This window comes from Heterodontus francisci, chromosome 29 (assembly GCF_036365525.1).
Source record: "Heterodontus francisci isolate sHetFra1 chromosome 29, sHetFra1.hap1, whole genome shotgun sequence".
Lineage (NCBI taxonomy): Eukaryota > Metazoa > Chordata > Chondrichthyes > Heterodontiformes > Heterodontidae > Heterodontus > Heterodontus francisci.
The window spans coordinates 11267235-11555592 of record NC_090399.1 but is presented as its reverse complement, the minus strand read 5'-3'; the positions used below and the strand labels follow the sequence as shown (position 1 = coordinate 11555592).

General features: G+C 48.2%; 2 protein-coding genes across 2 annotated transcripts; both read right to left on the bottom strand.

Annotated features, from left to right (window-relative positions):
• Window positions 1-1868: 1868 nt before the first annotated feature.
• Window positions 1869-9095, bottom strand: LOC137345921 (tumor necrosis factor-like). The gene is made up of 4 exons (XM_068009167.1): window positions 8828-9095; window positions 7544-7586; window positions 7036-7101; window positions 1869-4942 (listed from the first exon to the last, which is right to left on the bottom strand). The coding sequence occupies exons 1-4, from the start codon at window positions 9083-9085 to the stop codon at window positions 4527-4529; spliced, it is 783 nt and encodes a 260-aa protein (XP_067865268.1). The 5' UTR covers window positions 9086-9095; the 3' UTR covers window positions 1869-4526.
• Window positions 9096-119083: 109988 nt separating this feature from the next.
• LOC137345920 (lymphotoxin-alpha-like) lies at window positions 119084-249530 on the bottom strand. Its single transcript, XM_068009166.1, has 5 exons — window positions 249209-249530; window positions 132506-132542; window positions 131062-131148; window positions 125261-125320; window positions 119084-119527 (listed from the first exon to the last, which is right to left on the bottom strand). Exons 1-5 carry the CDS (start codon window positions 249320-249322, stop codon window positions 119118-119120), a joined length of 708 nt encoding a protein of 235 aa, XP_067865267.1. The 5' UTR covers window positions 249323-249530; the 3' UTR covers window positions 119084-119117.
• Between the last annotated feature and the right edge of the window lie 38828 nt (window positions 249531-288358).

The following is a 288358-nucleotide window of genomic DNA, read 5'->3' as shown; positions in this document are numbered from 1 at the left end:
CGTCATTGGTAAATTTGGATATGTGGCTTTCTATGCCATCGTCTAAGCCATTTAGTCAATAATGTGAATAATTGAGGCCTCAACACAGATCCTTGAGGACAACACAATAGAACTTAATCATTTATCCCTATCCCACCACTCAGTGCGACCTTGTAGCACAGAATCAAGCAGCTCGCTGTCGGTGCCGAGGGGTTTGGACATTTTTTGGGTTCCTCTTGGGAATGTGAAGGGTAATATCTAATGAGATTATTGGTAATGAGGGGTATATTAGTAAAATGTCTCAAGCAGCTGGTATTCTAATTCACTACGAGTCCCATTCAGCCATCGTCCCTTGTGTTCGCTGACCCACATTTGCTCCCAATCTGGCAACACCTTGCTTTTAAAATATTTCTCCTTGTTTTCAAATCCCTCCATGGCCTCGCCCCCTCTCACTGTAACCTCCTCCAACCCTACAATCCTCCAAGGTCTCTGTGCCCTCTAATTCTGGCCTCTTGTGCATCCATGACTTTAATCACTCAACCATTGGCGGCCATGACCTCAGCTCCGGAATTCCCTCCCTAAATCTCTCGGACGCTCTACCTCTGTCTCTCCCCCATTAAGATGTTGATTATAACCTACTTCTTTGATCATTTTTCTTTGTGTGACTTGCTGTCAGGTTTTATTTGATAACACTCCTGTGAAGTACCTTGGGGCATTTTACTAAGTTAAAGATGCTATATAAATGCAAGTTGATTTTGGTGTGAGACAGAATTTGACACCGGGCTACAGAAAGAGATATTAGGATAGGTGACCAAAAACTTGAACAAAGGGTTCGGTTTGAAGGAGAGGGAATTCCAGAACTTAGGGCCTTGGCAGCTGAAGGCACGGTTGCCAATGAAAGTGAGGAAAGTCAAATGAAGAAATTTAAGGATGGACAAGAGACCAGAATTGGAGGATTAATACTACAAGCTCAAAGAGGGAACAAAGTAAGAAACTGTATTTCATTTAAAAAGTTATTAGAACATTGACTGCATTATGAGTAAATGAGGGCTATGGAACCAAGGCAAGTAAATGGAGTTAATGTACAGATTGATCATGATCGAATGTGTGGCAGAATAGGCTTGATGGGCTGAATGGCCTACTGTTCCTGTTCCTATGAGTGGCCATAAAGGCAAGACAATCACAATATTTAAGAAGGAACCTTAATAAGTGGTTGACAGAGAAAAATATTAAAGGGGAAGAGGACAGGGCAGAGAAATGAGAACAGATATTGGGTAGAATGTGCTGATATTCTCTGCAGTTTAGAAGAATGAAAGGTGATATAATTGAAGATTGTGAGGTGGCTTGACACACTGTTTACTGAGAGGATATTTCCCCGAGCTGGAGAGTCTAAAACAGTCTCAGGATAAGGGGTTGCCATTCAGGACTGAGATGAGGGGAAAATCCTCCACTCAGAGGGTTGTGAATCTTTGGAATTCTCTATTGCAGTGGCTGCTCAGTTGTTGGGTATATTCAAAGCAGACGTCAATAGATTCTTGGGCACTCAGAGAATTAAGGGATATGGGGATAATGTGGGAAGGTGGAGTTCGGACACGATCTTGTTGAATGGCGGAGCAGGTTCCAGCATTCGAATGGTCTGCTCCTATTTCTTATGAATTATAAGTCTGAGAGTTGAGAAAGCAGCTAACACGGTGCAGGCACGATAAGCTCCTCCTGCAATGAGGTGGCCATGGTCACTACTAACCAATCAGAAGGCCAGGAGAAACTGCACTCACTTACAGGCTCGTGATATTATTCTGTGAATAACTGAACCAGCATAAACGAGAGAAAGTAGCTTTCATTTTGTAGCAAAATACTTTATTGAATAAAAATAAATAAATACAAGTCCTTATTATTAAATACATTCCAAAATAATTCAACTGCGCAAGTTAAATCGAGGCAGCAGTCAAGATTTATTTCATAACGCAGGCCATGTTTTAACATAAAACACAGCTCTTTACCTGCCACAAGCATGGTTAATCTTCGGCTTGCCCACACACGAGATTGCAAATGTTCAAGTTTTTCCCAGGCTATAAGGTGAAAAGGTAAAATATTCTGAACACAAAACCCGTTGTCAATTGGATTCTCAACATCCCAGATAATTGGTTTATCCAATTGGGGCCCCATTCCAGAGCGTGAGGAATACCAAGCGGAAGAATCCCTGCATTGCAGAAATGTGATTTTTTTTTTGTTGCTCTTATTGTTGAGAAGCTCAGGTGTGGGGGCAAAGGTCCATCGAGTAGGACACTTCCACAGGTGGAGAGCATTAAGACAGAAGGTAAAGAGAGGCTGGCGAGGTGATACCAAACTTGAATCCTATTGACTGTCGGAAGCAGAAAGGACTGAGTGAGATAAGGAATTTGAGTCCTGGGGAAGGAACGAGTCAAACTAGGTGATAGCGTGGTAAATGATAGGTATGGTAGCAGAGAGGTTAGGAGTTCAAATTCCCCACGGCAGCTGGGGAACTCAAATTCAATTAATGAAATAAAATCAGGAATGAAAAGCTAGTCTCAGTTATGGTGACCACAAAACTACCGCATTGTCATAAAAAACCCATCTGGTTCACTGACTGTCCTTTAGGGAAGGAAATCTTACCCAGTCTAGCCTATATGTGACTCCAGACCCGAGAAGGTGGTTGACTCTTAACTGCCCTCTGAAATGGTCCAGCAGTTGTCAAGAAGGCAGCTCACCTCCACCTTCTCAAGGGCATGTAGGGATGGGCAATAAATGCTGGACGTGCCACCTACATCCCATGAATGAAAATTAAATCTTGATTTCAACACAGTAGGAATCAAATGAGGAGGAAGGTTATGTAGGGTGTTGTGCTTAGAGGAATATTCTGATTAGTAATGGTCATAGAGAATGGTCATGGATAGCTTGAAGAAAAGGGAAGAAGCAATGAGACACACAAGAGGTAAGGATCGATCACCTATCAGACGACACGTTTGTGCCTGTACCATGTCCAGGAGTGCAAGAGAGTTTTCCCAGATATGCGTGTGGCATGAGATGGACTCGAGTTTCCCAGACAGTGCATAGCAACCAGACATTGACTGGTGCAACAGGGGCAATCCCACAATGTGCTTTGACAAGGGTAGGTTACATTCAATTTGCATTTAAAGAAACGCAGCATTTAGCAATAAATAAAAGATGATACCAGCTCACGTGAATAAAAATAATAATTTACACGCGTTATAAATATATTCTTGAGCCATCAGCCAACAGAAGACTTAGAGCCGATCACATGTTTGATTGGCACAGTGCCCAATAATCTGGAGATACCGGGCAGTTCATATACAGGTTAGACAGCCAGGCTAAGCCTCTCAGCTGGTAGCTCTAGGCATTTTGTTATTAGTGTATCGCTGGGGAATATCAGTTTAAATAACATTTGTCATAAATTAAATCAGGGCTGGCGGAGGAGAAACTCGCATATATACTGCACAGGCTTCCCAAACATCTGTTTAACATGTCAGCTTATTCACAACATGATTATTGCACAACCATTGCATCATGTAATCAGAACAGGGGTTATTCTCCTTTAGCATAAGGAATCCCGCATCGCAGTGCACCCCGAGGACCCTAAACACATTCCCAGTGTCGCATAGAATGTACAACATTAAACAGGCCATTCAACCCAACTGGTTCATGCTAGCCTCCTCCCACCTTTCTTCATCTAACCACATCAACATGTCCTTCTATTCCTTTCTCCCTCATGTACTTATCACACTTCCCCTTAAATGCATCTATGCTGTTCACCTCCATGTGGTAGCAAGTTCCACATTCTAATTAGGTAAAAAAGGTTCTCCTGAATTCCCTATCGGATTTATTAGTGACTATCTTATGTTTAAGGCCCCTAGTTCTGGTCTTGCCTGCAAGTGGAAACATTTTCTCCACATCTGCCCCATGGAAACCCTTTGTAATTTTAAAGACCGCTTTGAGGCGATCCCTTTCCAGCCACCAAATATTCTTAAAGGTGCAGGCCTGTTTCAGAGGGACGGGATTACAGGAACAGATTTTCTGGTCAATGTCCTGAACTGGTAACCAAACTAACTCAGCTGTGGTAAATCTGGCAGCGTGGGAAAACAGCACTGACCAGAACATCCACTGTGAACAATCTTAACTCTTCAGTGCAGGATTGGTTTCCTGCTGTGAACCTGTGCTCAGAAAATGACTACTCTGATGGTGTCTGGTTATCTGATCATTATCACATTGTTGTTTGTGGGATCTTACTGTGCGCAAATTAGCTCTTGTGTTTCCCACATCACAACCGTGACTACTCTTCAAAAGTATTGGGTCTTCCCGAGGTTCTGAAAGGGGCTATATGCGAGTTCACGCTTTAAAACTGTTCCCACCCATTCCACCTGGGAGCCTTAAAGCCAGCACAGTCTCTGTCCCTAACCAGCCTGGGCTGGATCGGAACTGGCTTTCTAGAGGCCTAACCCACTGAACTTTACAAATCATTGCACACTGCTGGCCAACAACAACACAAACAACAATAACAAAAGCATTCCTCACAAAGCAAATATTCCAAAGAAGGTCTTGCCTTCTTTCATGTCCAGGTATTTGACCACGTTTTCGGTGACCCGCGAGAAGATCCTGTCGCCGGCCTCAAATTCAAAGATGGCGCCCTGGTAGGAGGTCTTGTACCAGGGGTCATCGTGGCGACCGTGGTGGCAGACCGACTTGGTGGCCTTCAGCAGGATGGTCTCCTCTGGGTAGGCCAAGGAGAGCTTGTGCATGTCGTGGCTCAGGAAGACGGTGTTCTCCTCACACCGGCTGTAGTAAAAAACCACCTGGGTGTAGATGAAGTAGAAGCCAGGCTTCTTGATCAGCAGGCTGTTGTTGGAGAACTCAATGCCATAGGAGAACGCAATGCCAGCCTCCTCTTGCCAAGTCAGCTCATTGGGCTTCCCCCTAATGGGATCGGCTGAGAGAGAGCGAGAGAGAGAGAAACAAGGAGAAAACACAAGTGTAAATATACGATAGTCAATCTATCCTTTCCTTTCCCCCCCCCCGCCCCCCCACCCCATGATCAGGGTGCAGGGCAGTTTACATGGTCTTGGACGAGATGGGATTTGACATGTTGGGGAGCTGGAAGACTCCCAGAACCCAGGCACCCAGTGTCAGCCAGCAAGAGCATCAAATGAGACCGAGTTAATGTTTCAGCTCGTTAAATATGTTTCTTTCTCCACAGTTGCTGCCAGACCCGCTGAGCGTTTCCAGTATTTTCTGTTTTTATTTCAGATTTCCAGCCTCTGCAGTATTTTGCTCTTGTGTTGAGTCCAGTTGAGTTGCCCATTGGGAAGGGGACAGCGCCCTCTGCTGTGCTATCATGTGCCACAAAGCCAGAGGATCACCCTCTACTGGACAAATGTGGCACTTTACTGCGATTGCAAAGGTTCGGTTTCTTTCCCCTCTCTTTCTCAAGCTTTGGCTCCTTTCTTTATCCCTCTCTTTCTCTTAAAGCTAAGCATTACTTAGAACATACTGCACAAGACCAAACCATTCTGCCCAACTAATCCATGCCAAGTGCCCAATGGGTAACAACAGCTAACACACCACCCAATTCTAATCTTTCCAGGAATGACGGCATCACTGGCTGGACCAGCATTTATTGCTCATCCCTAACTACCCTTGAGAAGGTGGTGGTGAGCTGCCTTCTTGAACCACTGCAGTCCATGTGGGGTAGGTACACCCACAGTGCAGTTAGAGAGGCAGTTCCAGGATTTTGACCCAGCGACAGTGAAGGTACAACAATATAGTTCCAAGTCAGGATGGTGCAGGTTGTGATGTTCAGACAATCTACAGTTAGCTGATCTCAGTACAAGGCTAATTCCTAGCGTGCTGCTTCTGATGGCTATCTAGTCACTGCAGTTGGCAGTGCACATGCGCGAGGGTCAGTTTGGACAGCTGTGACCTCTCTACCATTAAATAGTCTGCCAGAACTCCTTGCCATGGATCTTAAAGAAGCCCCTGGATGAGATATTGTAGGACCGAAGCTACTTCAGAGACAGCTTTCTGGGATGGTTACTGGACAGTGGAAGGGTTAGAAAACTTGGGAGGAAGTAGAAGATGGAGAAGCTAAAAATGCATCCAATATAAGATGCACAAATACGTGTTTCACCTTAACTGGGTCTGATCAACAATTAAGCTTATTTTACATTATGCTTATGTAGAATATTACAGCACCGAAACAGGCCATTCGGCCAACGGGTCCGCACTGGAGTTCATGCTCCACAAGAGCCTCCTCACATAATACCTTCTATTTCCTTCTGCCTCATGTACTTAGAGCTTTCCCTTAAATGCATCAATATTATTCACCTCAACCACTCCATGTGATAGCGAGTTCCACATTCCCACCACTCTCTGGATAAATAAGTTTCTCCTGAATTCCAGATTGGATTTGATGACTAGCTTATATTTATGGTCCCTAATTTTGGTCTCCCCATAAGTAGAAACATTTTCTCCATCAAACTCTTTAATAATCTTGGATTGCATTACAACAGTGTCTGCACTTCAAAAGTGCCTCATTGGTTGTAAAGTGCTGCGGGTTGTTTTAAGGTTTGAAAGATGTATAAAGATGCAAGACTTGTTTTTAAGGTATCTATTGGGTCACCACTCAGCTTTCTCTTTTCCACAGGTTTGTTGTTAAGTAGAGCAGGTTTACAGTGCTTCAGACTCAGATATACCCCAACCTGTGATGCCCAACATGGTTAAAGAGCCACAGCTCATTGCTAAGCATGGCTGATGCAGCAGACACTGGAGGGCAGCTGATGCCAGTGAGAGATACTCAGGGAGGGAGGCACAGGGACCTAGATACCACAAGAGGGCAGAAGAGTAACATCAGGAGGTCAAAGACGAACAGCACCTGAGGTTAACATTATTTTGTGGTAACTGAAAGGACACGTTAGCAGATTTTTCTAATTTTCTGCCGCTTGTGGTGTATATCATTATGCTAAGTAATGAATCCTCCTTTGACAGTCTGCCGAACATCCGTTAACATCAATAATAGTCTGGTACCTGTCAGGTGAGCTGCGATTCTCTCCCTCGGGTCATTTCCCACCTGCTGCATGAGATGAGGGAGACCTGGAAAAGGAAAAGCCGGACTAGCAGTTACCATTGTAACACACGATACAAAACCAACAGAGAAAGTGAGAGTGAGAGTGAGAAAAAGATAGACAGACACTCACGTGGCATAAACACCCACATAAAAAGAGGCAAAGAGAGAGAGAGACAGGATGAGCGAGACATAGACAGAGAAAGACATCGAAAGAGAGAGGCACAGACAGACAGAGAGAGTGAGACCCGCAAAGAGAGAGAGACACAAAGACAGGGATCAGAGAGAGTGAGACAGAGAGAAAAAAAGCAAGTAAGACAGGGACAGAGAGACAGAGAGAGAGAGAAAGAGAGAGAGCAAGACAGGAACAGCGACATAGAGCCAGAAAGAGAGAGAGACACAGGGATAGCGAGAGAGCGAGAGAGACACACACACACGCAGAGATAGACAGACAGGACAGGGAACACTTACCATTGTTAGCAGACAGATCCTCAGCTCCTCTAAGTGCTGCCTTCTGCAGAAGAGAACAGAGAGAGTTAGACATTAAACAGGAGATTCACAATGAAGCCTAGAAATTACTGCTGATCCCGATGGACACATAGGAGTAGGAATCCATCTTGGGCTGCAGCATAAAACGGGCACTATAGCACTGTACACCCATTATACACACTGCTCGATATTGGATCACACTGACTTTCCCCATTATACACATTGACTTTCCCCATTATACACACTGCTCAATACTGGATCACACTGACTTTACCCATTATACACACTGACTTTCCCCATTATACACACTGCTCAATACTGGATCACACTGACTTTACCCATTATACACACTGCTCAATACTGGATCACACTGACTTTACCCATTATACACACTGACTTTCCCCATTATACACACTGCTCAATACTGGATCACACTGACTTTCCCCATTATACACACTGACTTTCCCCATTATACACACTGCTCAATACTGGATCACACTGACTTTACCCATTATACACACTGCTCGATACTGGATCACACTGACTTCAATGCGACCCAATATGGGATGGAACAGGAGCATAAAGGGCAGACAATACAAGACTGCCCAATTTCCATCCCATAATTTGGTTCCACGATTGCCGCATCCACTGTTCTAAGGAAATGACTGCACTCTCTAAAATAGGCGGGTTTAAAGCCTTTGTTATAATAGCAGACAGAAATACTGCACGCAAAGTTAACCTTTCCTCTGGTAACATCACTAACAGTAATTTCACAAACCCCACGGTCCAGATGTTCACCCTGAGTACTCGGACCTTCAGTGGATCGAGCAGCTACAGGCTGAGCACCTTTCACCCTCCTACTAATTGGCTTAAAACGTTAAAACTGGGGGCAGTTTTACGCTGGAAATTCGCGACATGAGTTTTCGCCTGTAGTCAGGCGCAGAGAGGAGGAAATTCGTTCTCGCCGGGGGCAGTGTGCATCACCGGCCAAACGTGGGGCGGGACTGGACTGGGACTGGACTGGACTAACCGCGGGAACGAATTTCCTCGGAGCTGGCGCACCTTCGGCGTCCATCCGTGCAAAAGACGGCGGAAAGCAGAGAAGAGAGAAATTAGCAAGAAATTCAGACAAACGTCCACCTTCAAAGAGGCAAATGCAGAACAAGTACCCAGGAAACAAGACTTCATGTTGTCGATAAGGAAAATTGAAGAGGACCTACATTTAAAAAAAATACGATAAAGCAGTCTGGAGTAAATCTCACCTACCCGGTTAGTCTGGTTTGCAGTTGGGGCTCCAATCTGACAGAACAAGACATATGAAGACACAGCCACAAAAGCCAGAACTGCAACACTGCAGAAAAGCTTGAGGAACCGTCTACCTTGAAACCCTATCTCTTCTACTACAATCTCCCTGCCATTCTCAAGGTCTGATAACATCTTCTCACTGCTCATTGTCCCGGCCGTGCTGCTGCAGATACCGCTTAAAGGGTTTTTCTGTGTGTATCTCTCTCTCTCAAATTGCATTTGGCTCACACATTGAAGCTGCTCCGTATTTGAAGCATCTCATGGGGATTACCCAACTGAGCCCAGCCCCTAAGAATCAGGCTATATTACATAGAAAAAGAGTGAGAGTAAGAGTGAATGATAGAGATTGAAACAGAGATAGAGAGAGAGATGGAAAGAGGCAGATACAGCCAGAGAGTTCAGAAAACAGACAGAGGGAGTGACAGACGGCAACAGAGTTTGAGATAGATAGAGAGAGACAGAAGGAAAGACAAAGAGAGACAGAGTGAGAAATGGAAATAAGGGGGCTTAGATGTGAATGTGTAAGCTTATTTTTACTTTTTAAGATATTGCGGTATTCCCCCCACCCCATCTATCTTTTGATTTTATTAATTTTCCAATAAAAGTGAATGAAATTATTGATAAGAAACAGATGATTCATTTAATGTTGCAAAAGGAAATTTTTACCAATCTATAGAGCCCGAGGATGACTGGGTGCAGTAGTTTCAGGAAAGGGCAGAGATCTAATTTTAGGCATTTTTTTTTTAAAAAAGCAAAGGCGAACAGAAAGAAAAGGAATTACTAAGATGAGGTGTAGTAGAAGTACATGGTTAGAATGAGGAAAAGTGGAATCACATCCCAGTCACTGTGTTAGAGACAATTTATGCATCAGCACATTGCAAGGACCCACACAACTGATCAAGCTAGAACTCAATGGGTAAATTCATTCCCTATTCCCAGTCATTGAACTGAATTCAATCCAATTCATTCCCTATTTCCAGTCATTGAACTGAATTCAATCCAATTCATTCCCTATTTCCAGTCATTGAACTGAATTCAATCCAATTCATTCCCTATTTCCAGTCATTGAACTGAATTCAATCCAATTCATTCCCTATTTCCAGTCATTGAACTGAATTCAATCCAATTCATTCCCTATTTCCAGTCATTGAACTGAATTCAATCCAATTCATTCCCTATTTCCAGTCATTGAATAGAATTCAATCCAATTCATTCCCTATTCCCAGTCATTGTACAGAATTCTATCCAATTCATTCCCTATTCCCAGTCATGGAATATAATTCAATCCAATTCATTCCCTATTTCCAGTCATTGAACTGAATTCAATCCAATTCATTCCCTATTTCCAGTCATTGAACTGAATTCAATCCAATTCATTCCCTATTCCCAATCATTGAATATAATTCAATCCAATTCATTCCCTATTTACAGTCATTGAACTGAATACTATCCAATTCATTCCCTATTTCCAGTCATTGAATAGAATTCAATCCAATTCATTCCCTATTCCCAGTCATTGAATATAATTCAATCCAATTCATTCCCTATTTCCAGTCATTGAACTGAATTCAATCCAATTCATTCCCTATTCCCAGTCATTGAATATAATTCAATCCAATTCATTCCCTATTTACAGTCATTGAACTGAATTCTATCCAATTCATTCCCTATTTCCAGTCATTGAACTGAATTCTATCCAATTCATTCCCTATTCCCAGTCATTGAATAGAATTCAATCCAATTCATTCCCTATTTCCAGTCATTGTACAGAATTCTATCCAATTCATTCCCTATTTCCAGTCATTGAACTGAATTCAATCCAATTAATTCCCTATTTCCAGTCATTGAACTGAATTCAATCCAATTCATTCCCTATTTCCAGTCATTGTACAGAATTCTATCCAATTCATTCCCTATTTCCAGTCATTGTACAGAATTCTATCCAATTCATTCCCTATTTCCAGTCATTGAACTGAATTCAATCCAATTCATTCCCTATTTCCAGTCATTGTACAGAATTCTATCCAATTCATTCCCTATTTCCAGTCATTGAATAGAATTCAATCCAATTCATTCCCTATTTCCAGTCATTGTACAGAATTCTATCCAATTCATTCCCTATTTCCAGTCATTGAATAGAATTCAATCCAATTCATTCCCTATTTCCAGTCATTGTACAGAATTCTATCCAATTCATTCCCTATTTCCAGTCATTGAACTGAATTCAATCCAATTCATTCCCTATTTCCAGTCATTGTACAGAATTCTATCCAATTCATTCCCTATTTCCAGTCATTGAATAGAATTCAATCCAATTCATTCCCTATTTCCAGTCATTGTACAGAATTCTATCCAATTCATTCCCTATTTCCAGTCATTGAATAGAATTCAACCCAATTCATTCCCTATTTCCAGTCATTGAATAGAATTCAATCCAATTCATTCCCTATTTCCAGTTATTGTACAGAATTCTATCCAATTCATTCCCTATTTCCAGTCATTGAACTGAATTCAATCCAATTCATTCCCTATTTCCAGTCATTGTACAGAATTCTATCCAATTCATTCCCTATTTCCAGTCATTGAATAGAATTCAATCCAATTCATTCCCTATTTCCAGTCATTGTACAGAATTCTATCCAATTCATTCCCTATTTCCAGTCATTGAATAGAATTCAATCCAATTCATTCCCTATTTCCAGTCATTGAATAGAATTCAATCCAATTCATTCCCTATTTCCAGTCATTGTACAGAATTCTATCCAATTCATTCCCTATTTCCAGTCATTGAATAGAATTCAATCCAATTCATTCCCTATTTCCAGTCATTGTACAGAATTCTATCCAATTCATTCCCTATTTCCAGTCATTGAATAGAATTCAATCCAATTCATTCCCTATTTCCAGTCATTGTACAGAATTCTATCCAATTCATTCCCTATTTCCAGTCATTGAATAGAATTCAATCCAATTCATTCCCTATTTCCAGTCATTGAATAGAATTCAATCCAATTCATTCCCTATTTCCAGTCATTGTACAGAATTCTATCCAATTCATTCCCTATTTCCAGTCATTGTACAGAATTCTATCCAATTCATTCCCTATTTCCAGTCATTGAATAGAATTCAATCCAATTCATTCCCTATTTCCAGTCATTGTACAGAATTCTATCCAATTCATTCCCTATTTCCAGTCATTGAATAGAATTCAATCCAATTCATTCCCTATTTCCAGTCATTGTACAGAATTCTATCCAATTCATTCCCTATTTCCAGTCATTGTACAGAATTCTATCCAATTCATTCCCTATTTCCAGTCATTGTACAGAATTCTATCCAATTCATTCCCTATTCCCAGTCATTGAATATAATTCAATCCAATTCATTCCCTATTTCCAGTCATTGTACAGAATTCTATCCAATTCATTCCCTATTTCCAGTCATTGTACAGAATTCTATCCAATTCATTCCCTATTCCCAGTCATTGAATAGAATTCAATCCAATACATTCCCTATTTCCAGTCATTGTACAAAATTCAATCCAATTCATTCCCTATTCCCAGTCATTGAATAGAATTCAATCCAATTCATTCCCTATTCCCAGTCATTGAATATAATTCAATCCAATTCATTCCCTATTTCCAGTCATTGAACTGAATTCTATCCAATTCATTCCCTATTTCCAGTCATTGTACAGAATTCTATCCAATTCATTCCCTATTCCCAGTCATTGAATAGAATTCAATCCAATTCATTCCCTATTTCCAGTCATTGTACAAAATTCAATCCAATTCATTCCCTATTCCCAGTCATTGAATAGAATTCAATCCAATTCATTCCCTATTTCCAGTCATTGTACAGAATTCTATCCAATTCATTCCCTATTTCCAGTCATTGAACTGAATTCAATCCAATTCATTCCCTATTTCCAGTCATTGAATAGAATTCAATCCAATTCATTCCCTATTTCCAGTCATTGTACAGAATTCAATCCAATTCATTCCCTATTCCCAGTCATTGAATATAATTCAATCCAATTCATTCCCTATTTCCAGTCATTGTACAGAATTCAATCCAATTCATTCCCTATTTCCAGTCATTGAATAGAATTCAATCCAATTCATTCCCTATTTCCAGTCATTGTACAGAATTCAATCCAATTCATTCCCTATTCCCAGTCATTGAATAGAATTCAAACCAATTCATTCCCTATTTCCAGTCATTGTACAAAATTCAATCCAATTCATTCCCTATTTCCAGTCATTGTACAAAATTCAATCCAATTCATTCCCTATTTCCAGTCATTGTACAGAATTCAATCCAATTCATTCCCTATTCCCAGTCATTGAATATAATTCAATCCAATTCATTCCCTATTTCCAGTCATTGTACAGAATTCAATCCAATTCATTCCCTATTTCCAGTCATTGAATAGAATTCAATCCAATTCATTCCCTATTTCCAGTCATTGTACAGAATTCAATCCAATTCATTCCCTATTCCCAGTCATTGAATAGAATTCAATCCAATTCATTCCCTATTTCCAGTCATTGTACAAAATTCAATCCAATTCATTCCCTATTTCCAGTCATTGTACAAAATTCAATCCAATTCATTCCCTATTTTCAGTCATTGTACAAAATTCAATCCAATTCATTCCCTATTCCCAGTCATTGAATTGAATTCAATCCAATTCATTCCCTATTTCCAGTCATTGAACTGAATTCAATCCAATTCATTCCCTATTTCCAGTCATTGAATAGAATTCAATCCAATTCATTCCCTATTTCCAGTCATTGAATAGAATTCAATCCAATTCATTCCCTATTTCCAGTCATTGTACAAAATGTAATCCAATTCATTCCCTATTCCCAGTCATTGAATAGAATTCAATCCAATTCATTCCCTATTTCCAGTCATTGAATAGAATTCAATCCAATTCATTCCCTATTTCCAGTCATTGTACAAAATGCAATCCAATTCATTCCCTATTTCCAGTCATTGAATTGAATTCAATCCAATTCATTCCCTATTTCCAGTCATTGTACAAAATTCAATCCAATTCATTCCCTATTTCCAGTCATTGTACAAAATTCAATCCAATTCATTCCCTATTTCCAGTCATTGTACAAAATTCAATCCAATTCATTCCCTATTTCCAGTCATTGTACAAAATTCAATCCAATTCATTCCCTATTTCCAGTCATTGTACAAAATGCAATCCAATTCATTCCCTATTCCCAGTCATTGAATAGAATTCAATCCAATTCATTCCCTATTCCCAGTCATTGTACAGAATTCTATCCAATTCATTCCCTATTCCCAGTCATTGAATATAATTCAATCCAATTCATTCCCTATTTATAGTCATTGAACTGAATTCTATCGAATTCATTCCCTATTCCCAGTCATTGAATATAATTCAATCCAATTCATTCCCTATTTCCAGTCATTGAACTGAATTCAATCCAATTCATTCCCTATTTCCAGTCATTGTACAAAATTCAATCCAATTCATTCCCTATTCCCAGCCATTGAACTGAATTCAATCCAATTCATTCCCTATTCCCAGTCATTGAATATAATTCAATCCAATTCATTCCCTATTTCCAGTCATTGAACTGAATTCAATCCAATTCATTCCCTATTTCCAGTCATTGTACAAAATTCAATCCAATTCATTCCCTATTCCCAGCCATTGAACTGAATTCAAGCCAATTCATTCCCTATTTTCAGTCATTGAACTGAATTCAATCCAATTCATTCCCTATTTCCAGTCATTGTACAAAATTCAATCCAATTCATTCCCTATTCCCAGCCATTGAACTGAATTCAATCCAATTCATTCCCTATTTCCAGTCATTAAACTGAATTCAATCCAATTCATTCCCTATTCCCAGTCATTGAACAGAATTTAATCCAATTCATTCCCTATTCCCAGTCATTGTACAGAATTCAATCCAATTCATTCCCTATTCCCAGTCATTGAATATAATTCAATCCAATTCATTCCCTATTTCCAGTCATTGAACTGAATTCTATCCAATTCATTCCCTATTCCCAGTCATTGAATATAATTCAATCCAATTCATTCCCTATTTCCAGTCATTGAACTGAATTCAATCCAATTCATTCCCTATTTCCAGTCATTGAACTGAATTCTATCCAATTCATTCCCTATTCCCAGTCATTGAATATAATTCAATCCAATTCATTCCCTATTCCCAGTCATTGAACTGAATTCAATCCAATTCATTCCCTATTTCCAGTCATTGAACTGAATTCTATCCAATTCATTCCCTATTCCCAGTCATTGAATATAATTCAATCCAATTCATTCCCTATTCCCAGTCATTGAACAGAATTCAATCCAATTCATTCCCTATTTCCAGTCATTGAACTGAATTCTATCCAATTCATTCCCTATTCCCAGTCATTGAATATAATTCAATCCAATTCATTCCCTATTTCCAGTCATTGAACTGAATTCTATCCAATTCATTCCCTATTCCCAGTCATTGAATATAATTCAATCCAATTCATTCCCTATTCCCAGTCATTGTACAGAATTCAATCCAATTCATTCCCTATTTTCAGTCATTGAACAGAATTCAATCCAATTCATTCCCTATTTCCAGTCATTGAACTGAATTCTATCTAATTCATTCCCTATTCCCAGTCATTGAATATAATTCAATCCAATTCATTCCCTATTTCCAGTCATTAAACTGAATTCAATCCAATTCATTCCCTATTCCCAGTCATTGAACAGAATTCAATCCAATTCATTCCCTATTCCCAGTCATTGTACAGAATTCTATCCAATTCATTCCCTATTCCCTGTCATTGAATATAATTCAATCCAATTCATTCCCTATTTCCAGTCATTGAACTGAATTCTATCCAATTCATTCCCTATTCCCAGTCATTGAATATAATTCAATCCAATTCATTCCCTATTTCCAGTCATTGAACTGAATTCAAACCAATTCATTCCCTATTCCCAGTCATTGAATATAATTCAATCCAATTCATTCCCTATTTCCAGTCATTGAACTGAATTCTATCCAATTCATTCCCTATTCCCAGTCATTGAATATAATTCAATCCAATTCATTCCCTATTCCCAGTCATTGAATATAATTCAATCCAATTCATTCCCTATTTCCAGTCATTAAACTGAATTCAATCCAATTCATTCCCTATTCCCAGTCATTAAACAGAATTCAATCCAATTCATTCCCTATTCCCAGTCATTGTACAGAATTCTATCCAATTCATTCCCTATTCCCTGTCATTGAATATAATTCAATCCAATTCATTCCCTATTTCCAGTCATTGAACTGAATTCTATCCAATTCATTCCCTATTCCCAGTCATTGAATATAATTCAATCCAATTCATTCCCTATTCCCAGTCATTGAATATAATTCAATCCAATTCATTCCCTATTTCCAGTCATTGAACTGAATTCTATCCAATTCATTCCCTATTCCCAGTCATTGAATATAATTCAATCCAATTCATTCCCTATTCCCAGTCATTGTACAGAATTCAATCCAATTCATTCCCTATTTTCAGTCATTGAACAGAATTCAATCCAATTCATTCCCTATTTCCAGTCATTGAACTGAATTCTATCCAATTCATTCCCTATTCCCAGTCATTGAATATAATTCAATCCAATTCATTCCCTATTCCCAGTCATTGTACAGAATTCAATCCAATTCATTCCCTATTTTCAGTCATTGAACAGAATTCAATCCAATTCATTCCCTATTCCCAGTCATTGAATATAATTCAATCCAATTCATTCCCTATTTCCAGTCATTAAACTGAATTCAATCCAATTCATTCCCTATTCCCAGTCATTGAACAGAATTCAATCCAATTCATTCCCTATTCCCAGTCATTGTACAGAATTCTATCCAATTCATTCCCTATTCCCTGTCATTGAATATAATTCAATCCAATTCATTCCCTATTCCCAGTCATTGTACAGAATTCTATCCAATTCATTCCCTATTCCCAGTCATTGAATATAATTCAATCCAATTCATTCCCTATTTCCAGTCATTGAACTGAATTCAATCCAATTCATTCCCTATTCCCAGTCATTGAATATAATTCAATCCAATTCATTCCCTATTCCCAGTCATTGAATATAATTCAATCCAATTCATTCCCTATTTCCAGTCATTGAACTGAATTCTATCCAATTCATTCCCTATTCCCAGTCATTGAATATAATCCAATCCAATTCATTCCCTATTCCCAGTCATTGAATATAATTCAATCCAATTCATTCCCTATTCCCAGTCATTGAATATAATTCAATCCAATTCATTCCCTATTCCCAGTCATTGAATATAATTCTATCCAATTCATTCCCTATTCCCAGTCATTGAATATAATTCAATCCAATTCATTCCCTATTCCCAGTCATTGAATATAATTCAATCCAATTCATTCCCTATTTCCAGTCATTGAACTGAATTCTATCCAATTCATTCCCTATTCCCAGTCATTGAATATAATTCTATCCAATTCATTCCCTATTCCCAGTCATTGAATATAATTCAATCCAATTCATTCCCTATTCCCAGTCATTGAATATAATTCAATCCAATTCATTCCCTATTCCCAGTCATTGAATATAATTCAATCCAATTCATTCCCTTTTTCCAGTCATTGAACTGAATTCTATCCAATTCATTCCCTATTCCCAGTCATTGAATATAATTCAATCCAATTCATTCCCTATTCCCAGTCATTGAATATAATTCAATCCAATTCATTCCCTTTTTCCAATCATTGTCCAGAATTCAATCCAATTCATTCCCTATTTCCAGTCATTGAACTGAATTCTATCCAATTCATTCCCTATTTCCAGTCATTGAATAGAATTCAATCCAATTCATTCCCTTTTTCCAATCATTGAACGGAATTCTATCCAATTCATTCCCTATTCCCAGTCATTGAATAGAATTCAATCCAATTCATTCCCTATTTCCAGTCATTGAACGGAATTCTATCCAATTCATTCCCTATTTCCAGTCATTGAACGGAATTCTATCCAATTCATTCCCTATTCCCAGTCATTGAATAGAATTCAATCCAATTCATTCCCTATTTCCAGTCATTGAACGGAATTCTATCCAATTCATTCCCTATTCCCAGTCATTGAATAGAATTCAATCCAATTCATTCCCTATTTCCAGTCATTGTACAGAATTCAATCCAATTCATTCCCTATTTCCAGCCATTGAACTGAATTCTATCCAATTCATTCCCTGTTCCCAGTCATTGAATATAATTCAATCCAATTCATTCCCTATTCCCAGTCATTGAATAGAATTCAATCCAATTCATTCTCTATTTCCAGTCATTGTACAGAATTCTATCCAATTCATTCCCTATTCCCAGTCATTGAATAGAATTCAATCCAATTCATTCCCTATTTCCAGTCATTGTACAGAATTCAATCCAATTCATTCCCTATTTCCAGCCATTGAACTGAATTCTATCCAATTCATTCCCTATTCCCAGTCATTGAATATAATTCAATCCAATTCATTCCCTATTCCCAGTCATTGAATAGAATTCAATCCAATTCATTCTTTATTTCCAGTCATTGTACAGAATTCAATCCAATTCATTCTCTATTTCCAGTCATTGTACAGAATTCAATCCAATTCATTCTCTATTTCCAGTCATTGTACAGAATTCTATCCAATTCATTCCCTATTCCCAGTCATTGAATAGAATTCAATCCAATTCATTCCCTATTCCCAGTCATTGAACAGAATTCAATCCAATTCATTCCCTATTCCCAGTCATTGAACAGAATTCAATCCAATTCATTCCCTATTCCCAGTCATTGAACAGAATTCAATCCAATTCATTCCCTATTCCCAGTCATTGAACAGAATTCAATCCAATTCATTCCCTATTCCCAGTCATTGAACAGAATTCAATCCAATTCATTCCCTATTCCCAGTCATTGTACAGAATTCTGTCCAATTCATTCCCTATTTCCAGTCATTGTACAAAATTCAATCCAATTCATTCCCTATTCCCAGTCATTGAATAGAATTCAAGCCAACCGTTCCCTATGCCCAGTCATTGAACAGAATTTGATCCAATTCCTTCCCTACAAGAATAGAAGAAGCAGGTGTAGTCCATTCGGCCCATCAAGCCTGCTCTGCCATTCACTCAGATCATGGCTGATCCTCCACCTCAACTCCACCTTCCTGCACTGTCCCCATATCCCTTAATTCCCTTAGAGTTCAAAAATCTATCAGCCTCCGTATTAAATATATTCAACAACTGAACATCCACTGTTCTCTCAGGTACAGAATTCCATAGATTCGCACCCTCTGAGTGAAGAAAATTTTCCTCATCCCAGTCCTAAATGGCCATCCCCTTATCCTGTCACTATGCTCCTTAGTTCTAGACTCTCCAACCAGGGAAAACAGCCTCTCAGCATCTAACCTATCAAGCTCTCTCAGAATCTTATAGGGTTCAGTGAAATCACCACATTCTTCTAAACTCCAGATAAAATAGGCCCCATCTACTCAATCTCTCCTTATAGGACTAAGCCAGGAATCAATCTAGTGAGACTTTGCTGCACCCCGTCTAAGGCAAGTATCTCCAGTCACTGTACAAAATTCAAATCCATCCCTATTCCCAGAATCCGATCCGAGTTGCTCCCATTTCCTCCAATTACATCGATTTTCAGTGGATGTAATCCAATGTATTGAATTCCCGTGGATTAAAATATTTTTCCCCATTTACTGCCACTGTACAGAATTTCCCCAATCCCCAACTGAATAGTGTTTACTGAGTTTCAGATGGGTTTGCCCTATTGTGTACATTTTGCCCGGCCTCTTATGCTGTTTTGTTCAGAGCTTACATCTGAATGGAGTTTTCAAGGGATCGGTGTGGCAAAAACTCGACATTTCATTTTAGCAGGATTTTATTGCATTGTCCAATATTCTTTGTTTCCTCTTGGCTCTAAGGTTATAAATTTGCTCATTTGTGTCTCTGACGTATTATAGTGCAGTGCGGGTAAACTACCTCTCACTGAATGATATATTTGCCGACTGCTCCTGGAAAGATGTGAATTCTCCTTTCATTATTTCAGCCTAGGTGCCATTAAACCTAGTCAATTATCTTAATCCGCTGCCTCATTTTCTTTATCCGTCTATTGATCTATATGTCTAAACTATTTATTTATCATTTTGCCGGGTTACTAGTGTGTTTGCTGGTGATTTAGGAGATTGTGTGTTAAGCCTCATTGTGGATGTAAACACTTGGACACTTCATTGATGTAGTTGGTGAGTACTGTCGCGTTATTTGTTCCAGTTATATAAAGCTCTGGTTAGAACCTACCTGGGGTACTGCGTTCAGTTTGGAGTGGGTGAAGTGCAGATTCACCAGAATAATACTGGGGCTAAAAAGGTTAAATTACAAAGTTACGCAGTTTAGACTTGTTTTCTCTGGAAATTGAGGAATGATCTAACTGCGGTGTTTAAGATGATTAAAGGATTTGAAAGAGCAGATAAAGAGAAATCATTTCCTCTAGTGGGGGAATCTAGAATAAAGGGGGCATAATCTTAAATTGGAATTAGGATGTTCAGGAGTGAAGTCAGGAAGCACTTTCTCCGACAAAGCATAGTGGAAATCTGGAATTCTCCTCGCCAGGATGGTGTTGAAGCTGGGGTCAATTGAAAATGTCAAAACTGAGCTTGATAGATTTTTGTTGGTTAAGGATGTTAAGGAATATGGAAGCAAGGCAGCTAAAAGGAGTTAAGATACAGATCAGCCATGATCTAATTGAATGGAAGGTCTGATAGAAGTATTCATTATTTTGGATAAAGTGACTGAGCACGAAACTAGTCAGTGAGTGGGCGACTTAAGGGAAATAGATGTAAGGTCATCATTGATAGAACAAAGGAATTTTTTTTCTTGGCAGAGAGTTGGAAATTCCGACCAGAAAAACAGAATCACATTTAAAAGGGGAACTAGGTCAATATTTGAAGAACACAAATTTGAAGGGGCCTGTGGAAAGGATAGGGGAATGGGAGTAAGGAGAGAACTCATTCAGACAGCCAGACATGATGGGCCGAAGGGCTTCCTTCTGTGCTGTTAAATATACAGTCCAGTCCATCATGTCCACACTGGCTCTCTGAAGGAGAGTCATGCATAGACCCACAACCCAATATTTTAGCTGTGATTCTGTAAGTTCCTCCCTTTCCAATTTATGGGATCAGCTTCCACCACCTTTTCAGGTAGAGCAATCCAGATCCCGACAACTCTCTGAGTGCTGAAACCTCTCCTCATCTCCCTTCTAGATTTTTTGCCAATGATGTTTAAATCTATGGCCTCTGCGGTTATTGACCCACTCACCAGAGGGAACAACCGTTCTCTATGCATTATATCAAACCCTTTTCAAGACGTATTGCTTTAAGTGATGAGAATGGCACATCAGTCAGTGCCTGTCTGGAGGCTTGCTGTGCAGTTAGGCTTTCTTGAAGGGATCCAGGATCGTGCAAGGCATCAATCGGTAGCTCCTTCTGCATTAAAACGCAATTTTGCATGTTCAAAATGTAGAGACAGGCCATTCGGCCCAGCAGGTCAGTGCTGGCGTCTCTGCTCCACACAAGTCTCTTCCCACCCTACTTCATCTCACCCTATCAACATACCCTTCTATTCCTTTCCCCCTCGTGTGCTTATCCAGCTTCCCCTGAAATGCATATATGCTATTTGCCTCAACCACTCTGTGTGGCAGCAAGCTCCACATTCTCACCGCTCTCTGGGTAGTGAAGTTTCTCCTGAGTTCCCGATTGGGTTTATTTGTGACTATCTTTTATTTATGGCCTCTAGTTTTGGCCCTGCCAGCAAGTGGAAACATCTTCTCCACATCTGTCCCTATCAAACCCTCTCGTAATTTTAAAGACCATCAGTTCAGCCCTCAGTCTTCTCTTCATATTATGTCGCCTCTTAATCTTCTCTTTTCTGGAGAAAAGAGGTCCAGCCTGTTTAGGCTTTTCAGATAGTTGTAACCTCTCAATTCTGACATCATCCTGGTAAATCTGTTTTTGCATCTTTTGCAGTACCTGCTTATCTCGGTTTTATAATATGGAGACCAGAACTGTGCACAGTGCTTCAAATGTGGTCTCAACAAGTTTAACACAACATCCCTGCTTTTCACTTCTACCCCTCTCGAAATGAGCACAAGTACTTTGTTTGCAAGTTTTATGTTTTATCATTTTGGATAAGGGAAATAATTTTACTGGTAACTGTACAATCAATATTAACAGGTGTTTGAGACATCCTGTTAAATTCCTCAGGGAGATTATTTAAAAGTGAGTTTGTGCTCTGCATTTCCTTTACACCTTACTGCCCTCTTTTGGGAAGTTGTACATATTACAACCATGCTGCGGTCACATTTTGAGGTTTATCATTTTCAGTTATTTTTGCTGATTTGAAATAACTGTATTTGCATAAAGCTTCATGATATCTTAATCTGCTTTGTGCATCAGATTAGTTTTATTGTACCCTAGGCAAACAGAGAAGCTGTTCTGTGTCAGTTGTGTCACACAAACCAAGGGAACAGGAGTAGGCTATTCAGCCCATCCTGCCATTCTATCCAATCATGCCTGCCCTGTACCTCAACTCCATTTCCCTACCTTAGTTCCATTTCCCTTAATCGCCTTACCCAACAAAAATCTATCGAGTGTTCTCACCAGCCTGAAACGTTAACTCTGTTTCTCTCTCCACAGATGCTGCCAGACCTGCTGAGTATTTCCAGCGCTTTCCGTTTTTATTTCAGATTTCTAGCATCTGCAGATTCATTACAAATCTATCAATCACAGTCCAGAAAGTTCCAATTGAACCTCAGCAACTACAGTGTTTTGGGAGAGGTCGTTCAGATTTCTACAACTCTTTGTGTGAAGAAGCGCTTTGTGATTTCACTCCTACATGTCCTGGCATTAATTTTAAGATTACATTTCCTTGTTCTTGATTTCCCCACCAGAGGAAATAGTTTTTCTGTATCTATACTGCTGAACCCCTATATCATTTTAAAGAGTTCGATCAATTCACCCCTCAACCTTCTAAACTCAAGGGAATACAAACAAAGTTTATGGAACCTGTCCTCATAATTTAACCCTCTGAGCCCCAGTGTCATTCCGATGAATCAGCACTTCACCCACTCCTAGGCCATTGTATTCTTTGCAGTCAATTAATTACTTTTGAAGTTTAGTGACTGTTGTTATGCAGGAAATGCAGTGGTCAGTTCTTTTTCATTCATTCATGGGATGTGGGCAACGCTGGCTATGCCAGCATTAATGCCCATCCCTAACTGCCCTCGGGAAGGTGGTGGTGAGCTGCCTTCTTGAACTGCTGCAGTCCATGTGAGGTAGGTCCACCCACTGTGCTGTTAGGAAGGGAGTTCCAGGATTTTGACCCAGCGACAGTGAAGGAACGACGATATAGTTCCAAGTCAGGATGGTGTGAGACTTGGAGGGGAACTTGCAGGTGGTGATGTTCCCATGCGTCTGCTGCTGTTGTCCTTCTAGTTGGTAGAGGTCACAGGTTTGGAAGATGTAGTCGAAGGAGTCTTGGTGCGTTACTGCAGTGCATCTTGTAGATGGTACACACTGTTGCCACTGTGCGTCGGTGGTGCAGGGAGTGAATGTTGTGCATGGTGCGCCAATCAAGCGGGCTGCTTCTTCCTGGATGGTGTCAAGCTTCTTGAGTGTTGTTGGAGCTGCACCCATGCAGACATGTGGAGAGTATTCCATCACACTCCTGACTTGTGCCTTGTAGATGGTAGACAGGCTTTGGGAAGTCAGGAGGTGAGTTACTCACCACAGGATCTTAGCCTCTGACCTGCTGTTGTAGCCACGGTATTTATATAGCTGGTCCAGTTCAGTTTCTGGTCAATGGTAAGCCCCAGGAAGTTGATAGTGGAGGATTCAGTGATCGTAATGCCATTGAATGCCAAGGGGAGATAGTTAGATTTTCTCTTATTGGAGATGGTCATTGCCTGGTACTTGTGTGGCGCGAATGTTACTTGCCACTTATCAGTTCAAGCCTGGATATTGTCCGGGTCTTGCTGCATTTCTACACGGACTGCTTCAGTATCTGAGGAATCGCGAATGGTGCTGAACATTGTGCAATCATCAGCGAACATCCCCACTTCTGGCCTTATGATGGAAGGAAGGTCATTGAAGCAGCTGAAGATGATTGGGCCATTGAAACTACCCTGAGGAAGTCCTGCAGTGATGTCCTGGAGCTCAGGTGATAGACCACTAACAACCACAGCCATCTTCCTTTGAGCTAGATACGACTCCAATCAGCGGAGAATTTTGCCCCTGATTCCCATTGACCTCAGTTTTGCTAGGGCTCCTTGATGCCATACTCGGTCAAATGCTGCCTTGATGTCAAGGGCAGTCACTCTCACCTCACTTCTTGAGTTCATGTTTGCACCAAGGCAGTGATGAGGTCAGGAACTGAGTAGCCCTGGCGGAACCCAAACTGAGCATCACTGAGCAAGTTATTACTAAGCAAATGCCACTTGATAGCACTGTCGATGACACCTTCCATCACTTAGCTGATGATTGAGAGTAGGCTGATGGGGCAGTAATTGGCCGGGTTGGACTTGTCCTGCTTTTTGTGTACAGGACATACCTGGCAATTTTCCACATTGCCAGGTAGATGCCAGTGTTGTAGCTGTACTGGAACAGCTTGGCTAGGGGCGTGGCAAGTTCTGGAGCACAGGTCTTCAGTACTGTTGTCAGAATGTTGTCAGGGCCCATAGCTTTTGCAGTATCCAGTGCCTTCAGCTATTTCTTGATATCATGCGGAATGAATCCAATTGGCTGAAGTCTGGTATCTGTGATGCTGTCAGGAGGAGGCTGAGATGAATCATGACTGAAGACGGTTGCGGATGTTTCAGCATTGTCTTTTACACTCAGGTGCTGTGCTATGCCATTGTTGAGGGTGGGGATGTTTGTGGAGCATGCACCTTTGGTTAGTTGTTTAATTGTCAAACACCAAGCACGACAGGATGTGGCAGGCATACAGAGCTTATATGTGATCTGTTGTTTGCACAGTAAGATCCCACAAACAGCAGTGAGATAATGATGAGCTAATCTGTTCAGTGCTGTTGCTTGAGGGATAGGTATTGGCCAGGACCCTAGTGTGAAGTCACCTGGTCGTCTTTGAAATAGTGTTTGTGGGATCTTTTACACCCACCTGAGGGCACAGACATTTAATGTTTCATCCGAAAGACAGCACTTCATCGAGTACCAGCCGAGGTGATGTGTTCAAGTCTCTGGAGGGGGCTGAACCTATGACCTTCATGACTCAGAGACAAGAGTGCTACCGAGCCAAGGATGACCTTTTCAAAAATAGAACTGAAAACAAGAAATGAAACAACAAGCTTGCATTTAATATTGCCATGGGAATTTGAAGTATGTGCTACTAAGAGACGCAGGTGATGGGCTCTCAAAGCTCATTCCTCTCCTCTGTGATTCACCGTCCTTTCACTGAAGGTAAAGTATGCTGAAGGGGTGGGACTTGAACCCACAGTTTACTGAGTCAGAGGTAAATGTACTACATGCTGAGCAACTATCAACGTCCCACTCCAGTCACTTGAGCATAAAACCTGAGCTGACAGTACTGAGAGAGTGCTGCCCTGTCAGTGGTGCCATCTGCCCTTTCAGATGGGGTGCAACAAATCCCATGGCACTTTTCAAAGAAGAGCAGGGGAGTTCTCCCCAGTGTCCTGACCAATAAATATCCCTCAACCATTGTCACATTGCTGTTTGTGGGATCTTGCTGTTCGCAAATTAGCTGCCGTGTTTCCTACATTACAGTGACGATTACACTTTAAAAAGTACTTCATTGGCTGTAAATTGCTTTGGGACATCCTGAGGTTGAGAACTGCATAAATGCAAGTCCTTATGTAGTACACATGGGGTAATAGATGATAATTCACTCCCCTCTGATAAAGTGCAGCTCATGTGTGCCTCAGTTATCATCTCCTGTCCATGCACAGCGCAGTTTGGGTAACAGATATTAACTGACACCCCTTCGGGTTCTGTCCATGTACAGTGTATACTGGGTGATAACTAATAATTCACTTCCATTAGAGACTAATGGTTTCTCATTGCAACCCCCCCCACCACCCCCCCCCCCCCCCCACCCCCCCCGCACCCCCACTCCGCACAGACCTCCCCAGCTGGAGCCCACATTGGGAAAACATGCTCAGGTTACCCCATCACTTCCTGATCATTGGGCAAACAGACCAGGGCTGAGCAGCTGAGGTGCACAATGGTGAAATTCAGCCTTCAATACCTCTACGTTTCTCTATGGGTTCCTGTACACTGAGTAAAATGGACAGTTCATTCTTGCCGCAGTACTACACAGCCATTATGTGTCTCAGTGGCAACACCTGTACATGTACAGTCCTCACTGGGTAAAAAAAGAAAAATAAGACGTGGGTTTCTATAACCCCTTTCACAACCTCAGGACATCCCAAAGGGCTTTACAGCCAATGTGGTACATTTGAAGTGTAGCCACAGTTTTAATGTCAGAAATGCGGCAGCCAATTTGTTTACAGCAAGCTGCCGCAAACAATAATCAGATCATCTGCTTTTAGTGATGTTGGTTCAGGGGTAAAGAGTAGCCAGGACACCAGGGAGAGCTCCCCTGCTGTTTTTTTTTTTGAAATCCCGCCATGGGATCTCACACATCGATCTGAAAGAGCAAACAGGGCCTGTATATAACATCTCAACTGAAGGCTGGGACTTCCGACCATTCTGCACTCCCTCAATACTGCACTGGGCGTGTTCAAAGTCTCTGAAATGGGACGTGGATTCAGAATCTGTTGGGATGGATTTTGTGGAGGAGGTTAGTCTCCCAACATCATGGGCCTTAAAGGTGGGGTGGGGGTGGTGGAACCCTGCCACGGCCTTTTCATGTCTCCACCCGCCCCCCCCCCCCCCCACAACACCCCCCAGAGTGATCTTCCAGTGTTTTGAAGGTTATGTGCCCTGCGCTGGGATGTCCTTCCCTTTAAAGATGGGGATCCTGCCTCCAAGAGCTGCTGGCCAATCACAGGCTGGCAGCTCCGCAGTATCAGCAGCGCCAGTGGGACCGCTGGCCACTGCGGTATTTTTTTTCTTTCATGTGATGTGGGCATCACTGGCAAAGCTAGCTATTTTTCCCCCCGAAAATATACTGTATTCATAAAAATCTGTAAAAAAAAAACAAAAAATACATTACAAAACATTTGTTGTCCATCCCTAACTTTTTTTTTGTTTTATTTCCAAAATATAATTTATTCATAAAAATCTGGAAAAAAAAATACATGACAAAACAGTTCCAAACAGCACCAAGTCAAAAATTACAAACAGTGCAAAGGAGGTCAGTTTCCTTCAATACAATCATGAGTTGCCTCACAACCCTTCCATTTCATTTCTCATGCCATATACATTTTACAGCAAACGAAAATTTTCCCGATACGGTTCGAGGGGTTTCCCATGGATCCAGCCTCTCAGTTCAGCTTGGTGGGGGGACCTTACACAGTGGTCTTTCGTCCATCCCTAATTGCCCTTGAACAACTGAGTGGCTTGCTAGGCTATTTCAGAGTGCAGTTAAGAGTCAACCACATTACTGTGGGTCTGGAGTCACATGTAGGCGAGGACAGCAGATTTCCTTCCCGAAAGGACATTCGTGAACCATTTGGGTTTTTCTGACAAGCGATGATATTTTCATAGAAACGTAGAAAATAGGAGCAGGAGATTAGCTTTCAACCCACCCACACCACCTCCCCCCTCACCCTGCTGCTGTTAGATCCCTATTAACGACCTAAGGGTCTCAATTGGCCTATGGGCAGGAAAGCCGTCGTTGCCTATCCTGCCCCTGGCAAGATCGCTTGGTAACGGGGCAGCGACGGGCCCTCTGCTCCCCCCACCACCCGTTGTGATTTTATGGCCCCCCCCTTCAACCTCCCCTCAGGGGGGCCTGTAAAATCCAGCCCATTGACTTGGAGACAATGTGGCTTAAGCATGTTACATGATCAGCTGTTCAATATATAGTGAACCGGCTGGCCAATACGCAATAATTCACTCTTATCTGTGCCTTTCTGTGCATAACATGCCCATGGAACTGGGCCGAAAGAGCAACAAACATTAGGATGGTGAGAAACTTTCCCCATGCTAGGAAAACGAAAACCTATCAGAGCCACAGAATCATGTAGAGGGGGCCATTCAGCCTATCCTGCCTGTGCTAGCACATTGAATGGCTATCCAGTTAGTCCCACTGCCCAAGCTCTTTCCTTATAGACCTGCAAATTGTAATACTTGACATATAGATCTGAGTTTTATGAGCCCTCTGGTATTGGGCATCTTGGCGGGGGGAAGGGGGGTGGTGGCCGGGAAAATTCTTCTGGGAGAGGCCCACCATGAACCCCGACGCCAAGAAGGCCCCACCGCATTTTACCAGCGGCGGTGAGGCCTCGGTGCAGCTCTCCCCCCACCACCCGCCCACCGCTGCCAAGCGGCAGGGCCTTCACATGCCAAATAAAACTTATGCAGATACATGATAATTAACTTACCTGGACCGGGCGACCGTCCCACGCCGATATTCTGGATGAGGGGATGGTGGGAAGGGGTTGAAGAGCAAAGGTGACTAAGTTCGGGAGAGAGTTCGGCTTGGGAATGTAGGTTTTTTTTTGGTGGGAAAGCCCCAAAAATAAAAGATGTGGTCATTGGGGAGGGATGTGTAAAATGTGTAACATTAGGCATTGAACTATTTGAAAATTGTCTGATGTACTGACTTCAACTTGTCTGTTTTTTCATGTCAAAGTCCATTGTCCCAATGGGGTGGTAGAAGGGCTTTCAGTTTTTATAAAAATCTTTAAAATCAATCTGAAACAAATGTTTCTCCAAAAATGTGAATTCGGATGAAGGGCTTGAAGCCTTTTAAAAATGACAATGGCATCTGCACGTTGGCGCCGGACGCCATTGCCGGGAACGGAGCGGTCGCCCCCTCTACGTCAATGGGGCGGCCATTTTGCCCCCTCCATTTAAATGAGCCCCCGCACAAAATGTCGCAGGGGCTCAGCAGCGGCCACTGCACACGGGTGGACCACCGACTTCAAAGTACGCTGCTGTGATTTGTGGCACGTTAATAAGATTCAGTCCATACACTGGGTCAAAGTGTTTGTATACAGCTTAATATTTAATGAATATTAACAAAGGTTTCGAAGAGTATGTTTTAAAGGGGGAGAAAGAGGCAGAGAGATTCAGGGGAGGAATACTCAAGCTTAGGGGTCAGGCAGTGGAAGACGTGGCCACCAGTGGCAGTGGGAAGGAAAGTGGGAATGTGCAAGGGGCCAGAATTGGAGGAGCGCAGAGAAGGAACACACGGAGGGAACAAGTGACAGAGAGTATGGAATCCTGGTAGAAACAAAGAGCAAGAAAAGTGAATTGTTGAAGGGATAGTAAATCGCTGTTTCTATTTGTTGAATAAGATTCTGACAATAGAGGTCATGAGCACTGGAGGAAGTGGTTAAACTCAGCAAAAGTTGAGCCCATCATTGTCATAGCAACCTGCAGTAACACTTTGTCTATCAAAGGATATTCACCTTCCTGCACATCAGACTTTAAGGTTTTTTTTTAATCAAATATATTTTCTTAGAAGATAATAAACAAATTGAAATATGTGTGTTTCAAGCACTGATGGAGTGGCACGGCGACTGATGTATGAGGAGCAGATTCATGTGTCTGTCACATTTTCTTCGAATTAAAGCAGTGAACCTGTACACCAGTCCCTACACGTAAGTGTGAATTGGACTTTTTCAAAATTGCCAGCAAATGCTTCACATAACTTTGAAAAGTAGCTAGAAATTACAATGATCATATCTGGGCAACATTCTTCCTGCAATACTCTAACACAGTCCTTATCCATTTATTTTCAATAGGATAGCATATAATTATATAGGATGGCGGGATCTCTTTACAATGTATACAGTAGTTTATAATTATATATAATTGCAGGATGCCTGTACAGAATATGCAATAGCTTATAATTATATAGAATGACAGGATGCCTGTACAGTATATATGATAGTTTAACATTTTACAGAATGTCAGGATTCCTGCACAGAATATAGTAGTTCATAATTATATAGGATGGCAGGATCCCTATTCAGTACTTATGGTAGTTTATAAGTATATAGAATAGCAGGATGACTGTTCAGTATATATAGTAGTTAGTAATTATATGTAATATCAGGTTCCCTGTATAGTATATAAGGTACTTTATAATTATATAGAATGCAAGGACTCCAGGAGTTATAGGGAGGCAGTCACACCTCAGGTAAAAGAAGTAGGTAGATGGGTTACCGTCAGGGGAAGGAGAGGGAACCAGCAGGCAGTGCAGGGATCCCCTGTGGCCGTTTCCCTCAACAACAGGTATACCGTTTTGGATACTGTTGGGGGGGACGACTTACCAGGGGTAAGCAATGGGGTGCAGGTCTCTGGCACAGAGTCTGTCCCTGTTGCTCAGAAGGGAAAAGGGAAGAGGAGCAGAGCATTAGTCATTGGGGACTCCATAGTTAGGGGAACAGATAGGAGGTTCTGTGGGAACGAGAGAGACTCACGGTTGGTGTGTTGCCTCCCAGGTGCCAGGGTACGTGATGTCTCCGATCGTGTTTTTGGGATCCTTAAGGGGGAGGGGGAGCACCCCCAAGTCGTGGTCCACATAGGCACCAACGACATAGGTAGGAAGAGAGATGGGGATTTAAGGCAGAAATTCAGGGAGCTAGGGTGGAAGCTTAGAGCGAGAACAACCAGAGTTGTTATCTCTGGGTTGTTGCCTGTGCCACGTGCTAGCGAAGAGAGGAATAGGGAGAGAGAGGAGTTGAACACGTGGCTGCAGGGATGGTGTAGGAGGGAGGGTTTTGGTTTCCTGGATAATTGGGGCTCTTTCTGGGGTAGGTGGGACCTCTACAAACAGGATGGTCTTCACCTGAACCAGAGGGGTACCAATATCCTGGGGGGGAGATTTGTTAGTGCTCTTCGGGGGGGTTTAAACTAAATCAGCAGGGGAATGGGAACCTAAATTGCAGTGCCAGTGTACAGGCTGTTGAGAGTAGTGAGGTAGGGGATAAGGTTACAGGGACGCAAGAGGGCACTGGCAAGCAAGAACTTGGTTTAAAGTGTGTCTACTTCAACGCCAGGAGCATCCGGAATAAGGTGGGTGAGCTTGCAGCATGGGTTGGTACCTGGGATCCTGATGTTGTGGCCATTTCGGAGACATGGGTAGAGCAGGGGCAGGAATGGATGTTGCAGGTTCCGGGATTTAGATGTTTCAGAAAGAACAGAGAAGAGGGTAAAAGAGGGGGGGGTGTGGCATTGTTAATCAAGGAAAGTATTACAGCGGCAGAAAGGACGTTTGAGGACTCGTCTACTGAGGTAGTATGGGCCGAGGTTAGAAACAGGAGAGGAGAGGTCACCCTGTTGGGAGTTTTCTATAGACCTCCGAATAGTTCCAGAGATGTAGAGGAAAGGATAGCGAAGATGATTCTCGACAGGAGCGAGAGTAACAGGGTAGTGGTTATGGGGGACTTTAACTTTCCAAATATTGACTGGAAATACTATAGTTCGAGTACTTTAGATGGGTCTGTTTTTGTCCAGTGTGTGCAGGAGGGTTTTCTGACACAGTATGTGGACAGGCCAACCAGGGGCGATGCCACATTGGATTTGGTACTGGGTAATGAACCCGGCCAGGTGTTTGATTTAGATGTAGGTGAGCACTTTGGCGATAGTGATCACAATTCGGTTAGGTTTACCTTAGCGATGGGCAGGGACAGGTATATACCGCAGGGCAAGAATTATAGCTGGGGGAAAGGAAATTATGACGCGATTAGGCAAGATTTAGGATGTGTAGGATGGGGAAGGAAACTGCAGGGGATGGGCACAAACGAAATGTGGAGCTTATTCAAAGAGCAGCTAATGCGTGTCCTTGATAAGTATGTACCTGTCAGGCAGGGAGGAAGTTGTCGAGCAAGGGAGCCATGGTTTACTCAAGAAGTTGAAGCGCTTGTCAAGAGGAAGAGGGCGGCTTATGTTAGGATGAGACGTGAAGGCTCAGTTAGGGCGCTTGAGAGTTACAAGCTAGCCAGGAAGGATCTAAAGGGAGGGCTAAGAAGAGCAAGGAGAGGACACGAGAAGTCATTGGCGGATAGGATCAAAGAAAACCCTAAGGCTTTCTATAGGTATATCAGGAATAAACGAATGATAAGAGTTAGAACAGGGCCAATCAAGGATAGTAGTGGGAAGTTGTGTGCGGAATCAGAGGAGATAGGGGAAGCGTTAAATGAATATTTTTCGTCAGTATTTACAGTAGAGAAAGAAAATGTTGCCGAGGAGAATACTGAGATTCAGGCTACTAGGCTAGATGGGATTGAGATTCACAAGGAGGAGGTGTTAGCAATTTTGGAAAGAGTGAAAATAGATAAGTCCCCTGGGCCAGATGGGATTTATCCTAGGATTCTCTGGGAAGCCAGGGAGGAGATTGCAGAGCCGTTGTTGTTGATCTTCAAGTCGTCATTGTCGACAGGAGTAGTGCCGGAGGACTGGAGGATAGCAAATGTTGTCCCCTTGTTCAAGAAGGGGAGTAGAGACAGCCCTGGTAATTATAGACCTGTGAGCCTTACTTCGGTTGTGGGTAAAATGTTGGAAAAGGTTATAAGAGACAGGATTTATAATCATCTTGAAAAGAATAAGTTCATTTGCGATAGTCAGCACGGTTTTGTGAAAGGTAGGTCGTGCCTCACAAACCTTATTGAGTTTTTCGAGAAGGTGACCAAACAGGTGGATGAGGGTAAAGCCGTGGATGTGGTGTATATGGATTTCAGTAAGGCGTTTGATAAGGTTCCCCACGGTAGGCTATTGCAGAAAATACGCAAGTATGGGGTTGAAGGTGATTTAGAGCTTTGGATCAGAAATTGGCTAGCTGAAAGAAGACAGAGGGTGGTGGTTGATGGCAAATGTTCATCCTGGAGTTTAGTTACTAGTGGTGTACCGCAAGGTTCTGTTTTGGGGCCACTGCTGTTTGTCATTTTTATAAACGACCTGGATGAGGGTGTAGAAGGGTGGGTTAGTAAATTTGCGGATGACACGAAGGTCGGTGGAGTTGTGGATAGTGTCGAAGGGTGTTGTAGGGTACAGAGGGACATAGATAGGCTGCAGAGCTGGGCTGAGAGATGGCAAATGGAGTTTAATGCGGAGAAGTGTGAGGTGATTCACTTTGGAAGGAGTAACAGCAATGCAGAGTACTGGGCTAATGGGAAGATTCTTGGTAGTGTAGATGAGCAGAGAGATCTTGGTATCCAGGTACATAAATCCCTGAAAGTTGCTACCCAGGTTAATAGGGCTGTTAAGAAGGCATATGGTGTGTTAGCCTTTATTAGTAGGGGGATCGAGTTTCAGAGCCACGGGGTCATGATGCAGCTGTACAAAACTCTGGTGAGGCCGCACCTGGAGTATTGCGTGCAGTTCTGGTCACCGCATTATAGGAAGGATGTCGAAGCTTTGGAAAGGGTGCAGAGGAGATTTACTAGGATGTTGCCTGGTATGGAAGGAAGGTCTTACGAGGAAAGGCTGAGGGACTTGGGGTTGTTTTCGTTAGAGAGAAGGAGGAGGAGAGGTGACTTAATAGAGACATACAAGATAATCAGAGGGTTAGATAGGGTGGATAGTGAGAGTCTTTTTCCTCGGATGAGGATGGCAAACACGAGGGGACATAGCTTTAAGTTGAGGGGTGAAAGATATAGGACAGATGTCAGAGGTAGTTTCTTTACGCAGAGAGTAGTAGGGGCGTGGAACGCCCTGCCTGCAACAGTAGTAGACTCGCCAACTTTAAGGGCATTTAAGTGGTCATTGGATAGACATATGGATGTAAATGGAATAGTGTAGGTCAGATGATCGGCGCAACATCGAGGGCCGAAGGGCCTGTACTGCGCTGTAATATTCTAATTCTAAAAAAAAAAATACAGTATATATGATAGTTTATAATTATATAGAATGTCAGGATTCCTGCACAGTATATACAGTAGTTTATAATCATTTAGAATGGCAGGATCACTGTTCAGTATGTATGATAGTTTATAATTATATGGAATGTCAGGATTACCCCTGAAATAATCAAGAGTGCCAAGCCTGCTATACTTTCATCACTCTACGAACTGCTTTGCCTGTGCTGGGATGAGGGAGCAGTACCACAGGACATGCGTGATGCCAATATCATCACCTTCTATAAGAACAAGGGTGACCACGGAGACTGCAACAACTACCGTAGAATCTCCCTGCTCAGCATAGTGGGGAAAGTCTTCGCTCAAGTCGCTTTAAACAGGCTCCAGAAGCTGGCTGAGCATGTCTATCCTGAGGCACAGTGTGGCTTTCGAGCAGAGAGATCCACCATTGACATGCTGTTCTCCCTTCGCCAGCGACAGGAGAAATGCCTTGAACAACAGATGTCCCTCTACGTTGCTTTCATTGCTCTCACAAAAGCCTTTGACCTCATCAGCAGATGTGGTCTCTTCAGACTACTAGAAAAGATCGGATGTCCACCAAAGCTACTAAGTATCATCACCTCATTCCATGACAATATGAAAGGCACAATTCAGCATAGCAGCGCCTCATCAGACCCCTTTCCTATCCTGAGTGGCATGAAACAGGGCTGTGTTCTCGCACCTACGCTGTTTGGGATCTTCTTCTCCCTGCTGCTCTCACATGCGTTCAAGTCTTCAGAAGAAGGAATTTTCCTCCACACAAGATCAGATGGCAGATTGTTCAACCTTGCCCGTGTAAGAGCGAAGACCAAAGTACGGAAAGTCCTCATCAGGGAACTCCTCTTTGCTGATGATGCTGCATTAACATCCCACACAGAAGAGTGTCTGCGGAGACTCATCGACAGGATTGCGGCTGCCTGCAACGAATTTGGCCTAACCATCAGCCTCAAGAAAACAAATATCATGGGACAGGACGTCAGAAATGCTCCATTCATCAATATCGGCGACCACGCTCTGGAAGTGGTTCCAGAGTTCACCTACCTCGGCTCAACTATCACCAGTAACCTGTCTCTTGATGCAGAAATCAATAAGCGCATGGGAAAGGCTTCCACTGCTATGTCCAGACTGGCCAAGAGAGTGTGGGAAAAAAGTGCACTGACACGGAACACAAAAGTCATCGTGTATCAAGCCTGTGTCCTCAGTACCTTGCTGTACGGCAGCGAGGCCTGGACAATGTATGTCAACCAAGAGCGACGTCTCAATTCATTCCAGTTTCGCTGCCTCCGGAGAATCCTTGGCATCAGGTGGCAGGACCGTACCTCCAACACAGAAGTCCTCGAGGCGGCCAACATCCCCAGCATAAACACCCTACTGAGCCAATGGCACTTGAGATGGCTTGGCCATGTGAGCCGCATGGAAGATGGCAGGAACCCCAAGGAAACATTGTACAGCGAGCTCGTCACTGGGTATCAGACCCACCGGCCGTCCATGTTTCCACTTTAAAGACGTCTGCAAACACGACATGAAGTCCTGTGCCATTGATCACAAGTTGTGGGAGTCAGTTGCCAGTGATCGCCAGAGCTGGCGGACAGCCATAAAGGCGGGGCTAAGGTGTGGCGAGTAGAAGAGACTTAGCAGTTGGCAGGAAAAAAGACAGAAGCGTAAGAGGAGAGCCAACTGTGTAACAGCCCCGACAACCAATTTTATCTGCAGCATTTGTGGAAAAGTCTTGTCACTCGAGAATTGGCCTTTATAGCCACTCCAGGCGCTGCTTCACAAACCACTGACCACCTCTAGGTGCTTACCCATTATCTCTCGAGACAAGGAGGCCAAAGAAGAAGAAGAAGGATTCCTACACAGTATATACAATAGTTTGTAATTATATGGAATGGCAGTATCCTTGTTCGGAATATATGCTAGTTTAGAACTATATGGAATGGCAGGATCCCTGTTTAATGTTTATGGTAGTTTATAATTACATAGAATGGCAGGATCCCTGTTTAAAAAATATGATAGTGTTACGACCGGGTTAGGAAGGGGTCGCAGTCTCCCCTCTTGCCCCTTTCCTGGTTTGGCCTTAACAGGGTTTATCTTTTAAAACACAGTGATTTTTAGCTTACCACCTCAGTGCTCACTGTTCTCTAATTGTAATTGCAAATGAACCAATCAGACAGGTTTTCTTAGGTTGAAACAAAAAAGATGTACATTTATTTAACTCGGTTAAAATTATTACAATACGCGACGCAACCATGCTAGCATGCGTATGAGAGAAACACACAAATAGATACAGAGGGGGAGAAAGAATTAGGGGGTGTTGAAGTAGAGCTGGCAGCAAATGGAATACAGTTATTATCACTTATCTTTGATGTAAAGTCCTTGGTTGAAGTTGAGGTCTTGGAGTTCTCACTCGGGCCCAGTGCACAATTTCAAGCTTGTTTCTCTGGTACCAGAAGGATGAAGAGGTGCTCTGTCTTGAGGCTGAAGCTGCTGCCGTGGGTCCCTGGGACCTTGCTTGAGATAGAGAGACAGAGAGCGCGGAGACTTTCCTCTTTGGTTCTCAACTTGCAGTCAGTTACCTTTCTGTGAGGCACAATTCATACAATCCCCAGTCTGGCCAGCAGGTAAGTCATGTGCCTATCTTTTTGTTTGAAACAGCATCTTCTGGGAGGGGTGTTGATTTCAAAACTTCCCAGACACACTTGGTAGGGTGTGGAGTTCTGGCTCTTACACAGACAAAGAATGTGGATTATCATGATGGCCCAGACCAATCTTGTTAATTGAATCAGTGAGCACTCCTATTGTTTATCTATTCAACTGTCTCTCAGAATGCAAATGTGCAACCATGTTTTCAGCTGGTTAGCTCTGTTGGTTTTCTTAAACAAGTTATGTGCAATGTCCAGTAAAAAAGGTTCAAATAGTGTCCCATATGATGAAATTAATATGTTTCCATTTGGCAGGTGTGATTTCCATCACAAGTTTATAATTATATAGAATGGCAGAATCTCTGTACAGTATATATGGTAGTTTATAATTATAGAGAATGGCAGGATCCCTGTTAAGAATATATACGAACATATGAATTAGGAACAGGAGTAGGCCACTCGACCCCTCGAGCCTGCTCCGCCATTTAATAAGTTCATGGCTGAACTGATTGCTCCACATTTCCACCTACCCCCGATAGCCTTCCACCCCCTTGCTTACCAAGAATCTATCTACCTCTGCCTTAAACATATTCAAAGACTCTGCTTCCACTGCCTTTTGAGGAAGACAGTTCCGAAGACTCAGGACCCTCTAAGAGAAAAAATTTCTCCTCTTCTCTGCCTTAAATGGTCGACGCCTTATTTTTAAACAGTGACCCCTAGTTCGAGATTCTCCCACAAGGGGAAACATCCTTTCCACATCCATCTTGTCAAGATCCCTCAGGATTTTATATATTTCAATCAAGTCGCCTCTTACTCTTCTAAATTCCAGTGGATACAAGCCTAGCCTGTCCAATCTTTCTTCGTAAGACAGCCCACCCATTCCAGGTATCAGTCCAGTAAACCTTCAAGTAAGCATTTACATCCTTCCTTAAATAAGGAGACCATTACTGTACACAGTACTCCAGATGTGGTCTCACCAATGCTGAAGCTTAACCTCCTTACTTTTGTACTCAATTCTCCTCGTGATAAATGATAACATTCCATTAGCTTTCCTAATTAAGTGCTGTACCTGCATAATAGCCGATGGTAGTTTATATTTATATAGAATGGCAGGATCCCTGTATATTATATATGGTACTTTATAATTATATAGAATGGCAGGATCCCTGTACAATATAAATGATAGTTTATAATTATATAGTATGGAAGGATGCCTGCACAGTATATATGGTAGTTTATATTTATATAGAATGACAGGATCCCTGTTCAGTATATACAGTTATTTGTAATTATATAGAATGGAAGGATGCCTGTACATTGTATATGATAGTTCATAATTAAAATGAATAGCAGGATCCACTGTTAAAAATATGATAGTTTATAATTATATAGATTGCAGAATGCCTGTACAGTATATATGGTAGTTTATAATTATAAAGAATGACAGCAGCCCTGTACAAAATCTCTGAGCTTTTTAAATAGAAGAATAGGGTATAAAAGAGAGGAAGTTATGGTGAATTATTATGAAACACTGGTTCGGCTCCAGTTCTGGACACTACACTTTAGGAAGGATGTGAAGGCATTAGAGAGGCTGCAGAAAGGATTCACAAGAATTGCTCCAGGGATGAGGGACTTCAGTTATGTGGATAAGTTGGAGAAGTTGGCGAAGTTGGGGTTGTTGTCCTTAGAGAAGTGAAGGCTGAGAGGAGATTTTATAGACGTGTTACAAATCATGAGGGGTCTGGACAGAGTAGATAGAGAGAAACTGTTCGCATCGGCGGAGGGGTTGAGAACCAGAGGACACTGAATTAAGGTGCTTGGAAGAAGAACCACCAACACTTGAAGGGAAAAAGCTTTTTAATAGTGTGTGGTTAGGATCTGGAATTCACTGCCTGAGAGTGTGGTGGAAGCAGATTCAATCAGGGCTTTCAAAAGGGAATTGGATATGCATCTGTAGGGAAAAGAAATTTGCAGGGCTATAGAGAAAGGGCAGGGTCAGGGAGGGAAAGAGGGACTATCTAAATTGCTCCTGCAGAGAGCCAGCATGGTTGTGTCAGACCGAATGGCCTCCTTCTGTGCAGCAACCTGAAGTCCCGCTTCAGAGACTCGATTACAAAAATCAAATCTGACACTCCCAATGTGGATCTGAGGGAATGCTGAACTGTCAGGGAGGCAATCTTTCAGATAAGATATTAAACTAAGCCCCCGTCTACTCTCTCAGGTGGATGTCAAAGATCCCAGGGCACTATTTTGAAGAAGAGTAGGAGCATTCACCCTGGTGTCCTGGCCAATATTTATCCACTAAACGACATTACAAAACCAGGTTATCTGACCATTGCCACATTGCTGTTTGTGGGATCTTGCTGTGCCAAAATTGGCTGCCGTGTTTCCTACATTACAACAGTGACTACACTTCAAAAGTACTTCAGCACAAAAGTAAAACACTACGGATGTTGGAAATAGTCAGCAGGTCGGGCAGCGTCTGTGGAGAGAGAAACAGAGTTAACATTTCAGGTCTGTATCCTTTCATCCGAAATGGGGAAAGTTAGAAAAATAATAGGTTTTGAGCAAGTGAAAGCGGGAAGGGGGAGAAGAGAACCAAAGGGGACGCCTGTGATAAGGTGCAGAGCAGGAGAGATTAAATGACAAAAGGTTTCATGGTGCAAGGCCCAAAGGAGTGGTAATGGGACTCATAAAGAGACAAAGGCTGTGTCTAGAGGAGGTGTGAATGGCAGCCTTCCGAAAGTAAAGTGAAGAAAATAAGAGAAAAAAATGAAAAAAAACTAGCTCAGAGAAACAAAACAAAATGGGGCCAAGGATTAATGATTTGAAATTGTTGAATTCAATGTTGAGTCAAGAAGGCTGTAAAGTGCCCAGTCGAAAGATGAGGTGCTGTTCCTCGAGCTTCATTGGAACACTGTAGCAGGCCAAGAACAGAAAGGTCAGAGTGGGAGCAAGGTGGAGAATTAAAATGACAGGTGACAGGAAGCTCGGGGGGGTCACACTTGCGGACTGAGCGGAGGTGTTCGCAAAGCGGTCACCAGGTGTGCATTTGCTCTCCCCAATGTAGAGGAGGCCTCATCATCAGCTGCTATTACACTATACTATCACGAAGGGCCAAAGGGCCTGTTTCTGTGCTGTGTGACTCGACTATATTGAAAGAAATACAAGTAAATCACTGCTTCATCCAGTAGGAGTGGTTGGGAACTTGGACAGTGAGGAGAGAGGAGGTAAAAGGGCTGGTTTTGCATGGAAAGCTTCCCTGGGAAAGGGAGGGGGTGTTGGGACTGACTGAGAGTGTCATGAAAGGAACAGGTGGGAGTTGGAAGGAGGGGAATGGATGAGAGTTGGGAACAGGGGAACATTTCTCTGCATTAATCTACATGTAATAACAGTGACACTTGAAATTCACAACAGTTACTAAGAAATTCACATCTTGCGGCTCACGTCAGAATGACTTCCTTGCACACGACTCTGAAGGTTATTGCAGGAAGGGGTGTCACAACTCGATGTTTACACTGTCTGAAGGCGTCAGCTGTAGAGTTGGTTTCTCGGTACTTAAGTGTCTGCCTGCCCAATGCCATTGAAGGGGAATTTCGAATAAACAGGGGTATGGTTTCACCTGTATCATCTTTTGTTGAGAAAGTTCTGATGTTCCCCTTGTTCCTCTGAAGTTGCAGTTTTATTTTGAACAATAGACAGAAAATGGGGTGTGTTTAGCTAAACAAAGGAGAGGGCAGGTAAACCTGATAGCAACAGCACCTTGCATTGATATAGCGTCCTTAATGTGGTAAAGCACCCCATGGCACTTCATAGGAGTGTTATCAGACACAGATTTGATACCGAGCCATATAAGGAAATATTAGGACAGAAGAGCAAAGGTTTGTGCTGCGACCTAGTGAGAAAGGTGTCTAGGGTTCCCTTTCAGCCTTCACCTAGTCTTACTGTAACAGGATTTAATTTTAAACACACCGTGTTTTGAGTTCGCCTTTTTTCACGGCTTTCCAATTATAAGGCAAAGAAATGAGCGCAAACAGGCTTTCTTAGGTTTAAAGAAGAAAAGTGAAATTTATTAAAACTTAAACTTTAACTCTGATTCGGTTAATGCCTACGGATACATGCCGCACCCACGCTAGCATGCATACACGATACGCACATGCAAATAGAGACAGAAAAGAGCAGAAGAAAAGATAAAGTGGAACAGTTTGAGGCAATCTCTGAGGAGAGTTTGTTTTGTTACTGTGCTTCGAGCTCGCTGTAGAGTCCTTTTGTAGGTTGATCTTGCTTTTCATTGAGGCCCAGTATTATTCTTAAACCTTATTCACTGTAGGAGACTTTTCTCTCTTGGGGTTCATGTATCTTTGGTAGGTTTCAGTTCTGTGAGAAAGAGATGGGAGCAGACAGGAGAGGCTATGGCGAGCCAGCCACGAGAGGTCTTTTCCGTCCAGGAGCAAACAGCTTTCTGTATTCAAACACTGTTTTCCCCAATTTAACTCTCAGTTCAAAACTCTGCAACAACAAATTAGTCATGTGACTAAACTGGTCTGACCACGTCCATTCTGTGCATTGGGAGCAGGGACTGGTTCCTTTGTTCCAATACTGTCTGCAAGAATGCCTTTCCAGCTAGGGGCCTGGCAATTCCTTGTAATAGGCCCTCTTTTCTTCCCAGCAACAATTTGAAGTTTAATGTCCATGTGGCAAAATTAATGTGCCTCATTCTTGGCAGGTGGGGACCTGCATGACAGTTTGGTTTTCAGGAATATCTTAAACAAGGAGAGAGAGAGAGAGAGAGAGACTGAATTTTGAACCTGCGGTGGAAGCATTGAGCACTCCCTGTTCAGCCACGCAAATTTACATTTATACAGTGCCTCCTTACATGATGTCAGGATATATCACAGCACATTGCACTCCCTCACTAGTATCAGCCTAGACTTTGTGGTCAAGATTCTGGTCTGGGGCTTGAACCCTCAACCTTCTGACGCAAAGGTGAGAGTGCTACTCACTGAGCCACAGCCTCAGCCTCAAGCCGTCTCAAAATTCAGTCATATCTTCTATAGTGCGGCCCAGAATGTCAGAATAAATCAAGCTGATTCTTGTTGTCAACCATCTCCAGTGCTATATGTACTGACTTGTGTTATGCCCAAACTGTGACATGACCTTGAGCTGAAATCAGTGACATAAATCCAAACAGGAACCCCACTGCAAATCTCCTGAATCCACCACAGTCCTGAACTTGTTCCAATCAACTTCAAGTGGGCTCTGCCTGAGCCTTTGATTCCTTCAGCTCCTTACACGTTAATGAGTCGGCCATCACTGTTCAGCTGTAGCACAGTTGGTAGCACTTTGGTCTCAGCTGGAAGTTGTGGGTTTGAGTCTCAACTCAGAGCATTGAGCAAATAATTGAGGCCGACTCCCCTGTGTTGTACTGAGGGCATGCTGCGCTGTCGGAGGTATCCTCTTTCAGATGAGGTATTAAACCGAGGGTACATCTACCCTTTCAGGTAGTGTAAAAGATTCCATGGTGTTATGCCCAGTAAGCAATAGTGTGTTCATGACCAGAGGTTGAGACCATTTGCAAGTTTATTGAGTCGCTTTAACAGTGTGTCCAGTCCCAGAGTTCTAAATCTGAGCAGGCTCAGCAGTGTAGACAGATATGAGTGAGGTGTCATTGGGTTAGTTGCTTTATTTCAGCATGCTCATTCCACTATAGAAAATTCTGATCCCACCCAGAATGGTCAAGAACAGCCACGTTTGCAGTGCGGGTATGCGAAGGATCTATTCATGCACCTGTCTGCCATGTCGGTTTTCTAAAATATATGAAGCTATGTTGAGCTTTCCACTTCACATTATTGTAAAGTGCAGCTTTATTGTTGGTGATTCAAGTGAGATAACTTCTCACCATCACATCATAGAATAGTATAGCGCACAAAAGGGACCATTCAGCTCATCATGCCTGTGCTGGCTCTTTTGAAGACTGTCCAGTTGTCCCCATACACTTTGCTCTTTCCCCATGGCCCTGCAGAGTTTGCCTTTTCAGGTCTGTATCCAGTTCCTTTGGGAGGGTTACAGCTGAATCTGCTTCCAGCTTCCTCTCAGGTAATTGTCTTGTGTTTAGTTGGTGTTGGCAGCGTATGGCAGCTTAAGAAAGAAAGAAAAAAATTGCAGGGATATGGCGAAAGAGCCAGGGAATGGGGCTAACTGGATTGTTCTTCAAGAGTCATGCAGACTCAATGGGCCGAATGGCCTCTTTCTGTGCTGCACTATTCTATGATTCTATTTCGAAAAACAACAGGGTGTCTTGACCAATGTTTACCTCTCAATCAACATCACGAAAACATACTATCTGGTCATTATCACATTACTGTTTGTGGGATCTTGTTAAGAGCAAGTCAGCTGCTGGGTTTCCTACATTACAACAGAAGATACTCGTTAAAAATTGAGGGTAATCTAAGGGCTAATAGAGTGAGAAAATTAGGTAATTAATATCAGTAGAGAAAAAGTACTGGAAATACCTAAGAAACTAAAATACGACAAATCCCCAAGACCTGATGATGGCCTGCATCCTAGGGTTCTAAAAGAGGTACAAAAACAAGAAATGCTGGAATCACTCAGCAGGTCTGGCAGCATCTGTGGAAAGAGAAGCAGAGTTAACGTTTCGGGTCAGTGACCCTTCTTCGGAACTGACCCGAAACGTTAACTCTGCTTCTCTTTCCACAGATGCTGCCAGACCTGCTGAGTGATTCCAGCATTTCTTGTTTTTGTTTCAGATTTCCAGCATCCGCAGTATTTTGCTTTTATTCTAAAAGAGGTAGCTGCCGATATAGTGGATCTACTGGTTATGATTTTCCAAAACTCCCTAGATTTTAGAATGGTCCCAGCGGATTGGATGTTAGTAAATGTAACTGCTACTCGAGACAGGAAGGAGAGAGAGCCAGTTAGCCGAACATCAGTTGTCAGGAAAGTGCTGGAATCTATTATTAAGGAAGTCTTAACAATGCACTTAGGCAATCATAGTGGGATCAGACAAAATCAACAGAGTTTTACGAAAGGGAAATTGTGTGTGACAAATTTATTAGAGCTTTTTGAGGATGTAAGGGGAACCAGTAGATGTCGTATACTTGGGTTTCCAAAAGGTGCCACACAAAAGGTTAAAACAAAACAATGCAAGATATGCTCATGGTGTTGGGAGTAATATATTAGCGTGGATAAAGAATTAGTGACAGACTGGAAGCAGAGAGTAGGGATAAATGGGGCATTTTCAAGTTAGTAGGCAGTGAATGGTGGAGTGTCGTAAGGATCAGTGCTGGGGCCTCAGCTATTTACAATCTATATTAATGACTTAGATGAAGAGGCAGAGAGTAATGTATCTAAGCTTGCTGATAATACAAAGCTAGGAGTATAATGTCAGGAAGTGTGAGGATATTCACTTTGGTAGTAAGAATAGAAGAGCAGAATATTTTTTAAAAGGCGTGAAATTTGTAAATGTTGATGTTCAGAGGGACTTTGATGTACTTGTACAAGGAACACAGTAAGTTAGCATGCAGTTACAGCAAGCAATTAGGAAGGCAAATGGCACGTTGGCCTTTATTGCAAGGGGATTGGAATACAGGAATAAAGAGGCCTTGCTGTAATTGTACAGGGTTTTGATGAGACCACACCCGTGTGCAGTTTTGCTCTCCGTAGTTAAGGAAGGATATACTTGCATTGGAGGCAGTACAGTGAAGGTTCACTAGATTGGTCCCTGGGATGAGAGGGTTGTCCTATGATGAGAGGCTCTCCAGTGAAAGGCACCTTGTCGACTACTGGTAATGTGTTCCCACCTGGTATACTGGGAAGGAAGTCTTGTTCCAGGAGGCTGCAGTGTTAGCAGTGAATTGCCATGAGGGCCTGACTCTCCTGAGGCACTGGCGCTCAGACATAGAAATCATAGATCATCGAAAGTTTATGGCACAGAAAGAGGCCACCTGGCCAATCGTCTCTGTGCCAGCCGAGAAACAAGCCACCCCAGCCTAATCCTGCCTTCCAGCATTTGGTCCATAGCCCTGCAGATTACGGCACTTGATGTGCATATACAGACAGCTTTTGAATGAGTTGAGGGTTTCTGCCTCTGCTACCCTTACAGGCAGTGAGTTCCAGACCACCACCACCCTCTGGGTGAAAAAAACCTTTCCTCATCTCCCCTCTAATCTTTTTATCAATCATGTTAAATCTATGCCCCCTCTTCACTGACCTCTTTGCGAAGGTGAATAGACCCTTCACCTCCACTCTATCCAGGCCCCTCACATTTCAATCAAATCTCCCCTCAGCCTTCTCTGTTCCAAGGAGAACAACCCCAGCCCATCCAATCTTTCCTCATAGCTTCATTTTTCCAATCCTGGCAACATCCTCGTAAATCTCCTCTGTACCCTCACTAGTGCAATTACATCCTTTCTGTAATGAGTTGACCAGAACTGCACACAGTACTCAAGTTATGGCCTAATCAATGATTTATACAGTTCAAGCATAACCTCACTACTCTCATTCTATACCTCAGTGAATATAAGAAAGGATTCCATATGCCTTCTTAACCAACTTATCAACCTGTCCTAAATAAAAACAGAAAGTGCTGGAAATACTCAGCAGGTCTGGCAGCATCTGGAGAGAGAAGCAGAGTTAATGTTTCAGGTCAGTGACATTTCATCAGATTAGAAATGTAAAAGGTTTTAAACAAATAAAGCGAGGGTGGGGGAAAAGAGAGCACAAGGGAAAGTGTGTGATTGGACAGAGGGTCAGAGAGATTAACTGACGAGGAGGTCACAGGGAAAAGGCACAAAGAGTGTGCTAACGGTGAGGTGAAAGACAAAGCATTAGTGCAGAGGGAGTGTTAATGACAGAATAATGAGCAGCCCTAGTCAAAAGCACAAACATGAAAAAAAGAGAAGGCAGGCACATTTTATTTTGGTAAAAACCAAAAAAAATGATGAAAACTAAAAAATGGCCAATCATGCTGTGAAATTTTTGAACTCAATATTCAGTCGAGCAGGCTGTAGCGTGTCTAATCGGAAAATAAGGTGCTGTTCCTCGAGCTTGCGTTGATGTTCACTGGAGCAGGCCTAGGACAGAGATGTGGGCTTGAGAGCAGGGAGGTGTGTTGAAATGGCAAGCAACCAGAAGCTCGGGGTCATGTTTTCGGACTGAGCGGAGGTGTTCCGCAAAGCGGTCACCCAATCTGCGTTTGGTCTCCCCGGTGTAGAGGAGACCACATTGTGAGCAGAAAATACAGTATCTAAATTGAAAGAAGTACAAGTAAGTCATTGCTTTACTTGGAAGGAGTGTTTGGGGCCTTGGATAGTGAGGAGAGAGGAGGTAAAAGGGCAGGTATTACACCTCCTGCAATTGCATGGGAAGGTACCTTGGGAAGGGGTCGAGGTGTCCGGGGTAATGGAGGAGTGGACCAGGGTGTTGAGGGAGCTGATCCTCTGCCTGTAGATCCTGTGTTGGGGCTCTCACCTCCTTGCAGCTCAATGTCGGGGTCAATCCCTCTGCCCTGTGGTGAGGGAGGAGGAATGGGAAGTAAAGTGGGTTAGAATGTGGTCCAATCTAGTTAGGCTTTTGGACATTGACTTTAGCCCAAGACTAATGTTCCCAAAGTCTTTCCTTAAGCAGATGGAGCACATGGGCTCATGCCTCTTCTCAGAGACCTGAGCACGTAATCTAGGCTGAGGGAGAGCTGCACTGCCCAGAGATGCCGTCTTTCAGATGAGATATTAAACCGAGGCCCTGTCTGCCCTCTCCCATGGCACCTATTTGAAGAAGCGGTGGGGGGTGGGGGGGGGGGGGGGGTGCTCTCCCCAGTGTCCCTGGCCAATATTCATGTCAATGCAGAGTATTATTGGTTGGGGGTCCAATCCATGATTCTACTTGATTCCCGTTAGTTTCCTGTCTACCCTATTCCACCCACGCACATATCAGTGACAGACTGGAAACATAAATTCCCTCAGTTCTGGGTAACTGGACAGGGACTTTCTACATTTTTGAGAAGGTGGTGTCTGAAAGATTTTCTAGCCATGTCTTTTATCAACCTACTCACCTGCGGTTCAAAATCTAGGTCTTTTATCTCTCTGATTACGAACTGGAAACTGGTCATCCTGTTTTGTTGTCTTGACATGTTTACCTGCTCAGTCAGAGCTAACCTCACGCATGATCTCTTTCCCGGCAGGGTCGATTATCACTGTTGCCTCTTCCTGTTGACCTTTTACTGTTGGGCACTTTTAACTGCAATAGAGATGAACCCTGCCACCCAATTCTTCCCAATGAATGTGCAACATTGGATGGTCACTCCTTCTACCAGCTTTTTCCATCCGGGGTGAGGTTTCAGATAAACCATTCGCAGTAGAGTCTCACAGCCACCGTTTCTGAGAAAGGCAGTAACATTCTCTCCAGCACCTCAGTCAATTTAACCCTCAGCTGATGTTAACAAAACTGGTTATTATTTCATTGCTATTTGTGGAATCTGGGCTGTGCATAAATTGTCTTAACATATTTCCTACATAACAACAGTGACTGCACTTCAAAAGTATTTCATTTGCTGTAAAGTGCTTTGGGACATCCAAAGGTGATGAAAGATGCTATATAAATGCAAGTACTTTTTAAAAAATAAATCTAAGCCCTTGAATTACTAGTTACTAGTACCCAGTAGTTTTCGTCTTTAGTGGTGTAATGGTGTGGTATGTTTCTGCCTTCTGAGGTGAAAGGAGAAAGTGGTGAGCATACCATGTATTCTCTAGAGAGAGCTTGATGCACAGTTAAATTATTAGACTGGGGCGACATTAACTCATGCCCGAGAGGGAATGACATGGCTGGTTTTGGTTCAGGACAGACTCCTGAAAAAGTGTAGTCCGGTCACAGACATGAGAAAGGTGCTGGGGATGAGGCCAACACTTTTTTGTTAACGCCATTATTATTCCAGATATTAATTAGCCCTTGTGTGTAAAAGTGCCTTCTGACTGCCAGTTATTGAGTTACTTTATATTTCTAACCTGGGTTGTCATTTGCCTGGAGCTCTGATTTCCTACTGCCTCAGTGCCAGAGAATCATGGAATGATACAGCACAGAAGGAGGCCATTTGGTCTATTGTGCCTGTGGTGGCCCTTTGAAAGAACAATCCAATTAATCTTACTCCCCGGCTCTTTCCTCATAGCCCTGCATTTTTTTTTTCGCTTTTCAAGTATTTATCCAATTCCTTTGCCAAAGTTACTACTGAATCTGCTTCCACCACCTTTTCAGGCAGTGCTATCCAGTTCAAAATAACTTGCTGTTGTTACAAGAGTTTTGTTTTTGTATTGAAAGCTTAGAATTCTATGTGTTTTTAAAAACTGAGGAAAGGATTTTTCTCTGTGGACATTGATTGCTGAAACTTGATGGGTTTGAACTGAGTGAAATGCACAGACTGCAAGGCACCTGTTCCCAAACAACACAGCAGGGGAATGAGAGGTCAAGATTTATGATTGTCGTGTGACTTTATTGTTGATGTTTAGTTTCACTTTTGAATTGAAAAAAGACCAGTGAGTTGGACAAGGAGCAGGCATTTGAAATCTGGCTGTGATCTGCCTGGAAATCAGAGAAAATACCTTTCTCTGTAAAGGAAACCTGCATTTCTTGAAAAGAAATCCTGCATTTGAAAGGTGGCAGATTCCTATTGCCTCCTGTCTCTGAAGAATTCCTGCATCTAGTGTGGATCCTGTTACTCCTGTGTTATAGGAGATCCTAAACTGCTAGACTGCAGTTTTTAAAACCCAAGTGGACCTGTTGCTACACCCTTTGCTTAATGACCTGTGAGACGCCTGCTGCAGACAAATTGCCTTGAATGCCTATCTATCACAAACTGTTCATCAACCTCGCCTGGACAGACTTCGAGTGGCATCTGACTATTTGACTCTGGGACACCTCACTGTACTGAAAACATCTTACCAGAACATGATAAACTCAATCATTTTATTTTTTCCTTTTTATTCCTAAGAAACAGCTGTAAACCAAAAAATCCTTTTTCCCCGGTTGACCGGTTTTGAATGTATGTGTGTGTGCATGAGGGCTAGGAAGAATAAGGAGTTTGAAAAAAATCTTTTCACATATAGATTTATCTCATTATTGTTTAAGACTTATTATTTCTTTTCTAAAAACATAGTTAATGTTCTTTTTAAAGAAACCTGCTTTGGTGTGCATTATTCTTTGGCAGGTAGAAAACATTCTTGATATCCTGTGACCTGTGGAGTAGTGGAACTGAATTAACAGTGCATTACTCCCACCTTGGTTGTAACACTGCAAAACAAAAAACCTCCTCATCTCTACTCTGCTTATCAACCTTCCTGCCAGTGGAAAGAGTTTATTTTTATTTACTCTATCAAAACCCTACATGATTTCGAGCACTGTTATGAAATTGTCCTTTAACCTTCTCTTCTTTAAGGAGAAGTATCCTCGTTTCTCCAGTCTCTCCACATTACTGATCAGATCAGATGTTGTAATGGAGGCTTTGGTACAAAAGGGTCTGGACTTAGAAACATTAGAACAGGAGAAGGCCATTCAGCCCATCCAGACTATTCGTCCTTTCAATAAGATCATGCTGATTTGTATTCTTTTTATTCATTACTGGGATGTGGGCGTCGCTGACAAGGCCAACATTTATTGCCCATCCCTAATTTCCCATGAGAAGGTGGTGGTGAGCTACCTTCTTGAACTGCTGCAGTCCATGTGGGGTAAGTATACCCACAGTGCTGTTAGGAAAGAAGTTCCAGAATTTTGACCCAGTGACAATGAAGAAATGGCGATAAAACTCCAAGTCAGGATGGTGTGGGGGTGGGGGGGTGGGGGATCTTGAGGTGGTGGTGTTGTGATGCGCCTGCTGCCCTTGTCCTTCTAGGTGGTAAAGGTTGCAGGTTTGGAAGGCGCTGCCTAAGGAGCCTTGGTGAGTTGCTGCAGTGCATTTTGTAGATGGTACACACTGCTGCCACTGTGTGTCAGTGGTGGAGGGAGTGAATGTTGAAGGTGACAGATGGGGTGCCTGTCAAGGGACTCGCTTTTTCCTGGATGGTGTTGAACTTCTTAAGGGATGTAAATGCATTGAAGGTGGTTCAGAAAAGGTTTACTCGATTGATAACTGGAATGAGCTGGTTGTCTTATGAGGAAAGACTGGGCTTGTTTTCACTGGAGTTTAGAAGAGTGAGGGGAGACTTGATTGAAGTTTATAAGATCCTGAACAGTCTTGACAAGGTGGAGATGGAAAGGATGTTTCCTCTTGTGGGTGAGTCCAGAACTAGGCGGCACTGTTTTAAAATCAGGGGTCGCCCTTATAGGACAGAGATGAGGAGAAATTTTTTTTCTCTCTGAGGGTTGTGTGACTTTGGAACTCTCTGCCTCAGAATGTGGTGGAGGCGGGGCCATTGAATATTTTTAAGGTAGATAAATTCTTGTTAGGCAAGGAAATCAATGGTTATCAGGGAAAGATGGGAGTGTGGAATTCGAGACACAAACAGATCAGCCATGATCATATTGAATGGCGGAGCAGGCTAGAGGGGCCGAATGGCCTACTTCTGCTCCTAATTCGTATGCTCGCATGTTCTTGAGTGTTGTTGGAGCCGCATCATCCAGGCAAGTGGAGAGCTTCTTAAAACTCCATTTACATGCCTTGGCTTCATATTCCTTAACACACTGGCAGGCAAAAGATTAGCGATCTCCGATTTCATAGAGTCATTGGGACACAGAAAGAAGCCATTTGGCCCATCAATTCCATGTCAGTTCTCTGCAGAGCAATCTGATCAGTCCCATTCCCCAGATCTATTCCTGTAGCCCTGTAAGTTTATTTCCCTCAAGTGCCTATCCAATTTCCTTTTATAATCATTCATTGTCTCTGCTTCCACCACCCACGTGGGCAGTGAGTCCCAGGTCATTACCACTCACTATGTGAAAAAGTTGTTTCTCACATCCCCACTGCATCTCCTGCCCAAAACCTTAAATCTGTGTCCCCTAGTCCTTGTACCATCAACTAATAGAAACAGCTTTTCTTTGTCTACCCTATCCGTGGCTGACAATGTTATGAGATTGGTGCTCAGTATGGTCACACGGAAATCCTCTTGGATTCCCCCAATATTGATGTAAAGGGGGTCAACAGTAGACAATAGGATAATGAAACACATGCGCATAGACTATCTTAACCACTTTGCCAGATAGGGTATCGTTATAGTAGAGCATTAAACATCGACAGTGGTGGTGTTGCATTTCATTCTGTCCCATACACGGATCAGTCCCTTCTCTTGCACAACTGAACGTTGAATAACAACAATTTGTATTCATATAGCACCTTTCACATAATAGGACATTGCAAAGTGTTTCTCAGGAGCGTAATCAGACAAAGATTTGAAACTGAGCCACATAAGGAAATATTAAGACAAAGCTTGGTCAAAGAGGTAGGTATTAAGAAGCATCATAGAGGTGGAGAGGTTTAAGGAGGGAACTCCAGGACCTAAGGCTCAGGCAGCTGAAGGCATGGCCAGCAATGATGGAGCAATTACATCCGAGGATACTCAAGAGGGCAGAATTGGAGGGACGTAGATATCTCTGAGGTTTGTAGGGCTTTAGGAGGTTACAGAGATAGGGAGGGTGTCATGGCCATGGAGAGATCTGAAGATGCAGTTGAGAATTTTAAAATTGAAGGACCGGGAGCCGGTGTAGGTCAATGAGCACAGGGGTGACGGGGAACAGGATTTGATACAAGTTAGGCAGCAGAGTTCTGGATGAGTCCAAGCTTATGTACAGTGCAAGATGGGAGGCTGGCTAGGAGAACATTGGAATAGTCGATTCTGGTTTGTTGTAAAGTTTGTTGGGGTGCACAAAGAAGTCAACTAAGGTTGGATTTTCAGAAGGCTTTTAATAAGGTCCAACATAAGAGGTTAGTGTGCACAATTAAAGCACCTGGGATTGGGAGTAATCTACTGACTTGGATTGAGAATTGGTTGACAGACAGGAAACAGAGAGTAGGAATAAACGGGTCTTTTTCCGATTAGCAGGCAGTGACAAGTGGGGCACCACAGGGATCAGTGCTTGGGCCCCAGCTATTCACAATATATATTAATGACTTGGGTGAGGGAACGAAATGTAGCATTGGACTGGAGACTAGCCAATGTTGTTCCTTTGTTTAAGAAGGGTGGCAAGGATAATCCAGGAAATTATAGGCCGGTGAGCCTTACATCAGTGGTAGGGAAACTATTAGAGAGGATTATTCGGGACAGGATTTACTCCCATTTGGAAACGAACGAACTTATTAGCGAGAAACAGCATGGTTTTGTGAAGGGGAGGTCATGTCTTACTAATTTGATTGAGTCTTTTGAGGGAGTGACGAAGATAATTGATGACGGAAGGGCAGTGGATGTTATCTATATGGACTTTAGTAAAGCCTTTGACAAGGTCCCGCATGGCAGACTGGTACAAAAGGTGAAGTCACACGGGATCAGAGGTGAGCTGGCAAGATGGATACAGAACTGGCTCATAGAAGACAGAGGGTATCAGTGGATGGGTGTTTTTCTGAATGGAGGGATGTGACTAGTGGTGTTCCACAGGGATCAGTGCTGGGACCTTTGCTGTTTGTAGTATATATAAATGATTTGGAGGAAAATGTAGCTGGTCTGATTAGTAAGTTTGCGGACGGCACAAAGGTTGGTGGAGTTGCGGATAAGGATGAGGATTGTCAGAGGATACAGCAGGATATAGATCAGTTGGAGACTTGGGCGGAGAAATGGCAGGTGGAGTTTAATCCGGACCAATGTGAGGTAATGCATTTTGGAAGGTCTAATGCAGGTGGGAGGTATACAGTAAATGGCAGAACCCTTAGGAGTATTGACAGGCAAAGAGATCTGGGCGTACAGGTCCACAGGTCACTGAAAGTGGCAACGCAGGTGGATAAGGTAGTCAAGAAGGCATACGGCATGCTTGCCTTCATCGGTCGGGGCATAGAGTATAAAAATTGGCAAGTCATGTTGCAGCTCTACAGAACCTTAGTTAGGCCACACTTAGAATATTGCGTGCAATTCTGGTCACCACACTACCAGAAGGACGTGGAGGCTTTGGAGAGGGTACAGAGGAGGTTTACCAGGATGTTGCCTGGTCTGGAGGGCATTAGCTATGAGGAGAGGTTGGAAAAACTCGGATTGTTTTCACTGGAACGACGGAGGTGGAGGGGCGACATGATAGAGGTTTACAAAGTTATGTGTGGCATGGACAGAGTGGATAGTCAGAAGCTTTTTCCCAGGGTGGAAGAGTCAGTTACGAGGGGACATAGGTTTAAGGTGCGAGGGGCAAAGTTTAGAGGGGATGTGCGAGGCAAGTTTTTTATGCAGAGGGTGATGAGTGCCTGGAACTTGCTGCCAGGGGAGGTGGTGGAAGCAGATACGATAGCGACGTCTAAGAGACATCTTGACAAATGCATGAATAGGAAGGGAATAGAGGGATATGGGCCCCGGAAGTGCAGAAGGTTTTAGTTTCGGCAGGCATCAAGATCGGCGCAGGCTTGGAGGGCCGAATGGCCTGTTCCTGTGCTGTACTGTTCTTTGTTCTTTGTTCTTTGTTCCAAGTTTGCAGATGACACAAAGCCGGGGGGGAATGTGAGCTCTGAGGAAGATGCAAAGAGGCTCCAATGTGATTTGGACAAGTTGGGTGAGTGGGCAAATGCATGGCAGATGCAGTATAACATGGATAAATGTAAGGTTATCCACTTTGGTTGTAAAAACAGAAAGGCAGATTATCATCTGAATGGTGATAGATTGGGACAGGGGGAGGTGCAACGAGACCTGGGTGCCCTTGTACACCAGTCGCTGAAAGCAAGCATTCAGGTGCAGCAAGCAGTTAGGAAGGCGAGTGGTATGTTGGCCTTCATTACAAGAGGATTTGAGTACAGGAGCAAGGATGTCTTACTGCAGTTATACAGGGCCTTGGTGAGACCACATCTGGAGTATTGTGTGCCGTTTTGGTCTCCTTATCTGAGGAAGGATGTCCTTGCCGTGGAGGGAGTGCAAAGAAGATTTACTAGGTTGATTCCTGGGATGGCAGGATTGACGTATGAGGAGAGATTTGGTCGACTAGACCTATATACACTAGAGTTTAGAAGAATGAGAAGGGATCTCATGGAATCCTAAAAAATTCTAACAGGACTAGACAGGCTAGATGCAGGGAGAATGTTCCCGATGGCTGGGGAAGTCCAGAACCAGGGGTCACAGTCTCAGGATACGGGGTATGCCATTTAGAACTGTGATGAGAAGAAATTTCTTCACTCCGAGGGTGGTGAACCTGTGGAATTCTCTACCGCAGAAGGCAGTGGAGGCCAAATCATTAAATATATTCAGGAAGGAGATAGATATATTTCTTAATGCCAAAGGGATCAAGGGATATGGGGAGAAAGTGGGAACAGGGTGCGGAATTAGACGATCAGCCATGATCATTTATGAATGGCAGAGCAGGCCCGAAGGCCGAATGGCCTACTCCTGCTCCTATTTTCTATGTTTCTATGCCTATGTCTGTTAACAAAAAGGTGTTCTTCTCAATCTAAAATGAGCTGAAAATTGGTCTCTGCTTCACATGGGTGGGTTTTTCCCCCGAACTCACCTGTAACCACAGGAGGGGATTGAGCAGTTCAGAGTAAAAGTTCCAGTGGCAGACAGAGTCACTGATCTGTCTGCTCCGAGTCGTTTGATGAAAAAACACAAAGCAGCTTTTATTTTCACATTGACCACATCCTTCGGTTTACAAGAATCTCAACATAACATGCACGGCTCTGGTAGGTCGAATGTAGGAGGGAGAGCACGCAGTCCCACAACAAAGTCTCACCAATTCTAAAGTCTGCCTGTAAAATTCCCTCCTGTTCTACTCTTCTGTTCATCTGTTCCCAGAAATAAACCAAGGGCCTTGACTGAGCAGAGGACATTTCAACAAAACAATTCTCGATTATATTTTCAGGAATCAGACTGGGGGAATTGAGCGCTGGGGAGGATCAGACGATGGTCCATTCATTGCTGGAATGGGACCTATTAATGAGCTGGAGCTTTACTCTGTATCTAACCCTTTTTTTTCCCAAGTCCCTTTTATTTTGCTTGAGGGGCCTTTATTACCAGGCCCCCTTTATATACATTTTAAATAAATAACTTTATTAGAATCGAATAAACAAAACAGAAACTCAAGTCAAAATAGTATTTTCAGCATCGATGACACAATCCAGTCTCTATGGTGCCCACTGGTCGCAGAAGGCCTGAAGCGAACCAGCAGACACTGCATGCACCTTCTCCAAGGACAACCAGGCATGAACATAACCGCGGAAGAGGGGCAGGCAATCAGGGTGGACAGACCCCCCCCAAGAGGCCCGCAGCCTGGACCTGTGAATTGCCTCCTTGGCCAGGCCCAGGAGCAGACCTATGAGGAGATCCTCCTCCCGGCCCACCCCGCTCCGCACTGGGTGCCCAAAGATCAGGAGCGCGGGGCTGAAGTGCAGCCAAAACATGAGGAGCAGCCCCTTTAAATACTCGAACAGGGGTTGCAACCTCGCGCACTCCATATCTACATGGAACACGGACTCGTCCAGGCTACAGAAATTACAGGCAGCCTGGGAGTCCGTGAACCTGCTTAAAAGTCGATTGCATGGGACTGCTCTGTGCAGTACCCCAGGTCCCCGATTTAAAGGGGAAGGACTCCCTTGTAGAGAGACCTCCACTGGGGATTCCCCTTGATGTCAGATTGCAAACATGGACCACCACAGCATGTCCAGGCAGCAGATGAGGGCGAGGAAGTGAACAGTGTGCAAGAACAGCCCGTACAGGAAACCCCTCTGTGCTGTGTGGAATGGCACAGAGGGCATTTTTGAAAGGCGGCTCAGGTTGTAGGGGACTGGCTCCCGAGGAGGGTTTCGGGGCCTGGGTCCGATGAGCAGTTCCGACCCAGCGCGGGTCAGCTCAGCCGGGAGCGTTCCGCACTCCCGAGCCCCCTTGTCACCTGCAGTGAGGGGCGTCCCGGGGGCTTTGGCTACTCTTCCGCCCGTCAGTCCTTCCCCTGAGCTGACCACCTGTACAGCCAAGGCGCTCTCCTCCGCCGGCGGGGGAGCACCCTGACTGGAGGTGACCATGTTCCAGACTCTGAATAGATCCCAGTAAAAGTCAGGCAACTCCCTCAGAGAGGCATGGCTAATGTACTCCGCTGCGTGTCATCTTGAAGCAGTGCCCCGGAAGAAAAAATATGTCGCTAGTGCACACCACCTTGGAGGACGCTCGATGGACAGGTACCTCTGCAGGGTCAGAAGGCAAAGAGTTGCAGCCTGGATGCGGACGCACACCAGCGACTGGCCGCCCCCCTCAATCGAGAAACTGAGGACCGCGGCAGAGACCTAGTGATTCCCCCTGCCCCAGAAGAAATCGACGAGCTTCCTCTGGACCCGGGTGGCAAATGCAGGGGGCGGGACTAAAGTGACCAACAAGTATCACAGCATCGAGGCCACCAGTTGGTTTATGACCAGCGCTCTATCTCTATAGGAAAGCACTCGGAGCAGTCCTGTCCAGCGCCCCAACCGAGCAGTGACTTTTGCCTCCAACTCCTGCCAGTTTGCTGGCCAGGCTTCCTCAGCGGGGCTAAGGTGGACTGCCAGATAGAGGAGATGCCTGGTGCTCCATGCAAAAGGCATCAACTCCTCCGGTAGGGAGTTCACCCGCCACTGATCTACCATGAGTCTGGAACATTTCTCCCAAATGATCCTCGCAGAGGATGGGACAGAAAAGGTCTGCTGGCACCCGCGCATCCTCTGTAAGTCAATGGGATCTGTGACCGTGAGGACACGTCATCGGCGTAAGCTGAGAGGATGACCCGCATGCCCAGCCCATACGGAGCCAAACCTGTCAACCTCCTGCAAAGCAGATGGTATATAATTGGCCAGACATGGGGCATCCTTGACACACTCCTCTTCCAAAGCGAAAGGGCACCGTCAAGGACCCGTTCACTTTAACCAGACACTCTGTGGCGGTGTACAAAAGTCGGACCCGGGCCACAAAATGCGGCCCGAGTTCGAATGCGGGCAGAATCCCAAAAAGATATTTGTGATCCACCCTCTCGAGCACCTTCTCCTGATCACGGGAGAGAAAGGCGACTGACAGATGAGTCCTCTGGGAAAGATGGATCAGGTCCCAGACCAGGTGGATGTTGTCCTGGATGGACCAGCATGGGACCGTTTAGGACTGGTCAGGGTGGATCATGTGGGACAGCATGGAGCCCAGGTGGGTAGACATGGTCCAGGCAAAGATACTAGTTCTTAAGCAGGCGGAGATCACCTCTCTTTGGCAACAGGACAATGATCGCCTTGCGCCACGAGAAGGGCATTTTCCCGGTCGCCAGGCTTTTCCCCAGGATCCACGCATAATTGCGCCCCAGGACGTCCCAGAAAGCCCTGAGGAACTCTGTGGTCAGCCCATCCAGCCCTGGGGATTTGCCCCTCGAGTGCTGGTGGAGGGCGACAGTCAGCTCCGCCAACATGAGCGGAGCCTCCAATCCTTAGGCGCCTTCCAGGCTGATCTACGGCAGGTCCTCCCACAAAACTCTGCGCACGCGTTCTCGCTGGATGGATCTGGAGAGAACAACATGCTGTAATAGCTAAGGACCAGGAGGCCCATTCCGTCCGGATCCGTGGTGGAGGATCTGTCGTCGTCCAGCAGCTCAACGAACTCTTATGGACCCCCCTGCCATTTTTCCAACGAGAAGAAGGGTGAGGCGTGGTCCAAATCTTCCAGGATCTGGATCCATGACCTCACGTACAGTCTACGTACCCTACGAGCTGCGTGTTCCTCAGCGCGCACTTCTTCTCTCTGTACGCCTGACACAGGGCTGGGTCCCCGAAAGCATGACCGAGGCGGGACTCCAATTCAAGCACCACCATGCTGGCACCCGAATTCGGCTTCCCGCCTCTTGGTCGACCCCTTCGCCTACTCCTGACAGAAGACATGGATGTGAGTCTTGCCCACATCCCACCATAGCCGCAAGGAGGGGAAGCCCCCCCCTGTTTCCTTCTCCAGTCGGTCCAGAATCGCCCGTCCTCCAGCAGCCAGTTGTTAAAGTGCGAGTATGCGGACCACGCCCAGGTGCGGAGTGGAATGAACTCCACCCACACCAGGTGGTGGTCTGAGCATGGCACCAGCTGCATGGAGGCCGACGAGACGCGAGAGACGTACACCTGCGAAATATTGAGGCGGTCAATTCGGGACCCTCCTCCTCCAGACCTCCATGTGAAGGCGCTGGAGTCAGGATGGAGATTCTACCAGATGTCCACCAAGTTGAGGGAGCTGATCAGTTCCGTCAACTTCTCCACCAATGCTTAGCCACGCTGGGGACCGGAGCGATCCCCCACCTCGAGGGTGCAGTTAAAATCCCCCCCCCGAGGATGATGCACTCGCCACTATCGATAAGAGCTCATGAGAGTGGATACTTCTTCAAAGAAACACGCTTGCAACGCGCCGGGCCTCGGCGCGCTCACGTTCACAAAGTGGAGCGGCACGCTACCCAGGCGAACAGTGAGGTGGAGCAAGCGGCCCGGCACAAGCTCCTTGACCCCCCCCCAAGATCTCCTGCTGAAAAGTCGGGGCCAACAGATAGTCACCCCACTGGAAATAGCGGTGAGGTGACTCACATAGACCCCACCCTGCTACTCCAGGTGGCTTTGTCTCCTGGAATTAGATTAGAGAAACAGCACTGAAACAGGCCCTTCGGCCCACCGAGTCTGTGCCGAACCCATTTATACTAATACTACACTAATCCCATATTCCTACCAAACATCCCCACCTGTCCCTATATTTCCCTACCACTTACCTATACTAGTGACAATTTATAATGGCCAATTTACCTATCAACCTGCAAGGCTTGTGGGAGGAAACCGGAGCACCCGGAATGGTGTGGGTTTCCTGCAGAAAGCTCACCGCATATCTCCCTACCCTGAGCACTGAGAGATTGTGAAATCTGCGGAGAGACCCCCTGCTGCCGTTGATATTGAGGCTGGCTATGGTTATCTTCATGTCAAAAGTACTTAGAAACCCATCACCAACACCTCACTGTGAGGAGGGAGTGGAAATGCACCTCGCCTTCCAGTCCCCCAGCAACCCATTGAGGAATACTTTAAACAGGCGGCTGTCAAGCAGTTTCATGCCCACGCCCTTGCCCGCCTTCTTTAGGGTGGCACGGATGGCTTCATGATCAGCGCCAGATTCAACCACTGGTCAAGGGCCAGCTGAACTTTATTGCGGCAACCCCTGCATGCCGCGAGGAAGTCCCGGAGTTCCGTCGTGGGGATGAGAGGAGACTCGGTGGGAGGCATGAGGGACTCCACTGCCTCACTGGCAATGAATTCAAGGTCGTACTCCGTGCCCCACATCTAGTCCCCATCTTCCTCCGGGTCATCACTGCCAGCGGCCAACACACCCATCACACACTGTGGGGTGGACGTCCCAGCCGCGCCAGCTGGTCCCGCCTCCGTCACGATCACACCCCCCAGGATCGATGGCGGAGGAGTCCTCTCTGAGTTCCTCTGTGGAACTGGTGCCTATGGACCCTCCCCCCTCCGACCTCCGTCCCCAGGCCAATGAGCGGACCTAGGGAGACGGTAATTCCCGACTCCAGAAATCCAGCCAGAGTTGGGATTGGAGGCGGAGAGAGGAGGCCATCAACCACCCCGCCAGCGCCCACATGCCCTGCAGACAGGGCAGCATTTTCACCCATAACCGGGTCGGGTAAATCCTGGTCGGGAGTGGATTTTTGCCAGCAGGGCCGACCCTTCGGGGCCTCGCCCTCCTCTCCACTCAGTGCACCCGACCCAGAGGCAGATGAGAAGGCTTCTTCAGGGCTCCACTTGCTCCCTCAGGAGGGGCCACATAGAGTCATAGAGAGATACAGCACTGATACAGGCCCTTCAGCCCACCGTGTTTGTGCCAACCAATAACCACCCATTTATACTAATCCTACATTAATCCCATATTCCCTACCACATCCCCACCATTCTCCTACCACCTACCTACCTACACTAGGGGCAATTTACAATGGCCAATTTACCTGTCAACCTGCAAGTCTTTGGCATGTACAGGGGTCTCCCCCTCCCCTCCATCCTGAAGTGTAGGGAGCTCCTGCCCAGGCTTTACAGCCTTGATGGTGGTGCTGGTAAGGGGAACCTGGGGACCCAAACCAGGAGACAGCTCTTCTCAAGCAGATGGGCCCTGCACCTCAGGGCCCTGTTTACCTCTGTGGAGAGGTGCCTTTTCCTCTTTTTCCCACCATAGCGCGGAGGCTCAGAAATCTCCATGTCATCAGAGGCCTACGCCTTCGCACGCTGCTTTTGTTTGTTTACCCTGGACATGAGCCCAGCCCTGCAGCAGGTGGGTTCCCCGGGAGCGGGCCTTGGGCTGAGCTCAGACTCAGGTTGTGCCACGATGTCCAGGGGATGCACTTCTCGGTGTTTATTTTTTCTCCGTGAAAATCACAGCCTCTGGAACCAACTGAGCAGTGTCTGTTAGAGGTGTAGGGGGAGTTGGAGGAGATGGAGCTGTGTCACCCTGGGCCACCGAGGTGGAGTTGGCAGCCGGGAGATTGGTGCAGATCTTACGAACGTGCCCCACCCCTTTGCAGGCATGGCACTACGCCCCGTCCCAGGTCCAGCAGATATGGTAGGCCGCCCCCTGGAACTCAACATTAAATTGGCCCAACAAGACCTCCTCCCACGCCAGCTGCATAAATAGCTGGCGGCGGAAGGAGTAGACATGCCAGAAGCTGTTCTCCGACGACCGAGTGGAACTGGGGTGATCCCCAACCTCACTGCTCTCAGATGGTGCAGATAGGGGAGGAAGAGCTCATTGGGAATGAAGGGCAGGACATTTGACAACATTATCCGCTGTGCAGTGGCCACCAAAGGGTCCACTGGCAGTAATATCCCCCCACAGTGAGCCCCTTACTCAGGGCCAGAGACACCACCCGCTTGGTCTTCAGGAAGAAAACAGCCTTCCCGTACATCTTCGAGGCTGCCATAATGGCCGAAGGGCCAACAACCTCGGCCATTGCCTTCACGCAAGCTTCAACTGCTGAAGATGCTGAATTTATTTTGTAAAACAAAACCAGTGATCAGGTCAAACACATCTGGGCAGAAGGATAATATTTGGGCTGACGGATTCATCATTCATTTAGTTACAGTGATCATAACCAGCCAGTGTGTAATTAGGTCAAGTGGATTAAAATGTTTCCACATTGCTTGCAGTTATGGCTGAGATAAACTTGAAGAGCAGCTTTGTGAGGGTGAGAATTCTGTTACCTCACATCCCCTCCTCTCTCTTACCAGTTTCAATGAAGTTAACTGAAGGTCAAATGATACACAGGAACGTTGGTATGTTTTGGTGTGAACTGCGGTTCAGTGGGTAGCACTCTGCAATCTGTGGCAGAGCATCTTGGTTCATGTCTCCACACAAAAGACCTAAGCACCGACGCAAGGTTGATACACCCAGTGCAGTACTGATGGAGTGCCACATTGTCAGAGCAGCATTACTGGGCGAGTGCTGCATTGTCAGAGGGGCAGTACTGAGAGAGTGCTACATTGTCAGAGGGGCAGTACTGAGAGAGTGCGACATTGTCAGAGGGGCAGTACTGAGGGAGTGCTGCATTGTCAGAGGGGCAGTACTGAGGGAGTGCTGCATTGTCAGAGGGGCAGTACTGAGAGAGTGTTACATTGTCAGAGGGGCAGTACTGAGGAAGTGCTGCATTGTCAGAGGGGCAGTACTGAGGGAGTGCTGCATTGTCAGAGGGGCAGTACTGAGAGAGTGCTACATTGTCAGAGGGGCAGTACTGAGAGAGTGTTACATTGTCAGAGGGGCAGTACTGAGGGAGTGCTGCATTGCCAGAGGGGCAGTACTGAGAGAGTGTTAATTGTCAGAGGGGCAGTACTGAGAGAGTGCTACATTGTCAGAGCAGCAGTACTGAGGCAGTGCTGCATTGTCAGAGTGGCAGTACTGAGAGAGTGTTACATTGTCAGAGGGGCAGTACTGAGGGAGTGCCACATTGTCAGAGGGGCAGTACTGAGAGAGTGTTACATTGTCAGAGGGGCAGTACTGAGAGAGTGCGACATTGTCAGAGGGGCAGTACTGAGGGAGTGCTGCATTGTCAGAGGGGCAGTACTGAGGGAGTGCTGCATTGTCAGAGGGGCAGTACTGAGAGAGTGCTGCATTGTCAGAGCAGCAGTACTGAGAGAATGCTGCATTGTCAGAGCATCATTACTGAGGGAGTGCTGCATTGTCAGAGCGGCAGTACTGAGAGAGTATTGCATTGTCAGAGCGGCAGTACTGAGAGAGTGCTGCATTGTCAGAGCAGCAGTACTGAGAGAGTGCTGCAGTGTCAGAGCGGCAGTACTGAGAGAGTGCTGCATTGTCAGAGCAGCAGTACTGAGAGAGTGCTGCATTGTCAGAGCGGCAGTACTGAGAGACTGCTGCATTGTCATAGCAGCAGTACTGAGAGAGTATTGCATTGTCAGAGCGGCAGTACTGAGAGAGTGCTGCATTGTCAGAGGGGCAGTACTGAGGGAGTGCTGCATTGTCAGAGGGGCAGTACTGAGGGAGTGCTGCATTGCCAGAGCGGCAGTACTGAGAGAGTGCGACATTGTCAGAGGGGCAGTACTGAGGGAGTGCTGCATTATCAGAGGGGCAGTACTGAGGGAGTGCTGCATTGTCAGAGCGGCAGTATGAGAGAGTGCTGCATTGTCAGAGGGGCAGTATGAGAGAGTACTGCATTGTCAGAGCAGCAGTACTGAGAGAGTGCTGCATTGTCAGAGCGGCAGTACTGAGGGAGTGCTGCATTGTCAGAGGGGCAGTACTGAGAGAGTGCCGCATTGTCAGAGGAGCAGGACTGAGAGAGTGCTGCATTGTCAGATGGGCAGTACTGAGAGAGTGCTGCATTGTCAGAGCGGCAGTACTGAGAGAGTGCTGCATTGTCAGAGCGGCAGTACTGAGAGAGTGCTGCATTGTCAGAGGGGCAGTACTGAGGGAGTGCTGCATTGTCAGAGGGGCAGTACTGAGGGAGTGCTGCATTGTCAGAGGGGCAGTACTGAGAGAGTGCTGCATTGTCAGAGCAGCAGTACTGAGAGAATGCTGCATTGTCAGAGCATCATTACTGAGGGAGTGCTGCATTGTCAGAGCGGCAGTACTGAGAGAGTATTGCATTGTCAGAGCGGCAGTACTGAGAGAGTGCTGCATTGTCAGAGCGGCAGTACTGAGAGAGTGCTGCAGTGTCAGAGCGGCAGTACTGAGAGAGTGCTGCATTGTCAGAGCAGCAGTACTGAGAGAGTGCTGCATTGTCAGAGCGGCAGTACTGAGAGACTGCTGCATTGTCATAGCAGCAGTACTGAGAGAGTATTGCATTGTCAGAGCGGCAGTACTGAGAGAGTGCTGCATTGTCAGAGGGGCAGAACTGAGGGAGTGCTGCATTGTCAGAGGGGCAGTACTGAGGGAGTGCTGCATTGCCAGAGCGGCAGTACTGAGAGAGTGCGACATTGTCAGAGGGGCAGTACTGAGGGAGTGCTGCATTGTCAGAGGGGCAGTACTGAGGGAGTGCTGCATTGTCAGAGCGGCAGTATGAGAGAGTGCTGCATTGTCAGAGCGGCAGTATGAGAGAGTACTGCATTGTCAGAGCAGCAGTACTGAGAGAGTGCTGCATTGTCAGAGCGGCAGTACTGAGGGAGTGCTGCATTGTCAGAGGGGCAGTACTGAGAGAGTGCCGCATTGTCAGAGGAGCAGGACTGAGAGAGTGCTGCATTGTCAGAGGGGCAGTACTGAGAGAGTGCTGCATTGTCAGAGCAGCAGTACTGACAGAGTGCTGCATTGTCAGAGCGGCAGTACTGAGAGAGTGCTGCATTGTCAGAGCGGCAGTACTGAGAGAGTGCTGCATTGTCAGAGCAGCAGTACTGAGAGAGTGCTGCATTGTCAGAGCGGCAGTACTGAGAGACTGCTGCATTGTCATAGCAGCAGTACTAAGAGAGTATTGCATTGTCAGAGCGGCAGTACTGAGAGAGTGCTGCATTGTCAGAGGGGCAGTACTGAGGGAGTGCTGCATTGCCAGAGCGGCAGTACTGAGAGAGTGCGACATTGTCAGAGGGGCAGTACTGAGAGAGTGTTACATTGTCAGAGGGGCAGTACTGAGGGAGTGCCACATTGTCAGAGGGGCAGTACTGAGAGAGTGTTACATTGTCAGAGGGGCAGTACTGAGAGAGTGCGACATTGTCAGAGGGGCAGTACTGAGGGAGTGCTGCATTGTCAGAGGGGCAGTACTGAGGGAGTGCTGCATTGTCAGAGGGGCAGTACTGAGAGAGTGCTGCATTGTCAGAGCATCATTACTGAGAGTATTGCATTGTCAGAGCAGCAGTACTGAGAGAATGCTGCATTGTCAGAGCATCATTACTGAGGGAGTGCTGCATTGTCAGAGCGGCAGTACTGAGAGAGTATTGCATTGTCAGAGCGGCAGTACTGAGAGAGTGCTGCATTGTCAGAGCGGCAGTACTGAGAGAGTGCTGCATTGTCAGAGCGGCAGTACTGAGAGAGTGCTGCATTGTCAGAGCAGCAGTACTGAGAGAGTGCTGCATTGTCAGAGCGGCAGTCCTGAGAGACTGCTGCATTGTCATAGCAGCAGTACTGAGAGAGTATTGCATTGTCAGAGCGGCAGTACTGAGAGAGTGCTGCATTGTCAGAGGGGCAGTACTGAGGGAGTGCTGCATTGTCAGAGGGGCAGTACTGAGGGAGTGCTGCATTGCCAGAGCGGCAGTACTGAGAGAGTGCGACATTGTCAGAGGGGCAGTACTGAGGGAGTGCTGCATTGTCAGAGGGGCAGTACTGAGGGAGTGCTGCATTGTCAGAGCGGCAGTATGAGAGAGTGCTGCATTGTCAGAGCGGCAGTATGAGAGAGTGCTGCATTGTCAGAGCGGCAGCACTGAGAGAGTGCTGCATTGTCAGAGCGGCAGTACTGAGGGAGTGCTGCATTGTCAGAGGGGCAGTACTGAGAGAGTGCTGCATTGTCAGAGCATCATTACTGAGAGTATTGCATTGTCAGAGCAGCAGTACTGAGAGAATGCTGCATTGTCAGAGCATCATTACTGAGGGAGTGCTGCATTGTCAGAGCGGCAGTACTGAGAGAGTATTGCATTGTCAGAGCGGCAGTACTGAGAGAGTGCTGCATTGTCAGAGCGGCAGTACTGAGAGAGTGCTGCATTGTCAGAGCGGCAGTACTGAGAGAGTGCTGCATTGTCAGAGCAGCAGTACTGAGAGAGTGCTGCATTGTCAGAGCGGCAGTCCTGAGAGACTGCTGCATTGTCATAGCAGCAGTACTGAGAGAGTATTGCATTGTCAGAGCGGCAGTACTGAGAGAGTGCTGCATTGTCAGAGGGGCAGTACTGAGGGAGTGCTGCATTGTCAGAGGGGCAGTACTGAGGGAGTGCTGCATTGTCAGAGCGGCAGTACTGAGAGAGTGCGACATTGTCAGAGGGGCAGTACTGAGGGAGTGCTGCATTGTCAGAGGGGCAGTACTGAGGGAGTGCTGCATTGTCAGAGCGGCAGTATGAGAGAGTGCTGCATTGTCAGAGCGGCAGTATGAGAGAGTGCTGCATTGTCAGAGCGGCAGCACTGAGAGAGTGCTGCATTGTCAGAGCGGCAGTACTGAGGGAGTGCTGCATTGTCAGAGGGGCAGTACTGAGAGAGTGCCGCATTGTCAGAGGAGCAGGACTGAGAGAGTGCTGCATTGTCAGAGGGGCAGTACTGAGAGAGTGCTGCATTGTCAGAGCGGCAGTACTGAGAGAGTGCTGCATTGTCAGAGCGGCAGTACTGAGAGAGTGCTGCATTGTCAGAGCGGCAGTACTGAGAGAGTGCTGCATTGTCAGAGCAGCAGTACTGAGAGAGTGCTGCATTGTCAGAGCGGCAGTACTGAGAGACTGCTGCATTGTCATAGCAGCAGTACTGAGAGAGTATTGCATTGTCAGAGCGGCAGTACTGAGAGAGTGCTGCATTGTCAGAGGGGCAGTACTGAGGGAGTGCTGCATTGTCAGAGGGGCAGTACTGAGGGAGTGCTGCATTGCCAGAGCGGCAGTACTGAGAGAGTGCGACATTGTCAGAGGGGCAGTACTGAGGGAGTGCTGCATTGTCAGAGGGGCAGTACTGAGGGAGTGCTGCATTGTCAGAGGGGCAGTACTGAGAGAGTGCTGCATTGTCAGAGCGGCAGTACTGAGAGAGTGCTGCATTGTCAGAGCGGCAGTACTGAGAGAGTGCTGCATTGTCAGAGCGGCAGTATGAGAGAGTGCTGCATTGTCAGAGCGGAAGTACTGAGAGAGTATTGCATTGTCAGAGCGGCAGTACTGAGAGAGTGCTGCATTGTCAGAGCGGCAGTATGAGAGAGTGCAACATTGTCAGAGCGGGAGTACTGAGAGAGTGCTGCATTGTCAGAGCGGCAGTACTGAGAGAGTGCTGCATTGTCAGAGCGGCAGTATGAGAGAGTGCTGCATTGTCAGAGCGGCAGTATGAGAGAGTGCTGCATTGTCAGAGCGGCAGTACTGAGAGAGTGCTGCATTGTCAGAGCGGCAGTACTGAGGGAGTGCTGCATTGTCAGAGGGGCAGTACTGAGAGAGTGCCGCATTGGCAGAGGAGCAGTACTGAGAGAGTGCTGCATTGTCAGAGGGGCAGTACTGAGAGAGTGCTGCATTGTCAGAGGGGCAGTATTGAGTGAGTGCTGCATTGTCAGAGCGTCAGTATTGAGAGAGTGCTGCATTGTCAGAGCGGAAGTACTGAGGGAGTGCTGCATTATCAGAGGGGCAGTACTGAGAGAGTGCCGCATTGTCAGAGGAGCAGTACTGAGAGAGTGCTGCATTGTCAGAGGGGCAGTACTGAGGGAGTGCTGCATTGTCAGAGCGGCAGTATGAGAGAGTGCTGCATTGTCAGAGCGGCAGTATGAGAGAGTACTGCATTGTCAGAGCAGCAGTACTGAGAGAGTGCTGCATTGTCAGAGCGGCAGTACTGAGGGAGTGCTGCATTGTCAGAGGGGCAGTACTGAGAGAGTGCCGCATTGTCAGAGGAGCAGGACTGAGAGAGTGCTGCATTGTCAGAGGGGCAGTACTGAGAGAGTGCTGCATTGTCAGAGCGGCAGTACTGAGAGAGTGCTGCATTGTCAGAGCGGCAGTACTGAGAGAGTGCTGCATTGTCAGAGCGGCAGTACTGAGAGACTGCTGCATTGTCATAGCAGCAGTACTGAGAGAGTATTGCATTGTCAGAGCGGCAGTACTGAGAGAGTGCTGCATTGTCAGAGGGGCAGTAATGAGGGAGTGCTGCATTGCCAGAGCGGCAGTACTGAGAGAGTGTTACATTGTCAGAGGGGCAGTACTGAGGGAGTGCCACATTGTCAGAGGGGCAGTACTGAGAGAGTGTTACATTGTCAGAGGGGCAGTACTGAGAGAGTGCGACATTGTCAGAGGGGCAGTACTGAGGGAGTGCTGCATTGTCAGAGGGGCAGTACTGAGGGAGTGCTGCATTGTCAGAGGGGCAGTACTGAGAGAGTGCTGCATTGTCAGAGCATCATTACTGAGAGTATTGCATTGTCAGAGCAGCAGTACTGAGAGAATGCTGCATTGTCAGAGCATCATTACTGAGGGAGTGCTGCATTGTCAGAGCGGCAGTACTGAGAGAGTGCTGCATTGTCAGAGCGGCAGTACTGAGAGAGTGCTGCATTGTCAGAGCGGCAGTACTGAGAGAGTGCTGCATTGTCAGAGCAGCAGTACTGAGAGAGTGCTGCATTGTCAGAGCGGCAGTCCTGAGAGACTGCTGCTTTGTCATAGCAGCAGTACTGAGAGAGTATTGCATTGTCAGAGCGGCAGTACTGAGAGAGTGCTGCATTGTCAGAGGGGCAGTACTGAGGGAGTACTGCATTGTCAGAGAGGCAGTACTGAGGGAGTGCTGCATTGCCAGAGCGGCAGTACTGAGAGAGTGCGACATTGTCAGAGGGGCAGTACTGAGGGAGTGCTGCATTGTCAGAGGGGCAGTACTGAGGGAGTGCTGCATTGTCAGAGCGGCAGTATGAGGGAGTGCTGCATTGTCAGAGCGGCAGTATGAGAGAGTGCTGCATTGTCAGAGCGGCAGCACTGAGAGAGTGCTGCATTGTCAGAGCGGCAGTACTGAGGGAGTGCTGCATTGTCAGAGGGGCATTACTGAGAGAGTGCTGCATTGTCAGAGCATCATTACTGAGAGTATTGCATTGTCAGAGCAGCAGTACTGAGAGAGTGCTGCATTGTCAGAGCGGCAGTACTGAGGGAGTGCTGCATTGTCAGAGGGGCAGTACTGAGAGAGTGCCGCATTGTCAGAGGAGCAGTACTGAGAGAGTGCTGCATTGTCAGAGGGGCAGTACTGAGAGAGTGCTGCATTGTCAGAGCGGCAGTACTGAGAGAGTGCTGCATTGTCAGAGCGGCAGTACTGAGAGAGTGCTGCATTGTCAGAGCGGCAGTACTGAGAGAGTGCTGCATTGTCAGAGCAGCAGTACTGAGAGAGTGCTGCATTGTCAGAGCGGCAGTACTGAGAGACTGCTGCATTGTCATAGCAGCAGTACTGAGAGAGTATTGCATTGTCAGAGCGGCAGTACTGAGAGAGTGCTGCATTGTCAGAGGGGCAGTACTGAGGGAGTGCTGCATTGTCAGAGGGGCAGTACTGAGGGAGTGCTGCATTGCCAGAGCGGCAGTACTGAGAGAGTGCGACATTGTCAGAGGGGCAGTACTGAGGGAGTGCTGCATTGTCAGAGGGGCAGTACTGAGGGAGTGCTGCATTGTCAGAGGGGCAGTACTGAGAGAGTGCTGCATTGTCAGAGCGGCAGTACTGAGAGAGTGCTGCATTGTCAGAGCGGCAGTACTGAGAGAGTGCTGCATTGTCAGAGCGGCAGTATGAGAGAGTGCTGCATTGTCAGAGCGGAAGTACTGAGAGAGTATTGCATTGTCAGAGCGGCAGTACTGAGAGAGTGCTGCATTGTCAGAGCGGCAGTATGAGAGAGTGCAACATTGTCAGAGCGGGCGTACTGAGAGAGTGCTGCATTGTCAGAGGGGCAGTACTGAGAGAGTGCTGCAATGTCAGAGCGGCAGTATGAGAGAGTGCTGCATTGTCAGAGCGGCAGTATGAGAGAGTGCTGCATTGTCAGAGCGGCAGTACTGAGAGAGTGCTGCATTGTCAGAGCGGCAGTACTGAGGGAGTGCTGCATTGTCAGAGGGGCAGTACTGAGAGAGTGCCGCACTGGCAGAGGAGCAGTACTGAGAGAGTGCTGCATTGTCAGAGGGGCAGTACTGAGAGAGTGCTGCATTGTCAGAGGGGCAGTATTGAGTGAGTGCTGCATTGTCAGAGCGGCAGTACTGAGAGAGTGCTGCATTGTCAGAGCGGAAGTACTGAGGGAGTGCTGCATTATCAGAGGGGCAGTACTGAGAGAGTGCCGCATTGTCTGAGGAGCAGTACTGAGAGAGTGCTGCATTGTCAGAGCGGCAGTACTGAGAGAGTGCTGCATTGTCATAGCAGCAGTACTGAGAGAGTGCTGCATTGTCAGAGGGGCAGTACTGAGAGAGTGCCGCATTGTCAGAGCAGCAGTACTGAGAGAGTGCTGCATTGTCAGAGGGGCAGTACTGAGAGAGTGCTGCATTGTCAGAGTGGCAGTACTGAGAGAGTGCTGCATTGTCAGAGCGGCAGTACTGAGAGAGTATTGCATTGTCAGAGGGACTGTACTGAGAGAGTGCTACATTGTCAGAGCGGCAGTACTGAGAGAGTGCTACATTGTCGGAGGGGCAGTACTGAGAGAGTGCGGCATTGTCAGAGTGGCAGTACTGAGAGAGTGCTACATTGTCAGAGCGGCAGTACTGAGAGAGTGCTGCATTGTCAGAGCAGCAGTACTGAGAGAGTGCTGCATTGTCAGAGCAGCAGTACTGAGAGAGTGCTGCATTGTCAGAGCAGCAGTACTGAGAGAGTGCTGCGTTGTCAGAGCGGCAGTACTGAGAGACTGCTGCATTGTCATAGCAGCAGTACTGAGAGATTATTGCATTGTCAGAGCGGCAGTACTGAGAGAGTGCTGCATTGTCAGAGGGGCAGTACTGAGGGAGTGCTGCATTGTCAGAGGGGCAGTACTGAGGGAGTGCTGCATTGCCAGAGCGGCAGTACTGAGAGAGTGCGACATTGTCAGAGGGGCAGTACTGAGGGAGTGCTGCATTGTCAGAGGGGCAGTACTGAGGGAGTGCTGCATTGTCAGAGGGGCAGTACTGAGAGAGTGCTGCATTGTCAGAGCGGCAGTACTGAGAGAGTGCTGCATTGTCAGAGCGGCAGTACTGAGAGAGTGCTGCATTGTCAGAGCGGCAGTATGAGAGAGTGCTGCATTGTCAGAGCGGAAGTACTGAGAGAGTATTGCATTGTCAGAGTGGCAGTACTGAGAGAGTGCTGCATTGTCAGAGCGGCAGTATGAGAGAGTGCAACATTGTCAGAGCGGGCGTACTGAGAGAGTGCTGCATTGTCAGAGCGGCAGTACTGAGAGAGTGCTGAATTGTCAGAGGGGCAGTACTGAGGGAGTGCTGCATTGTCAGAGGGGCAGTACTGAGGGAGTGCTGCATTGCCAGAGCGGCAGTACTGAGAGAGTGCTGCATTGTCAGAGCGGCAGTACTGAGAGAGTGCTGCATTGTCAGAGCAGCAGTACTGAGAGAGTGCTGCATTGTCAGAGCAGCAGTACTGAGAGAGTGCTGCATTGTCAGAGCAGCAGTACTGAGAGAGTGCTGCGTTGTCAGAGCGGCAGTACTGAGAGACTGCTGCATTGTCATAGCAGCAGTACTGAGAGAGTATTGCATTGTCAGAGCAGCAGTACTGAGAGAGTGCTGCATTGTCAGAGGGGCAGTACTAAGGGAGTGCTGCATTGTCAGAGGGGCAGTACTGAGGGAGTGCTGCATTGCCAGAGCGGCAGTACTGGGAGAGTGCGACATTGTCAGAGGGGCAGTACTGAGGGAGTGCTGCATTGTCAGAGGGGCAGTACTGAGGGAGTGCTGCATTGTCAGAGGGGCAGTACTGAGAGAGTGCTGCATTGTCAGAGCGGTAGTACTGAGAGAGTGCTGCATTGTCAGAGCGGCAGTACTGAGAGAGTGCTGCATTGTCAGAGCGGCAGTATGAGAGAGTGCTGCATTGTCAGAGCGGAAGTACTGAGAGAGTATTGCATTGTCAGAGCGGCAGTACTGAGAGAGTGCTGCATTGTCAGAGCGGCAGTATGAGAGAGTGCAACATTGTCAGAGCGGGCGTACTGAGAGAGTGCTGCATTGTCAGAGCGGCAGTACTGAGAGAGTGCTGCATTGTCAGAGCGGCAGTATGAGAGAGTGCTGCATTGTCAGAGCGGCAGTATGAGAGAGTGCTGCATTGTCAGAGCGGCAGTACTGAGAGAGTGCTGCATTGTCAGAGCGGCAGTACTGAGGGAGTGCTGCATTGTCAGAGGGGCAGTACTGAGAGAGTGCCGCATTGGCAGAGGAGCAGTACTGAGAGAGTGCTGCATTGTCAGAGGGGCAGTACTGAGAGAGTGCTGCATTGTCAGAGGGGCAGTATTGAGTGAGTGCTGCATTGTCAGAGCGGCAGTACTGAGAGAGTGCTGCATTGTCAGAGCGGAAGTACTGAGGGAGTGCTGCATTATCAGAGGGGCAGTACTGAGAGAGTGCCGCATTGTCAGAGGAGCAGTACTGAGAGAGTGCTGCATTGTCAGAGCGGCAGTACTGAGAGAGTGCTGCATTGTCATAGCAGCAGTACTGAGAGAGTGCTGCATTGTCAGAGGGGCAGTACTGAGAGAGTGCCGCATTGTCAGAGCAGCAGTACTGAGAGAGTGCTGCATTGTCAGAGGGGCAGTACTGAGAGAGTGCTGCATTGTCAGAGTGGCAGTACTGAGAGAGTGCTGCATTGTCAGAGTGGCAGTACTGAGAGAGTATTGCATTGTCAGAGGGACTGTACTGAGAGAGTGCTACATTGTCAGAGCGGCAGTACTGAGAGAGTGCTACATTGTCGGAGGGGCAGTACTGAGAGAGTGCGGCATTGTCAGAGTGGCAGTACTGAGAGACTGCTGCATTGTCATAGCAGCAGTACTGAGAGAGTATTGCATTGTCAGAGCGGCAGTACTGAGAGAGTGCTGAATTGTCAGAGGGGCAGTACTGAGGGAGTGCTGCATTGTCAGAGGGGCAGTACTGAGGGAGTGCTGCATTGCCAGAGCGGCAGTACTGAGAGAGTGCTGCATTGTCAGAGCGGCAGTACTGAGAGAGTGCTGCATTGTCAGAGCAGCAGTACTGAGAGAGTGCTGCATTGTCAGAGCAGCAGTACTGAGAGAGTGCTGCATTGTCAGAGCAGCAGTACTGAGAGAGTGCTGCATTGTCAGAGCGGCAGTACTGAGAGAGTGCTGCATTGTCAGAGCGGCAGTACTGAGAGAGTGCTGCATTGTCAGAGCAGCAGTACTGAGAGAGTGCTACATTGTCAGAGCGGCAGTACTGAGAGAGTGCTGCATTGTCATAGCAGCAGTACTGAGAGAGTGCTGCATTGTCAGAGGGGCAGTACTGAGGGTGTGCTGCATTGTCAGAGCGGCAGTACTGAGAGAGTGCTGCATTGTCAGAGCGGCAGTATGAGAGAGTGCTGCATTGTCAGAGCGGCAGTACTGATAGAGTGCTGCATTGTAAGAGCGGCAGTATGAGAGAGTGCTGCATTGTCAGAGCGGAAGTACTGAGAGAGTATTGCATTGTCAGAGCGGCAGTACTGAGAGAGTGCTGCATTGTCAGAGCGGCAGTATGAGAGAGTGCTACATTGTCAGAGCGGCAGTACTGAGAGAGTGCTGCATTGTCAGAGCGGCAGTATGAGAGAGTGCTGCATTGTCAGAGCTGCAGTACTGAGAGAGTGCTGCATTGTCAGAGCGGCAGTACTGAGAGAGTGCTGCATTGTCAGAGCGGCAGTACTGAGAGAGTGCTGCATTGTCAGAGCGGCAGTATGAGAGAGTGCTGCATTGTCAGAGCGGAAGTACTGAGAGAGTATTGCATTGTCAGAGCGGCAGTACTGAGAGAGTGCTGCATTGTCAGAGCGGCAGTACTGAGAGAGTGCTGCATTGTCAGAGCGGCAGTATGAGAGAGTGCTGCATTGTCAGAGCGGCAGTATGAGAGAGTGCTGCATTGTCAGAGTGGCAGTACTGAGAGAGTGCTGCATTGTCAGAGCGGCAGTACTGAGAGAGTGCTGCATTGTCAGAGGGGCAGTACTGAGAGAGTGCTGCATTGTCAGAGCGGCAGTACTGAGAGAGTGCTGCATTGTCAGAGCGGCAGTACTGAGGGAGTGCTGCATTGTCAGAGGGGCAGTACTGAGAGAGTGCCGCATTGTCAGAGGAGCAGTACTGAGAGAGTGCTGCATTGTCAGAGGGGCAGTACTGAGAGAGTGCTGCATTGTCAGAGGGGCAGTACTGAGAGAGTGCTGCATTGTCAGAGCGGCAGTACTGAGAGAGTGCTGCATTGTCAGAGGGGCAGTACTGGGAGAGTGCTGCATTGTCAGAGGGGCAGTACTGAGGGAGTGCCGCATTGTCAGAGCAGCAGTACTGAGAGAGTATTGCATTGTCAGAGGGACTGTACTGTGAGAGTGCTACATTGTCAGAGCGGAAGTACTGAGGGAGTGCTGCATTGTCAGAGGGGCAGTACTGAGAGAGTGCCGCATTGTCAGAGGAGCAGTACTGAGAGAGTGCTGCATTGTCAGAGGGGCAGTACTGAGAGAGTGCTGCATTGTCAGAGGGGCAGTACTGAGAGAGTGCTGCATTGTCAGAGGGGCAGTACTGAGAGAGTGCCGCATTGTCAGAGCAGCAGTACTGAGAGAGTGCTGCATTGACAGAGGGGCAGTACTGAGAGAGTGCTGCATTGTCAGAGTGGCAGTACTGAGAGAGTGCTGCATTGTCAGAGCAGCAGTACTGAGAGAGTATTGCATTGTCAGAGGGACTGTACTGAGAGAGTGCGGCATTGTCAGAGGGGCAGTACTGAGGGAGTGCTGCATTGTCAGAGGGGCAGTACTGAGGGAGTGCTGCATTGTCAGAGGGGCAGTACTGAGGGAGTGCTGCATTGCCAGAGCGGCAGTACTGAGAGAGTGCGACGTTGTCAGAGGGGCAGTACTGAGGGAGTGCTGCATTGTCAGAGGGGCAGTACTGAGGGAGTGCTGCATTGTCAGAGGGGCAGTACTGAGAGAGTGCTGCATTGTCAGAGCGGCAGTATGAGAGAGTGCTGCATTGTCAGAGCGGAAGTACTGAGAGAGTATTGCATTGTCAGAGCGGCAGTACTGAGAGAGTGCTGCATTGTCAGAGCGGCAGTATGAGAGAGTGCAACATTGTCAGAGCGGGCGTACTGAGAGAGTGCTGCATTGTCAGAGCGGCAGTACTGAGAGAGTGCTACATTGTCAGAGCGGCAGTACTGAGAGAGTGCTGCATTGTCATAGCAGCAGTACTGAGAGAGTGCTGCATTGTCAGAGGGGCAGTACTGAGGGTGTGCTGCATTGTCAGAGCGGCAGTACTGAGAGAGTGCTGCATTGTCAGAGCGGCAGTATGAGAGAGTGCTGCATTGTCAGAGCGGCAGTACTGAGAGAGTGCTGCATTGTAAGAGCGGCAGTATGAGAGAGTGCTGCATTGTCAGAGCGGAAGTACTGAGAGAGTATTGCATTGTCAGAGCGGCAGTACTGAGAGAGTGCTGCATTGTCAGAGCGGCAGTATGAGAGAGTGCTACATTGTCAGAGCGGCAGTACTGAGAGAGTGCTGCATTGTCAGAGCGGCAGTATGAGAGAGTGCTGCATTGTCAGAGCTGCAGTACTGAGAGAGTGCTGCATTGTCAGAGCGGCAGTACTGAGAGAGTGCTGCATTGTCAGAGCGGCAGTACTGAGAGAGTGCTGCATTGTCAGAGCGGCAGTATGAGAGAGTGCTGCATTGTCAGAGCGGAAGTACTGAGAGAGTATTGCATTGTCAGAGCGGCAGTACTGAGAGAGTGCTGCATTGTCAGAGCGGCAGTACTGAGAGAGTGCTGCATTGTCAGAGCGGCAGTATGAGAGAGTGCTGCATTGTCAGAGCGGCAGTATGAGAGAGTGCTGCATTGTCAGAGTGGCAGTACTGAGAGAGTGCTGCATTGTCAGAGCGGCAGTACTGAGAGAGTGCTGCATTGTCAGAGGGGCAGTACTGAGAGAGTGCTGCATTGTCAGAGCGGCAGTACTGAGAGAGTGCTGCATTGTCAGAGCGGCAGTACTGAGGGAGTGCTGCATTGTCAGAGGGGCAGTACTGAGAGAGTGCCGCATTGTCAGAGGAGCAGTACTGAGAGAGTGCTGCATTGTCAGAGGGGCAGTACTGAGAGAGTGCTGCATTGTCAGAGGGGCAGTACTGAGAGAGTGCTGCATTGTCAGAGCGGCAGTACTGAGAGAGTGCTGCATTGTCAGAGGGGCAGTACTGGGAGAGTGCTGCATTGTCAGAGGGGCAGTACTGAGGGAGTGCCGCATTGTCAGAGCAGCAGTACTGAGAGAGTATTGCATTGTCAGAGGGACTGTACTGTGAGAGTGCTACATTGTCAGAGCGGAAGTACTGAGGGAGTGCTGCATTGTCAGAGGGGCAGTACTGAGAGAGTGCCGCATTGTCAGAGGAGCAGTACTGAGAGAGTGCTGCATTGTCAGAGGGGCAGTACTGAGAGAGTGCTGCATTGTCAGAGGGGCAGTACTGAGAGAGTGCTGCATTGTCAGAGGGGCAGTACTGAGAGAGTGCCGCATTGTCAGAGCAGCAGTACTGAGAGAGTGCTGCATTGACAGAGGGGCAGTACTGAGAGAGTGCTGCATTGTCAGAGTGGCAGTACTGAGAGAGTGCTGCATTGTCAGAGCAGCAGTACTGAGAGAGTATTGCATTGTCAGAGGGACTGTACTGAGAGAGTGCGGCATTGTCAGAGGGGCAGTACTGAGGGAGTGCTGCATTGTCAGAGGGGCAGTACTGAGGGAGTGCTGCATTGTCAGAGGGGCAGTACTGAGGGAGTGCTGCATTGCCAGAGCGGCAGTACTGAGAGAGTGCGACGTTGTCAGAGGGGCAGTACTGAGGGAGTGCTGCATTGTCAGAGGGGCAGTACTGAGGGAGTGCTGCATTGTCAGAGGGGCAGTACTGAGAGAGTGCTGCATTGTCAGAGCAGCAGTACTGAGAGAGTGCTGCATTGTCAGAGCGGCAGTACTGAGAGAGTGCTGCATTGTCAGAGCGGCAGTATGAGAGAGTGCTGCATTGTCAGAGCGGAAGTACTGAGAGAGTATTGCATTGTCAGAGCGGCAGTACTGAGAGAGTGCTGCATTGTCAGAGCGGCAGTATGAGAGAGTGCAACATTGTCAGAGCGGGCGTACTGAGAGAGTGCTGCATTGTCAGAGCGGCAGTACTGAGAGAGTGCTGCATTGTCAGAGCGGCAGTATGAGAGAGTGCTGCATTGTCAGAGCGGCAGTATGAGAGAGTGCTGCATTGTCAGAGCGGCAGTACTGAGAGAGTGCTGCATTGTCAGAGCGGCAGTACTGAGGGAGTGCTGCATTGTCAGAGGGGCAGTACTGAGAGAGTGCCGCATTGGCAGAGGAGCAGTACTGAGAGAGTGCTGCATTGTCAGAAGGGCAGTACTGAGAGAGTGCTGCATTGTCAGAGGGGCAGTATTGAGTGAGTGCTGCATTGTCAGAGCGGCAGTACTGAGAGAGTGCTGCATTGTCAGAGCGGAAGTACTGAGGGAGTGCTGCATTATCAGAGGTGCAGTACTGAGAGAGTGCCGCATTGTCAGAGGAGCAGTACTGAGAGAGTGCTGCATTGTCAGAGCGGCAGTACTGAGAGAGTGCTGCATTGTCATAGCAGCAGTACTGAGAGAGTGCTGCATTGTCAGAGGGGCAGTACTGAGAGAGTGCCGCATTGTCAGAGCAGCAGTACTGAGAGAGTGCTGCATTGTCAGAGGGGCAGTACTGAGAGAGTGCTGCATTGTCAGAGTGGCAGTACTGAGAGAGTGCTGCATTGTCAGAGCGGCAGTACTGAGAGAGTATTGCATTGTCAGAGGGACTGTACTGAGAGAGTGCTACATTGTCAGAGCGGCAGTACTGAGAGAGTGCTACATTGTCGGAGGGGCAGTACTGAGAGAGTGCGGCATTGTCAGAGTGGCAGTACTGAGAGAGTGCTACATTGTCAGAGCGGCAGTACTGAGAGAGTGCTGCATTGTCATAGCAGCAGTACTGAGAGAGTGCTGCATTGTCAGAGGGGCAGTACTGAGGGAGTGCTGCATTGTCAGAGCGGCAGTACTGAGAGAGTGCTGCATTGTCAGAGCGGCAGTATGAGAGAGTGCTGCATTGTCAGAGCGGCAGTACTGAGAGAGTGCTGCATTGTCAGAGCGGCAGTATGAGAGAGTGCTGCATTGTCAGAGCGGAAGTACTGAGAGAGTATTGCATTGTCAGAGCGGCAGTACTGAGAGAGTGCTGCATTGTCAGAGCGGCAGTATGAGAGAGTGCTACATTGTCAGAGCGGCAGTACTGAGAGAGTGCTGCATTGTCAGAGCGGCAGTATGAGAGAGTGCTGCATTGTCAGAGCTGCAGTACTGAGAGAGTGCTGCATTGTCAGAGCGGCAGTACTGAGAGAGTGCTGCATTGTCAGAGCGGCAGTACTGAGAGAGTGCTGCATTGTCAGAGCGGCAGTATGAGAGAGTGCTGCATTGTCAGAGCGGAAGTACTGAGAGAGTATTGCATTGTCAGAGCGGCAGTACTGAGAGAGTGCTGCATTGTCAGAGCGGCAGTACTGAGAGAGTGCTGCATTGTCAGAGCGGCAGTATGAGAGAGTGCTGCATTGTCAGAGCGGCAGTATGAGAGAGTGCTGCATTGTCAGAGTGGCAGTACTGAGAGAGTGCTGCATTGTCAGAGCGGCAGTACTGAGAGAGTGCTGCATTGTCAGAGGGGCAGTACTGAGAGAGTGCTGCATTGTCAGAGCGGCAGTACTGAGAGAGTGCTGCATTGTCAGAGCGGCAGTACTGAGGGAGTGCTGCATTGTCAGAGGGGCAGTACTGAGAGAGTGCCGCATTGTCAGAGGAGCAGTACTGAGAGAGTGCTGCATTGTCAGAGGGGCAGTACTGAGAGAGTGCTGCATTGTCAGAGGGGCAGTACTGAGAGAGTGCTGCATTGTCAGAGCGGCAGTACTGAGAGAGTGCTGCATTGTCAGAGGGGCAGTACTGGGAGAGTGCTGCATTGTCAGAGGGGCAGTACTGAGGGAGTGCCGCATTGTCAGAGCAGCAGTACTGAGAGAGTATTGCATTGTCAGAGGGACTGTACTGAGAGAGTGCTACATTGTCAGAGCGGAAGTACTGAGGGAGTGCTGCATTGTCAGAGGGGCAGTACTGAGAGAGTGCCGCATTGTCAGAGGAGCAGTACTGAGAGAGTGCTGCATTGTCAGAGGGGCAGTACTGAGAGAGTGCTGCATTGTCAGAGGGGCAGTACTGAGAGAGTGCTGCATTGTCAGAGGGGCAGTACTGAGAGAGTGCCGCATTGTCAGAGCAGCAGTACTGAGAGAGTGCTGCATTGACAGAGGGGCAGTACTGAGAGAGTGCTGCATTGTCAGAGTGGCAGTACTGAGAGAGTGCTGCATTGTCAGAGCAGCAGTACTGAGAGAGTATTGCATTGTCAGAGGGACTGTACTGAGAGAGTGCGGCATTGTCAGAGGGGCAGTACTGAGGGAGTGCTGCATTGTCAGAGGGGCAGTACTGAGGGAGTGCTGCATTGTCAGAGGGGCAGTACTGAGGGAGTGCTGCATTGCCAGAGCGGCAGTACTGAGAGAGTGCGACGTTGTCAGAGGGGCAGTACTGAGGGAGTGCTGCATTGTCAGAGGGGCAGTACTGAGGGAGTGCTGCATTGTCAGAGGGGCAGTACTGAGAGAGTGCTGCATTGTCAGAGCGGCAGTACTGAGAGAGTGCTGCATTGTCAGAGCGGCAGTACTGAGAGAGTGCTGCATTGTCAGAGCGGCAGTATGAGAGAGTGCTGCATTGTCAGAGCGGAAGTACTGAGAGAGTATTGCATTGTCAGAGCGGCAGTACTGAGAGAGTGCTGCATTGTCAGAGCGGCAGTATGAGAGAGTGCAACATTGTCAGAGCGGGCGTACTGAGAGAGTGCTGCATTGTCAGAGCGGCAGTACTGAGAGAGTGCTGCATTGTCAGAGCGGCAGTATGAGAGAGTGCTGCATTGTCAGAGCGGCAGTATGAGAGAGTGCTGCATTGTCAGAGCGGCAGTACTGAGAGAGTGCTGCATTGTCAGAGCGGCAGTACTGAGGGAGTGCTGCATTGTCAGAGGGGCAGTACTGAGAGAGTGCCGCATTGGCAGAGGAGCAGTACTGAGAGAGTGCTGCATTGTCAGAAGGGCAGTACTGAGAGAGTGCTGCATTGTCAGAGGGGCAGTATTGAGTGAGTGCTGCATTGTCAGAGCGGCAGTACTGAGAGAGTGCTGCATTGTCAGAGCGGAAGTACTGAGGGAGTGCTGCATTATCAGAGGTGCAGTACTGAGAGAGTGCCGCATTGTCAGAGGAGCAGTACTGAGAGAGTGCTGCATTGTCAGAGCGGCAGTACTGAGAGAGTGCTGCATTGTCATAGCAGCAGTACTGAGAGAGTGCTGCATTGTCAGAGGGGCAGTACTGAGAGAGTGCCGCATTGTCAGAGCAGCAGTACTGAGAGAGTGCTGCATTGTCAGAGGGGCAGTACTGAGAGAGTGCTGCATTGTCAGAGTGGCAGTACTGAGAGAGTGCTGCATTGTCAGAGCGGCAGTACTGAGAGAGTATTGCATTGTCAGAGGGACTGTACTGAGAGAGTGCTACATTGTCAGAGCGGCAGTACTGAGAGAGTGCTACATTGTCGGAGGGGCAGTACTGAGAGAGTGCGGCATTGTCAGAGTGGCAGTACTGAGAGAGTGCTACATTGTCAGAGCGGCAGTACTGAGAGAGTGCTGCATTGTCATAGCAGCAGTACTGAGAGAGTGCTGCATTGTCAGAGGGGCAGTACTGAGGGAGTGCTGCATTGTCAGAGCGGCAGTACTGAGAGAGTGCTGCATTGTCAGAGCGGCAGTATGAGAGAGTGCTGCATTGTCAGAGCGGCAGTACTGAGAGAGTGCTGCATTGTAAGAGCGGCAGTATGAGAGAGTGCTGCATTGTCAGAGCGGAAGTACTGAGAGAGTATTGCATTGTCAGAGCGGCAGTACTGAGAGAGTGCTGCATTGTCAGAGCGGCAGTATGAGAGAGTGCTACATTGTCAGAGCGGCAGTACTGAGAGAGTGCTGCATTGTCAGAGCGGCAGTATGAGAGAGTGCTGCATTGTCAGAGCTGCAGTACTGAGAGAGTGCTGCATTGTCAGAGCGGCAGTACTGAGAGAGTGCTGCATTGTCAGAGCGGCAGTACTGAGAGAGTGCTGCATTGTCAGAGCGGCAGTATGAGAGAGTGCTGCATTGTCAGAGCGGAAGTACTGAGAGAGTATTGCATTGTCAGAGCGGCAGTACTGAGAGAGTGCTGCATTGTCAGAGCGGCAGTACTGAGAGAGTGCTGCATTGTCAGAGCGGCAGTATGAGAGAGTGCTGCATTGTCAGAGCGGCAGTATGAGAGAGTGCTGCATTGTCAGAGTGGCAGTACTGAGAGAGTGCTGCATTGTCAGAGCGGCAGTACTGAGAGAGTGCTGCATTGTCAGAGGGGCAGTACTGAGAGAGTGCTGCATTGTCAGAGCGGCAGTACTGAGAGAGTGCTGCATTGTCAGAGCGGCAGTACTGAGGGAGTGCTGCATTGTCAGAGGGGCAGTACTGAGAGAGTGCCGCATTGTCAGAGGAGCAGTACTGAGAGAGTGCTGCATTGTCAGAGGGGCAGTACTGAGGGAGTGCTGCATTGTCAGAGGGACTGTACTGAGAGAGTGCGGCATTGTCAGAGGGGCAGTACTGAGGGAGTGCTGCATTGTCAGAGGGGCAGTACTGAGGGAGTGCTGCATTGTCAGAGGGGCAGTACTGAGGGAGTGCTGCATTGCCAGAGCGGCAGTACTGAGAGAGTGCGACGTTGTCAGAGGGGCAGTACTGAGGGAGTGCTGCATTGTCAGAGGGGCAGTACTGAGGGAGTGCTGCATTGTCAGAGGGGCAGTACTGAGAGAGTGCTGCATTGTCAGAGCGGCAGTACTGAGAGAGTGCTGCATTGTCAGAGCGGCAGTACTGAGAGAGTGCTGCATTGTCAGAGCGGCAGTATGAGAGAGTGCTGCATTGTCAGAGCGGAAGTACTGAGAGAGTATTGCATTGTCAGAGCGGCAGTACTGAGAGAGTGCTGCATTGTCAGAGCGGCAGTATGAGAGAGTGCAACATTGTCAGAGCGGGCGTACTGAGAGAGTGCTGCATTGTCAGAGCGGCAGTACTGAGAGAGTGCTGCATTGTCAGAGCGGCAGTATGAGAGAGTGCTGCATTGTCAGAGCGGCAGTATGAGAGAGTGCTGCATTGTCAGAGCGGCAGTACTGAGAGAGTGCTGCATTGTCAGAGCGGCAGTACTGAGGGAGTGCTGCATTGTCAGAGGGGCAGTACTGAGAGAGTGCCGCATTGGCAGAGGAGCAGTACTGAGAGAGTGCTGCATTGTCAGAAGGGCAGTACTGAGAGAGTGCTGCATTGTCAGAGGGGCAGTATTGAGTGAGTGCTGCATTGTCAGAGCGGCAGTACTGAGAGAGTGCTGCATTGTCAGAGCGGAAGTACTGAGGGAGTGCTGCATTATCAGAGGTGCAGTACTGAGAGAGTGCCGCATTGTCAGAGGAGCAGTACTGAGAGAGTGCTGCATTGTCAGAGCGGCAGTACTGAGAGAGTGCTGCATTGTCATAGCAGCAGTACTGAGAGAGTGCTGCATTGTCAGAGGGGCAGTACTGAGAGAGTGCCGCATTGTCAGAGCAGCAGTACTGAGAGAGTGCTGCATTGTCAGAGGGGCAGTACTGAGAGAGTGCTGCATTGTCAGAGTGGCAGTACTGAGAGAGTGCTGCATTGTCAGAGCGGCAGTACTGAGAGAGTATTGCATTGTCAGAGGGACTGTACTGAGAGAGTGCTACATTGTCAGAGCGGCAGTACTGAGAGAGTGCTACATTGTCGGAGGGGCAGTACTGAGAGAGTGCGGCATTGTCAGAGTGGCAGTACTGAGAGAGTGCTACATTGTCAGAGCGGCAGTACTGAGAGAGTGCTGCATTGTCATAGCAGCAGTACTGAGAGAGTGCTGCATTGTCAGAGGGGCAGTACTGAGGGAGTGCTGCATTGTCAGAGCGGCAGTACTGAGAGAGTGCTGCATTGTCAGAGCGGCAGTATGAGAGAGTGCTGCATTGTCAGAGCGGCAGTACTGAGAGAGTGCTGCATTGTAAGAGCGGCAGTATGAGAGAGTGCTGCATTGTCAGAGCGGAAGTACTGAGAGAGTATTGCATTGTCAGAGCGGCAGTACTGAGAGAGTGCTGCATTGTCAGAGCGGCAGTATGAGAGAGTGCTACATTGTCAGAGCGGCAGTACTGAGAGAGTGCTGCATTGTCAGAGCGGCAGTATGAGAGAGTGCTGCATTGTCAGAGCTGCAGTACTGAGAGAGTGCTGCATTGTCAGAGCGGCAGTACTGAGAGAGTGCTGCATTGTCAGAGCGGCAGTACTGAGAGAGTGCTGCATTGTCAGAGCGGCAGTATGAGAGAGTGCTGCATTGTCAGAGCGGAAGTACTGAGAGAGTATTGCATTGTCAGAGCGGCAGTACTGAGAGAGTGCTGCATTGTCAGAGCGGCAGTACTGAGAGAGTGCTGCATTGTCAGAGCGGCAGTATGAGAGAGTGCTGCATTGTCAGAGCGGCAGTATGAGAGAGTGCTGCATTGTCAGAGTGGCAGTACTGAGAGAGTGCTGCATTGTCAGAGCGGCAGTACTGAGAGAGTGCTGCATTGTCAGAGGGGCAGTACTGAGAGAGTGCTGCATTGTCAGAGCGGCAGTACTGAGAGAGTGCTGCATTGTCAGAGCGGCAGTACTGAGGGAGTGCTGCATTGTCAGAGGGGCAGTACTGAGAGAGTGCCGCATTGTCAGAGGAGCAGTACTGAGAGAGTGCTGCATTGTCAGAGGGGCAGTACTGAGGGAGTGCTGCATTGTCAGAGGGGCAGTACTGAGGGAGTGCTGCATTGTCAGAGGGGCAGTACTGAGGGAGTGCTGCATTGCCAGAGCGGCAGTACTGAGAGAGTGCGACGTTGTCAGAGGGGCAGTACTGAGGGAGTGCTGCATTGTCAGAGGGGCAGTACTGAGGGAGTGCTGCATTGTCAGAGGGGCAGTACTGAGAGAGTGCTGCATTGTCAGAGCGGCAGTACTGAGAGAGTGCTGCATTGTCAGAGCGGCAGTACTGAGAGAGTGCTGCATTGTCAGAGCGGCAGTATGAGAGAGTGCTGCATTGTCAGAGCGGAAGTACTGAGAGAGTATTGCATTGTCAGAGCGGCAGTACTGAGAGAGTGCTGCATTGTCAGAGCGGCAGTATGAGAGAGTGCAACATTGTCAGAGCGGGCGTACTGAGAGAGTGCTGCATTGTCAGAGCGGCAGTACTGAGAGAGTGCTGCATTGTCAGAGCGGCAGTATGAGAGAGTGCTGCATTGTCAGAGCGGCAGTATGAGAGAGTGCTGCATTGTCAGAGCGGCAGTACTGAGAGAGTGCTGCATTGTCAGAGCGGCAGTATGAGAGAGTGCTGCATTGTCAGAGCTGCAGTACTGAGAGAGTGCTGCATTGTCAGAGCGGCAGTACTGAGAGAGTGCTGCATTGTCAGAGCGGCAGTACTGAGAGAGTGCTGCATTGTCAGAGCGGCAGTATGAGAGAGTGCTGCATTGTCAGAGCGGAAGTACTGAGAGAGTATTGCATTGTCAGAGCGGCAGTACTGAGAGAGTGCTGCATTGTCAGAGCGGCAGTACTGAGAGAGTGCTGCATTGTCAGAGCGGCAGTATGAGAGAGTGCTGCATTGTCAGAGCGGCAGTATGAGAGAGTGCTGCATTGTCAGAGTGGCAGTACTGAGAGAGTGCTGCATTGTCAGAGCGGCAGTACTGAGAGAGTGCTGCATTGTCAGAGGGGCAGTACTGAGAGAGTGCTGCATTGTCAGAGCGGCAGTACTGAGAGAGTGCTGCATTGTCAGAGCGGCAGTACTGAGGGAGTGCTGCATTGTCAGAGGGGCAGTACTGAGAGAGTGCCGCATTGTCAGAGGAGCAGTACTGAGAGAGTGCTGCATTGTCAGAGGGGCAGTACTGAGGGAGTGCTGCATTGTCAGAGGGGCAGTACTGAGGGAGTGCTGCATTGTCAGAGGGGCAGTACTGAGGGAGTGCTGCATTGCCAGAGCGGCAGTACTGAGAGAGTGCGACGTTGTCAGAGGGGCAGTACTGAGGGAGTGCTGCATTGTCAGAGGGGCAGTACTGAGGGAGTGCTGCATTGTCAGAGGGGCAGTACTGAGAGAGTGCTGCATTGTCAGAGCGGCAGTACTGAGAGAGTGCTGCATTGTCAGAGCGGCAGTACTGAGAGAGTGCTGCATTGTCAGAGCGGCAGTATGAGAGAGTGCTGCATTGTCAGAGCGGAAGTACTGAGAGAGTATTGCATTGTCAGAGCGGCAGTACTGAGAGAGTGCTGCATTGTCAGAGCGGCAGTATGAGAGAGTGCAACATTGTCAGAGCGGGCGTACTGAGAGAGTGCTGCATTGTCAGAGCGGCAGTACTGAGAGAGTGCTGCATTGTCAGAGCGGCAGTATGAGAGAGTGCTGCATTGTCAGAGCGGCAGTATGAGAGAGTGCTGCATTGTCAGAGCGGCAGTACTGAGAGAGTGCTGCATTGTCAGAGCGGCAGTACTGAGGGAGTGCTGCATTGTCAGAGGGGCAGTACTGAGAGAGTGCCGCATTGGCAGAGGAGCAGTACTGAGAGAGTGCTGCATTGTCAGAAGGGCAGTACTGAGAGAGTGCTGCATTGTCAGAGGGGCAGTATTGAGTGAGTGCTGCATTGTCAGAGCGGCAGTACTGAGAGAGTGCTGCATTGTCAGAGCGGAAGTACTGAGGGAGTGCTGCATTATCAGAGGTGCAGTACTGAGAGAGTGCCGCATTGTCAGAGGAGCAGTACTGAGAGAGTGCTGCATTGTCAGAGCGGCAGTACTGAGAGAGTGCTGCATTGTCATAGCAGCAGTACTGAGAGAGTGCTGCATTGTCAGAGGGGCAGTACTGAGAGAGTGCCGCATTGTCAGAGCAGCAGTACTGAGAGAGTGCTGCATTGTCAGAGGGGCAGTACTGAGAGAGTGCTGCATTGTCAGAGTGGCAGTACTGAGAGAGTGCTGCATTGTCAGAGCGGCAGTACTGAGAGAGTATTGCATTGTCAGAGGGACTGTACTGAGAGAGTGCTACATTGTCAGAGCGGCAGTACTGAGAGAGTGCTACATTGTCGGAGGGGCAGTACTGAGAGAGTGCGGCATTGTCAGAGTGGCAGTACTGAGAGAGTGCTGCATTGTCATAGCAGCAGTACTGAGAGAGTGCTGCATTGTCAGAGGGGCAGTACTGAGGGAGTGCTGCATTGTCAGAGCGGCAGTACTGAGAGAGTGCTGCATTGTCAGAGCGGCAGTATGAGAGAGTGCTGCATTGTCAGAGCGGCAGTACTGAGAGAGTGCTGCATTGTAAGAGCGGCAGTATGAGAGAGTGCTGCATTGTCAGAGCGGAAGTACTGAGAGAGTATTGCATTGTCAGAGCGGCAGTACTGAGAGAGTGCTGCATTGTCAGAGCGGCAGTATGAGAGAGTGCTACATTGTCAGAGCGGCAGTACTGAGAGAGTGCTGCATTGTCAGAGCGGCAGTATGAGAGAGTGCTGCATTGTCAGAGCTGCAGTACTGAGAGAGTGCTGCATTGTCAGAGCGGCAGTACTGAGAGAGTGCTGCATTGTCAGAGCGGCAGTACTGAGAGAGTGCTGCATTGTCAGAGCGGCAGTATGAGAGAGTGCTGCATTGTCAGAGCGGAAGTACTGAGAGAGTATTGCATTGTCAGAGCGGCAGTACTGAGAGAGTGCTGCATTGTCAGAGCGGCAGTACTGAGAGAGTGCTGCATTGTCAGAGCGGCAGTATGAGAGAGTGCTGCATTGTCAGAGCGGCAGTATGAGAGAGTGCTGCATTGTCAGAGTGGCAGTACTGAGAGAGTGCTGCATTGTCAGAGCGGCAGTACTGAGAGAGTGCTGCATTGTCAGAGGGGCAGTACTGAGAGAGTGCTGCATTGTCAGAGCGGCAGTACTGAGAGAGTGCTGCATTGTCAGAGCGGCAGTACTGAGGGAGTGCTGCATTGTCAGAGGGGCAGTACTGAGAGAGTGCCGCATTGTCAGAGGAGCAGTACTGAGAGAGTGCTGCATTGTCAGAGGGGCAGTACTGAGAGAGTGCTGCATTGTCAGAGGGGCAGTACTGAGAGAGTGCTGCATTGTCAGAGCGGCAGTACTGAGAGAGTGCTGCATTGTCAGAGGGGCAGTACTGGGAGACTGCTGCATTGTCAGAGGGGCAGTACTGAGGGAGTGCCGCATTGTCAGAGCAGCAGTACTGAGAGAGTATTGCATTGTCAGAGGGACTGTACTGAGAGAGTGCTACATTGTCAGAGCGGAAGTACTGAGGGAGTGCTGCATTGTCAGAGGGGCAGTACTGAGAGAGTGCCGCATTGTCAGAGGAGCAGTACTGAGAGAGTGCTGCATTGTCAGAGGGGCAGTACTGAGAGAGTGCTGCATTGTCAGAGGGGCAGTACTGAGAGAGTGCTGCATTGTCAGAGGGGCAGTACTGAGAGAGTGCCGCATTGTCAGAGCAGCAGTACTGAGAGAGTGCTGCATTGACAGAGGGGCAGTACTGAGAGAGTGCTGCATTGTCAGAGTGGCAGTACTGAGAGAGTGCTGCATTGTCAGAGCAGCAGTACTGAGAGAGTATTGCATTGTCAGAGGGACTGTACTGAGAGAGTGCGGCATTGTCAGAGGGGCAGTACTGAGGGAGTGCTGCATTGTCAGAGGGGCAGTACTGAGGGAGTGCTGCATTGTCAGAGGGGCAGTACTGAGGGAGTGCTGCATTGCCAGAGCGGCAGTACTGAGAGAGTGCGACGTTGTCAGAGGGGCAGTACTGAGGGAGTGCTGCATTGTCAGAGGGGCAGTACTGAGGGAGTGCTGCATTGTCAGAGGGGCAGTACTGAGAGAGTGCTGCATTGTCAGAGCGGCAGTACTGAGAGAGTGCTGCATTGTCAGAGCGGCAGTACTGAGAGAGTGCTGCATTGTCAGAGCGGCAGTATGAGAGAGTGCTGCATTGTCAGAGCGGAAGTACTGAGAGAGTATTGCATTGTCAGAGCGGCAGTACTGAGAGAGTGCTGCATTGTCAGAGCGGCAGTATGAGAGAGTGCAACATTGTCAGAGCGGGCGTACTGAGAGAGTGCTGCATTGTCAGAGCGGCAGTACTGAGAGAGTGCTGCATTGTCAGAGCGGCAGTATGAGAGAGTGCTGCATTGTCAGAGCGGCAGTATGAGAGAGTGCTGCATTGTCAGAGCGGCAGTACTGAGAGAGTGCTGCATTGTCAGAGCGGCAGTACTGAGGGAGTGCTGCATTGTCAGAGGGGCAGTACTGAGAGAGTGCCGCATTGGCAGAGGAGCAGTACTGAGAGAGTGCTGCATTGTCAGAAGGGCAGTACTGAGAGAGTGCTGCATTGTCAGAGGGGCAGTATTGAGTGAGTGCTGCATTGTCAGAGCGGCAGTACTGAGAGAGTGCTGCATTGTCAGAGCGGAAGTACTGAGGGAGTGCTGCATTATCAGAGGTGCAGTACTGAGAGAGTGCCGCATTGTCAGAGGAGCAGTACTGAGAGAGTGCTGCATTGTCAGAGCGGCAGTACTGAGAGAGTGCTGCATTGTCATAGCAGCAGTACTGATAGAGTGCTGCATTGTCAGAGGGGCAGTACTGAGAGAGTGCCGCATTGTCAGAGCAGCAGTACTGAGAGAGTGCTGCATTGTCAGAGGGGCAGTACTGAGAGAGTGCTGCATTGTCAGAGTGGCAGTACTGAGAGAGTGCTGCATTGTCAGAGCGGCAGTACTGAGAGAGTATTGCATTGTCAGAGGGACTGTACTGAGAGAGTGCTACATTGTCAGAGCGGCAGTACTGAGAGAGTGCTACATTGTCGGAGGGGCAGTACTGAGAGAGTGCGGCATTGTCAGAGTGGCAGTACTGAGAGAGTGCTACATTGTCAGAGCGGCAGTACTGAGGGACTGCTGCATTGTCATAGCAGCAGTACTGAGAGAGTATTGCATTGTCAGAGCGGCAGTACTGAGAGAGTGCTGAATTGTCAGAGGGGCAGTACTGAGGGAGTGCTGCACTGTCAGAGGCTCAGTACTGAGGGAGTGCTGCACTGTCAGAGGCTCAGTACAGAGGGCGTGCTGCACTGAGTGCTTGGTGTTGTTTTTCAGATGCAACATCAAACCGACACCCCCCACTGCCCTCTGAAGTGCATGTAAAGATTCCATGTCCACTGTTTTGAAGAAGAACAGGGGAGTTATACCCACTGTCCTGGTCAATATTTATCCAACATCAGTGAAACAGATTAATAGGTCATGTATCTTGTTTCAGTGCGTAGGATCCTGCTCTGCACAAATTAGCTGCAGTGTGTTAATTTTATATTATTTCAACCAGGGCCACTCCAACCTCTGTCATCGAGGTGCAGTATGCTGACGATGCTTGCGTATGTGCACACTCAGAAGCCGAGCTTCAAACCCTTGGTGATTCATTCACGGAGGCGTATGAATGAATGGGCCTTATAATAAACATCCAGAAGACAAAGGTCCTCTCCCAGCCTGCTCCCGCACCACAACACTGCCCCCCGACTATCAAGATCTACAGCGATCCACTGGACAATGTTGATCACTTCTCATTCCTTGGGAGCCTCCTCTCAGCAAGGGCAGACATTGATGATGGAACTCAGCATCGCCTCCAGTGTGCCAACGCAGCCTGTGGACGTCCGAGGAAAAGAGAGTTTGACGACTAAGAACTCAAACCTGACACCAAGCTCATGGTCTACAGGGCCGAAGTGTTACCTTCCCTCGTGTATGCATCAGAAACATGGACACTGTATCTCAGACATCCCAAATCCCTGGAGTAATATCACCAGCGATGCCTCTGCAAGATCCTGCAAATTCAGTGGCAGGACAAGCACTCCAATATCATGTCCCATCTCAGGCCAACATCCCCAGTATCGAGACACTGGTCATGGCTGGTCAGTTACATTGAGCAGGCCACATCATCCACATGCCTGACACAAGACTCCCAAAACAAGCTTTCTACTCCGAGCTCCGTCATGGCAAGAGTCTACCAGGAGGGCAGAGGTAACGCTACAAGGATGTCCTTCAAGCCTCCCTGAAAAATTATGACATCTCCACTGATTTGTGGGAATCTCCTGCCCAAGACCGCGCACAATGGAATAGAAACATCCGTGAAGGTGCCAGCCAGTTCGAACAATGTCGACATGCCCAGGCAGCGACCAAATGCAAACAGCGGAAGAAGCATTTGGAATTTCGAGCATCCTATTCACTCGCCTCGCCAAACACCACCTGCCCCATCTGTGGCAGAGTGTGCAGATCCAGAATTGGACTATTCAGTCACCTGAGGACCCACAACCCTGGAGTGGAAGAAAGTCATCCTCGTTCCTGAGGGACTGCCTAAGAAGAACGTATATTAATTAAGTGCTTAATTATATTGTTACGACTGAGGAGGGAGGAGTGCACTGTCTTTTCTCATCCCACTTCTCCACAGGTCACAACATATATTTAAATTTTCCCACTTACCAATACGGTCAATGTTTTTCCCAGAATAAAACACACTAACCAGGTTTCTTTAATGAACAATAAAGTTATCAGTTTATTTTAAAACAAGTCTTAAAGAGCAATGAAGTAAAGCATAAACACACAGATTGAAATTTTAAAGTTCCCTTTTGGCCTTAGCCCCTCACACTCACACACACACATACACCAGTTAACCAGAAAAATAAAAGGGATTTTTGTTCTCAGCTATTACAGACAAAAAAAAAACACTTGGGTTGAATACTTGCTCATTTTTGAGGATAACAGTAGATGAGATTTGTTGTGTTCCAAAACTGGCATACAGTCCAGCCTCCGAGTGCAGGTAGATAGGTCACTGGGATCTTTTAGAACAGTTCTTTTCAGGTGGTGTTGAGAATTAATATCGCAGGCTTTTCTTCAAAGACAGGAGACAAGATGAGTTGACACAGTTGGCTTCCCAGGATCTTTTAGAGAGGTGCTGGAAAGCTGAGCTGGGTTGTGCTCTTCTCTCCTTCCTGGGGAATTCTCTTCTTCTCCAGGATTTTTTAAAGAGATGGAACAGGCTGGGCTAAGCTGGCGTTCTGTTCTGTCAAGGGCCACGCGACTGACACTTCTCCGCACACATCTCCGCCAGTTACCAGGGTTTCTGTTCTATTTTTAACTTGAGCCATGTGACAACCAGTAAACGCTGTTGCCAAACCAATTCTTTCAGTGTCCTCTTGATGACCGTCAGTTTGACTATAAATTCCTGAAAAAATATTTTAACAGAAAAACAGAATCATTTTCATAACAGTATTCAGATGGTGAGTATTAATGGGGGACTCACCTGTCCTCGTACATATACAGGAGCAGGCTGAAATTGTAGTTGTTGCGTTGGAGGTGCACGATCTATTATGTGTGTCTCTGTGCTTCCCTTCATACAACAGTAACTGTTCCAATTCAGTTTTTAAATACAGGGATAGAAAAATCCGGTATTAGTAAAAGGGACAATGAATCTGTAGGAATGTCGTAAAAACCCAACTAGTTCACTGGTGCTTTTTAGGAATGGAAGCCTGAGATCCACATCCCGTCTGGCTGTATATGTGACTCCAGTCCCACACCAACATGGTTAACTCTTAACTGTCCTCTGAAGTGGCCAAGCTATCCACTCAGTTGTCTGAAGCTATTTTCAGACAAGAAAAAGGACCATCCCCCAGCTTCTTCGGGCAACTAAGAGATGGGCAAGAAATGCCAGGCTTACCAGTGTGCCTTCAAGTTCCACTCTAGGACTTGAGCACAAAATCCAGGCTGACACTGCAGTGCAGTACTGAGGGAGAGCTGCACTGTCAGAGGTGCCAGCTTTTGGATGAGACATTAAACCGAGGCCCCGTCTACCTGCTCGGGCGAATGTAAAAGATCCCATGGCACTATTACGAAGAAGAGCTGGAGAGTTCTCCCCGGTCTCCCGACCAATATTTATCCATCAACCAACATCACAAAAGCAGATTACCTAGTCATTACCAGATTGCTGCTTGTGGGATCTTGCTGTGCACATACTTTCTGCCACGTTTCCTATATTACAACAGTGACTACACTTCAAAAGTACTTCACTGAGTGTGAAACGCGTTGCGATGTCCTGTGATCGAGAAAGGGGCTACATAAATGCAAATCATTCTTGTTTTTCTTTTCAGTGATGCCCATATCCCAAGAATTAATTAAGAAAGCACTGTTGGTCCTTTCAACCCCAAGGCAGTGGCTGACCCCCTCAAACATCGGGGATGAGTCACCCACTACATATTTTTGACATGAGAAGCGAAATTCAAACACAGCTCCCCCCCCCACCATGTGGCATGGCCATTTTTTGGGGGTCCTACAGGACCGTGGAATAAGCCGGTATTTCCATAATGAACCATCGTGTTGTTCTCCGTATCACAGTTTGGTCGAACTAGGCCCCGTTACAAACCAGGAGACTGACCTCACGGGTGTGTCTTACCAAATTGTAAGTTCACCAGGTAACAAACCAATGAACATGTCACACTCTGTATCATCTGACCTCATGTAGTCGTCAGGGTTCTGGAAGGGAAAGGCTAGGCTGGATTATGTGCTGGAGATGGGGCTCCTGGCACCGAGACGAAAAGTGGAGGGGGGAAGCCCCGCCTCTGCCTTTTTGTGTCACCCCAGAGCCATCCTTCAGTCTTTTTGACTCAAAATTTTAGTGGGCGGAATCCTGTCCCTTTAAAGACTTTAAAGATGGGGATCCCCCCTCCAAGAACTTCCAGCCAATCACAGGGCCAGCAGCTCAGCATTATTGGCAGCGCCACCAGGAGCGATGGCCACCATCAAGTACTGCCGCATCCTCGGACCCAGGCCCAGAGGCAGAACCCCGGACCAGAAGTAGGTGAGGTGGGGTCGCCGGGGCCAGTCTGGAAGGCCCCAGTGAGGTGGGGGAGAGGGGTTGGGTGTTGGTTTTTCAGTCCAGGGAGAGGGGGGGTTTCTAGGGGTAAAGTTTTCGCAGTGGGGGTCCTCTGTGGGCCAGAAATTGCCCAGAGAGGAGGGACCCCCCCCCCAAGCCCACAGGGAGGGCACCTTGTGTTACACGGCATCTTCCCCACAGGGCGGAGGACCCCCCACGTGTCACCCCCCTGTCCACCGCCACTGGTAAGATCCCAGCAGCGGCAGGAAGAGGCCCTTAATTGGCTGTTAATAGGTCACGTCAGGGCCTCATTTGGCCTCTGGGTGGGAAGGCCGTCATCGGCCTATCCTGGCCCCGGGAAGCTCACTGGGTGACAGGGAGATGACAGGCTCTCTGATCGGCCGCCCCCCCTCCACCTGTCGCAATTCTCCTCTGCCACCACCGCCCTCCCACCCCCCCCTCCCCCCGCCTCCGATCCCGCCTCGCAAGGGCCAGTAAAATCCCAGCCACTGAGTCCATTTATCAGTTACACGGTATTATTTAATTTCCAGTATTTCTGGCATTTTTTGTTTTGTTTCAATTTTCCAGCATCCGTATTATTTTGCTTTAGTATTATTTACTTGTCCCACACAAATCAAACATTCATCTTCTATCTCTCCATCCATGCACATGTCTAACTGGTAATCTGGCTGTATATCTATCTATCTTTCAATCTATTAATCTCTCTTTCGATCTGTGTGCCCTTCTTTCTCTCTATCTGTGCCATTCTATCCATCTATGACTTTACAGAGTATGAAAAGAGACTGGCAGCTAATATAAAAGGGAATCCCAATGTTTTCTATAAGCATATAAATAGTAAAAGGGTGGTAAAAGGAGGAGTGGGGCCGATTAGAGACCAGAAAGGGGATTTACACATGGAGTCAGGGGGCATGGCTAAGGTAGTAAATGAATACTTTGCATCTGTCTTTACCAAGGAAGATGCTGCTGTTCAGGTCATGGTGAAAGAGGAGGTAATTCAGACACTAGAACGGTTTAAAATTGATAAGGAGGACATATTAGATCGTCTGTCTGTACTTAAAGCTGATAAGGCAGCAGGACCCGATGAGATGCATCCCAGGATACTGAGGGAAGTGAGAGTGGAAATTGCAGAGGAACTGGCCATACTATTTCAGTCTTCCTTAGGCTCAGGGATGATGCCAGAGGACTGGAGAATTGCAAACGTTCCAACCCTAGTGTTAAAAAAAGGGTGTAAAGATAAGTACAGCAACTACAGGCCAGTCAGTTCAACCTTGGTGGTGGGAAAACTTCTAGAAACGATGCCTCCATCTTGTGAGTAAACCTGTAGCTCATAGAATAAAAGGGACGGTAGCAACATAGATACGAAATTGGCTGAGTGACAGGAAACAAAGAGTAGTGGTTAATGGATGTTTTTCGAGCTGGAGGAAGGTTTGTAGTGGAGTTTTGGTATGAAGAACATTGAGAGACAATATAAAATAAAGGGTACAATTCTAAAGGGGGTGGAGGAACAGAGGGATATGGTGTATATGTGCTTAAGTCATTGAAGGTGGCAAGATAGGTTGAGAGAACAGTTAATAGAGCATACAGTATCCTGGACTTTATTAATAGGGGAATTGAGTACAACAGCTAGGAAGCTGGAGTATTGCATCCAGTTCTGGGCGCCACACTTTAGGAAAGACGTGGGGAGAATTGGAGAGAATACCGAAAATATTCACGAGAATGGTTCCAGGGTTGAGGAACTTCAGTTACATGGATATATTGGAGCAGTTTCAGCTGTTCTCCTTGGAGAAGAAAAGATTAAGGGGCAATTTCATAAACATGTTCAAAATCATGAGGGGTCTGGACAGAGTATATAGAGAGAAACTGTTCCCATTGGTGGAGGGATCGAGAACAAAAGGACACCGATTTAAGGTGATTGGCAAAAGAAGCCTCATCTACAGACGCACTGAAAGGGAACTCGAGAAACGCCTACATGCACGCCTACCACGTCTCAGAGAATGTAACCTCACCTTAAACAAAGACAAATACTTGTTCAATGAAAGCAGAATGGAACTCTTCGGTCATGTGTTTAGTGGTGACCAAACTAACCAGATCCAGGGAAAGGTGAAGCCATTGCAAATGCTGCAGATCCTTCAAACGTGCAAGAAATCCGGAGTCTGTGGACTTGTCACGTACTGCAGTGGCTTCATTCCTGACCTCGCTACACTGTCTGCTCCCCAATGCGATCTTATGAAAGAGACCACCAATTGGGAATAGACTAAATCACACAAACAGATGGTACACCAATTCAAACGACGCTTGTCAGCAAGTTGCACAAATGCCTACTTTGACCCTGAGAAAATCACCCAGCTAGTCGTGGATGGAAGCCCAGTTGGTTTAGTTGCAATTCTTGTGCAGAAAGTCAAGACAGGTAGCCCATCAATCGTTGTGATGGCAAACAGATCGTTAGCACCTGTAGAGCAACATTACTCACAAACAGAGTGAAAAGCACTGTCAATCACATGGGGTAATTTACACTTTCAACTCTACCGATATGAAAACGAATTTAAAGTAGTCAATCACAGACCACTAGTGAGCTTGTTCAACAACCCACATAGCAAACCACCCACTCAAATAGAACGTTGGATACTGAAATTACAAGAGTACGAGTTCCATGTTGAGTATCAGCCAGGCAAGCTCAACCCAGCGGACTACCTTTCACAACATCCGTTGGTCCTACTAGTCATGAGAAAAAGGTTGCTGAATAACATTTTAACTACATAAGCATAAATGTGGTTCCAAAGTCGCTAAAACTAGGTGACATCAAAGCAGCAACAAAACAAGATGAGGCTTTGCCTCATGTGTATGTATCTTTGTGTGTGTGCGAGCCTGTGTGTACGTGTGTGTGTACTGTATGTATCTTTGTGTGTGTGTATCTGTGTGTATGTATCTGTGTGTGCGAGCCTGTGTGTATTTGTGTGTTTATCTGTGTGTGCGAGCCTGTGTGTATGTGTGTGTATCTGTGTGTGCGAGCCTGTGTGTATGTGTGTGTGTGTGTGCATCTGTGTGTGCGAGCCTGTGTGTATCTGTGTGTTTATCTGTGTGTGCGAGCCTGTGTGTATTTGTGTGTTTATCTGTGTGTGCGAGCCTGTGTGTATGTGTGTGTATCTGTGTGTGCGAGCCTGTGTGTATGTGTGTGTGTGTGTGCATCTGTGTGTGCGAGCCTGTGTGTATCTGTGTGTTTATCTGTGTGTGCAAGCCTGTGTGTATTTGTGTGTTTATCTGTGTGTGCGAGCCTGTGTGTATGTGTGTGTATCTGTGTGTGCGAGCCTGTGTGTATCTGTGTGTTTATCTGTGTGTGCGAGCCTGTGTGTATGTGTGTGTGTGTATCTGTGTGTGCGAGCCTGTGTGTATGTGTGTGTGTGTGTGTGTGTGTGTATCTGTGTGCGCGAGCCTGTGTGTATGTGTGTGTGTGTGCAGCTGTGTGTGCGAGCCTGTGTGTATCTGTGTGTTTATCTGTGTGTGCGAGCCTGTGTGTGTGTGTGTGTGTGTGTGTGTGTATCTGTGTGTGCGAGCCTGTGTGTATGTGTGTGTGCGAGCCTGTGTGTGTGTGTGTATCTGTGTGTGCGAGCCTGTGTGTGTGTGTGTGTGTGTGTATCTGTGTGTGCGAGCCTGTGTGTATGTGTGTGTGTATCTGTGTGTGCGAGCCTGTGTGTATGTGTGTGTGTGTGTGTGTATCTGTGTGTGCGAGCCTGTGTGTATGTGTGAGCCTGTGTGTGTGTGTGTGCGAGCCTGTGTGTGTGTGTATCTGTGTGTGCGAGCCTGTGTGTATGTGTGTGTGTGTGTGTATCTGTGTGTGCGAGCCTGTGTGTATGTGTGAGCCTGTGTGTATCTGTGTGTGCGAGCCTGTGTGTGTGTGTGTGTGTGTGTGTGTATCTGTGTGTGCGAGCCTGTGTGTGTGTGTATCTGTGTGTGCGAGCCTGTGTGTATGTGTGTGTGTGTGTGTGTATCTGTGTGTGTGAGCCTGTGTGTATGTGTGTGTAACTGTATGTGCGAGCCTGTGTGTATGTGTGTGTATCTGTGTGTGTGAGCCTGTGTGTATCTGTGCGTGCGAGCCTGTGTGTGTGTGTGTATCTGTGTGTGCGAGCCTGTGTGTGTGTGTATCTGTGTGTGCGAGCCTGTGTGTATCTGTGTGTGCAAGCCTGTGTGTGTGTGTGTATCTGTGTGTGCGAGCCTGTGTGTGTGTGTGTGTGTGTGTATCTGTGTGTGCGAGCCTGTGTGTATCTGTGTGTGTGAGCCTGTGTGTATGTGTGTGTGTGAGCCTGTGTGTGTGTGTGTGTATCTGTGTGTGCGAGCCTGTGTGTATCTGTGTGTGTGGGCCTGTGTGTATGTGTGTGTGTGAGCCTGTGTGTGTGTATATCTGTGTATGTGAGCCTGTGTGTATGTTTGTGTGTGAGCCTGTGTGTGTATGTGTGTGTGTGTATCTGAGTGTGCGAGCCTGTGTGTGTTTGTGTGTATCTCTGTGTGCGAGCCTGTATGTATCTGTGTGTGAGCCTGTGTGTATCTGTGTGTGTGAGTCTGTGTGTGTGTGTGTGTGTATCTGTGTGTGCGAGCCTGTGTGTGTGTGTGTGTGTATCTGAGTGTGCGAGCCTGTGTGTGTGTGTGTGTGTGTGTATCTCTGTGTGCGAGCCTGTGTGTATCTGTGTGTGTGAGCCTGTGTGTATCTGTGTGTGCGAGCCTGTGTGTGTGTATCTGTGTGTGCGAGCCTGTGTGTATGTGTGTGTGTGAGCCTGTGTGTGTGTGTGTATCTGAGTGTGTGAGCCTGTGTGTGTGTGTGTGTGTGTATCTCTGTGTGCGAGCCTGTGTGTATCTGTGTGTGTGAGCCTGTGTGTATCTGTGTGTGCGATCCTGTGTGTGTGTGTGTGTATCTGTGTGTGCGAGCCTGTGTATATGTGTATCTGTGTGTACGAGCCTGTGTGTGTGTGTGTTGATTAAATTGTAAACGCAGCAGGAAGATTCCTCTGGTGTGTGTGTGTGTATACCTTTGTGTGTGTATCTCTTTGTGTGTATCTGTGTGTGTGTCTGTGTCTATGTCTGTGAGTGTGTGTGTGTGTATCTCTGTCTGTGTGTGTGTATATGTCTGTGCGTGTGTCTATGTGTGTTAGTGAAATTATAAGCACAGCAGGAAGATTCCCTATGTGTATTTTTTATGTGTCTGTGAGTGTGCATGTGTGTCTCTGTGTGTGTGTTAGTCAAATTATAAACACAGCAGAAAGATTCCCTCTGGTCTGTGAATGATTGTGTGTGTGTGTGTGTGTGTGTGTGTGTGTGTGTGTGTGTGTGTGTGTGTGTGTGTGTGTGTGTGTGTGTGTGTGTGTGTGTGAGTCTCTGTGTGTGTTGTTTTTATCTCTGTGTGTGTGTTAATAAAATTATAAGCACAGCAGGAAGATTCCCTCTGGTCTGTGAGTGTGTGTGTGTGTATCTCTCTGTGAGTCTCTGTGTGTTATTTGTATCTCTGTGTGTGTGTTAATAAAATTATTAGCACAGCAGGAAGATTCCCTCTGGTCTGTGAGTGTGTCTGTGTGAGTGTGTCTCTTTGTGTCCATGTGCCTGTGTTTTTTATTCAAATTTTGAACACAGCAGGAAAATTCCCTCTGGTCTGTGAGTGCGTCTGTGAGTTTGTCTGTGTGTGTGCATGTGCATCTCTGTGTGTCTGTGTTAGTGAAATAATAAACACAGCAGGAAGACCCTCTCTGGGCTGTGTGTATGTCTGTGTGCGTATGTATGTGTCAGTGTGTGTGCAGTGTCTCACTGACATTATAAACATAGCGGGAACATCCTGATCTGTGTGCATGTGTAAGTCATATGATAAAGACTGCAGGAACATATCCTCTTTCTTTCTTGCCAAACCAACAGTAGAAATAGTAGAAATAGTGATCATTTGACAAGAAAGAACCAGATCAGGCTGAGTGGACCCTGCCTGGATCATACCTCTGACCTGCGACCTCTGAACCCAATGTGTGTGAGCAACTATTATCACGACCAGTGACAGACTGCTGCTCTAAAAGGGCAAGAAGGGCTGATAGTGAAGGATTAACAGCAAATTAAGTTTGCCCTTGGCTGTCTCCTGCTGGTTGGGTGTAGAGTGACAAAGCAAAGGTTGTCAAAGAGGGCACACAACTGTACTCTCTGACAGACATCTGAGAGATTACAGTTACATGGAGAGACTGGAGAAGCTGGGATTGTTCTCCTCGGAGTAGAGAAGGATCAGTGGAGATCTGATAAAACCATGAAGGTTTTTGATAGTGTAGATTGCGAGAAAGTTTTTCCACTGGCAGGATTGGTAAACAGAGGACACTGATTTAAGATAATTAGCAAAAAGAAGCAAGTTGGGGGAAAGCTGAGGTGATGTTTTACACACACTGTGTCCTTGGCGTCTGGAATGCGGTTCCTGGAAGCAGATTCAATAGTAACTTTTGGAAGGGAATTGGATAAATTGGATAAGAGGAAAGATTTGAAGGGTTATGGGGAAAGAGCGGGGGTGGTGGGGGGGGGTGGTGGTGTGGGACTAATTGGATTGATTGTTCAAAAAGCCAACACAAGCCCGATGGACCGAATGGCCTCTTTCTGTGCTGCATCATTCTGTGGCTTCATGATTTTGTCAAACTGCAGAATTTCTGTAATGAAACCAGAGGTAGTGAGTCATTCTGCCCGGTGCCCTGGGAATCTTTCTGGAAATTATGGGCGATACACTGAAACTGAACGAGAGTGCTCCAGCCTGTATTGGAGGTGCCAGTGTGGGTACATTCGACCAGCAGTGTTGATCCAGAAGGGGAACTGTGCTCCAGTCTGCAAGCAGTTTTGTTCACTATTTCTGTTCCCTTCTTTCACTTCTTTTTGTTTGTTGTTGGGTAAACTTTCCAAATCTGGCGATCTTGTCCAGCTGACAAAATTAGTGCTGCCCCCTCCCGAAAGGGAGTAAGGATAGGGGATAAAGGAGGGGGGAAGGGCATACAGGACACCCTAGCAATGATTCTCTAACCCTACGCTCCCTTTCCAATGTGGATCCTCACAGAGAGCAAGGGATCAGGGGGTTTATCCCGCAGTAATCTGAAGCAGTTGCATCAACTCGCTGTCAGCTGTCGCTTAGTGGGTAATGCTCTCTCTCGTCTCTGAGTCAGAAGGGCAGGGATTCAAGTGGGACTTGAGCACAGAATCCAGGCGCAGAATCTAACTCCAGTGTGTTAGAGAAACTTCCATGCCTGTTTGTGAAGAAGAAACTGAGACTAGGATGCTTTGGTGGAGATTGTTTATTGCTTGTCACAGAGCTTACTTCTGCTCTCCAAACAACACCACCAGCCAATGCAAGCTGGCTGTTCTTTATATATACACTTGAAGACAATTGACGAATGAGCACCCAATCCCTGTTCACCTTATTATCTTGGACTAACATTCATTAATAGACCCTAACTGATTCCCCATTTTTTCTTTATTAAATACATAGATATAAAAGAAAAAGAAATAAAAAAACAAAATGACACATTTTTCTTTACTTTATCCATCATTAACTTTCAACAGCATCTGCCATTAACATGCCCCCTTAAAAAAAACGTGTTTAAGAAAAAAGTGATCTTATAAAAAAATTCCACGTTTTCCCTAACTTATAACATAAGACGACCCTCTTCGAACAATTTTTTCGAACAAGCACCTCTCTTATTAAAACAATCCGACAACTTGCGTCAACGCATTTTATTTTGGAAATTTTCTTTTCTTTCCAACATTTCTTTTATACTCACGAGATCGATGCTCAACCTCTTTTTCTGCAACACTTTTTGTTGAATGGACATTGTCCCAGAGAGAATGGTTATCTATATAGCATTCTATAGGAAAACATTTCTCCGATTGCCCCTTAAACAAGAGTTCCTTTAAAATACTCGATAAATACATACGCATATCTATCGCTTCTATCAGTGCAAGTGTCTCAGCAGCTAAGGTGATTTTAACTATCCTCGATTCCCAGGCTAACGGTCAACATTTATCATTTCTTTCCACCAAAAATATAATGAGCCCTGCTGCGGTCGAATAACCATCAGGAAGATTAGCGTGTGAGGCGTCACTAAAAATGACCAATTTCATCTCTTCTGGGTCACCCAATGCTGGAAACTGGAGTATACATTTATCAAAACTCAATCTCTTCAATGTCTTATTTGCTTTCAGCACTTCCCCAGCAGTATCATGTTTCAGTATTGTGCTCAATTCTAATACATCATAGCAAGCATCCAACCTAGTTTGCGTGCACAACCAATTCAACTGCCCGATTAAGCTCTTTAACTGGTCTACTTCTTCCTTGGTTTCAGAGTCTTCCTTTTGTGAGGATCTGGCCTGATTTATTGGGATCCCATTAACATTCTCTGAGTAAGACTGTTGATTTAGGGTTGCCCCCAACTTAGTCTGTCTAATATTCAACCCTATATATTTAAAAGCTCCGAAGACTGACTTCCAATTTTAAATTCCTGTAGAACTTTATCAATCACGAATGTCTCAAATGGCTCAGATCCTCCCCACAGAAAATCGTTCACATGCATCAAGAAAATGCCTGCTAGTTTTTCTTCATAGCACCAATAAAACATTGTTGGATCCATCTTTAGTTGAATACAACCAGCTTTTAGTAGGATGGACCTAACTGAAAAATACCACACCCAGGATGCATCATTTAGCCCATAAACACACTTGTTTAGCTTCTATAATTTCCCCTCTATATCTCCAGCTTCTTTTGGTGGCTTTAAAAATACTTCCCTTTGAAATTTCTCCTCTTGCAAAAATGCTGCTTTGATGTCAATGGACTTACATTCCCATGAGTGAGTCACTAAAAGGGCTAGAAAAATCCTCAATCTTGCTTTTCCTGCTTTTGGGGAGTTCACTCTAACTTCCTGGTTGCCTAGTCGTTTCTCAAATCCCCGAGCTTCAAATCTGACCTTCGCTTTATACGTACCATCGGGAAGTACTTTCTCTGTACAGATCCATCTATGGGACAATGCTGGTTTGTCCTCTATCTGGCACCTCTGTGTATACCTCTCTCCAACTGTCAAGCTCTTTTTGCTTGGCATCCTTTATCAATTTACCTTCTAACTTGTTAGTAGCTACTAGAGCTTCTCGATCGTAAGGGCTCCTACTTCTTGTGGTGCCTGTCGCCTGCTCTCTGTTCCTTGCTCCAGTGAAACCACCTCCCCTACTCGAGTTCCTACCCCTTTCTGGACTACTACTATTCGACCTGTCCCTCCTACAACCAGACTTCTTTTCACAAGTCCATGACCTTTTCCTTGGACTATTATCATCTTCCGGCCCACTGTCTGAACTTACAATATGTTTTCTGGTCTTCCACATTTTCACTTCCTTCTGCCAATCTATAGGTCTGATATCCTGTCCCTTGTCTTGCACATGCAGCCAATGTTTGTATTTCCCTGAAGCCTTTCCTGCCCTTCCTATAATGGTGGCTTCCCTCCATTCACTAGTCCCTTCTGGCAGATATGTCATTCGAGTCCCAACATTCGGTAATTGACCTTTGGGATAAATGGTCTTATCTGAATCTTCACTATCACTTGGTCCACTCTCAGTCAGCCCATTATCTGCCACAACCTGTTGCTCGCAAAGGTCTGACATATGTACATGCGAAGTACATGGTACATCATCAGCGTCCATCATTTGTTCAGATTCTGTCAATGTATAATCAGTGCCAATAAGCCGTGAGGAATGTACTCTAACGGTTTGGTTGCCATGTTGCAAAATCACCGTTTTGCCATCAGTGCCTATAACTTTTCCTGGGCCTCCCCATTCTTTCTGCCCTTCTCTTTTGTAATACACCTTATCCCCGGTGTTAAAAATCTTTTCTGATGGCCTGATCTGATACCTCAAAGCTCTCCTAATTTTTTCTGAAACCTCCACCTTAATAAATGCTCTTTTCCCTGTGTGCATGGCATTCAAATGTTCCACAAAAATTGAACTAATTGTAGTCCCCTCTAAAGCCGGGGGATGATCCCACATTACCAAAGGTATTTTCGGATTCCTGCCATAAACTAACTGATAGGGGCTGTAGCCCCCAACCATTTGAAGTGTGTTTTTCGCATGTACTGCCCACGCCAGAGCAGTAGTCAATTTACAATTTGGCTGATCGGCTAAAATTTTGCTAAGCATTTCGTCCATCACGGAGTGATTTCTCTCACAAACCCCATTACTAAAAGGACTTTCTGCTGCCGTGTGCATTGCTACAATATTTATATTTTCACACATACTCCTAAACTCATCATTGGTAAATTCTCCTCCCTTGTCAGTTAGAAACCTAGCCAATGCTCCCAGTCCCTATCCACCTTTCCATTATTTTGTCCACTATTACGTTTTTATCTTTACTATAAATTACTGTCGACAGACTGAATTTCGTCGCTATGTCTATACAGTGTAGAATAAAAATGTTTTTTTCTTTATCCCATACCTTCAAGTCCGTTGCTACGGTTTCATTAAAGTCCATTGCTAATAGGAGACTCACTATGAGTCGCGATGGAGTCCTCCTGTATTTTTTTTTACAGATATCACATTTTCCACTGATATTTTCAATAAGTTTAGTGTCGTCAACATCTATTACCCCGGCATCTTTTAACAGAATCTTCAACCTATGACAAGATGGATGTGCAAACTGTCGATGTGGTTTTGAAATAATTTGCCTTTTCTCCTTTAAATCCCTACCCCTGGATGCCATTAATACTTCTTTAACATCCTGCTTAGAGATGTTAGGTCTCGCTAAAGGAATACAATAATATCCCGACTGTGTAAACCGCAAAGCTACAAATTTCCCAAAGGCAATCCCCTTATCATGTTCCATATCTAATTTCATCGGAGCCTTTTTCATAAATGGTTTACTTAACAGCAAAGGTATATCACTGAATACTACAGCTGTACTAATAAAATAGTTTACCCCTACTATTTTACACAGAGTTACCACTCTTATTAGTGATTTCAATGTGTTGTTATCCCCAACCCTGAAATAGGTAGAACTGTTGTATTCTTTGACCTTATTCATATTAGAATGAAGGGTATGTAGGTAGTTTGATCTTAGAGTAGGTTAAAGGGTCAGCACAACATCGTGGGCCGAAGGGCCTGTACTGTGCTGTACTGTTCTATGTTCTATTTCAGTCTTCCTTACTTAAAGAATCCATGTAACACCTTAACCAGTCCATTCCATACACTGTAGACGTCCACCCACTGTCTAGTACTGCACAATTGAACGAATCTGCGACTGGGACACTCATTACCAGACTGAAACTTCTCGTGATCAGTACAATTCATTCTGATTGATCAGTAGCGTCATCCTCGCCTTCTGAACCTTCCACATCATGTGTCACCTCAAAAATTCTGATATTCCTTTTTGGACAATGCAACGCACAGTGATACTTTGAATCACATCGGAAACACCTGTTGATCACCCCTTGGTTATTCCTGGGGTTCATCCTTCTGCCATAATTACCCAATTCCCGCTGTCTGTTACAGCTGCCAAAAGGGTCTCTATCCTCATTAGTTTTGCGTGTGTTTCTCCTTTCATAGGAAGGATGTGATTGGAGGGGGTGCAGAGGCGATTCACCAGGATGTTGCCTGGGATGGAACATTTAAGCTATGAAGAGAGGTTGGATTGGCTTGGGTTGTTTTCGCTGGAGCAGAGAAGACTGAGGGGTGACCTGATCGAGGTGTACAAGATTATGAGGGGCATGGACAGGGTGGATAGGGAGCAGCTGTTCCCCTGAGTTGAAGGGTCAGTTACGAGGGGTCACAAGTTTAAGGTGAAGGGCAGGAGGTTTAACGGGGATTTGAGGAAGAACTTTTTTACCCAGAGGGTGGTGACGGTCTGGAATGCCCTGCCTGGGAGGGTGGTAGATGCAGGATGCCTCACATCCTTTAAAAAGTACCTGGATGAGCACTTGGCATGTCATAACATTCAAGGCTGTGGGCCACGTGCTGGCAAATGGGATTAGGTAGACAGGTCAGTTGTTTTAATGCATCAGTGCAGACTCGATGGGCCGAAGGGCCTCTTCGGCATTGTATTATTCTGTGATTCTGTGATACTGATGTCTGGGCCCCATAGTTGAAAGGCCTCGAAATGCTGCTGGCATTGTATCCTCCACCTTCGGTGTCACTGCGAAAGAGCCCATCTGCGCCATGAAAGTGGCCGGAAAGGAAAGTTTTCCCCCAAATTTTTTTAGGGTGTCAGATATCTGATCAAACCGTGTATCTTTTTCTTTGAATCTAACTGTGGTTAATACCAAGAGCCTATCCATATTCACAATTTGAAGGCAAGTACTGATTTCCAACCAAAATCCCTGCAACTTTGCACATAGTCGGTAAACTCCGTAATATATTCTTCTGTGGAAAAACCATCCATTTTTCTAAATTTATCAAAGTCTGATCATGCCTCATAGGCACTCAATAAATCATCTTTCATATAAATTTGATCCATAAATTGTAATACATTTTGATATTCAAAAAGTACAGGTACCACATAGTAGACTCATGACTAATGTGGCGGGGAGTTCTATGGTTCGGAGGCGGGGAGAGCATATAATCGGGTGGGACAGTGGCAGGGGAGGGACCCCACCACCATGCTACCTCTGCCAAAATGAAGCCTTTGAATGGCCTCCCCACCCCGCCACCAATTGAGGCCTTTTACTGGACAATTAATGGCCAATTAAGGGCCTCATCACGCTGGCGCCACAATTACCCATGGGAAGGGTGGCCTCAACGCACGGGAAGCACGGCATGAAAAACCGTGTGGGTTCCTGGCTCCATGGAAGGGAGGAGTCCCTTGTTAAAAGGCATTTAGTGTCTGAATGAAGGACCCGGTATCGTTAAGGGGGGGCCCGCTGAGAGTCACCCCCTGCCCTTGCTGCTGAACACCACCCCCACCTGCACCCCCCCCTCCCCCCGTGGCCCCCAACCCAAGAGACCCTTCCTGCCCTGACCTATCTGTGGCCTGGACCCAGTGACGCTCCTGGGCCTCGGGTGGGTGCTCCACCGGCAGCAGCCACCACCTGTGTGGTAGCACTGATCAGTGGAAGAGCTACCGGCCTCTGATTGGCCGGCAGCTCTGAGAGAGCAGGACTTCCGTCGCCAGGGTCCTTAATCCCCTGGCAGGCCCGCCGCTGTCCATCTAAGTGCTTGATTGGCACCAGGTTCGGTGGGCGTTCCATAGAGGAGGCAACATGGGATCCTTGGCGTCATTTTATCCGGGCGTTGAGACCCCTTGACACCCGAATAAAATCCCAGCTGTGGAGTCAGTGGACAAATAGTGGAATAGATCACAAGCTGACTACAAAACAGAAAACAGAGAGTAGGAGTTAAAGATAGTTACTGTGATTGAAAATAATGGGAGGTGATGATCCACAAGGATCAGTGCAGAGAACACTGTTGTTCACCATTTACACAAACAATTTAAGCTCTTGAATCAGTATCTGGATGGTGTCTAATTGGGGGCTGCAGTTAATACAGAGGAGGATAGTGCCAAAATGCAGGAAGACATTAATAAACCTGCAGGATGGGTGTGTTATTGGCAAATTAATTTCAATATAGGTAAGTGTGAGGTTGTGCATTTTGCTGGAAAGAATAAGGGGGTTGGAGAGTCTAAATGGGAAAAAGGAACAGCGGGATCTGGAGGTGCAGATACACCACTAAAAGTAACGATGCAAGTTAATAAGGCCATCGAAAAGCAAACAAAGCCCTGAAGTTTGCTTTCAGAGGGATAGAACTGAAAAGCAGAGAAGTTATGTTAACCTGGTACAGCACCTTGGTTTAGACCACACTTGGAGTTCTCGTCTCCATATTATCAAAAAGGATATAGCAGCAGTGGAGAGGGTGCACATAACAGTCACAAGGATGGTACCAGAAACTGAGAGGATACAACAAATTTGGGGACTCTTCTACAGAAAAAGAGAAGACTAAGAGGTGATTTGCTAACGGTGTTTCAGATTATGAAACAGTAGATACCCATCAGTAGATGTGGACTTGTGGGGCGAGACCAGGACGAGGGACCATAAATATAAGATAGTCACTGATAAATTCAATTGGGAATTCAGAAAACACTTCTTTCCCCAGAGACTGGTGAGAATCAGGAACTCGATACCACAGGGAGTGTTTTTTTTTGATTCATTCATGGGATGTGGGCGATGTCACTGGCAAGGACAGCATTTATTGCCCATCCCTAATTGCACTTCAAAAGATGGTGGTGAGCTACGTCATGAACCACTGCACTTCATGTGAGGTAGATAGATCCTCAGGGATGTTAGGAAGGGAGTTCCAAGATTTCGACCCTGCAAATGTGATATAGGTCCAAGTCAGGATGGCGGGAGAGTGTTGCGGAATAGGGAGAGTGTTGGTGGGGGGGGGGGGTGAGAGTGTTGGGGAGGGGGGAGAGTGTTGGTGGGGGGGCGGGGGAGAGTGTTGGGGAGGGGAGAGTGTTGGTAGGGGGGGAGTACTGGGGAGGGGGGGATAGTGTTGTGGAGGGGGGAGAGTGTTGGGGAAGGGGGAGAGTGTTGGGGAGGGGGGAGCGTGTTGGGGAGGGAGGGAGAGTGTTGGGGAGGGGCGAGAGTGTTGGGGAGGAGAGAGAGTGTTGGGGAGGGGAGAGAGTGTTGGGGAGGGAGGGAGAGTGTTGGGGAGCGGGGGGAGTGTTGTGGAGGGGAGAGAGTGTAGGGGAGGGGAGAGAGTGTTGGGGAGGAGAGAGAGTGTTGGGGAGGGGAGAGAGTGTTGGGGAGGGAGGGAGAGTTTTGGGGAGGGAGGGAAGTGTTCGGGAGGGGAGAGAGTGTAGGGGAGGGGAGAGAGTGTTGGGGAGGGGAGAGAGTGTTGGGGAGCGGGGGCGAGTGTTGGGAGGGAGGAGCGTGTCGGGGGGAGAGTTTTGGGGAGGGAGGGAAGTGTTCGGGAGGGGGGAGAGTGTTGGGGAGGGAGGAGAGTGTTGGGGAGGGGGAGAGTGTTGGGAGGGAGGAGAGTGTTGGGGAGGGGTGTGAGTGTTGGGGAGGGGGGAGAGTGAAGGGGAGTGAGAAGAGTGTTGGGGAGCACGGATAGTGTTGGGGTGAGGGGGAAAGTGTTGGGAGGGGAAGATAGTGTTGGGGATGGGGAGAGTGTTGGGAGGGAGGAGAGTGATGGGGGGATAGTGTTGGGGAGGGGGGAGAGTGTTGGGGAGAGAGGACGTTGTTCGGGAGGGGGAGAGTGTTGGGAGGGAGGAGAGTGTTGGGGAGCAGGGATTGTGTTGGGGAGGGGGGAGAATGTTGGGGAGGGAGGAAAGTGTTGGAGAGGGAGGAAAGTGTTGGGGAGGGGGGAGAATGTTGGAAAGGGGGGTGAGTTTTGGGGAGGGAGCAGAGTGTTGGGAGCGGGGATAGTGTTGGGGAGGGGGGAGAGTGTTGGGGAGGGAGGGAGAGTGTTGGGAGGGAGCAGAGTGTTGGGAGCGGGGATAGTGTTGGGGAGGGGGGAGAGTGTTGGGGAGGAAGGAGAGTGATGGGGGAGATTGTTGGGGAGGGGGGGGAGTGTTGGGGAGGTGGAGGGTGTTGGGAGGGGGGAGGGTGTTGGGGAGGGGGAGACTGTTGGAGATGGGGGAGAGTGTTGGGTAGGGGAGAGAGTGTTGGGGAGGGGGGAGAGTGTTGGGGAGCGGGGGAGAGTGTTGGGGAGCAGGGGGAGTGTTTGGCATGGGGAGAGTGTTGGGGGGAGAGTGTTGGAGAGGGGGGAGAGTGTTGGGGAGCGGGGGGAGTGGGGGAGGGGGGAGATTGTTGGGGAGGGGAGAGAGTGTTGGGGAGGGGGGAGAGTGTTGGGGAGTGTAGGGAGTGTTAGGGAGGGGGGAAGAGTGTAGGGAGGGAGGAGAGTGTTGGGGGGAGTGTGTTGGGTAGGGAGGAAAATGTTGGGGTGCAGGGGAATTGTTGGGGAAGGGCGGAGTTTTGGGGAGGGTGGAGAGTGTTGGGGAGGGGGGGAGTGTTGGGGAGGGGGGAGAGTGTTGGGGAGGGAGGAGAGTGTTGGGAAGGGGGAGAATGTTGGGAATGGGGGGAGAGTATTGCAGAGAGGGGAGAGTGTTGGGGAGGGAGGGAGTGTTGGGGAGGGGGAGAGCTTGGGTAGGGTGAGAGTGTTGAGGGGAGAGTGTTCGGGAGGGGGGAGAGTGTTGGGGAGGGGGAGAGAGTGTTGGAGAGGGAGGAGAGTGTTGGGGAGGGGAAGAGAGTGTTGGGGGGAGAGTGTTGGGGAGGGGGAGAGTGTTGGGGAGGGGGGAGAATGTTGGGGAGGGGGGAGAGTGTTGGGGAGGGGGAGAGTGTTGGGGAGGGGGGAGAATGTTGGGGAGGGGGGAGAGTGTTGGGGAGGGACCGAGAGTGTTGGGGAGGGGAAGAGAGTGTTGGGGGAGAGTGTTGGGGAGGTGGAGAGTGTTGGGGAGGGGGGAGAATATTGGGGAGGGGGGAGAGTTTTGGGGAGGGGGAGAGAGTGTTGGGAAGGGACAAGTGTGTTGGGGAGGGGGGTAGAGTGTTGGGGAAGGGGGAGAATGTTGGGGAGGGGTGAGAGTGTTGGGGAGGGAGGAGAGTGTTGGGGAGGGAGGGAGAGTATTGGGGAGGGACAAGTGTGTTGGGGAGGGGGGAGAATGTTGGGGATGGATGAGAGTGTTGGGGAGGGAGGAGAGTGTTCGGGAGGGAAGAGAGTGATGGGGGGGAGAGTGTTGGGGAGGGGGGATAGTGTTGTGGAGGGAGGAAAGTGTTGGGGAGGGGGGAGAGTGTTGGGGGGGAGTGTGTTGGGGAGAGCATTGGGGCGGAGAGTGAGCATTAGGGTGGGGTGGGGAGAGTTGGGGAGTGGTGAGGTTTGGGGAGCGGGGGAGCGTTAGGGTGGTGGGAGAGAGTTTGGGACGGTGGGGTAGGGTTGGGGAGTTTGTGTACAGGTTGGGATGGGGGGGATAGTGTTGGGAGAGTGGGGTAGGGTTGGGGAGGTTGGGTAGAGGTTGGGATGGGGGGGTATTTGGGAGGGTGGGGTAGGGTCGGGGAGGTTGGGTAGAGGTTGGGGTGGTGGGGGAGAGTTTGGGAGGGTGGGGTAGGGTCGGGGAGTTTGGGTAGAGGTTGGGGTGGTGGGGGAGAGTTTGGGAGGGTGGGGAAGGGTCGGGGAGTTTGGGTAGAGGTTGGGGTGGTGGAGGAGAGTGTTGGGAGGGTGGGGTAGGGTCGGGGAGGTTGTGTCGAGGTTGGGTGGTGGGGGAGAGTTTGGGAGGGTGGGGTAGGGTTGGGGAGGTTGGATCGAGGTTGGGATGGAGGGGGGGAGAGTGTTGGGAGGGTGGGGTAGGGTCGGAGAGGTTGGGTAGAGGTTGGGGTGGTGGTGGAGAGTTTGGGAGGGTAGGGCCGGTGAGGTTGGGTAGAGGTTGGGGTGGTGGGGAAGAGTGTTGGGAGGGTGGGGTAGGGTCGGGGAGGTTGTGTAGAGGTTGGGGTGGTGGGGGAGAGTTTGGGAGGGTGGGGTAGGGTCGGGGAGGTTGTGTAGAGGTTGGGGTGCTTGGGGAGAGTGTTGGGAGGGTGGGGTAGGGTCGGGGAGGTTGTGTAGAGGTTGGGGTGGTTGGGGAGAGGGTTGGGAGGGTGGGGTAGGGTCGGGGAGGTTGGGTCGAGGTTGGGATGGAGGGTGGGAAGAGTGTTGGGAGGGTGGGGTAGGGTCGGGGAGGTTGGGTAGAGGTTGGTGTGGTTGGGGAGAGTGTTGGGATGGAGGGGGGGAAGAGTGTTGGGAGGGTGGGGTATGGTCGGGGAGGTTGGGTAGAGGTTGGGATGGAGGGGGGGAAGAGTGTTGGGAGGGTGGGGTAGGGTCGGGGAGGTTGGGTTGAGGTTGGGATGGAGGGTGGGAAGAGTGTTGGGAGGGTGGGGTTGGGTCGGGGAGGTTGTGTAGAGGTTGGGGTGGTTGGGGAGAGGTTTGGGAGGGTGGGGTTGGGTCGGGGAGGTTGTGTAGAGTTGGGGTGGTTGGGGAGAGGGTTGGGAGGGTGGTGTAGGGTCGGGGAGGTTGGGTGGAGGTTGGGGTGGTTGGGGAGTGGGTTGGGAGGGTGGGGTTGGGTCGGGGAGGTTGGATCGAGGTCGGGATGGAGGGTGGGAAGAGTGTTGGGAGGGTGGGGTAGGGTCGGGGAGGTTGGGTAGAGGTTGGGGTGGTTGGGGAGAGGGTTGGGAGGGTGGGGTAGGGTCGGGGAGGTTGGGTCGAGGTTGGGATGGAGGGTGGGAAGAGTGTTGGGAGGGTGGGGTAGGGTCGGGGAGGTTGGGTAGAGGTTGGGATGGAGGGGGGGAAGATTGTTGGGAGGGTGGGGTAGGGTCGGGGAGGTTGGGTAGAGGTTGGGATGGAGGGGGGGAAGAGTGTTGGGAGGGTGGGGTAGGGTCGGGGAGGTTGGGTAGAGGTTGGTGTGGTTGGGGAGAGTGTTGGGATGGAGGGGGGGAAGAGTGTTGGGAGGGTGGGGTAGGGTCGGGGAGGTTGGGTAGAGGTTGGGATGGAGGGGGGGAAGAGTGTTGGGAGGGTGGGGTAGGGTCGGGGAGGTTGGGTTGAGGTTGGGATGGAGGGTGGGAAGAGTGTTGGGAGGGTGGGGTTGGGTCGGGGAGGTTGTGTAGAGGTTGGGGTGGTTGGGGAGAGGTTTGGGAGGGTGGGGTTGGGTCGGGGAGGTTGTGTAGAGTTGGGGTGGTTGGGGAGAGGGTTGGGAGGGTGGTGTAGGGTCGGGGAGGTTGGGTGGAGGTTGGGGTGGTTGGGGAGTGGGTTGGGAGGGTGGGGTTGGGTCGGGGAGGTTGGGTCGAGGTCGGGATGGAGGGTGGGAAGAGTGTTGGGAGGGTGGGGTAGGGTCGGGGAGGTTGGGTAGAGGTTGGGGTGGTTGGGGAGAGGGTTGGGAGGGTGGGGTAGGTTCGGGGAGGTTGGGTCGAGGTTGGGATGGAGGGTGGGAAGAGTGTTGGGAGGGTGGGGTAGGGTCGGGGAGGTTGGGTAGAGGTTGGGATGGAGGGGGGGAAGATTGTTGGGAGGGTGGGGTAGGGTCGGGGAGGTTGGGTAGAGGTTGGGGTGGTTGGGGAGAGGGTTGGGAGGGTGGGGTAGGGTCGGGGAGGTTGTGTAGAGGTTGGGGTGGTTGGGGAGAGGGTTGGGAGGGTGGGGTAGGGTCGGGGAGGTTGGGTAGAGGTTGGGGTGGTTGGGGAGAGGGTTGGGAGGGTGGGGTAGGGTCGGGGAGGTTGTGTAGAGGTTGGGGTGGTTGGGGAGAGGATTGGGAGGGTGGGGTAGGGTCGGGGAGGTTGGGTCGAGGTTGGGATGGAGGGGGGAAGAGTGTTGGGAGGGTGGGGTAGGGTCGGGGAGGTTGGATAGAGGTTGGGGTGGTTGGGGAGAGGGTTGGGAGGGTGGGGTAGGGTCGGGGAGGTTGTGTAGATGTTGGGGTGGTTGGGGAAGAGGGTTGGGAGGGTGGGGTAGGGTCGGGGAGGTTGGGTAGAGGTTGGGGTGGTTGGGGAGAGGGTTGGGAGGGTGGGGTAGGGTCGGGGAGGTTGGGTAGAGGTTGGGATGGAGGGGGGGAAGAGTGTTGGGAGGGTGGGGTAGAGTCCGGGAGGTTGGGTAGAGGTTGGGATGGAGGGGGGGAAGAGTGTTGGGAGGGTGGGGTAGGGTCGGGGAGGTTGGGTAGAGGTTGGGATGGAGGGGGGGAAGAGTGTTGGGAGGGTGGGGTTGGGTCGGGGAGGTTGTGTAGAGGTTGGGGTGGTTGGGGAGAGGGTTGGTAGGGTGGGGTAGGGTCGGGGAGGTTGTGTAGAGTTTGGGGTGGTTGGGGAGAGGGTTGGGAGGGTGGGGTAGGGTCGGGGAGGTTGGGTAGAGGTTGGGGTGGTTGGGGAGAGGGTTGGGAGGGTGGGGTAGGGTCGGGGAGGTTGATTCGAGGTTGGGATGGAGGGGGGGGAAGAGTGTTGGGAGGGTGGGGTAGGGTCGGGGAGGTTGGGTAGAGGTTGGGATGGAGGGGGGGAAGAGTGTTGGGAGTGTGGGGTAGGGTCGGGGAGGTTGGGTAGAGGTTGGGATGGAGGGGGGGAAGAGTGTTGGGAGGGTGGGGTTGGGTCGGGGAGGTTGTGTAGAGGTTGGGGTGGTTGGGGAGAGGGTTGGTAGGGTGGGGTAGGGTCGGGGAGGTTGTGTAGAGGTTGGGGTGGTTGGGGAGAGGGTTGGGAGGGTGGGGTAGGGTCGGGGAGGTTGTGTAGAGGTTGGGGTGGTTGGGGAGAGGGTTGGGAGGGTGGGGTAGGGTCGGGGAGGTTGTGTAGAGGTTGGGGAGAGGGTTGGGAGGTTGTGTAGAGGTTGGGGAGAGGGTTGGGAGGGTGGGGTAGGGTCGGGGAGGTTGTGTAGAGGTTGGGGAGAGGGTTGGGAGGGTGGGGTAGGGTCGGGGAGTTTGGGTAGAGGTTGGGGTGGAGGGGGGGAAGAGTGTTGGGAGGTTGGGTAGAGGTCGGGGATTTTGTGTAGAGGTTGGGGAGAGGGTTGGGAGGTTGGGTAGAGGTCGGGGAGGTTGTGTAGAGGTTGGGGAGAGGGTTGGGAGGGTGGGGTAGGTTCGGGGAGGTTGTGTAGAGGTTGGGGTGGTTGGGGAGAGGGTTGGGAGGGTGGGGTAGGGTCGGGGAGGTTGTGTAGAGGTTGGGGTGGTTGGGGAGCGGGTTGGGAGGGTGGGTAGAGGTCGGGGAGGTTGTGTAGAGGTTGGGGTGGTTGGGGAGAGGGTTGGGAGGGTGGGGTAGGGTCGGGGAGGTTGGGTAGAGGTTGGGGAGAGGGTTGGGAGGTTGGGTAGGGTCGGGGAGGTTGGGTAGAGGTCGGGGAGGTTGGGTAGAGGTCGGGGAGGTTGTGTAGAGGTTGGGGTGGTTGGGGAGAGGGTTGGGAGGGTGGGTAGAGGTCGGGGAGGTTGTGTAGAGGTTGGGGTGGTTGGGGAGAGGGTTGGGAGGGTGGGGTAGGGTCAGGGAGGTTGTGTAGAGGTTGGGGTGGTTGGGGAGAGGGTTGGGAGGGTGGGGTAGGGTCGGGGAGGTTGGGTAGAGGTTGGGGTGGTTGGGGAGAGTGTTGGGAGGTTGGGTAGAGGTCGGGGAGGTTGGGTAGAGGTTGGGGTGGTTGGGGAGAGGGTTGGGAGGGTGGGGTAGGGTCGGGGAGGTTCTGTAGAGGTTGGGGAGAGGGTTGGGAGGGTGGGGTAGGTTCGGGGAGGTTGTGTAGAGGTTGGGGTGGTTGGGGAGAGGGTTGGGAGGTTGGGTAGATGTCGGGGAGGTTGTGTATACGTTGGGGAGAGGGTTGGGAGGGTGGGGTAGGGTCGGGGAGGTTGTGTAGAGGTTGGGGTGGTTGAGGAGAGGGTTGGGAGGGTGGGGTAGGGTCGGGGAGGTTGTGTAGAGGTTGGGGAGAGGGTTGGGAGGGTGGGGTAGGTTCGGGGAGGTTGTGTAGAGGTTGGGGTGGTTGGGGAGAGGGTTGGGAGGTTGGGTAGAGGTCGGGGAGGTTGTGTAGAGGTTGGGGTGGTTGGGGAGAGGGTTGGGAGGTTGGGTAGAGGTCGGGGAGGTTGTGTAGAGGTTGGGGAGAGGGTTGGGAGGTTGGGTAGAGGTCGGGGAGGTTGTGTAGAGGTTGGGGAGAGGGTTGGGAGGGTGGGGTAGTGTCGGGGAGGTTGGGTAGAGGTCGGGGAGGTTGTGTAGAGGTTGGGGAGAGGGTTGGGAGGGTGGGGTAGGGTCGGGGAGGTTGTGTAGAGGTTGGGGAGAGGGTTGGGAGGTTGGGTAGAGGTCGGGGAGGTTGTGTAGAGGTTGGGGTGGTTGGGGAGAGGGTTGGGAGGGTGGGGTAGCGTCGGGGAGGTTGGGTAGAGGTCGGGGAGGTTGTGTCGAGGTTGGGGTTGGGGGTGAGATTTCTTGCACAGGTCAGGTTTATTATTGAAGTTGTGACTTTGAGATGATGTGAGGAAAGCATGGTTGAGTATGTACTGCCATCTTGTGGTGTAACAGAAGATGACAGCCTCTGCTGTCGACTGGAAGTAGCAGCGGACCCTGAGATTCTGCCTTCGAGAGAAAGTGGAAACGTTTATAAGTCATTCGGGTGCCGTGGAGAGTGGCATTTGGATTTAAAGTGACTCCCCCATCCTCTGAGATTCTGTCCTTTAAATCTGTTCCTTCACCCACCAACACACTGCAGCACTGCGGGAGTCCCTACCTCACATGGTATGCAGTGGATCAAGATGGCAGCTCAGTACCGCCTTCTGTAGGGCAATTAGGGATGGGCAGTATATGCTGGCCTAGCCACACCCCAAGGGCCAATGTTATTCCTGAGCCAGGAGAGGACAGATGCTTCTTCATCCTGCACCAGTTGGAGAACGTTCTCGGGGATTCGGCCTACTCAAAGAATTGCCTCTTCAGGAGCCTGCAGTAGGCCCAGTAGCAGCTGTGTCTACTGAGGGCAGCAATGGGTCCTGCCCTGGGCCTCCACAGTGGAAGAAAGCCAAATGGCAACTGATCCAAGAAGGAGGAATAAAGTGTCTATAACCGGGCCTCGTTTCGGTGCCTGGGCCTGCCTCTGGTCCTCAGACTCGTGTTTCCAGTAGCGACCCCGGGGATGTTTAAAGGAACTCGTCCTGACGATTCAGATCATGCCCCTGGTTGAGCCGATACAGAGGCCCGATGTCCTGCCCGACACTCCACTCTACTCCCATCGCAAATCCGCCCCCCACTCCTGCTTACATGCCAAGGGGTGGGGGGAGCCTGGTGCCTCTTTGCCAGATCCAGTTGGCACAATGCAGCAGGTAGCAATGCCACTCACAGCCGGGTGCCTGACTGATTTCAAGCACTCAAGTGTTGGTGAGGGGCACGGGAAGGAGGCCAACAGATTCTTCAGCAGGGAATTTCCCATCCTGAAATACCAAGGCGGGTTTGGCTCGATCCCAGTCCCCAGCTGTTTGGGATTTCCCCCTCTGGTTTCTGTTTCATTTTCACATTTTATATTCGTATGATTTTTATCCCTTTCATTTGCTGAACCCTCAGATTTAGATTTTCCCTCTGGTTTCTCTGGTGCTGGGTGAGTTTCACTCTTCTGCTCCTGTTTACCCCTCTCTTACACCCACCCATCTCCTTTCATCTCACCTGAAAGTGCTGGCAGGTGGCATAATGGACTCTCTGTGTTCTCCAGTTCCTCCCCCGCGTGGTCCTGCTCTACATACAGTCTCAGGAAGCGAGGGTCGGTGAGTTATTCCACCGCGGCAGGGAATCGCAGTCCAGACTGATCCTGTCCTTTCACAACACGCACGCACACACACCGACACATATGCACACATGCATCGACATGCACACACACGTAAACACACATGCATGTGCACACGTACATGGGCACACTGTCACATGCACAGACGTGCACATGCACACAAACACACACACAGATGCACACACATGCATGCAGAGGCACAGGTGTGTGCTCACACGATCAGGTGCATACACACATGCACATATGTGCACAAACACGCACACGCCATACACAGATGCTCACGTGCATGGGCCTGTGCACACAAATATCTGCACACACACATACAAACATGCACATACAAATAAATACACACCCTTGCATTTACAGACAGACGCGCGCACTCACACACATGCAAATGCACCAATTTACATACATGCATGCACACACTCGCTAATGCATGTGCAAATGCAAACATACAGACAGCCAATTTGCCTGAAAACAGCAAGGAGATAAATGGCCAAGTAAACTGTTTTAGAGGGTGATGATTGAGGTGTAAACGTTGGCAAGATCAGAGCGTTGGAAAAATGGAAAATCCCGCACACAAGGAAGGCTCCTGTATCTCTTTAATATAACAAGCTTCAGTGAGCGTGGCGATGTACAATCCTGAACTCCAATATTCACAGAGCCGATCGAGAATTCCTTTGTACACAACCAGTGAGCTTCCTGACATTAACATTAATCACAGGGGAAACACACAACATGAGCTGTACTGGCTGCAACATGCAAGTCACTTTACAAAAAACATCACAAAACAAATTTAACAAATGGAAATGTCTTTCAAAATAACTTAAAATAATAAAAGCACGGGTGAAATAAATAGAGCTGAGAGACTGGTAGCGTCATGCTGTTAAATCACAATTCAGTGGCTGACTCAACATCACCTAAAGCAAACCCATGTTGTGTCCCTGGCTCCTCCAGATCCATTCATGGATATTGGGGAGTGCTTGGTTTCATAGACACACAGGTACGCTGCGGGGCTAATTTTAGCCTCACCTTCCGGGCGGGAATCCCACAGGATCGGGTAAAATTGGACTGGGTGTAAAGCAGCATTGCACCCTTCAGGCGCCCTAGGTTAAAATCACAGGGCCTTTCCCAGCAGTTCAGGAAGGGGCCGCGATCTTTACTCCTTGACTGAGGAGGCTCACTTGTGGCGGTGCCAAGTTCGGCAGGCGGGGGACTATCCTGGCAGCATTCCCGCTCTGGAGAAGGGACTCTCAGGTGGAGGATGGGAAGGGTCAGCGATTTACACTCAAAAGAGACACCATAAGGGAGACTTTTGTCATTAAGTTAAGCAAAGCCCAAGGGAAAAGGAGAATCCCGCCTGCCTTTAACCGTGAACAGTCAGGCTGGGATGAGGTGGTGCATAGGCGGGAGAAGGGTAGACTTTAACTCTTTGTCCAGCAAAGGTTAGGGGTTGCCAACTCTGATCAGACATATTCCGGGAGGCTTCAACACATGCCCCACCCATCTCTCACTGCCCCGCCCCCATCCTCCTACCATTGGGCGCCCAGCACGCCTGTCATCAGGACGCCCCGCCTTCCCGTCGCCAATTGGGAAGCCAGCAGACCCTACTGTTGGCCAATTCCCAACTTCAGTCAAACATCAATTTCTCCTCCATTTCCAGTGTCTGTTTCTAATGAATAAGCGAAAGCGTTCAAAGATTTTTCTTTCGTAAAGAAAGTGCACAATTTATGATTTAAGATACCGGAGATTTTTGCCCTGGGTTTTGCTCGCAGCAATCCCCTGGAGATTAATCTTCAGTTCTTGGAGACTCCAACGCAATCCTGGAGGGTTGGCAACCCCTTACACAGAAGCCTTTATAACACTTACCCCCTTCAATCACCCCTGCTTCCCACACCTCCCCCACCCCCCCCCCCCTCCCACTGTGTCATGAGGAGATTGTCATTCCCCAAGCGTGTCAGTCTGTGATGTGAAATAAATAAATAAAATTACAACGTAACCCTTTATCACTGCAAGTTCCTTCCTTTCTGACCTGACATTGCTAATAGGCCCAGGAAATACCAGCATTCCTGGAATTCCCTGTCATCTGTTTTTCAGCTCACACACTAACTCTACAGTAATGAGGTCATACAAGTGTTGGGGCTGACTTTATTGCTGCAATATTAAATCTAAATTACTAACTTAAACAATTAACATTCTTTTTTTTTAATTAAAAAATTATGTTTTGTCCTTATGAGATTATTTATCTACCTTTAATTTCACTTTATACTTCTTTATTTTCCCCATCTCCATTTTTCCATTGCATTCATATATAACCTGACCTAATTTAACCATTCCATTTGCACTTTTTGATTGTTAAATATTATTTTATTTTCTGTTTATATTTGGATGTAGGATCCACGTCAATGAGCAAAAATGGTCACTCATTGACTGACCTTAAACTTCAGAGGCTGGTTTCCTAGCCAATCATACCAACAGGAGGAGGCCATTCAGCCCCTCGAGGCTATACCATCATTCAATTAGATCAGGGTTGATCTGGATCTTAACTCCATCCACCCACTTTCCTCTCATAATTCTTGTTGTTTTTTGGGAGAGAGTGTGAAGACGTGCTTCCCTACAACAAATCTATCAAATCTCCTCTTAAATTTATCTAGGGAGAACAACCCCAGCTTCCTCAATCTATCCATGTAACTGAAGTCCCTCATTCCTGGAGCCATTCTCATGAATCGTCTCTGCACCCCCTCTAAAGCCTTCACATCTTTTCCTAAGGTGTTTTGGAATTAGTGAGAGCTCTGCTAAAGTTACACCGAGCAAGTGGGAGCAGTTACCAAGAAATTCCCGGTCCCTTTGCCTGCCTCTGGTCGACTGGTCACACCCCAGCCAAGGGCTTAGTTTATGTGCCTGAGAAACAAACTGGATTATTCCAATTTATAATGGAAGACGGGGCAACATGTGGTCCAGGACCTCAGCAGGCCAGTGGGTCTTGGCTGATATTGGCCAGGACACCAAGATCTCTGGGAAACTAGGCTAGGATGTGGGGTTGGGGGGTGGAAACAAGCAGCCAGAAACCTAGCTACTTGTAACTTGTTGATAACCCCCCTTGAATGTCGCATGAGGCCCTGGATCATGCTCACCGTGGTTCCACCCCCAGTCCAATAGCCTGCTGCCTCTGAGTGTCCAGATTCACACAGTTCAAGGTATTGCTGGAGAAAGATTCCTAATGCCTGTGTTACTGTACCCCAGGAAGCTGTAGGCGACTTGAACAGAAGAGTAACTGCATAATTACATTGGATCTACCACACAGAAACAGGCCATTGGCCCAACTGTGCCACAGGCATGAGCCTCCCTCTGATCCCACTTCATTTCACCCTCTTAGCATGTCCTTCTCTTCCTTTCTGCCCCGTGTATTTATCCAGCTTCTGCTTAAGTGCATCCAAGAAATTCACCGCAACTACTCCACGTGGTAGCGAGTTCCACATTCTCACCATTCTTGGGATAAAGAAGTTGATTAAAGGACAAGTTTCGCTTACACTGAAATTGTTCTTCATTGATTATTCAAGGGTTTTGCTGGTGCACGAGGTTCATGGTAAGACCACTCTTCTTGATTTCCTGCTCTTTCGCTAAATGTCAGTCCAGCAAAACGAGGTTGGATCGAATGTCCCTGAAAGGTCCCATTCCCAATGCCCCGTCAGTGACAGCGAAACAACAGTGATGGCACGCTGCCAAAGCAGCCCACAAGATGCTCATTGGCGCATTCAGTCTCAAAGCTTGTGCTCTGCCCAGGATCCCAGACGATTCCCTTTAAAAGGGGGAGTGGAAATCGTGACGTGCTCCAGCCATCCTTGCAGTATTGTTTATTGGGGAAGGTGGGGCAGCTCCCCCCTTAACGTTATGCTAATTAAGCCCCCTCTGTCAGTTAAAGAGGCCTCGTCAGCATGCCCAACAGGTAGGTTCAGTGTCGTTCCCCTTTGACCCGTCACTGCTCAGTCACTTTGGGGCGTGCAAGCGGATGTGTCTCTTAAGGGAGCCCTTCTCCCACCCTCTCCCACCCCCTCGGTGCCCTCCCCTCATGTGGAGAGCCCGTCACTGCAGCTTAAAAGCTCCGAAGTAAGTTTTGTGGTGCTCCATCTCCGCCTTGCTAATGGGACTGATCTTCACGAAGAGCCGGGTGTTCTCCTCCAGCTGGAAGACACCCCCCTGGCGCAGCGAGCGGTACCACTTCGGATTGGCATTGGTGCTCTCGCAGACGGACTGGGTGACCTCCATGAGTTCGAGGGAGTGGTCCTTGTGATAGTCCTGCAACTTGTAGAGGACCTTGCTCTCCAGGACTAGTGAATCTTTGCTGCAGTTTGTCCCTACAAAAGCCACCTGGGAGTAGACATAGTAAAATCCTTTCTCGGGAATGACAATGGATCCATTACGGAACTGCATGTGCCTGAGAATGGACTCCCTTTTGGAATACTCCCACTCCACGTCCGAACTGTCAGCCTTACCTAGAACACGGACAAGAGAGAGGTTTCAAACAAGTTTACCCTTGTTCTAGTTCACACATACAATGGGCATATCTCAACTGTGTCAAGGGTCCCCCTAGACCTTGCCCCCAAAAGCCTACCCTTGACTGAAGAAAGAATTTGAAGGCCTTGGAGAGGGTGCAGGCAGAGATTAATTAAAATGGCACTGGGAATGAAGGACTTCAGTTCCACGGAGAGACTGGAGAAGCGGTGGTTGCTCTCCTTAGAGCAGAGAAAGTTAGGGGGAGATTTAATAGAGGTATTCAAAGTCATGAATGGTTTTAATTGAGTAAAGTAGGAGAAACTCTTTCCACTGGCAAGAGGATCAGCAACCATAGGACACCATATTAAGATAATTGGCAAACGAACCAGAGGGGGAGATGAGGAGAATTTCTTTTTTACACAGTTGTTGCCTGGTAGTCCTGCCTGTAAAGCGGGGGAGGGGGTGGATGCAGATGCAATAGCAACATTCAAAAGGGAATTGGATAAGTACTTGGAGAAGAAAAATTTGCAGGATTATGAGGAAAGAGCGGGGAAGTGAGATTAATTGGATAGCTCTTACAAGTTGTCGAGAGGCACAGAGGGCCTCTTTCCACGCGGTAAGGTTTTATGATTCATGTGCAACACCTAGAGATTAGGGTTATGTGATTCCCCCCATCAGTGCACCAGGGAATTCTGCACTCCCATGCTTGTCATATTCCAGCTGGGCAGAAGGGTAGACATGGCCGAAAGGGAGAGGGTGAGGAAGGTGGGGGAAGGGGAGGAGAGGACCGAATTTCCTAATGCTCCCTCCCAGCATGCACCAAGAGAACCAAAGTGCCCAATCTCGGTCTGAGTCCATCACTGCATTCGTATGCCAGCAAAGATCAGTCCCATCCTAGTCAAAGATGCAAACTTCCAATCCACAGGGAATGCTGAGTGGAGCTGGGGGTGGGTGGGTGGGTGGGTGCATGCAAGGGTCATGTGGGGTGATCTCACAATATTAATCAGCCCAAGAATGGTGTTTGGGTGCATGGTCCAGGGAGGAAAGCTGGCAGCTATCTAGCAGGGACAGGGAGTCAGCACCTACAGAGCAGGAGAGAACGGGAGAACATTATGAAGAGAAAGGATACAACATCGTGACTTTGTGAAAGCCCTGCGTTCCATTCTGGGCATCACACCTTAGAAAGGATATCTTGGCCTTGAGTCCTGGACTCCAAGGGTTACATTACAAGGAGAGATTACACAAACGAGGGTTGTATTCCCTGGAATATGGAAGATTAAGGGGTCAATTTGATCCAAATTTTCAAGATATTAACGGGAACAGATAGGGTAGATTGAGAGAAACTATTTCTGCTGGTTGGGAAGTTTGGGATTGGGGATCATTGATAAAAACTTCAAAGCACTTCTTTCAGGAGTGAAATTCAGAAACACTTCGACAGACGAAGTGAGGTAAAAGTTTGGAACTGTCTTCCGCAAATGTCAATTGATGCTGGGTCAATTGCTAATTTTAAATCTGAAATCGAAAAGTATTAAGGTATATGGGGCAAAAGTGGGTATATGGAGTTAGATCACCGATCAGATATGACTGAATGGTGGAACAGCCTCAAGGGCTGAATAGCCTCCTTCTGTTACGAAGTTCCTGCCATGCCACAAGTATCAAAACTCCATTCAAACTGGCAACTCAGAGGGGGGGCTTACCCACACACATGATTGACTGTAACAAAACAGAAGGCAGACTCAAACCAGCGATATAATTTCTAGGATTATGCATCAATATAATTAAATACCCCTTATCATTTCCTGATTTCCATGAGTGCAAGGATCTGGGAAGTGAAATTCGAGATACACCAGTTAACAGAACTAAGAGGCTACTTGTAGAAGAAACTAAAAAACATGCAAAGTGAGATTGAAACTGAACACTGCACGATAACATCATCAGCAGAAAATTCATGAATAGTAAAGTTGTGTTAGTGATGGAGGAGTTGGTATCTGAGAGTGGGACAGACTGTGTGTTAGTGATGGAGTACCTGGTATCTGAGAGTTGGACAGACTGTGTGTTAGTGATGGAGGAGCTGGTATCTGAGAGTGGGACAGAATGTGTGTTAGTGATGGAGGAGCTGGTATCTGAGAGTGGGACAGACTGTGTGTTAGTGATGGAGGAGCTGGTATCTGAGAGTGGGACAGACTGTGTGTGCGTGGTGGAGGAGCTGGTATCTGAGAGTGAGACAGACTGTGTGTTAGTCATGGAGGAGCTGGTATCTGAGAGTGGGACAGACTGTTAGTGATGGAGGAGCTGGTATCTGAGAGTGGGACAGACTGTGTGTGCGTGATGGAGGAGCTGGTATCTGAGAGTGGGACAGACTGTGTGTTAGTGATGGAGGAGCTGGTATCTGAGAGTGAGACAGACTGTGTGTTAGTGATGGAGGAGCTGGTATCTGGGAGTGGGACAGACTGTGTGTTAGTGATGGAGGAGCTGGTATCTGAGAGTGGGACAGACTGTGTGTTAGTGATGGAGGAGCTGGTATCTGAGAGTGGGACAGACTGTGTGTTAGTGATGGAGGAGCTGGTATCTGAGAGTGGGACAGACTGTGTGTTAGTGATGGAGGAGCTGGTATCTGAGACTGAGACAGACTGTGTGTTAGTGATGGAGGAGCTGGTATCTGAGACTGAGACAGACTGTGTGTTAGTGATGGAGGAGCTGGTATCTCAGACTGAGACAGACTGTGTGTTAGTGATGGAGGTGCTGGTATCTGAGACTGAGACAGACTGTGTGTTAGTGATGGAGGAGCTGGTATCTGAGAGTGGGACAGACTGTGTGTTAGTGATGGAGGAGCTGGTATCTGAGACTGAGACAGACTGTGTGTTAGTGATGGAGGAGCTGGTATCTGAGAGTGGGACAGCGTGTGTGTTAGTGATGGAGGAGCTGGTATCTGAGACTGAGACAGACTGTGTGTTAGTGATGGAGGGGCTGGTATCTGAGACTGAGACAGACTGTGTGTTAGTGATGGAGGAGCTGGTATCTGAGACTGAGACAGACTGTGTGTTAGTGATGGAGGAGCTGGTATCTGAGACTGAGACAGACTGTGTGTTAGTGATGGAGGAGCTGGTATCTGAGAGTGAGACAGACTGTGTGTTAGTGATGGAGGAGCTGGTATCTGAGACTGAGACAGACTGTGTGTTAGTGATGGAGGAGCTGGTATCTGAGACTGAGACAGACTGTGTGTTAGTGATGGAGGAGCTGGTATCTGAGACTGAGACAGACTGTGTGTTAGTGATGGAGGAGCTGGTATCTGAGAGTGGGACAGACTGTGTGTTAGTGATGGAGGAGCTGGTATCTGAGAGTGGGACAGACTGTGTGTTAGTGATGGAGGAGCTGGTATCTGAGAGTGGGACAGACTGTGTTAGTGATGGAGGAGCTGGTATCTGAGAGTGGGACAGACTGTGTGTTAGTGATGGAGGAGCTGGTATCTGAGACTGAGACAGACTGTGTTAGTGATGGAGGAGCTGGTATCTGAGAGTGGGACAGACTGTGTGTTAGTGATGGAGGAGCTGGTATCTGAGACTGAGACAGACTGTGTTAGTGATGGAGGAGCTGGTATCTGAGAGTGGGACAGACTGTGTGTTAGTGATGGAGGAGCTGGTATCTGAGACTGAGACAGACTGTGTGTTAGTGATGGAGGAGCTGGTATCTGAGAGTGGGATAGACTGTGTGTTAGTGATGGAGGAGCTGGTATCTGACAGTGGGAGAGACTGTGTGTTAGTGATGGAGGAGCTGGTATCTGAGACTGAGACAGACTGTGTGTTAGTGATGGAGGAGCTGGTATCTGAGAGTGGGACAGACTGTGTGTTAGTGATGGAGGAGCTGGTATCTGAGAGTGGGACAGACTGTGTGTTAGTGATGGAGGAGCTGGTATCTGAGAGTGGGACAGACTGTGTGTTAGTGATGGAGGAGCTGGTATCTGAGAGTGGGATAGACTGTGTGTTAGTGATGGAGGAGCTGGTATCTGAGAGTGGGAGAGACTGTGTGTTAGTGATGGAGGAGCTGGTATCTGAGACTGAGACAGACTGTGTGTTAGTGATGGAGGAGCTGGTATCTGAGAGTGGGACAGACTGTGTGTTAGTGATGGAGGAGCTGGTATCTGAGAGTGGGACAGACTGTGTGTTAGTGATGGAGGAGCTGGTATCTGAGAGTGGGACAGACTGTGTGTTAGTGATGGAGGAGCTGGTATCTGAGAGTGGGACAGACTGTGTGTTAGTGATGGAGGAGCTGGTATCTGAGACTGAGACAGACTGTGTGTTAGTGATGGAGGAGCTGGTATCTGAGAGTGGGACAGACTGTGTGTTAGTGATGGAGGAGCTGGTATCTGAGAGTGGGACAGACTGTGTGTTAGTGATGGAGGAGCTGGTATCTGAGAGTGGGACAGACTGTGTGTTAGTGATGGAGGAGCTGGTATCTGAGACTGAGACAGACTGTGTGTTAGTGATGGAGGAGCTGGTATCTGAGAGTGGGACAGACTGTGTGTTAGTGATGGAGGAGCTGGTATCTGAGAGTGGGACAGACTGTGTGTTAGTGATGGAGGAGCTGGTATCTGAGACTGAGACAGACTGTGTGTTAGTGATGGAGGAGCTGGTATCTGAGAGTGGGACAGACTGTGTGTTAGTGATGGAGGAGCTGGTATCTGAGAGTGAGACAGACTGTGTGTTAGTGATGGAGGAGCTGGTATCTGAGAGTGGGACAGACTGTGTGTTAGTGATGGAGGAGCTGGTATCTGAGACTGAGACAGACTGTGTGTTAGTGATGGAGGAGCTGGTATCTGAGAGTGGGACAGACTGTGTGTTAGTGATGGAGGAGCTGGTATCTGAGACTGAGACAGACTGTGTGTTAGTGATGGAGGTGCTGGTATCTGTGAGTGGGACAGACTGTGTGTTAGTGATGGAGGTGCTGGTATCTGAGAGTGGGACAGACTGTGTGTTAGTGATGGAGGTGCTGGTATCTGAGAGTGGGACAGACTGTGTGTTAGTGATGGAGGAGCTGGTATCTGAGAGTGGGACAGACTGTGTGTTAGTGATGGAGGTGCTGGTATCTGAGAGTGGGACAGACTGTGTGTTAGTGATGGAGGAGCTGGTATCTGAGAGTGGGACAGACTGTGTGTTAGTGATGGAGGAGCTGGTATCTGAGAGTGGGACAGACTGTGTGTTAGTGATGGAGGTGCTGGTATCTGAGAGTGGGACAGACTGTGTGTTAGTGATGGAGGAGCTGGTATCTGAGAGTGGGACAGACTGTGTGTTAGTGATGGAGGTGCTGGTATCTGAGAGTGGGACAGACTGTGTGTTAGTGATGGAGGAGCTGGTATCTGAGAGTGGGACAGACTGTGTGTTAGTGATGGAGGAGCTGGTATCTGAGAGTGGGACAGACTGTGTGTTAGTGATGGAGGTGCTGGTATCTGAGAGTGGGACAGACTGTGTGTTAGTGATGGAGGAGCTGGTATCTGAGAGTGGGACAGACTGTGTGTTAGTGATGGAGGAGCTGGTATCTGAGAGTGGGACAGACTGTGTGTTAGTGATGGAGGAGCTGGTATCTGAGAGTGGGACAGACTGTGTGTTAATGATGGAGGAGCTGGTATCTGAGAGTGGGACAGACTGTGTGTTAGTGATGGAGGAGCTGGTATCTGAGAGTGGGACAGACTGTGTGTTAGTGATGGAGGTGCTGGTATCTGACAGAGTTATATTTACCTACGATATGAGCTATTGGCAGTGAGAATTTGCATTTGCGTCCAGCGTATCCAGGCTGATCTGTCCAGAGAAACAGATGATGAAATGAATTAGTAAATGTTATACTTTTTCACATAGGAATGCTTTTAAATGATAATGGTTAAAAAAAATGTAACATGTGAGTTTCTCAGAGTTTTTGAAAGTTCCTATTTCAGTCTATGAACTCCCTATATTGGGAAAGATTTCACCTGGGATCCTGGAATCTCCTTCCTGGCTTCCTGATTGAGGATAGTAATACCTTATAGAATAATAGAAAGGTTACTGCGCAGAAGGAGGCCATTCAGCCCCTTATGTCTTTTGTCAGCTGTCTGGCTAGTCCCAACGCACTGCCTTTTCCCCGTAACCCTGCAGATCTTTTCTCCTCAAATAATCATGCAATTCCTTTTTGAAGGCCTCCACCACAGGTTCAGGTAGTGCAATCCAGGTCTTAACCACTCGCTCAGGAGAAACTTCTTTACACAGAGGGTGGTGAGAATGTGAAACTCGCCACCACAGGAAGTGATGGAGGTGAATAGCCCCCTTGAGGGGAAGCTAGATAAGGATGTGAGGGAGAGACAGGAATATCAGGCTACACTGATAGGATTAGATGAAGATGCATGGGTGGAGGTTTCTGTGGACATGGACCTGTTGGGCCGAATGGCCTGTTGCTGTGCTGTAAATGTGATGAATTTGAATGTGATATCACATTATTGCATGCTTTTTGCTGTAATAGCATTGACTAACACCAAGTGGCACCATCACACACAAGGCTGGTCTTGACTCTACTGAGATTTATAGCTACAAAAACATGGCATCACCTGCCGGGAAAAACTACATACCATCACTGAGCTCAGCTCCAGCCCAGAGCCAGAGATTAGAAGATCGGGTCCAAATTCCCAGTCTCAGAGGGGGAAAGGACAGTGTCTGACCCAATGCATCACCCAGTCCCAGAGGGGGAAAGGACAGATTCTGACCCACTGTCCCACCCAGTCCCATAGAGGGAAAGGACAGACTATGACCCAGTGCCCCACCCAGTCCCAGAGGGGGAAAGGACAGTGTCTGACCCACTGTCCCACCCAGTCCCAGAGGGGGAAAGGACAGATTCTGACCCACTGTCCCACCCAGTCCCATAGAGGGAAAGGACAGACTATGACCCAGTGCCCCACCCAGTCCCAGAGGGGGAAAGGACAGTGTCTGACCCACTGTCCCACCCAGTCCCAGAGGGGGAAAGGACAGATTCTGACCCACTGTCCCACCCAGTCCCATAGAGGGAAAGGACAGACTCTGACCCAGTGCCCCACCCAGTCCCAGAGGGGGAAAGGACAGTGTCTGACCCACTGTCCCACCCAGTCCCAGAGGGGGAAAGGACAGATTCTGACCCACTGTCCCACCCAGTCCCATAGAGGGAAAGGACAGACTCTGACCCAGTACCCCACCCAGTCCCAGAGGGGGAAAGGACAGTGTCTGACCCACTGCCCCACCAAGTCCCAGAGGGGGAAAGGACAGTGTCTGACCCACTGCCCCACCATGTCCCAGAGGGGGAAAGGACAGTGTCTGACCCACTGTCCCACCATGTCCCAGAAGGGGAAAGCACAGTGTCTGACCCACTGCCCCACCCAGTCCCAGAGGGGGAAAGGACAGTGTCTGACCTACTGCATCACCCAGTCCCAGAGGGTGTGCCTCAGGGAGCGGTGTTGGGACCGCAATTATTTACAATTTATATAGATGATTTGGAGTTGGGGACCACTTGTAGGGTGTCAAAGTTTGCAGATGACACTAAGATGAGTGGCAGAGCAAAGTGTGCAGATGATTGTGAAACTTTGCAGAGGAACATAGATACATTGAGTGAGTGGGCAAAGGTCTGACAGATGGAATACAATGTTACTAAATGTGAAGTCATTCATTTCGGTAGGAGTAACAGGAAATAGGATTATTACTTGAATGGTAAAAAAGTTGCAGCATGCTGCTATGCAGAGGGACCTAGGTGTCCTTGTGCATGAATCGCAGAAGGTTGGTCTGCAGGTACAGCAAGTAATTAGGAAGGCAAATGGAATGTTGTCCTTTATTGCTAAAGGGATTGAGTTTAAAAGCAGAGAGGTTATGTTGCAGCTGTGTAAGGTACTGGTGAGGCCGCACCTGGAGTACTGTGTGCAGTTCTGGTCTCCTTACTTGAGAAAGGATGTGCTGGCACTGGAGAGGGTGCAGAGGAGGTTCACGAGGTTGATTCCGGAGTTGAGGGGGTTGGTTTATGAGGAGAGACTGAGTAGATTGGGATTGTATTCATTGGAGTTCAGAAGAATGAGGGGGGATCTTATAGAAACATATAAAATCATGAAGGGAATAGATAAGATACAAGTAGAGAGGATGTTTCCACTGGCAGGTGAAGCTAGAACAAGAGGGCATAGCCTCAAGATTAGAGGGAGCAGATTAAGGACTGAATTAAGAAGGAACTTCTTCACCCAGAGGGTTGTTAATCTATGGAATTCCTTGCCCAGTGAAGTAGTTGACGCTTCTTCAGTAAATGTCTTTAAAGCTAAGGTAGATATCTTTTTGAACAATAAAGGAATTAAGGGATACGGTGGGAGCGCGGGTAAGTGGATCTGAGTCCACGAAAAGATCAGCCATGATCTTATTGAATGGCGGAGCAGGCTCGAGGGGCCGGACGGCCTACTCTTGCTCCTAGTTCTTATGATGTTATGAGCCACTGCCCCACCATGTCCCAGAGAGGGAAAGGACAGTGTCTGACCCACTGCCCCACCCAGTCCCAGAGGGGGAAAGGACAGTGTCTGACCCACTGTCCCACCCAGTCCCAGAGGAGGAAAGGACAGTGTCTGACCCACTGCCCCACCATGTCCCAGAGGGGGAAAGGACAGTGTCTGACCCACTGCCCCACCCAGTCCCAGAGGGGGAAAGGACAGTGTCTGACCCACTGTCCCACCCAGTCCCAGAGGAGGAAAGGACAGTGTCTGACCCACTGTCCCACCCAGTCCCAGAGGAGGAAAGGACAGTGTCTGACCCACTGTCCCACCATGTCCCAGAAGGGGAAAGGACAGTGTCTGACCCACCATATGATTGTGTTTCCCATCATCTGGCTTCAGTGGATCGGACACGTCTTCAGGATGGAAGACAGTCACATACCCAAGGACCTTCTGCATGGTGAGGTAGCCGGGGCCAGACGACCTGTGCGGGGTCCAAAACACCTCTTCAAGGATGCCTGCAAGCAGGACATGAAGGCCCTAAATGTTGACTATCGCAGTTGGGAGTTACTCGCTGGCTAAAGAGGGAAATGGCGACACGTCCTGTGGACTGGTGTGCACCACCACGATGATCAGTTGCTACAGCAGCTTGGCAACAGTAACCAACGCCAGAAACAACAACTCACTGTGTCAGAGGCAGCTTCACGTGCATCACTTGTAGCAGAACCAGCCTCCCAAGGATTGGCCTTCACAGCCATCAACAAAGGTGCACCAAGAGAAGACACCCCACTGAAATGGATTGTTTGCTGAGTGTCCATCATTTTTTTGTAGATGGAAGGATGCCAACCAGTGTCTGACCCAGTGCCCCACCCAGTCCCAGAGAGACTGACCAGATTTGAACACAGGTTTCAGAGGTGACAAGACAGTTCTAAAGGTATCCCAGTCATTCCAGTCACCCTGAAAAGTGTGAGGTGATACACTTTGGAAGGAGTAATATGACACGGAAGTATTCAATGAATGGCCTGACACTGGGAAGTTCAGAGGAACGAAGGGACCTTGGCGTGTTTGTCCATAGATCTCTGAAGGCAGAAGGGCAGGTTAATAGGGTGGTGAAAAAGGCATATGGGACACTTGCCTTTATCAATCGAGGCATAGATTACAAAAGCAGGGAGGTCATGTTGGAGTTGTACAGAACTTCGGTAAGGCCACAGCTGGAGTACTGTGTGCAATTCTGGTCGCCACATTATAGGAAGGAAGTGACTGCATTGAAGGGGGTGCAGAGGCGATTCACCAGGATGGTGCCTGGGATGGAATATTTAAGCTATGAAGAGAGTTGGATTGGCTTGGGTTGTTTTCGCTGGAGCAGAGAAGACTGAGGGGTGACCTGATCGAGGTGTACAAGATTATGAGGGGCATGGACAGGGTGGATAGGGAGCAGCTGTTCCCCTTAGATGAAGGGTCAGTTACGAGGGGACACAAGGTTAAGGTGAGGGGCAGGAGGTTTAAGGGGGATTTGAGGAAGAACATTTTTACCCAGAGGGTGGTGACGGTCTGGAATGCACTGCCTGGGAGGGTGGTAGAGGCGGGTTGCCTCACATCCTTTAAAAAGTACCTGGATGAGCACTTGGCACGTCATAACATTCAAGGCTGTGGGCCAAGTGCTGGCAAATGGGATTAGGTAAACAGGTCAGGTGTCTTTAATGCATCGGTGCAGACCCTATGGGCCGAAGGGCCTCTTCTGCACTGTATTATTCTGTGATTCCCAACCACATCAGCCGGCATGAGATCCATCGCTCACTCTGTCGCCAATCTCACTCGGTTTCCAGCTGACTTGTCTCTCTCGTTCATGTTCACGATTCTGTAATGGGGGAAATGGTGGCCTGGCTGTATAGTCAATGAACTAGTAATCCAGAGGGCCAGGCTAATACCCTGGGGACATGGGTTCAAATCCCACCCTGGCAATTGGTGGAATTTAAATTCAATTAATACATTAAATTAATTAATAAAAATCAGCGAGTCTCTGTAATGGTACCATAAAATTATCATTGATTGTTGCATAAACCCATCTTGTTCACTAATGTCCATTAGGGAAGGAAATCTGCCATCCTTACCTGGTCTGGCCTACATGTGACTGAGGACCCACAGCAATGTGGTTGACTATTAACTGCCCTCTGAAATAGTCTAACAAACCACTCAGTTGTGAAGGGCAATTAGGGATGGGAAACAATTGCTGGCCTCACCAGCAACGCCCACATCCCATGAAACGAATAAAAAAAACTTCTTCCTCTAACTTTTCCTCCCTTGTCCCTCATTAGCTGCAAGTAATTCATCCCTCACTCCATTTCTCTTCCCTCACTCTGTTCCTATTGCTCACTCATTTCCTCTCCCCACTCCTTTCTTCTTCCCTCACTCCGTCCTCGTCCCTCTCTCTGTCCTCTCCCCTCACTCCATCCCTCCTCCCTAAAAATTGTTTTGACATTGTCTCAACACCCAGCTAGATGGGGAGGTGTGGGGGATGTTTGATCTTTCTGACTAGGGTTGAGCTCAGAAAGGAAAACTGTTACAGAGGATCACACTCCCCTCGCCCATCCTGTTACATAGGATCACACTCCCCTCACCCATCCTGGTACAGAGGATCACACTCCCCTCGCCCATCCCGTTACAGAGGATCACACTCCCCTCGCCCATCCCGTTACAGAGGATCACACTCCCCTCGCCCATCCTGTTATTCGACAGGTACATGAACCCACCCCACCACCCTCCCCCAAACGCAAACATCATCCATCCCACCCCACAACACCCAGACAGCAGAGACTGAAACCTCCATCACTGTCCCCTCCACAAGCTTATTCCTAATGATCTCTGGGAATCTTCACCTCCCTCATTCTTCCCTTTATCCCATGGCAACCAGACTTTGAAAACCCAAGCTGGATGTCACCTGACCATGGCTGCTTTCTTTACCTCACTTTCTCTCCCACTGTTTCCAACCCTGGTGATGCCCTGCCCAGTGCCCTTCAGGAAGGGTCTGCTCACCATGGAAAATGACCTCAGTACTCTCTGAAGCTGACAAATCGGTGATGGTCTTACCTTTATTAGCTGGCTTACAGTTGGAGGGGTTCTGACTGCTGGGCGTTGGGGAGGGATCCGACTGAGATGTTGTCTTGTTGGGTTTCTCTGCATGAGAATAAGTCAGTGAGCATCATGGAAATCCGAGTAATGCCTGACCCTAACCAGTCACAGCTGAATAACTCACACAACACCTTAGTTAGGAACAGCGAGTGGCCATTCAGCCCCTCGAGTCTTTTCTTCCATTAAAAACTTTGGATAATGAAAACCTATCAATCTCAGATTTAAAATTAACCATTGATCCATCATCAATTGCGATTTGAGGAAGAAAGTTCCAGACTTCTACCACCCTTTGTGTGTGGAAGTTTTTCCAAATTTCACTCCTGCTCTAATTTTTTTTGCTCTTGCTCCGAGTCCCAGATTCCCCAACTAGTGGAAGTAATGAATCCCTTTCAACCCTATCTGTTCCCCTTAATATTTTGAAAACTTTGATCAAGTCACCCCGCAGCCTTCTAAATTCTAGGGAGCACAACCCTAGTTTGTGTAATCTCTCCTTGTAATTTAACCCTTGGAGTGCAGCTGTCATTCTGGTAAATCTCCACTGCACCACCATCACCTCTCACCCCACCAAGGCCAATACATCCTTCCTAAGGTGTAACGCCTAAACTGCTCACAGTCTCTAGGAGTGGTCTAACAGGGGCTTTGTATATCTGGAGCATAACTTCTACACCCGTTATAGTCTAGTCCTCGAGATAGAAAGTATTCCATTAGCTTTTTGATTATTTTCGAAATCTATTCATGACATTTTCATGATCTGTATACCCAAAACCCCCAAACTCTCTGGGCTTTCACTGTTTCTAGCTTTTCACCATTTAAAAGTATCACGTTTTACACTTTTTAGGTCCAAAGTGGATGACTTCATGATTACCTACATGAAATTCATTTGCCAAGCTTTCGCCCATTCACTTAATCTATTAATATCTCTGTAATATTATGCTTCTGTCCACATTGCTTACAATGCTGCATTTTCTGTGTCATTCAGAAAGTGCCTATGAAGCCCCGAGTCTCAGCGGGGGAAATTACAGTGTCTGACCCACTGCCGCACCCAGTCCCAGAGGGGGAAAGGACAGTGTCTGACCCACTGCATCACCCTGTCCCAGAGGGGGAAAAGACAGTGTCTGACCCACTGCCGCACCCAGTCCCAGAGGGGGAAAGGACAGTGTCTGACCCACTGCATCACCCTGTTCCAGAGGGGGAAAGGACAGTGTCTGACCCACTGCTCCACCCAGTCTCAGAGGGGGAAAGGACAGTGTTTGACCCACTGCCCCACCCAGTCCCAGAGGGGGAAAGGAGAGCGCCTGATGCTAAAATTTTTTCCCTTCAGTCTCAATTCTAGTTAATATCCTATCCATAGCCAATGAGGCACATGTCAGTATGCAGGTAAACACCATGTACAATGACTTACCTTCGAACCTCCTGTCAGCCGTATTATTCTTACAGTCCTGGAGAGGAAGAACATTGAGTTATTGACCGTGCATTGTGGAGTCTGGTACAGCAATAAAGAATCTACTTGTCTACTTTAAGCTGCACTATCAGTTAAAATCCAATCATTGGGCTATTGCCGCATAATTACTCAATAATGCTTTGTTAGTTCTTCTAGCAGCGAGATCAATCCTTGCTTGAAAATAACAATTTATTTCCCTATGATCATAATGTATTTATCACCCAACTTCATTATGAGGCAAATAAATCACAATTCCCACTGAGACATTGTAAAAATAAATAAAAGGAAACACCTCTGAAGGATTGGAGATGGAGGGATAGAGACAGTGAAGGAGTGGAGATGGAGGGATAGAGAGAGTGAAGGATTGGAGATGGGAGGGATAGAGACAGTGAAGGATTGGAGATGGAGTGATAGTGAGAGTGAAGAAGTGGAAATGGAGGGATAGAGAGTGCAGGAGTGGAGCTGGAGAGATAGAAAGTAGTGAAAATGAGGGTTAAGGTCAGTGAAGAATTGGAGATTGAGGGATAGAGAGTGCTGGAGTGGAGATGGAGGGATGGAGGGAGGGAAGGAGTGGAGATTGAGGGATAAAGAGAGTGAAGGATTGGAGATGGAGGTATAAACTGTGGTGCGGAGTCAACTCCCCTTTGGCCCTTATATTCCCTTCACCCACTTGATCCTGGCCGTCACATGGGACTAGGTCCTCTTAATTCAGGCTCAGGCTGGGTGTTTGGGATATCGGGGTTACAGGTGAGCCACCCTCCACCTAATCCACCGGCTACGGTTAATGGCTTAGTACAAAGAGGAGGAAACTCAGTCCTTTCTTTAACTATCAATTTACTTTATTCATGTTGTTGTACAATGTAACAATAAAGCGTATCCACTTGGTTAGACAAAAGCATGCAACTCAAACTGGGTTATACAGTTTATGACAAAGCTAGCTAGAATCGATACGCACACCCACTAGGTTCCTCTGACCTTCCCTGACCTAGTCACAGAAAACAAAGGATAATACCCGAAAAAGGGGAGAGCTGACGTTGGCCAGGCATTCCGTACTCTCTCTCTTTTACGTCATCGCCGCGTTGCTGACGCAGGGTCTTCCACTTCCGCGATGATTGGTCTCCGGAGTTTCTCGCTGGCTCTATGCCCGAGATTCTCCATACTTATTCTCTTTCTTATCTCTTCGAGCTGTGCTGTCTCTTTCCTGTTGGTTTAGGCCTGCTCACCTCGTTTGTATCTTCTCCTTATTGGCCCACGCCCAAGGACCCCAGTATCACTCCATGTCCAAATAAGGCTCTATTCTTGTGATCTCTCCCTTGCCTTTCACATAAATTAATTAGTTCAAACTGGTTTTTACCAGCACAGGCCAGTGTCTGAGCTCAGGTTACTTCAGTTCATGAGCTGTTCAGCAGTGTCTGAGCTCAGGTTACTTCAAGCTATTCAGCAGTTTGTAACAGACTCAGTACTTCTTGCAGCCCCTGGCCAACAGAGGGATAGAGACAGTGAAGTAGTGAAAATGAGGGTTGGAGACAATGAAGGAGTGGCGATGGAGGGATAGAGAGTGCAGGAGTGGAGGTGGAGAGATAGAGAGACTGAAACAGTGGAGATGGAGGGAGAGAGACTAAATGAGTTGAGAGGCAGTGGGTAAATACAGTGTGGCTGAGAAACCTGTTGCAAGCTGCTTAGTTCTGTCAATGTTATTGTATTGAATAATATTGGAGGGTGATTCTTTGATTTCAGTATGTTCCATCGCTGACCTTGCTTTCCTACAGCTAACTGGCGATAGGTTCACCAGGTTCCAGCCTGTCAGCATTGAGGAGCTCTCTGAGGTCGTAGGTCACTGTGCCTCAGCTCCTGTTGCAGCGTCTCTTCTGCAATCTTTCACTTCTGTACTCGAATGACTTGACTTGCAAGTGTTCCATGCGCGAGCTGCTACTGGAGGTGTCTTGTCAGCGAAGCTTAAAGGATGCGGCTGACTGGTGCGTCACTTTCTATGACCAGTGGAAATCCCCACAGGTACGTGGTCACCATTTGACCAAGCGTAGCAGAGAGATGAGTCACATCAGGTCACTTAAGATGAGTGGGAGGGCCTCTGACTGCATCCTCGGTCTCAATGACTGGCTCTGCTAAGCGGAACTGGGCATTGCCCTTAAACAACAGTGCAATCGGTTGCTCTACAGATCATTTGTCTGCTGCTAGCTCCTCTGCATTAATCTGAAAAGCAAGGAAGCTATGTTCAACTTTTACAGAACTTTGGCTAAACTGCATTTGGAGTAATCTGCACAGTTCAGTTCATATTAGAAAAAGGATCGAGAGGCACCAGGAGCAGATGCAAAAAAAAGATTTACAAGGCTGACACTAGAACTATACCTATCAGAAAAGACTGAACCGGTGGGGACTGTTTCTCGAGAAATGTGAAGGCTGAGGGGTGACCTGAGAGGTCGTTAACATTTTAAAGGGGATTTATAGTGAAGATGTAGAGATGATATTCCATTTGTGGGGGAGTCCAAAACTAGGGTACGTGAATACAAGCTAGTCAATAATAAATCTAATAAGGAATTCAGGAGAAATGTCTTTATCCAGAGAGCGGCGGGAATGTTGGAACCCGCGACAGCAGGGAGCAGTTGAGATGAATAGCCCGGTTGCATTCACGAGGAAGCTTGATAAATACATGAGGGGTGAAGGAATAGATGGTTAGGCAGAAAGGGTGAGATGGAGAGCGGGGAAGGAGGCTGAGGTGGAGCATAAGCTCCTAGCACAGACCAGTTGGGCCAAATGGCCTGTTTCTGTGTTGTAAGTTCAATGTAATCTTTCCCTGGGATACACTAACTTGAAGGGAGAAAGTTTGCAAGGCTATGGGGAAAAAGCAGAGGAGTGGGACTAATTGGGTAGCTCTACCAACGCATCAGCACAGGCATGAGGGGCTGAATGGCCTCCTTCTATGCTGGATTATTCTATGATTCTATTTTAGTATAGTAATGATGTCAATAAAACCTGGTCAATCACTGTTTAGTACATTGGCCTCGAATCATGTACGATTATTCTTACCACGGATGGTAGATTTAGTATTCCTGGCCCAATTTCCTAAATGCGTAAGAGAATTGTCGACAAGCCAGGTTTTAAGTTTCACTTTGGCTCACCGAGGCATCTTATGCCTCTGAGTCAGAAGGTTGTAGAGGCCTGAGCTCATAATCTAATGCTCCAGTGTGGCTGTAATAGATCCCATGGCACTATTATGAAGGAGAGCTGGGCAGTTCTCCCCAGTATCCTGGACCAATATTTCTGGTTATTTCCACATTGCTCTTCGTGGGAGCTTTCTGTGAGCAAATTAGCTGCTGCTTTTCCATAGAATACAACAGTGACTACACTTCAAAAAGTATTTCATTGGCTCTAAAGGGTTTTGGGACATACTGAGGTAGTGAAAGGCACTATATAAATGCAAGTCCGTTCTTTCCTATAAAGGCAATGGCTTTTGATTCTAAATGCTAACAGATGTGTGGAATAAACCATCAGGCAGCCAATGGAAATGTCTGGGTTAAGACTCAAGTGCAGCTGTTTCTATAAATCCTATGTAATTCTATGTAAAACAGGTTTGATCCTGTTCAAAGGTTAATGTCTTAGCCTCAAAGTAATTCGATTGCGATTTATTTTTACTTTTGGAAGCTAACCCTATCAACCCAAGGAAATGTGGGTCTTATAATTCCACCAACATGATTGTTTCACAACAACATACAATGTGATAATGACCAGATAATCAGTTTATTTTATTGATATTGGCTGAAGCATTGGCTCAGGACACTAGGGGGAACTCCCCAACTCTTCTTTGCATAATGGCATAGGATCGTTTATGTCCTCTTGAAGTGGCAGACAGGGCCTCGGTTTAATGTCTCTTCTGGAAGACAGCACCTCCGGCAGTGCAGCACTCCCCCAGGACTGGCGCTGGAGCTTAGACTCTCTGCTCAAGTCTCCGGAGTGGGACTTGAACCCACGACAGAGGTGGAAGCGCTGCCCATTGAATCCAAGCAAAATGGTGTCTGGCCCATCGGACCAGCTAGCCTGGCCGGTTGTAAAAGCAGGAGAGTGGAGCACAGATACTGTGATTCCCAAAACAGAGAAAGCAAAAGTGAAAGGAGCATTTGCTGCTACCCTAGAGAGAGAGAGGAACGTTCTAGGGGCCACATACTGCTTGGACAATAAATGTCTAAATGGGATAGAGGAACAGAGGGATCTAAGATTCCAGTAAACAAATCACGAAAAGTAGTGACGCAGTTTAATAAGGCCATAAAAAAAGGCAAACAAATCACCGCGATTCATTTCTAGAGTGATAGAATTAAAAAGCAGAGAAATTTTGTTAAACTAGAACGAATCTTGGGGAGGCCACACTTGGAGTATTGTGAACATCTTATAAAAAGGATATAGCGGCACTAGAGAAGGTGCAAAAAGATTTACTACCAGAACTGAGAGGTTATACCTATCAGGAAAGGCTGGGGCTCTTTTCTTGAGAAAAGAGAAGACTGAGGGATGACTTGTTAGATGTCTTCAAGATTTCAAAAGGGTTTTGATAAGGATATTTCCATCTGTGGGTGAGACCAAAACTAGGGGCCATAAACATGAGATAGTCACTAATAAATCCATTAAGGAATTGAGGAGAAAGTTCTTTACCCAGAGAGTGGTGAGAATGTGGAACTCGCCAGCACAGGGAGTGGTTGAGGTGAATAATGTAGATGTATTTAAGGGGAACACATAAGGGTGAAAAGAACAGAGGATATGTTGATGGAGTTAGTTGAAGAGGGAAGGGAGGATGCTCATGTGGAGCATAAACACCGACATAGACCTGTAGAGCTGAACAGCCTGTTTCTGGTTTAACTACCATGGTAGTTAACATAAGATGGTGTGAGAGATCTGCGGAGAATGATGGATCCTAGCAAGTTAAGGCAGTGCCTGTTGCTGCCTTCAAATGTTCGGATCACAAGCTCTCTGGTTCGGTTCCCGGCCTATGCTAATGTAATCGGATTGCAGCCTGGGCTTTGGCCCTTGGTGTTCCCAAGCTTGGGAAGCTGGCAATTAAAAGCGAGGCATTGCCCCAATCAATGCTCGTTGTTGAAACAAGCATGGGGGATCACTGGGGGCTGTCAACTCTGGTTGGACACAGTCCCGGAGGTTTCAACACCTGACTCCTTCCTCTAACCACTCCGCCCTGCCCCCATATCTCCTGCCATTGGTCACCTGACACGTCCATCCTTGTGAGGTCTCACCTTCTCAACAACCAAATGAGTTAACTCCAACATCTCCAATATTTTTGCAACTAAGCAACAAAAGTGTTGAAAGAAAATGAAAAAGACACACACAATTATTTTTTTACGCCAACCTTCCCCCTCCCCCCTTCCCCCCCCCCCCACCAACCCCGTGAATTTTCTCCCTGTGTGTTGCCAGCAGCAGTGCCCTGGAGACTCCAGGGAAATCCTCGAGGGTTGGTGACCCTGATGAAAGTCTGGGTGTGAGAGAACTGTCAGTCATCCAGGTTACACGTAAAGAGTGGCCATTTGGGTCTGTTAGCTCCGGGTTACAGGAGCCTTAGATCAGTAAGGATCTACACCAACAGGAAAGGATATTGAGGCACTAAATACTGGATATGAGGGTGCAGGCTTCAAGCATTATTAAATGGCACCTGCCCCTTTTATGCTAATGAGATGTGGCATCCAAGTGTCGTGTTTAGGATACTGGACTAAGAATCCGAGAACGGAAGTGCAAATCGCCACCGGGGCCAGTTTAGACCATCTGGAGATACAAAGCTGCCATCAGTACAAAGGTGGCCATGAAGCTATCGGAACATCGTTACAAATCCCACCCAGATTATGCATGTCCTTGAGGGAAGAAATCTGCCGTCCTCACCTGGTGTGGGCCTAAACGTGACTCCAGTCCCACAACCCAGAACATGCTGGCTCTTAACTACCTACTGAAGTGGGCTAGCAAGCCACTGGGTTATATTAGAGGCAAACTGGTGTAGGGAAGTGGGGTGGTGGGCAGGTGTGGGAACGGATGGTGTCCTTGTCAGAATGAATTGTGTCAAATTGCCAGGGGTTTGGGAGTGGAACAGGATCTGACAGCAGGTTTGGTTCTGCAGTGGGCTGCAACCGTGGAGTGACAGAGGCCCATACTTAGAAACCATCTGCTGAAAATGAGGAAATGTTCCTCTGACAGATAGCCTCCCAGGGGAAAGCATCACACTGAAGTGCTGGAGGAGAAAAGGTTCCCCAGCTCATTGTCTACTGTGAAAGCTAATCCTGACATACAGTCAAGCTGCCTTCCCTTTTACATGCCCTCAGCATCCCACACAGTTTCATTTGACTTTATTGACAGGGCTTCGGAGTTTTCTGGTGATTTTTGTTGTGCTGATAATACTGCAGGATGTGAGTGGGAGGTATAAAGGAAAATTTTATGCATTGAGCAACACCAGGAACTATCTGGTCCAGGATAAAACTGTCCGATTGGGTAAAAACCCCTAGCAAAACTCCAGATCCGTATATTCGGACAGCACCTGGTACTACACACTGCAACCCAACTGGTTCCATACACTTGCTTCTGTGCTCTCTGACTGAAATAGAACCAAAGAAATTTGTGGCAGATTAGGAGATTTCCACAACGCCTGAAATTAAGAGAATTTTCAATCAACTTTCCTGCAGCGCTAATACCTGTCACCCACAGGTACCTGTCCCACTCTCAGATACCAGCTCCTCCATCACTAACACACAGTCTGTCCCACCCTCAGATACCAGATCCTCCATCACTAACACACAGTCTGTCCCACTCTCAGATACCAGCTCCTCCATCATTAACACACAGTCTGTCCCACTCTCAGATACCACTCCTCCATCACTAACACACAGTCTGTCCCACTCTCAGATACCAGCTCCTTCATCACTAACACACAGTCTGTCCCACTCTCAGATACCAGCTCCTCCATCACTAACACACAGTCTGTCCCACTCTCAGATACCACTCCTCCATCACTAACACACAGTCTGTCCCACTCTCAGATACCTACTCCTCCATCACTAACACACAGTCTGTCCCACTCTCAGATACCACTCCTCCATCACTAACACACAGTCTGTCCCAATCTCAGATACCAGCTCCTCCATCACTAACACACAGTCTGTCCCACTCTCAGATACCACTCCTCCATCACTAACACACAGTCTGTCCCACTCTCAGATACCAGATCCTCCATCACTAACACACAGTCTGTCCCACTCTCAGATACCAGATCCTCCATCACTAACACACAGTCTGTCCCACTCTCAGATACCACTCCTCCATCACTAACACACAACCTGTCTCACTCTCAGATACCAGCTCCTCCATCACTAACACACAGTCTGTCCCACTCTCAGATACCAGCTCCTCCATCACTAACACACAGTCTGTCCCACTCTCAGATACCAGCTCCTCCATCACTAACACACAGCCTGTCCCACTCTCAGATACCAGCTCCTCCATCACTAACACACAGTCTGTCTCACTCTCAGTTACCAGCTCCTCCATCACTAACACACTGTCTGTCTCACTCTCAGATACCAGCTCCTCCATCACTAACACACAGTCTGTCCCACTCTCAGATACCAGCTCCTCCATCACTAACACACAGTCTGTCCCACTCTACGATACCAGCTCCTCCATCACTAACACACAGTCTGTCTCACTCTCAGATACCAGCTCCTCCATCACTAACACACAGTCTGTCCCACTCTCAGATACCAGCTCCTCCATCACTAACACACAGTCTGTCCCACTCTCAGATACCAGCTCCTCCATCACTAACACACAGTCTGTCTCACTCTCAGATACCAGCTCCTCCATCACTAACACACAGTCTGTCCCACTCTGAGATACCAGCTCCTCCATCACTAACACACAGTCTGTCCCACTTTCAGATACCAGCTCCTCCATCACTAACACACAGTCTGTCCCACTCTCAGATACCAGCTCCTCCTGGACACTTTGTTCCAGAAGGTAGTCACATTCCGCAGGCTTGGGCCTTCTGATTTGGTCAGCGGCCAGGGACAGGAGGATGTGACTACGAGTGAGGTACGTAAGGAGATCGAGAAGGTATAATTGGAGGAGCCTCAGTCCTTGCAGTTGTCCAACAGGTTTGAGATACTTGCAGTGAGTGCTGTATTGTGGATGAACAAACTGACCATGGCACCATGGTCCAGGAAGCCATTCAAGCGGGGGGAGTAAATAAGAATGTAGTGGCAGTAGGGGACTGTATAGGCAGGGGGATTGACATGGTTTTCTGCAGCCGAGAGCGAGAGTCCAGAAGGCTGTGTTGCCTGCCTGGTGCCATGGTTCGGGACATCTGCTCAAGGCTGGAAAGGAACTTACAGCGGGAGAGGAAGGATCCAATTGTTGTGGTTCACATGGGTACCAATGACTTGACAGAACTAGGAACGAGGTTCAGCTTAGAGTATGAGCAGCTAGGGGCTAAATTAAAAAGCATCAACTCAAAGGCCATAATCTCTGATTACCTGACCCACGAGCAAATTGGTATCGGATAAATACAATTAGAGAGTTAAACGTGTGGCTCAAAGACTGGTGTCGGAGAAATGGGTTTTAATTCATGGGGTACTGAGGAAAATGGGAGCTGCACTGTTGGGACGATCTTCACCTGAACCGTGCTGGGACAGGTTTTCTAGCGAGTCATATAACTAGGGTGATAGAGAGGGTTTTAAACTAAATAGTGGGGGTGAGGGATCAAGTGAGAGAAGATATGACAAATTCGAGAGGACAAGGGAAGAGATCAAGGTAGCAATAAGGGAATTGATAATCTGAGTGTGGCAGGAAGGGAGAGTGCATACAAACTAAGTGCGTGCCCGCAGATAAGGCTAGAGGTTGCGAAAATAATAAAAAGACAGAATTAAACTCACTCTATCTGAATGCACGCAGCGTTCGTAAGAAGGTAGATGAATTGACAGTACAAATAGAAGTAAACAAGTATGACGTGGCTGCAGGGTGACCAAGTCTGGGAAGTGAATGTTCAAGGACATTCAACATGTAGGAAGGATAGGTGGAGGAGAATAGGAGGTGGGTTAGCGCTGTGAATAAAGGATGAGATCAGTACATTAGTGAGAGAGGATCTTAGATCGAAAGATCAAGATGCAGAATCAATTTGGGTGGAGCTAAGAAACAGCAACATGCAGCAAACAATGGTAGGATTTGTTTATAGGCCACCAAACAGTAGTGATAATGTAGGGTATAAATCAGGAAATTAGAGGTGCATGTAACAAGGGTAAATAGAATATGGAAGTAAACTGGCGAAAAACATAAAAAGACTATAAAAGGTTCTATCGGTATGTAAAAAGGAAGAGATTAGCAAAGACAAATGTGGCCCCATTACAGGCAGAGAATAAGGAAATGGCAGAGAAACTAAACAAATACTTTGTGTCTGTCTTCACAGAGGAAGAAACAAAAAACCTCCCAGAAATACTATAGAGCCAAGGGACGAGCAAGAATGAGGATTTGAAACAAATTAGTATTAGTAAAAAAGTAGTACTGGAGAAATTAAGAAAGTTGATAAATCCCCAGGACCTGATGAACTAAATCCCAGAGTGTTGAAAGAGGTGGCTGTAGAGATTGTGGATGCATTGGTGATCTTCTTCCAAAATTCTGTAGATTCTGGAGCGGTTCCTGCAGATTGGAAGGTAGTAAATGTAACTACACTATTTAAGAAAGGTGAGAGAGAGAAAACGAGAACTACAGACCTGTTAGCCTGACATCAGTAGCAGGGAAAATGCTAGAATCTATTATAAAGGATGTGATAACTGGACACTTGGAAAATAATAGTGGGATTGGGCAGAGTCAACATGGATTTATGAAAGGGAAATCATGTTTGACAAACCTGTTGGAGTTTTTTGAGGATGTAACGAGCAGAATAAATAAGGGGGAACCAGTGGATGTGGTGCATTTGGATTTTCAGAAGGCTTTCGATAAGGTCCTACACAAGAGGTTAATAAACAAAATTCGAGCACATGGGATTGGAGGGAATATACCGGCATGGACTGAGAATCGGTTCAGGGATAGAAAACAGAGAGTAGGAATAAACGGGTCATTTTCAGGTTGGCAGGCTGTGACTAGTTGTGTACCACAAGGATCAGTGCTTGGATCCCAGCTGTTCACAATCTATATCAATGATCTGGATGTGGGGACCAAATATAATATTTCCAAGTTTGTGGCTGACACAAGCCTGGGTGGGAATGTGAGGAGGATGCAAAGAGGCTTCAAGGAGATTTACACAGGCTAAGTGAGTGGGCAAGAACATGGCAGATGGAATATAATGTGGAAAAATGTGAAGTTATCTGCTTTGGTAGGAAGAACAGAAATGCAGAGTATTTCTTAAATAGTGAGAGATTGGGAAGTGCTGATGTCCAAAGGGATCTGGGTGTTCTTGTTCATACTAAAAGCTAGCATGCAGATGCAGCAAGCAATTAAGAAGGGAATGGTATGTGGGCCTTTATTGCAAGAGGATTTGAGTACAGGAGTAAAGAAGCCTTGCTGCAATTGGATAGAGCCTTGGTGAGACTGCACCTGGAGTATTGTGTACAGTTTTGGATTCCTTAATGAAGGAAGGATATACTTGCCATAGAGGGAGTGCAACAAAGCTTCGCTAGACTGATTCCTGGGATGTCAGGATTGTCCTCTGCGGAGAGATTGAGGAGACTGGGCCTGTATTCTCTAGAGCTCAGAAGAAAGAGAGGTGATCTCATTGAAGCATACAAAATTCTTACAGGGTTCGACAGGGTAGATGCAGGACGGATGTTTCCCCTGGCTGGGGATGGGTGGTGTCCAGGACCAGAGGACACAGTCTCAGAATAAGGGGCAGGCCATTTAGGATTGAGATGAGGAGGAATTTCTTCACTCAGAGGGTGGAGAATCTTTGGAATTCTCTGTCCCAGAGGGCTGTGGAGGCTCAGTCATTGAGTACATTCAAGACTGAGATCAATAGAGTTCAAGATATTAAAGATATCACGGGAATGGGGTTAGTACAGGAAAATAGCCTTGAGAAAGAAGGTCAGCAATAATCTAGTTGAATGGCGGAGCAGGCTCGCCCCCCATCGCGTGACAGGGACAGCAATGGTGACACCGTTCACGGCATCACCTGATGTTGGAGCAGGTGCTGGCACCATCTTTAAAGTGCTGCCAACCCTGTATACAGTCTCTCCGAGCATTCAGTAGCAATGTTGTAAAGCCAGACCTCTGTGTTTTGAATTAAATCACTCAATCAACAAGCAAGCCGCTGGGCAACCATGTCAAATGTCAGAGTAAGATTGGCCCCATGGTTCAGTGATGCCTGCCTGATGTTTGTCAATTTTTGCTCCACAGGATGACTGTAGAAGCTCTATAGTTAGGATTAATGTTGGTTTGACAGCTTTTCCAAAAGTGACAACCTTCACAACATCATTTAAACTACCCTGTACTGGCCCCCCTGACAAACACAGCCTATACATTTTCAGAGTCGCACCCTCCCCCCGTTCACACACAGGCCCCTTGCAGATTCCCCTCCCCCCCTTCAAACACAGACCCCTTGCAGATTCCCCTCCCCCCCCCTTCACACACAGGCCCCTTACAGATTCCCCTCCCCCCCCTTCACACACAGACCCCTTGCAGATTCCCCTCCCCCACTTCACACACAGGCCCCTTGCAGATTTTCCTCCCCCCGTTCACACACAGGCCCCTTGCAGGTTCCCCTCCCCCTGTTCACACACAGGCCCCTTGCAGGTTCCCCTCCCCCACTTCACACACAGGCCCCTTGCAGATTCCCCTCCCCCCCTTCACACACAGACCCCTTGCAGATTCTCCTCCCCCACTTCACACACAGGCCCCTTGCAGATTCCCCTCCCCCCGTTCACACACAGGCCCCTTGCAGGTTCCCCTCCCCCCCTTCACACACAGACCCCTTGCAGATTCCCCTCCCCCACTTCACACACAGGCACCTTGCAGATTCCCCTCCCCCCCTTCACACACAGACCCCTTGCAGATTCCCCTCCCCCACTTCACACACAGGCCCCTTGCAGATTCCCCTCCCCCCCTTCACACACAGACCCCTTGCAGATTCCCCTCCCCCACTTCACACACAGGCCCCTTGCAGATTCCCCTCCCCCTGTTCACACACAGGCCCCTTGCAGGTTCCCCTCCCCCACTTCACACACAGGCCACTTGCAGATTCCCCTCCCCCCGTTCACACACAGGCCCCTTGCAGATTCCCCTCCCCCTTTCACACACAGACCCCTTGCAGATTCCCCTCCCCCCACTTCACACACAGACCCCTTGCAGATTCCCCTCCCCCCTTCACACACAGACCCCTTGCAGATTCCCCTCCCCCCTTCACACACAGACCCCTTGCAGATTCCCCAACCCCCCTTCACGCACAGAACCCTTGCAGATTCCCCCCCCCTTCACACACAGACCCCTTGCAGATTCCCCCTCCCCCCTTCACACACAGACCCCTTGCAGATTCCCCTCCCCCCTTCACACACAGACCCCTTGCAGATTCCCCTCCCCCCTTCACACACAGGCCCCTTGCAGATTCCCCCCACTTCACACACAGACCCCTTGCAGATTCCCCTCCCCCCCTTCACACACAGACCCCTTGCAGATTCCCCCCCCTTCACACACAGACCCCTTGCAGATTCCCCCTCCCCCCTTCACACACAGACCCCTTGCAGATTCCCCTCCCCCCTTCACACACAGGCCCCTTGCAGATTCCCCCCACTTCACACACAGACCCCTTGCAGATTCCCCTCCCCCCCTTCACACACAGAACCTTTGCAAATTCCCCTCCCCCCCTTCACACACAGGCCCCTTGCAGATTCCCCTCCCCCCCTTCACACACAGACCGCTTGCAGATTCCCCTCCCCCCTTCACACACAGACCCCTTGCAGATTCCCCTCACCCCACTTCACACACAGGCCCGTTGCAGATTCCCCTCCCCGCGTTCACACACAGGCCCGTTGCAGATTCCCCTCCCCCCTTCACACACAGACCCCTTGCAGATTTCCCTCCCCCACCTTCACACACAGGCCCCTTGCAGATTCCCCTCCCCCCCTTCACACACATACCCCTTGCGGATTCCCCTCCCCCCCTTCACACACAGGCCCCTTGCAGATTCCCCTCACCCCACTTCACACACAGACCCCTTGCAGATTCCCCTCCCCCCCGTCACACACAGGCCCCTTGCAGATTCCCCTCACCCCACTTCATACACAGACCCCTTGCAGATTCCCCTCCCCCCTTCACACACAGACCCCTTGCAGATTCCCCTCCCCCCTTCACACACAGACCCCTTGCAGATTCCCCTCCCCACTTCACACACAGAACCCTTGCAGATTCCCCTCACCCCACTTCACACACAGAACCCTTGCAGATTCCGCCTCCCCCCACTTCACACACAGACCCCTTGCGGATTCCCCTCACCCCACTTCATACACAGACCCCTTGCAGATTCCCCTCCCCCCTTCACACACAGACCCCTTGCAGATTCCCCTCACCCCACTTCACACACAGAACCCTTGCAGATTCCCCTCACCCCACTTCACACACAGAACCCTTGCAGATTCCGCCTCCCCCCACTTCACACACAGACCCCTTGCGGATTCCCCTCACCCCACTTCATACACAGACCCCTTGCAGATTCCCCTCCCCCACTTCACACACAGGCCCCTTGCAGATTCCCCTCCCCCCCTTCACACACTGGCCCCTTGCAGATTCCCCTCACCCCACTTCACACACAGAACCCTTGCAGATTCCGCCTCCCCCCACTTCACACACAGACCCCTTGCAGATTCCCCTCCCCCCTTCACACACAGACCCCTTGCAGATTCCCCTCCCCCCCCTTCACACACAGGCCCCTTGCAGATTCCCCCCCCTTCACACACAGACCCCTTGCAGATTCCCCTCCCCCCATTCACACACAGACCCCTTGCGGATTCCCCTCCCCCCCTTCACACACAGACCCCTTGCGGATTCCCCTCCCCCCCCCTTCACACACAGACCCCTTGCAGATTCCCCTCCCCCCTTCACACACAGGCCCCTTGCAGATACCCCCCCCTTCACACACAGACCCCTTGCAGATTCCCCTCCCCCACTTCATACACAGACCCCTTGCAGATTCCCCTCCCCCCACTTCACACACAGACCCCTTGAGGATTCCCCTCCCCCCACCTTCACACACAGACCCCTTGCAGATTCCCCTCCCCCCCCTTCACACACAGGCCCCTTGCAGATTCCCCTCACCCCACTTCACACACAGGCCCCTTGCAGATTCCCCCCCCCTTCACACACAGACCCCTTGCAGATTCCCCTCCCCTACTTCATACACAGACCCCTTGCAGATTCCCCTCCCCCCCTTCACACACAGACCCCTTGTAGATTCCCCTCCCCCCCTTCACACACAGACCCCTTGCAAATTCCCCTCACCCCACTTCACACACAGAACCCTTGCAGATTCCCCTCCCCCCCTTCACACACAGGCCCCTTGCAAATTCCCCTCACCCCACTTCATCCACAGAACCCTTGCAGATTCCCCCCCCCTTCACACACAGACCCCTTGCAAATTCCCCTCACCCCACTTCACACACAGAACCGTTGCAGATTCCCCTCACCCCACTTCACACACAGACCCCTTGCAAATTCCCCTCACCCCACTTCACACACAGAACCCTGGCAGATTCCCCTCACCCCACTTCACACACAGGTCCCTTGCAGGTTCAACATAATGTCAATGTTTGCTGAAAACCACACTTCCCCTAAAAAGCTGTGGGGAAGTTACCTTCCCTGTCAATATACCAAGGATACTTGCCTAGGTGGCGCCAGCTATTGAAATGTGAGGAACTGAAGGTATTTGAGAGCTGCACGTCAAACATAAAATTGAGAGCGTTTTGTTGGAATACTGTGCATGACATTCAAATGTATGTGTTAGTGATGTAAAACATATAAGTGATGATACTGTCATGTCAGGGCATCAAACCCTGAACCGTACTTCCCACCGCTGACAAAATGGAAAGCAGCATTAGGTGACCAGGTTCCATGGCAGATGGCACAGCGGGATATCTGCGGCACACCATGCCAACAAGCCTGCCATCAACAGGAGCATAAAATCACTAATACACAGCCTGTCCCACTCTCAGATACCAGCTCCTCCATCTCTAACACACAGTCTGTCCCACTATCAGATACCAGCTCCTCCATCACTAACACACAGTCTGTCCCACTCTCAGATACCAGCTCCTCCATCACTGACACACAGTCTGTCCCACTCTCAGATACCAGCTCCTCCATCACTAACACATAGTCTGTCCCACTCTCAGATACTTGCCCCTCCATCCCTAACAGACAGTCTGTCCCACTCTCAGATACCAGCTCCTTCATCACTAACACACAGTCTGTCCCACTCTCAGATACCAGACCCTCCATCACTAACACACAAACTGTCTCAGTCTCAGATACCAGCTCCTCCATCACGAACACACAGTCTGTCCCACTCTCAGATACCAGCTCCTCCATCACTAACACAGTCTGTCCCACTCTCAGATACCAGATCCTCCATCACTAACACACAGTCTGTCCCACTCTAATACCAACTCCTCCATCACGCACACACAATCTGTCCCACTCTCAGATACCAGCTCCTCCATCACTAACACACAGTCTGTCCCACTCTCAGATACCAGCTCCTCCATCATTAACACACAGTCTGTCCCACTCTCAGATACCAGATCCTCCACCACAAACACACAGTCTGTCTCACTCTCAGATACCAGCTCCTCCATCACGAACACACAGTCTGTCCCACTCTCAGATACCAGCTCCTCCATCACTAACACACAGTCTGTCCCACTCTCAGATACCAGCTCCTCCATCACTAACACACAGTCTGTCTCACTCTCAGATACCAGCTCCTCCATCACTAACACACAGTCTGTCCCACTCTCAGATACCAGCTCCTGCATCACTAACACACAGTCTGTCCCACTCTCAGATACCAGCTCCTCCATCACTAACACACAGTCTGTCTCACTCTCAGATACCAGATCCTCCATCCCTAACACACAGTCTGTCTCACTCTCAGATACCAGATCCTCCATCCCTAACACACAGCCTGTCCCACTCTCAGAGACTAGATCCTCCATCCCTAACACACAGTCTGTCCCACTCTCAGATACCAGATCCTCCATCCCTAACACACAGTCTGTCTCACTCTCAGATACCAGCTCCTCCATCACTAACACACAGTCTGTCCCACTCTCAGATACCAGCTCCTGCATCACTAACACACAGTCTGTCCCACTCTCAGATACCGGATCCTCCATCACTAACACACAGTCTGTCTCACTCTCAGATACCAGCTCCTCCATCACTAACACACAGTCTGTCCCACTCTCAGATGCCAGCTCCTCCATCACTAATACACAGTCTGTCCCACTCTCAGATACCAGCACCTCCATCACTAACACAAAGTCTGTTCCACTCTCAGATACCAGCTCCTCCATCACTAACACACATTCTGTTCCACTCTCAGATACCAGCTCCTCCATCACTAATACACAGTCTGTCCCACTCTCAGATACCAGCACCTCCATCGCTAACACAAAGTCTGTTCCACTCTCAGATACCAGCACCTCCATCACGCAGACACAGTCTGTCCCACTCTCAGATACCAGCTCCTCCATCACTAACACACAGTCTGTCCCACTCTCAGATACCAGCTCCTCCATCACTAACACACAGTCTGTCCCACTCTCAGATACCAGCTCCTCCATCACTAACACACAGTCTGTCCCACTCTCAGATACCAGATCCTCCATCACTAACACACAGTCTGTCCCACTCTCAGATACCAGCTCCTCCATCACTAACACACAGTCTGTCCCACTCTACGATACCAGATCCTCCATCACTAACACACAGTCTGTCCCACTCTCAGATACCAGCTCCTCCATCACTAACACACAGTCTGTCCCACTCTCAGATACCAGCTCCTCCATCACTAACACACAGTCTGTCCCACTCTCAGATACCAGCTCCTCCATCACTAACACACAGTCTGTCCCAATCTCAGATACCAGCTCCTCCATCACTAACACAGTCTGTCCCACTCTCAGATACCAGCTCCTCCATCACTAACACACAGTCTGTCCCACTCACAGATACCACCTCCTCCATCACTAACACACAGTCTGTCCCACTCTCAGATACCAGATCCTCCATCACTAACACACAGTTTGTCCCACTCTCAGATACCAGATCCTCCATCACTAACACACAGTTTGTCCCACTCTCAGATACCAGCCCCTCCATCCCTAACACACAGTCTGTCCCACTCGAAAACCAACTCCTCCATCACTAACACACAGTCTGTCCCACTCTCAGATACCAGCTACTCCATCACGAACACACAGTTTGTACCACTCTCAGATACCAGCTCCTCCATCCCTAACACACAGTCTGTCCCACTCTCAGATACCAGCTCCTTCATCACTAACACACAGTCTGTCCCACTCTCAGATACCAGCTCCTCCACCCCTAACACACAGTCTGTCCCACTCTCAGATACCAGCTCCTCCATCACTAACACACAGTTTGTCCCAATCTCAGATACCAGCTCCTTCATCACTAACACACAGTTTGTACCAATCTCAGATACCAGTCCCTCCATCCCGAACACACAATCTGTCCCACTCGGAAACCAACTCCTCCATCACTAACACACAGTCTGTCCCACTCTCAGATACCAGCTCCTCCATCCCTAACACACAATCTGTCCCACTCTCAGATACCAGCTCCTCCATCCCGAACACACAGTCTGTCCCACTCTCAGTTACCAGCTCCTCCATCACTAACACAAAGTCTGTCCCACTCTCAGATACCAGCACCTCCATCACTAACACACAGTCTGTCCCACTCTCAGATACCAGCTCCTCCATCACTAACACACAGTCTGTCCCACTCTCAGATACCAGCTCCTCCATCATCAACACACAGTCTGTCCCACTGTCAGATACCAGCTCCTCCATCACTAACACACAATCTGTCCCACTCTCAGATACCAGCTCCTCCATCACTAACACACAGTCTGTCCCACTCTCAGATACCAGCTCCTCCATCACTAACACACAGTCTGTCCCACTCTCAGATACCAGCTCCTCCATCATCAACACACAGTTTGTCCCACTGTCAGATACCAGCTCCTCCATCACTAACACACAATCTGTCCCACTCTCAGATACCAGCTCCTCCATCACTAACACACAGTCTGTCCCACTCTCAGATACCAGCTCCTCCATCACTAACACACAATCTGTCCCACTCTCAGATACCAGCTCCTCCATCACTAACACACAGTCTGTCCCACTCTCAGATACCAGCTCCTCCATCATCAACACACAGTTTGTCCCACTGTCAGATACCAGCTCCTCCATCACTAACACACAATCTGTCCCACTCTCAGATACCAGCTCCTCCATCACTAACACACAGTCTGTCCCACTCTCAGATACCAACTCCTCCATCACTAACACACAGTCTGTCCCACTCTCAGATACCAACTCCTCCATCACTAACACACAGTCTGTCCCACTCTCAGATACCAGATCCTCCATCACTAACACCGAGTCTGTCCCACTCTGAAAACAACTCCTCCATCACTAACACACAGTCTGTCCCACTCTCAGATACCAGATCCTACATCACTAACACACAGTCTGTCCCACTCTCAGATACCAGATCCTCCATTACTAACACACAGTTTGTCCCACTCTCAGATACCAGCCCCTCCATCACGAACACACAGTCTGTCCCACTCTAATACCAACTCCTCCATCACGCACACACAATCTGTCCCACTCTCAGATACCAGCTCCTCCATCACTAACACACAGTCTGTCCCACTCTAATACCAACTCCTCCATCACGCACACACAGTCTGTCCCACTCTCAGATACCAGATCCTCCATCACTAACACACAGTCTGTCCCACTCTAATACCAACTCCTCCATCACGCAAACACAATCTGTCCCACTCTCAGATACCAGCTCCTCCATCATTAACACACAGTCTGTCTCACTCTCAGATACCAGCTCCTCCATCACGAACATACAGTCTGTCCCACTCTCAGATACCAGCTCCTCCATCACTAACATACAGTCTGTCCCACTCTCAGATACCAGCTCCTCCATCACGAACATACAGTCTGTCCCACTCTCAGATACCAGCTCCTCCATCACTAACATACAGTCTGTCCCACTCTCAGATACCAGCTCCTCCATCACTAACATACAGTCTGTCCCACTCTCAGATACCAGCTCCTCCATCACTAACACACAGTCTGTCCCACTCTCAGATACCAGCTCCTCCATCACTAACACACAGCCTGTCCCACTCTCAGAGACTAGATCCTCCATCCCTAACACACAGTCTGTCCCACTCTCAGATACCAGATCCTCCATCCCTAACACACAGTCTGTCTCACTCTCAGATACCAGCTCCTCCATCACTAACACACAGTCTGTCCCACTCTCAGATACCAGCTCCTGCATCACTAACACACAGTCTGTCCCACTCTCAGATACCAGATCCTCCATCACTAACACACAGTCTGTCTCACTCTCAGATACCAGCTCCTCCATCACTAACACACAGTCTGTCCCACTCTCAGATGCCAGCTCCTCCATCACTAATACACAGTCTGTCCCACTCTCAGATACCAGATCCTCCATCACTAACACACAGTCTGTCTCACTCTCAGATACCAGCTCCTCCATCACTAACACACATTCTGTTCCACTCTCAGTTACCAGCACCTCCATCACGCAGACACAGTCTGTCCCACTCTCAGATACCAGCTCCTCCATCACTAACACACAGTCTGTCCCACTCTCAGATACCAGCTCCTCCATCACTAACACACAGTCTGTCCCACTCTCAGATACCAGCTCCTCCATCACTAACACACAGTCTGTCCCACTCTCAGATACCAGATCCTCCATCACTAACACACAGTCTGTCCCACTCTCAGATACCAGCTCCTCCATCACTAACACACAGTCTGTCCCACTCTACGATACCAGATCCTCCATCACTAACACACAGTCTGTCCCACTCTCAGATACCAGCTCCTCCATCACTAACACACAGTCTGTCCCACTCTCAAATACCAGCTCCTCCATCACTAACACACAGTCTATCCCATTCTCAGATACCAGCTCCTCCATCACTAACACACAGTCTGTCCCAATCTCAGATACCAGCTCCTCCATCACTAACACAGTCTGTCCCACTCTCAGATACCAGCTCCTCCATCACTAACACACAGTCTGTCCCACTCTCAGATACCACCTCCTCCATCACTAACACACAGTCTGTCCCACTCTCAGATACCAGCTCCTCCATCACTGACACACAGTCTGTCCCACTCTCAGATACCAGATCCTCCATCACTAACACACAGTTTGTCCCACTCTCAGATACCAGTCCCTCCATCCCTAACACACAGTCTGTCCCACTCTCAGATACCAGCTCCTCCATCACGAACACACAGTTTGTACCACTCTCAGATACCAGCTCCTCCATCCCTAACACACAGTCTGTCCCACTCGCAGATACCAGCTCCTTCATCACTAACACACAGTCTGTCCCACTCTCAGATACCAGCTCCTCCACCCCTAACACACAGTCTGTCCCACTCTCAGATACCAGCCCCTCCATCCCTAACACACAGTTTGTACCAATCTCAGATACCAGCACCTCCATCACTAACACACAGTCTGTCCCACTCTCAGATACTAGTCCCTCCATCCCGAACACACAATCTGTCCCACTCGGAAACCAACTCCTCCATCACTAACACACAGTCTGTCCCACTCTCAGATACCAGCTCCTCCATCCCTAACACACAATCTGTCCCACCCTCAGATACCAGCTACTCCATCCCGAACACACAGTCTGTCCCACTCTCAGTTACCAGCTCCTCCATCACTAACACAAAGTCTGTCCCACTCTCAGATACCAGCTCCTCCATCACTAACACACAGTCTGTCCCACTCTCAGATACCAGCTCCTCCATCACTAACACACAATCTGTCCCACTCTCAGATACCAGCTCCTCCATCACTAACACACAGTCTGTCCCACTCTCAGATACCAGCTCCTCCATCACCAACACACAGTCTGTCCCACTCTCAGATACCAGCTCCTCCATCATCAACACACAGTTTGTCCCACTGTCAGATACCAGCTCCTCCATCACTAACACACAATCTGTCCCACTCTCAGATACCAGCTCCTCCATCACTAACACACAGTCTGTCCCACTCTCAGATACCAGCTCCTCCATCACTAACACACACTCTGTCCCACTCGGAAACCAACTCCTCCATCACTAACACACAGTCTGTCCCACTCTCGGATACCAGATCCTCCATCACTAACACCGAGTCTGTCCCACTCTGAAAACAACTCCTCCATCAGTAACACAAAGTCTGTCCCACTCTCAGATACCAGATCCTCCATCACTAACACACAGTCTGTCCCACTCTCAGATACCAGCTCCTCCATCACTAACACACAGTCTGTCCCACTCTCAGATACCAGCTCCTCCATCACTAACACCCAGTCTGTCCCACTCTGAAAACAACTCCTCCATCACTAACACACAGTCTGTCCCACTCTCAGATACCAGATCCTACATCACTAACACACAGTCTGTCCCACTCTCAGATACCAGATCCTCCATTACTAACACACAGTTTGTCCCACTCTCAGATACCAGCCCCTCCATCCCTAACACAAAGTCTGTCCCACTCGGAAACCAACTCCTCCATCACTAACACAAAGTCTGTCCCACTCTCAGATACCAGCTCCTCCATCACTAACACACAGTCTGTCCCACTCTCAGATACCAGCTCCTCCATCATCAACACACAGTCTGTCCCACTGTCAGATACCAGCTCCTCCATCACTAACACACAATCTGTCCCACTCTCAGATACCAGCTCCTCCATCACTAACACACAGTCTGTCCCACTCTCAGATACCAGCTCCTCCATCACGAACACACAGTTTGTCCCACTCTCAGATACCAGCCCCTCCATCCCTAACACACAGTCTGTCCCACTCTCAGATACCAGCTCCTTCATCACTAACACAAAGTCTGTCCCACTCTCAGATACCAGCTCCTCCATCACTAACACACAGTCTGTCCCACTCTCAGATACCAGCTCCTCCATCATCAACACACAGTCTGTCCCACTGTCAGATACCAGCTCCTCCATCAGTAACACAAAGTCTGTCCCACTCTCAGATACCAGATCCTCCATCACTAACACACAGTCTGTCCCACTCTCAGATACCAGCTCCTCCATCACTAACACACACTCTGTCCCACTCGGAAACCAACTCCTCCATCACTAACACACAGTCTGTCCCACTCTCAGATACCAGCTCCTCCATCACTAACACACAGTCTGTCCCACTCTCAGATACCAGCTCCTCCATCACTAACACACACTCTGTCCCACTCTGAAAACAACTCCTCCATCACTAACACACAGCCTGTCCCACTCTCAGATACCAGATCCTCCATCACTAACACCGTGTCTGTCCCACTCTGAAAACAACTCCTCCATCACTAACACAAAGTCTGTCCCACTCTCAGATACCAGATCCTCCATCACTAACACACAGTCTGTCCCACTCTGATACCAACTCCTCCATCACTAACACACAGTCTGTCCCACTCTCAGATACCAGATCCTACATCACTAACACACAGTCTGTCCCACTCTCAGATACCAGATCCTGCATCACTAACACACAGTCTGTCCCACTCTCAGATACCAGATCCTCCATCACTAACACACAGTCTGACCCACTCTCAGATACCAGCCCCTCCATCCATAACACACAGTCTGTCCCACTCTCAGATACCAGCTCCTTCATCACTAACACACAGTTTGTCCCACACTCAGATACCAGCCCCTCCATCCCTAACACACAGTCTGTCCCACTCGGAAACCAACTCCTCCATCACTAACACAGAGTCTGTCCCACTCTGAGATACCAGCTCCTCCATCCCTAACACACAATCTGTCCCACTCTCAGATACCAGCTCCTCCATCCCTAACACACAGTCTGTCCCACTCTCAGATACCAGCTCCTCCATCACTAACACACAGTCTGTCCCACTCTCAGATACCAGCTCCTCCATCACTAACACACAGTCTGTCCCACTCTCAGATACCAGCTCCACCATCATCAACACACAGTCTGTCCCACTGTCAGATACCAGCTCCTCCATCACTGACACACAGTCTGTCCCACTCTCAGATACCAGCTCCTCCATCACTAACACACAGTCTGTCCCACTCTCAGATAACAGCTCCTCCATCACTAACACAAGGTCTGTCCCACTCTCAGATAACAGCTCCTCCATCACTAACACAAAGTCTGTCCCACTCGGAAACCAACTCCTCCATCACTAACACACAGTCTGTCCCACTCTCGGATACCAGATCCTCCATCACTAACACCGAGTCTGTCCCAGTCTGAAAACAACTCCTCCATCACTAACACACAGCCTGTCCCACTCTCAGATACCAGATCCTCCATCACTAACACCGAGTCTGTGCCACTCTGAAAACAACTCCTCCATCACTAACACACAGTCTGTCCCACTCTCAGATGCCAGCTCCTCCATCACTAACACACAGCCTGTCTCACTCTCAGATACCAGCTCCTCCATGACTAACACACAGTCTGTCCCACTCTCAGATAGCACCTCCTCCATCAGTAACACACAGCCTGTCTCACTCTCAGATACCAGTTCCTGCATCACTAACACACAGTCTGTCCCACTCTGATACCAACTCCTGCATCACTAACACACAGCCTGTCCCACTCTCAGATTCCAGCTCCTCCATCACTAACACCCAGTCTGTCCCACTCTGAAAAGAACTCCTCCATCACTAACACACAGCTTGTCCCACTCTCAGATACCAGATCCTACATCACTAACACACAGTCTGTGCCACTCTCAGATACGAGCTCCTCCATCACTAACACACAGCCTGTCTCACTCTCAGATACCAGCTCCTCCATCACTAACACACAGTCTGTCCCACTCTCAGATACCAGCTCCTCCATCACTAACACACAGTCTGTCCCACTCTCAGATACCAGATCCTCCATCACTAACACACAGTCTGTCCCACTCTCAGATACCAGCTCCTCCATCACTAACACACAGTCTGTCCCACTCTACGATACCAGATCCTCCATCACTAACACACAGTCTGTCCCACTCTCAGATACCAGCTCCTCCATCACTAACACACAGTCTGTCCCACTCTCAGATACCAGCTCCTCCATCACTAACACACAGTCTGTCCCACTCTCAGATACCAGCTCCTCCATCACTAACACACAGTCTGTCCCAATCTCAGATACCAGCTCCTCCATCACTAACACAGTCTGTCCCACTCTCAGATACCAGCTCCTCCATCACTAACACACAGTCTGTCCCACTCTCAGATACCACCTCCTCCATCACTAACACACAGTCTGTCCCACTCTCAGATACCACCTCCTCCATCACTAACACACAGTCTGTCCCACTCTCAGTACCAGCTCCTCCATCACTGACACACAGTCTGTCCCACTCTCAGATACCAGATCCTCCATCACTAACACACAGTTTGTCCCACTCTCAGATACCAGCCCCTCCATCCCTAACACACAGTCTGTCCCACTCGAAAACCAACTCCTCCATCACTAACACACAGTCTGTCCCACTCTCAGATACCAGCTCCTCCATCCCTAACACACAGTCTGTCCCACTCTCAGATACCAGCTCCTTCATCACTAACACACAGTCTGTCCCACTCTCAGATACCAGCTCCTCCACCCCTAACACACAGTCTGTCCCACTCTCAGATACCAGCCCCTCCATCCCTAACACACAGTTTGTCCCAATCTCAGATACCAGCTCCTTCATCACTAACACACAGTTTGTACCAATCTCAGATACCAGTCCCTCCATCCCGAACACACAATCTGTCCCACTCGGAAACCAACTCCTCCATCACTAACACACAGTCTGTCCCACTCTCAGATACCAGCTCCTCCATCACTAACACACAATCTGTCCCACTCTCAGATACCAGCTCCTCCATCCCGAACACACAGTCTGTCCCACTCTCAGTTACCAGCTCCTCCATCACTAACACAAAGTCTGTCCCACTCTCAGATACCAGCTCCTCCATCACTAACACACAGTCTGTCCCACTCTCAGATACCAGCTCCTCCATCACTAACACACAGTCTGTCCCACTCTCAGATACCAGCTCCTCCATCATCAACACACAGTCTGTCCCACTGTCAGATACCAGCTCCTCCATCACTAACACACAATCTGTCCCACTCTCAGATACCAGCTCCTCCATCACTAACACACAGTCTGTCCCACTCTCAGATACCAGCTCCTCCATCACTAACACACAGTCTGTCCCACTCTCAGATACCAGCTCCTCCATCATCAACACACAGTTTGTCCCACTGTCAGATACCAGCTCCTCCATCACTAACACACAATCTGTCCCACTCTCAGATACCAGCTCCTCCATCACTAACACACAGTCTGTCCCACTCTCAGATACCAGCTCCTCCATCACTAACACACACTCTGTCCCACTCGGAAACCAACTCCTCCATCACTAACACACAGTCTGTCCCACTCTCGGATACCAGATCCTCCATCACTAACACCGAGTCTGTCCCACTCTGAAAACAACTCCTCCATCACTAACACAAAGTCTGTCCCACTCTCAGATACCAGATCCTCCATCACTAACACACAGTCTGTCCCACTCTCAGATACCAGCTCCTCCATCACTAACACACAGTCTGTCCCACTCTCAGATACCAGCTCCTCCATCACTAACACCCAGTCTGTCCCACTCTGAAAACAACTCCTCCATCACTAACACACAGTCTGTCCCACTCTCAGATACCAGATCCTACATCACTAACACACAGTCTGTCCCACTCTCAGATACCAGCCCCTCCATCACTAACACACAGTCTGTCCCACTCTCAGATACCAGCCCCTCCATCACTAACACACAGTCTGTCCCACTCTCAGATACCAGACCCTCCATCACTAACACACAATTTGTCCCACTCTCAGATACCAGCCCCTCCATCCCTAACACAAAGTCTGTCCCACTCGGAAACCAACTCCTCCATCACGAACACACAGTCTGTCCCACTCTCAGATACCAGCTCCTCCATCACTAACACCCAGTCTGTCCCACTCTGAAAACAACTCCTCCATCACTAACACACAGTCTGTCCCACTCTCAGATACCAGATCCTACATCACTAACACACAGTCTGTCCCACTCTCAGATACCAGCCCCTCCATCACTAACACACAGTCTGTCCCACTCTCAGATACCAGCCCCTCCATCACTAACACACAGTCTGTCCCACTCTCAGATACCAGACCCTCCATCACTAACACACAATTTGTCCCACTCTCAGATACCAGCCCCTCCATCCCTAACACAAAGTCTGTCCCACTCGGAAACCAACTCCTCCATCACTAACACACAGTCTGTCCCACTCTAATACCAACTCCTCCATCACGCAAACACAATCTGTCCCACTCTCAGATACCAGCTCCTCCATCATTAACACACAGTCTGTCACAATCTCAGATACCAGCTCCTCCATCACGAACACACAGTCTGTCCCACTCTCAGATACCAGCTCCTCCATCACTAACACACAGCCTGTCCCACTCTCAGAGACTAGATCCTCCATCCCTAACACACAGTCTGTCCCACTCTCAGATACCAGATCCTCCATCCCTAACACACTGTCTGTCTCACTCTCAGATACCAGCTCCTCCATCACTAACACACAGTCTGTCCCACTCTCAGATACCAGCTCCTGCATCACTAACACACAGTCTGTCCCACTCTCAGATACCGGATCCTCCATCACTAACACACAGTCTGTCTCACTCTCAGATACCAGCTCCTCCATCACTAACACACAGTCTGTCCCACTCTCAGATGCCAGCTCCTCCATCACTAATACACAGTCTGTCCCACTCTCAGATACCAGCACCTCCATCACTAACACAAAGTCTGTTCCACTCTCAGATACCAGCTCCTCCATCACTAACACACATTCTGTTCCACTCTCAGTTACCAGCACCTCCATCACGCAGACACAGTCTGTCCCACTCTCAGATACCAGCTCCTCCATCACTAACACACAGTCTGTCCCACTCTACGATACCAGATCCTCCATCACTAACACACAGTCTGTCCCACTCTCAGATACCAGCTCCTCCATCACTAACACACAGTCTGTCCCACTCTCAGATACCAGCTCCTCCATCACTAACACACAGTCTGTCCCAATCTCAGATACCAGCTCCTCCATCACTAACACAGTCTGTCCCACTCTCAGATACCAGCTCCTCCATCACTAACACACAGTCTGTCCCACTCTCAGATACCACCTCCTCCATCACTAACACACAGTCTGTCACACTCTCAGATACCAGCTCCTCCATCACTAACACACAGTCTGTCCCACTCTCAGATACCACCTCCTCCATCACTAACACACAGTCTGTCACACTCTCAGATACCAGCTCCTCCATCCCTAACACACAGTCTGTCCCACTCGAAAACCAACTCCTCCATCACTAACACACAGTCTGTCCCACTCTCAGATACCAGCTCCTCCATCACTAACACACAGTCTGTCCCACTCTCAGATACCAGCTCCTCCATCACTAACACACAGTCTGTCCCACTCTCAGATACCAGATCCTCCATCCCTAACACACAGTCTGTCCCACTCGAAAACCAACTCCTCCATCACTAACACACAGTCTGTCCCACTCTCAGATACCAGCTCCTCCATCACGAACACACAGTTTGTACCACTCTCAGAGACCAGCTCCTCCATCCCTAACACACAGTCTGTCCCACTCTCAGATACCAGCTCCTTCATCACTAACACACAGTCTGTCCCACTCTCAGATACCAGCTCCTCCACCCCTAACACACAGTCTGTCCCACTCTCAGATACCAGCCCCTCCATCCCTAACACACAGTTTGTCCCAATCTCAGATACCAGCTCCTTCATCACTAACACACAGTTTGTACCAATCTCAGATACCAGTCCCTCCATCCCGAACACACAATCTGTCCCACTCGGAAACCAACTCCTCCATCACTAACACACAGTCTGTCCCACTCTCAGATACCAGCTCCTCTATCCCTAACACACAATCTGTCCCACTCTCAGATACCAGCTCCTCCATCCCGAACACACAGTCTGTCCCACTCTCAGTTACCAGCTCCTCCATCACTAACACAAAGTCTGTCCCACTCTCAGATACCAGCTCCTCCATCACTAACACACAGTCTGTCCCACTCTCAGATACCAGCTCCTCCATCACTAACACACAGTCTGTCCCACTCTCAGATACCAGCTCCTCCATCATCAACACACAGTCTGTCCCACTGTCAGATACCAGCTCCTCCATCACTAACACACAATCTGTCCCACTCTCAGATACCAGCTCCTCCATCACTAACACACAGTCTGTCCCACTCTCAGATACCAGCTCCTCCATCACTAACACACAGTCTGTCCCACTCTCAGATACCACCTCCTCCATCACTAACACACAGTCTGTCACACTCTCAGATACCAGCTCCTCCATCACTGACACACAGTCTGTCCCACTCTCAGATACCAGATCCTCCATCCCTAACACACAGTCTGTCCCACTCGAAAACCAACTCCTCCATCACTAACACACAGTCTGTCCCACTCTCAGATACCAGCTCCTCCATCACGAACACACAGTTTGTACCACTCTCAGAGACCAGCTCCTCCATCCCTAACACACAGTCTGTCCCACTCTCAGATACCAGCTCCTTCATCACTAACACACAGTCTGTCTCACTCTCAGATACCAGCTCCTCCATCACTAACACACAGTCTGTCCCACTCTCAGATACCAGCTCCTGCATCACTAACACACAGTCTGTCCCACTCTCAGATACCGGATCCTCCATCACTAACACACAGTCTGTCTCACTCTCAGATACCAGCTCCTCCATCACTAACACACAGTCTGTCCCACTCTCAGATGCCAGCTCCTCCATCACTAATACACAGTCTGTCCCACTCTCAGATACCAGCACCTCCATCACTAACACAAAGTCTGTTCCACTCTCAGATACCAGCTCCTCCATCACTAACACACATTCTGTTCCACTCTCAGTTACCAGCACCTCCATCACGCAGACACAGTCTGTCCCACTCTCAGATACCAGCTCCTCCATCACTAACACACAGTCTGTCCCACTCTACGATACCAGATCCTCCATCACTAACACACAGTCTGTCCCACTCTCAGATACCAGCTCCTCCATCACTAACACACAGTCTGTCCCACTCTCAGATACCAGCTCCTCCATCACTAACACACAGTCTGTCCCAATCTCAGATACCAGCTCCTCCATCACTAACACAGTCTGTCCCACTCTCAGATACCAGCTCCTCCATCACTAACACACAGTCTGTCCCACTCTCAGATACCACCTCCTCCATCACTAACACACAGTCTGTCACACTCTCAGATACCAGCTCCTCCATCACTAACACACAGTCTGTCCCACTCTCAGATACCACCTCCTCCATCACTAACACACAGTCTGTCACACTCTCAGATACCAGCTCCTCCATCCCTAACACACAGTCTGTCCCACTCGAAAACCAACTCCTCCATCACTAACACACAGTCTGTCCCACTCTCAGATACCAGCTCCTCCATCACTAACACACAGTCTGTCCCACTCTCAGATACCAGCTCCTCCATCACTAACACACAGTCTGTCCCACTCTCAGATACCAGATCCTCCATCCCTAACACACAGTCTGTCCCACTCGAAAACCAACTCCTCCATCACTAACACACAGTCTGTCCCACTCTCAGATACCAGCTCCTCCATCACGAACACACAGTTTGTACCACTCTCAGAGACCAGCTCCTCCATCCCTAACACACAGTCTGTCCCACTCTCAGATACCAGCTCCTTCATCACTAACACACAGTCTGTCCCACTCTCAGATACCAGCTCCTCCACCCCTAACACACAGTCTGTCCCACTCTCAGATACCAGCCCCTCCATCCCTAACACACAGTTTGTCCCAATCTCAGATACCAGCTCCTTCATCACTAACACACAGTTTGTACCAATCTCAGATACCAGTCCCTCCATCCCGAACACACAATCTGTCCCACTCGGAAACCAACTCCTCCATCACTAACACACAGTCTGTCCCACTCTCAGATACCAGCTCCTCTATCCCTAACACACAATCTGTCCCACTCTCAGATACCAGCTCCTCCATCCCGAACACACAGTCTGTCCCACTCTCAGTTACCAGCTCCTCCATCACTAACACAAAGTCTGTCCCACTCTCAGATACCAGCTCCTCCATCACTAACACACAGTCTGTCCCACTCTCAGATACCAGCTCCTCCATCACTAACACACAGTCTGTCCCACTCTCAGATACCAGCTCCTCCATCATCAACACACAGTCTGTCCCACTGTCAGATACCAGCTCCTCCATCACTAACACACAATCTGTCCCACTCTCAGATACCAGCTCCTCCATCACTAACACACAGTCTGTCCCACTCTCAGATACCAGCTCCTCCATCACTAACACACAGTCTGTCCCACTCTCAGATACCACCTCCTCCATCACTAACACACAGTCTGTCACACTCTCAGATACCAGCTCCTCCATCACTGACACACAGTCTGTCCCACTCTCAGATACCAGATCCTCCATCCCTAACACACAGTCTGTCCCACTCGAAAACCAACTCCTCCATCACTAACACACAGTCTGTCCCACTCTCAGATACCAGCTCCTCCATCACGAACACACAGTTTGTACCACTCTCAGAGACCAGCTCCTCCATCCCTAACACACAGTCTGTCCCACTCTCAGATACCAGCTCCTTCATCACTAACACACAGTCTGTCCCACTCTCAGATACCAGCTCCTCCACCCCTAACACACAGTCTGTCCCACTCTCAGATACCAGCCCCTCCATCCCTAACACACAGTTTGTCCCAATCTCAGATACCAGCTCCTTCATCACTAACACACAGTTTGTACCAATCTCAGATACCAGTCCCTCCATCCCGAACACACAATCTGTCCCACTCGGAAACCAACTCCTCCATCACTAACACACAGTCTGTCCCACTCTCAGATACCAGCTCCTCCATCCCTAACACACAATCTGTCCCACTCTCAGATACCAGCTCCTCCATCCCGAACACACAGTCTGTCCCACTCTCAGTTACCAGCTCCTCCATCACTAACACAAAGTCTGTCCCACTCTCAGATACCAGCTCCTCCATCACTAACACACAGTCTGTCCCACTCTCAGATACCAGCTCCTCCATCACTAACACACAGTCTGTCCCACTCTCAGATACCAGCTCCTCCATCATCAACACACAGTCTGTCCCACTGTCAGATACCAGCTCCTCCATCACTAACACACAATCTGTCCCACTCTCAGATACCAGCTCCTCCATCACTAACACACAGTCTGTCCCACTCTCAGATACCAGCTCCTCCATCACTAACACACAGTCTGTCCCACTCTCAGATACCAGCTCCTCCATCATCAACACACAGTTTGTCCCACTGTCAGATACCAGCTCCTCCATCACTAACACACAATCTGTCCCACTCTCAGATACCAGCTCCTCCATCACCAACACACAGTCTGTCCCACTCTCAGATACCAGCTCCTCCATCACTAACACACACTCTGTCCCACTCGGAAACCAACTCCTCCATCACTAACACACAGTCTGTCCCACTCTCGGATACCAGATCCTCCATCACTAACACCGAGTCTGTCCCACTCTGAAAACAACTCCTCCATCACTAACACAAAGTCTGTCCCACTCTCAGATACCAGATCCTCCATCACTAAAACACAGTCTGTCCCACTCTCAGATACCAGCTCCTCCATCACTAACACACAGTCTGTCCCACTCTCAGATACCAGCTCCTCCATCACTAACACCCAGTCTGTCCCACTCTGAAAACAACTTCTCCATCACTAACACACAGTCTGTCCCACTCTCAGATACCAGATCCTACATCACTAACACACAGTCTGTCCCACTCTCAGATACCAGATCCTCCATTACTAACACACAGTTTGTCCCACTCTCAGATACCAGCCCCTCCATCCCTAACACAAAGTCTGTCCCACTCGGAAACCAACTCCTCCATCACTAACACAAAGTCTGTCCCACTCTCAGATACCAGCTCCTCCATCACGAACACACAGTTTGTCCCACTCTCAGATACCAGCCCCTCCATCCCTAACACACAGTCTGTCCCACTCTCAGATACCAGCTCCTTCATCACTAACACACAGTCTGTCCCACTCTCAGATACCAGCTCCTCCACCCCTAACACACAGTCTGTCCCACTCTCAGATACAAGCCCCTCCATCCCTAACACACAGTCTGTCCCAATCTCAGATACCAGCTCCTTCATCACTAACACACAGTCTGTCCCACTCTCAGTTACCAGCTCCTCCATCACTAACACAAAGTCTGTCCCACTCTCAGATACCAGCTCCTCCATCACTAACACACAGTCTGTCCCACTCTCAGATACCAGCTCCTCCATCACTAACACACAGTCTGTCCCACTCTCAGATACCAGCTCCTCCATCATCAACACACAGTCTGTCCCACTGTCAGATACCAGCTCCTCCATCACTAACACACAATCTGTCCCACTCTCAGATACCAGCTCCTCCATCACTAACACACAGTCTGTCCCACTCTCAGATACCAGCTCCTCCATCACTAACACACACTCTGTCCCACTCGGAAACCAACTCCTCCATCACTAACACACAGTCTGTCCCACTCTCAGATACCAGCTCCTCCATCACTAACACACAGTCTGTCCCACTCTCAGATACCAGCTCCTCCATCACTAACACACACTCTGTCCCACTCTGAAAACAACTCCTCCATCACTAACACACAGCCTGTCCCACTCTCAGATACCAGATCCTCCATCACTAACACCGAGTCTGTCCCACTCTGAAAACAACTCCTCCATCACTAACACAAAGTCTGTCCCACTCTCAGATACCAGATCCTCCATCACTAACACACAGTCTGTCCCACTCTGATACCAACTCCTCCATCACTAACACACAGTCTGTCCCACTCTCAGATACCAGCTCCTCCATCACTAACACCCAGTCTGTCCCACTCTGAAAACAACTCCTCCATCACTAACACACAGTCTGTCCCACTCTCAGATACCAGATCCTACATCACTAACACACAGTCTGTCCCACTCTCAGATACCAGATCCTCCATCACTAACACACAGTTTGTCCCACTCTCAGATACCAGCTCCTCCATCTCTAACACACAGTCTGTCCCACTCTCAGATACCAGCTCCTCCATCTCTAACACACAGTCTGTCCCACTCTCAGATACCAGCCCCTCCATCCATAACACACAGTCTGTCCCACTCTCAGATACCAGCTCCTTCATCACTAACACACAGTTTGTCCCACACTCAGATACCAGCCCCTCCATCCCTAACACACAGTCTGTCCCACTCGGAAACCAACTCCTCCATCACTAACATAGAGTCTGTCCCACTCTCAGATACCAGCTCCTCCATCCCTAACACACAATCTGTCCCACTCTCAGATACCAGCTCCTCCATCCCTAACACACAGTCTGTCCCACTCTCAGATACCAGCTCCTCCATCACTAACACACAGTCTGTCCCACTCTCAGATACCAGCTCCTCCATCACTAACACACAGTCTGTCCCACTCTCAGATACCAGCTCCTCCATCACTGACACACAGTCTGTCCTACTCTCAGATACCAGCTCCTCCATCACTGACACACAGTCTGTCCCACTCTCAGATACCAGCTCCTCCATCACTAACACAAGGTCTGTCCCACTCTCAGATACCAGCTCCTCCATCACTAACACAAAGTCTGTCCCACTCGGAAACCAACTCCTCCATCACTAACACACAGTCTGTCCCACTCTCGGATACCAGATCCTCCATCACTAACACCGAGTCTGTCCCACTCTGAAAACAACTCCTCCATCACTAACACACAGCCTGTCCCACTCTCAGATACCAGATCCTCCATCACTAACACCGAGTCTGTGCCACTCTGAAAACAACTCCTCCATCACTAACACACAGTCTGTCCCACTCTCAGATGCCAGCTCCTCCATCACTAACACACAGCCTGTCTCACTCTCAGATACCAGCTCCTCCATGACTAACACACAGTCTGTCCCACTCTCAGATAGCACCTCCTCCATCAGTAACACACAGCCTGTCTCACTCTCAGATACCAGCTCCTGCATCACTAACACACAGTCTGTCCCACTCTGATACCAACTCCTGCATCACTAACACACAGCCTGTCCCACTCTCAGATTCCAGCTCCTCCATCACTAACACCCAGTCTGTCCCACTCTGAAAACAACTCCTCCATCACTAACACACAGCTTGTCCCACTCTCAGATACCAGATCCTACATCACTAACACACAGTCTGTGCCACTCTGAGATACGAGCTCCTCCATCACTAACACACAGCCTGTCTCACTCTCAGATACCAGCTCCTCCATCACTAACACACAGTCTGTCCCACTCTCAGATACCACCTCCTCCATTACGAAAACACAGTCTGTCCCACTCTCAGATACCAGATCCTCCATCACTAAGACACAGTCTGTCTCAGTCTCAGATACCAGCTCCTGCATCACTAACACACAGTCTGTCCCTCTCTCAGATACCAGATCCTCCATCACTAACACACAGTCTGTCTCAGTCTCAGATACCAGCTCCTGCATCACTAACACACAGTCTGTCCCTCTCTCAGATACCAGATCCTCCATCACTAACACACAGTCTGTCTCACTCTCAGATACCGGCTCCTCCATCACTAACACACAGTCTGTCCCACTCTCAGAGACTAGATCCTCCATCACTAACACACAGTCTGTCCCACTCTCAGATACCAGCTCCTCCATCACTAACACACAGTCTGTCCCACTCTCAGATACCAGCTCCTCCATCACTAACACACAGTCTGTCCCACTCTCAGATACCAGCTCCTCCATCACTAACACACAGTCTGTCCCACTCTCAGATACCAGATCCTCCATTACGAACACACAGTCTGTCCCACTCTCAGATACCAGATCCTCCATCACTAAGACACAGTCTGTCTCAGTCTCAGATACCAGCTCCTGCATCACGAACACACAGTCTGTCCCTCTCTCAGATACCAGATCCTCCATCCCTAACACACAGTCTGTCCCACTCTCAGATACCAGATCCTCCATCACCAACACACAGTCTGTCCCACTCTCAGATACCAGCTCCTCCATCACTAACACACAGTCTGTCCCACTCTCAGAGACTAGATCCTCCATCCCGAACACACAGCCTGTCCCACTCTCAGATACCAGAGCCTCCATCACTAACACACAGTCTGTCCCACTCTCAGATACCTGATCCTCCATCACTAACACACAGTCTGTCTCAATCTCAGATACCAGCTCCTGCATCACTAACATACAGTCTGTCCCTCTCTCAGATACCTGATCCTCCATCACTAACACACAGTCTGTCCCACTCTCAGATACCAGCTCCTCCATCACTAACACACAGTCTGTCCCACTCTCAGATACCAGCTCCTCCATCACTAACACACAGTCTGTCCCACTCTCAGATACCAGCTCCTCCATCACTAACACACAGTCTGTCCCACTCTCAGATACCAGCTCCTCCATCACTAACACACAGTCTGTCCCACTCTCAGATACCAGCTCCTCCATCACTAACACACAGTCTGTCCCACTCTCAGATACCAGCTCCTCCATTACGAACACACAGTCTGTCCCACTCTCAGATACCAGATCCTCCATCACTAAGACACAGTCTGTCTCAGTCTCAGATACCAGCTCCTGCATCACTAACACACAGTCTGTCCCTCTCTCAGATACCAGATCCTCCATCCCTAACACACAGTCTGTCCCAGTCTCAGATACCAGATCCTCCATCACTAACACACAGTCTGTCCCACTCTCAGATACCAGCTCCTCCATCACTAACACACAGTCTGTCCCACTCTCAGAGACTAGATCCTCCATCCCGAACACACAGTCTGTCCCACTCTCAGATACCAGAGCCTCCATCACTAACACACAGTCTGTCCCACTCTCAGATACCTGATCCTCCATCACTAACACACAGTGTGTCTCAGTCTCAGATACCAGCTCCTGCATCACTAACACACAGTCTGTCCCTCTCTCAGATACCAGATCCTCCATCACTAACACACAGTCTGCCCACTCTCAGATACCAGCTCCTCCATCACTAGCACCCAGTCTGTCCCACTCTCAGATACCAGATCCTCCATCACAAACACACAGTCTGTCCCACTCTCAGATACCAGCTCCTCCATCACTAACACACAGTCTGTCCCACTCTCAGATACCAGCGCCTCCATCACTAACACAGTCTGTCCCACTCTCAGATACCAGCTCCTCCATCACTGACACACAGTCTGTCCCACTCTCAGATACCAGCTCCTCCATCACTAACACACAGTCTGTCCCACTCTCAGATACCAGCGCCTCCATCACTAACACAGTCTGTCCCACTCTCAGATACCAGCTCCTCCATCACTAACACACAGTCTGTCCCACTCTCAGATACCAGCGCCTCCATCACTAACACAGTCTGTCCCACTCTCAGATACCAGCTCCTCCATCACTGACACACAGTCTGTCCCACTCTCAGATACCAGCTCCTCCATCACTAAAACAGTCTGTCCCACTCTCAGATACCAGCTCCTCCATCACTAACACACATTCTGTCCCACTCTCAGATACCAGCTCCTCCATCACTAACACACAGTCTGTCCCACTCTCAGATACCAGCTCCTCCATCACTAACACACAGTCTGTCCCACTCTCAGATACCAGCTCCTCCATCACGAACACACAGTCTGTCCCACTCTCAAATACCAGCTACTCCATCACGAACACACAGTCTGTCCCACTCTCAGATACCAGCTCCTCCATCACTAACACACAGTCTGTCCCACTCTCAGATACCAGCTCCTCCATCACTAACACACAGTCTGTCCCACTCTCAGATACCAGCTCCTCCATCACTAACACACAGTCTCTCTCCCTCTCAGATACCAGCTCCTCCATCACTAACACACAGTCTATTCCTCTCTCAGATACCAGCTCCTCCATCACTAACACACAGTCTGTCCCACTCTCAGATACCAGCTACCCCATCACGAACACACAGTCTGTCCCACTTTCAGATACCAGCTCCTCCATCACTGACACACAGTCTGTCCCACTCTCAGATACCAGCTCCTCCATCACTGACACACAGTCTGTCCCACTCTCAGATACCAGCTCCTCCATCACTAACACACAGTCTGTCCCACTCTCAGATAACAGCTCCTCCATCACTAACACAAGGTCTGTCCCACTCTCAGATACCAGCTCCTCCATCACTAACACAAAGTCTGTCCCACTCGGAAACCAACTCCTCCATCACTAACACACAGTCTGTCCCACTCTCGGATACCAGATCCTCCATCACTAACACCGAGTCTGTCCCACTCTGAAAACAACTCCTCCATCACTAACACACAGCCTGTCCCACTCTCAGATACCAGATCCTCCATCACTAACACCGAGTCTGTGCCACTCTGAAAACAACTCCTCCATCACTAACACACAGTCTGTCCCACTCTCAGATGCCAGCTCCTCCATCACTAACACACAGCCTGTCTCACTCTCAGATACCAGCTCCTCCATGACTAACACACAGTCTGTCCCACTCTCAGATAGCACCTCCTCCATCAGTAACACACAGCCTGTCTCACTCTCAGATACCAGCTCCTGCATCACTAACACACAGTCTGTCCCACTCTGATACCAACTCCTGCATCACTAACACACAGCCTGTCCCACTCTCAGATTCCAGCTCCTCCATCACTAACACCCAGTCTGTCCCACTCTGAAAACAACTCCTCCATCACTAACACACAGCTTGTCCCACTCTCAGATACCAGATCCTACATCACTAACACACAGTCTGTGCCACTCTCAGATACGAGCTCCTCCATCACTAACACACAGCCTGTCTCACTCTCAGACACCAGCTCCTCCATCACTAACACACAGTCTGTCCCACTCTCAGATACCACCTCCTCCATTACGAACACACAGTCTGTCCCACTCTCAGATACCAGATCCTCCATCACTAAGACACAGTCTGTCTCAGTCTCAGATACCAGCTCCTGCATCACTAACACACAGTCTGTCCCTCTCTCAGATACCAGATCCTCCATCACTAACACACAGTCTGTCTCAGTCTCAGATACCAGCTCCTGCATCACTAACACACAGTCTGTCCCTCTCTCAGATACCAGATCCTCCATCACTAACACACAGTCTGTCTCACTCTCAGATACCGGCTCCTCCATCACTAACACACAGTCTGTCCCACTCTCAGAGACTAGATCCTCCATCACTAACACACAGTCTGTCCCACTCTCAGATACCAGCTCCTCCATCACTAACACACAGTCTGTCCCACTCTCAGATACCAGCTCCTCCATCACTAACACACAGTCTGTCCCACTCTCAGATACCAGATCCTCCATCACTAACACACAGTCTGTCCCACTCTCAGAGACTAGATCCTCCATCCCGAACACACAGTCTGTCCCACTCTCAGATACCAGAGCCTCCATCACTAACACACAGTCTGTCCCACTCTCAGATACCTGATCCTCCATCACTAACACACAGTCTGTCCCACTCTCAGATACCAGCTCCTCCATCACTAACACACAGTCTGTCCCACTCTCAGATACCAGATCCTCCATTACGAACACACAGTCTGTCCCACTCTCAGATACCAGATCCTCCATCACTAAGACACAGTCTGTCTCAGTCTCAGATACCAGCTCCTGCATCACTAACACACAGTCTGTCCCTCTCTCAGATACCAGATCCTCCATCCCTAACACACAGTCTGTCCCACTCTCAGATACCAGATCCTCCATCACTAACACACAGTCTGTCCCACTCTCAGATACCAGCTCCTCCATCACTAACACACAGTCTGTCCCACTCTCAGAGACTAGATCCTCCATCCCGAACACACAGTCTGTCCCACTCTCAGATACCAGAGCCTCCATCACTAACACACAGTCTGTCCCACTCTCAGATACCAGCTCCTCCATCATCAACACACAGTCTGTCCCACTGTCAGATACCAGCTCCTCCATCACTAACACACAATCTGTCCCACTCTCAGATACCAGCTCCTCCATCACTAACACACAGTCTGTCCCACTCTCAGATACCAGCTCCTCCATCACTAACACACACTCTGTCCCACTCGGAAACCAACTCCTCCATCACTAACACACAGTCTGTCCCACTCTCAGATACCAGCTCCTCCATCACTAACACACAGTCTGTCCCACTCTCAGATACCAGCTCCTCCATCACTAACACACACTCTGTCCCACTCTGAAAACAACTCCTCCATCACTAACACACAGCCTGTCCCACTCTCAGATACCAGATCCTCCATCACTAACACCGAGTCTGTCCCACTCTGAAAACAACTCCTCCATCACTAACACAAAGTCTGTCCCACTCTCAGATACCAGATCCTCCATCACTAACACACAGTCTGTCCCACTCTGATACCAACTCCTCCATCACTAACACACAGTCTGTCCCACTCTCAGATACCAGCTCCTCCATCACTAACACCCAGTCTGTCCCACTCTGAAAACAACTCCTCCATCACTAACACACAGTCTGTCCCACTCTCAGATACCAGATCCTACATCACTAACACACAGTCTGTCCCACTCTCAGATACCAGATCCTCCATCACTAACACACAGTTTGTCCCACTCTCAGATACCAGCTCCTCCATCTCTAACACATAGTCTGTCCCACTCTCAGATACCAGCTCCTCCATCTCTAACACACAGTCTGTCCCACTCTCAGATACCAGCCCCTCCATCCATAACACACAGTCTGTCCCACTCACAGATACCAGCTCCTTCATCACTAACACACAGTTTGTCCCACACTCAGATACCAGCCCCTCCATCCCTAACACACAGTCTGTCCCACTCGGAAACCAACTCCTCCATCACTAACATAGAGTCTGTCCCACTCTCAGATACCAGCTCCTCCATCCCTAACACACAATCTGTCCCACTCTCAGATACCAGCTCCTCCATCCCTAACACACAGTCTGTCCCACTCTCAGATACCAGCTCCTCCATCACTAACACACAGTCTGTCCCACTCTCAGATACCAGCTCCTCCATCACTAACACACAGTCTGTCCCACTCTCAGATAACAGCTCCTCCATCACTAACACAAGGTCTGTCCCACTCTCAGATACCAGCTCCTCCATCACTAACACAAAGTCTGTCCCACTCGGAAACCAACTCCTCCATCACTAACACACAGTCTGTCCCACTCTCGGATACCAGATCCTCCATCACTAACACCGAGTCTGTCCCACTCTGAAAACAACTCCTCCATCACTAACACACAGCCTGTCCCACTCTCAGATACCAGATCCTCCATCACTAACACCGAGTCTGTGCCACTCTGAAAACAACTCCTCCATCACTAACACACAGTCTGTCCCACTCTCAGATGCCAGCTCCTCCATCACTAACACACAGCCTGTCTCACTCTCAGATACCAGCTCCTCCATGACTAACACACAGTCTGTCCCACTCTCAGATAGCACCTCCTCCATCAGTAACACACAGCCTGTCTCACTCTCAGATACCAGCTCCTGCATCACTAACACACAGTCTGTCCCACTCTGATACCAACTCCTGCATCACTAACACACAGCCTGTCCCACTCTCAGATTCCAGCTCCTCCATCACTAACACCCAGTCTGTCCCACTCTGAAAACAACTCCTCCATCACTAACACACAGCTTGTCCCACTCTCAGATACCAGATCCTACATCACTAACACACAGTCTGTGCCACTCTCAGATACGAGCTCCTCCATCACTAACACACAGCCTGTCTCACTCTCAGACACCAGCTCCTCCATCACTAACACACAGTCTGTCCCACTCTCAGATACCACCTCCTCCATTACGAACACACAGTCTGTCCCACTCTCAGATACCAGATCCTCCATCACTAAGACACAGTCTGTCTCAGTCTCAGATACCAGCTCCTGCATCACTAACACACAGTCTGTCCCTCTCTCAGATACCAGATCCTCCATCACTAACACACAGTCTGTCTCAGTCTCAGATACCAGCTCCTGCATCACTAACACACAGTCTGTCCCTCTCTCAGATACCAGATCCTCCATCACTAACACACAGTCTGTCTCACTCTCAGATACCGGCTCCTCCATCACTAACACACAGTCTGTCCCACTCTCAGAGACTAGATCCTCCATCACTAACACACAGTCTGTCCCACTCTCAGATACCAGCTCCTCCATCACTAACACACAGTCTGTCCCACTCTCAGATACCAGCTCCTCCATCACTAACACACAGTCTGTCCCACTCTCAGATACCAGATCCTCCATCACTAACACACAGTCTGTCCCACTCTCAGAGACTAGATCCTCCATCCCGAACACACAGTCTGTCCCACTCTCAGATACCAGAGCCTCCATCACTAACACACAGTCTGTCCCACTCTCAGATACCTGATCCTCCATCACTAACACACAGTCTGTCCCACTCTCAGATACCAGCTCCTCCATCACTAACACACAGTCTGTCCCACTCTCAGATACCAGATCCTCCATTACGAACACACAGTCTGTCCCACTCTCAGATACCAGATCCTCCATCACTAAGACACAGTCTGTCTCAGTCTCAGATACCAGCTCCTGCATCACTAACACACAGTCTGTCCCTCTCTCAGATACCAGATCCTCCATCCCTAACACACAGTCTGTCCCACTCTCAGATACCAGATCCTCCATCACTAACACACAGTCTGTCCCACTCTCAGATACCAGCTCCTCCATCACTAACACACAGTCTGTCCCACTCTCAGAGACTAGATCCTCCATCCCGAACACACAGTCTGTCCCACTCTCAGATACCAGAGCCTCCATCACTAACACACAGTCTGTCCCACTCTCAGATACCTGATCCTCCATCACTAACACACAGTCTGTCTCAATCTCAGATACCAGCTCCTGCATCACTAACACACAGTCTGTCCCTCTCTCAGACACCTGATCCTCCATCACTAACACACAGTCTGTCCCACTCTCAGATACCAGCTCCTCCATCACTAACACACAGTCTGTCCCACTCTCAGATACCAGCTCCTCCATCACTAACACACAGTCTGTCCCACTCTCAGATACCAGATCCTCCATTACGAACACACAGTCTGTCCCACTCTCAGATACCAGATCCTCCATCACTAAGACACAGTCTGTCTCAGTCTCAGATACCAGCTCCTGCATCACTAACACACAGTCTGTCCCTCTCTCAGATACCAGATCCTCCATCCCTAACACACAGTCTGTCCCACTCTCAGATACCAGATCCTCCATCACTAACACACAGTCTGTCCCACTCTCAGATACCAGCTCCTCCATCACTAACACACAGTCTGTCCCACTCTCAGAGACTAGATCCTCCATCCCGAACACACAGTCTGTCCCACTCTCAGATACCAGAGCCTCCATCACTAACACACAGTCTGTCCCACTCTCAGATAACTGATCCTCCATCACTAACACACAGTCTGTCTCAGTCTCAGATACCAGCTCCTGCATCACTAACACACAGTCTGTCCCTCTCTCAGATACCAGATCCTCCATCACTAACACACAGTCTGCCCACTCTCAGATACCAGCTCCTCCATCACTAGCACCCAGTCTGTCCCACTCTCAGATACCAGATCCTCCTTCACAAACACACAGTCTGTCCCACTCTCAGATACCAGCTCCTCCATCACTAACACACAGTCTGTCCCACTCTCAGATACCAGCGCCTCCATCACTAACACAGTCTGTCCCACTCTCAGATACCAGCTCCTCCATCACTGACACACAGTCTGTCCCACTCTCAGATACCAGCTCCTCCATCACTAACACACAGTCTGTCCCACTCTCAGATACCAGCGCCTCCATCACTAACACAGTCTGTCCCACTCTCAGATACCAGCTCCTCCATCACTAACACACAGTCTGTCCCACTCTCAGATACCAGCGCCTCCATCACTAACACAGTCTGTCCCACTCTCAGATACCAGCTCCTCCATCACTGACACACAGTCTGTCCCACTCTCAGATACCAGCTCCTCCATCACTAAAACAGTCTGTCCCACTCTCAGATACCAGCTCCTCCATCACTAACACACATTCTGTCCCACTCTCAGATACCAGCTCCTCCATCACTAACACACAGTCTGTCCCACTCTCAGATACCAGCTCCTCCATCACTAACACACAGTCTGTCCCACTCTCAGATACCAGCTCCTCCATCACGAACACACAGTCTGTCCCACTCTCAGATACCAGCTACTCCATCACGAACACACAGTCTGTCCCACTCTCAGATACCAGCTCCTCCATCACTAACACACAGTCTGTCCCACTCTCAGATACCAGCTCCTCCATCACTAACACACAGTCTGTCCCACTCTCAGATACCAGCTCCTCCATCACTAACACACAGTCTCTCTCCCTCTCAGATACCAGCTCCTCCATCACTAATACACAGTCTATCCCACTCTCAGATACCAGCTCCTCCATCACTAACACACAGTCTGTCTCAATCTCAGATACCAGCTCCTGCATCACTAACACACAGTCTGTCCCTCTCTCAGATACCTGATCCTCCATCACTAACACACAGTCTGTCCCACTCTCAGATACCAGCTCCTCCATCACTAACACACAGTCTGTCCCACTCTCAGATACCAGCTCCTCCATCACTAACACACAGTCTGTCCCACTCTCAGATACCAGATCCTCCATTACGAACACACAGTCTGTCCCACTCTCAGATACCAGATCCTCCATCACTAAGACACAGTCTGTCTCAGTCTCAGATACCAGCTCCTGCATCACTAACACACAGTCTGTCCCTCTCTCAGATACCAGATCCTCCATCCCTAACACACAGTCTGTCCCACTCTCAGATACCAGATCCTCCATCACTAACACACAGTCTGTCCCACTCTCAGATACCAGCTCCTCCATCACTAACACACAGTCTGTCCCACTCTCAGAGACTAGATCCTCCATCCCGAACACACAGTCTGTCCCACTCTCAGATACCAGAGCCTCCATCACTAACACACAGTCTGTCCCACTCTCAGATACCTGATCCTCCATCACTAACACACAGTCTGTCTCAGTCTCAGATACCAGCTCCTGCATCACTAACACACAGTCTGTCCCTCTCTCAGATACCAGATCCTCCATCACTAACACACAGTCTGCCCACTCTCAGATACCAGCTCCTCCATCACTAGCACCCAGTCTGTCCCACTCTCAGATACCAGATCCTCCATCACAAACACACAGTCTGTCCCACTCTCAGATACCAGCTCCTCCATCACTAACACACAGTCTGTCCCACTCTCAGATACCAGCGCCTCCATCACTAACACAGTCTGTCCCACTCTCAGATACCAGCTCCTCCATCACTGACACACAGTCTGTCCCACTCTCAGATACCAGCTCCTCCATCACTAACACACAGTCTGTCCCACTCTCAGATACCAGCGCCTCCATCACTAACACAGTCTGTCCCACTCTCAGATACCAGCTCCTCCATCACTAACACACAGTCTGTCCCACTCTCAGATACCAGCGCCTCCATCACTAACACAGTCTGTCCCACTCTCAGATACCAGCTCCTCCATCACTGACACACAGTCTGTCCCACTCTCAGATACCAGCTCCTCCATCACTAAAACAGTCTGTCCCACTCTCAGATACCAGCTCCTCCATCACTAACACACATTCTGTCCTACTCTCAGATACCAGCTCCTCCATCACTAACACACAGTCTGTCCCACTCTCAGATACCAGCTCCTCCATCACTAACACACAGTCTGTCCCACTCTCAGATACCAGCTCCTCCATCACGAACACACAGTCTGTCCCACTCTCAGATACCAGCTACTCCATCACGAACACACAGTCTGTCCCACTCTCAGATACCAGCTCCTCCATCACTAACACACAGTCTGTCCCACTCTCAGATACCAGCTCCTCCATCACTAACACACAGTCTGTCCCACTCTCAGATACCAGCTCCTCCATCACTAACACACAGTCTCTCTCCCTCTCAGATACCAGCTCCTCCATCACTAATACACAGTCTATCCCACTCTCAGATACCAGCTCCTCCATCACTAACACACAGTCTGTCCCACTCTCAGATACCAGCTACCCCATCACGAACACACAGTCTGTCCCACTCTCAGATACCAGCTCCTCCATCACTAACACACAGTCTGTCCCACTCTCAGATACCAGCTCCTCCATCACTAACACACAGTCTGTCACACTCTCAGAGACTAGATCCTCCATCCCTAACACACAGTCTGTCCCACTCTCAGATACCAGATCCTCCATCACTAACACACAGTCCTTCCCACTCTCAGATACCAGCTCCTCCATGACTAACACACAGTCTGTCCCACTCTCAGATACCAGCTCCTCCATCACTAACACACAGTCTGTCCCACTCTCAGATACCAGCTCCTCCATCACTAATACACAGCCTGTCCCACTCTCAGATTCCAGATCCAATTCACTAACACACAGCTTGTCCCACTCTCAGATACCAGATCTAATTCACTAACACACAGTCTGTCCCACTCTCAGATACCAGCTCCTCCATCACTAACACACAGTCTGTCCCACTCTCAGATACCAGCTCCTCCATTACGAACACACAGTCTGTCCCACTCTCAGATACCAGATCCTCCATCACTAAGACACAGTCTGTCTCAGTCTCAGATACCAGCTCCTGCATCACTAACACACATTCTGTCCCACTCTCAGTTACCAGCTCCTCCATCACTAACACACAGTCTGTCCCACTCTCAGATACCAGATCCTCCATTACGAACACACAGTCTGTCCCACTCTCAGATACCAGATCCTCCATCACTAAGACACAGTCTGTCTCAGTCTCAGATACCAGCTCCTGCATCACTAACACACAGTCTGTCCCTCTCTCAGATACCAGATCCTCCATCCCTAACACACAGTCTGTCCCACTCTCAGATACCAGATCCTCCATCACTAACACACAGTCTGTCCCACTCTCAGATACCAGCTCCTCCATCACTAACACACAGTCTGTCCCACTCTCAGAGACTAGATCCTCCATCCCGAACACACAGTCTGTCCCACTCTCAGATACCAGAGCCTCCATCACTAACACACAGTCTGTCCCACTCTCAGATACCTGATCCTCCATCACTAACACACAGTCTGTCTCAGTCTCAGATACCAGCTCCTGCATCATTAACACACAGTCTGTCCCTCTCTCAGATACCAGATCCTCCATCACTAACACACAGTCTGCCCACTCTCAGATACCAGCTCCTCCATCACTAGCACCCAGTCTGTCCCACTCTCAGATACCAGATCCTCCATCACAAACACACAGTCTGTCCCACTCTCAGATACCAGCTCCTCCATCACTAACACACAGTCTGTCCCACTCTCAGATACCAGCACCTCCATCACGAACACACAGTCAGTCCCACTCTCAGATACCAGCTACTCCATCACGAACACACAGTCTGTCCCACTCTCAGATACCAGCTCCTCCATCACTAACACACAGTCTGTCCCACTCTCAGATACCAGCTCCTCCATCACTAACACACAGTCTCTCTCCCTCTCAGGTACCAGCTCCTCCATCACTAACACACAGTCTATCCCACTCTCAGATACCAGCTCCTCCATCATTAACACACAGTCTGTCCCACTCTCAGATACCAGCTACTCCATGACGAACACACAGTCTGTCCCACTTTCAGATACCAGCTCCTCCATCATTAATACACAGTCTGTCCCAATCTCAGATACCAGCTCCTCCATCACTAACACACATTCTGTCCCACTCTCAGTTACCAGCTCCTCCATCACTAACACACAGTCTGTCCCACTCTCAGATACAAGCTCCTCCATCACTAACACACAGTCTGTCCCACTCTCAGATACCAGGACCTCCATCACTAACACACAGTCTGTCCCACTCTCAGATACCAGCTCCTCCATCACTAACACACAGTCTGTCCCACTCTCAGATACCAGCTCCTCCATCACTAGCACCCAGTCTGTCCCAATCTCATATACCAGCTCCTCCATCACTAGCACCCAGTCTGTCCCACTCTCAGATACCAGCTCCTCCATCACTAACACACAGTCTGTCCCACTCTCAGATACCAGCACCTCCATCACTAACAAACAGTCTGTCCCACTCTCAGATACCAGCTCCTCCATCACGAACACACAGTCTGTCCCACTCTCAGATACCAGCACTTCCATCACTAACACACAGTCTGTTCCACTCTCAGATACCAGCTCCTCCATCACTAACACATTCTGTCCCACTCTCAGATACCAGCTCCTCCATCACTAACACACAGTCTGTCCCACTCTACGATACCAGCTCCTCCATCACTAACACACAGTCTGTCCTACTCTCAGATTCCAGATCCTCCATCACTAACACAGTCTGTCCCACTCTCAGATACCAGCTCCTCCATCACTAACACACATTCTGTCCCACTCTCAGATACCAGCTCCTCCATCCCTAACACACAGTCTGTCCCAATCTCAGATACCAGATCCTCCATCACTAACACACAGTCTGTCCCACTCTCAGATACCAGCTCCTCCATGACTAACACACAGTCTGTCTCACTCTCAGATACCAGCTCCTCCATCACTAACACACAGTCTGTCCCACTCTCAGATACCAGATCCTCCATCACTAACACACAGCCTGTCCCACTCTCAGATACCAGCTCCTCCATCACTGACATACAGTCTGTCCCACTCTCAGATACCAGCTCCTCCATCACTAACACACAGTCTGTCCCACTCTCAGATACCAGCTCCTCCATCACTAACACACAGCCTGTCCCACTCTCAGATTCCAGATCCAATTCACTAACACACAGCTTGTCCCACTCTCAGATACCAGATCCAATTCACTAACACACAGTCTGTCCCACTCTCAGATACCAGCTCCTCCATCACTAATACACAGTCTGTCCCACTCTCAGATACCAGCTCCTCCATCACTAACACACATTCTGTCCCACTCTCAGTTACCAGCTCCTCCATCACTAACACACAGTCTGTCCCACTCTCAGATACAAGCTCCTCCATCACTAACACACAGTCTGTCCCACTCTCAGATACCAGGACCTCCATCACTAACACACAGTCTGTCCCACTATCAGATACCAGCTCCTCCATCACTAACACACAGTCTGTCCCACTCTCAGATACCAGCTCCTCCATCACTAGCACCCAGTCTGTCCCACTCTCAGATACCAGCTCCTCCATCACTGACACACAGTCTGTCCCACTCTCAGATACCAGCTCCTCCATCACGAACACACAGTCTGTCCCACTCTCAGATACCAGCACTTCCATCACTAACACACAGTCTGTTCCACTCTCAGATACCAGCTCCTCCATCACTAACACACAGTCTGTCCCACTCTACGATACCAGCTCCTCCATCACTAACACACAGTCTGTCCTACTCTCAGATTCCAGATCCTCCATCACTAACAGTCTGTCCCACTCTCAGATACCAGCTCCTCCATCACTAACACACATTCTGTCCCACTCTCAGATACCAGCTCCTCCATCACTAACACACAGTCTGTCCCACTCTCAAATACCAGCTCCTCCATCACTAACACACATTCTGTCCCACTCTCAGATACCAGCTCCTCCATCACTAACACACAGTCTGCCCACTCTCAGATACCAGCTCCTCCATCACGAACACACAGTCTGTCCCACTCTCAGATACCAGCTCCTCCATCACTAACACACAGTCTGTCCCACTCTCAGATACCAGCTCCTCCATCACGAACACACTGTCTGTCCCACTCTCAGATACCCGCTCCTCCATCACTAACACACAGTCTGTCCCACTCTCAGATACCAGCTCCTCCATCACTAACACACAGTCTGTCCCACTCTCAGATACCAGCTCCTCCATCACTAACACACAGTCTGTCCCACTCTACGATACCAGCTCCTCCATCACTAACACACAGTCTGTCCCACTCTACGATGCCAGCTCCTCCATCACTAACACACTTTCTGTCCCTCTCTACGATACCAGCTCCTCCATCACTAACACACAGTCTGTCCCACTCTACGATACCAGCTCCTCCATCACTAACACACAGTCTCTCTCACTCTCAGATACCAGCTCCTCCATCACTAACACATAGTCTGTCCCACTCTCAGATACCAGATCCTCCATCACTAAAACACAGCCTGTCCTGCTCTCAGATTCCAGATACTCCATCACTAACACACAGTCTGTCCCACTCTCAGATACCAGCTCCTCCATCACTAACACACAGTCTGCCCCACTCTCAGATGCCAGCTCCTCCATCACTAACACACAGTCTGTCCCACTCTCAGATACCAGCTCCTCCATCATGAACACACAGTCTGCCCCACTCTCAGATGCCAGCTCCTCCATCACTAACACACAGACTGTCTCACTCTCAGATACCAGCTCCTCCATCACTAACACATAGTCTGTCCCACTCTCAGATACCAGATCCTCCATCACTAAAACACAGCCTGTCCTGCTCTCAGATTCCAGATACTCCATCACTAACACACAGTCTGTCCCACTCTCAGATACCAGCTCCTCCATCACTAACACACAGTCTGCCCCACTCTCAGATGCCAGCTCCTCCATCACTAACACACAGTCTGTCCCACTCTCAGATACCAGCTCCTCCATCACTAACACACAGTCTCTCCCGCTCTCAGATACCAGCTCCTCCATCACTAACACACTGTCTGTCCCACTCTACGATACCAGCTCCTCCATCACTAACACACACTCTGTCTCACTCTCAGATACCAGCTCCTCCATCACTAACACACAGCCTGTCCCACTCTCAGATACCAGATCCTCCATCACTAACACACAGCCTGTCCTGCACTCAGATTCCAGATACTCCATCGCTAACACACAGTCTGTCCCGCTCTCAGATACCAGCTCCTCCATCATTAACACACAGTCTGTCCCAGTCTCAGATACCAGCTCCTCCATCACTAACACACAGTCTCTCCCACTCTCAGATACCAGCTCCTCCATCACTAACACACAGTCTGCCCCACTCTCAGATACCAGCTCCTCCATCACTAACACACAGTCTCTCCCACTCTCAGATACCAGCTCCTCCATCACTAACACACAGTCTGCCCCACTCTCAGATATCAGCTCCTCCATCACTAACACACAGTCTGTCCCACTCTACGATACCAGCTCCTCCATCACTAACAAACATTCTGTCTCACTCTCAGATACCAGCTCCTCCATCACTAACAGACAGTCTGTCTCACTCTCAGATACCAGCTCCTCCATCACTAACACACAGTCTGTCCCACTCTCAGATACCAGCACCTCCATCACTAACACACAGTCTGTCCCACTCTCAGATACCAGCTCCTCCATAACTAACACACAGTCTGCCCACTCTCAGATGCCAGCACCTCCATCACTAACACACATTCTGTCCCACTCTCAGATACCAGCTCCTCCATCACTAACACACAGTCTGCCCACTCTCAGATACCAGCTCCTCCATCACGAACACACAGTCTGTCCCACTCTCAGATACCAGCTCCTCCATCACTAACACACATTCTGTCCCACTCTCAGATACCAGCTCCTCCATCACGAACACACTGTCTGTCCCACTCTCAGATACCCGCTCCTCCATCACTAACACACAGTCTGTCCCACTCTCAGATACCAGCTCCTCCATCACTAACACACAGTCTGTCCCACTCTCAGATACCAGCTCCTCCATCACTAACACACAGTCTGTCCCACTCTACGATACCAGCTCCTCCATCACTAACACACAGTCTGTCCCACTCTACGATGCCAGCTCCTCCATCACTAACACACTTTCTGTCCCTCTCTACGATACCAGCTCCTCCATCACTAACACACAGTCTGTCCCACTCTACGATACCAGCTCCTCCATCACTAACACACAGTCTGTCTCACTCTCAGATACCAGCTCCTCCATCACTAACACACATTCTGTCCCACTCTCAGATACCAGATCCTCCATCACTAAAACACAGCCTGTCCTGCTCTCAGATTCCAGATACTCCATCACTAACACACAGTCTGCCCCACTCTCAGATACCAGCTCCTCCATCATGAACACACAGTCTGTCCCAGTCTCAGATAACAGCTCCTCCATCACGAACACACTGTCTGTCCCACTCTCAGATACCCGCTCCTCCATCACTAACACACAGTCTGTCCCACTCTCAGATACCAGCTCCTCCATCACTAACACACAGTCTGTCCCACTCTCAGATACCAGCTCCTCCATCACTAACACACAGTCTGTCCCACTCTACGATACCAGCTCCTCCATCACTAACACACAGTCTGTCCCACTCTACGATGCCAGCTCCTCCATCACTAACACACTTTCTGTCCCTCTCTACGATACCAGCTCCTCCATCACTAACACACAGTCTGTCCCACTCTACGATACCAGCTCCTCCATCACTAACACACAGTCTCTCTCACTCTCAGATACCAGCTCCTCCATCACTAACACATAGTCTGTCCCACTCTCAGATACCAGATCCTCCATCACTAAAACACAGCCTGTCCTGCTCTCAGATTCCAGATACTCCATCACTAACACACAGTCTGTCCCACTCTCAGATACCAGCTCCTCCATCACTAACACACAGTCTGCCCCACTCTCAGATGCCAGCTCCTCCATCACTAACACACAGTCTGTCCCACTCTCAGATACCAGCTCCTCCATCATGAACACACAGTCTGCCCCACTCTCAGATGCCAGCTCCTCCATCACTAACACACAGACTGTCTCACTCTCAGATACCAGCTCCTCCATCACTAACACATAGTCTGTCCCACTCTCAGATACCAGATCCTCCATCACTAAAACACAGCCTGTCCTGCTCTCAGATTCCAGATACTCCATCACTAACACACAGTCTGTCCCACTCTCAGATACCAGCTCCTCCATCACTAACACACAGTCTGCCCCACTCTCAGATGCCAGCTCCTCCATCACTAACACACAGTCTGTCCCACTCTCAGATACCAGCTCCTCCATCACTAACACACAGTCTCTCCCGCTCTCAGATACCAGCTCCTCCATCACTAAAACACTGTCTGTCCCACTCTACGATACCAGCTCCTCCATCACTAACACACACTCTGTCTCACTCTCAGATACCAGCTCCTCCATCACTAACACACAGCCTGTCCCACTCTCAGATACCAGATCCTCCATCACTAACACACAGCCTGTCCTGCACTCAGATTCCAGATACTCCATCGCTAACACACAGTCTGTCCCGCTCTCAGATACCAGCTCCTCCATCATTAACACACAGTCTGTCCCAGTCTCAGATACCAGCTCCTCCATCACTAACACACAGTCTCTCCCACTCTCAGATACCAGCTCCTCCATCACTAACACACAGTCTGCCCCACTCTCAGATACCAGCTCCTCCATCACTAACACACAGTCTCTCCCACTCTCAGATACCAGCTCCTCCATCACTAACACACAGTCTGCCCCACTCTCAGATATCAGCTCCTCCATCACTAACACACAGTCTGTCCCACTCTACGATACCAGCTCCTCCATCACTAACAAACATTCTGTCTCACTCTCAGATACCAGCTCCTCCATCACTAACAGACAGTCTGTCTCACTCTCAGATACCAGCTCCTCCATCACTAACACACAGTCTGTCCCACTCTCAGATACCAGCACCTCCATCACTAACACACAGTCTGTCCCACTCTCAGATACCAGCTCCTCCATAACTAACACACAGTCTGCCCACTCTCAGATGCCAGCACCTCCATCACTAACACACATTCTGTCCCACTCTCAGATACCAGCTCCTCCATCACTAACACACAGTCTGCCCACTCTCAGATACCAGCTCCTCCATCACGAACACACAGTCTGTCCCACTCTCAGATACCAGCTCCTCCATCACTAACACACAGTCTGTCCCACTCTCAGATACCAGCTCCTCCATCACGAACACACTGTCTGTCCCACTCTCAGATACCCGCTCCTCCATCACTAACACACAGTCTGTCCCACTCTCAGATACCAGCTCCTCCATCACTAACACACAGTCTGTCCCACTCTCAGATACCAGCTCCTCCATCACTAACACACAGCCTGTCCCACTCTCAGATACCAGATCCTCCATCACTAACACACAGTCTGTCCCGCTCTCAGATACCAGCTCCTCCATCATTAACACACAGTCTGTCCCACTCTCAGATACCAGCTCCTCCATCACTAACACACAGTCTCTCCCACTCTCAGATACCAGCTCCTCCATCACTAACACACAGTCTGCCCCACTCTCAGATACCAGCTCCTCCATCACTAACACACAGTCTCTCCCACTCTCAGATACCAGCTCCTCCATCACTAACACACAGTCTGCCCCACTCTCAGATATCAGCTCCTCCATCACTAACACACAGTCTGTCCCACTCTACGATACCAGCACCTCCATCACTAACACACAGTCTGTCCCACTCTCAGATACCAGCTCCTCCATAACTAACACACAGTCTGTCCCACTCTCAGATACCAGCTCCTCCATCACTAACACACAGTATCTCCCACTCTCAGATACCAGCACCTCCATCACTAACACACAGTCTGTCCCACTCTCAGATACCAGCACCTCCATCACTAACACGCAGACTGTCCCACTCTCAGATACCAGCTCCTCCATCACTAACACACAGTCTGTCCCACTCTCAGATACCAGCTCCTCCATCACTAACACACAGCCTGTCCCACTCTCAGATACCAGCTCCTCCATCACTAACACACAGTCTGTCCCACTCTCAGATACGGGCTCCTTCATCACTAACACACAGTCTGTCCCACTCTCAGATACCAGCACCTCCATCACTAACACACAGTCTGTCCCACTCTCAGATACCAGCTCCTCCATCACTAACACACAGTCTGTCCCACTCTCAGATACCAGGACCTCCATCACTAACACACAGTCTGTCCCACTCTCAGATACCAGCTCCTCCATCACTAGCACCCAGTCTGTCCCACTCTCAGATACCAGCTCCTCCATCACTAACACACAGTCTGTCCCACTCTCAGATACCAGCTCCTCCATCACTAACACACAGTCTGTCCCACTCTCAGATACCAGCTCCTCCATCACTAGCACCCAGACTGTCCCACTCTCAGATACCAGCTCCTCCATCACTAACACACAGTCTGCCCCACTCTCAGATACCAGCTCCTCCATCACTAAGACACAGTCTGTCCCACTCTAGGATACCAGCTCCTCCATCACTAACAAACATTCTGTCTCACTCTCAGATACCAGCTCCTCCAACACTAACAGACAGTCTGTCCCAATCTCAGATACCAGCTCCTCCATCATTAACACACAGTCTGTCCCAGTCTCAGATACCAGCACCTCCATCACTAACACACAGCCTCTCCCACTCTCAGATACCAGATCCTCCATCACTAACACACAGCCTGTCCTGCTCTCAGATTCCAGATACTCCATCACTAACACACAGTCTGTCCCACTCTCAGATACCAGCTCCTCCATCATTAACACACAGTCTGTCCCAGACTCAGATACCAGCTCCTCCATCACTAACACACAGTCTCTCCCACTCTCAGATACCAGATCCTCCCTCACGAACACACAGTCTGCGCCACTCTCAGATACCAGCTCCTCCATCACTAACACACAGTCTGTCCCACTCTCAGATACCAGCTCCTCCATCACTAACACACAGTCTCTCCCGCTCTCAGATACCAGCTCCTCCATCACTAACACACAGCCTGTCCCACTCTCAGATACCAGATCCTCCATCACTAACACACAGCCTTTCCTACTCTCAGATTCCAGATATTCCATCACTAACACACAGCCTGTCCCACTCTCAGATACCAGATCTTCCATCACTAACACACAGCCTGTCCTGCTCTCAGATTCCAGATACTCCATCACTAACACACAGTCTGTCCCAATCTCAGATACCAGCTCCTCCATCATTAACACACAGTCTGTCCCAGTCTCAGATACCAGCTCCTCCATCACTAACACACAGACTCTCCCACTCTCAGATACCAGCTCCTCCATCACTAACACACAGTCTGCCCCACTCTCAGATACCAGCTCCTCCATCACTAACACACAGTCTCTCCCACTCTCAGATACCAGCTCCTCCATCACTAATACACAGTCTGCCCCACTCTCAGATACCAGCTCCTCCATCACTAACACACAGTCTGTCTCACTCTCAGATACCAGCTCCTCCATCACTAACACACAGTCTCTCCCACTCTCAGATACCAGCTCCTCCATCACTAACATACAGTCTGCCCCACTCTCAGAAACCAGCTCCTCCATCACTAACACACAGTCTCTCCCACTCTCAGATACCAGCTCCTCCATCACTAATACACAGTCTGCCCCACTCTCAGATACCAGCTCCTCCATCACTAACACACAGTCTGTCCCACTCTACGATACCAGATCCTCCATCACTAACAAACATTCTGTCTCACTCTCAGATACCAGCTCCTCCATCACTAACACACAGTCTGTCCCATTCTCAGATACCAGCTCCTCCATCACTAACACACAGTCTCGCCCACTCTCAGATACCAGCTGCTCCATCACTAACACACAGTCTGCCCCACTCTCAGATACCAGCTCCTCCATCACTAACACACAGTCTGTCCCACTTTCAGATACCAGCTCCTCCATCACTAACACACAGTCTGTCCCACTCTCAGATACCAGCTCCTCCATCACTAACAAACATTCTGTCTCACTCTCAGATACCAGCTCCTACATCAGTAACACACAGTCTGTCCCACTCTCAGATACCAGATCCTCCATCACTAACACACAGTCTGTCCCACTGTCAGATACCAGCTCCTCCATCACTAACACACAGCCTGTCCCACTCGCAGATACCAGCTCCTCCATCACTAATACACAGTCTGTCCCACTCTCAGATACCAGCTCCTCCATCACAAACACACAGTCTGACCCACTCTCAGATGCCAGCTCCTCCATCACTTACACACAGTCTGTCCCACTCCAGATACCAGCTCCTCCATCACTTACACACAGTCTGTCCCACTCTCAGATACCAGCTCCTCCATCACTAACACACAGTCTGTCCCACTCTCAGATACCAGCTCCTTCATCACTAACACACAGTCTGTCCCACTCTCAGATACGAGCTCCTTCATCACTAACACACAGTCTGTCCCACTCTCAGATACCAGCACCTCCATCACTAACACACAGTCTGTCCCACTCTCAGAAACCAGCTCCTCCATCACTAACACACAGTCTGTCCCACTCTCAGATACCAGGACCTCCATCACTAACACACAGTCTGTCCCACTCTCAGATACCAGCTCCTCCATCACTAACACACAGTCTGCCCCACTCTCAGAGACCAGCTCCTCCATCACTAAGACACAGTCTGTCCCACTCTACGATACCAGCTCCTCCATCACTAACAAACATTCTGTCTCACTCTCAGATACCAGCTCCTCCAACACTAACAGACAGTCTGTCTCACTCTCAGATACCAGCTCCTCCATCACTAACACACAGTCTCTCCCACTCTCAGATACCAGCTCCTCCATCACTAACACGCAGACTGTCCCACTCTCAGATACCAGCTCCTCCATCACTAACACACAGTCTGTCCCACTCTCAGATACCAGCTCCTCCATCACTAACACACAGCCTGTCCCACTCTCAGATACCAGCTCCTCCATCACTAACACACAGTCTGTCCCACTCTCAGATACGAGCTCCTTCATCACTAACACACAGTCTGTCCCACTCTCAGATACCAGCACCTCCATCACTAACACACAGTCTGTCCCACTCTCAGATACCAGCTCCTCCATCACTAACACACAGTCTGTCCCACTCTCAGATACCAGGACCTCCATCACTAACACACAGTCTGTCCCACTCTCAGATACCAGCTCCTCCATCACTAGCACCCAGTCTGTCCCACTCTCAGATACCAGCTCCTCCATCACTAACACACAGTCTGTCCCACTCTCAGATACCAGCTCCTCCATCACTAACACACAGTCTGTCCCACTCTCAGATACCAGCTCCTCCATCACTAGCACCCAGTCTGTCCCACTCTCAGATACCAGCTCCTCCATCACGAACACACAGTCTGTCCCAATCTCAGATACCAGCTCCTCCATCACGAACACACAGTCTGTCCCACTCTCAGATACCAGCACTTCCATCACTAGCACCCAGTCTGTCCCACTCTCAGATACCAGCTCCTCCATCACGAACACACAGTCTGTCCCACTCTCAGATACCAGCTCCTCCATCACTAACACACAGTCTGTTCCACTCTCAGATACCAGCTCCTCCATCACTAACACAGTCTGTCCCACTCTCAGATACCAGCTCCTCCATCACTAACACAGTCTGTCCCACTCTCAGATACCAGCTCCTCCATCACTAACACACAGTCTGTCCCACTCTCAGATACCAGCTCCTCCATCGCTAACACACAGTCTGTTCCACTCTCAGATACCAGCTCCTCCATCACTAACACAGTCTGTCCCACTCTCAGATACCAGCTCCTCCATCACTAACACAGTCTGTCCCACTCTCAGATACCAGCTCCTCCATCACTAACACACAGTCTGTCCCACTCTCAGATACCAGCTCCTCCATCATTAACACACAGTCTGTCCCAGACTCAGATACCAGCTCCTCCATCACTAACACACAGTCTCTCCCGCTCTCAGATACCAGCTCCTCCATCACTAACACACAGCCTGTCCCACTCTCAGGTACCAGATCCTCCATCACTAACACACAGCCTTTCCTACTCTCAGATTCCAGATATTCCATCACTAACACACAGCCTGTCCCACTCTCAGATACCAGATCCTCCATCACTAACACACAGCCTGTCCTGCTCTCAGATTCCAGATACTCCATCACTAACACACAGTCTGTCCCAATCTCAGATACCAGCTCCTCCATCATTAACACACAGTCTGTCCCAGTCTCAGATACCAGCTCCTCCATCACTAACACACAGCCTCTCCCACTCTCAGATACCAGATCCTCCATCACTAACACACAGCCTGTCCTGCTCTCAGATTCCAGATACTCCATCACTAACACACAGTCTGTCCCACTCTCAGATACCAGCTCCTCCATCATTAACACACAGTCTGTCCCAGACTCAGATACCAGCTCCTCCATCACTAACACACAGTCTCTCCCACTCTCAGATACCAGATCCTCCCTCACGAACACACAGTCTGCGCCACTCTCAGATACCAGCTCCTCCATCACTAACACACAGTCTGTCCCACTCTCAGATACCAGCTCCTCCATCACTAACACACAGCCTGTCCCACTCTCAGATACCAGATCCTCCATCACTAACACACAGCCATTCCCACTCTCAGATTCCAGATATTCCATCACTAACACACAGCCTGTCCCACTCTCAGATACCAGATCTTCCATCACTAACACACAGCCTGTCCCACTATCAGATTCCAGATACTCCATCACTAACACACAGTCTGTCCCAATCTCAGATACCAGCTCCTCCGTCACTAACACACTGTCTGTCCCACTCTACGTTACCAGCTCCTCCATCACTAACACACAGTCTGTCCCACTCTCAGATACCAGCTCCTCCATCACTAACACACAGTCTGTCCCACTCTCAGATACCAGCTCCTCCATCACTAACACACAGTCTATACCAATCTCAGATACCAGCTCCTCCATCACTAACAAACATTCTGTCGCACTCTCAGCTACCAGCTCCTCCATCACTAACACACAGTCTGTCCCACTCTCAGATACCAGCTCCTCCATCACTAACACACAGTCTGTCCCACTCTCAGATACCAGCTCCTCCATCGCTAACACACAGTCTGTCCCACTCTCAGATACCAGCTCCTCCATCACTAACACACAGTCTGTCCCACTCTCAGATACCAGCTCCTCCATCACTAACACAGTCTGTCCCACTCTCAGATACCAGCTCCTCCATCACTAACACACAGTCTGTCCTACTCTCAGATTCCAGATCCTCCATCACTAACACAGTCTGTCCCACTCTCAGATACCAGCTCCTCCATCACTAACACACAGTCTGTCCCACTCTCAGATACCAGCTCCTCCATCACTAACACACAGTCTGTCCCACTCTCAGATACAAGCTCCTCCATGACTAACACACAGTCTGTCCCACTCTCAGATACCAGCTCCTCCATCACTAACACACAGTCTGTCCCACTCTCAGATACCAGCTCCTCCATCACTAACACACAGTCTGTCCCACTCTCAGATACCAGCTCCTCCATCACTAACACACAGTCTGTCCCACTCTCAGATACCAGCTCCTCCATCACTAACACACAGTCTGTCCCACTCTACGTTACCAGCTCCTCCATCACTAACACACAGTCTGTCCCACTCTCAGATACCAGCTCCTCCATCACTAACACACAGTCTGTCCCACTCTCAGATACCAGCTCCTCCATCACTAACACACAGTCTGTCCCAATCTCAGATACCAGCTCCTCCATCACTAACAAACATTCTGTCTCACTCTCAGATACCAGCTCCTCCATCACTAACACCCAGTCTGTCCCACTCTCAGATACCAGCTCCTCCATCACTAACAAACATTCTGTCTCATTCTCAGATACCAGCTCCTCCATCACTAACACACAGTCTGTCCCACTCTCAGATACCAGCTCCTCCATCACTAACACACAGTCTGTCCCACTCTCAGATACCAGCACCTCCATCACTAACACACAGTCTGTCCCACTCTCAGATACCAGCTCCTCCATCACTAACACACAGTCTGTCGCACTCTCAGACACCAGCTCCTCCATCACTAACACACAGTCTGTCCCACTCTCAGATACCAGCTCCTCCATCACTAAACACAGTCTGTCGCATTCTCAGATGCCAGCACCTCCATCACTAACACACAGTCTGTCCCACTCTCAGATACCAGCTCCTCCATCACTAACACACAGTCTGTCCCACTCTCAGATACCAGCTCCTCCATCACTAGCACCCAGTCTGTCCCACTCTCAGATACCAGCTCCTCCATCACTAACACACAGTCTGTCCCACTCTCAGATACCAGCTCCTCCATCACTAACACACAGTCTGTCCCACTCTCAGATACCAGCTCCTCCATCACTAACACACAGTCTGTCCCACTCTCAGATACCAGCTCCTTCATCACTAACACACAGTCTGTCCCACTCTCAGATACCAGCACCTCCATCACTAACACACAGTCTGTCCCACTCTCAGATACCAGCACCTCCATCACTAACACACAGTCTGTCCCACTCTCAGATACCAGCTCCTCCATCACTAACTCACAGTCTGTCCCACTCTCAGATACCAGCACCTCCATCACAAACACACAGTCTGTCCCACTCTCAGATACCAGCTCCTCCATCACTAACACACAGTCTGTCCCACTCTCAGATACCAGCACCTCCATCACTAACACACAGTCTGTCCCACTCTCAGATACCAGCTCCTCCATCACTAACACAGTCTGTCCCACTCTCAGATACCAGCTCCTCCATCACTAACACACAGTCTGTCCTACTCTCAGATTCCAGATCCTCCATCACTAACACAGTCTGTCCCACTCTCAGATACCAGCTCCTCCATCACTAACACACATTCTGTCCCACTCTCAGATACCAGCTCCTCCATCACTAACACACATTCTGTCCCACTCTCAGATACCAGCTCCTCCATCACTAACACAGTCTGTCCCACTCTCAGATACCAGCTCCTCCATCACTAACACACATTCTGTCCCACTCTCAAATACCAGCTCCTCCATCACTAACACACAGTCTGTCCCACTCTCAGATACCAGCTCCTCCATCACTAACACACAGTCTGTCCTACTCTCAGATTCCAGATCCTCCATCACTAACACAGTCTGTCCCACTCTCAGATACCAGCTCCTCCATCACTAACACTCAGTCTGTCCCACTCTCAGATACGAGCTCCTCCATCACTAACACACAGTCTGTCCCACTCTCAGATACCAGCTCCTCCATCACTAACACACAGTCTGTCCCACTCTCAGATACCAGCTCCTCCATCACTAACACACAGTCAGTCCCACTCTCAGATACCAGCTCCTCCATCACTAACACACAGTCTGTCCCACTCTCAGATACCAGCTCCTCCATCACTAACACACAGTCTGTCCCACTCTACGTTACCAGCTCCTCCATCACTAACACACAGTCGGTCCCACTCTCAGATACCAGCTCCTCCATCACTAACACACAGTCTGTCCCACTCTCAGATACCAGCTCCTCCATCACTAACACACAGTCTATACCAATCTCAGATACCAGCTCCTCCATCACTAACAAACATTCTGTCGCACTCTCAGATACCAGCTCCTCCATCACTAACACACAGTCTGTCCCACTCTCAGATACCAGCTCCTCCATCGCTAACACACAGTCTGTCCCACTCTCAGATACCAGCTCCTCCATCACTAACACAGTCTGTCCCACTCTCAGATACCAGCTCCTCCATCACTAACACACAGTCTGTCCTACTCTCAGATTCCAGATCCTCCATCACTAACACAGTCTGTCCCACTCTCAGATACCAGCTCCTCCATCACTAACACACAGTCTGTCCCACTCTCAGATACCAGCTCCTCCATCACTAACACACAGTCTGTCCCACTCTCAGATACCAGCTCCTCCATCACTAACACACATTCTGTCCCACTCTCAGATACCAGCACCTCCATCACTAAAACACAGTCTGTCCCACTCTCAGATACCAGCTCCTCCATCACTAACACACAGTCTGTCCCACTCTCAGATACCAGCTCCTCCATCACTAACACAGTCTGTCCCACTCTCAGATACCAGCTCCTCCATCACTAACACACAGTCTGTCCCACTCTCAGATACAAGCTCCTCCATCACTAACACACAGTCTGTCCCACTCTCAGATACCAGATCCTCCATCACTAACACACAGTCTGTCCCACTCTCAGATACCAGCACCTCCATCAATAACAAACATTCTGTCTCACTCTCAGATACCAGCTCCTCCATCACTAACACACAGCCTGTCCCACTCTCAGATACCAGCTCCTCCATCACTAATACACAGTCTGTCCCACTCTCAGATACCAGCTCCTCCATAACTAACACACAGTCTGTCCCACTCTCAGATACCAGCTCCTCCATCACTAACACACAGTCTGTCGCATTCTCAGATGCCAGCTCCTCCATCACTAACACACAGTCTGTCCCACTCTCAGATACCAGCTCCTCCATCACTAACACACAGTCTGTCCCACTCTCAGATACCAGCTCCTCCATCATTAACACACAGTCTGTCCCACTCTCAGATACCAGCTCCTCCATCACTAACACACAGTCTGTCCCACTCTCAGATACCAGCTCCTCCATCACTAACACACAGTCTGTCCCACTCTCAGATACCAGCTCCTTCATCACTAACACACAGTCTGTCCCACTCTCAGATACCAGCACCTCCATCACTAACACACAGTCTGTGCCACTCTCAGATACCAGCACCTCCATCACTAACACACAGTCTGTCCCACTCTCAGATACCAGCACCTCCATCACTAACACACAGTCTGTCCCACTCTCAGATACCAGCTCCTCCATCACTAACACACAGTCTGTCCCACTCTCAGATACCAGCACCTCCATCACTAACACACAGTCTGTCCCACTCTCAGATACCAGCTCCTCCATCACTAACACACAGTCTGTCCCACTCTCAGATACCAGCACCTCCATCACTAACACACAGTCTGTCCCACTCTCAGATACCAGCACCTCCATCACTAACACACAGTCTGTCCCACTCTCAGATACCAGCTCCTCCATCACTAACACAGTCTGTCCCACTCTCAGATACCAGCACCTCCATCACTAACACACAGTCTGTCCCACTCTCAGATACCAGCTCCTCCATCACTAACACACAGTCTGTCCCACTCTCAGATACCAGCACCTCCATCACTAACACACAGTCTGTCCCACTCTCAGATACCAGCTCCTCCATCACTAACACAGTCTGTCCCACTCTCAGATACCAGCTCCTCCATCACTAACACACAGTCTGTCCTACTGTCAGATTCCAGATCCTCCATCACTAACACAGTCTGTCCCACTCTCAGATACCAGCTCCTCCATCACTAACACACATTCTGTCCCACTCTCAGATACCAGCTCCTCCATCACTAACACACAGTCTGTCCCACTCTCAGATACCAGCTCCTCCATCACTAACACACAGTCTGTCCCACTCTCAGATACCAGCTCCTCCATCACTAACACACAGTCTGTCCCACTCTCAGACACCAGCTCCTCCATCACGAACACACAGTCAGTCCCACTCTCAGATACCAGCTCCTCCATCACTAACACACAGTCTGTCCCACTCTCAGATACCAGCTCCTCCATCACTAACACACAGTCTGTCCCACTCTCTGATACCAGCTCCTCCATCACTAACACACAGTCTGTCCCACTCTACGTTACCAGCTCCTCCATCACTAACACACAGTCTGGCCCACTCTCAGATACCAGCTCCTCCATCACTAACACACAGTCTGTCCCACTCTCAGATACCAGCTCCTCCATCACTAACACACAGTCTATACCAATCTCAGATACCAGCTCCTCCATCACTAACAAACATTCTGTCGCACTCTCAGATACCAGCTCCTCCATCACTAACACACAGTCTGTCCCACTCTCAGATACCAGCTCCTCCATCACTAACACACAGTCTGTCCCACTCTCAGATACCAGCTCCTCCATCGCTAACACACAGTCTGTCCCACTCTCAGATACCAGCTCCTCCATCACTACCACACAGTCTGTCCCTCTCTCAGATACCAGCTCCTCCATCACTAACACAGTCTGTCCCACTCTCAGATACCAGCTCCTCCATCACTAACACACAGTCTGTCCTACTCTCAGATTCCAGATCCTCCATCACTAACACAGTCTGTCCCACTCTCAGATACCAGCTCCTCCATCACTAACACACATTCTGTCCCACTCTCAGATACCAGCTCCTCCATCACTAACACACATTCTGTCCCACTCTCAGATACCAGCTCCTCCATCACTAACACACAGTCTGTCCCACTCTCAGATACCAGCTCCTCCATCACTAACACACAGTCTGTCCCACTCTCAGATACCAGCTCCTCCATTACTAACACACAGTCTGTCCCACTCTCAGATACCAGCTCCTCCATCACTAACACACAGTCAGTCCCACTCTCAGATACGAGCTCCTCCATCACTAACACACAGTCTGTCCCACTCTCAGATACCAGATCCTCCATCACTAACACACAGTCTGTCCCACTCTCAGATACCAGCTCCTACATCACTAACACACAGTCTGTCCCACTCTACGTTACCAGCTCCTCCATCACTAACACACAGTCTGTCCCACTCTTAGATACCAGCTCCTCCATCACTAACACACACTCTGTCCCACTCTCAGATACCAGCTCCTCCATCACTAACACACAGTCTGTCCCACTCTCAGATACCAGCTCCTCCATCACTAACACACAGTCTGTCCCACTCTCAGATACCAGCTCCTCCATCACTAACACACAGTCTGTCCCACTCTCAGATAGCAGCTCCTCCATCACTAACACACAGTCTGTCCCACTCTACGTTACCAGCTCCTCCATCACTAACGCACAGTCTGTCCCACTCTCAGATACCAGCTCCTCCATCACTAACACACAGTCTGTCCCACTCTCAGATACCAGCTCCTCCATCACTAACACACAGTCTGTCCCACTCTACGATACCAGCTCCTCCATCACAAACACACAGTCTATCCCACTATCCGATGCCAGCTCCTCCATCACTAACACACTTTCTGACCCTCTCGACGATACCAGCTCCTCCATCACTAACACACAGTCTGTCCCACTCTACGATACCAGCTCCTCCATCACTAACACACAGTCTGTCTCACTCTCAGATACCAGCTCCTCCATCACTAACACACAGCCTGTCCCACTCTCAGATACCAGATCCTCCATCACTAACACACAGCCTGTCCTGCTCTCAGATTCCAGATACTCCATCACTAACACACAGTCTGTCCCACTCTCAGATACCAGCTCCTCCATCACTAACACACAGTCTGTCCCAGTCTCAGATACCAGCTCCTCCATAACTAACACACAGTCTCTCCCACTCTCAGATACCAGCTCCTCCATCACTAACACACAGTCTGCCCCACTCTCAGATACCAGCTCCTCCATCACTAACACACAGTCTGTCCCACTCTCAGATACCAGCTCCTCCATCACTAACACACAGTCTGTCCCACTCTCAGATACCAGCTCCTCCATCACTAACACACAGTCTATACCAATCTCAGATACCAGCTCCTCCATCACTAACAAACATTCTGTCGCACTCTCAGATACCAGCTCCTCCATCACTAACACACAGTCTGTCCCACTCTCAGATACCAGCTCCTCCATCGCTAACACACAGTCTGTCCCACTCTCAGATACCAGCTCCTCCATCACTAACACAGTCTGTCCCACTCTCAGATACCAGCTCCTCCATCACTAACACACAGTCTGTCCTACTCTCAGATTCCAGATCCTCCATCACTAACACAGTCTGTCCCACTCTCAGATACCAGCTCCTCCATCACTAACACACAGTCTGTCCCACTCTCAGATACCAGCTCCTCCATCACTAACACACAGTCTGTCCCACTCTCAGATACCAGCTCCTCCATCACTAACACACATTCTGTCCCACTCTCAGATACCAGCACCTCCATCACTAAAACACAGTCTGTCCCACTCTCAGATACCAGCTCCTCCATCACTAACACACAGTCTGTCCCACTCTCAGATACCAGCTCCTCCATCACTAACACAGTCTGTCCCACTCTCAGATACCAGCTCCTCCATCACTAACACACAGTCTGTCCCACTCTCAGATACAAGCTCCTCCATCACTAACACACAGTCTGTCCCACTCTCAGATACCAGATCCTCCATCACTAACACACAGTCTGTCCCACTCTCAGATACCAGCACCTCCATCAATAACAAACATTCTGTCTCACTCTCAGATACCAGCTCCTCCATCACTAACACACAGCCTGTCCCACTCTCAGATACCAGCTCCTCCATCACTAATACACAGTCTGTCCCACTCTCAGATACCAGCTCCTCCATAACTAACACACAGTCTGTCCCACTCTCAGATACCAGCTCCTCCATCACTAACACACAGTCTGTCGCATTCTCAGATGCCAGCTCCTCCATCACTAACACACAGTCTGTCCCACTCTCAGATACCAGCTCCTCCATCACTAACACACAGTCTGTCCCACTCTCAGATACCAGCTCCTCCATCACTAACACACAGTCTGTCCCACTCTCAGATACCAGCTCCTCCATCACTAACACACAGTCTGTCCCACTCTCAGATACCAGCTCCTCCATCACTAACACACAGTCTGTCCCACTCTCAGATACCAGCTCCTTCATCACTAACACACAGTCTGTCCCACTCTCAGATACCAGCACCTCCATCACTAACACACAGTCTGTGCCACTCTCAGATACCAGCACCTCCATCACTAACACACAGTCTGTCCCACTCTCAGATACCAGCACCTCCATCACTAACACACAGTCTGTCCCACTCTCAGATACCAGCTCCTCCATCACTAACACACAGTCTGTCCCACTCTCAGATACCAGCACCTCCATCACTAACACACAGTCTGTCCCACTCTCAGATACCAGCTCCTCCATCACTAACACACAGTCTGTCCCACTCTCAGATACCAGCACCTCCATCACTAACACACAGTCTGTCCCACTCTCAGATACCAGCACCTCCATCACTAACACACAGTCTGTCCCACTCTCAGATACCAGCTCCTCCATCACTAACACAGTCTGTCCCACTCTCAGATACCAGCACCTCCATCACTAACACACAGTCTGTCCCACTCTCAGATACCAGCTCCTCCATCACTAACACACAGTCTGTCCCACTCTCAGATACCAGCACCTCCATCACTAACACACAGTCTGTCCCACTCTCAGATACCAGCTCCTCCATCACTAACACAGTCTGTCCCACTCTCAGATACCAGCTCCTCCATCACTAACACACAGTCTGTCCTACTGTCAGATTCCAGATCCTCCATCACTAACACAGTCTGTCCCACTCTCAGATACCAGCTCCTCCATCACTAACACACATTCTGTCCCACTCTCAGATACCAGCTCCTCCATCACTAACACACAGTCTGTCCCACTCTCAGATACCAGCTCCTCCATCACTAACACACAGTCTGTCCCACTCTCAGATACCAGCTCCTCCATCACTAACACACAGTCTGTCCCACTCTCAGACACCAGCTCCTCCATCACGAACACACAGTCAGTCCCACTCTCAGATACCAGCTCCTCCATCACTAACACACAGTCTGTCCCACTCTCAGATACCAGCTCCTCCATCACTAACACACAGTCTGTCCCACTCTCTGATACCAGCTCCTCCATCACTAACACACAGTCTGTCCCAATCTACGTTACCAGCTCCTCCATCACTAACACACAGTCTGGCCCACTCTCAGATACCAGCTCCTCCATCACTAACACACAGTCTGTCCCACTCTCAGATACCAGCTCCTCCATCACTAACACACAGTCTATACCAATCTCAGATACCAGCTCCTCCATCACTAACAAACATTCTGTCGCACTCTCAGATACCAGCTCCTCCATCACTAACACACAGTCTGTCCCACTCTCAGATACCAGCTCCTCCATCACTAACACACAGTCTGTCCCACTCTCAGATACCAGCTCCTCCATCGCTAACACACAGTCTGTCCCACTCTCAGATACCAGCTCCTCCATCACTACCACACAGTCTGTCCCTCTCTCAGATACCAGCTCCTCCATCACTAACACAGTCTGTCCCACTCTCAGATACCAGCTCCTCCATCACTAACACACAGTCTGTCCTACTCTCAGATTCCAGATCCTCCATCACTAACACAGTCTGTCCCACTCTCAGATACCAGCTCCTCCATCACTAACACACATTCTGTCCCACTCTCAGATACCAGCTCCTCCATCACTAACACACATTCTGTCCCACTCTCAGATACCAGCTCCTCCATCACTAACACACAGTCTGTCCCACTCTCAGATACCAGCTCCTCCATCACTAACACACAGTCTGTCCCACTCTCAGATACCAGCTCCTCCATTACTAACACACAGTCTGTCCCACTCTCAGATACCAGCTCCTCCATCACTAACACACAGTCAGTCCCACTCTCAGATACGAGCTCCTCCATCACTAACACACAGTCTGTCCCACTCTCAGATACCAGATCCTCCATCACTAACACACAGTCTGTCCCACTCTCAGATACCAGCTCCTACATCACTAACACACAGTCTGTCCCACTCTACGTTACCAGCTCCTCCATCACTAACACACAGTCTGTCCCACTCTTAGATACCAGCTCCTCCATCACTAACACACACTCTGTCCCACTCTCAGATACCAGCTCCTCCATCACTAACACACAGTCTGTCCCACTCTCAGATACCAGCTCCTCCATCACTAACACACAGTCTGTCCCACTCTCAGATACCAGCTCCTCCATCACTAACACACAGTCTGTCCCACTCTCAGATAGCAGCTCCTCCATCACTAACACACAGTCTGTCCCACTCTACGTTACCAGCTCCTCCATCACTAACGCACAGTCTGTCCCACTCTCAGATACCAGCTCCTCCATCACTAACACACAGTCTGTCCCACTCTCAGATACCAGCTCCTCCATCACTAACACACAGTCTGTCCCACTCTACGATACCAGCTCCTCCATCACAAACACACAGTCTATCCCACTATCCGATGCCAGCTCCTCCATCACTAACACACTTTCTGACCCTCTCGACGATACCAGCTCCTCCATCACTAACACACAGTCTGTCCCACTCTACGATACCAGCTCCTCCATCACTAACACACAGTCTGTCTCACTCTCAGATACCAGCTCCTCCATCACTAACACACAGCCTGTCCCACTCTCAGATACCAGATCCTCCATCACTAACACACAGCCTGTCCTGCTCTCAGATTCCAGATACTCCATCACTAACACACAGTCTGTCCCACTCTCAGATACCAGCTCCTCCATCACTAACACACAGTCTGTCCCAGTCTCAGATACCAGCTCCTCCATAACTAACACACAGTCTCTCCCACTCTCAGATACCAGCTCCTCCATCACTAACACACAGTCTGCCCCACTCTCAGATACCAGCTCCTCCATCACTAACACACAGTCTGTCCCACTCTCAGATACCAGCTCCTCCATCACTAACACACAATCTCTCCCGCTCTCAGATACCAGCTCCTCCATCACTAACACACAGTCTGTCCCACTCTACGATACCAGCTCCTCCATCACTAACACACAGTCTGTCTCACTCTCAGATACCAGCTCCTCCATCACTAACACACAGCCTTCCCACTCTCAGATACCAGATCCTCCATCACTAACACACAGCCTGTCCCACTCTCAGATACCAGATCCTCCATCACTAACACACAGCCTGTCCTGCTCTCAGATTCCAGATACTCCATCACTAACACACAGTCTGTCCCACTCTCAGATACCAGCTCCTCCATCATTAACACACAGTCTGTCCCAGTCTCAGATACCAGCTCCTCCATCACTAACACACAGTCTGTCCCACTTTCAGATACCAGCTCCTCCATCACTAACACACAATCTGTCCCACTCTACGATACCCGCTCCTCCATCACTAACAAACATTCTGTCTCACTCTCAGATACCAGCTCCTACATCAGTAACACACAGTCTATCCCACTCTCAGATACCAGCTCCTCCATCACGAACACACAGTCTGTCCCACTCTCAGATACCAGATGCTCCATCACTAACACACAGTCTGTCCCACTCTCAGATACCAGCTCCTTCATCACTAACACACAGTCTGTCCCACTCTCAGATACCTGCACCTCCATCACTAACACACAGTCTGTCCCACTCTCAGATACCAGCACCTCCATCACTAACACACAGTCTGTCCCACTCTCAGATACCAGCTCCTCCATCACTAACACACAGTCTGTCCCACTCTCAGATACCAGCACCTCCATCACTAACACACAGTCTGTCCCACTCTCAGATACCAGCATCTCCATCACTAACACACAGTCTGTCCCACTCTCAGATACCAGCTCCTCCATCACTAACACAGTCTGTCCCACTCTCAGATACCAGCTCCTCCATCACTAACACACAGTCTGTCCCACTCTCAGATACCAGCTCCTCCATCACTAACACACATTCTGTCCCACTCTCAGATACCAGCTCCTCCATCACTAACACAGTCTGTCCCACTCTCAGATTCCAGATCCTCCATCACTAACACAGTCTGTCCCACTCTCAGATACCAGCTCCTTCATCACTAACACACATTCTGTCCCACTCTCAGATACCAGCTCCTCCATCACTAACACACAGTCTGTCCCACTCTCAACACACAGTCTGTCCCACTCTCAGATACCAGCTCCTCCATCACTAACACACAGTCTGTCCCACTCTACGATACCAGCTCCTCCATCACTAACACACAGTCTGTCCCACTCTCAGATACCAGATCCTCCATCACTAACACACAGTCTGTCCCACTCTCAGATACCAGCTCCTCCATCACTAACACACAGTCTGTCCCACTCTCAGATACCAGCTCCTCCATCACTAACACACAGCCAGTCCCACTCTCAGATACCAGCTCCTCCATCACTAATACACAGTCTGTCCCACTCTCAGATACCAGCTCCTCCATTACTAACACACAGTCTGTCCCACTCTCAGATACCAGCTCCTCCATCACTAACACACAGTCTGTCCCACTCTCAGATGCCAGCACCTCCATCACTAACACACAGCCTGTCCTGCTCTCAGATTCCAGATACTCCATCACTAACACACAGTCTGTCCCACTCTCAGATACCAGCTCCTCCATCACTAACACACAGTCTGTCCCAGTCTCAGATACCAGCTCCTCCATAACTAACACACAGTCTCTCCCACTCTCAGATACCAGCTCCTTCATCACTAACACACAGTCTGTCCCACTCTCAGATACCAGCACCTCCATCACTAACACACAGTCTGTCCCACTCTCAGATACCAGCTCCTCCATCACTAACACACAGTCTGTCCCACTCTCAGATACCAGCTCCTCCATCACTAACACACAGTCTGTCCCACTCTCAGATACCAGCTCCTCCATCACTAACACACAGTCTGTCCCACTCTACGTTACCAGCTCCTCCATCACTAACGCACAGTCTGTCCCACTCTCAGATACCAGCTCCTCCATCACTAACACACAGTCTGTCCCACTCTCAGATACCAGCTCCTCCATCACTAACACACAGTCTGTCCCACTCTACGATACCAGCTCCTCCATCACAAACACACAGTCTATCCCACTATCCGATGCCAGCTCCTCCATCACTAACACACTTTCTGACCCTCTCGACGATACCAGCTCCTCCATCACTAACACACAGTCTGTCCCACTCTACGATACCAGCTCCTCCATCACTAACACACAGTCTGTCTCACTCTCAGATACCAGCTCCTCCATCACTAACACACAGCCTGTCCCACTCTCAGATACCAGACCCTCCATCACTAACACACAGCCTGTCCTGCTCTCAGATTCCAGATACTCCATCACTAACACACAGTCTGTCCAACTCTCAGATACCAGCTCCTCCATCACTAACACACAGTCTGTCCCAGTCTCAGATACCAGCTCCTCCATCACTAACACACAGTCTGTCCCACTTTCAGATACCAGCTCCTCCATCACTAACACACAATCTGTCCCACTCTACGATAACCGCTCCTCCATCACTAACAAACATTCTGTCTCACTCTCAGATACCAGCTCCTACATCAGTAAGACACAGTCTATCCCACTCTCAGATACCAGCTCCTCCATCACGAACACACAGTCTGTCCCACTCTCAGATACCAGCTCCTTCATCACTAACACACAGTCTGTCCCACTCTCAGATACCAGCACCTCCATCACTAACACACAGTCTGTCCCACTCTCAGATACCAGCACCTCCATCACTAACACACAGTCTGTCCCACTCTCAGATACCAGCTCCTCCATCACTAACACACAGTCTGTCCCACTCTCAGATACCAGCACCTCCATCACTAACACACAGTCTGTCCCACTCTCAGATACCAGCTCCTCCATCACTAACACACAGTCTGTCCCACTCTCAGATACCAGCATCTCCATCACTAACACACAGTCTGTCCCACTCTCAGATGCCAGCTCCTCCATCACTAACACAGTCTGTCCCACTCTCAGATACCAGCTCCTCCATCACTAACACACAGTCTGTCCCACTCTCAGATACCAGCTCCTCCATCACTAACACACATTCTGTCCCACTCTCAGATACCAGCTCCTCCATCACTAACACAGTCTGTCCCACTCTCAGATTCCAGATCCTCCATCACTAACACAGTCTGTCCCACTCTCAGATACCAGCTCCTCCATCACTAACACACATTCTGTCCCACTCTCAGATACCAGCTCCTCCATCACTAACACACAGTCTGTCCCACTCTCAACACACAGTCTGTCCCACTCTCAGATACCAGCTCCTCCATCACTAACACACAGTCTGTCCCACTCTACGATACCAGCTCCTCCATCACTAACACACAGTCTGTCCCACTCTCAGATACCAGATCCTCCATCACTAACACACAGTCTGTCCCACTCTCAGATACCAGCTCCTCCATCACTAACACACAGTCTGTCCCACTCTCAGATACCAGCTCCTCCATCACTAACACACAGCCAGTCCCACTCTCAGATACCAGCTCCTCCATCACTAATACACAGTCTGTCCCACTCTCAGATACCAGCTCCTCCATTACTAACACACAGTCTGTCCCACTCTCAGATACCAGCTCCTCCATCACTAACACACAGTCTGTCCCACTCTCAGATGCCAGCACCTCCATCACTAACACACAGTCTGTCCCACTCTCAGATACCAGCTCCTCCATCACTAACACACAGTCTGTCCCACTCTCAGATACCAGCTCCTCCATCACTAACACACAGTCTGTCCCACTCTCAGATACCAGCTCCTCCATCACTAACACACTGTCTGTCCCAATCTCAGATACCAGCTCCTCCATTACTAACAAACATTCTGTCTCCCTCTCAGATACCAGCTCCTCCATCACTAACACACAGTCTGTCCCACTCTCAGATACCAGCACCTCCATCACGAACACGCAGTCTGTCCCACACTCAGATACCAGATCCTCCATCACTAACACACAGCCTGTCCTGCTCTCAGATTCCAGATACTCCATCACTAACACACAGTCTGTCCCACTCTCAGATACCAGCTCCTCCATCATTAACACACAGTCTGTCCCAGTCTCAGATACCAGCTCCTCCATCACTAACACACAGTCTGTCCCACTTTCAGATACCAGCTCCTCCATCACTAACACACAATCTGTCCCACTCTACGATACCTGCTCCTCCATCACTAACAAACATTCTGTCTCACTCTCAGATACCAGCTCCTACATCAGTAACACACAGTCTATCCCACTCTCAGATACCAGCTCCTCCATCACGAACACACAGTCTGTCCCACTCTCAGATACCAGATGCTCCATCACTAACACACAGTCTGTCCCACTCTCAGATACCAGCTCCTTCATCACTAACACACAGTCTGTCCCACTCTCAGATACCAGCACCTCCATCACTAACACACAGTCTGTCCCACTCTCAGATACCAGCACCTCCATCACTAACACACAGTCTGTCCCACTCTCAGATACCAGCTCCTCCATCACTAACACACAGTCTGTCCCACTCTCAGATACCAGCACCTCCATCACTAACACACAGTCTGTCCCACTCTCAGATACCAGCTCCTCCATCACTAACACACAGTCTGTCCCACTCTCAGATACCAGCATCTCCATCACTAACACACAGTCTGTCCCACTCTCAGATACCAGCTCCTCCATCACTAACACAGTCTGTCCCACTCTCAGATACCAGCTCCTCCATCACTAACACACAGTCTGTCCCACTCTCAGATACCAGCTCCTCCATCACTAACACACATTCTGTCCCACTCTCAGATACCAGCTCCTCCATCACTAACACAGTCTGTCCCACTCTCAGATTCCAGATCCTCCATCACTAACACAGTCTGTCCCACTCTCAGATACCAGCTCCTCCATCACTAACACACATTCTGTCCCACTCTCAGATACCAGCTCCTCCATCACTAACACACAGTCTGTCCCACTCTCAACACACAGTCTGTCCCACTCTCAGATACCAGCTCCTCCATCACTAACACACAGTCTGTCCCACTCTACGATACCAGCTCCTCCATCACTAACACACAGTCTGTCCCACTCTCAGATACCAGATCCTCCATCACTAACACACAGTCTGTCCCACTCTCAGATACCAGCTCCTCCATCACTAACACACAGTCTGTCCCACTCTCAGATACCAGCTCCTCCATCACTAACACACAGCCAGTCCCACTCTCAGATACCAGCTCCTCCATCACTAATACACAGTCTGTCCCACTCTCAGATACCAGCTCCTCCATTACTAACACACAGTCTGTCCCACTCTCAGATACCAGCTCCTCCATCACTAACACACAGTCTGTCCCACTCTCAGATGCCAGCACCTCCATCACTAACACACAGTCTGTCCCACTCTCAGATACCAGCTCCTCCATCACTAACACACAGTCTGTCCCACTCTCAGATACCAGCTCCTCCATCACTAACACACAGTCTGTCCCACTCTCAGATACCAGCTCCTCCATCACTAACACACTGTCTGTCCCAATCTCAGATACCAGCTCCTCCATCACTAACAAACATTCTGTCTCCCTCTCAGATACCAGCTCCTCCATCACTAACACACAGTCTGTCCCACTCTCAGATACCAGCACCTCCATCACGAACACGCAGTCTGTCCCACACTCAGATACCAGCTCCTCCATTGCTAACACACAGTCTGTCCCACTCTCAGATACCAGCTCCTCCATCACTAACACACAGTCTGTCCCACTCTCAGACACCAGCTCCTCCATCACTAACACACAGTCTGTCCCACTCTCAGATACCAGCTCCTCCGTCACTAACACACAGTCGGTCCCACTCTCAGATACCAGCACCTCCATCACTAACAAACATTCTGTCTCACTCTCAGATACCAGCTCCTCCATCACTAACACACAGTTTGTCCCACTCTCAGATACCACCTCCTCCATCACTAACACACAGTCTGCCCCACTCTCAGATACCAGCTCCTCCATCACTAACACACAGTCTGTCCCACTTTCAGATACCAGCTCCTCCATCACTAACACACAGTCTGTCCCACTCTACGATACCAGCTCCTCCATCACTAACAAACATTCTGTCTCACTCTCAGATACCAGCTCCTCCATCACTAACACACAGTCTGTCCCACTCTACAATACCAGCTCCTCCATCACTAACAAACATTCTGTCTCACTCTCAGATACCAGCTCCTACATCAGTAACACACAGTCTGTCCCACTCTCAGATACCAGCTCCTCCATCACTAACACACAGTCTGTCCCACTCTCAGATACCAGCTCCTCCATCACTAACACACAGTCTGTCCCACTCTCAGATACCAGATCCTCCATCACTAACACACAGTCTGTCCCACTCTCAGATACCAGCACCTCCATCACTAACAAACATTCTGTCTCACTCTCAGATACCAGCTCCTCCATCACTAACACACAGCCTGTCCCACTCTCAGATACCAGCTCCTCCATCACTAATACACAGTCTGTCCCACTCTCAGATACCAGCTCCTCCATTACTAACACACAGTCTGTCCCACACTCAGATACCAGCTCCTCCATCACTAACACACAGTCTGTCGCATTCTGAGATGCCAGCACCTCCATCACTAACACACAGTCTGTCCCACTCTCAGATACCAGCTCCTCCATCACTAACACACAGTCTGTCCCACTCTCAGATACCAGCTCCTCCATCACTAGCACCCAGTCTGTCCCACTCTCAGATACCAGCTCCTCCATCACTAACACACAGTCTGTCCCACTCTCAGATACCAGCTCCTCCATCACTAACACACAGTCTGTCCCACTCTCAGATACCAGCTCCTCCATCACTAACACACAGTCTGTCCCACTCTCAGATACCAGCTCCTTCATCACTAACACACAGTCTGTCCCACTCTCAGATACCAGCACCTCCATCACTAACACACAGTCTGTCCCACTCTCAGATACCAGCACCTCCATCACTAACACACAGTCTGTCCCACTCTCAGATACCAGCTCCTCCATCACTAACACACAGTCTGTCCCACTCTCAGATACCAGCACCTCCATCACTAACACACAGTCTGTCCCACTCTCAGATACCAGCTCCTCCATCACTAACACACAGTCTGTCCCACTCTCAGATACCAGCACCTCCATCACTAACACACAGTCTGTCCCACTCTCAGATAACAGCTCCTCCATCACTAACACAGTCTGTCCCACTCTCAGATACCAGCTCCTCCATCACTAACACACAGTCTGTCCTACTCTCAGATTCCAGATCCTCCATCACTAACACAGTCTGTCCCACTCTCAGATACCAGCTCCTCCATCACTAACACACATTCTGTCCCACTCTCAGATACCAGCTCCTCCATCACTAACACACAGTCTGTCCCACTCTCAGATACCAGCTCCTCCATCACTAACACACAGTCTGTCCCACTCTCAGATACCAGCTCCTCCATCACTAACACACAGTCTGTCCCACTCTCAGATACCAGCTCCTCCATCACTAACACACAGTCTGTCCCACTCTCAGATACAAGCTCCTCCATGACTAACACACAGTCTGTCCCACTCTCAGATACCAGCTCCTCCATCACTAACACACAGTCTGTCCCACTCTCAGATACCAGCTCCTCCATCACTAACACACAGTCTGTCCCACTCTCAGATACCAGCTCCTCCATCACTAACACACAGTCTGTCCCACTCTACGTTACCAGCTCCTCCATCACTAACACACAGTCTGTCCCACTCTCAGATACCAGCTCCTCCATCACTAACACACAGTCTGTCCCACTCTCAGATACCAGCTCCTCCATCACTAACACACAGTCTGTCCCAATCTCAGATACCAGCTCCTCCATCACTAACAAACATTCTGTCTCACTCTCAGATACCAGCTCCTCCATCACTAACACCCAGTCTGTCCCACTCTCAGATACCAGCTCCTCCATCACTAACAAACATTCTGTCTCATTCTCAGATACCAGCTCCTCCATCACTAACACACAGTCTGTCCCACTCTCAGATCCCAGCTCCTCCATCACTAACACACAGTCTGTCCCACTCTCAGATACCAGCACCTCCATCACTAACACACAGTCTGTCCCACTCTCAGATACCAGCTCCTCCATCACTAACACACAGTCTGTCGCACTCTCAGATACCAGCTCCTCCATCACTAACACACAGTCTGTCCCACTCTCAGATACCAGCTCCTCCATCACTAAACACAGTCTGTCGCATTCTCAGATGCCAGCACCTCCATCACTAACACACAGTCTGTCCCACTCTCAGATACCAGCTCCTCCATCACTAACACACAGTCTGTCCCACTCTCAGATACCAGCTCCTCCATCACTAGCACCCAGTCTGTCCCACTCTCAGATACCAGCTCCTCCATCACTAACACACAGTCTGTCCCACTCTCAGATACCAGCTCCTCCATCACTAACACACAGTCTGTCCCACTCTCAGATACCAGCTCCTTCATCACTAACACACAGTCTGTCCCACTCTCAGATACCAGCACCTCCATCACTAACACACAGTCTGTCCCACTCTCAGATACCAGCACCTCCATCACTAACACACAGTCTGTCCCACTCTCAGATACCAGCTCCTCCATCACTAACTCACAGTCTGTCCCACTCTCAGATACCAGCACCTCCATCACTAACACACAGTCTGTCCCACTCTCAGATACCAGCTCCTCCATCACTAACACACAGTCTGTCCCACTCTCAGATACCAGCACCTCCATCACTAACACACAGTCTGTCCCACTCTCAGATACCAGCTCCTCCATCACTAACACAGTCTGTCCCACTCTCAGATACCAGCTCCTCCATCACTAACACACAGTCTGTCCTACTCTCAGATTCCAGATCCTCCATCACAAACACAGTCTGTCCCACTCTCAGATACCAGCTCCTCCATCACTAACACACATTCTGTCCCACTCTCAGATACCAGCTCCTCCATCACTAACACACAGTCTGTCCCACTCTCAGATACCAGCTCCTCCATCACTAACACACAGTCTGTCCCACTCTCAGATACCAGCTCCTCCATCACTAACACACAGTCTGTCCCACTCTCAGATACCAGCTCCTCCATCACTAACACACAGTCAGTCCCACTCTCAGATACCAGCTCCTCCATCACTAACACACAGTCTGTCCCACTCTCAGATACCAGCTCCTCCATCACTAACACACAGTCTGTCCCACTCTCAGATACCAGCTCCTCCATCACTAACACACAGTCTGTCCCACTCTACGTTACCAGCTCCTCCATCACTAACACACAGTCGGTCCCACTCTCAGATACCAGCTCCTCCATCACTAACACACAGTCTGTCCCACTCTCAGATACCAGCTCCTCCATCACTAACACACAGTCTATACCAATCTCATATACCAGCTCCTCCATCACTAACAAACATTCTGTCGCACTCTCAGATACCAGCTCCTCCATCACTAACACACAGTCTGTCCCACTCTCAGATACCAGCTCCTCCATCGCTAACACACAGTCTGTCCCACTCTCAGATACCAGCTCCTCCATCACTAACACAGTCTGTCCCACTCTCAGATACCAGCTCCTCCATCACTAACACACAGTCTGTCCTACTCTCAGATTCCAGATCCTCCATCACTAACACAGTCTGTCCCACTCTCAGATACCAGCTCCTCCATCACTAACACACAGTCTGTCCCACTCTCAGATACCAGCTCCTCCATCACTAACACACAGTCTGTCCCACTCTCAGATACCAGCTCCTCCATCACTAACACACAGTCTGTCCCACTCTCAGATACAAGCTCCTCCATGACTAACACACAGTCTGTCCCACTCTCAGATACCAGCTCCTCCATCACTAACACACAGTCTGTCCCACTCTCAGATACCAGCTCCACCATCACTAACACACAGTCTGTCCCACTCTCAGATACCAGCTCCTCCATCACTAACACACAGTCTGTCCCACTCTCAGATACCAGCTCCTCCATCACTAACACACAGTCTGTCCCACTCTACGTTACCAGCTCCTCCATCACTAACACACAGTCTGTCCCACTCTCAGATACCAGCTCCTCCATCACTAACACACAGTCTGTCCCACTCTCAGATACCAGCTCCTCCATCACTAACACACAGTCTTTCCCAATCTCAGATACCAGCTCCTCCATCACTAACAAACAGTCTGTCTCACTCTCAGATACCAGCTCCTCCATCACTAACACCCAGTCTGTCCCACTCTCAGATACCAGCTCCTCCATCACTAACAAACATTCTGTCTCATTCTCAGATACCAGCTCCTCCATCACTAACACACAGTCTGTCCCACTCTCAGATACCAGCTCCTCCATCACTAACACACAGTCTGTCCCACTCTCAGATACCAGCACCTCCATCACTAACACACAGTCTGTCCCACTCTCAGATACCAGCTCCTCCATCACTAACACACAGTCTGTCCCACTCTCAGATACCAGCTCCTCCATCACTAACACACTGTCTGTCCCACTCTCAGATACCAGATCCTCCATCACTAACACACAGTCTGTCCCACTCTCAGATACCAGCACCTCCATCACTAACACACAGTCTGTCCCACTCTCAGATACCAGATCCTCCATCACTAACACACAGCTTGTCCTTCTCTCAGATACCAGCTCCTCCATCACTAACACAGTCTGTCCCACTCTCAGATAGCAGATCCGCCATCACTAACACACAGTCTGTCCCACTCTCAGATACCAGATCGTCCATCACTAACACAGCCTGTCCCACTCTCAGATACCAGATCGTCCATCACTAACACAGTCTGTCCCACTCTCAGATACCAGCTCCTCCATCACTGACACACATTCTGTCCCACTCTCAGATACCAGCTCCTCCATCACTAACACACAGTCTGTCCCACTCTCAGATACCAGCTCCTCCATCACTAACACTCAGTCTTTCCCACTCTCAGATACCAGCTCTTCCATCACTAACACACAGTCTGTCCCACTCTCAGATACCAGCTCCTCCATCACTGACACACAGTCTGTCCCACTCTCAGATACCAGCTCCTCCATCACTAACACACAGTGTGTCCCACTCTCAGATACCAGCTCCTCCATCACGAACACACAGCCTGTCCCACTCTCAGATACCAGATCCTCCATCACGAACACATAATCTGTCCCACTCTCAGATACCAGCACCTCCATCACTAACAAACATTCTGTCTCACTCTCAGATACCAGCTCCTCCATCACTAACACACAGTCTGTCCCACTCTCAGATACCAGCTCCTCCATCACTAACACACAGTCTGTCCCACTCTACGATACCAGCTCCTCCATCACTGACACACAGTCTGTCCCACTCTCAGATACCAGCTCCTCCATCACTCACACACAGTCTGTCCCACTCTCAGATACCAGATCCTGCATCACTAACACACAGTCTGTCCCACTCTCAGATACCGGCACCTCCATCACTAACACACAGTCTGTCCCACTCTCAGATACCAGATCCTCCATCACTAACACACAGTCTGTCCCACTCTCAGATACCAGCTCCTCCATCACTAACACACAGTCTGTCCCACTCTCAGATACCAGCTCCTCCATCGCTAACACACAGTCTGTCCCACTCTCAGATACCAGCTCCTCCATCACTAACACACAGTCTGTCCCACTCTCAGATACCAGCATCTCCATCACTAACAAACATTCTGTCTCACTCTCAGATACCAGCTCCTCCGTCACTAACACACAGTCGGTCCCACTCTCAGATACCAGCACCTCCATCACTAACAAACATTCTGTCTCACTCTCAGATACCAGCTCCTCCATCACTAACACACAGTCTCTCCCACTCTCAGATACCACCTCCTCCATCACTAACACACAGTCTGCCCCACTCTCAGATACCAGCTCCTCCATCACTAACACACAGTCTGTCCCACTTTCAGATACCAGCTCCTCCATCACTAACACACAGTCTGTCCCACTCTACGATACCAGCTCCTCCATCACTAACAAACATTCTGTCTCACTCTCAGATACCTGCTCCTCCATCACTAACACACAGTCTGTCCCACTCTACAATACCAGCTCCTCCATCACTAACAAACATTCTGTCTCACTCTCAGATACCAGGTCCTACATCAGTAACACACAGTCTGTCCCACTCTCAGATACCAGCTCCTCCATTACTAACACACAGTCTGTCCCACACTCAGATACCAGCTCCTCCATCACTAACACACAGTCTGTCGCATTCTGAGATGCCAGCACCTCCATCACTAACACACAGTCTGTCCCACTCTCAGATACCAGCTCCTCCATCACTAACACACAGTCTGTCCCACTCTCAGATACCAGCTCCTCCATCACTCGCACCCAGTCTGTCCCACTCTCAGATACCAGCTCCTCCATCACTAACACACAGTCTGTCCCACTCTCAGATACCAGCTCCTCCATCACTAACACACAGTCTGTCCCACTCTCAGATACCAGCTCCTCCATCACTAACACACAGTCTGTCCCACTCTCAGATACCAGCTCCTTCATCACTAACACACAGTCTGTCCCACTCTCAGATACCAGCACCTCCATCACTAACACACAGTCTGTCCCACTCTCAGATACCAGCAACTCCATCACTAACACACAGTCTGTCCCACTCTCAGATACCAGCTCCTCCATCACTAACACACAGTCTGTCCCACTCTCAGATACCAGCACCTCCATCACTAACACACAGTCTGTCCCACTCTCAGATACCAGCTCCTCCATCACTAACACACAGTCTGTCCCACTATCAGATACCAGCACCTCCATCACAAACACACAGTCTGTCCCACTCTCAGATACCAGCTCCTCCATCACTAACACAGTCTGTCCCACTCTCAGATACCAGCTCCTCCATCACTAACACACAGTCTGTCCTACTCTCAGATTCCAGATCCTCCATCACTAACACAGTCTGTCCCACTCTCAGATACCAGCTCCTCCATCACTAACACACATTCTGTCCCACTCTCAGATACCAGCTCCTCCATCACTAACACACAGTCTGTCCCACTCTCAGATACCAGCTCCTCCATCACTAACACACAGTCTGTCCCACTCTCAGATACCAGCTCCTCCATCACTAACACACAGTCTTTCCCACTCTCAGATACCAGCTCCTCCATCACTAACACACAGTCAGTCCCACTCTCAGATACCAGCTCCTCTATCACTAACACACAGTCTGTCCCACTCTCAGATACCAGCTCCTCCATCACTAACACACAGTCTGTCCCACTCTCAGATACCAGCTCCTCCATCACTAACACACAGTCTGTCCCACTCTACGTTACCAGCTCCTCCATCACTAACACACAGTCTGTCCCACTCTCAGATACCAGCTCCTCCATCACTAACACACAGTCTGTCCCACTCTCAGATACCAGCTCCTCCATCACTAACACACAGTCTATACCAATCTCAGATACCAGCTCCTCCATCACTAACAAACATTCTGTCGCACTCTCAGATACCAGCTCCTCCATCACTAACACACAGTCTGTCCCACTCTCAGATACCAGCTCCTCCATCACTAACACTCAGTCTGTCCCACTCTCAGATACCAGCTCCTCCATCGCTAACACACAGTCTGTCCCACTCTCAGATACCAGCTCCTCCATCACTAACACACAGTCTGTCCCACTCTCAGATACCAGCTCCTCCATTACTAACACACAGTCTGTCCCACTCTCAGATACCAGCTCCTCCGTCGCTAACACACAGTCTGTCCCACTCTCAGATACCAGCTCCTCCATCACTAATACACAGTCTGTCCCACTCTCAGATACCAGCTCCTCCATTACTAACACACAGTCTGTCCCACTCTCAGATACCAGCTCCTCCATCACTAACACACAGTCTGTCCCACTCTCAGATGCCAGAACCTCCATCACTAACACACAGTCTGTCCCACTCTCAGATACCAGCTCCTCCATCACTAACACACAGTCTGTCCCACTCTCAGATACCAGCTCCTCCATCACTAGCACCCAGTCTGTCCCACTCTCAGATACCAGCTCCTCCATCACTAACACACAGTCTGTCCCACTCTCAGATACCAGCTCCTCCATCACTAACACATTCTGTCCCACTCTCAGATACCAGCTCCTCCATCACTAACACACAGTCTGTCCGACTCTCAGATTCCAGATCCTCCATCACTAACACAGTCTGTCCCACTCTCAGATACCAGCTCCTCCATCACTAACACACATTCTGTCCCACTCTCAGATACCAGCTCCTCCATCACTAACACACAGTCTGTCCCACTCTCAGATACCAGCTCCTCCATCACTAACACACAGTCTGTCCCACTCTCAGATACAAGCTCCTCCATGACTAACACACAGTCTGTCCCACTCTCAGATACCAGCTCCTCCATCACTAACACACAGTCTGTCCCACTCTCAGATAGCAGATCCGCCATCACTAACACACAGTCTGTCCCACTCTCAGATACCAGATCGTCCATCACTAACACAGCCTGTCCCACTCTCAGATACCAGATCGTCCATCACTAACACAGTCTGTCCCACTCTCAGATACCAGCTCCTCCATCACTGACACACATTCTGTCCCACTCTCAGATACCAGCTCCTCCATCACTAACACACAGTCTGTCCCACTCTCAGATACCAGCTCCTCCATCACTAACACTCAGTCTTTCCCACTCTCAGATACCAGCTCTTCCATCACTAACACACAGTCTGTCCCACTCTCAGATACCAGCTCCTCCATCACTGACACACAGTCTGTCCCACTCTCAGATACCAGCTCCTCCATCACTAACACACAGTGTGTCCCACTCTCAGATACCAGCTCCTCCATCACGAACACACAGCCTGTCCCACTCTCAGATACCAGATCCTCCATCACGAACACATAATCTGTCCCACTCTCAGATACCAGCACCTCCATCACTAACAAACATTCTGTCTCACTCTCAGATACCAGCTCCTCCATCACTAACACACAGTCTGTCCCACTCTCAGATACCAGCTCCTCCATCACTAACACACAGTCTGTCCCACTCTACGATACCAGCTCCTCCATCACTGACACACAGTCTGTCCCACTCTCAGATACCAGCTCCTCCATCACTCACACACAGTCTGTCCCACTCTCAGATACCAGCTCCTGCATCACTAACACACAGTCTGTCCCACTCTCAGATACCGGCACCTCCATCACTAACACACAGTCTGTCCCACTCTCAGATACCAGATCCTCCATCACTAACACACAGTCTGTCCCACTCTCAGATACCAGCTCCTCCATCACTAACACACAGTCTGTCCCACTCTCAGATACCAGCTCCTCCATCGCTAACACACAGTCTGTCCCACTCTCAGATACCAGCTCCTCCATCACTAACACACAGTCTGTCCCACTCTCAGATACCAGCATCTCCATCACTAACAAACATTCTGTCTCACTCTCAGATACCAGCTCCTCCGTCACTAACACACAGTCGGTCCCACTCTCAGATACCAGCACCTCCATCACTAACAAACATTCTGTCTCACTCTCAGATACCAGCTCCTCCATCACTAACACACAGTCTGTCCCACTCTCAGATACCACCTCCTCCATCACTAACACACAGTCTGCCCCACTCTCAGATACCAGCTCCTCCATCACTAACACACAGTCTGTCCCACTTTCAGATACCAGCTCCTCCATCACTAACACACAGTCTGTCCCACTCTACGATACCAGCTCCTCCATCACTAACAAACATTCTGTCTCACTCTCAGATACCTGCTCCTCCATCACTAACACACAGTCTGTCCCACTTTACAATACCAGCTCCTCCATCACTAACAAACATTCTGTCTCACTCTCAGATACCAGGTCCTACATCAGTAACACACAGTCTGTCCCACTCTCAGATACCAGCTCCTCCATCACTAACACACAGTCTGTCCCACTCTCAGATACCAGCTCCTCCATCACTAACACACAGTCTGTCCCACTCTCAGATGCCAGATCCTCCATCACTAACACACAGTCTGTCCCACTCTCAGATACCAGCACCTCCATCACTAACAAACATTCTGTCTCACTCTCAGATACCAGCTCCTCCATCACTAACACACAGCCTGTCCCACTCTCAGATACCAGCTCCTCCATCACTAATACACAGTCTGTCCCACTCTCAGATACCAGCTCCTCCATTACTAACACACAGTCTGTCCCACACTCAGATACCAGCTCCTCCATCACTAACACACAGTCTGTCGCATTCTGAGATGCCAGCACCTCCATCACTAACACACAGTCTGTCCCACTCTCAGATACCAGCTCCTCCATCACTAACACACAGTCTGTCCCACTCTCAGATACCAGCTCCTCCATCACTCGCACCCAGTCTGTCCCACTCTCAGATACCAGCTCCTCCATCACTAACACACAGTCTGTCCCACTCTCAGATACCAGCTCCTCCATCACTAACACACAGTCTGTCCCACTCTCAGATACCAGCTCCTCCATCACTAACACACAGTCTGTCCCACTCTCAGATACCAGCTCCTTCATCACTAACACACAGTCTGTCCCACTCTCAGATACCAGCACCTCCATCACTAACACACAGTCTGTCCCACTCTCAGATACCAGCACCTCCATCACTAACACACAGTCTGTCCCATTCTCAGATACCAGCTCCTCCATCACTAACACACAGTCTGTCCCACTCTCAGATACCAGCACCTCCATCACTAACACACAGTCTGTCCCACTCTCAGATACCAGCTCCTCCATCACTAACACACAGTCTGTCCCACTATCAGATACCAGCACCTCCATCACAAACACACAGTCTGTCCCACTCTCAGATACCAGCTCCTCCATCACTAACACAGTCTGTCCCACTCTCAGATACCAGCTCCTCCATCTCTAACACACAGTCTGTCCTACTCTCAGATTCCAGATCCTCCATCACTAACACAGTCTGTCCCACTCTCAGATACCAGCTCCTCCATCACTAACACACATTCTGTCCCACTCTCAGATACCAGCTCCTCCATCACTAACACACAGTCTGTCCCACTCTCAGATACCAGCTCCTCCATCACTAACACACAGTCTGTCCCACTCTCAGATACCAGCTCCTCCATCACTAACACACAGTCTTTCCCACTCTCAGATACCAGCTCCTCCATCACTAACACACAGTCAGTCCCACTCTCAGATACCAGCTCCTCTATCACTAACACACAGTCTGTCCCACTCTCAGATACCAGCTCCTCCATCACTAACACACAGTCTGTCCCACTCTCAGATACCAGCTCCTCCATCACTAACACACAGTCTGTCCCACTCTACGTTACCAGCTCCTCCATCACTAACACACAGTCAGTCCCACTCTCAGATACCAGCTCCTCCATCACTAACACACAGTCTGTCCCACTCTCAGATAGCAGCTCCTCCATCACTAACACACAGTCTATACCAATCTCAGATACCAGCTCCTCCATCACTAACAAACATTCTGTCGCACTCTCAGATACCAGCTCCTCCATCACTAACACACAGTCTGTCCCACTCTCAGATACCAGCTCCTCCATCACTAACACTCAGTCTGTCCCACTCTCAGATACCAGCTCCTCCATCGCTAACACACAGTCTGTCCCACTCTCAGATACCAGCTCCTCCATCACTAACACACAGTCTGTCCCACTCTCAGATACCAGCTCCTCCATTACTAACACACAGTCTGTCCCACTCTCAGATACCAGCTCCTCCGTCGCTAACACACAGTCTGTCCCACTCTCAGATACCAGCTCCTCCATCACTAATACACAGTCTGTCCCACTCTCAGATACCAGCTCCTCCATTACTAACACACAGTCTGTCCCACTCTCAGATACCAGCTCCTTCATCACTAACACACAGTCTGTCCCACTCTCAGATGCCAGAACCTCCATCACAAACACACAGTCTGTCCCACTCTCAGATACCAGCTCCTCCATCACTAACACACAGTCTGTCCCACTCTCAGATACCAGCTCCTCCATCACTAGCACCCAGTCTGTCCCACTCTCAGATACCAGCTCCTCCATCACTAACACACAGTCTGTCCCACTCTCAGATACCAGCTCCTCCATCACTAACACAGTCTGTCCCACTCTCAGATACCAGCTCCTCCATCACTAACACACAGTCTGTCCGACTCTCAGATTCCAGATCCTCCATCACTAACACAGTCTGTCCCACTCTCAGATACCAGCTCCTCCATCACTAACACACATTCTGTCCCACTCTCAGATACCAGCTCCTCCATCACTAACACACAGTCTGTCCCACTCTCAGATACCAGCTCCTCCATCACTAACACACAGTCTGTCCCACTCTCAGATACAAGCTCCTCCATGACTAACACACAGTCTGTCCCACTCTCAGATACCAGCTCCTCCATCACTAACACACAGTCTGTCCCACTCTCAGATACCAGCTCCTCCATCACTAACACACAGTCTGTCCCACTCTCAGATACCAGCTCCTCCATCACTAACACACAGTCTGTCCCACTCTCAGATACCAGCTCCTCCATCACTAACACACAGTCTGTCCCACTCTACGTTACCAGCTCCTCCATCACTAACACACAGTCTGTCCCACTCTCAGATACCAGCTCCTCCATCACTAACACACAGTCTGTCCCACTCTCAGATACCAGCTCCTCCATCACTAACACACAGTCTGTCCCAATCTCAGATCCCAGCTCCTCCATCACTAACAAACATTCTGTCTCACTCTCAGATACCAGCTCCTCCATCACTAACACCCAGTCTGTCCCACTCTCAGATACCAGCTCCTCCATCACTAACAAACATTCTGTCTCATTCTCAGATACCAGCTCCTCCATCACTAACACACAGTCTGTCCCACTCTCAGATACCACCTCCTCCATCACTAACATACAGTCTGTCCCACTCTCAGATACCAGCACCTCCATCACTAACACACAGGCTGTCCCACTCTCAGATACCAGCTCCTCCATCACTAACACACAGTCTGTCCCACTCTCAGATACCAGCTCCTCCATCACTAACACACTGTCTGTCCCACTCTCAGATACCAGATCCTCCATCACTAACACACAGTCTGTCCCACTCTCAGATACCAGCACCTCCATCACTAACACACAGTCTGTCCCACTCTCAGATACCAGATCCTCCATCACTAACACACAGCTTGTCCTTCTCTCAGATACCAGCTCCTCCATCACTAACACAGTCTGTCCCACTCTCAGATACCAGATCCGCCATCACTAACACACAGTCTGTCCCACTCTCAGATACCAGATCGTCCATCACTAACACAGCCTGTCCCACTCTCAGATACCAGATCGTCCATCACTAACACAGTCTGTCCCACTCTCAGATACCAGCTCCTCCATCACTGACACACATTCTGTCCCACTCTCAGATACCAGCTCCTCCATCACTAACACACAGTCTGTCCCACTCTCAGATACCAGCACCTCCATCACTAACACTCAGTCTTTCCCACTCTCAGATACCAGCTCTTCCATCACTAACACACAGTCTGTCCCACTCTCAGATACCAGCTCCTCCATCACTGAAACACAGTCTGTCCCACTCTCAGATACCAGCTCCTCCAGCACTAACACACAGTGTGTCCCACTCTCAGATACCAGCTCCTCCATCACGAACACACAGTCTGTCCCTCTCTCAGATACCAGATCCTCCATCACTAACACACAGTCTGTCCCACTCTCAGATACCAGCTCCTCCATCACTAACACACAGTCTGTCCCACTCTCAGATACCAGATCCTCCATCACTAACACACAGTCTGTCCCACTCTCAGATACCAGCTCCTCCATCACTAACACACAGTCTGTCCCACTCTCAGATATCAGATCCTCCATCACTAACACACAGTCCGTCCCACTCTCAGATACCAGCTCCTCCATCAGTAACACACAGTCTGTCCCACTCTCAGATACCAGCACCTCCATCACTAACACACAGTCTGTCCCACTCTCAGATACCAGCACCTCCATCACTAACACACAGTCTGTCCCACTCTCAGATACCAGCTCCTCCATCACTAACACACAGTCTGTCCCACTCTCAGATACCAGCACCTCCATCACTAACACACAGTCTGTCCCACTCTCAGATACCAGCTCCTCCATCACTAACACACAGTCTGTCCCACTATCAGATACCAGCACCTCCATCACAAACACACAGTCTGTCCCACTCTCAGATACCAGCTCCTCCATCACTAACACAGTCTGTCCCTCTCTCAGATACCAGCTCCTCCATCACTAACACACAGTCTGTCCTACTCTCAGATTCCAGATCCTCCATCACTAACACAGTCTGTCCCACTCTCAGAAACCAGCTCCTCCATCACTAACACACATTCTGTCCCACTCTCAGATACCAGCTCCTCCATCACTAACACACAGTCTGTCCCACTCTCAGATACCAGCTCCTCCATCACTAACACACAGTCTGTCCCACTCTCAGATACCAGCTCCTCCATCACTAACACACAGTCTTTCCCACTCTCAGATACCAGCTCCTCCATCACTAACACACAGTCAGTCCCACTCTCAGATACCAGCTCCTCTATCACTAACACACAGTCTGTCCCACTCTCAGACACCAGCTCCTCCATCACTAACACACAGTCTGTCCCACTCTCAGATACCAGCTCCTCCATCACTAACACACAGTCTGTCCCACTCTACGTTACCAGCTCCTCCATCACTAACACACAGTCTGTCCCACTCTCAGATACCAGCTCCTCCATCACTAACACACAGTCTGTCCCACTCTCAGATACCAGCTCCTCCATCACTAACACACAGTCTATACCAATCTCAGATACCAGCTCCTCCATCACTAACAAACATTCTGTCGCACTCTCAGATACCAGCTCCTCCATCACTAACACACAGTCTGTCCCACTCTCAGATACCAGCTCCTCCATCACTAACACTCAGTCTGTCCCACTCTCAGATACCAGCTCCTCCATCGCTAACACACAGTCTGTCCCACTCTCAGATACCAGCTCCTCCATCACTAACACACAGTCTGTCCCACTCTCAGATACCAGCTCCTCCATTACTAACACACAGTCTGTCCCACTCTCAGATACCAGCTCCTCCGTCGCTAACACACAGTCTGTCCCACTCTCAGATACCAGCTCCTCCATCACTAACACACAGTCTGTCCCACTCTCAGATACCAGCTCCTCCATTACTAACACACAGTCTGTCCCACTCTCAGATACCAGCTCCTCCATCACTAACACACAGTCTGTCCCACTCTCAGATGCCAGAACCTCCATCACTAACACACAGTCTGTCCCACTCTCAGATACCAGCTCCTCCATCACTAACACACAGTCTGTCCCACTCTCAGATACCAGCTCCTCCATCACTAGCACCCAGTCTGTCCCACTCTCAGATACCAGCTCCTCCATCACTAACACACAGTCTGTCCCACTCTCAGATACCAGCTCCTCCATCACTAACACAGTCTGTCCCACTCTCAGATACCAGCTCCTCCATCACTAACACACAGTCTGTCCGACTCTCAGATTCCAGATCCTCCATCACTAACACAGTCTGTCCCACTCTCAGATACCAGCTCCTCCATCACTAACACACATTCTGTCCCACTCTCAGATACCAGCTCCTCCATCACTAACACACAGTCTGTCCCACTCTCAGATACCAGCTCCTCCATCACTAACACACAGTCTGTCCCACTCTCAGATACAAGCTCCTCCATGACTAACACACAGTCTGTCCCACTCTCAGATACCAGCTCCTCCATCACTAACACACAGTCTGTCCCACTCTCAGATACCAGCTCCTCCATCACTAACACACAGTCTGTCCCACTCTCAGATACCAGCTCCTCCATCACTAACACACAGTCTGTCCCACTCTCAGATACCAGCTCCTCCATCACTAACACACAGTCTGTCCCACTCTACGTTACCAGCTCCTCCATCACTAACACACAGTCTGTCCCACTCTCAGATACCAGCTCCTCCATCACTAACACACAGTCTGTCCCACTCTCAGATACCAGCTCCTCCATCACTAACACACAGTCTGTCCCAATCTCAGATCCCAGCTCCTCCATCACTAACAAACATTCTGTCTCACTCTCAGATACCAGCTCCTCCATCACTAACACCCAGTCTGTCCCACTCTCAGATACCAGCTCCTCCATCACTAACAAACATTCTGTCTCATTCTCAGATACCAGCTCCTCCATCACTAACACACAGTCTGTCCCACTCTCAGATACCACCTCCTCCATCACTAACACACAGTCTGTCCCACTCTCAGATACCAGCACCTCCATCACTAACACACAGTCTGTCCCACTCTCAGATACCAGCTCCTCCATCACTAACACACAGTCTGTCCCACTCTCAGATACCAGCTCCTCCATCACTAACACACTGTCTGTCCCACTCTCAGATACCAGATCCTCCATCACTAACACACAGTCTGTCCCACTCTCAGATACCAGCACCTCCATCACTAACACACAGTCTGTCCCACTCTCAGATACCAGATCCTCCATCACTAACACACAGCTTGTCCTTCTCTCAGATACCAGCTCCTCCATCACTAACACAGTCTGTCCCACTCTCAGATACCAGATCCGCCATCACTAACACACAGTCTGTCCCACTCTCAGATACCAGATCGTCCATCACTAACACAGCCTGTCCCACTCTCAGATACCAGATCGTCCATCACTAACACAGTCTGTCCCACTCTCAGATACCAGCTCCTCCATCACTGACACACATTCTGTCCCACTCTCAGATACCAGCTCCTCCATCACTAACACACAGTCTGTCCCACTCTCAGATACCAGCTCCTCCATCACTAACACTCAGTCTTTCCCACTCTCAGATACCAGCTCTTCCATCACTAACACACAGTCGGTCCCACTCTCAGATACCAGCTCCTCCATCACTGACACACATTCTGTCCCACTCTCAGATACCAGCTCCTCCATCACTAACACACAGTCTGTCCCACTCTCAGATACCAGCACCTCCATCACTAACACTCAGTCTTTCCCACTCTCAGATACCAGCTCTTCCATCACTAACACACAGTCTGTCCCACTCTCAGATACCAGCTCCTCCATCACTGACACACAGTCTGTCCCACTCTCAGATACCAGCTCCTCCAGCACTAACACACAGTGTGTCCCACTCTCAGATACCAGCTCCTCCATCACGAACACACAGTCTGTCCCTCTCTCAGATACCAGATCCTCCATCACTAACACACAGTCTGTCCCACTCTCAGATACCAGCTCCTCCATCACTAACACACAGTCTGTCCCACTCTCAGATACCAGCACCTCCATCACTAACACACAGTCTGTCCCACTCTCAGATACCAGCTCCTCCATCACTAACACACAGTCTGTCCCACTCTCAGATATCAGATCCTCCATCACTAACACACAGTCCGTCCCACTCTCAGATACCAGCTCCTCCATCAGTAACACACAGTCTGTCCCACTCTCAGATACCAGCACCTCCATCACTAACACACAGTCTGTCCCACTCTCAGATACCAGCACCTCCATCACTAACACACAGTCTGTCCCACTCTCAGATACCAGCTCCTCCATCACTAACACACAGTCTGTCCCACTCTCAGATACCAGCACCTCCATCACTAACACACAGTCTGTCCCACTCTCAGATACCAGCTCCTCCATCACTAACACACAGTCTGTCCCACTATCAGATACCAGCACCTCCATCACAAACACACAGTCTGTCCCACTCTCAGATACCAGCTCCTCCATCACTAACACAGTCTGTCCCTCTCTCAGATACCAGCTCCTCCATCACTAACACACAGTCTGTCCTACTCTCAGATTCCAGATCCTCCATCACTAACACAGTCTGTCCCACTCTCAGAAACCAGCTCCTCCATCACTAACACACATTCTGTCCCACTCTCAGATACCAGCTCCTCCATCACTAACACACAGTCTGTCCCACTCTCAGATACCAGCTCCTCCATCACTAACACACAGTCTGTCCCACTCTCAGATACCAGCTCCTCCATCACTAACACACAGTCTTTCCCACTCTCAGATACCAGCTCCTCCATCACTAACACACAGTCAGTCCCACTCTCAGATACCAGCTCCTCTATCACTAACACACAGTCTGTCCCACTCTCAGATACCAGCTCCTCCATCACTAACACAGTCTGTCCCTCTCTCAGATACCAGCTCCTCCATCACTAACACACAGTCTGTCCCACTCTCAGATACCAGCTCCTCCATCACTAACACACTGTCTGTCCCACTCTCAGATACCAGATCCTCCATCACTAACACACAGTCTGTCCCACTCTCAGATACCAGCACCTCCATCACTAACACACAGTCTGTCCCACTCTCAGATACCAGATCCTCCATCACTAACACACAGCTTGTCCTTCTCTCAGATACCAGCTCCTCCATCACTAACACAGTCTGTCCCACTCTCAGATACCAGATCCGCCATCACTAACACACAGTCTGTCCCACTCTCAGATACCAGATCGTCCATCACTAACACAGCCTGTCCCACTCTCAGATACCAGATCGTCCATCACTAACACAGTCTGTCCCACTCTCAGATACCAGCTCCTCCATCACTGACACACATTCTGTCCCACTCTCAGATACCAGCTCCTCCATCACTAACACACAGTCTGTCCCACTCTCAGATACCAGCTCCTCCATCACTAACACTCAGTCTTTCCCACTCTCAGATACCAGCTCTTCCATCACTAACACACAGTCGGTCCCACTCTCAGATACCAGCTCCTCCATCACTGACACACATTCTGTCCCACTCTCAGATACCAGCTCCTCCATCACTAACACACAGTCTGTCCCACTCTCAGATACCAGCACCTCCATCACTAACACTCAGTCTTTCCCACTCTCAGATACCAGCTCTTCCATCACTAACACACAGTCTGTCCCACTCTCAGATACCAGCTCCTCCATCACTGACACACAGTCTGTCCCACTCTCAGATACCAGCTCCTCCAGCACTAACACACAGTGTGTCCCACTCTCAGATACCAGCTCCTCCATCACGAACACACAGTCTGTCCCTCTCTCAGATACCAGATCCTCCATCACTAACACACAGTCTGTCCCACTCTCAGATACCAGCTCCTCCATCACTAGCACACAGTCTGTCCCACTCTCAGATACCAGCACCTCCATCACTAACACACAGTCTGTCCCACTCTCAGATACCAGCTCCTCCATCACTAACACACAGTCTGTCCCACTCTCAGATATCAGATCCTCCATCACTAACACACAGTCCGTCCCACTCTCAGATACCAGCTCCTCCATCAGTAACACACAGTCTGTCCCACTCTCAGATACCAGCACCTCCATCACTAACACACAGTCTGTCCCACTCTCAGATACCAGCACCTCCATCACTAACACACAGTCTGTCCCACTCTCAGATACCAGCTCCTCCATCACTAACACACAGTCTGTCCCACTCTCAGATACCAGCACCTCCATCACTAACACACAGTCTGTCCCACTCTCAGATACCAGCTCCTCCATCACTAACACACAGTCTGTCCCACTATCAGATACCAGCACTTCCATCACAAACACACAGTCTGTCCCACTCTCAGATACCAGCTCCTCCATCACTAACACAGTCTGTCCCTCTCTCAGATACCAGCTCCTCCATCACTAACACACAGTCTGTCCTACTCTCAGATTCCAGATCCTCCATCACTAACACAGTCTGTCCCACTCTCAGAAACCAGCTCCTCCATCACTAACACACATTCTGTCCCACTCTCAGATACCAGCTCCTCCATCACTAACACACAGTCTGTCCCACTCTCAGATACCAGCTCCTCCATCACTAACACACAGTCTGTCCCACTCTCAGATACCAGCTCCTCCATCACTAACACACAGTCTTTCCCACTCTCAGATACCAGCTCCTCCATCACTAACACACAGTCAGTCCCACTCTCAGATACCAGCTCCTCTATCACTAACACACAGTCTGTCCCACTCTCAGACACCAGCTCCTCCATCACTAACACACAGTCTGTCCCACTCTCAGATACCAGCTCCTCCATCACTAACACACAGTCTATCCCACTCTACGTTACCAGCTCCTCCATCACTAACACACAGTCTGTCCCACTCTCAGATACCAGCTCCTCCATCACTAACACACAGTCTGTCCCACTCTCAGATACCAGCTCCTCCATCACTAACACACAGTCTATACCAATCTCAGATACCAGCTCCTCCATCACTAACAAACATTCTGTCGCACTCTCAGATACCAGCTCCTCCATCACTAACACACAGTCTGTCCCACTCTCAGATACCAGCTCCTCCATCACTAACACTCAGTCTGTCCCACTCTCAGATACCAGCTCCTCCATCGCTAACACACAGTCTGTCCCACTCTCAGATACCAGCTCCTCCATCACTAACACACAGTCTGTCCCACTCTCAGATACCAGCTCCTCCATTACTAACACACAGTCTGTCCCACTCTCAGATACCAGCTCCTCCGTCGCTAACACACAGTCTGTCCCACTCTCAGATACCAGCTCCTCCATCACTAACACACAGTCTGTCCCACTCTCAGATACCAGCTCCTCCATTACTAACACACAGTCTGTCCCACTCTCAGATACCAGCTCCTCCATCACTAACACACAGTCTGTCCCACTCTCAGATGCCAGAACCTCCATCACTAACACACAGTCTGTCCCACTCTCAGATACCAGCTCCTCCATCACTAACACACAGTCTGTCCCACTCTCAGATACCAGCTCCTCCATCACTAGCACCCAGTCTGTCCCACTCTCAGATACCAGCTCCTCCATCACTAACACACAGTCTGTCCCACTCTCAGATACCAGCTCCTCCATCACTAACACAGTCTGTCCCACTCTCAGATACCAGCTCCTCCATCACTAACACACAGTCTGTCCGACTCTCAGATTCCAGATCCTCCATCACTAACACAGTCTGTCCCACTCTCAGATACCAGCTCCTCCATCACTAACACACATTCTGTCCCACTCTCAGATACCAGCTCCTCCATCACTAACACACAGTCTGTCCCACTCTCAGATACCAGCTCCTCCATCACTAACACACAGTCTGTCCCACTCTCAGATACAAGCTCCTCCATGACTAACACACAGTCTGTCCCACTCTCAGATACCAGCTCCTCCATCACTAACACACAGTCTGTCCCACTCTCAGATACCAGCTCCTCCATCACTAACACACAGTCTGTCCCACTCTCAGATACCAGCTCCTCCATCACTAACACACAGTCTGTCCCACTCTCAGATACCAGCTCCTCCATCACTAACACACAGTCTGTCCCACTCTACGTTACCAGCTCCTCCATCACTAACACACAGTCTGTCCCACTCTCAGATACCAGCTCCTCCATCACTAACACACAGTCTGTCCCACTCTCAGATACCAGCTCCTCCATCACTAACACACAGTCTGTCCCAATCTCAGATCCCAGCTCCTCCATCACTAACAAACATTCTGTCTCACTCTCAGATACCAGCTCCTCCATCACTAACACCCAGTCTGTCCCACTCTCAGATACCAGCTCCTCCATCACTAACAAACATTCTGTCTCATTCTCAGATACCAGCTCCTCCATCACTAACACACAGTCTGTCCCACTCTCAGATACCACCTCCTCCATCACTAACACACAGTCTGTCCCACTCTCAGATACCAGCACCTCCATCACTAACACACAGTCTGTCCCACTCTCAGATACCAGCTCCTCCATCACTAACACACAGTCTGTCCCACTCTCAGATACCAGCTCCTCCATCACTAACACACTGTCTGTCCCACTCTCAGATACCAGATCCTCCATCACTAACACACAGTCTGTCCCACTCTCAGATACCAGCACCTCCATCACTAACACACAGTCTGTCCCACTCTCAGATACCAGATCCTCCATCACTAACACACAGCTTGTCCTTCTCTCAGATACCAGCTCCTCCATCACTAACACAGTCTGTCCCACTCTCAGATACCAGATCCGCCATCACTAACACACAGTCTGTCCCACTCTCAGATACCAGATCGTCCATCACTAACACAGCCTGTCCCACTCTCAGATACCAGATCGTCCATCACTAACACAGTCTGTCCCACTCTCAGATACCAGCTCCTCCATCACTGACACACATTCTGTCCCACTCTCAGATACCAGCTCCTCCATCACTAACACACAGTCTGTCCCACTCTCAGATACCAGCTCCTCCATCACTAACACTCAGTCTTTCCCACTCTCAGATACCAGCTCTTCCATCACTAACACACAGTCGGTCCCACTCTCAGATACCAGCTCCTCCATCACTGACACACAGTCTGTCCCACTCTCAGATACCAGCTCCTCCAGCACTAACACACAGTGTGTCCCACTCTCAGATACCAGCTCCTCCATCACGAACACACAGTCTGTCCCACTCTACGATACCAGCTCCTCCATCACTAACACACAGTCTGTCCCACTCTACGATACCAGCTCCTCCATCACTAACACACAGTCTGTCCCACTCTCAGATACCAGCTCCTCCATCATTCACACACAGTCTGTCCCACTCTCAGATACCAGCTCCTGCATCACTAACACACAGTCTGTCCCACTCTCAGATACCAGCACCTCCATCACTAACACACAGTCTGTCCCTCTCTCAGATACCAGATCCTCCATCACTAACACACAGTCTGTCCCACTCTCAGATACCAGCTCCTCCATCACTAACACACAGTCTGTCCCACTCTCAGATACCAGATCCTCCATCACTAACACACAGTCTGTCCCACTCTCAGATACCAGCTCCTCCATCACTAACACACAGTCTGTCCCACTCTCAGATATCAGATCCTCCATCACTAACACACAGTCCGTCCCACTCTCAGATACCAGCTCCTCCATCAGTAACACACAGTCTGTCCCACTCTCAGATACCAGCACCTCCATTACTTACACACAGTCTGTCCCACTCTCAGATACCAGCTCCTCCATCCCTAACACACAGTCTGTCTCACTCTCAGATACCAGCTCCTCCATCACTGACACACATTCTGTCCCACTCTCAGATACCAGCTCCTCCATCACTAACACACAGTCCGTCCCACTCTCAGATACCAGCTCCTCCATCACTAACACACAGTCTGTCCCACTCTCAGATACCAGCTCATCCATCACTAACACACAGTCTGTCCCACTCTCAGATACCAGCTCCTCCATCACTAACACACAGTCTGTCCCACTCTCAGATACCAGATCCTCCATGTCTAACACACAGTCTGTCCCACTCTCAGATACCAGCTCCTCCATCAGTAACACACAGTCTGTCCCACTCTCAGATACCAGCACCTCCATCACTAACACACAGTCTGTCCCACTCTCAGATACCAGCTCCTCCATCCCTAACACACAGTCTGTCCCACTCTCAGATACCAGCTCCTCCATCACTGACACACATTCTGTCCCTCTCTCAGATACCAGCTCCTCCATCACTAGCACACAGTCTGTCCCACTCTCAGATACCAGCTCCTCCATCACTAACACACAGTCTGTCCCACTCTCAGATACCAGATCGTCCATCACTAACACAGCCTGTCCCACTCTCAGATACCAGATCGTCCATCACTAACACAGTCTGTCCCACTCTCAGATACCAGCTCCTCCATCACTGACACACATTCTGTCCCACTCTCAGATACCAGCTCCTCCATCACTAACACACAGTCTGTCCCACTCTCAGATACCAGCTCCTCCATCACTAACACTCAGTCTTTCCCACTCTCAGATACCAGCTCTTCCATCACTAACACACAGTCTGTCCCACTCTCAGATACCAGCTCCTCCATCACTGACACACAGTCTGTCCCACTCTCAGATACCAGCTCCTCCAGCACTAACACACAGTGTGTCCCACTCTCAGATACCAGCTCCTCCATCACGAACACACAGTCTGTCCCACTCTCAGATACCAGCTCCTCCATCACTAACACACAGTCTGTCCCACTCTACGATACCAGCTCCTCCATCACTAACACACAGTCTGTCCCACTCTCAGATACCAGCTCCTCCATCACTCACACACAGTCTGTCCCACTCTCAGATACCAGCTCCTGCATCACTAACACACAGTCTGTCCCACTCTCAGATACCAGCACCTCCATCACTAACACACAGTCTGTCCCACTCTCAGATACCAGATCCTCCATCACTAACACACAGTCTGTCCCACTCTCAGATACCAGCTCCTCCATCACTAACACACAGTCTGTCCCACTCTCAGATACCAGATCCTCCATCACTAACACACAGTCTGTCCCACTCTCAGATACCAGCTCCTCCATCACTAACACACAGTCTGTCCCACTCTCAGATATCAGATCCTCCATCACTAACACACAGTCCGTCCCACTCTCAGATACCAGCTCCTCCATCAGTAACACACAGTCTGTCCCACTCTCAGATACCAGCACCTCCATTACTTACACACAGTCTGTCCCACTCTCAGATACCAGCTCCTCCATCCCTAACACACAGTCTGTCCCACTCTCAGATACCAGCTCCTCCATCACTGACACACATTCTGTCCCACTCTCTGATACCAGCTCCTCCATCACTAACACACAGTCCGTCCCACTCTCAGATACCAGCTCCTCCATCACTAACACACAGTCTGTCCCACTCTCAGATACCAGCTCATCCATCACTAACACACAGTCTGTCCCACTCTCAGATACCAGCTCCTCCATCACTAACACACAGTCTGTCCCACTCTCAGATACCAGATCCTCCATCACTAACACACAGTCTGTCCCACTCTCAGATACCAGCTCCTCCATCAGTAACACACAGTCTGTCCCACTCTCAGATACCAGCACCTCCATCACTAACACACAGTCTGTCCCACTCTCAGATACCAGCTCCTCCATCCCTAACACACAGTCTGTCCCACTCTCAGATACCAGCTCCTCCATCACTGACACACATTCTGTCCCTCTCTCAGATACCAGCTCCTCCATCACTAGCACACAGTCTGTCCCACTCTCAGATACCAGCTCCTCCATCACTAACACACAGTCTGTCCCACTCTCAGATACCAGCTCCTCCATCACTAACACACAGTCTGTCCCACTCTCAGATACCAGCTCCTCCATCACTGACACACATTCTGTCCCACTCTCAGATACCAGCTCCTCCATAACTAACACACAGTCTGTCCCACTCTCAGATACCAGCTCCTCCATCACTAACACTCAGTCTTTCCCACCCTCAGATACCAGCTCTTCCATCACTAGCACACAGTCTGACCCACTCTCAGATACCAGCTCCTCCATCACTGACACACAGTCTCTCCCACTCTCAGATACCAGCTCCTCCATCACTAACACACAGTCTCTCCCCCTATCAGATACCAGCTCCTCCATCACTCTCATTACTGCAAGCAGCCCTTTCTCTATTTTGCAAGGTAAGAGTGTCAGTGCATTGAAACAAGAACTATGATAGAATGACTAAAAGCAAAATACTGCGGATGCTAAGATGATCTGATAGAATCAAGATTGGGAGGAGCTACTCAGAAAGAGTTGGATTCCCATCAGTACAGATACAGTCAGTGAGACTGGGATGTGTCTAGAGTTACTGAGTCTGAGTGTGATGTGGAACCGGATTATCATCAGTACAGATACCGTCAGTGAGACTGGGTGCTGTCTGGAGTTACTGAGTCCGAGTGTGATGTGGAACTGGATTACCATCAGTATAGATACATTCAGTGAGACTGGGTGCTGTCTGGTTTTACTCAGTCTGAGTGTGATGTGGAACTGGATTACCATCAGTACAGATACAGTCAGTAAGACTGGGTGCTGTCTGGAGTTACTGAGTCCGAGTGTGATGTGGAACTGGATTACCATCAGTACAGTTACAGTCAGTGAGACTGGGTGCTGTCTGGAGTTACTGAGTCCGAGTGTGATGTGGAACTGGATTACCATCAGTACAGTTACAGTCAGTGAGACTGGGTGCTGTCTGGAGTTACTGAGTCCGAGTGTGATGTGGAACTGGATTACCATCAGTATAGATACATTCAGTGAGACTGGGTGCTGTCTGGTTTTACTCAGTCTGAGTGTGATGTGGAACTGGATTACCATCAGTATAGATACAGTCAGTGAGACTGGGATGTGTCTAGAGTTACTGAGTCTGAGTGTGATGTGGAACCGGATTAACATCAGTACAGATACCGTCAGTGAGACTGGGTGCTGTCTGGAGTTACTGACTCCGAGTGTGATGTGGAACTGGATTACCATCAGTACAGATACAGTCAGTGAGACTGGGTGCTGTCTGGAGTTACTGACTCCGAGTGTGATGTGGAACTGGATTACCATCAGTACAGATACATTCAGTGAGACTGGGTGCTGTCTGGAGTTACTCAGTCTGAGTGTGATGTGGAACTGGATTACCATCAGTACAGTTACAGTCAGTGAGACTGGGTGCTGTCTGGAGTTACTGAGTCCGAGTGTGATGTGGAACTGGATTACCATCAGTATAGATACAGTCAGTGAGACTGGGTGCTGTCTGGAGTTACTGAGTCCGAGTGTGATGTGGAACTGGATTACCATCAGTACAGTTACAGTCAGTGAGACTGGGTGCTGTCTGGAGTTACTGAGTCTGAGTGTGATGTGGAACTGGATTACCATCAGTACAGTTACAGTCAGTGAGACTGGGTGCTGTCTGGAGTTACTGAGTCTGAGTGTGATGTGGAACTGGATTACCATCAGTATAGATACATTCAGTGAGACTGGGTGCTGTCTGGAGTTACTGAGTCTGAGTGTGATGTGGAACTGGATTACCATCAGTACAGTTACAGTCAGTGAGACTGGGTGCTGTCTGGAGTTACTGAGTCCGAGTGTGATGTGGAACTGGATTACCATCAGTATAGATACAGTCAGTGAGACTGGGTGCTGTCTGGAGTTACTGAGTCCGAGTGTGATGTGGAACTGGATTACCATCAGTACAGTTACAGTCAGTGAGACTGGGTGCTGTCTGGAGTTACTGAGTCCGAGTGTGATGTGGAACTGGATTACCATCAGTACAGTTACAGTCAGTGAGACTGGGTGCTGTCTGGAGTTACTGAGTCCGAGTGTGATGTGGAACTGGATTACCATCAGTACAGTTACAGTCAGTGAGACTGGGTGCTGTCTGGAGTTACTGAGTCCGAGTGTGATGTGGAACTGGATTACCATCAGTATAGATACAGTCAATGAGACTGGGTGCTGTCTGGAGTTACTGAGTCCGAGTGTGATGTGGATCTGGATTACCATCAGTATAGATACAGTCAATGAGACTGGGTGCTGTCTGGAGTTACTGAGTCCGAGTGTGATGTGGAACTGGATTACCATCAGTATAGATACAGTCAATGAGACTGGGTGCTGTCTGGGAGGAGTTACTGAGTCTGCGTATGATTTCGAACTGAATTCTTTCTTGTTATCCTTTGGGGAGATGGAGCTTTAACAAGATGAGGTGGATTGTCCTGTCATCATTACTGCCTGATTTTCCCGTGTTCACTGCACCCTGGTCTTCCTGTTGTTCAGACACAGGAAGAGGAATGTCCCGGGGTACATTGAAATGTGAAATCTTACCCAGGCCACGGTGAGAATGTCACGTTTTTGAGACCATTAAAGTAGATGCAGAGGGGCTGGATAAACACATGAGGGAGAAAGCAATAGAAGGATGGTGTTCAATGACGAAAGTTATGGGGAGGACCGTGTACAGGCTAAACACTGGCATTGTCCTATTGTGCCGAATGGCCTGTTTCTGTGCTGTAATTGCGAGGTGACCTGCGGCTTACTGATAGCTTTGAGTTCTTCACTGGACCGCTTGAGTTTATTTTTCACCTGGCTGGTGAAAATGGAGGCTGGAGCCTTTCCATATAATTCCCCTCACCCTCCTGTTGCCTTGCATGCTTTACATAACAGCATACTTGAGAATCACGGGAATTCCCGGAGCAGAGAGTGACTAATGAAGGGTGTATTCCACCAGATCCAACTGATGGCAGAAAGTACCCAAGAGCTCCTCCAGCACCTTCTGAATTTTTCCAGCGGAACTCAATCTTGGCTCCGCCCTCTGCAGGGAAAGAAATAGAAAATTCAGAGGCCTTTCTGGGCCGAGGCTCAGACTGAGCAACACAAGCTGCTTGCAATCTTTCACCGTCCAGTGCCTCAGCCTGCCACATCCAGGTCGGCCCTCACATCAAGCCAGGAATAGTGTCTGCCGTGGCTCAGTGGATCGGAATCTCACCCCTGAATCAGAGGGCTTGTGCCTGACCCTAAGATAACAACTCTTTACTCAAGCTGGCACAAGAAGCCAGAGTCTGGGCATGGGGTGGGGGGCAGGGGGGAGCCAATTAAAAAGACGTATGTTACATGGTAGGGAAGGATGATGGGGTGGGGTCATGTCTTAGACACACTCTTGGCTCTAGTGCCATCACTTACTGTCGTCGGCAGATCTCCTGCACACTCACGTTGACTTACATTTCCTAATACCTACCTGTGAAATACGCAATAAATACCCTTCCTGACACCCAGTCTTGACGTTATAGGAATATAGAAGTAGGAGAAGGCCGTTCAGTCCCTTGAACCTGTTCTGCTAGTTATTGTGATCATTGATGATCTAATGTCTAACTCCATTTACCCACATTGGTTCTGAAACCCTTAATAAACTTACCTATCAAAAATCTATTGATGTCAATTTAGAAATTTTCAAATGAAGCTCAACCTTAACAGCCTGATGATGGTGAGAGAGTTCCAGATTTCCACTATTCTTTGTGTGAAGAAGTGCTTCCTGACATCACCCCTGAATGGCTTAGCTCGAATTTTAAGCTTCCCTTGTTCTCGACTCCTCCCAACTCCCCCCACCAGAGGAAATAGTTTCTCTCTGGTCAATTAAATCTTTTAATCTTCATAAACATCTCAATTAGATCATCCCTCATTCTTCTACACTCGAGGGAATACAAGCTTCGACTGTGCAACCTCTTATTATAATTTAATGCCTCCGGCATTATTCTAGGGAATCTGCTCTGTCCCCATTCTCTGAGGGGAATCTCACTAACATGGTCTGGGTTGTTGCTGAAAAGTCGACGGTAACAGTTGAAGAAATTTGGTGGTGGAGTAGAATGGGGAAGTGGAACTTCTGTGGTTGAGGCAATGGGCTTGTCCATAGATTAGAAACAATAGAGTGCACTGGTCAGTGACCTCCCAGGGAAACCGAGACAGACAGAATCTTGTATGAACACATCAACAGAAGAGGAACAGGAGAAAGAAGCAATGAACCTGCATTTCTATAGTGCCTCAGGATGTCCAATAGCACTTTTTGAAGTGTCATCATTGTTTTAAGGTAGGGCAGCCAATTTATGCACAAAAGGATCCTGCAAAGAGCAATATTTTCGCGCATAAATAACTCTTCTTGTGATGTTGGTTGAAGCAGTCCCTCGGGAACGAGGATGACTTTCTTCCACTCCAGGGTTGTGGGTCCTTCGGTGACTGAATAGTCCAATTCTGGATCTGCACACTCTGCCACAGGTGGGACAGGTGGTGTTTGGTGAGGCGAGTGAATGAGATGCTCGAAATTCTGAACGCTGCTTCCGCTGTTTGCATCTGGTCGCTGCCTGGGCATGTCGACATTGTTCGAACTGGCCGGCACCTTCACGGATGTTTCTACTCCATTGTGCGCGGTCTTGGGCAAGAGATTCCCACGAATCAGTGGAGATGTCACATTTTTTCAGGGAGGCTTTAAGGACATCCTTGTAGTGTTACCTCTGCCCTCCTGGTAGACTCTTGCCATGACGGAGCTCGGAGTAGAAAGCTTGTTTTGGGAGTCTTGTGTCAGGCATGTGGACGATGTGGCCTGCTCAATGTAACTGACCAGCCATGACCAGTGTCTCGATACTGGGGATGTTGGCCTGAGATGGGACATGATATTGGAGTGCTTGTCCTGCCACTGAATTTGCAGGATCTTGCGGAGGTACCGGTGGTGATATCTCTCCAGGGCTTTGAGATGTCTGCTGTACAGTGTCCATATTTCCGACGCATACAGGAGGGCAGGTAACACTGCGGCCCTGCAGACCATGAGCTTAGTGCCAGCTTTGAGGACTTTGTCATCAAACACTCTTTTCCTCAGACGACGGAAGGCTGAACTGGTACACTGGAGGTGATGCTAAGTTTCATTGTCAATGTCTGCCCTTGCTGAGAGGAGGCTCCCAAGGTATGAGGGAGAAATACTGACCCCAGGATTCACTAGTGTCGGCCATGATAAGATCTCCCATGACCAGAGAATCAAAGTTGAGCTTATGGTGATGATACTTCCCTATGTGGTTGTAGGTAGGCGGGTGAAACCCTGGAGACTGTCCCTTCTCCCTCTCTAGATGACGAGTGACAATAGAAAGGAAACCATGGCCCCAGCAGGTTCCCTAATTTTAGCTTTCAGTCTGAGAGGAAATTTCCCAAAGGTCACATTTCGTTTGTTCAGGTGGTGAAGTGTGAAGGAGATTAAAGAATGTGGGGTAGAAGAGAGCAAAAATGGGAAAGAGAGAAAGAATGAAATAGAGGAAAGAGGGAGGCAAAGAATTGAGACAAGAGGGAAAGTGAGTGAGAGAAACAAAGCAAATTGCAACATTTCTCTAGCACTTTTCACATGCTCAAGACACCCCTAAGCGCTTTACAGCCAATGATGTGCTTTTATGAAGTACAGTCACTGTTGTAATGTATGAAACATGGCAGCCGACTTTCACACAGGAAGATCCCACAAACAGCAACGTGGTAATGACCAGATAATCTGTTTTTTGTGGTTTCCGCTGAGGGACAAATATGGGTCAGGACACTGGGAGCAGTGGCTGCTCTTCTTCAAAATAGAGGCATGGGATCTTTTATCGCCATCTGAGAGGGCAATGGTTTAGTGTTTCACCTGAAGCACAGCACCTCTGACAGTGCAGCACTCACTCTGTACTGCGCTGGATTCTGTGCTGGAGTGGAAACTTGAAACCACAATCTTCTGACTCAGAGGCAAGAGTACAACCAATTGAGCTGCGGCTGATGAAGTGATAAAGGAGAGAAAGAGAGGGATACAGTCGGAAAGAGAGGTGGGCATATAGAGACAAATAAAAGGACAGCGAGGTTGAGAGAAACATAAAGGTCACAGGAATATATAGCCCGGATTTTAACCAAACCTGAAAGCATCAGTGAGGGCGAAAATTGGGCAGGGTGTAAAACACCACGCAGACTGGAAACTAATCCATTTCCATTGGCTGAGTTAGACTAGATTGGGCCTCTGGCCACAAGAAAACAGGAACCGAGACAGAGACACAGAGAGAGATGCAGGGATTTAAAAACAGGCTGATAAAGAGAAGCAACAGTGACAGAGAAGTACACAGACACATGGAGGACGAGGGAAGGATAGACAGAGAGAGAATGATCGAGAAGAATTAAAGATGGAGAAGTGGAAACAGAGAGAGACAGACAAGGGAATGTACTTTATAGCTGGGTCTCTCTCTCTCTCTCTTGTGATTGTGTCATGATCAGGTTCTCTGGCTTTCCCTCTGGAAACTCAGACATATTAAATGACCAACTGTGATCAGGATTGGGGAAAGGGGTTTTAGCTTCAGGCTCCCTGACATGGAACAGGCCCATTACTGGATCCCCAACTTTAATTCCAACAGCATCACCTCATGGAGTAGGGTGAAGCCCATCTATATTCACTAGAGAACAGAGCACAGTGATAAGCTTGAAACTCCTCATGGTGTACAGCTCCTCTGGAGACACTCGACAAATTCATATTAAACTCCCTGGTGCTTTATCTTAGAGAGAAAACGTCACACAGAGAAAACAAGGGGATAAAATGGTGATGGAGAAAGTACTGAGACTAAAGATAGCTAAGTCTCCAGCACTTGACAGTTTCCACTCCAGGCTATTGCAAGAAATAGGTGAGGAAATTGTTGATGTTTTAGGCAAGATCTTCCAAAAGTCTCTTGATGTGGGAACTGCCCCTTGGATTGAAAAATTGACGATGTCACTCCATTATTTATGAAGAGTAAAAGGGTTAACTAGGAAATTGTGGACCTGTTTGTTTAACAACTGTTGTGGAGAAGTTACTAGAATCTGTTATTGGGGACAGAGTGACTGAGCTCTTGGACAATTATGAGCTGATTAGAGAGAGCTGTCGTAGAACTGTATTGAATGAATCATCTGTGATGAATTTGGAAAATGTTTTAAAGACGTAACTAATATGGTAGATAAGGGAGTATCTGTGGACAGGTGGAGAGATAGAGAGATTAAGAGAGAGATTGATAGAGATCTATATATCATAGAATTATAGAGTCATGCAGCACAGAAGAGGAGGTCATTTAGCCCATCGTGCCTGTGCTGGCCCTTCAGCAGAGCTATCCGATTAGTCCCACTCCCCACTCTTACCCCGTAACCCTGCAATTTTTTTCCTTTCAAGTATTTATCCAATTCCCTTTCAAAAGTTACTATTGAATCAACTTCCACCACCCTTTCAGGCAGTGCATTTCTGATTACAACTAACAGCTGTGAAAAAAAATATTTCCTCATGTTGCCTTTGGTTCATTCAAACACCTTAAATCTGTGTCCTCTGGTTACAGACCCTTCTGCCGCTGGGAACAGTGTCTCCTTGTTTAATCTATCAACACCGTTCATGATTTTGAACCTCTTTGCTATCAGGGGAAAACCCCCAAGCTTCACCCCCTAGATCTCTTCACATAACTGAAGTTCCTCATCCCCGGTAGCATTCCAGTTAGTCTCCTCTGCACCCTTTCTAAGAGCTTGACATATAATAGAGAGCTAAAGATAGATTGAATCAAATGAAATGAGTGCAGGAAATGAACCGATGGGGACTGAGAGCCTCTTCTGCAAAAATCTCGATGCTTTTCGTAAAGGCTGAAGGCCTGCAGTTGACTGATAAGATACTGACATCATTCCCTCCGCACAATCTGAACTTGGACAGCTGCCCACCGTAACCACTGAACGACTGCAGCAAGACACTGAGAGGAGCCTGTCAAACCGGCGGGTGATGTACGTGTTCCAAGTGAACCTTGGCTCCCAGGCAAGTACAGAAAAAGTTCTGCACTCGCCGCACATCAGCCTCCCACATCTGTTTCCATGGAAGGAAAAAAAAGACAACGATAAGATAATAAAAAGGATAAGAATAAACTGCCAAGTTAGGGCAGCGGAGCCTAAGACACTTGGCCTGAATGTGCTAGTCTAGAGCCTAAGACTCTGGGCCTGAATGTGCTAGTCGAGAGCCTAAGATACTGGGCCTGAATATGCTAATCTAGAGCCTAAGACACTGGGCCTGAATGTGCTAGTCTAGAGCCTAAGACACTGGGCTTGAATGTGCTAGTCTAGAGCCTAAGACACTGGGCCTGAATGTGCTAGCCTAGAGCCTAAGACACTGGGCCTGAATGTGCTAGTCTAGAGCCTAAGACACTGGGCCTGAATATGCTAGTCTAGAGCCTAAGACACTGGGCCTGAATGTGCTAGTTTGGAGCCTAAGACACTGGGCTTGAATGTGCTAGTCTAGAGCCTAAGACACTGGGCCTGAATATGCTAGTCTAGAGCCTAAGACACTGGGCCTGAATGTGCTAGTTTGGAGCCTAAGACACTGGGCTTGAATGTGCTAGTCTAGAGCCTAAGACACTGGGCTTGAATGTGCTAGTCTAGAGCCTAAGACATTGGGCCTGAATGTGCTAGTCTAGAGCCTAAGACACTGGGTTTGAATGTGCTAGCCTAGAGCCTAAGACACTGGGCCTGAATGTGCTAATCTAGAGCCTAAGACACTGGGCCTGAATGTGCTAGTCTAGAGCCTAAGGAACTGGGCTTGAAGGTGCTAGGCTAGAGCCTAAGACACTGGGCCTGAATGTCCTGCTCTTGCCTGTGGCTATTGGATGTATCAGGCAGACGGAATACAGAGAAAGCAGGCAGGGATGAGTGGATTCTGAATGTTAATTTAAATCGCCGCTGTTTGTCCAGCCAGTAATTAAGGGTATAGAGATGTTCTCCTCACAGAGCAGTCGAGACAGACCCAACAGCATCTGTGAAGGGAAATGTGGATAAGCATTTGATACACTAAGGGTGATATAAGTGTGGAACTCTCTCCCACAAAAAGCAATAGATGCTAGCTCAATTAAGAATTTGAGATCTCAGATCGATAGATTTTTTTTCTAGCTAAGGGCATTGAGGGATATGGAGCCAAGGCAGGTAAATGGGGATAGGATACAGACCGTCATCCAAGATCTCACTGAATGGTGGAACAAGCTCGAGGGGTTGAATGGCCTCTCCTTTTCCTATGTTGCTATGCTGTAGTGGTGTTTAAATGATGGTTTAAACCTGGACTGAGAGAGTTTGAGTACCAGGAGGCAGTATCTGATGGGCTGAATGGCCTCTGCTCATGCCTTGACTGTTTTTTATGAAATTCAGGAGGCATTTCAATGTAGTAACGTTACAATATCCTGGAAGCTGGGTTGTTTGTCAAGACTGGTTCTATCCAGATCCAGCAGTGTTGAAATAAATCTTTTTAAATATTTCAGATTCTGAACTTCAAGGAATCAAATCATTCAACTGTCTGATGGGACATAATTGGGACCTGGGATTGCTTAGCAGAATTAACTATCGCACCTAATGCTGGCATGGGATATAGGGGCAGAAAGTGAGGGATTGAGAGATATGGGAATCAGGACTCTGCCACTAGGAAAGTGTCTCTCTCTCTCCTCACTCTTTTATTTTCTCTTTCCACTCGCCGTTCTTGTTTCTCTCTTTCTGTTTTGTTTCCCAACCTCTTCTTTCTTTTTGTGTCTTCCTGCCCCCTCCAATTGCCACCTCAATCTGTTTCCTTCCTCTGTTCTTTTCCTCTTCTCTCTCTGTCCCCCTTTTTACTTCCACTTTTTCTCTGCTCTCCCTTCTATCTTCCTGCTTATTGACCTCTTGTCTTCTTACTCTCTTTTTCATCTCTCATTTTGCCTGTATCTGCCCACTTTCCTTTCCCCATTCCTCTATCCCCACATCTCTTTTCACTCTGTTCTTTCAGTTCACTCCAGTATGCCTCTCTCTTCTCCACTTTCTGTTTTACTACCTCTGCCTCTCTCTTCTCCACTTTCTCAGTTTCGCTAACTCACCCCCTCTTTTGTCTGTTTTATATTTCTTCACACTTTCTCTTTTCTCTGCTGTTCTCACTCACTTCTCTCTCTCTCTCTCTCTCTCTAATTCTGCTTCGCGTTTCTTCTTCCGAGGATATATGTCAACATCCTGTTCAGTCTCGTTTGATGGTGTATAGCAGCGGTTCTCCAGCTCTCTTGTCCGTGGACCACTTAGGCGGAACAAAAAAGCCTGCAGATCACCTTCTGGTCCGACCCCACCTACTCTTGCTTGCCACCACAAAAAACCGCATCAGAATGAATGCAAAGAATGGTGCTGCTATTTATGGAGATCAGAAACAGCTTGCTGCTTTTCACTACTGAAATGTAATAACTTTTTAAAATTAAATATCATAAGCAAATTGTTAATTCATGCCAGAAACAAAAGGCTAGCCATTTTCATATTGTAAATATCAATACTACAAGACAACACGTTTATTTGAAACAATTGACTATGTTATGAAATCATCACAACAGTCTTCTTCTGGGAAAGTATTACCGAAATTACATCGATATTCATCAAACAAAATCTTGCTGATAGAGCAATTGCTGTTGCTCGCACTTATGACGACTCGTGCCGCACACGCGGGAGCCGATCTGGATGTGTGACATCACGCAAGCGGTGGGGACGACGACTCTACAGTAGCGTCGAGGTGACTGGGCTTGCAAGCCAGAGGCCTAGACTAATGATCTACGAACAGGAGTTCAAATCTCACCACGACGGCTGAGGAATTAAAACTTAGTGAAATAAAATATGGAATAAAAAGCTAGGCTCGGTTATGGCGCCATGAAACTATCTATACTTGTAAAGACCCATCTGGTTCACTAATGTCCTTGAGGGAAGGAAATCTGCTGTCCTTACCTGGTCTGGCCTACATGTGACTCCAGACCCACAGCAATGTGGTTAACTCTTAACTGCCCCTCTGAAATGGTCTAAGCAAGTCACTCAGTTTTATTCAAGAAGGTGGCTCACCACCACCTTCTCAAGGGCAGTTAGGCATGGGTGATGAATGCTGGCCTTGGCACAGATACTCACAGCCTGTGAATTAATTTATTTAGAGATACAGCACTGAAACAGGCCCTTCGGCCCACCGAGTCTGTGCCGACCAACAACCACCCATTTATACTAACCCTACAGTAATCCCATATTCCCTACCACCTACCTACACTGGGGGCAATTTACAATGGCCAACTTACCAATCAGCCTGCAAGTCTTTGGCATGTGGGAGGAAACCGGAGCACCCGGCGAAAACCCACGCAGACACAGGGAGAACTTGCAAACTCCGCACAGGCAGTACCCAGAATTGAACTCGGGTCGCTGGAGCTGTGAGGCTGCGGTGCTAACCACTGTGCCACCCAAAAGTCCTGATCAAGTGCACTAACGCCAAACATTGTGACCGCCTCCCCATTACAGGAGTTAGCCTCGCGCTATTTTGAGTTCACACAGGCTGCAGAGTGACTCCAGATCAGTCTGAAGATTGTGTGAAAAAAAAGGCTGGGAATTTTAAAAAATCTTTCTTTCACTCAGAGACTGTCAGGAATTTATGTGTTTGCGCGCGTGCTTGTGTGTGAGAGAGGGACAGCACCCAGCCTCTTCCTGTTGTTAATGGCTCAGGGCCAGCCTACAGAACTGGAGTGGCCACTGTGCCACAGCGCTCAGCAGATTCAGCTCGGCCTGCAGTATAACTCGGGTCTGCTGAGGCCACATTTGCAGCTCTTTTTCAGGCTGGTAGCTGCAGTGCAACCAAGACCTCATAGACTCATTGCAATCATTACTCTGTGTCAAGGCTCCAAGCTGGAGTCTCCAAGAATGAAAGATTCATATCACAGACACTGCTGCAAGTGAAACCCGGGAGAAATATCATCGGGGCAGTCAAAATACTGTGTGTATCCAACATTTTCAACAACAACAAATTATATTTACATGGTGCCTTTAGCATTATAAAACATCCTTCTGTTCACAGGAGCGATTATCAAATAAAATGTGGCACTGAGCCGCATAAGGAGATATGGCACGCAAACCTCCCCATGATATTCAGCTGGCCGCTGACCAATGAGATGCTGAAGATTCAGTTCTCACCCACACAGCCCAGACTCGCACATTACTGAGCCAAGGCTCAGCGGGTAGCACCGTCATCCCCGGTCACAAAGACATCGGTTCATACCTGGCACTGCAGAGACGTCGGGCTGGATTTTACCAGTCCTCGACGTCGGGGGGTCGTCGGCGGGGGGGGCGTGGGCGGCGTGGGCGGGAGGGGGGGTCCCGTAAAATGCTTGCGGAAGAGGCCCGCCACCACCCACGACGCCAAGAAGTCCAAGAAGGAGGGGGGGGTGGAGCGAAATTATCAGGGTAGGAGGGGGTGAGGAAACGGTGAAAACCACTCCAATTGGCTGCGAGGGAGGTGGGAAGGGGTTTAGGGTCAAAGGCAATAAAATTTGTGGGGGTGGGGGGAAGATCATGAGTGAGAACTCACTTTTTGGGGGGGAAATAGGACAAAAAATTAATTGTTTATTCATTGTGGGGGTGGGAGAGGGAATTGCAGGTGTGCACAGATTTTTATTTCGATGTTTAAACAAACCTGTCCCTTTAAACATTTAAATTGCTTCTAAGGGCTTGAAGCCCTTTAAAAATGGCGCCTGCACGTTGGTGCCGGACGTCGTTGCTGGGGACGCAAAGGCCGCCCTCTCCAAGTCATTGGGGGCGGCCGCTCTGCCCCCCTTATTTAAATGAGCACCCGCGTGAAATATCGTGGGGGCTCAGTGGCAGCGCTTCCGGATCGGAATGCCGCCGAGTACAAAGCGCGTCACCGCGATGTGTGGTGCGCGAATAAAATTCAGCCCATCAGCACAAAAACCAGGCTGACACTGCAGTGCAGTACTGAGAGAGTGCTGCACTGTCAGAGGCTCAGTACTGAGAGAGTGCTGCACTGTCAGAGACTCAGTACTGAAGGAATGCTGCACTGTCAGAGACTCAGTACTGAGGGAGTGCTGCACTGTCAGAGGCTCAGTACTGAGAGAGTGCTGCGCTGTCAGAGACTCAGTACTGAGGGAATGCTGCACTGTCAGAGACTCAGTACTGAAGGAATGCTGCACTGTCAGAGACTCAGTACTGAGGGAGTGCTGCACTGTCAGAGGTTCAGTCCTGAGGGAGTGCTGCACTGTCAGAGACTCAGTACTGAGAGAGTGCTGCACTGTCAGAGGCTCAGTACTGAGAGAGTGCTGTATTGTCGGAGGGACAGTAATGAGGGAGCACTGCACCATCGGAGGGGCAGTACTGAGGGAGCACTGTACTGTCAGAGGGGCAGTACTGAGAGAATGCTCCACTGTCTGAGGATCAGTATTGGGGGAGCACTGCACTGTCAGAGGATCAGTACTGAAGAAATGCTGCACTGTCAGAGGGTCAGTACAGAGGGAGTGCTGCACTGTCAGAGGGTCAGTACTGAGAGAATGTTGCACTGTCTGAGGGTCAGTACTGAGGGAGTGCTGCACTGTCAGAGGGTCAGTACTGAGAGAATGTTGCACTGTCTGAGGGTCAGTATTGAAGGAGTGCTGCACTGTCTGAGGGTCAGTACTGAGGGAGTGCTGCACTGTCAGAGGGTCAGTACTGAGGGAGTGCTGCACTGTTAGAGGGCAGTACTGAGGGAGCGCTGCACTGTCTGAGGGTCAGTACTGAGAGAATGTTGCACTGTCTGAGGGTCAGTACTGAGGGAGTGCTGCACTGTCAGAGGATCAGTACTGAAGGAATGCTGCACTGTCAGAGGGTCAGTACTGAGGGAGTGCTGCACTGTCAGAGGGTCAGTACTGAGGGAGTGCTACACTGTCAGAGGGTCAGTACTGAGAGAATGTTGCACTGTCTGAGGGTCAGTATTGAGGGAGTGCTGCACTGTCAGAGGATCAGTACTGAGGGAGTGCTGCACTGTTAGAGGGCAGTACTGAGGAAGCGCAGCACTGTCTGAGGGTCAGTACTGAGGGAGTGCTGCACTGTCAGAGGATCAATACTGAAGGAATGCTGCACTGTCTGAGGGTCAGTATTGAGGGAGTGCGGCACTGTCAGAGGGGCAGTACTGTGGAAGTGCTGCACTGTCGGCGGGGCATTACTGAGAGAGCTTTGCACTGTCAGAGGGGCAGTATTGAGGGAGCTTTGCACTGTCAGAGGGACAGTACTGAGGGAGTGCTGCACTGTCAGAGGTGCAGTACTGAGGAAGCGCTGCACTGTCAGAGGGGCAGTACTGTGGAGGTGCTGCACTGTCCGCTGGGCCATCTTTTAGATGAGACGTTAAACCTTGGTCCTCGTCTGCCCTCTCAGTTCGGACGCAACGATCACATGATCACAGTTTACGGAGAGGAGCATGGGAGCTCTCCCTGGTGGGCTGGGGCCAATATTTATCTCTCAACTATCATCACTGAAAAAAAAGAAACAGATGATCTGGTCATCATCACATTGCTGTTTGTGGGATCTTGCCGTGCACAAATTGGCTGTCATGTTTCTGCATTACGACAGTGACGACTCTTCAGATAATCTACTCAATGGTTGTAGTGCACTATGGGATGCCCTAAGACTGGTCAAGAGGTAATAGATAAGTAAGACTTCCTTTATTCCCCCGAGATTCATCTCAGACGCAGAGGTGGAAATATTTTGGCTCCCGGGAGTTTGGCGGCAGGAAGGCGAGATTTCTCTGTGCTGTATAACTCTATGAATCCACGACTCAATTAAGTGGGGGAGGGGGCTCAGTGAGGTGGAATGGAGGGGTGAAAACCGGGGAGGGAGAGGAGCATTCTCAGCCGAAAAGAAGAATATAAGAAATAAAAACAAAAAGTGCTGGAAATACTCAGCAGGTCTGGCAGCATCTGTGGAGAGAGAAGCAGAGTTAACGTTTCAGGTAAGTGATCTTTCATCAGAACTGGAGAAAGGTCATTGACCTGAAACATTAACTCAGCTTCTCTCTCCACAGATGCTGCCAGACCTGCTGAGTATTTCCAGCACTTTTTGTTTCTATTTCAGATTTCCAGCATCTGCAGTATTTTGCTTTTATTATAGAAGAATATAAGAATGCCACTTACCTTCCTCCAGCCGCTGCTGGTCACCATGTAACACGACATCCCAAGAAAGCTCACCGTCAGCGCGGCACACCACAGGTACAGCATCAGCACCATCTTCGGCTTGGGTTCCGCCATCACGCCAAGGGTGCAAGGGCAGCAAGGGTGGGGGGGATGAGGGGTGGAGGGGGAGAGAGTGGAGGGAAGTGGATGTGTGTACCACCCCCCCCTCAGGTACACAGGGCACTGCTACGCTAAGTCAGACACCTCCACCCCCAGCCAGAGCTCAGAGCTTTTCGTGTTGTGACTCCTGGAGAGATTTCAAAGGGCTCCTAGTCCAGCTAGCCTGCTGCAGTAATGATGTTCCAAAGTGCACAGGCACTACTGTTTGTACTGAATTCCCCCGGTTCAGCCCAGCTAATGGATTTCCCCAGTAGGAGGGGACTAGTGCAAAGTGGGCAGTGGATATCTTCGAATGAGCAGTGCCTGTCCTTTCTTTTTCATTTATTTGTTTGACACTGGCCCATTTAAAAAAAAAAAAATTTGATCGCAGCGAAAGCCTCTTCCTCGTGTGTGGGTGAAGTGTTGAGTCAAACGCGGTCTTGACAATTTGAATGTTTGATTGAACTTGCAGCTTTGAGGATAGTTGGTGGTAAGTTGAGGAGAGTACCCACACAAGCTGGAGAGGAAAAGCACTTCAATCATTTATAAATATATGCACACACGCATTCACACACACACATGCCTGTCACTATCTGCAGGGAGGATTTATCAAATTGTTTTTTTTAAAGCCTTCTGCATCGCACCTTTCACATTCTGAACTTAATCAGCAACACTCTCGCGCTGCTCAGTCAGAAGGTTGGGGGTTCAAATCCCACTCCAGAGGCTTGAGCACGAAATTCCAGGCTACCAATCCCAGTGCCGTACTGAAGGTGTGCGGCGCTGTCGGAGGTGCTGTCTTTTGGACGAGACGCTAAACCGAGTCCCCTCGGTCTGCCCTCTCAGGAGGCCGCTATTTTGAAGAAGGGCGGGAGAATTCTCCCCGGTGTCCAAGGCCAATGTTGGTCCTTCAACCAACAACGCTTATAAAAAAACATGGCTGATCCGATCATCCGTCTCGCCGCAACCTGTGGGATCTTGCTGTGAGCCACGTTACAGCCCCGACTGCGCTTCAATGGTCCACTTCATGTGTGGCTCGCAGCATGACATCAGCCCCCAAATCGATCCTTCACCGGTTTGAACCCACTGCCGTGACTCATTGCCAAACTCACTGACCCAGGGGAAAGAAAAGGGTAAATCCCATCCAAAAATTTAAGAAAAAGGACAACGTATGTTGAGGTAACCAGGCAGCTGGGGTGGGTAAGTGTATGATCTAGTGTTATCCTGAGGCCTAGAACCCAGGCTCCACCCCTGGCCTGTGCTGTGTTGGCTCAGTTTAGTTGTAGGGATGTTCTCAACAGGTTTGCTCAGGGTTCCTGTTCCTGGTCCCAAGCTGGCAGTCACTGGCAGACAGGGCAATCTGTCTTTATGGAAAGACCTGGCAAGGGAGTCAGGGCGGGCTAGACTTTCAAATTGTCATCTAAGCCTTTGCAGGTTGCCCACCATTATATAAAACACCCATCCCCGCCCCTGAATTTTATTTCCACTGAAATCAAAAAAACACCGGGGGCCAATTTGAATCAGACCAGCCTGCAGGGAATGGAGGAGCAGGCTACAGGGGCCAAATGGCCTACTCCTGATCCTATTTCCTATGTTTCCAAGTCTTGCTGAATAAGAAACCCTTTTCCTCACGCACTAAAACAGGGGTTCCATGAAACGGGCAAGGCTATGGAGTGAATTTATAAACTATGGAATCTCACACATTGCCAATGTGTTCTGGATAACTGAGGGCAGGTTACCCACTCATCCCTAATGATGTGTGGACACGGTGCCAAGCCCCAAATGTTGGCATGGCCGCCTCCTGAAATTCACCCCAATAACCTATCCTCCGTTTAGGCCCTAAGCTCTGGAATTCTCTCCCTAAACCTCTCCACCTCTCTACCTCACTCTCCTCCTTTGAGATGCTCCTTAAAACCTACCTCTTTGGCCATGCTTTTGGTCACACGTCCTAATATCTCCTTATAAAGAGAGAGACTTGCATTTATATAGCACCTTCCACCATCTCAGGACGGCCCGAAACGCTTTACAGCCAATGAAGTACTTTTGAAGTGTGGTCAATGTTGCAATGTAGGCCCAGTGTTGTAATGTGGCTCGTTGTCAAATATTGATTAGTAATTGCTCCTGTGAAATGCCTTGGGAGGGTTTAACTACATTAAAAGCACTACATCAATGCACGTTGTTGTTGTTAAATTCATTGGCATGGCAACAGGCAATTGCAATGCCACCTACACAGGTGACAGAGGCAATGCTCTGTACACCAGAATTAAAAGGCGGCAGCTCCCGCAAAGTTAACATTGCTGTCGATCCAATTTGAGATGGAGGGACATTTTTTATTCCGCTAGCTTGACCTCACTCCACTCGGAGGAAGGCGCAACGCACTCTTGGCCGGCCTCCCTCATTCCACCCTCCATAAATTTAATCTCGTCCACAAAACTCTATTCCCTTTATCCTAACTCGTCCCATTCATCCATCACTCCCTGTGCTCACTGACTGACAATGGCTTTAAGTCCGGCAATGCCTTGATCTTACAATTCTCATCTTTGTTTTCAAATCCCTCCATGGCCTCGCCCCTCCCTATCTCTGTAATCTCCTCCAGCCTCACGACCCTGCAAGATATCTGCGTTCCTCTAATTCTGGCCTCTTGAGCGTCCCTGATTTTTAATTGCTTTACCATTGGTGGCCGCACCTTCAGTTACCTCGGTCCCAAGCTCTGGAATTCCCTCCCTAAACCTCTCTGCCTCTCTCTCCTCCCTTTAGATCTTTGTTATGCTAAAAGTGCAGTGAGTGCATGAAAAGAAGGAAGAAGGTTGGGAAAGATGCCCCTAATGGAGGCAGCAGGTTTTACTGCACGCTGCATTGAAATAACGGCAAACTGGGCTGGCCTGCTGAGAGTACACTCACCCCGCCCTCCCCCCCCCAACCCCCTCCCCCCAGCTGCCTGATTTTCCTGCCTCTGCAGTTTCCCAGTCTGTCCAATAGCTCTGCTACAGGAAAATCAGCTCCCTCCACCAGGCCGTGTGAAGGACCGTCTGCTCAGACCAGGGGGAAATCCTGTTGCTTCATTTAAATATCTGGATCGTGTGGTGAGAACATTCATGGAATTTTTTAAAAAGTACAGTAGCAAAGAGAAGAAACTTATTAAAAATAAAACACAGCAATAGGAAAGGTTATTTTTCGATCCGTGGCTGAAACTGTTAGAAGGAAGTGAACTTGAATGAAATCGAGGGGAAGGTGAATGGCTGCAGCTTGGAGTGAATTAAGTTAGCTTCCTGTATGTGTCAGAGCCTCCCGGCCACACTGTTGTACAGAGGTGACAGGAAGGAGAACTCTAGCTGACCCATCGGGCCTGCCCAACACACAATGATGACAGGAGCATTGCAGCAAAACACTTCCCCCGGCTTCGACGCTGCAGGTTGTGGGTTCAAGATGCCCCTTCAGAGACCACGCTGATTCTAAGCTGGCAAGCCCGACGGCCATTACTGAGTGAGCGCTGCACTGCGCTGTCGGAGGTAACGTTAAACCAAAGGTCCATCTGCCCGCTCAGGTGGAGGTGAAAGAACTCACGCTGGCTGTTTTGAAGAAAGGCAGGAGAGCTTCACCTCGTCTATTTCAGCCAACGTTGACACCTTAACCAACTGTATGAAGACAGATCTGCTCAGATACCATACTACTGTAGGGACTGGGGCAGGGTGGAGTGAGCTGGGTGCAACTTGGCTCCTGCCTTACAACATTCACCACACTTCAACAGTAATTCATTGGCTGTAACGTGTTTAGGGTGTCATGAGATGATGAAAGGTGCTTTAAAAAAGAAAGCAAGTCTTAGCTTTTTATCGCAGTAAACATCGAGAATAAATCTCCAGTCGCGGCACGGCAGGCCGGAAATATTCCGCAGGGAGAGGCCCGCCTCAACCCGCGACGTCGAGAAGGGCCCGCCGCATATTGCCGGTGGCGGCAGGACCTCGGTGCAGCCCCCCGACGCCAGGCAGCGGGCCCTTCATCTCCAAATTAAAATGAACCCTAATGAAAAAAAATTAACTTACCTGCAGGCGGAGGCTGTCCCACGCCAATCTTTGGGCCTCCATTCGCCTTCCGTGCGAGAACCTGGTGGGGAGGGGGGAGGAATAAAATTTACAGGGCAGGAGGGGTGGAGGAGCGGGGAAAACACTTTTGATTGGATGTGGGGATGATGGGAAGGGGTTGAAGGGCAAAAGATTGAATGTTGGGGGGAAAGTTTGGGTATTTGATAAAGCCTATTCGGGCAATGAAATGATGACTGGCGTGTTGGGGAGGGGCCTCCATCACAACATTTTTTATTTAATAAAATTAAACATTGGTACAACTTTAATTAGTAAACTTTTGCTGAAGGGCCTAAGGCCCTATAAAAATGCGCGGTGGTGCCGGTTGCCATTGCTGGGGACGTGGTCCCCTCTACGTCATCGGCGGAGGCTGCTCCGCCCCCTCTATTTAGATGAGCACCCGCGCATAATATCGCAGGGGCTCAGGGTGATGCATCCGCACGGGATGCACAGCGCCATTAGAGTGCGCCAATGCAAACTGCGGTGCACTCGTAAAATTCAGCCCACTAAGTCTTTCTAAATCCCCTTGAAGCCACTTTGCATCTTCCTCACAACACATATTCCCACCTAGTTTTGTGTCATCCACGAAATTGGAAATACTACATTTGGTCCCCACATCAAAATCATTGATATATATTGTGAACAGCTGGGGCCCAAGCACTGATCCCTGCTGTAACTCAGTAGTCACAACCTGCCAACGTGAGAATGACCCGTTTATTCCTACTCTCTGCTTTCTGCCTGTTAACCAATCCCTAATCCATGCCAGTATATTACCTCCTATCCCATGTGCTTTAATTTTGCTGACCAACCCCCATGAAGGAATATAAGTAAATAGGCTTAATTAAATAGAATTTGGAAATAGTTAGTGTATTATGCCTTAGAGTTAAAGATTGAATAAATGTTAGTTTTCAGAGCTCACTGAAGTTCCCCTTTAAGATGGTAGAGTCAAAATTTCAAGGTCTCTGTTAGAATAGAATCTCTGTTACCAGGGACTTGGAAGGTAAACACACACATTGAAATATCCTGTGTGACCTCAGTAAGAGGTAGCAATAAAACGTAATTGGTTTATGGGGTTGTTGTTCAGACAAGTCGGATCCGGAGGTTGCTGTGGGTACCACGGAAAGAGTAATTAACAATAAATGGAATGTACTCATGGGAACAAGAGAGGTCAGATAAATACAATTATCAACATTTTTACCAGATAAAAGTTCACAAACTTCAAATTCCAGTAAAACATTAAATTAAAGATGTAGATTTTAAAAGGGAACACAGAAAGGTCACATCTAATGCAAAAGTCATATGACTTTAGAAATAGTATAAAAATACAAGATTCTGCAGCGGACATTGGCTATCCAAAAGATGGTAAAATTCTTTGTTGGTTTTCTTTCTTTGAGGGAAAGCTAGTGCAATTCTTTGGACCCAAATATGTGTCTGAGAATTTGTCTGCTTTGAACTTGACTAAAGGAGATTCCTGGAGATTTGCTCCTGATTTGGTTTAGTCCCTACAAGGGGTTAAAGTCATAAATCACTTCACTCCTGTGGGGGACTTTATCAAAAAGCTATCTGAAAATCCAAGTATACCATGTCCACTAACTCCCACTCATGAATTTTGTTCATAACGTCCTCAAAAAACTTCAACAGGTTCGTCAAACATGATTTCCCATTCATAAATCCATGTTGACTATGCCCAATCAAATCATTATTATCCAAGTGTCCATTTATCACATCCTTTAGAATGGATTCTAACTGGCTAACTGGTCTGTAATTCCTTGTTTTCTCTCTCCCTCCCTTCTTAAATAGTGGGGTGACATTTGCGACCTTCCAACCTGCAGGAACAGCTCCAGAATCTATAGACTTTTGGAAGATGATCACCAATGCCTCCACTATCTCCATAGCTACCTCTTTCAAAACTTGGGATGTAGAATATCATGTCCTGGGAACTTATCAACCTTCAGCCCCATTCATTTCTCCAATACAACCTTCTTACTAATGCTAATTTCCTGCAATTCCTCATTCCCCCGAATCCCTTGGATCTCTAATTATGGGAGATTTCTTGTATCTTCCTCAGTGAAGACAAACACAAAGTAATCATTTAGCTTCTCTGCCATTTCTCTATTCCCCATTATAAATTCTCCTGACTCTGCCTGCAATGGACCCACATTTGTCTTAGTCAAACATTTCCTTTTTACGTACCTGTGGAAGCTTTTACAGTCTGTTTTTATATTTTTAGCTAGTTTACATTCATATTTTATTCACCCTTTCTTGATCAGTTTCTTTGTCCTCCTTTGCTGTATTCTAAAATCCTCCCAATCCTCAGGTTTTCTACTATTTCTGGCAACTTTACCACCCTTTTCTTTTAATCTTATACTATCTTTAACTTCCTTTGTTATCCACAGTTGACTGCCTTTACTTTTGGGGTTTTTGTGCCTTGAAGGAATGTATAGTTGCTGTAAACGATGCAATATTTCTTTAAAGACTATCCATTGCCTGTGTACTGTCATACCTTTTAATGTATTTTGCCAATTCACCTCAGACAATTTGCTCCTCATACCTTCATAATTTCCTTTGTTCAAATTTAACACCCTGGCTTCAGATTCAACTACCCTCACTTTCAAACATAGTGTAAAATTCTATCATATTATGGTCACTCATCCCTAAAGGTTCTTTTACAACAAGATTATTAATTAGGCCTTTCTCATTACATAATACTAGATCTAAAATAGCCTGTTCTCTAGTCTGTTCCTCAACATACTGGTCTAGAAAACCATTCGTAACACAGTCCAAAAACTTGTCCTCCACAGCATTAGTGCTCATTAGGTTTGCCCAGTCTATATGCAGATTTAAATCACCCATGATTACGCTATTACCCATGCTACATGCTTCTCTAATCTCCTGATTATTACCATGCCCCACACTACCACTACTACTTGGTGGCCTATAAACAACTCCTACCAATGTTTGCTGACCTTTGCTGTTTCTTAGCTCCACCCAAACAGATTCCACATTTTGTTCTTCAAATCTGAGATCCTCCCTTACTAATGTATTAATCCTATCCCTTATTATCAGCACACCACCTCCTTTTCCTTTTTTCCTAAATGTCGAATATTTAGTTCCCAGTCTTGGTCACCCTGCAGCCACCTTTCCGTAATGGCAATACGATCATACTCATTTACCTCTATTTGGGCCTTTAAATTATCTACCTTGTTGTGAATGCTGTGTGCATTCAGGTAGAGTGCCCATAACCTTATCTTCTTGACATTATTCTGCATTCTAAGCCTTGTTGATGCATGCCTTTGTTTCGCCCGTCTTCTCATGTCACTTGCTACTTTTCTACCTCCTGTTACCAGTTTTACTTCCTTCCAATTTGAGCTACACCTCAGAACCAGAGAACCGTGGAAAAATTATAGCACGGAAGGAAGCTATTCAGCCCATCGTGTCTGTGCCGGCCAAAAACGAGCCACCCAATCTAATTCCACCTTCCAGCACCTGGTCCATAGCCTTGCAGGTTACAGCACTTCAGGTGCACGTCCAGGTACATTTTAAAAGAATTGAGGGTTTCTGCCTCCACCACCATTCCTGGCAGTGAATTCCAGACACCCACCACCCTCTGGGTGAAAAAGATTTTCCTCATGTCCCCTCTAATCCTTCTACCAATCACCTTAAATCTGTGCCCCTGTAATTGACATCTCCGCTAGGGGAAACAGGTCCTTCCTGTCTACACTATCCAGGCCCCTCATAATTTTGTACACCTCAATTAAGTCACCCCTCAGCCTCCTCAGTTCTAAGGAAAACAATCCTAGCCTATCCAATCTTTCCTCATAGCTGCAACTTTCAAGCCCTGGCAACATTCTTGTAAATCTCCTCTGCATTCTCTCCACTGCAACTATATCCTTCCTGTAGTGTGCCGACCAGAACTGTATGCAATACTCCAACTGTGGCCTAACCAGTGTTTTATACAGTTCCAGCATTACATCCCTGCTTTTGTATTCTATACCTCGGCCAATACAGAAAACCATTCCATATGCCTTCTTCACCACTCTATCTACCTGTCCTACCACCTTTAGGGGCCTGTGGACATGCTCTCCAAGGTCTCTCACTTCTTCTACCCCTCTCAATATCCTCCTGTTTTTTTTTATGTATCTCCTCGCTTTATTTGCCCTCCACAAGCGCATTACCTCACACTTCTCTGGATTGAATCCCATTTGCCACTTTTCCATCCCACTCGACCAAACCATTGATATCATTCTGGAGTCTACAGCTATCCTCTTCATTATCAACTACACGACCAATTTTTGTATCATCGGCAAATTTCCCAATCATACCTCTCACATTTAAGTCCAAATCATTAATATATACCACAAACAGCAAGGGACCCAAAACTGAGCCCTGCGGAATGCCAGCTTTCCATTCACAAAAACATCCGTCGAATACTACCCTTTGCTTCCTGTCACTGAGCCAATTCTGGATCCAACCTGGCACATTCCCCTGTATCCCTTGGGTTTTAATTTTACTGACCAGTCTGCCATGTGGGACCTTGTCAAATGCCTTACTAAATTCCATGTAGACCACATCCACTGCACTCCCCTCATCAATCCTCCTTGTTACTTCGTCAAAGAATTCAATTAAGTTAGTAAGACATGACCTTCTCTTGACAAATTCATGCTGACTATCCCTGATCAGTCTGTGTCTTTATAAGTGACAGTTTATCCTGTCTCTCAGAATTGATTCTAATCATTTACCCACCACCGAGGTCAGACTGACCAGCCTATAATTATTTGGCTTATCCCTAGCACCATTTTTAAACAGTGGTATAACTTTCACAGACCTCCAATCCTCTGGCACCTCGCCAATATCCAGTGAGGATTTGAAGATAATCCTCAGCACATCCGCTATTTCCTCCCTGGCTCCTTTAACAACCTGAGATGCAATCCATCTGGCCCTGGTGATCGATCCACTTTCAAGGATGTCAGACTATCTAGTACTTTTGTGCCCTCTGTGCCCTTCACACTGTTTGTATCCCAGTTGATATTAGGGTAGTTGAAATCCCCAACTATTATTGCCCTATAGTTTATACATTCTGAAATTTGCCTACATATTTGTTCTTCTATCTCTCCCTCTCACTATTTGTGGGTCTATAGTACACTCCTAGTAGTGTGGCTGCCCCTTTTTTATTTCTGATCTGCATCCATTTGGTCTCATTTGATGATTCATTTCGCATATCATTCCTCCTCACTGCTGTTATTGATTCCGGAACCAATAATGCTGAGTTCCGATGAAGGGTCACTGACCTGAAACGTTAACTCTGCTTCTCTCTCCACAGATGCTGTCAGACCTGCTGAGTATTTCCAGCATTTCTTGTTTTTATTCCAGATTTCCAGCATCTGCAGTATTTGGCTTTTATTTTAATCCTACGCCTCTCCTTTTTTTTAGCCCCCTCTCTATCTTGCCTGAAAACTCTATATCCAGGAATGTTGAGCTGCCATTCTTGCCCCACTTTAAGCCAAGTTTCCATTGTAGCAAAAATATCGTGTTGCCATGTGTCTATCTGTCCCATCAGCTCATCTGCTTTATTTACTTGCATTTAAATAAATACCCTTCAACACTGCCAAATTCCTGTGCTGTACACTTTTTAACCTTTGCTTTTTCTGTCTTTCCGAGTCACTTGCTAATTTTTTTGCCTTCCATTCCCTGGCCGGAAATTGTCCTATCTAAATCTGCCCTCAGGTTCCCATCCCTCTGCCAATCTAGTTTAAACCATCCCCAACAGCACTAACAAATCTCCCTGCGAAGATATTAGTTCTGGTCCCAGTCTCAGTCCTGTTCAGGTGTAGACCGTCCATCTTGTACAGGTCCCACCTGCCCCAGAACCAGTCCCAATGCCTCAGAAATCTGATTCCCTCCCTCCCATGTCAATTCTCCAGCCACATGTTTGATCATTCAACCCTCCTATTCCTTTGCTCACTAGCACGTGGCACTGGGAGTAATCCTGAGATTAATGCTTTGGAGGCCCTGCTTTTTAATTTTCCACCTAATTCTCTAAAATCTGCTTTCAGTACCTCATCCCTCTTCCTACCCATGTCACAATTATTCCAGTCTCTGTATAAATCCCCGCACTATCCTGTAATTATTCCAGTCTCTGTATAAATCCCCACACTATCCTGTAATATTTCCAGTCTCTGTATAAATCCCTGCACTGTCCTGTAATATTTCCAGTCTCTGTATAACTCCCCGCACTATCCTGTAATTATTCCAGTCTCTGTATAAATCCCTGCACTATCCTGTAATTATTCCAGTCTTTGTATAAATCCCCACACTATCCTGTAAATATTCCAGTCTCTGTATAAATCCCTGCAGTGTCCTGTAATATTTCCAGTCTCTGTATAAATCCCCACACTATCCTGTAATATTTCCAGTCTCTGTATAAATCCCTGCACTTTCCTGTAATATTTCCAGTCTCTGTATAACTCCCCGCACTATCCTGTAATATTTCCAGTCTCTGTATAAATCCCTGCACTACCCTGTAATTATTCCAGTCTCTGTATAAATCCCCGCACTATCCTGTAATATTTCCAGTCTCTGTATAACTCCCCGCACTATCCTGTAATTATTCCAGTCTCTGTATAAATCCCTGCACTATCCTGTAATATTTCGAGTCTCTGTATAAATCCCTGCACTATCCTGTAATATTTCCAGTCTCTGTATAAATCCCTGCACTATCCTGTAATATTTCCAGTCTCTGTATAAATCCCTGCACTATCCTGTAATTATTCCAGTCTCTGTATAAATCCCCACACTATCCTGTAATATTTCCAGTCTCTATATAAATCCCTGCACTATCCTGTAATTATTCCAGTCTCTGTATAAATCCCCACACTATCCTGTAATTATTCCAGTCTCTGTATAAATCCCTGCACTATCCTGTAATTATTCCAGTCTCTGTATAAATCCCTGCACTATCCTGTAATTATTCCAGTCTCTGTATAAATCCCTGCACTATCCTGTAATATTTCCAGTCTCTGTATAAATCCCTGCACTATCCTGTAATTATTCCAGTCTCTGTATAACCCCCCGCACTATCCTGTAATTATTCCAGTCTCTGTATAAATCCCTGCACTATCCTGTAATTATTCCAGTCTCTGTATAAATCCCCACACTATCCTGTAATTATTCCAGTCTCTGTATAAATCCCCGCACTATCCTGTAATTATTCCAGTCTCTGTATAAATCCCCACACTATCCTGTAATTATTCCAGTCTCTGTATAAATCCCTGCACGATCCTGTAATTATTCCAGTCTCTGTATAAATCCCCGCACTATCCTGTAATTATTCCAGTCTCTGTATAAATCCCCACACTATCCTGTAATATTTCCAGTCTCTGTATAAATCCCTGCACTGTCCTGTAATATTTCCAGTCTCTGTATAAATCCCTGCACTATCCTGTAATTATTCCAGTCACTGTATAAATCCATGCACTGTCCTGTAATATTTCCAGTCTCTGTATAAATCCCTGCACAATACTGTGATATTTCCAGTCTCTGCATAACTCCCCGCACTATCCTGTAATTATTCCAGTCTCTGTATAAATCCCTGCCCTGTCCTGTAATATTTCCAGTCTCTGTATAAATCCCCGCACTATCCTGTAATTATTCCAGTCTCTGTATAAATCCCTGCACTATCCTGTAATATTTCCAGTCTCTGTATAAATCCCCACACTATCCTGTAATTATTCCAGTCTCTGTATAAATCCCCACACTATCCTGTAATATTTCCAGTCTCTGTATAAATCCCCACACTATCCTGTTATTATTCCAGTCTCTGTATAAATCCCCACACTATCCTGTAATATTTCCAGTCTCTGTATAAATCCCCACACTATCCTGTAATTATTCCAGTCTCTGTATAAATCCCCACACTATCCTGTAAAATTTCCAGTTGCTGTATAAATCCCCACACTATCCTGTAATTATTCCAGTCTCTGTATAAATCCCTGCACTGTCCTGTAATATTTCCAGTCTCTGTATAAATCCCCGCAGTATCCTGTAATATTTCCAGTCTCTGTATAACTCCCTGCACTATCCTGTAATTATTCCAGTCTCTGTATAAATCCCCGCACTATCCTGTAATTATACCAGTCTCTGTATAAATCCCTGCACTATCCTGTAATTATTCCAGTCTCTGTATAAATCCCCACACTATCCTGTAATATTTCCAGTCTCTGTATAAATCCCTGCACTATCCTGTAATATTTCCAGTCTCTGTATAAATCCCTGCACTATCCTGTAATATTTCCAGTCTCTGTATAACTCCCCGCACTATCCTGTAATTATTCCAGTCTCTGTATAAATCCCCACACTACCCTGTAATATTTCCAGTCCCTGTATAAATCCCCACACTATACTGTAATACTTCCAGTCTCTGTATAACTCCCTGCACTATCCTGTAATTATTCCAGTCTCTGAATAAGTCCCCACACTATCCTGTAATTATTCCAGTCTCTGTATAACTCCCCGCACAATCCTGTAATTATTCCAGTCTCTGTATAAATCCCCACACTACCCTGTAATATTTCCAGTCCCTGTATAAATCCCCACACTATACTGTAATACTTCCAGTCTCTGTATAACTCCCTGCACTATCCTGTAATTATTCCAGTCTCTGTATAACTCCCCGCACTATCCTGTAATTATTCCAGTCTCTGTATAAATCCCCGAACTATCCCGTAATATTTCCAGTCTCTGTATAAATCCCCACACTATCCTGTAATATTTCCAGTCTCTGTATAAATCCCCACACTATCCTGTAATATTTCCAGTCTCTGCATAAATCCCCACAACATCCCATAATATTTCCAGTCTCTGTATAAATCCCCACACTATCCCGTAATATTTCCAGTCTCTGTATAAATCCCCACACTATCCCGTAATATTTCCGGTCTCTGTATAAATCCCCACACTATCCTGTAATATTTCCAGTCTCTGCATAAATCCCCACACTATCCCGTAATATTTCCAGTCTCTGTGTTAATCCCCACACTATCCCGTAATTTTTCCAGTCTCTGTATAAATCCCCACACTATCCCGTAATATTTCCAGTCTCTGTATAAATTCCCACACTATCCCGTAATATTTCCAGTCTCTGTATAAATCCCTGCACTATCCTGTAATATTTCCAGTCTCTGCATAAATTCCCACACTATCCCGTAATATTTCCAGTCTCTGTATAAATCACCACACTATCCTGTAATATTTCCAGTCTCTGCATAAATCCCCACACTATCCCGTAATATTTCCAGTCTCTATATAAATCCCCGCACTATCCTGTAATATTTCCAGTCTCTGTATAAATCCCCACACTATCCCGTAATATTTCCAGTCTCTGTATAAATCCCCACACTATCCTGTAATATTTCCTGTCTCTGTATAAATCCCCACACTATCCCGTAATATTTCCAGTCTCTGTATAAATCCCCACACTATCCTGTAATATTTCCAGTCTCTGTATAAATCCCCGCACTGTACTGTAATATTTCCAGTCTCTGTATAAATCCCCACACTATCCTGTAATATTTCCAGTCTCTGTATAAATCCCTGCACTATACTGTAATATTTCCAGTCTCTGTATAAATTCCCACACTATCCTGTAATATTTCCAGTCTCTGTATAAATTCCCACACTATCCCGTAATATTTCCAGTCTCTCTATAAATTCCCACACTATCCCGTAATATTTCCAGTCTCTGTACAAATCCCCACACTATCCTAAAATATTTCCAGTCTCTGTATAAATCCCCACACTATCCTATAAGATTTCCAGTCTCTGTATAAATCCCCGCACTATCCTGTAATATTTCCAGTCTCTGTATAAATCCTCGAACTATCCTGTAATTATTCAAGTCTCTGTATAAATCCCCACACTATCCCGTAATATTTCCAGTCTCTGTATAAATTCCCACACTATCCCGTAATATTTCCAGTCTCTGTATAAATCCCTGCAGTATCCTGTAATATTTCCAGTCTCTGCATAAATTCCCACACTATCCCGTAATATTTCCAGTCTCTGTATAAATCCCCACACTATCCTGTAATATTTCCAGTCTCTGCATAAATCCCCACGCTATCCCGTAATATTTCCAGTCTCTATATAAATCCCCGCACTATCCTGTAATATTTCCAGTCTCTGTATAAATCCCCACACTATCCCGTAATATTTCCAGTCTCTGTATAAATCCCCACACTATCCTGTAATATTTCCAGTCTCTGCATAAATCCCCACACTATCCTGTAATATTTCCAGTCTCTGCATAAATCCCCACACTATCCCGTAATATTTCCAGTCTCTGTGTTAATCCCCACACTATCCCGTAATTTTTCCAGTCTCTGTATAAATCCCCACACTATCCCGTAATATTTCCAGTCTCTGTATAAATTCCCACACTATCCCGTAATATTTCCAGTCTCTGTATAAATCCCTGCACTATCCTGTAATATTTCCAGTCTCTGCATAAATTCCCACACTATCCCGTAATATTTCCAGTCTCTGTATAAATCCCCACACTATCCCGTAATATTTCCAGTCTCTGCATAAATCCCCACACTATCCCGTAATATTTCCAGTCTCTATATAAATCCCCGCACTATCCTGTAATATTTCCAGTCTCTGTATAAATCCTCACACTATCCCGTAATATTTCCAGTCTCTGTATAAATCCCCACACTATCCTGTAATATTTCCTGTCTCTGTATAAATCCCCACACTATTCCGTAATATTTCCAGTCTCTGTATAAATCCCCACACTATCCTGTAATATTTCCAGTCTCTGTATAAATCCCCGCGCTGTACTGTAATATTTCCAGTCTCTGTATAAATCCCCACACTATCCTGTAATATTTCCAGTCTCTGTATAAATCCCTGCACTATACTGTAATATTTCCAGTCTCTGTATAAATTCCCACACTATCCCGTAATATTTCCAGTCTCTCTATAAATTCCCACACTATCCCGTAATATTTCCAGTCTCTGTACAAATCCCCACACTATCCTAAAATATTTCCAGTCTCTGTATAAATCCCCACACTATCCTATAAGATTTCCAGTCTCTGTATAAATCTCCGCACTATCCTGTAATATTTCCAGTCTCTGTATAAATCCTCGAACTATCCTGTAATTATTCAAGTCTCTGTATAAATTCCCACACTATCCCGTAATATTTCCAGTCTCTGTATGAATTCCCACACTATCCCGTAATATTTCCAGTCTCTGTATAAATCCCTGCACTATCCTGTAATATTTCCAGTCTCTGCATAAATTCCCACACTATCCCGTAATATTTCCAGTCTCTATATAAATCCCCGCACTATCCTGTAATATTTCCAGTCTCTGTATAAATCCCCACACTATCCCGTAATATTTCCAGTCTCTGTATAAATCCCCACACTATCCTGTAATATTTCCTGTCTCTGTATAAATCCCCACACTATCCCGTAATATTTCCAGTCTCTGTATAAATCCCCACACTATCCTGTAATATTTCCAGTCTCTGTATAAATCCCCGCACTGTACTGTAATATTTCCAGTCTCTGTATAAATCCCCACACTATCCTGTAATATTTCCAGTCTCTGTATAAATCCCTGCACTATACTGTAATATTTCCAGTCTCTGTATAAATTCCCACACTATCCCGTAAAATTTCCAGTCTCTCTATAAATTCCCACACTATCCCGTAATATTTCCAGTCTCTGTACAAATCCCCACACTATCCTAAAATATTTCCAGTCTCTGTATAAATCCCCACACTATCCTGTAATATTTCCAGTCTCTGTATAAATCCTCGAACTATCCTGCAATTATTCAAGTCTCTGTATAAATTCCCACACTATCCCGTAATATTTCCAGTCTCTGTATAAATTCCCACACTATCCCGTAATATTTCCAGTCTCTGTATAAATCCCTGCACTATCCTGTAATATTTCCAGTCTCTGCATAAATTCCCACACTATCCCATAATATTTCCAGTCTCTGTATAAATCCCCACACTATCCTGTAATATTTCCAGTCTCTGCATAAATCCCCACGCTATCCCGTAATATTTCCAGTCTCTATATAAATCCCCGCACTATCCTGTAATATTTCCAGTCTCTGTATAAATCCCCACACTATCCCGTAATATTTCCAGTCTCTGTATAAATCCCCACACTATCCTGTAATATTTCCAGTCTCTGCATAAATCCCCACACTATCCCGTAATATTTCCAATCTCTATATAAATCCCCGCACTATCCTGTAATATTTCCAGTCTCTGTATAAATCCCCACACTATCCCGTAATATTTCCAGTCTCTGTATAAATCCCCACACTATCCCGTAATATTTCCAGTCTCTGCATAAATCCCCACACTATCCTGTAATATTTCCAGTCTCTGTATAAATCCCCACACTATCCACTATGTCCACCAAAGCTACTAAGTATCATCACCTCATTCCATGACAATATGAAAGGCACAATTCAACATGGTGGCTCCTCATCAGAGCCCTTTCCTATCCTGAGTGGTGTGAAACAGGGCTGTGTTCTCGCACCCACACTTTTTGGGATTTTCTTCTCCCTGCTGCTTTCACATGCATTCAAATCCTCTGAAGAAGGAATTTTCCTCCACACAAGATCAGGGGGCAGGTTGTTCAACCTTGCCCGTCTAAGAGCGAAGTCCAAAGTACGGAAAGTCCTCATCAGAGAACTCCTCTTTGCTGACGATGCTGCTTTAACATCTCACACTGAAGAATGCCTGCAGAGTCTCATCGACAGGTTTGCGTCTGCCTGCAATGAATTTGGCCTAACCATCAGCCTCAAGAAAACGAACATCATGGGGCAGGATGTCAGAAATGCTCCATCCATCAATATTGGCGACCACGCTCTGGAAGTGGTTCAAGAGTTCACCTACCTAGGCTCAACTATCACCAGTAACCTGTCTCTAGATGCAGAAATCAACAAGCGCATGGGTAAGGCTTCCACTGCTATGTCCAGACTGGCCAAGAGAGTGTGGGAAAATGGCGCACTGACACGGAACACAAAAGTCCGAGTGTATCAGGCCTGTGTCCTCAGTACCTTGCTCTACGGCAGCGAGGCCTGGACAACGTATGCCAGCCAAGAGCGACGTCTCAATTCATTCCATCTTCGCTGCCTTCGGAGAATACTTGGCATCAGGTGGCAGGACTATATCTCCAACACAGAAGTCCTTGAAGCGGCCAACACCCCCAGCTTATACACACTACTGAGTCAGCGGCGCTTGAGATGGCTTGGCCATGTGAGCCGCATGGAAGATGGCAGGATCCCCAAAGACACATTGTACAGCGAGCTCGCCACTGGTATCAGACCCACCGGCCGTCCATGTCTCCGTTATAAAGACGTCTGCAAACGCGACATGAAATCGTGTGACATTGATCACAAGTCGTGGGAGTCAGTTGCCAGCATTCGCCAGAGCTGGCGGGCAGCCATAAAGACAGGGCTAAATTGTGGCGAGTCGAAGAGACTTAGTAGTTGGCAGGAAAAAAGACAGAGGCGCAAGGGGAGAGCCAACTGTGCAACAGCCCCAACAAACAAATTTCTCTGCAGCACCTGTGGAAGAGCCTGTCACTCCAGAATTGGCCTTTATAGCCACTCCAGGCGCTGCTTCACAAACCACTGACCACCTCCAGGCGCGTATCCATTGTCTCTCGAGATAAGGAGGCCCAAAAGAAAAAGAAAGAATCCCGTAATATTTCCAGTCTCTGTATAAATCCCCACACTATCCTGTAATATTTCCAGTCTCTGCATAAATCCCCGCACTATACTGTAATATTTCCAGTCTCTGTATAAATCCCCACACTATCCTGTAATATTTCCAGTCTCTGTATAAATCCCTGCACTATACTGTAATATTTCCAGTTTCTGTATAAATTCCCACACTATCCTGTAATATTTCCAGTCTCTGTATAAATTCCCACACTATCCCGTAATATTTCCAGTCTCTGTATAAATCCCTGCACTATACTGTAATATTTCCAGTCTCTGTATAAATCCCCGCACTATCCTGTAATATTTCCAGTCTCTGTATAAATTCCCACACTATCCCGTAAAATTTCCAGTCTCTCTATAAATTCCCACACTATCCCGTAATATTTCCAGTCTCTGTACAAATCCCCACACTATCCTAAAATATTTCCAGTCTCTGTATAAATCCCCACACTATCCTGTAATATTTCCAGTCTCTGTATAAATCCTCGAACTATCCTGCAATTATTCAAGTCTCTGTATAAATTCCCACACTATCCCGTAATATTTCCAGTCTCTGTATAAATTCCCACACTATCCCGTAATATTTCCAGTCTCTGTATAAATCCCTGCACTATCCTGTAATATTTCCAGTCTCTGCATAAATTCCCACACTATCCCATAATATTTCCAGTCTCTGTATAAATCCCCACACTATCCTGTAATATTTCCAGTCTCTGCATAAATCCCCACGCTATCCCGTAATATTTCCAGTCTCTATATAAATCCCCGCACTATCCTGTAATATTTCCAGTCTCTGTATAAATCCCCACACTATCCCGTAATATTTCCAGTCTCTGTATAAATCCCCACACTATCCTGTAATATTTCCAGTCTCTGCATAAATCCCCACACTATCCCGTAATATTTCCAATCTCTATATAAATCCCCGCACTATCCTGTAATATTTCCAGTCTCTGTATAAATCCCCACACTATCCCGTAATATTTCCAGTCTCTGTATAAATCCCCACACTATCCCGTAATATTTCCAGTCTCTGCATAAATCCCCACACTATCCTGTAATATTTCCAGTCTCTGTATAAATCCCCACACTATCCACTATGTCCACCAAAGCTACTAAGTATCATCACCTCATTCCATGACAATATGAAAGGCACAATTCAACATGGTGGCTCCTCATCAGAGCCCTTTCCTATCCTGAGTGGTGTGAAACAGGGCTGTGTTCTCGCACCCACACTTTTTGGGATTTTCTTCTCCCTGCTGCTTTCACATGCATTCAAATCCTCTGAAGAAGGAATTTTCCTCCACACAAGATCAGGGGGCAGGTTGTTCAACCTTGCCCGTCTAAGAGCGAAGTCCAAAGTACGGAAAGTCCTCATCAGAGAACTCCTCTTTGCTGACGATGCTGCTTTAACATCTCACACTGAAGAATGCCTGCAGAGTCTCATCGACAGGTTTGCGTCTGCCTGCAATGAATTTGGCCTAACCATCAGCCTCAAGAAAACGAACATCATGGGGCAGGATGTCAGAAATGCTCCATCCATCAATATTGGCGACCACGCTCTGGAAGTGGTTCAAGAGTTCACCTACCTAGGCTCAACTATCACCAGTAACCTGTCTCTAGATGCAGAAATCAACAAGCGCATGGGTAAGGCTTCCACTGCTATGTCCAGACTGGCCAAGAGAGTGTGGGAAAATGGCGCACTGACACGGAACACAAAAGTCCGAGTGTATCAGGCCTGTGTCCTCAGTACCTTGCTCTACGGCAGCGAGGCCTGGACAACGTATGCCAGCCAAGAGCGACGTCTCAATTCATTCCATCTTCGCTGCCTTCGGAGAATACTTGGCATCAGGTGGCAGGACTATATCTCCAACACAGAAGTCCTTGAAGCGGCCAACACCCCCAGCTTATACACACTACTGAGTCAGCGGCGCTTGAGATGGCTTGGCCATGTGAGCCGCATGGAAGATGGCAGGATCCCCAAAGACACATTGTACAGCGAGCTCGCCACTGGTATCAGACCCACCGGCCGTCCATGTCTCCGTTATAAAGACGTCTGCAAACGCGACATGAAATCGTGTGACATTGATCACAAGTCGTGGGAGTCAGTTGCCAGCATTCGCCAGAGCTGGCGGGCAGCCATAAAGACAGGGCTAAATTGTGGCGAGTCGAAGAGACTTAGTAGTTGGCAGGAAAAAAGACAGAGGCGCAAGGGGAGAGCCAACTGTGCAACAGCCCCAACAAACAAATTTCTCTGCAGCACCTGTGGAAGAGCCTGTCACTCCAGAATTGGCCTTTATAGCCACTCCAGGCGCTGCTTCACAAACCACTGACCACCTCCAGGCGCGTATCCATTGTCTCTCGAGATAAGGAGGCCCAAAAGAAAAAGAAAGAATCCCGTAATATTTCCAGTCTCTGTATAAATCCCCACACTATCCTGTAATATTTCGTGTCTCTGCATAAATCCCCGCACTATACTGTAATATTTCCAGTCTCTGTATAAATCCCCACACTATCCTGTAATATTTCCAGTCTCTGTATAAATCCCTGCACTATACTGTAATATTTCCAGTTTCTGTATAAATTCCCACACTATCCTGTAATATTTCCAGTCTCTGTATAAATTCCCACACTATCCCGTAATATTTCCAGTCTCTGTATAAATTCCCACACTATCCCGTAATATTTCCAGTCTCTGTATAAATCCCCACACTATCATAAAATATTTCCAGTCTCTGTATAAATCCCCACACTATCCTGTAATATTTCCATTCTCTGTATAAATCCTCGAACTATCCTGTAATTATTCAAGTCTCTGTATAAATCCCCACACTATCCCGTAATATTTCCAGTCTCTGTATAAATTCCCACACTATCCCGTAATATTTCCAGTCTCTGTATAAATTCCCACACTATCCCGTAATATTTCCAGTCTCTGTATAAATTCCCACACTATCCCGTAATATTTCCAGTCTCTGCATAAATTCCCACACTATCCCGTAATATTTCCAGTCTCTGTATAAATCCCTGCACTATACTGTAATATTTCCAGTCTCTGTATAAATCCCCGCACTATCCTGTAATATTTCCAGTCTCTGTATAAATCCCCACACTATCCCGTAATATTTCCAGTCTCTGTATAAATCCCCACACCATCCTGTAATATTTCCAGTCTCTGTATAAATCCCCACACTATCCCATAATATTTCCAGTCTCTGTATAAATCCCCACACTATCCTGTAATATTTCCAGTCTCTGTATAAATCCCTGCACTATACTGTAATATTTCCAGTCTCTGTATAAATCCCCACACTATCCTGTAATATTTCCAGTCTCTGTATAAATCCCTGCACTATACTGTAATATTTCCAGTCTCTGTATAAATTCCCACACTATCCTGTAATATTTCTAGTCTCTGTATAAATTCCCACACTATCCCGTAATATTTCCAGTCTCTGTATAAATTCCCACACTATCCCGTAATATATCCAGTCTCTGTATAAATCCCCACACTATCCTAAAATATTTCCAGTCTCTGTATAAATCCCCACACTATCCTATAAGATTTCCAGTCTCTGTATAAATCCCCACACTATCCCGTAATATTTCCAGTCTCTGTGTTAATCCCCACACTATCCCGTAATATTTCCAGTCTCTGTATAAATCCCCACACTATCCCGTAATATTTCCAGTCTCTGTATAAATTCCCACACTATCCCGTAATATTTCCAGTCTCTGTATAAATCCCTGCACTATCCTGCAATATTTCCAGTCTCTGCATAAATTCCCACACTATCCCGTAATATTTCCAGTCTCTGTATAAATCCCCACACTATCCTGTAATATTTCCAGTCTCTGCATAAATCCCCACACTATCCCGTAATATTTCCAGTCTCTATATAAATCCCCGCACTATCCTGTAATATTTCCAGTCTCTGTATAAATCCCTACACTATCCTGTAATATTTCCAGTCTCTGTATAAATCCCCACACTTTCCCGTAATATTTCCAGTCTCTGTATAAATCCTCGAACTATCCTGTAATTATTCAAGTCTCTGTATAAATCCCCACACTATCCCGTAATATTTCCAGTCTCTGTATAAATTCCCACACTATCCCGTAATATTTCCAGTCTCTGTATAAATCCCTGCACTATCCTGTAATATTTCCAGTCTCTGCATAAATTCCCACACTATCCCGTAATATTTCCAGTCTCTGTATAAATCCCCACACTATCCTGTAATATTTCCAGTCTCTGCATAAATCCCCACACTATCCCGTAATATTTCCAGTCTCTATATAAATCCCCTCACTATCCTGTAATATTTCCAGTCTCTGTATAAATCCCCACACTATCCCGTAATATTTCCAGTCTCTGTTTAAATCCCCACACTATCCTGTAATATTTCCAGTCTCTGTATAAATCCCCACACTATCCCATAATATTTCCAGTCTCTGTATAAATCCCCACACTATCCTGTAATATTTCCAGTCTCTGTATAAATCCCCGCACTATACTGTAATATTTCCAGTCTCTGTATAAATTCCCACACTATCCTGTAATATTTCTAGTCTCTGTATAAATTCCCACACTATCCCGTAATATTTCCAGTCTCTGTATAAATTCCCACACTATCCCGTAATATTTCCAGTCTCTGTATAAATCCCCACACTATCCTAAAATATTTCCAGTCTCTGTATAAATCCCCACACTATCCTATAAGATTTCCAGTCTCTGTATAAATCCCCGCTCTATCCTGTAATATTTCCAGTCTCTGTATAACTCCCTGCACTATCCTGTAATTATTCCAGTCTCTGTATAAATCCCTGCACTGTCCTGTAATATTTCCAGTCTCTGTATAACTCCCCGCACTATCCTGTAATTATTCCAGTCTCTGTATATATCCCTGCACTATCCTGTAATATTTCCAGTCTCTGTATAAATCTCCGCACTATCCTGTAATTATTCCAGTCTCTGTCTAAATCCCCACACTATCCCGTAATATTTCCAGTCTCTGTATAAATTCCAACACTATCCTGTAATATTTCCAGTCTCTGTATAAAGCCCTGCACTATCCTGTAATATTTCCAGTCTCTGCATAAATTCCCACACTATCCTGTAATATTTCCAGTCTCTGTATAAATCCCCACACTATCCTGTAATATTTCCAGTCTCTGCATAAATCCCCACACTATCCCGTAATATTTCCAGTCTCTATATAAATCCCCGCACTATCCTGTAATATTTCCAGTCTCTGTATAAATCCCCACACTATCCCGTAATATTTCCAGTCTCTGTATAAATCCCCACACTATCCTGTAATATTTCCTGTCTCTGTATAAATCCCCACACTATCCCGTAATATTTCCAGTCTCTGTATAAATCCCCACACTATCCTGTAATATTTCCAGTCTCTGTATAAATCCCTGCACTATACTGTAATATTTCCAGTCTCTGTATAAATTCCCACACTATCCTGTAATATTTCCAGTCTCTGTATAAATCCCCACACTATACTGTAATATTTCCTGTCTCTGTATAAATCCCCACACTATCCCGTAATATTTCCAGTCTCTGTATAAATCCCCACACTATCCTGTAATATTTCCAGTCTCTGTATAAATCCCCGCACTGTACTGTAATATTTCCAGTCTCTGTATAAATCCCCACACTATCCTGTAATATTTCCAGTCTCTGTATAAATCCCTGCACTATACTGTAATATTTCCAGTCTCTGTATAAATTCCCACACTATCCTGTAATATTTCCAGTCTCTGTATAAATTCCCACACTATCCCGTAATATTTCCAGTCTCTGTATAAATCCTCGAACTATCCTGTAATTATTCAAGTCTCTGTATAAATCCCCACACTATCCCGTAATATTTCCAGTCTCTGTATAAATTCCCACACTATCCTGTAATATTTCCAGTCTCTGTATAAATCCCTGCACTATCCTGTAATATTTCCAGTCTCTGCATAAATTCCCACACTATCCCGTAATATTTCCAGTCTCTGTATAAATCCCCACACTATCCTGTAATATTTCCAGTCTCTGCATAAATCCCCACACTATCCCGTAATATTTCCAGTCTCTATATAAATCCCCGCACTACCCTGTAATATTTCCAGTCTCTGTATAAATCCCCACACTATCCCGTAATATTTCCAGTCTCTGTTTAAATCCCCACACTATCCTGTAATATTTCCAGTCTCTGTATTAATCCCCACACTATCCCATAATATTTCCAGTCTCTGTATAAATCCCCACACTATCCTGTAATATTTCCAGTCTCTGTATAAATCCCCGCACTATACTGTAATATTTCCAGTCTCTGTATAAATCCCTGCACTATACTGTAATATTTCCAGTCTCTGTATAAATCCCTGCACTATACTGTAATATTTCCAGTCTCTGTATAAATGCCCACACTATCCTGTAATATTTCTAGTCTCTGTATAAATTCCCACACTATCCCGTAATATTTCCAGTCTCTGTATAAATTCCCACACTATCCCGTAATATTTCCAGTCTCTGTATAAATCCCCACACTATCCTAAAATATTTCCAGTCTCTGTATAAATCCCCACACTATCCTATAAGATTTCCAGTCTCTGTATAAATCCCCGCACTATCCTGTAATTATTCAAGTCTCTGTATAAATCCCCACACTGTCCTGTAATATTACCAGTCTCTGTATAAATCCCCACACTATCCTGTAATATTTCCAGTCTCTGTATAAATCCCCGAACTATCCTGTAATATTTCCAGTCTCTGTATAAATCCCTGCACTATACTGTAATATTTCCAGTCTCTGTATAAATCCTCGAACTATCCTGTAATTATTCAAGTCTCTGTATAAATCCCCACACTGTCCTGTAATATTACCAGTCTCTGTATAAATCCCCACACTATCCTGTAATATTTCCAGTCTCTGTATAAATCCCCAAACTATCCTGTAATATTTCCAGTCTCTGTATAAATTCCCACACTATCCTGTAATTATTCCAGTCTCTGTATAAATCCCTGCACTATCCCGTAATATTTCCATTCTCTCTTTATAACTCCCTCATTGTCCTGTAATTATTCCAGTATCTCTGTTAAATCCCTCACTATTCTGTAATTATTCCAGTCTCTCTGTATAAATCCCCACACTATCCTATAATATTTCCAGTCTCTGTATAAATTCCCACACTATCCTGAAATATTTCTAGTCTCTGTATAAATCCCCACACTATCCTGTAATTATTCCAGTCTCTGTATAAATCCCCACACTATCCCGTAATATTTCCAGTCTCTGTATAAATCCCCACACTATCCCGTAATGTTTCCAGTCTCTGTATAAATCCCCACACTATCCCGTAATATTTCCGGTCTCTCTATAAATCCCCGCACTATCCTGTAATTATTCCAGTCTCTCTTTATAACTCCCTCATTGTCCTGTTATTATTCCAGTATCTCTGTTAAATCCCTCACTATTCTGTAATTATTCCAGTCTCTCTGTATAAATCCCCACACTATCCTGTAATTATTCCAGTCTCTGTATAAATCCCCGCACTATCCTGTAATTATTCCAGTCTCTCTTTATAACTCCCTCATTGTCCTGTAATTATTCCAGTATCTCTGTTAAATCCCTCACTATTCTGTAATTATTCCAGTCTCTCTGTATAAATCCCCACACTATCCTATAATATTTCCAGTCTCTGTATAAATCCCCACACTATCCTGTAATTATTCCAGTCTCTGTATAAATCCCCACACTATCCCATAATATTTCCAGTCTCTGTATAAATCCCCAAACTATCCCGTACTATTTCCAGTCTCTGTATAAATCCCCACACTATCTGGTAATTATTCCAGTCTTTTTTTATAACTCCCTCATTGTCCTGTAATTATTCCAGTCTCTGTATAAATCCCCGCACTATCCTGTAATTATTCCAGTCTCTGTATAAATCCCCGCACTATCCTGTAATTATTCCAGTCTCTGTATAAATCCCCACACTATCCTGTAATTATTCCAGTCTCTGTATAAATCCCCGCACTATCCTGTAATTATTCCAGTCTCTCTTTATAACTCCCTCATTGTCCTGTAATTATTCCAGTATCTCTGTTAAATCCCTCACTATTCTGTAATTATTCCAGTCTCTCTGTATAAATCCCCACACTATCCTATAATATTTCCAGTCTCTGTATAAATCCCCACACTGTCCTGTAATTATTCCAGTCTCTGTATAAATCCCCACACTATCCCGTAATATTTCCAGTCTCTGTATAAATCCCCACACTATCCCGTAATATTTCCAGTCTCTGTATAAATCCCCACACTATCTGGTAATTATTCCAGTCTCTCTTTATAACTCCCTCATTGTCCTGTAATTATTCCAGTCTCTGTATAAATCCCCGCACTATCCAGTAATTATTCCAGTCTCTGTATAAATCCCCGCACTATCCTGTAATTATTCCAGTCTCTGTATAAATCCCCACACTATTTTGTAATTATTCCAGTGGCTGTAATTATTCAATTCCCTTAAAAAAAATCCCCACACTGTCTTGTAATTAATGCACGTGCTTTGCTTCGGTGCCGATATCACTGAAACTCTGAAGAAAGTTGTAACTCAAACCGTTACTGAGGACAAGTACGAAAATGACAGCCACTTTCAATTTTGTTGTTTAAGTATCATCGTTCTCTGCTGCCTGTCAGATGTGGAAGTTCCGACATAGTCAATTGGTCCCACCACAGACCACATGAAAAGCAACGGCCCCGTTCTGCCTGTGAGCTGAAACCACTGCTTCACATTCTCTCCTGGCCAGTCAGTGGTGTGTAGCCTGGAGGCTGCTGCCGATGGTTTGTACATTTTCTTACGTCACCAACCCCCACCCACTCGCCCCTCCACTCTCCACTAGCTGCTCGCTGCTTGCTGCATGCTGCGGTATAGATTTACCTAGCCCCTCCCTTCTCCGCCATTTTGCCCATCTTTACTTATTGCTGAATGGGCTGGCATCTCAGCCGTCTCTGACCCCTGCATGCTTGTCCCTGCCATCACACAGCAGTGATAAACATGTACTCTCCAGGGATGAAGGAAGAACTCGACTTTATATTGGGTCTTTCACATCCTTCAGTACCAATGGATTACTGAACAACCAATGTGTGCACAGCAAGCTGCCACAAGGAGCAGTGCAATAAACAGCTCATTCACCTGTTGTTAATGGAAGGATAAATGTCAACAAAGAGTTTTTTTTCAGAGATACAGCACTGAAACAGGCCCTTCAGCCCACCGAGTCTGTGCCGATCATCAACCACCCATTTATACTAATCTTACATTAATCCCATATTCCAACCACATCCCCACCTTCCCTCAATTCCCCTACCACCTACCTATACCAGGGGCAATTTACAATGGCCAATTTACCTATCAACCTGCAAGTCTTTTGGCTGTGGGAGGAAACCGGAGCACCCGGCGGAAACCCACGCGGTCACAGGGAGAACTTGCAAACTCCGCACAGGCAGAACCCCATTTGTTTTTGCTGTTCCAGCAGGAGGACTAGGATCTCAGCTCTGGAGGAAGGAATGGTGCATCTATTTAGTAATGCATTCGAAGGACGACACCTCCCTCAGTACTGTCCCTCCATAGGGCCTGATTTTGTCATGCTGGCGGGGCTTCTGGTGCTGGGCCAAAAAGGTAGGGGGGGAATCTTGCCTCAGCCATTTGGGGCCCTCCCCTGTGATTCTACAGCTCCAGGCTAATAGACAGGCCAACTGACGCCAGGATCCCCATCTCTTTAAATCCCAATCACAGGGCCGGCAGCTCAGCAGTAAGAACAGCACCACCGGGAGTGCTGGCCACTGCCGATACTGCAGAGGCCTTGAACCCAGGCCCAACGCTGGAGACCCGGAGCTCAGGAAGTGAGGTGGGCTTGCTGGGGCCAGTCCAGCAGGCCCCGGCGATGGGAGGAGGCAGGTTGGGCATATGTTCAGGGGGAGGGAGAACAGAGGAACATGGGAAATATGAGCAGGAGTAGGCCTTTCAGCCCCTTGAGCCTGCTCTGCCTTCATTTTACTGGGCGACCACCCAAGTGGTGGAGATCCACATGCTGTGGGTTAAATCCCAGTGGTGGCAGAAGAGGCCTTTGAGTGACCTATCCCGCCCCTGACAAAATTCTGGAGCCCTCTATGACCCGCTGCAATTCTACGGGTCGCAACACCGCCTCCAACATGTCTATGGAGAGCCAATGAACTCAGCCTGAACAACACAGTGCTTCCTTCCGACAGTGCAGCGTTCCCTCATTACTGTTCATCTGACAGTGCAGCAATCGCTCAGTACTACCCCTCTGATAGTGCAGCGTTCCCTTAGTACTGTTCATCTGACAATGCAGCACTCCCTCAGTACTACCCCTCTGACAGTGCAGCGCTCCCTCAGTACTGTTCACCTGACAGTGCAGCACTCCCTCAGTACTGTCCCTCTGACAGTGCAGCACTCCCTCAGTACTGTTCATCTGACAGTGCAGCACTCCCTCAGTACTGTCCCTCTGACAGTGCAGCACTCCCTCAGTACTGTTCATCTGACAGTGCAGCGCTCCCTCAGTGCTATCCCTCTGACAGTGCAGCATTCCCTAAGTACTGGCCCTCTGACAGTGCAGCATTCCCTCAGTACTGCCCCTCTGACAGTGCAGCATTCACTCAGTACTGCCCCTCTGACAGTGCAGCATTCCCTTAGTACAGTCCCTCTGACAATGCAGTGTTCCCTCAGTACTGCCCCTCTGACAGTGCAGCGCTCCCTCAATACTGACTGTCCAACAGTGCAGCATTCCCTTAGTACTGCCCCTCTGACAGGGCAGCACTCCCTCAGTACTGCCCCTCTGACAGTGCAATGTTCTCTTAGTACTGCTCCTCTGGCAGTGCAATGTTCCCTTAGTACTGCTCCTCTGGCAGTGCAGCGCTCCCTTAATACTGACTCTCCAACAGTGCAGCAGTCCCACAGTACTGTCCCCCCGACAGTGTGGTGCTCCCTCAGTACTGACCCTCTGACAGTGTAGTGCTCCTTCAGTACTGCCCCTCTGACTGTGCAGCCCTCCCCCAGTACTGACCCTCTGACAGTGCAGCACTCCCTCAGTACTGTCCCTCTGACAGTGCAGCACTCCCTCAGTGCTGACCCTCCAACAGTGCAGCGCTCTCTCAGTGCTGACCCACCGACAGTGCAGCGCTCCCTCAGTCCTGCCCCTCTGACAGTGCAGCACTCCCTCAGTACTGTCCCTCTGACAGTGCAGCCCTCCCCCAGTACTGACCCTCTGACAGTACAGCGCTCCCTCAGTACTGTCCCTCTGACAGTGCAGCACTCCCTCAGTGCTGTCCCTCTGACAGTGCAGCATTCCCTCAGTACTGTCCCTCTGACGGTGCAGCACTCCCTCAGTGCTGTCCCTCTGACAGTGCAGCGTTCCCTCAGTACTGCCACTCTGACAGTGCAGCACTCCCTCAGTGCTGACCCTCCAACAGTGCAGCGCTCTCTCAGTGCTGACCCACCGACAGTGCAGCGCTCCCTCAGTCCTGCCCCTCTGACAGTGCAGCACTCCCTCAGTACTGTCCCTCTGACAGTGCAGCCCTCCCCCAGTACTGACCCTCTGACAGTACAGCACTCCCTCAGTACTGTCCCTCTGACAGTGCAGCACTCCCTCAGTGCTGTCCCTCTGACAGTGCAGCACTCCCTCAGTACTGTCCCTCTGACGGTGCAGCACTCCCTCAGTGCTGTCCCTCTGACAGTGCAGTGTTCCCTCAGTAGTGCCCCTCTGACAGTGCAGCGTTCCCTCAGTACTGACCCTCTGACAGTGCAGCACTCCCTCAGTGCTGTCCCTCTGACAGTGCAGCACTCCCTCAGTACTGACCCTCTGACAGTGCAGCCCTCCCTCAGTACTGTCCCTCTGACAGTGCAGCACTCCCTCAGTGCTGTCCCTCTGACAGTGCAGCACTCCCTCAGTACTGTCCCTCTGACAGTGCAGCACTCCCTCAGTGCTGTCCCTCTGACAGTGCAGTGTTCCTTCAGTACTGCCCCTCTGACAGTGCAGCGTTCCCTCAGTACTGTCCCTCTGACAGTGCAGCACTCCCTCAGTGCTGTCCCTCTGACAGTGCAGCGCTCTCTCAGTTCTACTCCTCCGACAGTTCCGCCCACCCTCAGTACTGTCCCTCTGACAGTGCAGTGTTCCCTCAGTACTGTCCCTCTGACAGTGCAGCACTCCCTCAGTACTGTCCCTCTGACAGTGCAGCACTCCCTCAGTGCTGTCCCTCTGACAGTGCAGTGTTCCCTCAGTACTGCCCCTCTGACAGTGCAGCGTTCCCTCAGTACTGACCCTCTGACAGTGCAGCACTCCCTCAGTACTGTCCCTCTGACAGTGCAGCACTCCCTCAGTGCTGTCCCTCTGACAGTGCAGCGCTCTCTCAGTTCTACTCCTCCGACAGTTCCGCCCACCCTCAGTACTGTCCCTCTGACAGTGCAGCACTCCCTCAGTGCTGTCCCTCTGACAGTGCAGTGTTCCCTCAGTACTGCCCCTCTGACAGTGCAGCGTTCCCTCAGTACTGACCCTCTGACAGTGCAGCACTCCCTTAGTACTGTCCCTCTGACAGTGCAGCACTCCCTCAGTGCTGTCCCTCTGACAGTGCAGCGCTCTCTCAGTTCTACTCCTCCGACAGTTCCGCCCACCCTCAGTACTGCACTAGGAATGTTGGCTTGGATGATATGCTGAAATCTTTGGAGTGGGGACTCGGACACACCACCTTCTGCCTCTGACATCCGAGTGATGCAACTGAGATGCCGTTGACTGAGATGCCAGTGAGTGATGTAAGGGGGTTTCACACTTTGGTGGTCCTGCGAAAGAACAATTTTGGAGTAGATGTTTTTTAGGTCAGAGTGCAGAGTGAGTGTAAAACCAGATGCAGGTCTCAGTGAATTATCCAGTAACTGAAATGAACGCAAGTCAACTCTGGTGGCACTATTACTGACATATAACCCTGTCTGCTCGATCCTGCATCCTGCACTTTGACAAATGTAGACGCAGTGATCGGGAGGGTCAAGGCATGGAGAGATTTTAAAACAAGGATGAGAATTTTAAAATGAAGATGTTGCTTGACTGGAAGCCAGTGAGGTGAGCGAGTGCAGTGGTGATACAGAAACAAGACTTGGTGCAAGTTAAGACATGGGTAGCAGAGTTTTGGATGATCTCAAGTTTACAGAGAGTAGAATGTGGGAAATCAGCCAAGAGTGCATTGGAATAGTCAAGTCTAGAGGTAATAAAAGCATCAATGAGGATTTCAGCAGCAGATGAGCTGAGGCAGGGTCAAAGTTGGATGATGTTACGGAGCTGGAAATAAACGATCTTAGTGATGGCACGAATATGTGGTTAGAAGCTCATTTCAGGGTCAGGTCTGACACGGAGGTTGTGAACAGACTGCCTAAATCTCAAGCTCTGATGAAGGGTCACTGACCTGAAATGTTAACTCTGCATCTCTTTCCGCCGATGCTGCCCGACCTGCTGAGTATTTCTAGCATTTCTTGTTTTTATTATGTCTTAATCTCAAACTGTTGCCAGGAAGTGGGATGGACTTGTTACATAGGGAACGGATCTTCTGGATTCGAAAGATTTGCTCTTCCCAATATTTGATTGGAGAAAATTGATCAAATAGCATTCAGGTCAATAGAGAAGTAAATTGAGGTCAGTAGAGAGGTAAACTGAGGTTGGTAGAGAGGTAAACTGACATGCAGGTCAGTAGAGAGGTAAACTGACGGTGGTAGAGAGTTAAACTGAGGTTGGTAGAGAGTTAAACTGAGGTTGGTAGAGTGGTAAACTGAGGTTGGTAGAGTGGTAAATCAACGTGCAGGTCAGTAGAGAGGTAAACCGACATGCAGGCCAGTGGAGATAATTCATGCACCCACACAGCTCAGTTCTCACCCGCATATTGGGGTGAAAATTGTGCTCCTGGACACCCTCACTGCTCAGCCCAGCAGACTGACTTCCTGTGTCGTCTTAGCCAATGAGGTTTCACAGGCTCCATCTGTCGCCCTGACAACAGAAGTGGGTCATAGGTCAACCCCTTTAGTCATATGCAAGCCGGTTTGAGTAGCGGTGACAGATTCCCATTCCTGAAGGACATTGGAACCAATAAGGAACAATAGTGCTGGGGTGAAGTAAAAAATTCAATTAGAAAAGCAAAGAGAGGACATGAAAAATTATTGGCAGGTAAAATCAAGGAAAACCTGAAGATGCTTTATTAGTACATTAAGAGCAAGAAGATAACTAAGGAAAGGGTAGGGCCTATCAGAGAGGTACAAGGGAACTTATGTGTGGATGCAGAAGATGTGGGCGGGGTTCTTAATGAGCTTTTTGTCTCTGTCTTCACAAAGGAGAGAGATGTTGCAGACATGGTAGTTAAAGAGGAGGAGTGTGAAATATTTAATACGATAAGTATAATGTAAGAAGAACTAGAGGGTCTGACATCCTTGAAAGTGGATAAATGGCCAGGGCCAGATGGATTGCATCCCAGGTTGTTAAAGGAAGCCAGGGAGGAAATAACGGATGCTCTGAGGATCATTTTCAAATCATCATTGGACACAGGTGAGGTACCAGAGGATTGGAGGTTTGCGAACATTTTACCATTGTTTAAAAAGGATGCACGGGATAGACCAAATAATTATAGGCCGTTCAGTCTGACCTCAGTGGTGGGCAAATTATAGAATCAATTTTGAGGGACAGGAAAAACTGTCACTTATAAAGGCACGGATTAATCAGGGGTACTCAGCATGGGTTTGTTAAGGAAGATCATGTCTTACTAACTTGATTGAGTTTTTGAGGAAGTAACAAGGAGGATTGATGAGGGGAGTGCAGTGGATGTGGCCTACCTGGATTTTAGTAAGGCATTTGACAAGGTCCCACATGGCACACTGGTCAGTAAAATGAAAGCCCAAGGGATACAGGGGAATGTGGCAGGTTGGATCCAAAATTGTCTCAGTGACAGGAAACAAAGTGTAGTAGTCAACAGATGTTTTTGAGAATGGAAAGCAGTTTCGAGTGCATTCCACAGGGCTCAGTGCTGGGTCCCTTGCTGTTTGTGGTATATATTAATGATTTGGACTTAAATGTGGGAGGCATGATTGGGAAATTTGCTGATGACACGAAAATTGGCCGTGTAGTTGATAGTGAAGAGGATAGCTGGAGACTCCAGAATGATATCAATGGTTTGGTTGAGTGGGTGGAAAAGTGGCAAATGGAATTCAATCCAGCTAAGAGTGAGTTAATGCATTTGGGGAGGTCAAATAAAGCGAGGGAATACACAATAAATGGGAGGATATTAAGAGGGGTAGAAGAAGTGAGAAACTTTGGAGTGCATGTCCACAGGTGGCAGGACAGGTTGATAAAGTGGTGAAGAAGGCATATGGAATGCTTTCCTTTATTGGTCAAGTTGTAGAATACAAAAGCAGGGATGTAATGCTGAAACTATATAAAATGCTGGTTAGGCCGCAGCTGACGTATTGCGTACAGTTCTGGTCACCACATTACAGGAAGGAAATAATTGCTGTGGAGAGAGTACAAAGGAGATTTAGAAGAAAGTTGTAGCTATGAGGAAAGATTGGACAGGCTAGAATTGTTTTCCTTAGAACAGAGGAGGCTGAGGGGTGACTTAATTGTGGTGTACAAAATTATGAGGGGCCTAGTTAGAGTAAATAAGAAGGACCTGTTTTCCCTAGCGGAGAGGTCAATTACCAGGGGGCACAGATCTAAGATGACTGGTGGAAGGATTAGAGGGGACATGAGGAAAACCCTTTTCACCCAGAGGGTGCTGAGTGCCTGGAATTCACTGCCCGGATCAGTGGTGGAGGCAGAAACCCTCAACTCATTTAAAAGGTACCTCGACCTGTACCTGACCTGCAAGGTTATGGACCATGCGCTGGAAGGTTGGATTAGATTGGGCAGCTAGTTTTTTTGGCTGGCACAGACATGATGGGCTGAATGGCCTCCTTCTTGGCCGTTAACTTTCTATGCTTTTAATAGAGCCACTTTTATCCTTTTCCGAACCACAGATGGTCTGACTGGTTGAATTCAATACCATAACTTCCCATGGGTGGGATTTGAACTCACAATGTATGGATGACACCCTATTGCATTCCATTCACCCCTAAGGTGCCAAACATTCAATTGTAGCCAATGTCCGTGCATGTTGTTACGACCGACCGCAGTCAAAGCCCCTAATCAAAATATATGATTCTGTTTGTGGTGGGAGAAACGTGCTGTTACTTTAATCCCATCGCTTCACAGATCGTCGAACATATCATTTTAAACTTTCCAAATTAAAGAATGACCCAGCCAAATTGTGCCATCTATTAACCCTGAATGAGGCTCACCAAACTAGCTGTTTTTAAAATCAACAAATTAACTATTTAATTAGAAAAACTATATTCTTAAACACTATGAAGATATAAACAACATTTAAAATAGAAAAAAAGAGTCCTTGCAAATTTACAGTTCATTGTTGCTTGAAGTCCTCACCGCCGTCCGATGGGGAAAAAAAGGTTCTTCCACAATAGAACAGTCCGTGGTTTAATTCTAGCAGTAGGTGATGCTTTCCTTCTCCAGCGAATTTCAACAATTAACAACTTGCAAAAACTTTCAATAGAATCAATCTGACGTTAGAGTTTTTGAAGGATAAAAGATTGTCCCAGTCTAACTTCCCTTTCTTCAATTTAAATTATCAGAGATCTCTGTTTTGGCTTGACTTTTTTTAGAATTTTGAGAGATAATAATTAAACAGACTAAAATTCTGTTCCTGCAGTTTAAATGGCTGAGAGCTCTTTTTCAGCTGCTAAACACCACAGCTGTCTCTGTTAGAACAGACTGTCTTTAACTAAAAAGCCAGTTCAAAATTGAATTGTAACAAATGCTTGAAGCTCAACCCCAGTGGCTGTATCTATGGTAACAAGAATGCACCCTTTGAATCGCAGTCTCCAAATGGTTGTATCCAACGGTAACCGAAAATGCACCTTCTCGGTAACTCCTGAGGCTTGTTGGTTCTTAAAGCCTTAAAGACAAACCGCATATTCCCCGGAGAAACAAAAAAACTACAGGACCATGACAATGCACATTTTGGACCTGGGACTGCTGGAGCCAGCACAGGCAGGATGGGCCGTATCATTCTATAATTGAGAACCTCCGCCGCTTTCAGCCTCCTCTCCATAGACCATGAAGATTACGGACAATGAGATTTCCCCTGACAGACATCAGCCTCCTCGGCAGAAACCTGGAACGGGTGCCAATCCACTAGTGTTATTTCATGCAGCAGATTTCAGTAGGTTGAGAACAGGAGCTCACTCCAGTTCTTCATGAGAACTGGCTGCGATTTCTCTTAATCTCCCCTCAAACCACAAGAATGAAATTGGCGGCTGGCCCAGAGAAGCAATGAGTGGTGTATTTTTGGAAACTTTCCAAGTTCTTTCAGTCTGAATAAAAAGCCTCTGACTCAATGCCAGGTATTAACTTATGAGTACATAATTGAGGGAGGCAGTTCATGGGTGAAATTAAATCTTACAACTCGGGCTGGGGACTGCCCCTCTTTGAGAACAAAAAAATGTACACTGGAATCCAGTTCTACAAGTCATGTTAACTCATACCGTCTCCATGGTAACTGTTTGGAAATAGATCAACATTTAATCACCACAACAATTTGAAATAGAGTCATCACTTGCACCACAATGTAAAGGTCTGCTGCTCATCAGCTGAAGCAGAATAAGAGAAATATTTCTGAAATTTTAAAATAATCTCAAGTTCCTGTATTGCCATTGGCAGTAATGGTGACCTCACATAAAAACGGAAAGGGCTGGAAACGCTCAGCAGGTCTGGCAGCATGTGAGGAGAGAGAAGCAGAGCTGACATTTCAGGTCTGTGACCTTTCATCAGAACTGGGAAAGGTTAGAAATGTAATAATTTTTGAGCAAGTGAAAGCGGAGAGAGGGGATGAAGAACACAATGGCAAGCAACCAGAAGCTCAGCGTCATGCTTGCGGACTGGCGGAGACGTTCCGCAAAGCAGGTCACCCAACCTGCGTTTGGTCTCCGCAATGCATGCAAGCATGTCCCAGAGCCTCCGGTCGCCTGTCCTTTTCAGCACCCTGCTCTCATGCTCACATTTCTGTCCTCGGCCTGTTTCAGCGTTCCAGTGAAGCTCAACATAAGCTCGAGGAACAGCATTTTCTGAATAGGCACTTTACAGTCTTCTGGACTGAACATTGAGGTCAACAATTTCAGAGCATGACTGCCATTTTAATTCTTTAAAACTTTTATTTATTTTTTTTTAAACCATGTGCCTGTCTTTAACCTGTTTTTCATGTTTGTGCTTTTTGGATGGAGCTGTTCATTATTCTGCCATTAACACTCACTCTGGACTAATGCTTTTCTTTTACTACAACTATTAGCACTCACTTTGCCTTTTGTTCTGTGATATATCTGTCGCGAATCTCTCCTGCCCTCTGCCCTATCACCCACCCTCCCTTTTGTTCTCTTCCCCCCTACCCCCCTTTCACTTGCTCAAAGCCTGTTACATTTCTAACTTTTGCCAGTCCTGATGAAGGGTCACAGACTCAAAACGTTGGGCTGAATTTTATGTTGTCACCGCCATTTACAGCGGCGATCGTAAAAGATGGTGCCCCGCACGCACGGGTTTCCTCCGCAGAACCGCTGCAATATTATACGCGGCGGCTCATTTATGTAGCCAAAGTGGACTTGTGCCGCCCTCCCAGATGATGGGTGAGTGGTCCCCGGCAATGGCATCCAGCACCACTGTGCAGGCGCTTGTGCCATTTTTAAAGGGCTTCTAGCCCTTACAGTTAACTTAAACGTTTAAAGGGAAAGTTTAATAAAACTAATTTTTAAAAAATTACAGACATGTTTCCAGCCCCTCTCCCACTCCCCCCACCCCCCGCCCATTAACAATGCACTCATTCCTTGCCCTCTCCCCCACAAAAAGTCTTACATTGTGTACCTGACTTTCCCTGACAAACCTTTATCTTTACCCCTTCCCACCATCCCGTCCACCAATCAGAATAGTTTGACACCTCTGGCCCCCTCCCCACAGGTGTTGTGCGCCTCATTTCCCAGGACAGGGATCCCAAGGCGCGGCAGTGCCGGCCGCCGGGATGAAGATCGCGGCGGCATTTCACGAGGCGATGGGAAAGTCATTAACTCAGTTAAGTTAATGATTTCTTTTTATTTATTCGTGGGATGTGGGCATCACTGGCTAGGCCAGCATTTATTGCCCATCTCTAATGGCCCTTGAGAAGGTGGTGGTGAGCTGCCTTCTTGAACCACTACAGTCCATGTGGGGTAGGTAGACCCACAGTGCTGTTCGGAAGGGAGTTCCAGGATTTTAACCCAGCGACAGTGAAGGAACGGCGATATAGTTCCAAGACAGGATGGTGTGTGACTTGGAGGAGAAATTGCAGGTGGTGATGTTCCCACGCATCTGCTGCCCTTGTCCTTCTAGGTGGGAGAGGTCATGGGTTTGGAAGGTATTGTCTTCGGAGCCTTGGTGCATTGCTGCAATGCATCTTGTCGATGGTACACACTGCTGCCACTGTGCATCGATGGTGGAGGGAGTGAATGTTTGTAGATGGGGTGCCAATCAAGCGGGCTGCATTGTCCTGGATAATGTCAAATTTCTTGAGTGTTGTTGAAGCTGCACCTATCCAGGCAAGTGGAGAGTATTCTATCACACTCTTGGCTTGTGCCTTGTAGATGGTGGACAGGCTTTGGGGAGTCAGGAGGTGAGTTACTCACTGCAGAATTCCTAGCCTCTGACCTTCTTTTGTAGCCACAGTATTTATATGGCTGTTCTAGTTCAGTTTCTGGTCATTGGTGACCCCCCAGGATGTTGATAGTGGGGGATTCAGCGAACGTAATGTCATTGTATATCAAGGGGAGATGGTTAGATTTTCTCTTGTTGGAGATGGTCATTGCCTGGCACTTGTTGGCGTGAATGTTACTTGTCACTTATCAGCCCAAGCCTGTATATTGTCCAGGTCTTGCTGTATTTCTACATGGACTGCTTCAGTATCTGAGGAGTCATGACTGGTGCTGAACATTGTGTAATCATCAGCGAACATCCCCACTTCTGACCTTATGATGAAAGGAAGGTCATTGATAAAGCAGCTGAAGATGGTTCGGCCTAGGACACTAACTTGAGGAACTCCTGCAGTGATGTCCTGGAGCTGAGATGATTGACCTCCAACAACTACAACCATCTTCCTTTGCGCTCGGTATGACTCCAACCAGTGGAGAGTTTGACCCTGATTCCCATTGACTCCAGTTTTGCTCGGGCTCCTTGATGCCATACTCGGTCAAGTGCTGCCTTGATATCGAGGGCAGTCACTCTCACCTCATCACTTGAGTTCAACTGTTTTGTCCATGTTTGAACCAAGGCTGTAATCAGGTCAGGTGCTGAGTGGCCCTGGCGGAAGCCAAACTGAGCATCACTGAGCAGGTAATTGCTAAGCAAGTGCCACTTGATATCACTGTCGATGCCACCTTCCATCGCTTTACTGATAAACAAGGCCTCACTGCCACCGGCAATATCGGGACGAGCCCTGCCACCATCAAGGTCCATGGCAAGCCTCATCCGTGGCAATCTTCATGCGGCCCCCGCCACGGATCCTGATGGCGAGGCCTCTATAAAATCCAGCCCCTTAACTATGCTTCTCTCTCCACAGATTGCTGCCAGACCTGCTAAATATTTCTAGCACTTTCTGCTTTTATTTCAGATTTCCAGCATCCGCAGTATTTTGTTTTTATTGTATAATGGTGACCTCGCATACCCTGATCAACTGTCACAGGATCTTTTTGTGACTACCTTTATCTCGTGTTGCCTCAAACTCGCAGGTGCTTGCTAGGCATTGGCGGGACTCTAACGGGCATAGACTGGCAGTTCCAGTACAGAAAGCCTTCAGCGAGATAAAGTCATTCACTCCATCTAGCGCACTCCACCCAGGGTCCATGTACAATCATTCTGTCGTGGACATCCCTTCTACAGTAGTATCCGATAAATGGCATGATTACATGAACTACAGAGAAGCAGAGGGAACTTTGCGTCCATATACACAAATTCTGAAAGGTGGCAGGGCAAGTTGATCAGGTGGTTAGAAACCATAT

What these genes read in the sequence shown, in the direction of transcription:
- LOC137345921 (XM_068009167.1), bottom strand. Translation starts at nt 9,085, where the DNA reads ATGCAATTTGAGAGAGAGAGATACACACAGAAAAACCCTTTAAGCGGT. An exon ending in CTGCAAACCAGACTAACCGG is followed by an intron (nt 7,587 to 8,827) that starts GTAGGTGAGATT and finishes TCTCTTCTGCAG; the next exon opens with AAGGCAGCACTTAGAGGAGC. An exon ending in GGATCTGTCTGCTAACAATG is followed by an intron (nt 7,102 to 7,543) that starts GTAAGTGTTCCC and finishes TTCCTTTTCCAG; the next exon opens with GTCTCCCTCATCTCATGCAG.
- LOC137345920 (XM_068009166.1), bottom strand. Translation starts at nt 249,322, where the DNA reads ATGGCGGAACCCAAGCCGAAGATGGTGCTGATGCTGTACCTGTGGTGT. An exon ending in GGCTGACAGGAGGTTCGAAG is followed by an intron (nt 131,149 to 132,505) that starts GTAAGTCATTGT and finishes ATTCTCATGCAG; the next exon opens with AGAAACCCAACAAGACAACA. An exon ending in GCCAATAGCTCATATCGTAG is followed by an intron (nt 119,528 to 125,260) that starts GTAAATATAACT and finishes TCCGTGTTCTAG; the next exon opens with GTAAGGCTGACAGTTCGGAC.